General features: G+C 38.4%; 10 protein-coding genes across 36 annotated transcripts in view; 6 read left to right on the top strand and 4 right to left on the bottom strand.

Annotated features, from left to right (window-relative positions):
* Nucleotides 1-19,464: 19,464 nt before the first annotated feature.
* LOC122572065 lies at nt 19,465-84,153 on the bottom strand. Of its 7 annotated transcripts, none has more exons than XM_043736606.1 (5): nt 83,741-84,153; nt 42,416-43,297; nt 25,014-25,377; nt 22,400-22,767; nt 19,465-21,830 (listed from the first exon to the last, which is right to left on the bottom strand). In XM_043736606.1, the coding sequence occupies exons 2-5, from the start codon at nt 42,648-42,650 to the stop codon at nt 20,815-20,817; spliced, it is 1,983 nt and encodes a 660-aa protein (XP_043592541.1). In that variant the 5' UTR covers nt 42,651-43,297; nt 83,741-84,153; the 3' UTR covers nt 19,465-20,814. The 7 variants fall into 7 exon arrangements, with proteins under 7 accessions (XP_043592541.1, XP_043592540.1, XP_043592538.1 ...); XM_043736605.1 differs by having other exon boundaries at nt 83,749-84,153; XM_043736603.1 differs by lacking the exon at nt 83,741-84,153 and adding an exon at nt 73,656-73,917.
* A 2,096-nt stretch (nt 84,154-86,249) lies between these two features.
* LOC122572084 (proline-, glutamic acid- and leucine-rich protein 1-like) lies at nt 86,250-89,914 on the top strand. Its single transcript, XM_043736672.1, has 8 exons — nt 86,250-86,447; nt 86,567-86,965; nt 87,044-87,390; nt 87,469-87,648; nt 87,720-87,984; nt 88,079-88,279; nt 88,360-88,652; nt 88,755-89,914. The coding sequence occupies exons 1-8, from the start codon at nt 86,334-86,336 to the stop codon at nt 89,329-89,331; spliced, it is 2,376 nt and encodes a 791-aa protein (XP_043592607.1). The 5' UTR covers nt 86,250-86,333; the 3' UTR covers nt 89,332-89,914.
* A 1,042-nt stretch (nt 89,915-90,956) lies between these two features.
* Nucleotides 90,957-92,770, top strand: LOC122571489 (60S ribosomal protein L8). Of its 2 annotated transcripts, XM_043735300.1 has the most exons (5): nt 90,957-91,055; nt 91,339-91,486; nt 91,751-91,892; nt 92,012-92,325; nt 92,537-92,770. In XM_043735300.1, the coding sequence occupies exons 2-5, from the start codon at nt 91,349-91,351 to the stop codon at nt 92,714-92,716; spliced, it is 774 nt and encodes a 257-aa protein (XP_043591235.1). In that variant the 5' UTR covers nt 90,957-91,055; nt 91,339-91,348; the 3' UTR covers nt 92,717-92,770. The 2 variants fall into 2 exon arrangements, with proteins under 2 accessions (XP_043591235.1, XP_043591236.1); XM_043735301.1 differs by lacking the exon at nt 90,957-91,055 and having other exon boundaries at nt 91,342-91,486; nt 91,751-91,891; nt 92,010-92,325.
* Nucleotides 92,771-92,916: 146 nt separating this feature from the next.
* LOC122571488 (putative ATP-dependent RNA helicase Pl10) lies at nt 92,917-100,940 on the top strand. Its single transcript, XM_043735299.1, has 8 exons — nt 92,917-93,487; nt 95,314-95,395; nt 95,793-96,346; nt 96,452-96,918; nt 96,995-97,299; nt 97,383-97,682; nt 97,837-98,100; nt 98,165-100,940. The coding sequence occupies exons 1-8, from the start codon at nt 93,443-93,445 to the stop codon at nt 98,257-98,259; spliced, it is 2,112 nt and encodes a 703-aa protein (XP_043591234.1). The 5' UTR covers nt 92,917-93,442; the 3' UTR covers nt 98,260-100,940.
* Nucleotides 100,941-101,094: 154 nt separating this feature from the next.
* Nucleotides 101,095-107,710, top strand: LOC122572078 (dnaJ homolog subfamily C member 3). Its single transcript, XM_043736660.1, has 6 exons — nt 101,095-104,643; nt 104,718-104,828; nt 105,007-105,206; nt 105,296-105,621; nt 105,694-106,037; nt 106,299-107,710. The coding sequence occupies exons 1-6, from the start codon at nt 104,595-104,597 to the stop codon at nt 106,715-106,717; spliced, it is 1,449 nt and encodes a 482-aa protein (XP_043592595.1). The 5' UTR covers nt 101,095-104,594; the 3' UTR covers nt 106,718-107,710.
* Nucleotides 107,711-108,536: 826 nt separating this feature from the next.
* LOC122572077 (5'-nucleotidase domain-containing protein 3) lies at nt 108,537-116,468 on the bottom strand. 3 transcript variants are annotated; one of them, XM_043736659.1, is made up of 9 exons: nt 115,859-116,468; nt 114,093-114,268; nt 113,064-113,291; nt 112,000-112,002; nt 111,779-111,889; nt 111,549-111,706; nt 110,902-111,088; nt 110,676-110,816; nt 108,537-110,422 (listed from the first exon to the last, which is right to left on the bottom strand). In XM_043736659.1, exons 1-9 carry the CDS (start codon nt 116,055-116,057, stop codon nt 110,066-110,068), a joined length of 1,560 nt encoding a protein of 519 aa, XP_043592594.1. In that variant the 5' UTR covers nt 116,058-116,468; the 3' UTR covers nt 108,537-110,065. The 3 variants fall into 3 exon arrangements, with proteins under 3 accessions (XP_043592594.1, XP_043592592.1, XP_043592593.1); XM_043736657.1 differs by having other exon boundaries at nt 111,779-111,919; nt 115,859-116,467; XM_043736658.1 differs by lacking the exon at nt 112,000-112,002 and having other exon boundaries at nt 111,779-111,919.
* On the top strand, nt 114,304-178,538 carry LOC122572075. Of its 17 annotated transcripts, XM_043736643.1 has the most exons (9): nt 116,718-116,748; nt 119,219-119,281; nt 119,353-124,518; nt 141,142-141,259; nt 158,566-158,647; nt 173,869-174,650; nt 174,892-175,209; nt 175,554-175,875; nt 176,698-178,538. In XM_043736643.1, exons 4-9 carry the CDS (start codon nt 141,189-141,191, stop codon nt 177,103-177,105), a joined length of 1,983 nt encoding a protein of 660 aa, XP_043592578.1. In that variant the 5' UTR covers nt 116,718-116,748; nt 119,219-119,281; nt 119,353-124,518; nt 141,142-141,188; the 3' UTR covers nt 177,106-178,538. The 17 variants fall into 17 exon arrangements, with proteins under 17 accessions (XP_043592583.1, XP_043592574.1, XP_043592590.1 ...); XM_043736648.1 differs by lacking the exons at nt 116,718-116,748; nt 119,219-119,281; nt 119,353-124,518 and adding exons at nt 114,304-114,324; nt 141,514-141,762; XM_043736639.1 differs by lacking the exon at nt 116,718-116,748 and adding an exon at nt 116,574-116,701 and having other exon boundaries at nt 119,219-124,518.
* A 135-nt stretch (nt 178,539-178,673) lies between these two features.
* LOC122572079 lies at nt 178,674-182,777 on the bottom strand. The gene is made up of 7 exons (XM_043736662.1): nt 182,534-182,777; nt 182,336-182,447; nt 181,559-181,620; nt 181,340-181,480; nt 180,992-181,120; nt 180,460-180,543; nt 178,674-180,369 (listed from the first exon to the last, which is right to left on the bottom strand). The coding sequence occupies exons 1-7, from the start codon at nt 182,653-182,655 to the stop codon at nt 180,192-180,194; spliced, it is 828 nt and encodes a 275-aa protein (XP_043592597.1). The 5' UTR covers nt 182,656-182,777; the 3' UTR covers nt 178,674-180,191.
* Nucleotides 182,778-184,307: 1,530 nt separating this feature from the next.
* On the bottom strand, nt 184,308-191,154 carry LOC122571697. The gene is made up of 10 exons (XM_043735758.1): nt 191,027-191,154; nt 190,719-190,920; nt 190,139-190,325; nt 189,734-189,882; nt 188,173-188,250; nt 187,046-188,093; nt 186,510-186,750; nt 185,863-185,945; nt 185,477-185,612; nt 184,308-184,491 (listed from the first exon to the last, which is right to left on the bottom strand). The coding sequence occupies exons 1-10, from the start codon at nt 191,152-191,154 to the stop codon at nt 184,308-184,310; spliced, it is 2,436 nt and encodes an 811-aa protein (XP_043591693.1).
* A 36,652-nt stretch (nt 191,155-227,806) lies between these two features.
* The window catches only part of LOC122571599 (tyrosine-protein kinase Drl), a 104,103-nt gene continuing 77,873 nt past the window's right edge, over nt 227,807-254,036 (top strand). Inside the window, exon 1 of one of the 2 annotated variants that reach the window (XM_043735557.1) lies at nt 227,807-228,397. In XM_043735557.1, the coding sequence (XP_043591492.1) occupies nt 228,253-228,397 (145 nt within the window). In that variant the 5' untranslated portion in view covers nt 227,807-228,252. The remainder of the gene's footprint in view (nt 228,398-254,036) is intronic. The other variant, XM_043735558.1, reaches the window with a different exon arrangement.

Below are 254,036 nucleotides of genomic sequence, written 5' to 3'. Positions count from 1 at the left end.
CGCGACGTTTTCAAAAGAATACTCATTAGTTTTCGACAGGCTGATACTTTCGATTCTTGGTATTAATTTATTCCGATCGTCCTTCCTTACTCGATCCACGAATTCTCGTTGATATTGTATCGTGTGTTGCAATGGTAGATGACTGCGGAACTGTAATTTTTAATTTGTATAAAGTCGGAAGATGTGGATTATTTATAAAACTCATGTTCGATTAAATGATTGTTACCGTAATACAAAGTTGCCAGTTCGTTTTACTTCCCACGATCCCTACTCGTTTCATCGTCCGTTGGTGCGCTTTTTGGTATTCATCGTTCTGTTCGTCTTTCATCTGGTACGAATGTTTAATTAAATAATCCTAATACGAATTAACGAAATATAATCTTTCTTTTGGAATTTTGAGGTATCATAGATTAACGCGGTGTACTTAATTTACCGTGCAAGAGTAGATCACGCGAAATGTCCATCTTTAGTGACGAAATTTGCCATCTTCGTGGAAGTTTAATCGAAGCGGAACGTATCGACATTCGTAAGGTGAAAGTTGGCAAGTTTTCATCCGAAATAATCAGGCTGTAATACTTGACGACGAAATGTACCCTCCGTGTATTTATGGGGCTAGCCAATCAGGAACCACACGCAGATCTCGGCTGCTCGTTGCGTGTTCCGTGTATCCGGATGTCCTCTCACGTGTACGTGCCCGTTTTGTTACTTTTATTTCACTTTAAGTGTGGCACTGACTCAAAGGGGAGAGCCCACGTCCGGATTCTGCGTTTACTTCGTATAATGGTCTCGTTGCGTGTTTCGATCTTTCGGAAACAGATTTTCCTTCTTATCGTGCATTTGACGGTGGATAAAAACTCGATGTCTCTTTAATATAAAATGCAACTACGAAGTATCGAAAATAATAGAAAATTCTTATCCGCGTGTAACCAAGTTCGAAAGGAATTTCTAATTTTACGTTGGTCAAGATTTAGTCTCATAGGGAACGTTTCGTTCTATAAGATGAATATGCGTTAGTAATAACAAATAAATTAGTAATATAGTATTTAGCGTTCTAAACCGAGCTTTAAATTTGATTTTACAGGAATTTTCGTTTTACGATAGAAATTTGTTTTATATTATATGTATCGATTAATGTTATATCGATGTTATATTAAATATCAATAAAAAAAATTTCAACGAAAATCTAATTTCATCCAGGATTTTAGCGCAGAATAGGAGTCGAGATATTTAGGTAGGCTTCGTGTTGTCGCGGTGTTTCTTATCTCTGTGTTTGATATAGTTGCGCGTTACGTACGATAAATTGCCGATCGATAAATATCGATAAATGGTCGATATGTGATATTTCATCTGAATAAATCGCAACGCAGTCGCGTGGAGCCGCGACGACACGTTCGTGATGCGTTTAAAAATAAAACTCTGTATCTCGCCACAGTGGGATCGAAAGGCACGACTAACATTCTCCTCCCTGTTCTCTTTCGTTACTTCGTTACACGTACTTGTAGAAATGTACTTACTCCATAACAATAATTTATTTCTCTTTTGCTTAAGATTAACCTGTCTTTTCTTCGCAATTTATTATCGTTTTCTCCCCGTTCCGTTTCCCCAATTAAATAGTGAGTAGAAAGTTTTTCTTTCGGTTGCTATATTATTATTACGTTGTCTTGTATAATTTAATTCCCGCTGCATTGGTAAAACGGGTTTCCTCAACAGGGAATTCCTCGGTTTCTCAATGAATACGCGTATTACTCGAACACGCATACGCATCATAGATCTGATTTTCTCAGCTCGCATCTTTGTCTCACGCACTAGATCACTAGCAAGTCAGTCGATTACCACGTTCGCTCCGTTTCGGAAGTATTGGCACACGTACGTATTGTAAACTTAAGTAAACGTTAAAAGTTGTTAGAAAATTATGACGACGTTCCGAATCGTTCAACTATTCCGTATTTATCTTATTTTCAAGCGAATCGTATTTTGCCATCGCATTTACAAAGTTCTTGAGTATCGAAAGAAACTGTGTAAAGTGAAATCTCAGTTTACGTGAATTTGGCCTAGTTATAACAGTTTCATAATAACTTGTAACCATTGCAAACAATGACCTTGCTACTTTTCATTTAACGTTAAATATATTGACAATAAATATCGTATTTATTTCGTTTTATTCTAAATTTTAGATGTGTAAAATCAAGAATATCTGCTAATGACGTTACATAATACAATATGAAAATTATACGATATAAAAGTATTATTATACGTTGGAAATTTGTCTGGAACATTAAGTTTTTACGTTTGTTAAAATTAAAGCGTATGTATGTATATATGGAAATAAAAGAGAAGCGTCGATTCGAGTCGACGACTCGTGTCAAATTACACGATGAAGATCGGTCAAAGGTGGCGAGCGTTCACGAAGAAAGGAAAAAAAAAGAAGGATTGGAGACAGCTTCGGCGACAGGTTGTAGGAACGGTGCATTGGTTAGAATAAAGACTGCGGGCCATTGTTAAATGTAATAATATAACGGGGTTACGGTCCCAAAGGTTACACGGTCTCTCGTGACGTTGTCTTGGCAGGGAGAATAGGGGGACAGAGGTAGAACGGGTGCAGCCGGACGAAAGAGGAGGCGAGATCGGGAGGCCGATCTTCTTATTTTCGTCCGACTATGGAGATCCGTTAAAGCCACAAGCGCGAATAGCAGATACAAACAAGTATCGCTTGCAATTTATGCTGTAGACATCGCGATAGACGCGGTCTGCTACCGCGAATGCGTTTACCCGCTATCGCCAATTATCACCATTTATAACCATTTATAACCATTTATCGACGAATTTGGCTGGCACAGAGGCCGAGAGACTGCGCGAATTAGGCTAATTCCGGCACCTCGGCACCAGAGATGCACCTCGTTTTCCAACCTGGATAATGTATCAGCTTGGACATGTATATACAATATATAAAACATCCAGAGTAAATTACTCGTAATACTTTCCTAAACGAAAATGATTCTCTGCTTAGATTTTATTCCCTTAATCCTATTAACGAATCAAATATCAACTCCCTTGTACAATATTTTGTGCATATATACTAATATCATCGAATAGTATCGAACGTGATAATCGTTAGTTTCGTGGTAAATTTCTGCAGCAAATTGTCTTTTCTAGGGCGTGTAATTATCCTAACGCGATATTTCTATAAATAGTTGGTCGTGTCTGATTATGTATTCGACAAAGTATCGATCAGTCTGATCGGATAACAAGAGACGTACGATTGATCGTATCCGGTCGAAATGGAAAGAAGAAGAAGAAGAAGAAGAAGAAGAAGGAGAAGAAGGAGAAGAAGGAGAAGAAGGAGAAGAAGGAGAAGAAGAAGATGATGATGACGATGATGACGATGACGGTTGAGAGAAGGAACCGATCCAAAGGAAGAGTGATTAAGAAAGACGAGAAACAGACGAGATACGAGGAGTTAGAGGCTAAACGGGTAAACGTTAAAAGACGGCGCTGTGGAAGAAAGGGATCGTGGCATCACGAATCCAATCGCGGCCTACGTAGCCAGTCAGGCCAATGACCTAGATTTTTCGGGCCCGTTGGGCCAGGCAGGGCTTTTTACCAAAGATCGCTGGGTCAGGTTATAACGAGCCAGTTATAAGTACACCTTTTCTAGGAGACTGGTTCCTGGACTCCCGTAGCGCGGCAACGTAAGAAGGTTCCCGACGCACCAGCAAATCGAAGAATCCGAATTAACAGGATGCTCGGTGTCGATACTACGTTTTCCACTATCCACTCGGTATCGGCGGACTCATCTGCTGCTCTTAAATAACGATTAACGTTGAAAAACGACGTTTCTACGATGTTTCGAAACATCATAATTATAAATATATATATATATATATATATATATATATATATATATATATATATATAATGAATAAATAGACACGTATTTTTGAATATAGGTTTATCAGATGTGAACGATCCACTGCATCGTAGTTGTATCTTATCTTATCCGGAGAGTGCTCCCACCCGCCTTCGAATTCCAGGCAAACATCCGCGTTCCTGGCGAGTGTTTTCACGTTTCCGTTTCGACCGCCAACCTAGTAATTTATAAATTGCCCTTTGTAGCGGTCAACGTTAAGTCGGACAATAGAGGCACGCGGAAGTGGAGGAAGATCGGTATTTTCGGAGGTGGTTGGAGCGTGCAGGAAAGAAGAGCCTCGGAAAACGGATGTGCGGAAGATTGGGCTCGATTATGGGCTCTCGTCGAGAGAGAGAGAGAGAGAGAGAGAGAGAGACAATGGACATCCTTCTGTGGTTTGGTGCACGGGTTCCACCGTTGGGTAAAGCGTGACAGACGGTAGCGTGCTGGCAGCGACTGTAGAACGGCATAGGCCGGTCGAAGAAAGTCTTTCACCGTGTACGCGACTCGACAGAGGGGAGTACCTCCCGAGGAGTACGAGGAGTACGAGGAGAAGGAGCAGCAGCGGATAGTGGTGGAACAGGGCAAAGAGGAACGACGAGGGAGGAGAACGATGTTATACTACGTTGTTACGTTGGTATACTTGGTCGTCGGTACCAGGCAGCGATGTTCCACTTACACGGCACACTTAGCAACCCGCCTCGGTTCAGGATCCTGAAGAGTGGGTCTATTCCATGGCTCCGACCGCGTCATGTACTACTCGGTCGTGTATACGACGGCTGTTCCGACGTGAAATTCCTGATAGAGCAGTGCCGACCGTCGATAATTCCTTAGGAAATGACGGACTCGATGCTAGAAAACTAGGGGAGAATTCACGTGCACGCGTTCCCATCGATGCTTATCATTTGCGCCGAATTTCCACTTAAACCGCTGACAAATTCAGACTCCAAAAGGATTATCACTATTAATAAATTGTATCGCGTGGCAGTAACGAGGATCGTAACTTTGGCAATGTATGGTGGAAAATTAGAGAGCTAATGTGCGACAAGAAACAACAAAAAAATCGAGTAAATGAATCTCATGTGTTCGCGAAATTACTTTATTGTTAAGAAAAACAAACTGTTTGTTTGTGCAGTTTGTAGTACTTTGATTTTCTAATCGTTCGCAGAAAAATGACTGACAAATGAAAAATTGCTGACAAAACTTTGCGCGGTTAATCCAAGAGAAATGATTTCGTTATAGACTAAACGTAATCTAACGAACTAGTTCTCACAGGTTGAAGGTTCTAGGGCAACAGAGTGTTTCGATACGTGAAACGCGCCAGATAATTAACATAACAATTGCGTGTCGCGGAATGACGGCAACGCGTTCCTGCTCCAGTGTTTGCCTTTCGGTACTGGCGTCTTTCGAAATAATTTACATACCAACATCGACGTAATAAATACATGGGAAAGTATATCGAAATTAACAATTAATATATAACAATAGTTGGATAAACTTGCTCGGAAACAGAGGAAAAGAATGAAATTTTCATTCATTGTTGTATAAATATGTCTAAATAAATGTGTCTGTATTTCGATCTTTTCAAACATTACGAAATCGTAACGTCGATATAAAGTTTATAGAGTTTATAAAATTTATAAAGTTTATAAAAGGGAGACATACCATGGACGAAAGACCTTGAACAAATCGTTGGAACTTAATTCTTAATTAATCGATTAACAACGTTGAAAAATAAGATTCAGTCGTGAAAACTAACTTAACTGACCAAAGAACATTTGTAAATAGAACGTCGAGTTGATCGGGAAAATAATAATAATTACCAGACTGTTTATTTTTAAGCAAGTGCATATTTCGCGTTACTTGGGTCAATATTATAAGTAGCCGGGTTACAGGTACCTCGAATATATTCGTCGAGTATCGGACATTCGCGGCCGTAGGAAGGTGGCGAAGTAGGTAGCGAATCGTACGAAATTTGATATATCTGAGGCTAAATGATCGATTTAAGTGACAATCAAGTCAATTGACGATACGTTTTCCAGCCACTGTAATTAGCGAGGTGGCCACGAAAACATCGCGAATCGTTCGAGCCACGCGATTCGATTCGACTCGGTTCGGCCGATTCATAATCAGCGACGAGATGGAGGCGGCGCGCGAACGTCCGTGTCTCGAAGATTATGCGGCAACTGGGCCAAGTCGAAATCTCGCACGCTTCTCCAACTTGTGTTCAAATTCGAGAGCGTTTGTTCGTGGTGCGAGGGATAGAAGAGACCGGTGGCGTCTGTGGGTGTCGTTGTCCTGGCGGGATCTCCTGCAGAGGATACGACCGACGCGATGGCGGGAATGAAACAGCAACATGTTCCGAATTCCCGTTGAGAAATCGAAATTACGTCGAATCCGCTCGTTCCAAGTTCGACACGCTTTCCACCATTTAAAGAAAGTTTGGTCGCGCAAAATTCTGCGTCACTCGCGAAATCCTCGAAATTGCACTTGCAAGCACGGTCGTCGATGCCTCTCTAGTACTGTTTCATCGAGAACGAGGGAGATTGAGACTGGCGATATAATGGAAGGTGAAGAGTACTTGCTTATTCACTGTGCTACTCTGCTATGGTAGAATACCATACCAGTGGAAACGTTATCCACGTTCCAACGTATTTTATTATTATTTGTTCTTTCGATTACAACATATGCAAACGAATAATTGAAACTGCACCGACGCGTTGTTCGATGAACTGAACTCTCGATTCGCTGGTCCTTCTTTACATGTGCAATACGTTTACATACGTTTACACGCACGGTTGGTTATTACATTACATTACATTACATTACATTACATTACATTACATTACATGCTTTAACTTTTTATTATAGTTGGCGTTCTAAACGGCTAAATACCAACAGTAACTTTGTAGAATTAGAACTCTTTCCAAATGAAATTTCTCTTCTTGTAAGACTTTATTACGTAACGTAATGCGTGGTGGTAATTTTATCGTAAATCAGACCAAATTTTGCAAAATAATTCCTTCCCAGTAATTTATTATGTAAAGCGGTTAAGTAAAATTGTACGATGTGGAAAGAGAATTTTTACATCTGCGAAATTTGGATATTTTGACGAATAAACATAGAATAGAGAATAAAAATCGCAATAAATAGACCGCTTGGTGTCGTCGATACGATGCTCTTGCCATCTTATTCTAATTAGGATTTATCTCGATGCTCTGATTGCGTACTCTTCGCCTGTACAAACGTCGTGGAGATATTGTTCACCGTTCTAATTACATATACATATGTTCTTCGTCTAGATAAGTGTTATAGATATATAATTGTACAGGCTGTTGGGGAATGGTTTGTCACATGGGACATCGAAAGGTAGCCGCCGAACTGATCTTGACATTGAAGAAAGGTGGACATTCACAAATACACGTCGTATATCTGTTTTTAACGCGTCTGATTGGAACGCGGTTGAAAAAAAAAAAAAAAAAAGAAAAAAGAAAAAAAAAAAATCACGTAAAACTCGAAGAACTGGAAAAAATGTGTCGTCTTATAGTTTAAAAAAATCTAAAAATATATGCGTAATATGTTTGGATGGAAAATAGACAGTTGTCCCGGCGGTGGTTGCTGACGAACCGATTGCGCGGCGGTGGGGCCGCGGGGCAGGAAAAAGAATTTCGTAAATGGACGAATAATTAAAGGCGATTCGAATCATGTGAGTGGTATGGTTCACACAATTACGTGTTCTGAGCTGCTTCTCAATGGACGATGGTGGGTATGCTTTGTAGACAAGTAGACGAGCAGCTTACACACGCGTGCACACTGTACACGGATAGAGCCGCGTCATACTTCCAACTTGTGACTCCGTAATAGGATTCTCCATTCCCGTGGTAAAGTTCCCATCGTCTGGTCTATCGTTCTTCGGTCTTTTCAACGCAACCTCAGCCGGAGATCGTGTCAAAAGATTCGCGACACATTAGGTCGCAGTCCGACGAAAATAAGAAAACAAAACGATTCAAAGAATATGCTTCTCGTTTGGCTTCTTTCTTCGACTCGATTCGCGCTCGATACAATTTCATTCTCTTTTCCTTTCTTTTCTTTCCTTTTCTTTTACTTCGTAGGCTTGCACGTGCAATTTTTATACCTCGTAGCGACATATTATGCGATGTAACAACCAATATAAATAAGCGTCGACTATTCGATTCACTCGGTAAAACATCTTAATCGAATAACTTTGATGCCGTTAGATTATAAGTTATAAGAAAAACATTGGAACGCCAAATACACGGAAGGTAAAAAGGTAAAAAGGGGCAATTAAAAGAGAAAAAAAATCCATTATTTTGTTATTAGATTAAAGATTCGATCGTTCGGTCATCACTCTACACACGTCTGTGTCGGTCTAGATAATGAGAATCGTACTATACCCTGAAGCTTAAATGCGGAACACTTGTCGATCTATCAAAGAAAGCAGAACACAACGAGTAGTACGTAAAGCATAGAAAGCCTTTCACCATTAAGATACTATCGGCAAAATAAGCGTGTACATAAGGAGGTGGTAAAGAAGTAAGTTCACAAAGGTGAAGGAAGATTTTTTGAAACCAGGCGGCAATTGTTTCCTCGGAAGGAGGTTTGACTTTCCGTAATTATTCTCGACCCACGTGGCAGACCGTGGCAGACCGTGGCAGATCGCGTGGCCTGTTTACTTTTAGTCAAATTGCTCGTTCCGTCATCGTTTAAAAATCTCGATCGTTAGCGTACGAGTAACGTCAGTCCGTGATTAAGGAGCCATTAAGCGTTACCTCCTCGCCCTGTTGAAATTTGCGGCAAATAAGCCACGCTGCCGAATAAAGCTCGCTTTACAATGTTAGCTTCGTATTATCCGTTCAGACGCAGAATGGGAACGAGACGGGTTCGTAGTATTATCATTGAACGAGGATGGATAACGAACGAGGCAAGAAGATATCGCGGTACCGTTACTGAAAAAACGAGGAAATTCTTCGAAATGGATTTTTCCCGATATTTTCAAAAGCTATACGATTTTCGTGTTGGTTTCTCGATAGAAGCGAGATAATCCATGAACGCTAGACCTAGCGCTCTTTAACGTGTATCTAAATATATTAGATAAAAGTGATACCGACTGACGAGTTGCACAGAAGCTATCTTTAATCGACTCTATAATTTATATAATTATACTTTATATAAAACTTGTATAATTTTACTTTTTCCATTATTTATGCCATATTTTTTCTTACGATCGATACGTTTACAGAGACGAATCGTTTATTATTTAAGCTATACAAGGTCAATCGTGTATTCGTGGATAACGAAATTAAAAGACTGGCACAGAGAGTGGAATCGAGCAGTTTGACTCGCAAGATTTATCATCCGAACAGTAGTACTTGATCGGGTAGAGGAATTTTTGCTCGAATGGAACTTTGTGGATAATATAAGCGAACCGAACCTCGGTGCTAATATATTGGCTATTGAGGCTGCTAGTTGGGAATGCTTTTGAAAACGAGGAAGAAATGGCGCAGCAAGACACGGAGAAATACAGTTAAGAATTCGTCGCACGTGGAATCGCTATATCTAGCTGTTCTTGCCCTTATCTGATGCTCCATTTAAATAAGAATTCCTAATTACCATTGTACACTCCCTTCCAGTCACGATTTACGATTTACCGTCGAACCATGTACACGTGGAATGACAACGATCGCTGCTTGTCATCGGCGTTAAGGGCTCCTGCCATCCTTCTTTTTGCTTCGACACCGCTATCTTTCTTCTCTCTCCTATCGGTTCTAGCGGTACCGTGATTACATTAGCATATTTTTAATGCGCGCGCAATGACTAAATTGTAACATATAATACACACACACACATGTATATATATATATATATATATATATATATATATATATATAATATGTATGTATATATACATGTATTGTATGTACAACAATCAACGATCGATCAACGGATAGATTGAAAAGCTTGATTGGTCCGGGCTAACGAGCCAAGTGCTTATGGGCTAACGTTACTCGTAATTCAGATTCGATGGTAATCCTTGTATTTGCTCGGTATCGTAGAACGAAGCCAATGTACAAAGTATAAAATATCGAAAAAATTCTCCGCGTAAATTTCAGTCATATTCGTAAATAAAAAGGATCGTTTAGAAATTAATCGCAGTCTAGTTATTACATAGTTACACGTTACGTAGTTAATAGAATATACTAACAATTCAGTTGTTTGTTAATTATCGATTAAATTAAATAATTATCATATTGTTAAATTATATTATTGAAATAAATAATTATCGATTAAGTAACATTTCGATAGAACGAGTGAAATTTGTAATGATTTTTAAATATTTGCTTCCTCGTTGTTTATAACTTGTAGCTTAAAACCAAGTAATTTTTAGAACGTGTATTTGTTAAGTCTTCTTCCTACTTACATACATGTACATTATATGCTCTAAAAGTTTTCGACCTTCTTTTCAAAACACTCTATATATTTCGCTTTCTCTTAGATGTTCTGAAAGACAAGTATCTTGGCAAAAGCGTAATCCTTCGTATACATGTAGAAATAGAAGGAATATCTCGTCGACTCCCAATACCATTGATCTGATGAAAACTGATCGATAAAGCTATTATCGATCGTTAAACGTACAAACGTATACGACAAATTCATAAAAATCTATATTTAGAATAATCGATCGACAACGATGAATGTTCGATTAGATGTACTTTAAATTAAAATACTGAATTAAAATACTGAAACGTTGTTGAACAAACAAATGTTTATTTGCGGCAAAAAGAAAGAAAAGGAAGAAATCGATTGTTATCTTATGACCTTTCAAAGTAATAATCCGGCTGGTGTGGCTGCTATAATGGTCCCGTTGTCTTAATCTTAATGATCGATGAGTTCTAACCGTTTGATTTACGAGGTTTGTCGCGAACGCGATATACATCCGATATATACGATAATATAATCTTCTTTTTCTCTATTTTTCTTATAAGAAATGTTGCGATAGATGCGAGGACTCGAATGGAAAAAAGGTAATGCACGAAATTCATCAAATTTCATAGAATAATAGACGTCGATTGTAGGCCGAGCGATTGTTGATTTTTCACACAGATTTCATTAAAATTGATATTCTTTCTGCTATCGCGTATGAATACCAAGTGGCATTTGTTTTCATTGTCTCATTTCTTTTCGAGAATGGATACATTTCGTACTCGTACGTGGTATTAATGATACTTGTATCGCGTTTCCGTAGATTTCACCGTTAGTATCGTTAGAATGATTCCGCACGGTAGTTTCTACAGCGACGTACGATCTGTCGATATCGATCGAATGCGAATCCGAAAGTGTATTCCGTTTCAGTTCGTACGATATTGGAGAGACGATCGATTGGTCGTTGTATTTTGCGAAGATTTAAACGTGTACGAAAAATGTAAGCCGTTGCTCAGATTCTACCTCAACGATATCGAGCTATTGTACGTTAAGATAACGTCGCGACCAGAATAGCGTGCATTCTGGGAAATTTCAGCGTAATTGTATTTAATGTAAATTGTAATTTAATAAGATGTAATATAGAATAAAGTTACTGATATACTGCTCTTCGATCGAGCGTAAATCGAAATACCGAAATACCGAATACCCATAAATATGTTTTAATTGTCGCGGTTTATTTTGGAAGAGGGACATTTGAAAGAGAAAATGGTATTCCACGTTCGACCATTCTCCTCTCTTGTTACGGATTATTCGATTTTGCCCGATGAAAGTTTTTCCCATCTTCTGTCGTTTCAGAGCAGTAGCTTGTCCTAGCTACGCGGCACCTACTCTATATTGCAAGGAAGAAGTGCGTTTTTCTTTAATTTTTCAGATCGCTGAATGGAATCAAGTGGAAGTAAGTAGACCAGTGTTTACGAACGATACGATACATGGTATCATACCATTTATCGTATTTATGGGTTGATTTGATCCTGAATTGATCCGCGACTTTGGTATACTACGTTTCGGCATATTTATTTTAAATATCAACGAGAACCATCCAGATAAAATAAAGCAAATGAATATTAGTAGCAGTATTACCACTGCTATTTATATTTGTTTACATGTGATACATGCTCGTGCGAAATGATCACGGTCTTGGAATCGTTATTAACACGAGTTTCCCAACAGTATTCACAACGTAAACAATAGAACATCGGGTTCGAAAGTTCAGAATTAATTTTCTTTATTGAAATACTAACACACACACACATATATATATATATAATTATTTTAAAAAAGCGTTACATATATATAATTAATAGAATTAAGATTTACGAGTTACAGCGAGTTTTATATCGGAGTAATTAGGACAAAAGGACAAAAGGAAGTAGTTGACCTACCTATTTCACTATGTGGTCACCTTGCCTGTGTATCACTTGCCTCTTTATAAACGGAGCTCGATATCCAACTAACGATAGGTGGAGAAACGTGTGCAGTATTGTGTTGTGTTCGGATGCAACCAGGTCATTTTGAACATCTCTCGTGGAACCACGCACAGATACAGTTTGTTTCGGAAGAGACTCGCTATAACTCGGAAACAAGGTCGAACAGGGCACACGTTTATACGAACTTGTTTTATCGTTTCCGTGTGCGGAATTTACCACCGAAGCGGTCGGATCAACCAAAATGTTCGTATATCTGCTGTATCTACTACGAGCGGCACTCTCTGTTATTTGATACAGAACACAGCGGTGTGATGGATCTTTTGCGCAATAATATTGTATTTACCTGCTACGTAAATGTAACAACGAGATGCGATATACGTAATATATGTCAATGTAACGTACTTTGAATGTTTTACACATTTTACCTTCAAAATTTTTACAAATATATCATTACAATTCCTTACGGATGTATTATTGATTTATTAAACCTAATAGACGTTGTACGTCGTTCATATATTGTTAATACGAATTAACTAAAGCGTCCATATGCTTGCATGTATCCTAACGATTTTGTCCATTTTTGTCCAAAACTCCCAACGTGTATCTTTATTTCGACCGTTTAGTGTGTAGAATTTTTTATAGATCGTAATTTCGTTAGAAAATTAAAAATCACCGAAAAGTCACCGAAAAGTCACCGAAGACCAAAGTGACAGACCGATTTTGTACTCGGCCGAAGCCGCTCGTAGATCGTTGCGTCTTAAACGCAAGTTGACGGGTTAAAGTACGCTTTCGGGCTTTGTCCGATCGTTCCTCGTCCTCGGTCTTCGCAGGCTGTTCTTGCACGCGGCAAAACAACCTCGAACGCGGCTAATGGGCCGAGCTGACGTCGCGGCTCGCTTAGCGATCAAGTTCGATTTCTCTTGGCAACGTAGCTACCGCGTGTGCAGCACGCGCGGTGAAAACTATATGGGGTGCCGTCGAAAATTCCCATCGAATATTATCGTCGTTCAGTTCGATACGCGAACGAAGAACCACGTCCCGCGAGTTGCTAGCTACTAGCCAACGGTGCGGCGTGACGATGATGGATCTCGATACGATTTGAACTATATTCATCGAACCTCGTCGCCGGTGGAGGCGAAACCTTTTTTTCGTTCGCTCGTGACACATGCGCGTGAATATTCGTCGCGGAATTATCTCATAATACCGGATTTTTCATTTTCACGTCGATTAAGATTTCCAGTTGAAAGAAATTTCTTTTCCACGTCTGCCCTGGAGAGGCAAAATTGGGATATGTTCGCTCATAATGAGCTGGAAACAAAGCGCAACGTATTAAACAGCCGATCGATGTACGAATTTTAACCAGATCTTACAAATTTCGATTCAATTATTAATGATCTGAGATTAGTATAAATCGTTTTGTTTTTATTTTGATTGCCGATCGTTCATTTTCTTTCAATAGATCCATTAATTAGGGGATCTTAATTGGAGTTGTTTCAGATTCTAACAACGATATTTATATAAATACGTGTTACGCAAATTTTATGCCAATAAATTTATATCGTGTTGCGTTAGTCTCTAATTTTCCGAGGAAAAGACGTTTTTGTAACAATAATTTCTCCTACTTTAGAAACGTTTTAGATGTATTCGAAAAAGTCATTTCGCGTCGCGCCTGCAACTATATAACCCGCATTACGCGATCTATTTCAACCGCAGTGAAAGTGCCACACTTTGTAGCATGGTTGTTTCCAAAGATCGTGACTTCAACTAAAATTTACTTGGTTGATCATTGCTAGCATAATTGTATTATCAAGTTACGAGTCAACTGTTCGTTCGCATATGTTACACATGATTCGAAAGTGGAAAAGTAGCTAAAGTACTAAGAGGGCGGAGATGTATCATCGATAGAACTCTTTGTCCATATTATTTTATAAATTCTTCGCAAGTCAAACTATGTGTTAGGAGGATATTTAAATAATTAAAAATAAGGCGTCAAATTAAATAAGGCAGCCGTTGAACGAGAAAATGTCTCGTTGTTGGCGTAATATCGGCGTTAGGATCGATGTAACCGTATCATTGCACGTTTAACTTTATTACTATAATCTGTACGATAACTGTACCGTTGGTACTGTTACTACTATTCCAGTATATCTAGCGCGTCTATTGCCATCATTATCGAGCCTGCTATTGGAATAATCCACAAAATCAAGGATCACTCGACGTCGACACTTTGTTAACATTCCATCTTCGTTTGCGCGTTTTGCAATCACGAATCCTCGAACGATCATACAACGAACGATCATCCGCTGGTTACGATAAATAAATCCGGCTGATTGAAAACGCGATGTATCGACACGCGCTTACGTAGAGTCGAGATCGGTTCTTTTGCCAGTGTTGCACCAGGAAGAGAAGGTACACTGTGCTTGGAGCACATTGTAGAAAGCACCGATTGCGTTGGTGGCTCTCTCTCTCTCTCTCTCTTTAGCTCGCTCTTTGCCTCTCCCTACTTCAATGTACAGATACGCCAGCACGAAAGCGTTCATCCGTTGCGTTGCAAGCGTGGAGTTGATCGAATAGCTTGATCGCAAATCAAACGAAACAACAGCTCGGAAGAGATAGCGATTTCAAACCTTTAATATATAATAGCGGTGCATTTAAATTTGTATGTAGACCGTTGGAAAGGGATAATTTAGGAAAGAAGATACTGCGCTTCGTAATTACAAAAGCAATCTGGGATTTTCAATTGTTCAAAGAGGTACCAGCCACGAGGACAGTATGAATTTATTGTGCATCATGCCGAATTAACATTTCGTATGACAAAATATCTTGCAACGCTGGTTCTGCAGTTATCAAATAAGCATAACCTGGCTTTTTAGCGTTTTCTTTTTTCTCGTCTTCTTTGATCGATCCGATATTAATCCGATGGATGGCTTTCTCGAGGGACAGAGGTAAAACTGTTCCCAGGTACGATTTCAAACGTTGCACAACCGTTATTTCGAGACAAGTGTCGTTCAAAATAATTGGTGACAAATGATACGTGAAGATATATAATACGATATATAATCGTCATTTCCCATAAATTAATAAAGTTGAATCTGTAAAGGTCAATAAAAGTCGCTATACAGTTTGGTTTATTACCGATAATTTAACCGTGGACAAAGCGTAATTCTCCGAGGGAAAATAAATCGCAAGTCTAGAGTAAAATTGTATTTTCCAGGAAGATGATTCGTAAACCTCGATAAGAATGTCAAATATCTACAGGGAATGACTGTTCTGACATTGAAAAAATGAAGAGAGTGGAGTGCGACGCGCGCGGTATCTGAAATTCTCTAGTTTCTAGAGCAGAGTTCTACGTGCAACAGCACAGAATTCAGTCTACGTTAGTAAATAAAACAGAATGCTTCGCACGTGCACTCGACAAGTTTTCAACCCATCGTTGTTCGCTCGACGACAAATACACCTATTTACAAATATTTTATTTCAGACCTTCGGCCGTATATCAACATATAAAATTATCCTCGATCGGTTTCGAAATTTCGTGAAAGTATTTCAACACTTAGCACGGAAGATTTTTATGAATATGATTGTACGCGTTATACGAAACGTTTAGAAATTTCGTTAGCGCTGTAACGAGACGAGCCTATAGTAATTATAGCGATAAAATTAAAAAGTTATTGCTAAAATGTATAGAGAAGTTACAGGACATTTATTACAAACATACGCCGAGCGGACCATTAGTATAGAACATAAATAACGGTCTTGAACGTACAACTGGTGGCAAAGATGATCTCGCTAAATATCCTGGCTTATTGATACAACGAATAATTGACTGTTGAAAAAGTTTGGCGAATAGTTTGCAAAATGCATGCTTCTAATAAATATCTTGTAACTTCTATATATATATATATATATATATATATATATACATAGAATAATATATATGTGCGTGTGTGTATATTTTCAGATGCGTTTCGAAACAAATATAATCGCGAGAGACTGTCGTATCTCGTTATAACGTTAACGAGATTTCGAAATGTTTTGCAGAATATCTGTATACGTACGTAAAAAGTTTCTAGGGACGCTCGAATACTTTTCCGAGCCATTGTAATCTTCACCTGTGACGAGCTAACCGCTTTATGCAATATTTACCATACGTATTCAGCGCTGAAGAAAAGAAAAGGAAAGAGAAGAGAAAAGAAAAGAAAAGAGAAGAGAAGAGAAAAGAAAAGAAAAGAAAAGAAAAGAAAAAACTACGTATTTAAGGACATAATATACATAAATAACAACAATTGTGCTGGCGCACGTGTGCTGTGTGCAATCGCGTTCACGAGAGTGCAGCGCGTGTGCGTGCGTGTGCGCGCGTGTAAGTCTATGGAAATATGAAACGGAGCTCGAGTCGAGCGCGCCGTGCCGCTGCGTTCTCTGCTTCTCTCGTGCTCGTCGTGCTCCTCGTGCTCGTCGTGCTCCTCATGCTCCTCGTGCTCCTCGTGCTAGTGGGACCTTGTTTCATGACCCACATAAAGCAAGGCCGTTAACACTACTCGCGGCTCGTGCGCGTATGGGTGCGGGCCCCAACCAGCTACTCGCCGCTCTATGGGACCCCACGGACCCCCTCCAACGTTTGTCATGGGGCCTGACGTGCCCCTCCGATATACGCTACCTGCATATATGTGCCTGCATGTATCTGTATGTAACGTCGTGTTACCATACATCACGCGTACGTATGAGTGTAAGATGAACCGGAGAAGATTGACTTGTTGGTATGGGTGAAACAAGTGGACCTGTATGCCGAAATCTGTATGCGTGTGTACGCGTGTGCAACGAGACAGCTCGAAAGTCTATGTGAAGGTTGGTCGTTAAAATCGTAGCTGGTAGATAACTATAGGATGGTGGATTTCCTATAGATCGTGCGCTGATTTATTTACACTTATGTATGACTGGAATCTACGTTAGTCGAGAGTAGCGGTTGGCAGAAGAAAGATGGAAATGTTTTGTTATGAATTATCTGAACGCTGCAACCGCGGATACGGATCTATGTATAGAGTATAAGATGTTTGCTAATCGAAATCAGCGTTTTGAATTACTTGAAGATCTGAAATATACTTGAAGAAATGAAATATTAAATAGCAAGTCAACGAAATGGCTGTAAGTGACCGCGGAAAGGTTCGAGTAACCCACATCGAACGTTCGATTTGATTCCTTAATCCAATAACTATTATTATAGTAGCGATTAATGTAGGCGGTCGATCTCCGGATATGTCTGTTGCATGCAAGAAACGTTCGTGATGCTAAAGCTTTGTCGAAGAAATATTTGTTTCGAAGCGAGGGGAAAAACAACGTCGCTGTTACGCTGTTGTTTAAGGAAAATTAAAGCAACGAAGAATAGGTAAATCGAAAGTTAAGCGGGGAAAAGGGACAGATCCTGGGTCCTGTTCGTGCATTTATGTAGGATTTGTAGCGTGCACGCTGAATGCACATCCGTATAGGAGTGTGCGCGCGGCTCGATAAGTTAGTAGGTCGCATGGACGAGAGATGTAGGTGCGCGTGAGCAGCGCAAACCAACGCGCTATCGTATCCATGGAGAACTGTGACTGGAAACGAGACTCGACGAGATATGTACCTTGATCTTGACTGGATGCAAGGACCGTTTCGCTGTCGTCGTACAACATTCGATATCGCATTGCCCCTATTTGCTTTCGCATTGTTCGCATTGCTGACGCATATTAAACCGACTTTATACGCACTAGTAGACTGTAAATGGGAAAAGTTTTACGTGTTTGCAAATTTTCCGCGAAATACAGCGAAATAATTTCGTCGAAATAATTACGGGAGGAAATATCGCAACAACTATCATTTATTTGTCTCTATGTATACAGAAACAAACGTAGATTTGTACATTTTGATTAAAGAAGCTGTTAATGTAATGCGGCTTGTTGTAGCCCGCAGTTACATGCAGTAACGTGAAATACAGTTATACGATATAAATCGATACAGCGTAAGTGAAAATGTGTACGTTTAAGATCGAGTTTGGTCTATAAATTTTACTAACTTTTCTACCAAACATTTTTTATCGTATTAGTAGCGGTCGTATGTTCTGCGATATACGTTGTCTTTATTCGTTCCTCTTACCAACTATAAATCCACTTTGTAAAATTATGGTAGGTTTCTTACAACGAAACATTTTAAGGCACGTTGGATACAACGAAATAGGGGGCTAATTCTCTCGGTAAATATAAATGTATTTCGCATCGAATCGCAAACGATTTTTGAATATCGGGTAGAGGTGGTTATAAGCACATTTGCTGCCATCTGACGGGAACGTTCCGCATCGGACGTTGTTGCAAGGGAATGCTGAAAGATGTCCTGCGATCATATATGCGGTAAATTTGCATGAATCGCTGTGCAATGAAATCGATGATCATCGTCTTACGTCTGGTTTTTGCATTCGTGCAGATGCTGTCGCCAAGGTCAACATTTAAATAATCTCTGTGTTTTTACTAACGGCGAGTAACCCCGCGACACATGGTTAAAAGGATTTATTATTACGTTTTATTATTATTCTTGCAACGAATTGGTATAGAAATACAGGATAGGTGGCATAAAGCATATGTGGGTTGTCTTTATCGAATCAACTTATCGTAATTTGGTAAAATAGCGGCAGCCTATATTCTCTACTACTAGCTTTCGATAGAAATTTTATACAAAGATATTGTCGCGAAATAGTATCTCGTAGAAATGATATTTTCATAGAGGAAGATGGTAAGAAATTTCGTAAAACGATGAAAAAATATTTGCAAGTTTTCGATAGAAATAATAAATACAATGGTTATCGTTTCGTAAGGAATGATAATAGACAATTTCTGTGTAACGTTTTAAAGATTTGACCCTGTGGAGGAATTTGCGATACCCATGGAGACGCCTGCGTCTCTGTCCTATTGATCGACCTGAATCCGCGGGAGACGTGTATACCGTGAAGCGCCGTGATTCGCGTTTTCTGCCGGTTTTGCACGCGATCTGTAATTATCGAGCGACTCGTAGCGGTCACGACACTTGGCCGAATCCGAGTCCCTGCAAGGGTTAAGCAGGTTCGCGCAGTTATCCGGCTGATGAAACGAAGAAAAGTACAACGGCTTTAGACTTTGAAGAATTGTTGTCTATTTTATTGGTGTTCGAATCTTTCTTGTACAGCAATGGTGACAATATATTTGGGATTCTTTCGCGTCGTTAGTATCATGGTACACGAGCGGTTTAACTTCCATCTAGGATACATGCGTAATTATCAAAGCGTTCGGTCCAAATTATTCTTAACAGTTTATCGACAACAGAGTAAAGTTCTTTTGCTGAAAGTACGATGAAACGTACGTACTGTATCGGGTATACGTATGCCAGGTTCCTATTTAAGAACCGTGTGTTATAAATTTAAATGTGACAGTTCGAATTATTATATATGTACGACTAGCGCCAAATACGATTTGAATATCATTTTCGGCAAGCACGAAGCTCGTGGATTTAAATTAATTTAGCGTTACACAGCAGTTTATCGGGACAAAGTTCGTCAACTTTATTATTTTGATCGTTCGAATCGGAAAGTTACGAAGGTTTTAGTTAACAAATTTCTTCTACTTTTAAAATGCGTGTAAAGTACAATTTTTTTTAGTTACGAAACATTCCTTTCTAGCGTTCTTAGCGTTTCTTAAGTGTATTTATAGAAAAACGGATTCTTTTTTTTCTTTCAAAGTATTTGTTTTGTGCGAATCTTTGTTATCTTGTGGCCATCGATTCTATCGAGATATTTGCCGAAAGCTTGGCCCTTTTAATACGTTTAGAAAAATATTGCTTCTATATTACGCGCCGAACCCGTTTTACGTTTTTCTGTGCTGTAAGTACACGCTCGTAAATCGATATAATCGTAAATAATTGTACCATGCCCCGCAAGAGTAGCCCGCTTAACGTTCAATTTGTCCATACTATAGCGGTGCAACTAACGATCGTTCGCGTCAAGCTGAACTTGATAATCACGGATCGGTAGTGTAGCCATCGTGGATCGACGATTGATTCCGATCAAACTTACTTCTTATTACACCGATTTCTTGAAAAAATCGTTCAATCGTCAACAATTCGATAGAGCAACGTACGTATATCCTCGCAAGTTCTAACGTTACATATTCTCACGATACTCGAAGCCGCATTTCGTTTCTGTTAAATCAATAACACGGATCAATAACAACGGTTTATTAAGGACCTTTATCGATCGAACGAAACCAACAGCTCGATTATCATCTCTTGAGTAAGTAAAGTTTTCTATCGTTTAAAGATTGTCTAACGAATGCGGCAACGTTACGAGTTTGTGATACGCGATGTACAGATTGGCCTGTGGTTAATCGATAGGTGGACGATCGCGCAAGGGCAAACCTATATTTAAGAATTTTCGGGCTTTCGTCTTTCGTTCGTGCGTTTCTTATTTTTTATTTGGACCAGCTGTTAAACGATAACGCCTTGTTGGGCTAGCAATTGTTTCCTTTGATGAAGGCTCGGCGACTCTCCTTCCATCTCTGCCGGCTTAACACCGTCCAACGACTTTGACGTCTTTAAATTATTCAAAACTTTCAAACAGTTGTTCGTAGTCATTTCTAAGGACTTGGAGCTTTTCAGCGACGCGTTCGCCAGTTTCTTTATAGTTTCTGAAATAGGACACTTGATGAAATCGGCTCTCTCCCTTTCCTTCTCTTTGATCCTCTGATTATTCTCCACGGTCAGCATAGAATCTTTCGATTCGACTTGCTCTTCCATTTCCACTTCTTCTTGCGTGTCTTTCGTGTCTCTCGTGTCTTTCGCGTCTTTCGCGTCTTTCGCGTCTTTCGCGTCTTTCGTTTCTTTGGAATCTTCGTTTTTCGTTTTTGCGCTTTCCTCCACGTTCGATCCTCTCAGGACATCCGGTGACCCGGTCTGGTCTTGACCCGATTCCACGCGACCGTTATTGGTCTCTTCGTCCTCTTTGCGGTCGTCTTGGCCCAATAAAGACTTTGGCGGTGCCTCGACGTAGCCGCTTTCGTCGCTGTCCACTTCCTCGTCCAAGGAGTCCAAAGTCAAGAAAGGGGAGTCGTCGTTTTGCAGCAGGTCGTGTCTCATTCTGCCAGGGTACTTTTCCATCACTCGTCTCTCTCTATCCTGAGGGTCGTCCAACCTGCATAATATCTCGCCTCTTGGTCTATAATCCACCACGTCGTCAAAGTCCTCGACGTACTCGAAATCGAACACATGCGACGCAGGATCCTCTATCTCTTCCTCCTCCTCCTCCATCGATTCGTCCTCTTCGTTCCGATGTGGAAACCTTTCGCGGCTGGTGTGCACCGTGTTTCGACGGTGAAAACGCGGACTTCCGGCACAGGTCATGAAGTTTGGCGAACCTTCGGAATTTCTTCGGGGACCTGCACCTCTTACGACCGCCTCATCCGAGAACATCACTCTTCTGTCTATTCGCTGTTCCGTTGTCTCACCTGTAATGTATGCGTGTTACGTTACGATAGCAAAGGAGATAGTAAACGTGGCTGCAATAATTCATATCTCGAACAATCTCAAGTAATCTAGTTCCGATTATTTAGCCGAGTTGCTCCGCTTCCAGTTGCTCGAGTTCAAGTAACTTGACTTTCTATTTGTACTCGCTATATTTCCGTTACATTAATTTTAACGTATTTAAATCGTGAAAAAAGAAATTGTCGATCTAGGGACTAGGCAAGTGGATCGTCGGAAGAGGGTACGTACCTTGGTACGTCGAAAATTGTTCGAAAAATTAGTCACAGCGGATAAACAGGGATATAAGAGTCATTTGCTCAGTCATTATGCTAATACGTGATATTAGCGATTGTTAGATAAGATAAACTAAACGTATATGTTTTCAAATTCATCGTATTATCTTTTAGCTAGGTTCATCGTCCGATTCGTATATATATATATAATATTATAATATAAATATATATATATATATATATATATATATATATATATATATTTGAGAGAAAAGGCAAAATTGAAAAAAATTAAGAGATTTAATTTTATTTTTATATACCTGTAGCATGGTGATCTTCCGGACCTGGAGCTCTTTCTTCGCTGGTCGCGGTGCTGGCTGTTTCACACCCGCTCGAAATACTTCCGTTCTCGTCGGAAGATTCGCGATTCAGAGCATCGAGTAATCGAGCGAGCCTCCAGCTATCTTGATCTTGCCAGCTGTGCGCCACGTTCTCTAGTGTCCTCAGCTCTTCGAGGATCCTCTGCTGCTCTATCTCCTCAGCGACGATATCTTCCTCGATCGCAGATAATTTCGGCGCGCTTTTCGATCTCTCAAGGGGAGGTCGGTAATTCTGGCCCCCGATACTGAGAAGTAGCTTTCGTCGTGGTAAGGAAGGGTTCTCATACAGAGCGTTTGCTAGCGATAATCTGAAAAAAAGAGAAAAGAAAAAAACGATGTTCACAGTTTTAGAGATTTAGTCTCCTCACTTGGCGTTATCGCTCTTTTCTGTAACAGCGTGGAAAGATCTAAATTACTATAAAAATAATATCTAAATATCTAAATTACTCGCAAATACAAAATTACATTCTACTCAAAAAAGAAAAAAAGAAAAAGAAAAGAAAAAAAGAAAGAAAGAAAAAAGACATTAACTTTAGTTTCCATATTGATCGAATATATGGTATTAAACAGGCAAAAAGGTTTTTCGATCGTCTTTAGATCATCGTCGTAGATCGTGGGTCAATACGTGGTTCTTGATAGGTATTACACGTTTCTCTTGTAACACGTAGAAATAGTTGTTATAAAATTTGTGCATCGTTATCTTACACGAATGCAAAATCACGGTCGATCGATCGATTTTTTGATAATTTCAAATAATTGTTACGTTCAGTCTGGAACGAGCTGGTGTCTCAATGCTTATATACGGAACCGTTTTCACCAAAAGTTAAAACACAGCTTAGTTTACGTGTTTTCTTCGAGACTTTTATACGCTCACTTATATATACGGTCAGTGACAGTAGAGTCCAAGTGCACGTATCTATCGATTTTCGAGTATTTGGCTTGCCGAAAGAGAAATTACGCTATGATACGAAATTATTTATACTTAGAAATCGAAACGATTGTCATTAGCGCTTTTTCAATAAAATTATTCGAGAAATTACGAAACTTTTAATTTCTTCGACGGCAATCGGGGATAACAGCGCATTATTGTTAATAAATGTCAACAATAAAATGTATACGTAGCTTTTTATGCTTTCATACGCACGCACGCACGCACGCACGCACGCACGCACGCACGCACGCACGCACGCACGCACGCACGCACGCACGCACGCACGCACACACACACATTCAACAGATTTATGTCACTTTTGTAATATCGTATTTTATATTTTTCCAGATTGTTTTTCTTAATAAAAGCGAAACTGAAGTGAAAGAAGGTGCGTTACTATTTGAACGATATGGGTCTTAACGTGCGAAAAAGCTTTGCAGGCCTATCGTTTTTACTATAATATTCTATATATTAAAGGAGCGTGCTGTAATTATCCGCGTGTCTTGCGACCAACTGTATCGAAGCAAATATTGTTCATTTATTTCAATTTATCGTAGCATAGCCCGATATCCGGCTCAAAGTCATTGTCATTCGGAACAAGCATCTGTTGTAATTTGCGACAATCGATCGGGATTTTGATCGTGCCGAAACATAAATCCCTGATATTATTTAAGGAAAGCGACTATCGTCGTGATCGTTTCTTTTTAGAAACATTCGGTTAGACACGCGTTGTCGAACGATCGAATTTGACCTGAATCGTGACTCGATTGCTGCGATCGTGTTCTACGAACGCGACCCAAATTGTCTCTTCGGCGAGAGGTTACGGTCTTACGGTAGCTCTTGTCGACTGGCAAATGCTTGGCAATGCTGGCACACACACATACACGCACAAGCGCGCGCGCGCGCACGAGGTGCATCTGATTTCCCCGCCGTCGAATTCCTGCGGGAATCCACTGACCTCGATTTTCTTACAGTAAAGGAAGACGGGTTTCGTCGAACATTTAAACGACGTATCTACCATTCCCTGATACGGATTACGTCTAATATATTTATTTATTTAATTTTCTTTATTATCCATTACAGGGAGATCATTATGATCAGTAAGGAAAAAAAAAGAAAAGAGAAAATTGTATAAGACGTTGTACGTAGCTGCTAATCGGAATTAAAAGGATACGATTAATGAATAAACAAATAGGTATATAGAGGTACAAGAGCAACGTATGCGTACAACTTATTTCCCTTATTGAATTAGGTACATCTTTTTTCCGCGAGACAGAGTACTGTACAAAGTTGCCGATGAGCAATGAGTCGACGTTGAGGCAACGTTAATAGCAGAGAAAATAGGAAAGTAAAAAAAAAGAAAAAAAGAAAACTTACTCCATAAGCTGGTTTGCGACGAGGAAAGGAATAGGAGTAGGAACGAAGAAGTGTAGATAACGAATAACGAGGACCGATCGGTGTGTGACCTCTGAATTTAAATTTGCTTGTTTCGACTACGATTTCGACATCGATCGATGCCGATTACAAGCTGCCGAATCTGTTCGCGTGCTTTCGCGTAATTCTTTTCAACGATCACGCTGTTCTCTTTCGTACTTACGCGTAACACACGATCGATTTGCTTACCTAGCATTTTGTCTGGAGACCTTGTCCCGTCGGAATTCTAGGAGCGCTTGCTGTAACCTGGCGTTCAAGGTCGAGGCCAGCCTCCTGGCGGTGGACTCCTTGCCACAGAGGGCAGCGTGACACCTGAGCTCTGGCCTCAACCTACGTCCCTCGTGCCGGTAGACCCAGACGAAGAGGCGCGGATGAGAAGCAGGTGCCGTGCAATAGGTCACCCTATGCGCCCAGTACTCTGTCAAACCGTGATCCTTGGTCGTGGCGGTCAAACCGCCGTTCGTGACCGTCAACCTCATCGACACGTCCGGCCTGCTGCTGGTAACGTAATTGCGCCATAACGTTGACACTGGTTTCTCTACGCAGCCCTCCCCTGCGATTTCAATCAGAGTTTCTTGTCAAATTATGGTGGGAATTGTTGCAACTGTTGCGTTTTATGTGCGCGAATAGGGATCGAGATTTTCTTATTCGACAGTGGCGGCATGATGTACGTAACGCTTTACCGACCGCTACCGTTTACGGTATACGGAATACGGAATACGTGCGACCGGCAGCTCAGGCTTTCGTCAAATAGAACAAGAATATTATCTCGTAAAATTACGATATTTAGCGATTAGACAGACTGCTTATATCTAAACTTTGTTTCAAGTATTTCTCAGCGAGGTCGGTTAAAGAACGACGATTATTTGATGGTCACCTTTATGACGATCTATAACAAGAAAAATATCGAATTTCACGTCTCAACGAGGTGTCGATACACAGGGCTTTTAGAAATTTTTAGGAAATTTCTCTGTCCTTACAGACGTTTATCAAACGTAGTTTTTATACGTTTTACTTTTAGGCTCGCAACGAACGAGGTTATATCAACTTTTAAATTTTCTCTCTTAAATCTTCTCGACAAATGCTTCTGTCTTCGTAGATACACGCTGTATCGTTGTACGTTTCAAAAATCTAAAGTCGTGCAACACATGCTGGAAAGAAGTAACGTGTTATTCCTCGATCGACACCTCGCTCCACCATCTTCTCGTTCCTCTGAAATAACGATACCATTGGTTTCGTTAAAGCATTATCGTGTACATTATGTATACCATTGGCATTGCAACTAGTTTCGAACCAAGATGTCTGTATACGTTGCAGAAGGTTGTTACGTTGTTACGATCAAACAACGTAACAATCGCCTTACTGTTACCGCGTGCCATTATTATTCAATGTTTGTATCGCGGTATTATTAAGAGTGGCATCAGCGAGTAACAGTAATCGAGACAAAAGCTCCGCGTACACGAGTTTCACCGCTCGTTTCCGCGTACAATTACACGTAGTACAATTGCACGGTACATAATATCTATTACTTGCATTACAGAGCTCGAAACAAAGTGGTTCTGTTCAGGGTTAAAGCCAAGAAGCGGTCTATATTCGCACGAATCCGAACGTAATACTTATTCTTTGCTTGTTCTGCACGGGGTCGCGATACGTCTCTCTGTTATCGGTTGTGGAAAACGACAGGAACGCGATATTTATACGCCGATAGCGATTTCTCAAAGGAGATTCCGAATGTAAAGCTATTTACGTCGGAGCAATCGTAGGAAATTGAAAAGAAGAGGAGGACGGTTATAGGATGAAAAGAACCGCGAAATAAGGAAATAAGCAACGAATAGAGAGAAAGCGGTCGATGTGAACGGGCGGTATTTCGATTTTCCAAATTCTCGGAGCCTCGAAAACGCTGAAAACTTGAAAACGCCGCGATGTCCGTCCGTGAGCAAAGCGACTCGAAACTTTGGGACGATCGACGATACCTTTGAAGAAGAAGAAGGCTCGAAGAAGCGTAAGAAATGACGGCGAGCGGTCGTTACCACCGAATGCCTTGGCGCGTGTACGCCTCGACTAGACAGACATTCCAGCTTGTAGACGCGTACGGAATACACAGCGAGGGAACTAAATCGGAGGAACAGGCATATCCTGACCTTCGATACAGTTCGATTGGCCGTTCCTCGTTCGTTGCTCGGATCGCGTTACCAATTTAGAGATACAGGAAACGCCAGCAGTAGTACAGTTACTTACAGCGAAGAAAGCGATGGAAGGGAGCGCGTGAGTCGCGAAGAAACAAACAGGACAACGACAGGGTGCGACAACGGAGGAGCAATAGCGGGTAAACGTCGCCACGGAGTAACGTCTGCTCTCTTCTAACAGAGCAGAGATGGCTAATTGCGAGGCATCGGGTCATCGCACGAGTAACTAAACCTGACCCGCATTCTCCATAATATTTTCCTACGCCGTTTCCTTTTGCTGGTTCGCCGTATACGAAATTCAATTCGCGCCGCACTTGCTTCGTACGAGTTTTACTTGTTCCGATGGAATTTCCGATAACGCTCGATCAAATTAATTATCGCCAATCAAATCCTATCACGTATATTCCAATTGAACGAAATTTAATTAAAACGTGATTTCCTGTTGTACGTGTTGGAGAGTAGGACTGTAGCGCGTTAAAGTAAGAACAACAGTTCGTATGTATACTTATAATTGTTTAACGCTGTTTCTTTATTTATTCTGTCGTCGGTCCTACTGCCTACGCTTAAATTTTGAAACTCCTAGATTGCTTGCTATCTAAGACAGTTTAAAATCGATTACGACTCGATTTTCTATCCCTTTCTCTTGTTAGTGACTAATAATGGACAGAGCTCGAGGGAATTGATATCACGATCGAACGAATAAAATCTATTTTTAAGATATTTTATCGATCACGCTTATGATAAAGAAAAGTATCCGAGACAATGGCACGATAAAGATAAATATGCGTACCACGTGTCAAACCCGTTATTCGCTAATTCGTTATTTCCTTGGATTCTAATCAATGGATATAGAAACGTATTATCGAGAAACAGGTGCGACGTATTTGAAACTAGGGAACAACAACGGCGAAAGAATAGAAAATGGAGAAGCTAGGCGCAACCTCGATGCAACGATAATGCATAGAATGTACCGAAAATGACTATAAAAGTCTAAAGCAACGGAATTGGTTAATCGGTATAAAAGCTATATATATATAGAAACTTGTATACCTTAGGTCAGTGAACTCGCCTGGGATCGGCTAGGCTGAACGTCCGATTAAAAAACGGTACGTAGGTCCGTTTAAAAAAAGGTAGCATTTGCCTTAAGAATTTTGGTATTTTTGGAAATTTGGAATTTTTGGTATGTCCGCTTACGAAAGATTTAGAAATAATGCTGCATTTCAGCAACACTTTCATGCAACGATTAAAACGCGATAGCCTACATCGCGTGTAACTACGTTCATCCGTACTTGCTAATTCAATTAATTGCATCTACCTACGTATATTGATTAAATTGCCAATTAAATTGCTCGTCACGTAGATTATTTCGTGTTGTTATAATTAGATTCTACGATCCTGCACGACTGAATTTCATATATCGATTTGATAAACGAATTCGTAAGTAAGATGCAAGTAAGATGTACGTAATTTAAAGTTAAGCGATCTTGCTGGTCGCTATAATAGAAATGATCACGCGGCTCTATCTTCGTTCGACGATAATAAAGCGATTATGTTTTAACATACGTTGAATCAATCGATGGAACGATATCGTCAGTCGATAGAACGCTATCGCAGAGTATTATAAATGGCAACAGGCGTGTGAATTTTATCCATTATAAATAAAATATGTATGATTCTGAGTTGCAGAAAAATGGCAAACAAAGTAAAATAATTAAAGTGATACTACTATTTCAACAAGGAAATGATTTTAATCGTCTTGACATGAATTTTGATCGATAAATATCATTAGCGCCTGTATAAAAGCCGACTTTCACCTTACGTAAAGCACTCCCGCTTTCTCGTTGATTTAATAAATTCGCCGAAAATTTCATTTTCACTTTCCGCGAGGGAGAAAAAAAGAAAGAACTGAAAAGGGAAGACAATCGGAGAATAGCGTTTCTAACGAGAACAAAATACATTAATGTTCTACCGGATAAGTTAGAATTGCAATCAAATATATTTTGATCGAGCAAGTATGCGACTTTTGAGTAAATTCATTCACTGATCGCAAGAGCCAATGTCGCATCAACGTAGCGTTTCATTTATGGCATTCTTTTCGGTAAATTTACATCGATGAATCGTATTTCTGAACGCCTACGCGGTGATCGACGCGAAGAGAAATTCCAAGTATCTCTTTCGTACTTTTTCGTTCGATTTTCTATTTTCGCCGGTTTCTCGGTGTTAGATCCACGCGAGTCTTTCGTCTAGATGCATATCGAGATAAACATTTAACGCTGTTCTTTCCGATTAGATCTTCGCTGCTCGGATCTTGGCCATGTTACGCGTCTTGTGGTGAAAGTAGCGTGAAGCGACTTTCAGTGGGCCAAGAAGTGGAAAACTCGAATTAACAGCAACGTAAACGAGTAATAATAGTAGGAATAACCGCCACCGTATTTTCTTTCATCTATACGCTGCAATTTTATAAATTTTGAAGAAACGAAAGTGCCCGCGCTTTATCCGTTCGTAGCGCTCGCACCATTCGTTCCGCTGTATGATTTTTAATAGGTTCATTTATTTCGTAACGTATAAGGTGATCCTCATAAATATTCATGCAGTAAAATAGAAGTACGTGTTATACGGAACGAAGCGTAGCGACTAGAGATATTCTCGAGACATAAAATATAAAGAAACGGACGATTGTTCGATAGATAAGGTTGATCTCGTTTTAGAGAGCCTAGTCTTGGATCGGATCGGATCGGAAAAACTTTCGTGTTACAAGTGGTTGGCGATTGAGGGGTTCGGTGGAAAAATCGTTCAGCTGCCAGATAATTAATTAAATGAAGTTTCATACCACGATTAATAATTTGAAATACGATTTGAAATAATTAGAATCGACCTGTTTAAGATTGATTCGCCTTAGTATAACTTATAACTTAGTATAACAATAACTAGTTATTGAAATTTTTCATTAGAAAATTACTCGGTTAGAATTCCAAACGAGTCGATCCTTGAATAAGGATGGAATTTATGCAAATTCGGAAACCTGTTGCTTTTGAAACGAAAGATCAGTAACGTTGAGTTTAATCTCTCTTATGCTTCTTTGTATGCGCACCTTGTACGTGGCCTTGTACGAGAAGCAAATGAAATCAAAGATAGATAAGTTAATCGGTGAGATGGTGAGAAGATAATCGAGCCTTTTAATAATCGATATCTCGTTCGAAACTTTGTAACGTAAATTATTCGTCTATTCGGTCATCAAGTTCATTCATTCGTCACGTTTCACGCGCTTCATACGTCAGGTTTTTTCGCACTTTTATGCAAATACGAAGTACAAACTATCCTGTCGTTGATATAAAACCACTCTGTGCCGATGAAAAATACTTTTCTTCTTCCTAAAAGAAGACTAAAAAGAGTTTGGTTTTTCCTAGTAGCGGAGAATAATCAATTACGTGTTCTGCTATTATACGAGAAGATTACCCCAACTACGAAACTAACTTTACGAAAGTCTACAAGAAAATCTTTATCTGTTGCACGATATTTTTATGTATTTTTATGCAACATTGTAACCGTATCGATGCTTTTGTCACCAACGAAACGATCGTCTTCTTCGTTTCGCGACTCTTTGAATGTTGTACAAAGTTGGAAACAAAGTGGTTCGAATGTAAGTAACAGACGAGTTAATTATTTAGAAAACAATGCGATAAATATTTCATGATTCGTAATTACGCGCAATATTTAGTTTCTCGTTGCTTTCGTTACATCAAGCGGTTAACCGTATAACGTTAAATTTTTGATTTACGTCAATACATATTCTCGCACTATGAAATTCAAATATTTCTCAGGCGCAACAGGCAACAGAATCCAATTAACTTGGACGTTTCATCCGACATTCCGCGCATATTTCGTCCGTTTCGAAAACTGCGCACTTCAAACAAGTACGAATCTTAGGTTTCGTAATTAAATTCAACGCGGTTTCTACCGCATCGTTTACAGTTTTACGGTTTACGGTTTACGGTTTACGGTTTACGATATTCCTTCGATTTAATTGTTTAATGGTTCGACTTACCAAATTCGAAAGAAGGAAGAAAACTGTAAAATTAAGAGAAGAATTTTCGAATCCTAAAACCGGTGATTTTTGCAAATTTCGAGTAACGAAATTACTTTGTTATTCTTTTTATAAAATATCCCCGTTTCTTTGCCATTTATGACAAGCGCCGGCAAACAAATATCTCGATAGTTTCTTTGCGCGTTGTTTACAACGATACCAGCCACGTGCGGCGTTTAAACTCGTACAAGTTTTACCCGAGAAAACAACATTTCGTATGCATCGATGCAACAGAAATGGCGAGCGATTACGAAACACGTTGCCATTCGGGCAAATCGAATTCTGGTCGAATACAATCGATAAAAGTGAACCGTGCGAGCAATTCTATTCTCGGTTCTCAGAAACGGATTAGCGGGCTTTCTTACGCCTCTATCATTGGCCACTTCATCTTCCTCACACCGCCGATAACATTCGTCATTGTCATTTTTATGCTCCGGTGGAAATTTTCGTTTCGAAATGCTCGAGCATCGCGATGTACATACTATGCATGTATCGTCTAACTGTTACGTCAATAGCCATCCCAGGATAGCCTGGTGCCCATCCGAATACATTCTTTAATTTATTGTTACTTATTAATTTAAAACTGCCCACTTGTACGAATATCGTGCGTCTTTTATTTCGTCTAAATATTTCGTCTCTATTTTCGAACGAATAAAAGCGTTTACGGTGCTGCGTAATCGCCAGTGATCATAGAATAGATCGAGTCTTTCCGTTGGGAGGATTCGCGCGACCAATTCTTATCGCTCCGGCGACAATTTGTTTTGTTCAGAGTTTGCGTTCATTACGAACTCGATAACCGATTAAAATCAACGATCGTTCGTACGATAGATAAGATACACGATCGATGGATCGAAATGGTCAGCCGGATATCGAACAACTGGGCACGATCGGCGCGAGGGTTGGTCTTATTTAATTTTAATTAGAATAATAGAAAATGATAAGTATGTAAGAAAACACGAAGCCACGAATATCGCTATAAACTTTTGTCAAAGTACAATCGCAAGACGACAGATTGCTCCATCGTTCTCCGTTTGTTGTCACGTACAAGCTTTGTATTCGCTCCATTCTTCGCATTCCGTACGAAATTTTGCAACGAGCTTCATTAAAATTTCCAGCGATACCTGCCGTTAGCCGTTTGCTCTACGACACCCGTTTCAGTTTCACCCGTTCGTGCAAACACGATGTCGTCGCAAGAATGAAAAGTATATATGTAACAAGGTACGCTGCAGGCGTAAATTCGTGGCACGAGTGAAATCGGATAGATTTTACGGCATAAAAGAGGTCGAAAATCAAGAATATGGAAATTGTGTTGGAGTGTGAACTTTTAATAAAATGCAGTTGGAAAACTTGTCAGATATACGTGTGTTCGTTTGACTAATTCTCGGCTGGGTACAGCGAAGTAAAATTCTTTCGTCCAAAGTCTTTGAGAAAATGATCCTCCTCATCTTCTTCTTCTTCTTCTTTCTTTTATCATACTCTTCGTAACTCTTCGTAACTCTTCGTAACTCTTCGTAACTCTTCGTAACAACTCTTCGTACTCTTTCTAATCGTTCTTTTACTAAGTACATGTTTGCAATAAATATGTTGCAGTTTCTACGTATATACGATTCGTTTAAAACGTTACTAACGTAATCGTTACAGTGGCAAAAAAGTTTTACGATGTTTTATATAACGCACGCGATGTACTCTGTGGGAGAGGATGGAACGCTGTAGGATCTTATAGATCTTAGATAGATAGATGGATGGAACGTCCGTTTAAAAAATTGTCATTAACCTATAGTTTTTCAAACTCGATAGCGCGATTGTAACCTACATCAGATATCGTATCGTTTGTTCTTTTTTTTTTTTTTTTTTTTTTTTTTTTCTGTTTCTTCTCCGATCAATTATTATAAGATTATAAGAGCGAACATTAAGGAAAACATTATCTTCGGAGAAAGGATACGGTAATTTTTCGCGATAGTATTGGTAAAATTTCAAACAGATCTGAAGATGTACATGCAAGTAGCAGGGTATTTATTTAAAGTTTGCAAAGATCGGCAAAGTATTAGTTGAACGGTCACGATTATTTACTATGTTATACAGGGCGAAAAGAGTAAAAAACGTTCGTACAGACGGAGTTGACCTGGTTTTCTTCCTTGATAAAAACTGTATCTGTATACCTCCGCAAGAGATGTTCAAAATGACCTCTTCACGTCCGAACTGTCTTACTCTGTCCGTTTCTCGGGCTACCGTCTTGACTTTTCGCGAGTCTCGGTCGATTCTCTCGCAAAGCATCTCGATGCTGTCATTTCGTTTCAACGCAAAGCTTGCCTTGAGAACTTGAGAACAAGGTCGGGATTTTTATCGTTTTCGTTAGTTTCGTTTCGCAGAATCCACCGCTGAAGCGGCTCCCCGATACATATATACTATGATAGAATAGAGCTACGGGGCACCCGACATAGAGCGAGAGCACTGATCGTAATTAATTAGAGATTTAAGATCGCTATTTACGCTGTATACTACTAACTTCTCATCGAGCGTATGTTTGCGACAAACGGGTTGCAACCTATTTTCGAGATTGCTTCAAGTTCTGCTGTTATAATCGTGATAGTCGTGTCTCTCGTTACAGTGCTAACGAAATTTCACGCAATTTCGTACGATGCGTATGACAGGCGTATGATAAACGATAAAAAAAATGGATAAAAAAAAAAAATTGTGTTGGAATACCAACTTCGTCGACTACTATACACCGCAGGTATAGCGATTTTCTGCCGAACGTGTATCGTACGATTCTCGACACGTCGAGAGAAAGCAGCAGCAGCGTCGTTGACAATGATCGTCACGATCGAACGAACCAACGACGCGAGGTATCGTGCTGTTGGTATCGAATCGCAAGCGGAAAAACGGACGATCTGGAACGACGCGGAACAGGAAGCGTCGCTACGGGATAGCCAGTCGGTTGCAGAACGAGTGGTATAGCAAAAGTATATACGACCGCTAGGCCGTAACACTCTGTTCGGTATTATCCAATTAAAGGTAATGCTAGCAACCCGTTAATTTTTCTTCCGTTAGACGTCGGCCATTTTGCCGACCGGCCTCGAGTTCATCGTGTTTTCGAGAAAATGAGAGCTACGGCCCGCTACCGGCCGAGCCGACGCGCGACAGGACGCGACAGGACGCGATGCCATGCAACTGCTCCCGCGTTTCCCTTCCTAATGACATCGTACAACAACAATGACAACAACAATGAAAACAACAACAATGATAATAATAACAATAGGTTATTATTATCTCTCGGTGTAGATATCATAAAGATATCGGTGTTCGATTGGTTCCCGTTTCCTTGATTTACGTTTTTCCTTTTTCTTCTCTTTCTTTTTTTACCATTTTTTTTTTCTTTTTTACGATTATTCGAATTATTCGTCGCTTCGAGTTCCGAGAAATCGTATTCTCTTCCGACTAATCGACAGAAGAACGGTAAGAAGAACGAAACACTGGAACTTTTAAACGTCTCGAAATTCCTGTAAACTTTGTGCCATTTCTGTGACTGCAAAAAACTCTCAAAGTCCAAATAGATAATAGGCAATCTGTATCGATAAGTTGCAAGAATCTTGCATCGACGCGAGTTTTCCTTTATGTTTTATATTTGTTTAATAACAAATATACGATTAGCTTACGAGAAGCTTACAAAGTTGCGTACTTTGGCATCGTGAATCTAAAAGTCAGGTTTCCAACCATCTGTACAATAGTGGGAACGATAATAGGAAATGAATACGCGAAGAAACCGTAAATCGTCGTATCTCGAGTGTTTGCGACTTTTCGTTCATGACGCACTTTTCGTTGCATATTTTCCAGTACCTGTTCGCGGTATCTTTAATGGAAAGTTAATGTTTTACGATCTACCGTAATCACGAGCGTTAAATCAAGTATCGAGCGCGTGGATTTGAAAGATAAGCTGATAAGTAACTGTGTCAAAAATGTTTTATTCGACAGAAGGTAGATGATACACGGAATCCTGTGGCGATAAGCGAATGTACGATTCGAACGTTTAAAAATAGATAAAACATACCGACCGACGGTGGACGAACAAGCTTGAATCGTGTTTGATAATATCACGGGGATGTATAACGATGGCATCGATAAAGGCTAGCTTAAAGAAATAACTGGAAGAAATTGTGTTATGAATATTACGTTACGACGGGTACACTGGTATTCGACGTTAAAAGGCAATAATTTTTAATAATAATAATAATAATAATAATAATAATAATAATAATAATAACAACAATAATAATAACAATAATAATAAAAACTGATGGAAGCAATTTATTTTTATTTCGGTTGTTCCGCGAGCGCTGTCGTAGGGTCGTGTTGTTCGCTCGGCGGCTTTCGCGTTTCGTATCGCGTAGATTCCTCCTAGCGGGGAGTCTCGAGCGGTCAATCGGGCGTTTAACCGAACCCGTTTGGCTCTTGTCGCTGTACGCCTTTTATATCGAAGAATTGGGGGAAAAGGAGCAGCGCAGCTAGAAGGAATCCGTGTCCTAGGTGGCATTTTCGTGGAAAAGATTGTTGCATCGTATTGGTCTCGAGCCTTTCGGGGCGTCCAAGCCGAGCGGCGTACAACCGTGCGAATAAGGGAATTCGCGCGAACGTAACAGAAGCAAGTAGATTAAATGGCGAGTAACTAGACTGTTAGCTACTAGCGCGTTTACCGATTTGTGGGAAATCGAGAGGTGCAAAAATGAGCAGAATACTAGTGATATGGAAAAGTATGCAAAGTACGTAATATTCGAACTCGAGTAAGGTGTAATCTGCGAGTAGTGTAAGTACGTGCAAACATCTAATTATACCAACGTTCTACCGTTCGAACGTTTCACTGGCCAAACGTTCTACGAAATCGAACGATATTTTCCGCTCGTGTCCTTTTCGCTATTCCATAGCTACTCCTTCGCTGTTCCTTCTCGCGATCTTATATCTTCCCGTATCTCCGAAAACATGGGAACATCAACGAGTGAAACAACTTTTTTTACAACGTTTTAGACTTTTGATCTGCAAAATTTCGTAATTTTCTGTCGGAAATAGGATAATCAGGCAATGAATCGACAGTCAATGAATATCAACGATGTGAAATTATCAGGCTGCAAATTGTCCCTCTGGCGGTAATAAACGCCACGGAGATCGTTATCGTATATGTATTTATTTTGAAACGCAAAACAATAAGTTGTTCGAATAGTGGTTTGTTAACTACATTTTTACGCTTCGTCGTCGCCCATAGATACCGCAGACAGTGCACGATTAGTCATGTGTCGAATGAAATCTATTTGTTATCCAACTATATCGTCGATGAAACGACCATTAACGATACGGCAAAGTCCATCCATCTATCCAAGTGTGAAAAGTAAGTTTCACTGTCGCGTAGCATTTTAATAGATAATAACAACGGATGTCGTTTCGTAATTCAAATACTCGCAGTGTACATAGGTAAGGTCATTTAAAATATATATGAATATTTAAGGGCAGCAAACCTTTGGATATGTCGTGTTTTTCGAACGAATTAATACCCAAAGAGGAATGTTCGCGTACTTTGATTAAAATTCAAAGATTTATCAACGGAAGCAAGATTTATCGCGCGATATATCCAGTATATCGAGTTTCTATCTCTATATATGTATCTCTATAGGTATCTTTCCAGGTATATCGACGAAATTTGATAAGCTGAAATTATTATTACATCGTCGATGAATAAATCGCGAAAAGTTCAAATTCGTATTTTTATTATTTATTTATAATATTATTATATTGTGTTTCGCCTTCTAAACATTCCTGATAAATAAAAAACACACGGACAAATAAAACGACTATATACAACATATATACATATTTTCTATCGAAGGCTTCAAAGATTTTTTCTTTTCTACGTTTTCAAGTGTCTCGGTGAAACTTTACCTCTGATTTTTAAGAGCATACACAGATGGGCACGCAGGTAGGATGGTTCCTTTTATTAATACGAATTGATATCAAACATCGAATCTTATCGCAAACTTCCAAGATTTCTTCGGGTCACTTTTTAAACTTTCTAGTCGAATTATATCTATGATTTTTCAATCGCATTTCGAAGCATCTTTTCTTTGTACACGCGTCTTTTATCGACCTTGATGTTCGCGACAACCAACGGTCATCCATACCATCATCGATATTCTTATAGGTTACGTCGTTAAATATATTACAGGTTACGAGGTTGTTAAATATATATATGATGTTTAGCCAGAAGCAGAAGTTGACCAGGTAGATGCTAGAAAGTTTAACTCGAGTTGACTTTGTCTTCTAAGCGGAGAAGCAACGTGACTTTGTGGTTATTGAATTTTTCCATTATCTCTCGGTTGCGTCCAGTTGCCTCGAGTTTTTCTCTCATTGTCTCCGACACATTTCGAAACACGTGCTGTTGCGAAACAAAATTAACGCATTTCTCCTGCACTCGTTGCACTCGAAGATAGATAACGATTTCCAGATAAAAGTAGACAGAAATACGAATTTCGATCGTCCGTGGTTACGCGTAAAATGAATAACAGTTTCACGTCTTGTACTAGCGCGATTCGCGTCGATTTGTCCACGTTGTGCAACTTTGCCAATTCTCGCAAGAATCTCTGAATAAGAAGAAAGGAGCGTTGATGATAAAATCTAATTGCCACGATATTTTCGATTCTCGTTATCCTCGCTTCTAGCCATATATGCGTAGTTATTAACGTAACCACGATAAAACCTATTAAACAGATATACAGTTATATAAATTTGAAAGGCAGAGGGAGCAAGGTCTATTTTCAGTGTTTTTATCGGTTCGCGTCGGATAAGGTTAAAGATTCGCACGTTGATTAAAAAGAGTCTACGTTTAAACGTTGTCTACGTTTCGTTGGAACGAAGCAACGTATGATTTCACTTTTGCTACGGCTAAAAATACACGGTTTCCTCCTACTGTATATGAGTGCATAGAAGAAACAAAGTATCTGGGTGGCGATAATGCCCGAACATTTCTCGTTTTGATAATAATTGAAACGGATACTTTCCAATATTCCAATATTCTACGGTTGCCCGACTCGGGACAAACGAATGCAGCGATACGTATAAAACGATGATTTTTTCCCTGTCATCTTGTACTTGCTCTTATACCCAATAAAACAAACAAACTTTGTATTATATAGGATATTATATTTATTTATTTATTTATTGCAGATCATTTTCAATTTGTTCGATTCGAACGAGCCGTTCTAATACCGCATGAGATAGATAATAAACCAATGTAACACGGCTCGATGTTTAACGTTATATTGAATTTACCGAATTTTATTTATTCGCTGGTAAACGAATACCGCCGATTTTTTCTACATCCGATCCCTCTACAACGTCGTACGACTTGAGATCTACACAAGTGGATAGTCATTTCATCGAATCTGTTCATTACTCTGTCATCGTATTTTACCACTGTGTCATATTGACATTAAGTTATCTCTACTTGTATCGCAACTTATCGGGGTATCCTAGTTTACAAATCAGAGTAACGTATTTTATTCGAGATTCGATCGCAACTTTATTTCTTATATAGAACAAACTTGGGTCCTAGAGCCTAGATTCTAGATTAATAAGCAGGATAGAAATAGAGTTAAAAAAAAAGAAAAAAAGAAAAAAGATATTTGATGGGGGAGAAAGTCAGTCGAATTTTCCGAAATTCGGCTATCGTAAGGGTAGTTATTTGAAGAACAACTGACGATTGCACGATTGCGCTTGTACGAGCGTAGCGACTTGTTGCACTTTGATGAAACGAGTAAGTAAACCAAAGAGAATTTTCCTCTTTCGTCGCTTTGCCGTACCTATTATCGCAAGAGAACTTGTCCAGAGTTACTGATTACGGTAGACGAAGAACCGTGTTTCGAACAAGATTACAGAAAGTCAAAAATGATGATATTCGGTTGGATCTATTTGCATTCTTCTCGAAAGTGGTGACGCGAAGGTCAGCGAGAACGAGTCGGAGGCAAAACTGGAAGTTGTTAAATCGAATAAATTGAACGACGGACCAGTGCTACAAGTATCGTTCTATAAACTCGGATTTTACGGTATCCGTTGAGAAAAGTAAAAACAAATTTGATCGACGTAGCTGTGAAAATTAATGTTAACGCTACAAAGGACGATAATTTATCCGCATATTTGCAAGAAACGTCGAATACGTGTTCCTTTCTGCTTTAATATCATCATATCGGCATTCACGGCATTATCTATCGGATAATAGATCGATGTGCTCGAACGTGTTTGCCGTGTTTCTACGAACAATATTTTCGTTCAAGTTGTAAAACGCCATTTTATTTTACTTTATTTTATTAAAAATGTCATTTTACTTTTGATCGATAAGCATGAGATATTTTTCTGTTCAAAAGTAAAGAGATGTATGGAACTTTAGATGTTATAACGAGTTGATATTTGCATTGTTGCAACTTTGAATGTGGCAGAAACAGAGGAGAATCCGCGGTCTTAATTTCGTGGCTATTAATACCCGGCAAACGCTATTAAGATGTTAATTACGTGGCATGATCTCTGGCGGGTGAAAGTATCGGCGATCGTGTTACGGTCGATTGCTTGAATAATTTTCTTTTCGAGTTTCTGGGAATCGCGACAGACGGTGGATTTCGTGAAAAGCAACTCGGGGAGAACGACGGGGCTTTTACTACCTTCCGTAAAAGGGATCGAAGGAGGTTACGAGTGTCTGCTAGCCGAGCAGAGTCAGCCGAGAATTAATTAATCGCGACGAAATAAGCGGTTGCGAATAAACGTACCGTAATAATGGTGTTCCCGATGATTAAGGCCGACCCAGTCCGAAGCAAAGGTATGTAGAGAAAGTAGGAGTCCCCTCCTATCGAGATTGCAGATTGCAGATTGTACTCCGTATACGCCTGTCGTTGTACCGCGCGATATCCAAGTACTCGTTTCTTTCTCTCTTCTTACTACGCTTCTTCTGGCTACAGCGGATACGGATTCTTTTTCTCATTCATTTGGACCAAAATTCATTTCGATGCCAAATGCATCCGGATAATAGAATATTTGTACGCCTAGTAGATATTGTACGAATTTTTTCCAATTTTGAAATTTTTTGGAAATTTTCATCTGAAATTGTGCGCAGCGAAGGTGACGAAGGTGACGAAGGCTGTTTTCTTGTTAACACGCGCCGAAGCTCTCTCAAGCTATCTATCGTTAAGCGTTTCTATCTAGAGTTTCTATTTCGTTACATTTTAAGTAGATATGATCGTTTAGCGAGTAAAATTCCTTTCGTTTATTTCCCTTATTAACCAGTAACTAGTGCATGCGCGCGCGAATTTACGATAAATTCCAGTCGAATGAGATTTATTCGTATCGAACGCTGCCAGTATAAACGGGTGGAGTAGAGGATTGGGCTGGTTAGACGTTGACCTTGCTCGGCTGCCAACTGCAACGAGTACGTATTACGCGCTTCCGTCTGTGTCGTTTACGCGTCTCGGACTCGACGATTCAGAATTTATCCGTGTCAGGTCAGGCACCTTTCTCCCGAGGCAATTAATTAGCTGCCCTGCCGATCAGAATTTCCAACCGCTAGGCTAAAGAACGTTTATGCAAGTTTACATTTTTCTTAAACTGACTCTTGTAACCGAGCAAGTGGAAGCGAGGCGATTTGTTTCAACCACTGGACGTTTATACTTTGCTTTGGATATTTTCCGCAAGTGTCCGTTTACGTGCGTAATACGCATATAATAATACGCATATAAACGTATCCCTTGGGCTGTTGCATTTTTTCATTTCCCACGAACAAACACCAGCGTGCACAGTCTGCTAATAACGATCAATGGATATACGTCGCTTCGTACGTAGACGCGAACAGAGTGGAAAAAACTTCTTCGTTGTACATAATAAATGTTCGATGCAAAACTCGCATCTACTTGTTTACGTTCAACGAAGAAAATCATGTTTTATAAGGCAAGAATCGTCAATGGTATTTATCGTGCAAGGTGTGTGAAGCTTATGTACATCGATATTAGATGGTCGATTGTCGATTGTCGAAGAAAACTTTTATATAAGATTAACAGATATGTAGGTATAAAGACATTGATCGCCATTTGTTGTAATATTTCGTTACGTAGGATAAAAGTAGCTTTTTATACTAAGATTAATTAGCTGTCAGACGTTATTATAGATGAATTCGTATCTATATTTAGATAGGACCGATCGAATTAATCGGCATGTAATCTTCCTGTCAGTTTCCAACAACTTTTTTATCACGCTATTTATATAACTTACGACATTCTTATATCTCTTTTGTTAAATGTTAAATTTCGGCACGTTCCACGATCGACGATCGACGATCGACGATTTATCGTCGCGTTATCTCGGTGGAGCGTGAGTAAATCGGTCGGCTGTTTTCTTTCGAAAATTAAATTACATCCCACGAAAGATACTAAGCGGGTAACCGGATACTTTCAAGTGGCATTTGAAATACTTGTAATTATCCAAACTGGTTTTCATCGCGTTTCGTTGGTCGGCCAAGCTGCCAACGTTTTGCGAAAGATTTGTTCCACTGTCGTCGCTGACAGATACCGACGATAATAGGCATTGGTATAGAGTTGGCGAAACGCGTACGTAATTTCGAAGCTAATAAATTTCAAGTGTCCACTTGAATATCGTTTTCGTATTAATAGGAAATGCGTATACACGCATGCATATACATGGAGCGTGCCAACAACATGGATTCGTTTGATCGTCGAAGGAATAAGTGAAACGGAAGAAAAAGATCGTCGTTAATACGTTCAAATTACGTATTACGTGTATCGGGGCAAATATATACGCGGCTTTCACGCACTAAGAAACCACGTATTAATTACAGTCGTAAAAGACCGTGTATTGGTATTTGCAGTCAGTCGATAAGTTCTTGCTCGACCTGATCGTAGGAAATTGCGGGACGAAATGCGAGAAACCATAGAAATGTTAAGGTAAACGTCGACATTAACGTAAACCTAGCCACTCTCTCGCTGTCTGGATAGAAGCTCGTCTCGCGGACATCGTATCGCGAGCGATCGGAGCAAGGCGAGCCTCGATACACCAGTATCGACGTTTCGGCGACGTTTCGTTTTTACGCAACCGAGCAATATGTCGATCGTACGCTCTCCTTCTCTTGCATCGATCGATCGCAAAACGGTTAAAACTCGGTGGTTATTTCGAAAGAAGCGGCCGTCGAATAAGAAGAAATTGCCCGGTGGTTGGCGGGAAAACGGTAGTGCAAACGTTAACGATCGGTGCCCGTAAAGACAAAGAAAATCAGATAATTGGCTTACCCTTGGCCCATCCAGTGAGAACGTTCCCAAGATAAGCGACCTTGTAGCAAGGGTCGTATTCGGTGATGGAGGCGTTGCCACGATGCCTCCTCCAAAGTCTGCCGAGGCCCCTCTTCAAGGACTTGAGGGTCTTGTGGCCGAATTCTTTGCCGGCAGTGGGGTTGTGTGCCGAGGCGCAAGTGCCGTTCTGTTCGTCGACGGAATTCGGGGCCACGTCGCCCATCATCGTTTTCATGGTTGGCGCGCGCGCGACCGCCGCCACGCTGCTATCGTCCGAAAATATTCCAACGTCTTGTTTCTGTTTCTCTTGTCAAGGGACACAGACGCGAGCGCACGGACGCGTACAACGCGTAACACGCGCAGAACACAGTTTCGATCGGATACAATGTTATCGCGCGATGCAATCGCCGGCAAAAGTCGCTACATCGTGCGACTTCCGGTGGTGGTGCGGCGGCGGTGGTGCGGTTGTGGTCCGGTGGTGGTACCGAGAAGCAGGAGGAGTAGGCTGGCGAAAGAGCGAGGCTACCAAGCGGCTCGACCTTTCAGGGTTCTGTGGCGGCTGCTCGAATCGAGAGTCGAGTTATCCAACCGGGTGGATGAGCTCTATCGAGGTCACGACCGCGACCACCGGTGCCGCTGATCGAGAGAGGTTGTGAAACTCGAATAAATCTCTCTCTTGATACCGAGTTCTGCTGCCTGTTTCACGACTATTACCACGCGACGCCGCGTATTTCCACGCTTCAAGGCCGACCTCTCCTACTTGTTCTCAAGTAAAAATGCAAGGTCGTTGGTTCTCACGAAAACCCGCAAATATCTTCCGGAACCTCCTTCCTTCCAGTGCGTCCCTTCTTGCCAGTACGAACGGCGTTCCTTTGGTCGCTCCTGCAACAGAATCGGACATTGAAATTCATCGCTAAATTGCTTTCATCGCGCCAGTCGCCAGAAAAGAAAACTCGATCGTTTGTTATCGCTAGGCATTGGTGGAATACAGGGTATACGCTTCTTAAAATACATTGCTTGTCACTGGAATACCTACACTGTTCTCCCGCCCCCCCCCCCCTCACTTTTCGGCAAACTTTCGAATTTTACTTTTTAACTTCTTATAACAAACTCTCTGTCGCTTTGGTTTTCTAATTGTAAGCCGTTTTATCGACGAATCGACGAATAAAACCTCGATAACTGGGTCAGCGATAATAGAAAATGTGCTAACAAGTGTAAGAAACAAGTGGTAAGAAGAAATAATTCTGAATGGAAACAAAACTAGGCTTGTATAACTTATATCTTGTATAACATTTTGCAAGACTAAATTCGTCCCACAGCTTCGAAAGAGGGCTAAACAAGTTTGATATCGATATATTCTTCCTTTGATTAAGCTCCTTTTCTTTCTTTTCTTTTTTCATTAAACTCTTGTACGCGCTTTGCTTCAATTTTCTTAAATAATTTGAATTTTTCTTAAATAATTTGAATTTTTCTTAAATAATTTGAATTTTTCTTAAATAATTTGAATTTTTCTTAAATAACAGCGGTATTTTCGAAATTACGACATATTTCTTTTATAGCTCGTTATCGTTCCAAATATAAACGCATTTATTCTAATATGTAATTATCTTGTAAAACCTATATAAAGACATCTGAGAAAAGAGAAAGTGCTATTATATAAATGAAGATGTAAATTTGGAATTTGAATTCACGATACTAACAGCGTGTGTGTCTTTTAATTGCTCTTTTAATTACGACGGTACGTAAAAATGTGCAATCCGAAAAGAAAAGAAGGTGAACGCGCGAAGAAGGGAAGAACGCGCAGACTGTAAAATAGAAATGGTACTGTGGCGAGAAATCAAAGTGGGAGGTGGAGCATCGTTTCGAGACTGTGAAAATGGAAATGCTATTTTTGACATTTTTTTTCATCTCCCAAAGCGTAAGTAGGCTGAGTAAAAATTCTCATACGTGTGTATATATCTTTCTTTTTACACGCGTATCCAATCTCTCTTTTCTTTTTCTTGTTTCTGCTTTCTTGTTTCTTCTTTCTTGTTTCTTGTTTCTACAAAAACGCTTTGTCTCGAATACGAAGATTTACGAGAAAAATCTTACTTATTTTACATTTCCCAGTTACTTTCGCACTGTTTCCCACTCTAGAGGAACGAGCGTCGCGTTTCGACTTTCAAAATTCAAATTTTCGCTACGCAACACGCAAAGTGTTAATTGGTGCAACTAAACGTTAATGCGTGCAATATTCTCGTTAATGTCGATCGATTAATGTCATTGTTATGAAATTTCTGTCCGTGTGATCTTTGTTCGTATTATAGAATTATAGAAGAATAGGCTGTTCGTAGCCTCGTGAATCGCAGATGCGAGTACGTAGCAACAGTAGGATAAAGACACATAATGTAATTTCCTGGACGACCTTCTACTAGGTTTTGCGTGGAAAGTTCGATAAAAGCGCGTTGGTCTTCCATTTGCAAGCACATGGAACCCGGACGATAAGCACGTGTCAGGAAAACGGCTACACATTCTTTTCTATGTGTGTACGTATAAACGTGTACATCGCGTATATATTTTCAGATAAAATGGTGCGTCCACCAGCAGTCCGCCACCTTGGCAAAAATTGAAAAATAAACATTAGCTGCGTCGATGAACATTTTCCAAGGTACGATAGGTATAGGCAAGCTGCCTTTAGAATTAGAAAGGTTCGTCTCGAACCATTAACGATGTTTCAAACTTTAAAATATGGTAACGCGCGTAAAATGTCATTATAAAGCTAATCGTTTAATCGTTTTATCAGTGTCGCTACATTACATCGTTGCATAATTTAATTTAATTTTAATTTAATACCGGGGAATATATAAATATAATATATAATATCCAAAATACGATATTCGAATATCTGAGAAATATTTAATAATAAATATTTAATAATATTTAATAATATTTAATAATATTTAATAATATTTAATAAATGGAAAAATGACTCGTGCTCGAGTCCCATCTTTTCCGATAACATATAATAAATTGGCACGAATATCTAGTAATCATCCAGTTGTCATCTGTCTATTACTGGATATTACGGCGTAACAAGTACGTGTACTCCGCAAAGTCATATTTTTCTTATATTCAAACTAAGGAAACGGAATAATTATCGATATCGGTGCCATTCCTCTAATTTCACAAACTTCAAAATCACACGAATGTTTGTCATTTTCGTGGAATGGAAAACATGCAAAACATTGTATCCGACCGTAAACGAACGTACTAGGAAAGCAAACGTACAAAATAGGAATTTCCAACATCGTTTTAAGAGGTAGAAAAAACGTCTTTGGTATTGCATTATATCGATTTTAAACGTGTAATCTAGAAAAATTCTACGACCAGGTATATATAGTGTCGTTATTTGTAGTTGAACAGACCGATACAGAGTATCGTATGGGACAATGTTTCGCTGTTCTGCTGTTACTGTTGTTTGTAACTAAAATGACAAACTACGCGAATCGAAATATGAAACGTGGATTAACCAGACAGCACGGTACTGAGAGAGTTTACGAAATTTCACTCACTGCGAACTACGCTGAATAAAAGGATCGCAAGGATGGACGGGGATAAGCGTAAAAGTCGGTACACGGTTTGTTGAATTTCGAGCCCAAGGCTCCTGTCTTGCGCTTCGGCGCGGACTGAACAGTACAAATCGTCTATGTTTTTGCCCGCTTAACTTATCTTAGCGGAAATTACGGCTTTCAACGGAAGCGTTGCGGTCAGTCCAGTAGGAAACGTTGCTCAAGAATCGAGCTACCGTGTTCGACAAGACGAAAAAATGTCTCTCTTCTTGAAATTTCTTTTATCGAGTGTTTCCTTGCCTGTACGCACACACGCCTACGCTGCGTTCAAGGTATTCTTTTCTCGATATACCGCATAAATTAATAGAATAGAATAGCCATCTCCCTCTTTCATACGATGGATTTTAAAATACTTTTGTCAAGTGAATGACTTTGATATAGATAGGTTGATAAGTTGTTTTCTAAGAAATGTTTCAAACTGGCACGATTAAAAGAATATTATGAAAGTTCCTTTGTCGTGAAAAATTCATCCATTACGTTAGCCTGCGAGGCATGCGAGCTTATAAAAGGAAAACTGATAAACGAGGGTGTGTTTTAAAACTGTCAGGTGATTATCGGACGAGTGTTGCAACATTTCGATAATAACTCGTTACTTGCGATTAACCGTAATTGCGCGCGGTAAGCGTCAAATAAAACGCAACGCCGATGTAAGAAATTGCTGTCTGTCCGGCTTGAAAATAAAAACGTAAGATAGCTAAAGGCAAAGTGCAAGAACAGTGTTGGTTGTTATTTAGAACGGAAAAAACGTCTCCAAGAAAAGGTGCTGATTAAAGCATCGTTCTAATCGACCAGTAGATGAATAATCGTTTCCGTCAAGTGCTTCCGATTTACAACGCATCGTATGTGATCGAAAACGATCGACTCGCAAGTGCTTTCTTGGTCACTGAATAACGTGAGATCAAGAGTTGTTGAACTGTACGCTTCTCGTGGAATAACGAAGCTGGTAAATTTTTGAAAACGTATCGAGTCACGTGGAAATTACTCTCTTAGTAGTAGGTGTACACACGTATAACGTATTGAAAATATTATTATAATAATACATAATCGACGTTACGAAAGAGCAAATATAGAAAAATGCCACATGCCGAGCCTAATAACTTATCGTAAATCAAATATATACAATATTAAGCTTTAAGCTTCGCTTTGCAGGAAATATCGAACATCCGGCTGACCACCTAATAAATCTCCGAATACACGTCGTGAAAATTTCTTTCAGCCACGATTTCTTTAACACTGACCGAATCGTCTGGTTGCAACAATACTGCTTTTGGAAGGGAGATATCATTTTTCCGTTCTCATCTTCGAAGCAAACAAATTTCTCGATAAAAATCCACATAGTCGCTGGGAATACCAGGCCGACTGCCGATTGCCTATTTGCACAAATATCGGGCGTATAGTCTCTTTCTTGAATAAATAAAAGCACCGTTTACGGTGCTGCGTAATTACCAGTGATCATAGAACAGATCGACTTTCTCCGTTGGGAGGATTCGCGCGACCGATTCTTTTTGTCCAGAGATCGGGCGAAAAACGAACGATCGTTCGTACGATATATCTGGAAAAGAAGTTTCAGGCTTTCTGCCAGTTCGAGTCAACGATCAACGTATAAATAATAGTAATAATAATAATAATAATAATAATAATAATGCATAAATTTGTAAGATGCACGTGTGGATGGAAATGGGCAGCGAACATCTCGACTATTATTATACGTTGCTCGACCGTATGTTGTTAAACAGGACATAATCGTGGTTACTTGAGTCAATGTCATGCGCAAAGATGACGGTTGTAACTGTTACAATGAGCTGAAAATAGAATACTCGAATCGCTATGTATACATGTCTATGCTTTATTGTTCAACGATTGCATAAGACTGTTTCGCCAAGTGTCGTTATATCAATTACCTAACGTGTAACGTGGTAAAAAAGATGGAATATCGTATTATACGGTAGATAATTTCGAAACGTTGGAACGTTATCTAATATATTATAGATTTAGAGGCTAGTATAAAAAATTGCGTATGAAAAAAGCTTCCAGACTCACCGAAACACGCTGTTGAGATCGAATATTGTTTAAAACGAACGTTCCAAGTTGAACGAGTTAGAATAGTACACACCGTTGTATCTCTGTAGCAAGTTGTAAATACTTGGAGAAGAAGCTGTACGTTTGCTGTGGATCGTTTAAACGCCTTGTTACTTCTAACGTATCGCTAACCACCGTAGTCGCTATAATAATTAGTTATCTTATCGCTTGTAATTATCTACCTGTGCTTATCCGTACATGTATAATTTGTATTAAAAGTCACGGTTACAAAAACTATTAATTATCTGTGTCAAACTATCGGTCGTCTGTCGCACGATCATCGCGCAAAGAACGATTCATCGGGATCTTGATTCATCGCGATATTATTAATGAAATCGCTGTCGTTTTATCCTTCGCGCTATTTATTAGCGGCAATTTCGTGACAGTACTTGTCACGAAAGAATCGCCTCTTTATCCTGTGTAGCCGCTTCGTTTGAAATGTGCGCGTCGATATCCCGCCATGTGTCGCGACGAACTGTTAAATTACGACGCCACCTTTCCCACCGACGGGAAACTTTTAATACTCGCCCATCATCTCGCGCGGACACACGCGCTTAATCATCGTTCGATACTTGACGCTTATTGTACGCGGTTTGTTAATTCGCGGCAAATACACATCTTGAATCGCCGTTTCTAGATTTTACATAGAAACGTTTTTACATTAGTTTCAAGGTTGACTTTCAGCGACTTACTCGATGCTACTAAAATTTCCACATGTTTTTATAACGCGTACCATATAATCATAACAGTTTTACGTAATATACTATATTTCATCCTACATCTATGGATCCTATATGTACAGTATGATGAATACAGCGATGAAAAGGTGCGGATGAATTAGCAGCTCGAACGTCTGCGATTATTCAACTAATTATTTCTTATGTACGTTTACGTAATGAAAGGTTGGTTTGTTTGTTTGTTTGTTTGTTTGTTAGTATGGGCTGACGATCCGAAGCTTCGAGAAACAGGTGGATATTTTATAAGAAAACAGATGTAATTACCTTATCGCGCTTTAATTATACCTTTATGTACTCTAGCGTGAATTAAATCGTTGAATTTGACGATTAAAAGTATCATACAAATATTACATAACAGTAGCGAATTACTTTATTAATTGCAAAATTTCATACGTAGCGATTCTTGATAATTAAGATAAATACAGAGTTTCTCGTGGCGAATGAAGCGAGCCTGCAAGGAGAAACGAATCTAAAACGTTGAGAATAACGTTTTTGAGACGAGATTGCTTTGCCACGTGTACATGTGCGTACAGTTATTTTTTTAATTATTATAAAATTACGATAAAAATTACGTTAATTTTCATAGATAGAAATTCACATATATCGTTCTATCGTAACTGAATAAGCTGATCGAAGCTGATAATTCATAAATCGATAAATACTTGGAGAATAAGAATTGAAACATTTTTACGATTATCAAATACGAACCAACGGTTTGATATTCCAACAAAACCGATTACTTTCCTTTTATCGCGATATTAATAATTTCGTGCATTAATAACTTGTACCAAAGACACTTGGAGTTATATCGCTATTATTTTATCGCTATATTATACCGCTATATGTATCGATTATACCTAGTATAATATATATATGTAGTTATAATTGTTGAGATATGTATAATTCTCTGTGCTGGACTAGGTTAAACGTGCAGTAAGAATACTTGTAGTGAATACTTGCGAGTATTAGTGTGTGGGAGTATTTGTGTGCGCAGCGTCTCAAAAACAGATGGCCGTAAACTGGTCAGTCGTTAGAAGCATGTCGAAGGGTCGTCAGTAAACAGTCAGGTAAAGAAGAAAGTGCTGAGACGCGTGCAGATATGTATCGATAAATATAATAGAGATCGTCCATTAAATAAATGTATAACTATTTAAACATTAATTAAAAGCGTAAATTTTTTGTTCCTATAACATTATTTCGGTTTCAAAGATCCAAAATTCTCAACAATAATAATACATATTTCTCACGGAACAGCGGGGGATTATCGATGAAACAGTCGACAAATTTTAGTCATTTTGTAAATATAAAATAGACGAATCTTTCAAATAATTTTTAATCGTAATTATCAAATCGTTCGCAAATCTCCTCGATTAAAAGTACCAACGACCGAGTACTCTGTCAGCCAGTAATTCTCTCGTTTTCTCTCGTTTTCTCTCGTTTTCTCTCGTTTTCTCTCGTTTTCTCGGTTTTGGGGTCGTTACGAGTAGCTGTTTTCCACGTGAACGAATTATCAAGGTCTTCCTGGCCATGACTGTTGCCGCGTAACAATCAACCGCTAATACAACTATCATCGAGACGAATTATAAGAACAAGAGCGCACGCATCATGGCCCGCGACTTTGTCGGATTTTCGCATTTTACGAAACGAAACGCGTACATGTAAGATTCAGGTGACCTCGAACGTGCCTTGAATCTGCAAACATGCTTGACATTGTGAGAAATGTGCCAGCAGAAGGAGACAACACCGGTAAAATTTCCGACTAGGAAATTCTGCCACTAGGATAGTATTGCTGCGTATAAGAGAAATTTGTAATTCCAGTCGGCGACAACTTCTTTCCAGTTCTTAAGACTGTATTTGTAGGTCGTGCGATCGTGTTGTCGGCAGAAAAATCTACCCGTAAATCTAATTTTTCCCCGCCAACCACCGATCAGTCGTCAACAGATCGATATAAAATGTTTCTTTTCCATACATTCCATTTTTATCGCGCCTATCGTATCAAATTGTTGCGTTCATTCGTATACTTTGTACACTTTGATCGCGCTGTATTTTCTCCGCGCTATATGTTCGCTGTTTCGCTAAATCGTTCCATTGACTAGCCACGTGATTTGCTTAATTCTCACGTTGGCCTTTTTGCTCAATTTTTCGACGAAGGTCGGTAGAAAGCGTTTGCATTCCTAGTAGCAACGTGAAAGAATGTGTTTATGCACCGTATTCGTGTAAATACCATCGCAGAGGTCGTTTAACCAACGGATCTCGTAAATAGTGAAAGGATTTAGTGGAATTAACGACCTAGAGTCGAGTAGAAAAAAAAGACCTTATATCTGGTGTAAACTTTCTCCGAATAAATTGCCCGATAGTCTTCCATACGACAAGATTTGTTTTAGAAATATGATTTTTTTAGAAATATGTCTTGGCTATTTCTATCCAGAGATTAAATTATTCGTTTCGATCGCGACGCGCTACTAAAGATACTAAACTTGAAAACACCATCTATATCGCAAGAACTACGTACATGTAATTCGTATATTCTTCTGAAATGCAAAGCGAACGAATCTAGACGAAATACATACGTAACAATGAAAATGAGATTCGCGTACATTGTCGGTCAATGTTTCAACGTAACTGCGACGTATTTGAACCGATTGTTAGAGCGGGGTCGCTTGTACTCATAATGATTTTTAGGCTGGCGAGGTACGAGAGGCTCGGTCTGTAATTAACCGAGCATCGAGAGAAGAAAGAAACGAGTTATTTGCAAACTGCAGAGTGGAGAACGGACAATGGAGAGTCGAAACGGTAAAAAAAAGCTTATGTGTCCTATATCGTTTTCAAAGGCGATTACGTAGCGCGTAGTTATCGCTCGATGTTTGTCAACACGAGTTTATCGAATAAATTCCGTATTAGATGAAAGATTAGTTTAGAGTTTACAGGTATAAATAATTATAAAGTACAGAGCCCAGCGATAAATTAAACCAGATAATAGTATATAATATCGTAGGAACATGTATTGTTACTTAGCGATAATACCGCGTATTAGCTTTTAAAAGCTATCATCGAGGGGAATCGCGTTTAGTAATGCGATCGCGCGATGCTATCTTATTGAAATATATCATATCTTATTTTATGTACGGATAAAGTGAAACAAACGCAATTAGATTAAATTCTATTATCATTTAGTACTGAATAAAAGGCAGATACACTAAGGAGCAATTTACGATAGTTACAAGTAACATGGATTGTAAAATCGATTTTCAAATAAAATTGACAGCGCGATAGCTTTTAAGTAGCTTTTAAGAAGCAATACTTGCACGATACCAACGTTGATACCCGCGTACCGTTTTTACGCGAGTTGGTTCGAACGCTTTCCAGGAAAAATATCAAGTTCTTGTTTTTACCGCCTAACACGATACCAGCTGCGTCTTTTTATAAATATCCGGTTGAATTCGTCTCTTTGCGTTCGGAGCTTTTTTGCTATCGCGTTGTTCTCCGTTGCGATCTGATCTAAGAATGCAATCTCCGTTGCGATCAGAAAACTTTAAAAGATTATAAGATCCTAGAGATGGTATTTGTCGTTCGAGGTTCGAAAGACCAGCCCCGTTGATCTTTTTATCGGGACTGTAACAAACTGAATAACTGAATGTTCCGTAATTGAGATTGTGCTAAACTCGAGCGAACCTTACTACACAACCCTGTGACTTGGCTAAATTGAATAATTAAATTGAACCACGGTTGAATCTGTGACTCAACCTCGTTCTCTTCCAATCCAAGAGTTGGTCGATATCTTTGCAAGCTGCACTTAGTCGAGAATTTCTCACGGTTCCCAATCGATTTCTTTCCTTCGAAACAGATATTCGAAGAAACAGATAGCGGATATTAGGTACAATGGAACGATGCGTAGCACCTTATCTCTTTCTTTTTCTTTTTTTCTCTTTTTCTTTTCCTTTTTCCTTCTTTTTCTACTACATGATATTTCTATCGCCCATCGTTTCTTCGGTGTCTCCAAACAGCGTAAAGTTATCCGATAATATCTCGAAAAAGAAAAAGAGAGTAAATATTTAAATGCGTAAAAATATTCTCGTGCGTAACATGTATCTCGGACGGTCGTGGACTAGTTTAAACAAACGCGTCACGAAGAAGCTACTCTCTTTTTGGTCGCGAAATATACTCGTTCGCGCGAAATAAGGATAGAAAAAGAGATAAAGAAGAGACACGCGCGAGCAAAAGAAAAGGATCTCGGTACTCTATACTATAGTACCGAGTAGAGTGTATGACTCGTCGTGGTAATTATCTCGGTGGTTGGAAAAAGAAAAAAAAGAAGAAAAGAAAAAAAGACAGAAAGTTGGCAAAGGAAGACGAGACGAAGGGAAATGGAGCATAGCCCTGCACCGGAACCTCCCACGATTGTATGCTAAAGCAACGATTGCGAGAGCACTGTCTGCAAATTCACCTTTTATCCGCTACACGAAACTCAGTCGTACTTTCGTCGTTTCGTGATTTATAGATATGATAGCGAACACGAGTTCATCGGTGCGTCGAGAGTTCTGCGAAAGTGGAAAGAACAAAGTCAAAAGTACGGAACTTATTGTATCGGTTGCACGCCGGTCAGAAGGAAATCGACGGAAACGAGAAAGGGGATGACGTGCGGGGAAAATGCGTCATCGAATTGCGTACGCGACTTGCACGTGCGTACGTATGTATACGTGTAAGAATTACGTAAATAAGATGGATGGTGTAGAGTCATGAAAATCTACATACACCTATTTTAATTACGTGTATTTTTGACTTAGGAACGAAACGAAGAACGCACTTTGCCACGAGATTTACCCTACTAATTTAATACTTACATATCAACGATATGCAACGATTATCAGTGTATTTGTCAAAGGAATTTAAAAAGTTGAAACGTTTGTGTAACTCGGAAAAATCTTGCGACGAAATCGGAAATTACAAAGGCTCGAATTTGTTCAATGCCAAGCAGATAGAAAGGCGTTATCGGTTTACAAATTGTTAAGCAGACAAGGACCCTCAAACGTTGTAAAATATATCGATACGGTGAAAACCTTTACGCTGAAACCGTGGATATTTAACAAAAGGAAAGAAAGAAAGAAAGAAGAATAGTATATACCATTGTAAGTAAGAATTTCACTGTAATTTCAATTTCTGCGTAAAACCTGTCTCAACATAAGTGACAAGTATATCGCTTTTACGATATAAATTATACTATTTATATTATTTATATATATATATAGATTATAATACGTCGAATTATATAGTACCTGATGGCGGAAGGTATATAGGTAAAAGCCAAAATACGTAAAAGTAGTTGTTTCGTCGCCATTGGAACAAAACGTGTATATATAATAGCTTTACAGCTCTTGAAGCACTACGTTATTTAGATAGCTGCGATATAAAAGGGAAAGAGACGTGAACAAGGAGGAAAATAAAAAAGCGAATAACCACATCTCTGATACGTAGATAGACGTAATAAGAAAAAGTGACAAGTAAATATAGTGGTGTAACGTCGGCGTCGTTGTGCTGCGCTCGCTCAAAGGCCGTTGGACTCTGTGAAACTTTCGCTTGACGCTTTCATGCGGTGATGCAGGAAAAAAGAATTGTCTCGAACACACCAGAGAAAAAACAGAGAAAAAAACAGAGAAAAAACAAAGGAAAAAACAGCCGACGTTCGAATTACGTAGCAAACTTCATCTCGACGAAATTCAATTTTCTTACTAATTAGCAATCTTAAATATACGATTAGCACCAGAGATGCTCTTGGTCGAGTATCGTAGCGCGTTAATACAACGAATAATTGACCGTTAGAACGTGCGGCTCGAATATTTATTAAGAACCTTCGACTAACAAACTACGATTATCGATTATAAGAGTGTATTCGAATTAATGGCAGACTAACGATCGAAAGATATTTCGTCGACTGTGTCGTGTCGTGTCGTGTCGTGTCGTGTCGTGTCGTGTCGTGTCGTGTGTAATCTAAATCCTTTATTTACAACCTTATCGATGATGTATTAAAATTAGATACACGATCTATAGAAATATCAAATATCGTTTAAGCATTATCGCTGCAATCAGTACCGATAGTCAGAAATTTCCTCGTGTCTGTGATATAATGCTAAATCGATCGATCTAACAAGGGATAAAATCGTTCCGAGTCTAATTTTCTATTTTTCTAATTCTAATTTTGTAGTTAATTTATATTCTGTGAGAAATAAGGGAGCGTCCATACATTTTCTAACAGTGTTTGAATACTCACGATTTCGTGAGTCACTCTATACAGGTAGAGATAAGGAAGTCATAATTTCGTCATACGGACGAAGAAGCGTCTTTGTACCAATTTATACTGTTGGTTTCGCAAGAAGGGGCTGCCAACAGCGGTGATTCTCTTCTCGGTCAAGCAGTTGGTAGTTGCGTCGTTGAATGTTCGTGGCCGATAGCTGGAAAGTTTGATCGAGTCCTATCGGGGGTGAAATTGGCGATCGTGCTATGAAATAAACTGTGGCGCGTGAAGAAGAATATAGAAGAAAGAAAAAGAAAAGGAAAAAGAAAAAGAAAAGGGTAAAGGGGCACCGACAAGATTCGTCGGAGAAGCCGGCGAGGCGAACCTTCTCAAGGAAGGAAGCAAGGAAACCGAGATTCGTGCCGGGACTTTCTCACGACGGTGGCATCGTAATCGCTATCGCGAATCTCTCGTTGGATCCTAATTGCAATCTCTTACGGCCGCCTACGAGTAACCGCAGTCGTTTAAATTTGTGTCATTATATTTGTTCGTGTGCACGATGCAAGCTTCTACTTTCGTCGATGCAGAACGAGAGGAGAAACGAAAGGTGAAACGAGGGGCTCGGTGCGTAAAACCATCAGCCATGTCGTTGAAGGAAAGTCTTCAATGCCTAGTAGCGACGTATCGTATTTGTTCGACGCCTTGAATCGACAATGACACTTTGCGCGTAACAATTTAGTAATAATTAGTGGATATTTTTGTCAATGGAACTGAAGAAATGGAAGACGGTATTTTATCTAGCGAATGTAGTAACAATGTGTTACAAGATGAATGTTACACTTGCGATATTTATATACTTTTCCATATTACAAATTTCTGATCTAACTTATCGATAATAACCTATCTATAGGGTAATTAACGAGAGATAATAATTAAGGGTAATGAACGAGAGTTGAAGAGCAGACGAGCGAATTCGATCGATTGAACGTTAACCAAGATTTTGTTCGAATAAATGGAAATTCCATCGTATTATGAAATATCGTTTAAAGTTGTAGAAAGCAAAGGGAATCGCAACGTGGGAATCGTGACCGCAACGGCCAAGTGCGTAGTACAAAGTACGACCTCGTATCGTGCATGTACACGCGTTATTACATATTTTCTCGAAGCCGGTGATTACCGACGATCTGGTGGCTGGCGACCGAGCTACGTAACGGCTCTTACGCGGAGCTCTTAAAACGTCGAAATAAGCTTTGCACGACGACATTCCTAAGGCGGAATTTACGCGTCTTGACGACGCTCGCGCGACAATTCGCCTAACGGGCATTCCTATTAATAACTAGCTTTCTTAGTTAAACACGGACCTTAGCATAGCTCGATTTACGGCACGTAATACAGAGATTAGGATTCCGGCATTGTTCGACACGATCGAAACTCGGTTATTAGCTAAAATACGCGATACGTGCGTGTAACGTTTACCGCCTAAGGGAATTGATTGTTTCGAGCGTTACGCACAGATGATAGTAAATGATGATAGTAAATATCGATATCTTCGAATTGAAAAATCTTTGAGCTAGGTTATCAAAGGGATAATATATGCGGCGTAAAATTTCCGCTTAATCCGCGCTCGATAGCCAGGGACGCGTTGTAAACTCGGTGTTTGTATTAAGAGTAATTCGCAATCGTACGACTACGGTACAAGTTGCCGAGCTTTCCGACTCGAAGGAATATCGCGACCTTTCCGGAAGGTCCATTTTCCTCGACACCTCGCGTCAGTTCACATAATTTTCAATATCGTATTTTTGCCTTTTAACGTCCGCGATCGTGACTTTTCCAATACCATGTATTTCGCTTGTGCTCCATCCGTAAGGCTCTATCGTATTTAACAAATTTTCCAAACATCTAAACTTTCCGTAACGTCAAATTACGCTAAATCCAAAATAATTCGTCTATCGTTGTACCATAAATACCACTATGATCGCTAGAGACTTTACGACAGTGACCTATCGTAATATCGAATAACTGGGAACGCTAACTAATAACTAACGACTCGCAAACTAATATCGCAAATGAGAATGAAAATTTCTATGTTAGATAACTTGGAGCATCTAGCGAACATCTAGCGAGCATCTAGCGAGCATCTTAGCGAGCATCTAGCGAGATCGAAACGGGTCGAGTCGAAAGCAATTACGATACCGTATTGGCAATATTATCGTATTCGGGCCCATTAACAAACGTTTCCGACGATATTCCGCGGACGTAAAAGTCGATCGCGGTGATCCGGACGTCCTCGATTCAAAAAACCGCGCCACGAGCGACGTATAAAAGAGCGACTTGGGTCGGGAGGATAAAAAATCAAGACCACTTTCTACAGCGTCTGTGCTCCAGTTACGATCGAGTTATATGTATACTACACAGAGTGTATGTTTGTGCGGTTATAAAGCGATCGAGGTGCAAGATCATGGACCGTTTGAAAAAAGATCGAGCGACCAGCCTCCTGGCGGCGTTTCTGGCTTCGCTTTGCCACATTATTCGCACATTCCTTAAGGACGTCGATCAGCTTAATGCAAAAGGTTTATTTGTATTTTATTTATATTTAGAAAGGATACTTTGATAACGTAAATCGGTTTCAATCACGCAAGGTATTGATCGTTGCCGATGATTTAGTCAATTTTAATTTCAAAAATTCTGCGCCGAACGCCGAACGCTGAACGCTGAACGCTGAACGCGGTGAAACCGCTTCACCTCGAACGGACAGTCAAGATCGCTTCCTGCAGGATTTCATTTCGTGCCTTGGCAAGGTGATCAACAAGACCCACCGACGAGGTCAACGATTCCGAGTTTTTGCGTTCTTTTCTTTGGCACGGACAACCGATCGATAAGATAAAATTTCATTTCTATTAATAAACGTTCAAACGTTTTCACCCGAATCCTGTAACTATATAACGCTGTATGTAGCCATAGGAAAGAAAGAAAGAATTTCTCCTCGAAACAGACTATAATCCAGCGACAGGTTGGTCCGTTTGCATTTTCATCGAGACAAACTCAAAGGCCGAACAAAAGCCAGAGGTTAGTTTTCAGCCGCTGGAATTTTAATAAGCCAGCGTTCTGTCTAACGACCGGCGAGACAAACGGAAATACGCGTTCGAGCGTCTGTTCCACAGGATGGTAGAAACAGGTGAATCGGGCATCTACCGCGTTTATTCCATTTATCGTCGTGCAATCGTACGTCAATCGCTGTCTCGCATCAACTTTTATCGATATTAATTTAGCGATGAGCTCGAGTACGTGCGAACGAACGTAAATAGCTACACATAAGCAAGCGGAAAAAGCAAAAGAAACGGTACTTTCGAGTAGGTTGGTGTTTAAACGCGACATATTCGATGCCTGTGCGAGTAGCTTGGCAAATAAAAGGAATCGCGACTAAAATCCGGCACTAGTCGAACGAGTTCGAGACTTTATTACCCTTCAAATCATTTTTCTCGATTACATCGATGAAATTTTCACGCCTAATCTAATCGCCCGCTAATAACCGGCTATTTCCTTTTTTTCTCTCTCTCTCTCTCTCTCTCTCTTTTGCGAAGGCATAGAGTATACAGAGTATAGAGAGCGTGCGGTTTAAATGGATCTTTACGAACGTCCCCGAAACTATTCGTAACAGCGGAGAATATTTGGGAAAAAGGTTAAACGATTTCCAGACTGATGCAATTTCACGTGGATTAATTAATTAAATATAATTAATTAACAATGAAAATACAAAGGATCGACATAACATGTCCAAAGAAAAATACTGTACTATACGCGATTCGCATTCGATATTCTACAGCTTTAATTGGATTTCATCTACGCTTTAATAATATATATTATCCTGATGTTATAAACCCGATATAGGATAGTAATTAAGAAATATATATAAAAAGTGCCACAGGAACGTATCAGATTATGGTAAAAAAATCCGTGTTTCCAGGACGGAACACGTACGTTTCTTAGCTTTCTTTTCGTTAACGATGCAAGTTTCTCTAATAGCGAATGCGTGCTTTTGGCGATTCCTATAAGCCGATGCACAACGCAAACGCAACAAGGGACAGGGAAATGCATTAGAAAACGCATAGATGCGAGCTCGTGACTAAACTCTCTTAATCTGTTTCCGGTTGGCGCACGCACCTGCAGCAAAGTCCGTTCCTTTCTTTCGCGTGTTTAGCGTTTTCACACCTGACAGAAAGGTATCGTTAAAAGTTTTGTCGCCTAAGCACCAACCACTCGGCATTCGATCTGCTTCCTTGCAGCTTCTGTTCCAGTCAGAGCCATGTCAGAATCGGTGAAATTTCTCAAGTCCGATATACAAATACGTGACGCAGAAGATGACGATAGAACGCACGACGACTACGAATTTCATGCGTGACGAACGATATTTCAAAGGACAAAGCAAAAGCAACTTGCAATCGATAGATAATAATAGATAGAATCGTCGAGTTCGATGCTTATTTTCAAATATTGCTTTTCAAGTTTCTCGTATTCGTGTTTTACTCTTTGATAGACAGTTTAGATTTCGATGGAAATATTAAAACGCAATAATAACAACGTGATAACGTTACAATCGAGCGGTATTAAAGCGTCGACGGATAGGTAAGATACATTCATTTTTATACGAGTAAAATGTCTGATTACTGCGCGTAAAAGCAAAGCTGCGATCGAAATCAATTTCCTATTTTTACCGTGGATGCGAACGACGTTTTTTCAAAGGTTAGCCCTCGTTCGTTCGTTCGTTCGTTCGTTCCGTTTAATTGAAATATCAGTGACGACTGTTTTCGCCGGCAGTGAAAAATCTACGCCGCGTTAGAAAGTTGCGCGGCAGGAATGAAAAATTTCTTATAAAACCGTGACGATCGCGTAAATCGTTTTTACGGGCTTTTAAACGAGACTCGATGCCAAGGAATCTGTTCGATTCGAAGAAACCGTTGGTTTCGAAATGCGAGAAGCTCGTACGCGGAACGTCGATGGATCTTCCTCGACAATATCATCTGTAACTATACCGGTCGCTAAATACCGGACTATACCGGACGCACATCAAATAGTCGTCATATCTGCATTAGAAACAGAGCCAGGAACGTTCACTTTTGCGATAAACGATTTTATAAAAGTCACTTGTCTCGTGAGAGCCGAGTCTCTCGTCAACTTCCGTCTCTGACCGTCTATGACACGATCGATCTTTCCCCTTTTAATCATCAAATGCTGCCGCTTATTATTATTACATTATACTTTTCTCCCAGCCTGTTAACGTCTTCTCAACGGTTAAATGTATGACGCTATTTCCGTCCCTGTTCGCAGCGTACCTTGTACGCAAATCGTACAAAATCGGCAAAAGCAGCCGCAAGAAATCACGCGATATTTATCCTTTACGGTCGTAGTGAAACACGTAGTATATTATAAATGTTTTAACATGGATAAACGTGGCTAGAGCTAATGACTGCTTCTAAATCGAAATTTTCATCCATACGATATCAAGTTGGATTCCGCCGACGTTTCTCATTTTTTATCGATTTCTCGAGAACGAGTGGAATTTCGCGACAATAGAATTATTCTACTTTCAAGATGATAAAATCATTGACCCACTTTCGAATCGCTGCTCTATTTTCCACGTATTCGCTGAATAGGCTATGTTTTATCGACCATGTTAATACTTGTGTTACGTAAAAGATAATTTCGAAAAAGAAAGCAATCGTTCGTTTCGATGATTTCAACTTTGCTAATAAGATATTAGCGACAGCAGGAATTAACGCGATCGCAACTGAGCGTTGGGCGTGGAAGAAGGACACGAACGTGGATGAGTTACTGGTAATATTTTCCGATCTATTTCCAATGCCGTGGAATATGAACGAAGGAATACGAACGATGTGATACGAGCGCATTGTGTAAGAAACAAGGTAAAGATAGAAAAAGGAGAACAGACTGGTTTTTCATTCGACGCGATAGTTAAACGAGAGTTAACCTCGATGAAGGACGGAAGAATCGATCTTTGGCTTGTAAGATCGCCGCGTATTGCGCCGCTGGATTTTCCTCGCGAAGAACGTTAAAGGAAACGATTTGCCAGGTAAGATGAACGCGTATCGGCAAATAATACGACAAATTCGCAATGCATTTATCGAGGCCTTTCGTTCAATCCGATATTTCATTTATTAGATATTCGCACCAACCTTTCGCACTGTTGTTCGCAACGTGTCGTTGATGCAGAACATTATCCACGATTTACCAACAACTTATTTTCTAATTCTCGTTGAGTCTAATTTGATAATTAAATTTATCAGAGATATTTAGATTCGCTCATTCCACGACATTACACATTATGTAACTTATAAATTGCACAAGAAACTTTTCTCATATTTTATTCTACTTTTTATTTTTTCTTACTTCTCGCAACCGTCCTGCACCTGCTCCATGAATCTTTAATTCGAATCACTCCAATTGGCTAATCTTTTTTACATCGTATATCATGAATCTCTATTTAACGATACCAATTTAATTTTCCTGCACACCTAATCATTTACTTCTTTCTGACAGCGTAATTTAGGTAATTTATAAAATAAAAGTAACGAGTTTTAATTAACATATTTTATGTAAAACGTACGTTTCGATAGCACAGCCTGTATACGATGCTGCAGATGGATGCTTTCTATGGAAAAATTATAAATTAATAGATGCACAAGTTGGTTGCTAGTAGAGCTTGGCAAACTTCATTTGGAATTTAAATAAAATGTATAACAGTTTCACGTAGTTTCGATTTTTTAATTGCAATTAAACTTATAATTGAACGAAATATCGGTTTGTTTACGGTATCGGTTATGGTAACGGCCATTTCAAATATCATTATGCATACGCTTATAAAGCGGATTGCTCCGCTTTATAAGCGTAAATAAAAGAAATAGTAGTTAAAATAATTATATCTACGTTTGAAATAGTAAACATTCAAGTCCGTTTACTGCCATTTAAATTATATAAAAAGAAAAGTTTCTGAGATAAAAGACAAAAATGTGAAAGCCTGCCGCAAGAAACGTTGCAAACTGTAACGAATAAATAGAGATAGAGCAACTTAAAATACGAAAAGAGAAAAATAGCATGGGTGGTTGGAAAACGTCGAGATAGATTTTTTCGCCAATAGCTAATTATAGGTGTAACAAAGTTGGAAGGATATTGGAACTAGCTTAACGAAAGTGTAGATACACCTGGTCGAATCAAACACCTATGTATTATAATATTAATCGATGCGTGTTCGATTAAATTTGACGATTATAACGGTATAAAATATATATGCACAGAAGCAATTAGCTTAAGAGTGGTGCTTGAAATTTTGCTCGCACCTATTTCCAAGGCGGAACGATCAAACGTATGCGATTAAAAGCACTGGATAGTTGGCGTAACATCGCACGTTGCGCTTCGAACGAAAACGTTCGGAGATACCGAACGAAATAAAGAGAGGCAAAAATGGTAGCGAGGCGCATCTTTCCATAAAATAATAAAATAGCGGATATCTTTCATTTGTTCCGGCAACTGAGCCCGGGTTCCAGCAACGGACAGTGGATTTCAATCCGTTTGAAAATCCTATTTCGCCGATTACGAAATGCCGACAGCGTGCGGCTGGTATCTGTGTCGAGGCGAATTCCAACATCAATTTTCCCCAAGCTAATTTGGATTTCATGGAGGAGCATAAAAGATATAGAGGAAGAGGTCGATGGCATTCAGCTGCGGCACACCAGAGTTACGCGGCGGTTAACCGATGAAAATTCAGGATTAACGTTCCTTGAAAACCGTGGGAACATTTTCCGCTGGCCAGCGCGTCGCGACTCAGGCCCGATAACAATGCCAATTTTAATTTCCCCGAGGATGCTTTCGATTTTCATTCGGTGGAGGCACATACATATGCTCATCCGTATGCGTGTGTGTATAGGTTGTTTCAAAAAGTTTGCCAGCAAAAACTTGAATACGATTTCGGCAGATAATATAGATACATTGATACGTTGTAAATTCCATAGCAGATCCATTGTCCAAAGAATGGCAAAGTTTCTAATCGATACGAATCACATGAGAATAATATCGAATTGACCGATTTAGCTTTTGCACGCTGTAAATATTCAACCGTGAACCACAACTTTTCCCAATAAAGAAAATATAAATAGCCTGATATTCGCTAAAGGTATATGATCTTCGATCGCTATAACATCCTCGCTTTATTAATATCTGAAACTTGTTCGTTGTACGATTCGTTAATTCGATCATATTCTACCGTACAACTTGCTTTGGCATCAGCATTAGCCATATGTGACCGATGCCGTGCGTTTACGTTCTATACGATTCATTCATACGAACACGCAAATTCATCGATTTAACGAAAAATCAATATACGCCATGTATAGCCATGTTTAAATATTTTTGGACGATGTTTACGAAGAGTATAGCTTCCGCTGAATATCGAAATTTAGCAATACAGTCGCGATAGTCGTGTCTCGTTACGGTGTTTATCAAATTTCAAAATGCTTCGATAATTTGTAATATAATAAAAAGTTTGTACCGTCTATATAAACGACGATAAATCCCCTCTTATTTCGACACCTGTAACTTATATCTAAATTTTTGTCCCAACTTTTTCGAACACCCCGTATATGTACGTATATACACAGATGTCCGTTACGTATGTCCACGTGTACGTGCGTGTACATCTTTAAAGACGGGACTAACTAACGTCTAATCGGCTGGCCTAACGACCCAACTAACTATACGGGATACGCAACAGCACTGCCAGCAGCAGCAGCAGCAGCAACAGCAACAACATCTTCGCATAACGATCCCCGGCTTACTGCCTGTTGGTCATCGCTGAATCATGATCCAGTGATACACGACCCGCCATCCGAGGCAAAAAAATACGTGGAGGACTTACGATACACGTGGTAGATACACCCTGCAGTTTGTCCTTTCAAGCTACTTCCGTACCTGTACCGGTCACTTATCTTTCGTCGGGGCCAACGATCACCATCACCAACATTTGTAGCCTGTCTCTCATCGGACGAACAACTTGGCCACCGATTACCACGACATATTTCTTATCGTCTCCTCGTTTCTTTACATTCTACCTGCGGTAATTTCTTTTATTCGTCAACGATGTAACTTAGTATCTCATCCATTTCACGGATTTCGATGATTTTTCGATAAATTGACTGTGAGGTAGTGGCGACAGTTTCTCGCAAATATATATATTGTCTTATCGGAAGCTAAGATCGACCGTCAGTCGCAACTACTGGGAGAAAAGAGACACGTACTAAAAATTCAACGAAATCGGACAAGTCGAGTTTGGACGATCTCGGTATTTCAATAAGGCATGTATAGTCAAATATTCTTTGAATAATATATGCTATCGATACGATGTTTTTATCTTTCTTGACGATCTTACGATTTAACCACTTTGTCCGTGAAAAATTTCTAATGAAAATTCAAAGATACGCATACGGTTAAAGATTCGCTTCCTTTCTATCTCTCCTTCTCTTTTCCTCTCCCCCGAGTACTCGTAATTTTTTAATAATTCGACGTACCTTCAATCTTTTAAACAGCAATTTAACTTTTCTCTCGTTCGTCTACACCTATAATGCGCGTACATATCGCAAACTATATATAAATACGATTCTGTTAAAACGTCTTCCGTTATAATATAATATAATTTGGTAACGTTTCCTCTCGTCCCTATATTCCACTGATGCTACTTATCGCGAAGCTGTCGCGATTTCAACAATGTCAAATAGCTATGCAATTTGACGTATAAAGAGATCTTTTTACCTGTGATCGTTGTTACGAAATTATGTTCGAAACAAGAATCGCTCGTTCCGAAACAAGTACCCTTACAGCGCTCCGTTACAAATTAGCTATCGAGTTTCACCGCGATCTTCTTAATACCGATTTCAAGAAGACGCGAAAAATATCGCGTCGAAGCGAATTAAGATTGCCTTTGAGACAATGCGGTCGTTTAAAGTGAAAAGGCGCGCAGGTCCGTACGAGGAAAAGCTCGCAACGCTTGGCAATTTCAATTTACGTGGAGACGCAGCACGGTAGCAAGGGTAGATGGAAATTGTTATCAGCGACGAGAGCCCCTAGTGAAATAAATTAACGCGTACGAGGTCGATGGCAAACAGCTTCATCGTGTAATCGAGAAAAATACGTGATACAACGTGCCGTAGTGCTACGGCCTGTATCCGTTGGTGGGTCGGTCGTTAATGCATAATGCACCAAGCGCACCGTGCGTGTACCAGCTACCAGACACGATCGTTTTTCCAATCGTTGATCGAAAAAAATTCTCGCAAGTATTAGATCAAAGAACGGTGGTCGCCGCGGTAACGCAAATTATGTCTCCCGGCATCCGACGATTCACCGAGTCCAGTGATTTTCACCCTACGATATATCCGATTTTTTCTCGCTTCTCCGCCACAGGAAAAAGACTTTAAGAGTTCCGTGACTTTGCTACTCGTTTTTTCGAGAAAACTGGTAGAACTTGAACTTGCGCACAGTCGTTACGTACGCGTACCGTGAAAAGTGGAGCATGCGTGTGTATGAGTAAAGAAAGATCGAAAGGTTTGCACGCGATAGAAGAAAAAGGTAGTATCGCGGCGAGCCAGTCGAACGGTAACCTCTTTTCTTCCTATTTATCCTTCCGCCGCCTTTTCTTTCCTTTTCTTTACTTTTCTTTCCCCCTTTTTTTTCTTTTTTTTTCCTTTTTTTTTTTTTTTTTTTGGACACCGCAGATCTCGTTAACCTACGGACGTCCATCCGAAAAACGAGCCACGCCTACGATGAAATCGCGTTAGAATAACGTTTCCTATGCTGAAAGGGTAACGTGTATCCTATCGTAATTACGCTCTAAACGCTCGGCACCTGATCAGTGGACGGAAACGCGCCGTTTCTCAAGTCCGCCTTGCGAGCTACATGGAATACATAAATGGAGATTGATCAGAGTATGCGTGTACGATGTACGTTATACACGTAGTCTGCGATATTTTTCATGATACTGAAAAACCGTGTATGAAAAAATACAACCGATTAAACGTGTTTTTCGATCAAAGACACGTAATTTTGATCGATGCAACAAACAATTGTCTACTCTCGTTATTGAGACACGATTCGAACCGTGAATTGTGAGTTGTGAGATCGACAACTATTCTAGGAAATTGTGATTCGTCTCTTTGCAAAGAGCATACCACGTATATACATGTACGTGTACGTGTACGTGCAAGTGTACGTGTACGCGCGTGTACGTATAGGAGGCGTCTATCGCCTTGTACTTGCACGAAAGAATTTTGATTCGTATCCGGTGGAACAGCAGAAATCGTCGTCCGATGGATGAAACAGAGTCGATTAAAAATATAATAGCTTTGTATCTACCGATTCTTTTACGTTATTCCATTTACCAAGGTTCCTGGGCTCCTGTATTTCAGACTCGTATTACGAGTGGACGTTACGAATGGGTCAAAGCCACGATAAAGCAGCGGAGAAAGGTCTCGTGACGTCGAAATATTGAAATTAGAACGTAACGAGTATCGATATCTCCATCGCTTGGTTTAAGACGTGGAGCGTCGAAAATATTAATTTGGACAAGTTGATAACCGAAGCACGGCTGTAGGAAAGCTACGTGTTTCAATAAAAATTGTTCTATCGGTCTTGCAATAAAATTCTTTCTGCTACCAGATTAGTATCGAGCAAGTGGCACGCCGGATTAATAAGCAGCAGTTGGATACGTCAGAGCTCGGTTGTCGACAAAGTCACGCTGTACCGGTTTAACGTTAAAACGTTCATTAGGCGTAGCGACTGGCCCGATACTTTCTGCGTGATTCTACGTGGTTCTACGTGGTTCTGCGTGATTCCACGTGTGCTCGATACACGCGTGCGTGCCGTGATATAACCGGCGAGTAGAACGATGATAACGAGCAAGAATCGTGCTGTACTATAATCGGAAATGCCATTTTTCTGCACTAGTACGCGCCATTTTACGACGATATGTATATCACCGTTGTCTTGCGACTGTCTTTACAGCATGCTCGCGATATTTACGATCGGAATTTCTTATTTGACAGCGAGGCACGACGAAATGAATTTTATTATTTCGTAGAATTATAAGATTATTTATTATTTTCTTATTTATTATTATTATTTTCTTTCGATAGTGCCCGATCTTGGTTAAGCTGTTTAAACGGGCGGATCAGGTATATTATTCTTAGAAATCGATGAAGCGGACGTTTCAGGCTTTGATGAAAGGGCAGGCGAGATATCTCGTCTATAGATGCGAAAGAGAGTCGATCGAAACTAATATCATTACGCCGGTTATGTCGCGCAGAACGGATAATCGACGCTTTCTTCCCTCGGTTCGGACCAGGCAACGAACAGGAGAATCGAGAGACCGTGACGGAAAAGCTTGGCGTGAAAAACCTCGATAAAAGAGAAAGCCGTTGAACCTACGCCAGCTACCTGTCGTTCGTAATCCCGTGGAGCTCGTAGATTCGCGTAGCTCGCAGCAATTACCAAGATCGTCTTATTAATTTGCCGCGGCTGAGGAAAGAAACGATCCGGGCTACGATTAATCGCTAATGGGTCTGGGCGATGATGTCGGCGACGAAACCAAATTCATTCCGTTGCGCATAGTAGGGAGAACCATCAGATTGGGCGGAGGGGGGGGGGGGAGAGAGACAAAGAGGCGAAAGAGTCGTGGGATTAAACGGTCGATAATTGAATCTATCGTTGCAAGAGTATGAGGTTTTCTCGTCGGTCGTAATGACCGAGCTTAATGACTCGTGTGAGAGAATCGAGAGACCTTCTTCCGTCCCCACGTTCTTTCGTGTCACTGCGGAAAGTTGAAAACCCGCAACGCGGCTTAGCGTGCAGAAGGAGAATTTTTCCTTCGGGGAAAATAAATGATCATATTCATTCTGCTAAAACGATTTGGTTAATCGCTCTACTACAGTCGTTTAATCCTAGGTGATGTAAATTTTAATTACACTTTTTCTCGTAAAAGTTAATCGTCGTATTAGAAGCTTCGAATCGTATGCGTTCAACTGGGATAGTAGTCACGCGACCACACATGTTCGCAGAACTATCTCCGCTATATTATCCACCAATTCTTCATATACGGAAGAATTTTAATTGCCAGCCGCGTAATTGTCTCGCATAGATGCTTCGTGACGCTTTACAGGCGGTCAATTTTAAATAGAAAATTTCTAATTGCTTCTATTAGCAACTAATGCACGCGATTTACCATGTTTTACTCGATTTACGCGATTAAGCGTTAAGCTTGAAAAATTAGCAAAACCGTGGCGATTGAAACTTTCTGTCAACAAGATCTTCCACCTTCTCACGGAGACTGTACGTATGGAAAATTTAGGCGAGCATCGTCGAGTGTTTTTACACGAAGGAAAAAGCGAGGAAAACTTGCGTTTCGTGCTCGGCTATGTCATTAACTTGGTACACTTAACTTACGCTTCGTTAACACGAACGGTAGATTATACGCGCTATCTGGGATTGACAGTATCGACAGTCCATGAACAGTTTCTTTCTTATACTTGAATAACGAATCATCCCTATTAAAACGTACGCGCTATATAAAAATATGAAATTCTTATATAAAAACCGGAAGACTATGCGAAAGAAAGTTTTAAACAAACCCATCGTTTTACAAGAAAACATTTTTTTTTTTCTCGAAAAGGGAATCGAATAAAGAACCGATAAGAAAATGTTTGGAAATGTACGTAAGATCGGAGAAGGAAACGTTGCCTGTGACCATATACCTTTCTTCGAGATAAGAAACTTTGTATAGCAAGCGGTGACGATGGAATCGGTGGAAGTTGATCGAGCCGTTTCTTTGCGCGTCGAGCCGACGATATTTTTCTCTGGCATTTCGCGGCACGCGAGAAATAGCGAGCATAACTGTTGCGCAAAGTGCTTGTCTCGTTGTCAGTCTACCGTAAACTTGACTTTACGAGCATCGCACGGCCACGAGTCAGCTTCGACGCGTAGCTTTTTCGCGGTTTCCTCTGCATTTTGCTTCGTCTCGCCGGCGTAACGGTTCCCCGTTGCAACCTGTCGAGCTTGTTGCAGCGGTCGGAAGTCGAATCCCTGCCGACCTACTGGCTATTTTTTTTTTTTTTCTTTTTTATTCTCGAGGAAGTATGCCACGGAAAAGCGCCACCAATTTCTTCGCGGCGCTATAACATAGCAGCGTCGGAAATTCCACCCGAACACCAGGTCCACTAAAGCTACGTTATAATGCCACGGTACGACAATACGGTATGACGATACAATACAACGATACGATACAGTATACGATATAGTATACGATATAGTATACGATACAGTATAGGATACAGGCTACGATGAAAAGGAAACGGCAGAACCCTTTGGCGCTTTGTGTCTCAGCGAAAATTATCGCCGATGCCTCGATACGTCGAATTCCATGGATTCTATCGAAGATGTACGAATGTCAGCGGCGATTCATCCACGAGACCGACTATCCGAGAATGTTTCTGTCCTTCGGATTCCGCGAATCGCGGATCGGTATCGGCCCATTCCCTTTTATAGACTTTGTTTGCCAGCGGCTGATAAATATTTTTGCATGCTAGATACGTTCTGCGCGTTTCTACCCCAATTTTATTGCTTGCGAGTATACGAAATAATTAGAAATAGACACGCGTTTCACGCTTGTACCGATCGATATGCAAGCGTACATGGAGCGAGAATTTCATCGTGGCAAGGATAATCATTGGATCGAGCAATCCTAACGATCAGCGGCCTCTACATACTTACATACGTATAAGTATCTTTATATTTGTGCGAACGAAACGAGGTGTCGTTTTTTATTCCTATGTAAATATCACGCGCGTATCACGTACAACGTGTTATATCGTGCGCTTTTATACACATTTCCTATCCTTCGACGTACCAACAGATTTCGCGTTTATAGAGATTCCTATATTCATATTATGTATCGATTCGATCTTTGTTAGGTTACGTTGCGTGGTTGAGGCTTAGTAATCCATTCGCATGCGTTGCTCCAGCTGATAATACTCGCATTTGTATTCAAGCGAAACAAATGCATTAAAGATGTTGCGTATATTCTATTGTTTTCGGTTAATATGGTTCGTTTGTATTTATCGTTCGATGAATTAAAATTCTCCTTTGTTTTGTATCGCGTTCGGTCTTTGTATGTACTCGTATTACTTAAAAGTAATTATTTGCAGATTAACGTTCTTTCTATTATTAGAGACGGTGGTAAGAGAATATGAGTGAGCGTCGTGTACGCAGATGGTCAACTCGGAGGAACTTTACATATAGAAACCACACGTTTTTATTATTTAAATGGTACATTTAATACGAATAATCATAGTATAGAACAGGAGAATAAAATCAGGTTTATTCTGTATCTGTATATAGTTATTCTGCCAACTATATAAACGAGATATATTGACATTTTTATTAATCTAAACGATCAAAAGCAAATTTCGACAAGATATATTACCGTAAAGGAAGGAATTTCGAAATTTAGAAAAGAACGCACCTAATTGTATCGCAGTCGCGTTAGATGGATCAAGAATTGGCGAAACATTGAATACGATGGAGAGAATTTTGTTTGCTATTTTATTATCGTTGAATTTCGATCAACACCGAACCACCCTGTATCGTGTATACCGTGTATACCGTGTATACCGTGTGTACCGTGTGTACCGTGTGTACGGTGCACGCTGCACGCCGATGATCGCCGCTCGTTAACTTGCGCGGTTAATTACATCACGGCCAATGACGTAAAGCAGGAATCATCTGCACGAAGCACGGTAGGTATGTGCGAAATTATCCGCGGAATATCTTTCCAGTGGTCATTGCGTACCGATTCTATTGGCTGCACAGCGTTAACAAATTATGCGACCATCTCACCGTTACGATTGGACGATCTATCATCGTGTTTAGGGCTCGTTATTAAGCAACGGCCGCGTGTATCGTCCTGCTCTTTATTTACGAATGTACAGCTGCAGGCATATAACGGCACTTAACAACACCGCGCTGGTACACGGGGCACACGCAACAAATACATCGCGCGTTAGAAAACACTTTGGTTCTCGTTATTCTAAAACGAGACATCTATCTCCTCGATATCTCTGGCTGGTTGCAAAATTACGCGTTTACGCGGGAACAAGCACGTGCTATCGAGTACCATTCGATCGCATCTTGTACGCATTCAGCGCATCAAAGCGATTTGATAATCAATCGGCGCGTCCATATCCATTTCGATCGGAAAATGTCCTCGCTGCGTACACGATTCCAAGAGGATCGTACATCTCACCGATGGTTATCGATTACCATCCGACATAGCTCATTTTTCATCCTTAATTCCACACATGCTTGTTGCACACGCGATTCTTACTTGCTTCTGTAATTGCTCTTCTGTAATTGCTCTTCTGTAATTCGCATCTCGCACGAGGTGCGCATACCCCGACAGCTTCGCGAGTCATTCGCAGCAACAACGAGCAGAACGCACCGGTTGTAACGCTGCAAAATAGAGCAAAATCGTCCCTACCACCGGCCCTCTCTGAATTAGACCGATCCAACACCCCACCTGCTAACGCGGATATTTCTCCTTCCCTAAAGACAAATATCCGCGTAACGTCGTTAATCAGAGGACACCACAGCCATCACAGCCACGACCTAACTTTTTCGTTCGAAACACCATACTCGTTTATTTACTTGTAAACGCGCGTGCTTTTCCTTTCTTTTTTTTTTTTTTTTTTTTTTTTTTGATCGCGATAACTGTTACGACACGGAACTCCTTCAATTTCGACTTATTATACCGTAAAATAGAAAGTTGCCTCGCTTACTTCGATAGAAACTCTTATCTTGTTAATATTTACAGTGACGCGCATTAATATTCCAATATTTCACTTATTTATTTATCTATTATTATTTATTATCAGCTTAGTTGGCTTATTATCTGTTATTTAGGAAAGGTATGTGCGTTAGACGAATAGAATATACGATTCCATCAACTACGATGTTTCTTTAAACGTACGATATTCAGAAAAACGCTGCGGTTAATTACTAGAGACAAACGTATAGAAGAATAATGTTCCGCGTATCGTTAATCATTTTATACGACACCTATTAAGGCACCTATATTAAGATTACTTATTCTTCGTATCGTTTATCAGTTTGATCAACGCGTATCTATCATTCCGAATCTTTGGCAAACTTATCTGACGAAGAAAATCTTTGTGCTGCTTAACCGACATGACGTAATAATGCTGATCGGTCGAATATCGATAGGGAGAAGAAAATATTTGTTTGGCACAAAAGCGATACGACTTTCCTAGTAAAGCCAGCGTAAGTGAAAAATTCAATCGAAATTACGGCGTATCCGGAATACTTGGGAACAGCTTTTCCTACCTAAGAGAAAAAACTCGTTGTTCGTTGACTCGATAGAAGAACAACTCGTGTCGAATGACGATTTTGTTAAAAATAAAACATTTATAAAAGTGCTGCACCACGATCTGTTTGTATAATTTAATAATCGACGTAACTATTGGAAAACAAATTTATATCTCTCGAGCCGTAAACAAGGATAAGCGTTAAATTGACGAATTTACGATTAAAATTCTTCCTACGTATTTAACCCTATTTCTTACCTGCTAGCATTACGATTAATTAATAACTATTACGATTCGTTAGCTCTCCTGTTTTCATATTTTACGATAATTTATATTTGACGTAATACAAAAGAACAAAAATCAACGTAAACCATGTATACGCGCTACTTTCTCACCGAACAGTTCGATCGATCTCGCCCCGTTTCCTACATTTATTACGAACAAACGAACGAACGAACGATTCAAAAACAAAAATCATAATATTACTGTTGACAATTTTATCTTCTATAGATATTATTATTAGAGATAGATGATAATAGATATGGTTACGGTTATGGTTATTCAACACTGGCGTCGTTTTTATCTACGTTATTTTCATATCGTTCATCTATGAGAATTAATTTATGCATTTGTTCGTTAAGAAACCGCGATCGATCTAATTTTCTTCCCCTTCTTCTTCTTCTTCTTCTTCCTCGTCGTCATCATCGTCGTCGTCGTCGTCGTCGTCGTCGTCGTCCTCTTGCATTCTTAAACATCGCATCCCATCGATAACATAAACGACAATTTTCCCGTAAGCAACGTTTTTCAAACGGTATTACACATTTCCTTCCTCTCCACCTGAGACTGATCGCGAGAATTCGTCACTCTATTTTTTAATAGATATTTTTAATAGAATCCAGCTAGAATTTTCCTTTAAATTAATTCACCAAGCAAAAACATTTGTGAGAAATTCTACTTCGATAAGAAACACGCGTATAAAGGAAAACGCACGTCACGCTTACTTTCCGAAAATAAAGACGAGCGCTTTAAATTGCAGCCCCTGTCGATTCACGTATTAACGAACTCTGAGCATCACCAGAGACATTTTGCCGAGCCAATGGACTCGAGGAGTTTGTCCGCTGCAACATTTTGCTCGCAATTACGAAGGAAATCGCCTACCTGATACGATCCACTGTTTTTTCTCCCCACCGACCGCCCGCCCTCCCACGGTTGCTCGTCGTCGGTCACGTTCGATCACAAAAACCCAAGGTTTGACAGCACCTCGAAACACGTCCACACGGTAAGAAACGAATTGATAAAAAATCACGGAAGAGAAGAAAAATCGAGCGACAGAGATGGTACACGCACGACGGTCGTACACGAACTGACACGAGCGGCGAGTGTGCCGCTGGCTGGCGACGTTAGCGTCTGACTACAGACGGCGCCTGACTACTCACCACGGGATTGGTCGACGGCCGACCACCTTGCACCTATGTACCTATGTATGTACGTACGTGTATACACACCGTACACCTGGCTAAATTGCACGATCGTCGGTGTGCGTTTCTGCGGTCAGGAACAATAGAGGCGGAACTGGTACCGAGCTGCATTTTTTTCGCCACGAATGAATGAGATGCGCTCGCTCGGAGCTGCTGGCTCGCGTTCCCGCTGTCTCGTCTCCTACTCCTACTCCTACTCCAACTCCTACTACCTCCTCTACGACGATAGAGTGACGCGCACGCCCAATCAACCTAACGCGACACTGCGAAAAATTATCTATGTACATACTATGCACATATATGTGTATGTATGTATGTATACTTGTCGCGTTTGAATACCGCTAACCTGCGAGTCCATAAATTCTGATACAGTCAATAGTCCATCTTTTATGCGCGATGTCATGCCGAGTCTCGCGTTTTCAAACGTTTTGAGAAACATTTGTCCGTATCGTAGCTACTAGGGTATTTATCATTGCATTCGAACGATTGATTAATCGATTAATTAAATCTCGAAAATTTTACTGATCTCCCAGTGACTTACGTTCCACTTACGTATCACTGATTCTACTATATAAACTATGAAACTCGTGTTTCATTTATGCGTCGATAAAGAACCTTCTTATACATTTCCAGGCAATTTTCCCACCGACTTATTTAAACGAATATAATCTGATATAGAATCTGATGTCGATATCGATACAGGACGCAGGATAGAAAAGATATAACATTCTACATAACGTAACGTCGTCTATAATAAAAAAAAAAAAAAAAAATAATCATATTTTTATCAATTTTAATAATTTTAATAATTTAGTTAGCTTTAGTTTTAGCCGAATCGTGTAAATCAGTCGCTTCGCTATTCCTTCTTCGTTGCTTCCAATAAATCTCCCTAACCGATTATGACTTTGGAAATAGAAACAAACTATCGTATCGATTAGTTGAATATCTTTATTCCATTGTCGTTCCGATCTCAGAAACCAAACTGAAAATATCCATTTTAGAAGAGAGAAAACGAACCATTTCCATTGTTTAAAAAATAATCAAATAATAGTGTACACGTGTTTAAGAACGAGATACCCATGGTTTCCAGTCGTGCGATATAAAAACGAAAATCACCGTTCCTTCTAGCCAACTTTGAATGATTCCTTCTATCGAGATCCGAGCGATTCGTCTACGAGTCCGGTAAAAGAAAACAAATTCCAATAGCTGCACGGAGTATGCAAATGAAGAAATGGATTCTCCGAAAGAAAGCTCGTGACGTTACGTCATCTCTGGCAGAATTTTGTACGACGACATAAAAGAATAACGACTTTCGCCGTGCGTCGTTTGTAATTTGGTGAAAGTACACGGCGTTTCCTCCATTTGTACTTGGTTCGATTTCAAAGGCGTCTATTGGATGTCGTTATTGCGCAGCGAGATCGTTCCATTTAATTAGGCGTACAGTCGTAAATAGAAATTCTATGGCACTATTCACTCGCCACTATTTCACTCTTTTTTTCATCGATTCGGTCGACCGTCTTCTTTTTTTTCTTATATTTTTGTATGTTTTTCAACGTCTGCTGGCGACGTACGTTTTCTCAACATAACTATCCGACTCTAATGTAAAAATATTCTTAATGAATTAAATAACAGAAAATTATTTGCAAAGAATTATTTGTTGTTCAAGAATTAGAATTACAGAACTAAACGAATTATACGTATAGGTATAGGTAATTAACTGTTTCCCACTAAGTCAGCCATCGTCCCCGCCAAACAATCTGCGTTGCATAGTGGATGGACATTCGGTCTGAATACCCCAAATATTATTTAAACTCACAAAGGATATAACCTAACAAACACGAATATGGTGGAAGATGGATGGATGGGGGTAGCCATCCACACGATAATTAAACAGCCTAAAAAATTTCACCGAATGTCCAAATTGGACAAATTGTGAATGTAAATTATTAAATAATAAAAAAAAAAAGAATATTATTTAAAGGAAACGCGCGAAAACAGTGAAGCACGACCGACGCCCGATTTGAAACCTTATAGAAAGATAAAAGGCCGCGTCATAAATATTTTTTTAATAATACGATGCTGATACGAACGGTACGAATAAGTCTTTAGGATATAATTATTTTACGTGCTAATATTTATGTCATATTTTTATAAATAGATAATTTATTGCATGAAGTCTTGCTCTGTGGCTCTATAAAACTTTTATCAAAACTTTTTACGAATCAATTATTTATCGCGCGTTGCCAGTACGCTATTTTTAATCTCTCTTTCGGTTCTTCCGTTAAAATTAGCTGTTTTATGAAATTTAAAATTATTTTAATCATCCCCTCTACATAGTACGTGTAACTCTCAAATCGAAATGTTTACTTATCGAAGATGATTTATTAATTTAAACAGATGCCTGTCCCTGATGGTAATTAGGATCGTATTACATGATAAAACACGTACTAAAATTTTGTTTCTGGCTCGTATCCAATTCGACTGAACCACTCGAATACTGAAATACTGGAATACTGGAATACTGGAATACCGGAATACCGGAATACCGGAATACTCGACTGTGCGACGCGTGACGTTCGATCGCGGCAAAACGGTCGTCGGTCGTCGCTAATGCTCGTCGAGAACATGGGCCTCGTTCGTCTGCACGCTCGTTTAATACACGTATCATTGCAAAACCACGAAATCGCGAAATGGACGAGCCGCGTGCAGAATATCACGGCGAGGACACGTAGCGTCGCACGTAGAAACGATAATAGCTGCGAGTCGAATGTTAAATAAAATAGAAACGGATCGATTTCCACTTGTTTGCAAAATGCCAATTTGTCCACTTTCTGGTAGGCGAACTATTCGAAAAGCTATTCGTCGATACTTTATCGAGGAAAGACGGGGAAAGACGGGGAAAGACGGGGAAAGACGAGGAAAGTCGAAGAAATCGAAATGCGATCGTGCGCGTTCGTTATCGCGCAACCGTGCAGATATTAATTAACAGCTGTTGGTTGCATCGAAAATCCATTACGTTGTCGAAGGAGAAACGTAACTGAATGTATCGCGCGTATCGATGATTATGCGATTTAATGGTTCAAAGAATTTTCAACGTTTTGAACAAGCGTAACTACCGATGAAACTCAATTCATTTATAAATATACAAAATACAGCATATTAAGTAATATTACGTATTTACAAAAAACCAAGTGAAACGTGGCAAACCATTAGGAAATCGTTTAACCTTATTTGCGATCTTAAATTGCAAAACAACCATGTTAGACGTCATAATGAAAATTCCATCGATTTTGGATCGTCGTGTTGTACAGGGTGCGTGGAAGTTGTACGCGAGGGTTACCACAGCGTGATTCTACAGCCTCGGTTTGCTACAAATTGGTGTAAAGAAAGCTAACACACGACACCGAGTCTAACTTTGAAGTTCAAAGTCAGAAGAACAAATTTGTTCACTGGTCGCGAGGGAACGATGAAAAAAGTTTCATTGGCTCCTGTTGTATTGGCGTTATTTACAGTACGTTTGGATTTCACTGTCGGATACAAAGAGTCGAATGGCGTCATCGTTAGTTTCTTTGCAGGAAACTTAGGCACGGAAACAACACGCGAACGAGATTCCGTATTCCCAGCCCCTTCTCTACAATTTTCCACCGCTGTGTAACTTTTCTGTTTCTGTTTCTCCGATCGTAAAGATCAATAGCAAATGACAGAATCAAACATACTATAAACTCTTATGATCCAAGTTACAGTACCAGGCAAAAATAATTTACTTGTAATTCTCAATGAGAATTGGTTGTAAATATTCTAACAAATAAAAGAACAAAAGAAAAAAAAAATAGCAAATGACGGAATCTCTCTGCAGAAAGGTTTAAACTAGCCAAACGTTAAGCTAAATTTCCAAAAATATCGCCTGGTAATTATATTGTATATATATATATATATTGTAAGAATTTTAAATTGCTTTAGTATCTAATATTTGAATAATTTAATATATGGATGAGAGCAAGAAGAAGAACGGCGGAGAAAGGTGAAGACGGGCAAAGGAGAGAAACTGTCAGACAGACGATCGGGTAATCGAGTTGACCCCATGGACGATTAACCAAATTGGAAGGTCGCGGCATGACTGAATCATGACTTATCCTTGAGCTCGTGCCATCCGTTGTATTTGCTGAAAGTTTGTAGATTCGAGTACAAACGTTCGATAAAAGTTAATCGAGCGAAATTTATAAAAGTTCGCGACTATCTAGACGGAGATGAAAGAAAGAAAGTAGCTAACAAGTTGGTAGATTTTAACGATCCTCGACCTACTCCATACATATTCATCGTGAAAGGCGTGGCAGTAACGTTATGTCAAGGTAACAAGGTGTTTGTAACTTTTTAGATAAAGGTTCGAAGAGAGAATGTATATAGCTGAAGAAAGTTATTGCAGCGAACGATATGACTTTACAGCCATCAGGAAACGAGGCTCGCGTTAATAGTTACTCTACGATTTAAATTTATCGTGCGCTTCGGAATAATCGTTTTTACGTCCAACGGATTAACGTAATATCAATAATCTTATTTAACAGCTAGTTTAACAGCTACGAACGGTCGATATCTCCTATTCAACCTTTGAAAAAAGATAGATCTAGCTCGAAGGAAATCCGGCTAAACGTTACCCGCGATATGAAGTGTTTTAATTTCGACACGTGTGTATGTATCGATGCGTGAATTTCGAATCATATCATATCGATATTATGGCCCCAAATCAATAACTGTTAAACGTATAAACCTCTTTTTTTCCGAGCTTCATAGGGATTTTCAAAGTCGTTGCAAGATAAAATAAATATCGGCACAATGTGCCCTCGGAATCCTACGACATTTGTTTCAAACCTTAAAATATTCCATCATCCGTCCATAGTGTTCAAGGTAGTACCCGCGTGTTTTCAGATAAAACGGACACACCGTTGTTATATACGTTATATTCGTAGAAGGTTTGGACAAGCGTTGAAATACTTTCATTTCATGGGCTACTTTTAACATAATATAATTACATTTCGACAACGGCAATGCCATTTATCTTTCTCGAATTATCTGGCTCTAACGATAGATTGCAGTGTCACATCGACACTCGTCATCGGTACAATGATCGTCCTCCGTTTCAACGATGACGGCACCCTTCCCAATTGGTCATTAATGTTTAGTAATATTTGAAATATCCGATAAACAGATACATATTCCTTTATATTCTCCGACTTCTCTAGAATTACGCAATTTGGATAAACTTCCGCCACGAATACCAAATCCGATGGAATAATTTAGATAAACGTTGGAATCTCGCCTCGAGTCGCTAGAAGATGTGATCGATGTGTATTTTAGATTCTAAAGCTTTTTTCACGCGGCTCACGCCTATAATTAACGACTTGAACGTTAATAAGTAGGTATTTATGACTTTTCATTCGTGCACAGTACTATTTATTACTGGAAATTTTATTACGAGCATTAAAAAAACAGCATTAAAATACCGTAAAGCACCGAACATACATGTATATACCTACGTACGTGTATTATATAAGCTGCGATGCTGTTGCTATTCTATAGATCTTTTTTTGGAACGCAAACTACAAATCACTCTACGAATATCAAATAAGACAGAACCTTTTCTTACGATAATAACACGGTACATAACCTCTGATATTTTTTTAACACCGTACGATTTTCATACAAATTCACATTTTTACCAACACAACTAAAGAAATAGAAATAGAAATAAAGATCTAAATCAAGTACTCGATACTTTGAACGTTTTATATATCTATATATCTATATATATCTATATATTTTATATATTCTGTGCATCATTTTTGCGTCATTAAAATCTCTCATCGATGATAGTTAGTCTATCGCGCAAAATAATATCGATTATTCGTTCGTTGATCATTTTCGTAATTGTATTGTCATTAGTTCGCGCACGGCGGCCGCATTGAAAAATCTCACCCCAATCCAAGCCCAATCGATTCAAACGAGTTGTAACGGACATTTCTTACTCGCATTACTTTTTCTCCTTCTATCTCTAGTCTCGGATATACAGTTGTGGACGGGGCTTTAAGCTCGCCCGACCCTCCTCTATAAACGGAAGATAAGGCGACTGGCAACCGATACTCGCGCGTACGCTGTAATAGACGCACGACTATAGGCAGAGTTCGCTTACCGCGTGGTACGGACAGTTTTTTTTTTTTTTTACCAACTCGGAAACTAAGCGCGAAACTATATATATATATATATAGTTAAATAGGAAAAAGTTATTCAAAATATTAATTTCTATAATGGCATATTTCAAAGTCATTGAAATCGGATACGAGATTGATTTTCCGCAGTTTCACCAAGTAAACGTTAGAAATGATTCGCGATAAGTGTGTGAGAAGCAAAAGATGTAAATAAACGATGGTGGGAACAGCGTTTTTCTGACGGCAGGCAACTTTGGACGGCGCTGATGTAAATCACGTTCAAACATTTTTTTCTTTATTCTTCCGGCGCTTATCAACGTACAACCTTTTTTGTACGAACGAAAACTGTTAATTGCTAACAGTCAACTGCAAGTAGTTTGAACAAATTATGAACAGAAATTTTAGGTAGAGATAAAACAAACGAACCTTTTTAATTTTATTGAAAAATCTTTCGATAAAAGAAAAAAATGTCATAAAATTGTGTGAATTAGTTTAATAAACATACATGAACAGATAAAATGTGTTAAAAGCTGCCTTTTGCATAGTACGTACATTCCTTCTACGGATACTCCGCTTACATATTCTCAGATACACGCTGACATCCGAAGAATATAAATGGAAACGATCGAAAAAGGTATAACGATCGTAAAGGTGAGTTTACGATAAAGGATTTATCAAGCAACGTACAACGTATAAACGACCTAACAAGACTGCTTACAAGATAACGCCTAGTTGGTTCCAAGTATGTGATTCATACTAAATTCGCCGATCGATCGATCGATTCTCAGGATGCTCTCTGATCCTCTGAGTATAACGAAAAATCTACCGATACAACTTTCCATCTCCATCCTTGAAAATAACCATCAGTTAGCACGACGACCACGCCTTGTTGTAACGATTTCCACCAAAAGAACAAGTAATTCTAAACAGATTCTAAACTATTTAATTTCTTTGCTTTCTCACATTCTGCAATACGAGAATGTTCAAATACGATAGAGTTTTCTTGCAACGGCGAAAGTTTCAAATATGTTAGCTAAATATTAACACGATAATATATGTACGTATCGATCGAGGATCCAAACTATAAACACTAACGTCTTCAACGAATTATAAGTCGTCCAAATACAAAATACATTGTAAGGTCGAGTCGAATCATTACACCAAATTCACTGTATCATCTGTCTAATAATTTGTGGCGCATCACTATCTTGTTGTTTATATATATTCTCAAATATATAATTTTAGTTAACTCTGTTAATTCAGTGTTAATTTCAACTAACCACCTCTGTCATCTTAACAGACACAGAGGAACGACTAATTCGCGGCGTCGATTTTCTGAATCGTAGCGAGAATTTACGCCTCCCGCTGACGCGCTTTCCTCGCGATCGCGTCTCTCCGCGAACGGTCGGAAAATAAATTTCTTAAATTTCAAGACAAACTGAATGAATTATTGATATTATTATTGTCGCATTAATATTACGATGTAACCGATATTCCGATTTCATGTATAAATATCCTTTCAAAACATTAAATGTTTGCGTTTTTCTTTCTATTATTAATTTCTTTTTATCATTGTTGCAGTCATTGGCGACTACTATCGTGTCGAACAACGCATCGACCTCTCTTATCACCACTCGGACTATTGGTGGTCTAACGTGTCACTACCTGCTACCTTCACGCACAGTGAGTAACAACAATGAAACATGAGAGATAGTTTTATGTTTTATGCGGATATCGAAGCACCAAAGCTGCGCTGAAATAACCACGAATACAACTACGAATAAATCGCGTTGATTCCAACAGCTTTTATTTATTGAAATGAATTGTCACGTAACGATTGAAGGAACGCAGCATGGTTTAATAATTTGCTTAGAACATTGCTGAAATTTGCTGAAATAGCGAAACGTACTATATGAGATTCCTTATGAATTGCAAAAAGTCATGGAAAGGATCGGTGTGTGTGTGTGTGTGTGTGGGCGGGGGGGAGGGGGTGTCGGTGTATAAAATGATAAGTCAACGAAAATACTATATCGCCTTTAAAATTTCAAATTTCGCCACCAACTTTCTAACCCAGCCAATATCAACTTCGAAATCATTGTAGCCCTAATTAATGAAACGAAGCGTAATATCGTCAAGAATATCAGCAGGATTTTTCGTTTCGAAATTTTCTTACGCATTTGAGGTTGGGTGAAAGTAGTGCACCGAGTGAAAGTCAAAGCTACAACATCGAGCCTTTGGAAGTACATAAAAATGATTGCACGAAACGAAAAGAAGTTTAACGTAATATTTAAAGAGCAGTCGTTTCTAAAAGCCTCGAGATATTTGCGACACTTGGAAAATCGATTTTTCAATTTTCTTACGTACTGTGCAATAATCTTGGTGGATAACGTAATTCACACTTTTTGCGTGTACATTCCGCGGATGAAACAGGTGCCTGTTATGCCATGCTTAGATATTAGCGCATCAGGAATCGCTGTGTACAGTGACCGCGAGAACTCATAAAGCGACCAAGTCAGATGTTGTGTCATTAAGGCCATGTTTGTAATAATCACCTCGAGAATGGTCGAATATTAGATAAATAAATAACGCGTTAGCTGCGTGTATATCAGCGTATATAGGGTGTTTCGTGCGACAGATGCTGCGTTTCTTTTTTTTTTTTTTTTTTTTTTTTTTTTCTACGATTAATAGAGATATAAGAAGATTTTAGAAAAGAGAATTAAATCAAGTAGCGATTAAATCATCGGCTAAATATATACTTGCTATTACTTTCGTTTTATTATTTTTATTACTTCCATTACTTCTGGCATAATGCTATCTTTTACTTTCACTCCCGCCGTATCATGGATAAGAGTTGCCAACTTCTTCACGCACTTCTTTCCTTTATTACACATTAACGATCAAAGATTCTCATCAGGCTCGCAACTTCCAAACGAATTTTTCGAATTAACGATCACAAGGCTATTGACTAAATGACGAAGAAACGGTGTATATTCTGCTTACGTAATAGAATTCTAAAATATGATAATTCTACGAAAATATATCAACTTTAAATTTTCCTTAAACTTCGCCGCATAACTTTTAAACGAACCGATATATCTACCAAAATTAATATTTCCCAGCGAATCGCGTTTCCGTTCGAAAAAGAAAAGGACGTCGGAGGGAGGGAGGGAGGGGGGGGGGGGGAAATCGAAAGAAGCGCGATAAAGGAAAGGAAAGGAAAGGAATGGGAAGGAAAGTAGCAAAGTAAAGCAAAACGAAGAAAAGGCAAAAGACAAGAGTCGCGGGCAAAGCAAAGGCACATACCTGAACAAGTCGCTTCGCGTCGCTGCGATCGCGATTGTCGGGCCCCACGGCTATGTTAGGTTGCCGCATTCCACCTGTCAGAAGGTGGGTCCGCTCTCTCACGGACCGTAAAGGAAGCAAAGAAGCCACTAACGGCAGAAAACGAATCGCGCTCCGAAACTTTCTTTCCTAACTGTCACGAAATCACCTTCGGAAACCGATCCTTTTCAATATGGCTGTGTGCATACTACATAGGTTCTGATCCGCTATTCGCTATACTTACGTATGTACCTCTTTAATGTCCATTTTCCGCTAACGATTCGCGCCGCATTCCTGATTCGATCGTAGAAAATTCCACCTAGAGATCCGATCGAAACTGCCGTCGACGTTGCTTCTTGAAAAATATTTTCACCTTTCTCCCAAATCTGTTCACCAAGCACACCAGATCCTGCGCAAATGTAATATCGAGAAGCACGCGTGGGTCTGGAATGTAAATGGACTGCACGATTATTAAAAGATCAAACAAAACCGACGAAATGTACTTTTTCACGATCACTGAACGCACGATCGATAACGTGATACAGTCCGTAACGTCTTTATCGAACGAACGATTCTACGGGATGTCTCTCGAAACAAAAGTCCAAACAAATTGTTGCCCGAGCAACGTTCTCCACAACATAACTGGACACCGGTAGGTAGGGGAACTGATCCAAGGAACGAGTGCTTGGGGCTAGGTAGGTGGTAGGAGCGAGTCTGAAAGTCGAGAGGAAGGACGTAGGATGCCGACGAAGGAGAGGGAGCAAAGACAAAACCAACAGGAGGGGGAAAGCCTCGTACTCAACGCTGTCCTGATGAGGCAGGGAGGATGGCCGGTAGGCGTTAGGGCTCAACACAGTTTTCTTCCTATGTAGCAACCTCTCTATACGCACGTGAATCTAATTGAAATATCCTTGTTTCCTTTCAGATCTTTTCTTCTATTTATTACCGTGTATACCTGTGACTCGATTTTTACCTTCCACACTAATACCCAGCAGCTACCGCGTCTCAATGCCTCTCCACTTTATGTTCCTCATTGTTTACACGGCTACTTTGCTTTTTTCTTTTCTTTTTTCTTTTTTTTTTTTTTTTTTTTTTTTTTTTTTTTTTTTTTTTTTTTTTTTTTTTTTTTTTTTTTTTTTTTTTTTGTTTTACGCAAATTGGTTATCCTCTTTGCGTTCCTATTTGTTTCACGTTATTACGGTTTTTAATAAATATCGTTCTCTTTATAGTCTCGTAACGGTGTGAATCATATTATTTCAAGAGAAATTTTAAGAGAAACAACAAGATAAAAAGAGATCTACTCTCAAGGAACCGAATACACTCGTAGGTAGGCTCGTAGGTATACTCCAAATACACTAGGACGTATCTTATACTATTTTCAGACTGTTCATTGGAGATCTAACGAACAGAAGAAACAAAGGGAATGCTAAATACAATTGAAAAAGAAGCAGGTTGATGCTCGTTAAAAGTTAATTTTTTTCGTTTCAACAACCGACACGGAAAATAAATTTATTCTTACGTTAACGTTCTATCTTTCGCCTATATTCCATCTATAGCTCATCCGCTTATCATATTTATTTCGCTCTAACTGCAGCCAATTATTTTTTTAGAATATTTTTACATTTTAGATCATCTATACAACGGTAAGGAAATTTTTAATAGTCGTGCATTATAAAAAGTATATTAAAAAATTAGTTTCAAACGCTTATTAATACATGCACCGTCGTACATGCATACACGTACATACGTACATACATGTATATCTCACTTACTCTTCTATTTCTGGTTTTTAATTTTATCCGTTAATTGATGGAAGAGTCCTGAAATTAATAGCTATAGAATTAATATTTATGATTGTTTATCAAACAAATTGAATCGGTTAGAAAACAATCTGTATCGTTATCTTATAACGTTTAAACGTGACAAATATTTAAAAAGTGCATTTTACGTTAAAGTTATTCCTCTTATTGCAGCGAAGAGATTAATGTAAAAAGTAGCGTAAAAAGTGGTTCGCGTGATCGTATACATCCATGAGAGAAGAAGAAGAAATATTTAAATCGTCGTCACCGAGTACACCGCAAAATTACATAATATGTAATTCCTTTTACAATTGAGGCCAATCACATTGCGTAAAAGAATCTCGTCATTTACTCCGCTCTAACTGCTTCTAAGCGCGCGCGATTTATGCAGATTTCCAAAGATACAAATGAAGATTTAAACAAAAGATATCGAGATATAATAAAGTGAACGATCTTAATAATGATATTTAATATCATTGTCGATAATTCAGTTCTGTGATTTAATTAATTTTCATCTTGTACGAATACGGCAAAAAATTATATGTGTATATATATAAATAAAATAATAATATATGAATTTTTATTCTAAGGTATAATTAAAATATAACAATGTTTTTTCACAATTTGTTTTATATATATATATGTATTTCTTTTTCTTTTTTTCCTTTTTCTTTTTTTTTTTTTTTTTTTTTTTTTTTTTTTTTTTTTTTTTTTTTTTTTTTTTTTTTTTTTTTTTTTTTTTTTTTTTTTTTTTTTTTTTTTTTTTTTTTTTTTTTTTTTTTTTGAACCAAATATGTACATTTTTCAAATATGTATAATAATTACTTTACGTTTAAAAATTAAATTTTTTATTTCTTTTCAATGACGTCGAATTATATTAGAAATGAAAAATGTACTTATAGTTAAATGTAGTTATTGTGTACTCATTCGACTGTTGTATTGTACATAGAAAATACACATACTTCATAGCTAGATTCCCTTATAGTTAACCTCACTTGTGAGTTTGCCAGGAAACACGTGGATCGTTATAGAAATTAAATGGCAACAATAATTGAATTAATTAATTCTTTTGATCATGAGTCAAAAGAGTATGAAGAATTCTTGCAACACTTGATATGTTTTAACGGAGATATACCATTTGATGTAGAGGAGGTAAAATTATATTTTCGAATATAACCTTACACTTGAAAAATAATACATTTTGATCGTAATTTTAACGCAAATACACCACCCTTTTATATATAATATACAATGCACGTCTGTGTTTTTAGGTTGAAAGAGTACAGAATGTCATTGTATCGACTGTAAATACCTATTTAAATCAATCACAATCTCGATGTAAAGGTTTATTAATTTTGGACACGATCTTACCACAATGCTCGAAAGATATTTTTTTAAAATATTGCATACTATGGATGTCAAAAGCTACCCAAGTATTAGATAGTATCCATAGTACGCCGCAAGAGTTATCCATTTCTTGTAAAGTTCTTGGACATCTGATTATCAGATCGAAAGATATTCCTGAGATACAGAAACAAGTATCTATGCAAAATGTAAAGCAGCTTATCAATGTAATTAGTAACTTGAGTACAGAAAAGAAATGTGGTCCAGTATATTATTTGATTGCAGTATTATTACATCGATATCCAGAAGTTTGTGAACGTTTTCAGGTAGTCGATCCTCTTTACTATCACAGAAAATTAATGTATAGACATATTTATTTAGTGTGAAATATTTTAATATCTCAGGTGACTATAAAAAAAATTATACTACTACATGTTGATTCTACGCAAGAAAATCTGGTTTGTGCCAGTGCAAAATGCTATGCCCTTCTGGCAAAAGCAACAGAGCGTTCGTTTAAACCTCCACCTTCGAAACCAAATTATACTGGATGGGTGTATAACCAAGCACTTATTTGCAATAGCTTACATGTAATAATGGATGAATTATTTTCAAACTTGACAGAATTAGAAAATGTGAACGTATGGGATAAATTAGAATTACCTAGTGTATCTGAAGAGAATATCATTCAATTCTATTTTACACAGAAACAACGATTTTCGAACTTGTGTTCTTATTTATCATTTATGTTGCGGTAAGAGAATAATATACAAATGTCGGTTTGTATGTAATATATTAAAAGGAGATTGTTTAAATAGTCTAAACTTTATAGTGGAGTCGATGAAAAAAATTCAGTCTTACCACACGAGATCTTGAAGGTTTTATGTAGAGGATTGGCGATACAGCCGTCAAACATAAAAAATCAAAATTCTGTTAAAGAACAGATTTTATATCTTATTTTACCAAAACTACATATTGCTTTATTCAATGTTTTGGATTCACTAATAAATGGGTAAGAATATTATAATTTCGAAATAGCAAACTATTGTTAAAATGAAATTTATACGAGTTTAAAATATGTAGATTTAAAGAACAGTTAGTATCGTATGGATCGACGATATTGGAACTGCTTCTTCAAACATTGCAATGGACAGAGAATGCTTTGGAAAACCAAATAACGATTAGTAGAAACAAACCATTTAGAAACGTAAGGATATCTGTTTATAAATGTCTGAACTCTTGGTTAATGAATACTAATACATTATCTGGTATAGAGACAGTTGCGGATGAATATCTTTCCTCTATATTAAAAGATATTGTACCAGAAAAAGATCGTGTTTTATTGACTGTAAGTTTATAAATAGCATTTAACAAAAATTTAATTGTATTTCAATATAATACAAGCTTAATTGACTTGTTTAACGGATAAATTGGTGTCACAGATTCAAAAAACACAAAATTTATCAAAAAGAGCATTGAAGCGTCTCCGAGATAGTCAATATGAGAAGGGTATACATTTGAGTAATGGAATTGCTTCTAATAAAGAGCATTATCTAGATACGGATGTATGTAAAGTGGCTCTAGATATATTGCAAAATATATTTTTCAATAGTGGAACTCTTTTAAAACAAACATTTTTCAAGGTAAGCCTTTCATTTTCATATTTTGTTATAAAGCTTGATGCTGGATGTAATAATTGTTTCCTTTATTTTTTTTTTTTTAGACTGTACAAAATGTTGTAATACCTTTGCTGTATGACTGTTATTTGAGTACAACTGAACAAAAATTTTATAAAGAACATACTCACTGTCGTTTGTTACTATTTAGAGTTTTGAGGGCTCTGCAAATGAATCCACATTCCTTAACACCTTTACCTACGCAATACTCCCTAGAGATATTTGAAATGGCCTTGAATGATAATAATTTACATATTATTCAAGAAGCCAAAGTGGCATTGGCTGAGCTTGAGAAAATCATGCATCCTCATGCTCCGCCTATTCAACTAACTCAAGTAGAGTAAGTTTTAAGAGTTCATATATTTGCTTAAGGATATTAATGTCAATGGCGAATAGTTTTCTATAATTTAGATTTCAAATCGAAATTATATACATTTTTCAGGACAATACAAAAGGAATTTGTTACTGATGAACAAATTGTACAAGGACATAGCACAATGGAAAACGTACTTTCACCTTTTATTGAAACTATTGCAGACGAAGGTGTAGAACCATCACCAAATAAAAAATTAAAGGCTACAAATTCACATCATAATGAAATTGTTGAACCTGGGACAGAAAATACTACTGAAGATAAACTGCATATTACACGAACGAACAAAGATATTGTAAAAGAACAAGATAACACGATGAAAGAACAAATAACAGTCACAATGCAGAATAAAGATATTGTAGAAAGTGAACAAGCTGCACAAATTTCTGACGAATCGGTAAATGAAACTGCTTCAATGATAGTCTTGACTAGTGATACAGAAATACCGAAATCAATGTCATCGTTGAACGTTATTAAAGAAACTGACGGTATTTGTATTGAAAATACGAATACAACAGGAGATATTAAGCGTAGCTCGGAAAATATTTCTAGAATGTCTGAAGTAAATAAAGAGCATTTTGCACAAGAAAAAGAGGAAGAAGAAATACTGCAATTGTTCCAGGATGTACCGAAGAATGACAGTTAATCACATTCATTTTGAACATTTTAAATTCGCGATAAATATATTGTTGTTTTATGCTTTCCGTGCATTACGTACATATATAGCTATAATATTTTCATCTTTTATATAGAATTGTACTTGTGGATTATATATTTGGCTGCTGAAATTTCTTTCGAAAAATATAGTTTTTAATTTCTCATATTTTGTACTTTCTATCAAATCATTGATTTTTGAGATTTTTGTTTCGTTCATTAAAATTCCTTACAGAGATTTTTTAATCATAGAGCATCATTATAAGAATTTTGTAATTGTATATACAATTATTTACTTCTCGATAATTTCGATAATGCGAACGTAAAGGCAGCACCAGCTCCTGTACCATGACCAAATGCTATAATTCTGTTTCTGATGTTCATCAAAATATTCTATATAATCTTCCACTTATTTAACCACCAGCATAATATCGAATATGTCATTATTTTACCCGGTATTTCCTTCGCCCAGGAACTTAAAAATCCTAACATAAATCTGTAACATAATGTATGAAAAGTATTTTTTCTGTCTTACTATTATACAATGAAAATAAATATTATAATAATTACATTAATGTAGGTACCGATTTGTAGTTTGATTATCAAATGAACCCAATCTATATTGAATCGATACAATTTGTATTATTTTTCTTTCAATTATGTCCTTTATCTTATACTGACAAGCAGGACCTCATCTAAAATCGCCTCCTCTCCCCCCCCCCCCCTCTATGTACGGAAATATTAATGCCGGATATCCATCGTTAAAATTTGGGAACATAACTGTGAGTATGTTAAAAAATCTTACATTACAATCTTCGCATCTTGTAATTCTCTCGTCGTTAATTAATATTAAGTTGGAAACACGGTGGTTCCTGTTTCGTGGCATTAATTTCACCTTCCAAGCGCAGAGGAATCAGTCCCTAAACGGAATAATGATCTTTTCTACTTCCTTATTTAATGAGCATATTTCGTTTAGTTAAAAGAGTGTAATTTAAATAAACTTTTAGCGATAACACTATCATGTTTATTAAGTTAAGTCCTGCAATCCTTATTACAGGATTTATGAGTTGATAAATTGATGTCCACGTGTTGTGATATATATCATTAATATGTGTCAGGTTTTAAATTAAATTAGTTGGAATAATTTAAGTTTTACCAAAAATCATATTTCGTAAAATTTTGTTGATAAAGAAAATATTTCATTGCCTAAAACACGAACTGCAAAAAGCAAAGGAAAGCAGTGAATGAGCGTACAATTACTTTTTTCATTCAAATCATTTTGATAAAATTAAAGCGCACACACAAATTAAAACTAAACTTGAGAATATTATGCAAACGCGTTTACACATTTTGCATGCTTGCGTTATAATAGTCGGAACATCCGTTTCTCTAAGTATTCTTGGTATTGATAACTAACACAAGTGAGAGTTTCTACACACACACCGCACGCGCGCGCGCACACACGCACACACGCACGCACGCACGCACGCAGCAGCAGCAGCAGAAAATATATATAAATGCTTAATACCATAAAATTAACAATTTATTAAATTGTTATTTTTATAATACAATCTATACCAAGTATCGTTTCGTCAAAGATACATTTCAATTTTTAAGATCAAACATTTCGGCGGGGCAGGCTGTGCAACCAATTTAAACTTTACACGTGACGTGATTTCCGGTTGTGTCTTTCTCTGTTCGATATCGGTTCGGTCGGTATGTGACTTGTGATTATGTTACGTTTAAAATCCTCTTAAATTTGTGAAAATAAAATGCATCTGCTATAAAACGATTGTTATTAAAACAGATTTATTAATTTTGTAGACGTTTCTGTAAATATTTTAGTTTTAGTTAGGAAGAAAATCACGTTAAATGTTGATTGTATCGTTTAGAGGTTATGTTGTTGCGTTACGAGAATAACAGATAGTGTCACGTTTTTCACTGTTTCTAGCATTGTAAGAGCAAAATAATTTAACGTTGTACGTAATTTTGTGTATAGGATTTGAACCATGGGTCGAGTGATTCGCGCTCAGCGTAAAGGAGCTGGATCTGTTTTCAGATCCCATACAAAAAGGAGAAAGGGAGCACCAAAACTTCGCTCCTTGGATTTCTCCGAGAGACATGGTTACATCAAAGGTGTTGTGAAGGTTCGTTCAATTTTTTTATTTTATAATATTTTTAGTTAACTTTGTTTTCCTTTTTTCATTTTCCTTCTTTACTGTAGATTCTTACTGTATTTTCAGTTTTTAGAAGTTACGTACACATTCATGATGAATTCTAGTTTGTCTACTTCTGAATAGACATCTGATGAATAGCTACTAGAGGCTCTTTCTGACACTATTACGCGCTTTTATAGAATTGTACTATAAAAATTTATTACGATCTTCTGTTAAAAGTGATTGCATTTGCAGGATATCATTCATGACCCTGGTCGTGGAGCGCCATTGGCTGTTGTTCATTTCAGAGATCCGTACAAGTTCAAAACCCGTAAAGAATTATTTATTGCTCCCGAGGGAATGTATACTGGACAATTTTTGTATTGTGGGAAAAAAGGTGAACGAAGAACTCTAACCGGGATATATTATTTAGAATGCATTAAATTATTTATAAGAGGAAGAAATATGGAAAAAGTATTGGTACAAATCAGTAATATAGGATATTTTATGTTGCAGCAAACCTCCAAATTGGAAATGTGATGCCTGTTGGTCAAATGCCTGAAGGTACCATTATCTGTAATTTGGAGGAAAAAACTGGCGACAGAGGTCGATTGGCAAGGGCTTCAGGAAATTATGCTACAGTCATAGCTCATAATCCCGACACAAAGAAAACCAGGGTGAAATTACCATCTGGCGCTAAAAAGGTTATACCATCCAACAATAGAGCAATGGTTGGTATTGTTGCTGGTGGTGGACGTATTGATAAACCAATTCTTAAAGCTGGTCGAGCGTATCATAAATACAAGGCGAAGAGAAATTGCTGGCCTAAGGTACAGTTTATCTTTTACATTACTAAACGCAATACGTGCAGATTTTTAGGTTTTATTAGAAAAAATGTTTGTCGATGATGGTTTTTAGACATTTGAAACCTGAACAATTTGTTGTGGAAAATCTTTGAACTGAGCAAGCCTACACTTTTAATCTCTGTAATATGGTGCAGCATCACGGTACAGGATCTATAATATTTTTCCTTATTTACAGGTTCGTGGTGTTGCTATGAACCCAGTTGAGCATCCTCATGGTGGTGGTAACCATCAACATATTGGTAAAGCATCCACAGTTAAACGTGGAACTAGCGCCGGTCGTAAGATCGGTCTTATCGCTGCTCGTCGTACAGGAAGAATTCGTGGTGGAAAGACCGATACTAAGAAAGACGATTAGATTAAAGATTGATTAAACCCTGAGACTTATGCAATAAAATGTTTAAAAAGATCATTTTGTCATAATATTATTCACGTTGCCGTCCGATTCGTGTTATTGAAAGATTTATTTTACAAAAGTATTGAATAGTAATCTTATAGTTTTATTTTTCTTGTATATTCAATAGTGGGATCTGAATTTAGCGTAACAATTTGGCCTGAAATTTGGATGTAGTCAATATGTCGAACATGGGTACCAACCGATAATAAATTAGAAAAGTAATACAATGTGTTCACGGATTCCATTCTAACATCATGTATAAGCCGTAAATATTGTTCCAAACTTTAATACGCTAGAGTAGTAGGAATGGTAAACAAACAGAAAATTGTCCAGCAAAGTATGCTCTTTTAGTTGCGTCGATATCCGGCGGATATTAGTCGTCAGCCATTTTGCTAGCGATATTTCGGCGCTCGGCCATTTTTGTTGCGTCGACGTCAAGTGTGGCCAGAGGCCTTTCGTCGTAGCCAGTATTCGAATTTCCTTTGTATCGAATTATCGACAGGCAGAAACTGTAATACTAAATACTTGACTTAGTCGACAAGTTTCGTTTTTAGCTCATCAAGAAACGAAAGGAAAGAAAAAAGGAACGAACAATTGAAATTTTTTGCTTAGTGATTACCTAGGTGAGAAATAGCTAAAGAGCTTCTGCGGCAGAGCCACGAAAAATACGCACCGAGGCGGAGTAATATGAGTAATGCAGCCAACCAGAATGGATCAGGTCTAGAGCAGCAGGTAAAGAAAATTAGCGGCTTTGTTATATTTTTGACAGGCCAAGCCTTGTTCCAATCTACCATTTCTTTCTTTACCCTTTCTACTCGAATCTTTTGTTGTCTTATACCGTCCCAAAAATTTTCTTCACACAATCGTGCATGACTGTCCGTAAGTATTATCTTATAACCTACATTTCTGCGACTCGATCATTCTTACATCTTTCCTGCATTAAAAAGTTTGTAGACTTGGATCATCGTCGGGTTGGTTTGTGACGTACAGCTTTGTAATGGCGGCAACCAATTCCGGGAACAGCAAACCTCGTGCCGTGACGCATTCTAACATTGCTCTTTTATCATGTTCAAATTCTTATGATTAGATGAATTACATATAATATACAATTCCGTATAAAACTGAAGGTACACCGGATGTGAAAGCTCCATTTGCTTAAGGAATAGAGAACAACGTCCACACTGCTTAAATTTGTCATAGATGTGATATGAGTTTTAAACTAATAATTGGTTATTTAACAGTAAATAATTCGTTATCTAATAAAAACACGCAATATGTTTGGTATTCTATTAACAAGAGCAGGAAGATACATACATTTTAGTGACAAATTTCGGCATATACCCTATAAAATAATTTCTATATATTATCATATGTACATATATAGTAACATTTATGACAGCGTATAAATATCAAATAGGTATATATTCTGTTTGTTTCCTAGTATTTAAACTTAAGATATATCATTTCCATGGTTCTTTTGTTTCGATAGGTAGGTCTGTTTTTCTTTTCATCAATTGGTTGCTGTTCAATTTTGTCCTTGATTCCTTGTATAAATGCGTACATGGATTGAGATCCGGAAATTGACGAGATATTTAATAATTGTTTCCGGTTGTTATTAAAAATAGAAAGTAATATACAACCTAAATCTGTTGTTGATGTGTCAATCAAACAATAAATTTCATTATTTATCTCATATTTACTTTCATCCGTATACTATTTTCGTAAGTAAATTAACTTTGTTGAAAAGTGCTACATTATTATAAAATTTCTTTTCGCTATACATTTATTTTATGAAGGTAGGGATTATTTTACATGTTGTCATTATAGTCTTTATTGCGCAACATGTGACGAATAATATTTGTTGACCTCAGTGAAATACCTTTTATCAACTTTGTACATTAGATCAAAGACTAGTTTGCCTTATTATATATTATATATGATATAATTATAATGGTATATAATATATATATATATATATATATATATATTCTGTATGTTAATTTTACTTATTTCTCATATCACTCTCTTGGCTACTAAAAACCGTGATGTAAATTGTCAGTGAAATGCTAGATGATAACCAAACCTTTCATAAAGTGATAAAGGAATAGAAAGTAAATAGGTATGATTAAAGGAATTGTAAACAACGATGTACATACATGCTGTTAAAGGATAGTTAGTGCCAATTTTTAAACAACCGCTTATCTCTATATGTAATTTTATGTTCATTAAATAACATATATATTTATAGTTTATATTTGCTTTTTCAATTAAATTACATTTAATTACACTTTACTTATTTTAAATTAATTAAAATGACTGATCAAATTCGATTTTCTGTTTAATTTGCTCCAGCTATATGTTTTGTATTCCTTGATATATTTCGGTTTAACAAATCATGCGTTTGTGTACATATATGACATAATTTAAACAATCTCATTTAAATAATTTCATAGTAAAGTACTTACGTGTTATATTTTCAAAAAGTCCAGAGTTCGTTCATTGCTGTTGTATATTATGAATAAAGGGGATTTTAAAAATATTTGTACTTTATATTTTAGTTAGCTGGTCTGGACTTGCAGGGCTCCCGCCAACCAAGTGGGGGTCGCTACGTAGCACCGCATTTGCGAAATAAATCTGGAAGTGAGTCTTCTAAATTCTTATTACGTTATATCTATGCTTTATTTTTAATTTGCATGTGCATATATACATAATATCATATTTTGAAATGATCCTGTTGATTTTTCTACTATGTTATACACCCATTACTTCTATTAGTTTATTTATGTAGAGTATGTATGTAGAGTAGAAAATTATTGCAAACACCCAAATATGATATCAAATATTGGCCAAGTATCTAAAGAGTGTTGCTACTGAAAAGATATACGAGTCAGTAGTAGAGCTTCTCGGTATAGTGCTGTTTTATAAAAAGTTTTGTTATTTAAACGATTTCATCTATATAAAGAAAAAAAAAATAAATAACAATAACAATAATAATAATAGAAACAAGATAAGGACTGTAATATTAATTTGCCCACAGGTAACGCGCCTTCTGGCGGTGATCACCATTTTTCTTCCAACTCAAGACCATATTCCGATAGAGATAGAGGAAGAGATCGCGATCGTGAAAGGGAAAGGGATAGAGATCGTGATAGGGGAAGAGGTGGTTCAGCCTACAGAGATACACGCTCCCGTGACGTCGACTTTGGAAATTTCGGGAATTTTGGTGGGCGCAACAGACGTAGTGTCAATCAAGAAAATGGAAGAGATTATAGATACGCCAATTCTGACCGTGACCGAGAGCGAGAGCGGGATCGCCAAATTAATTCTGGAAATGATCGTTGGCAGGAACAACCTAGAAATGATCGCTGGCAAGAGAGCAGAAACGATCACAGAATGGGCGGCGGTAGATGGAAGGACGATAGAGAGGGAGGTAGAACAAACTCTGAAATCGACTGGACAATTCCCACTTCCAGAGATGAGCGATTGGAGGTGGAGTTATTTGGTAGTGGCAATACTGGCATTAACTTTAGTAAATATGAGGATATCCCGGTTGAGGCTACTGGGGATAACATACCTCCACACATCACATCTGTAAGTATTAAAATTGCATATAATTGAATTACGCACATATAGTTTGTAACTAGAAATGAGTGGTATCAACTTTTACGAGTCTTATGATCTTACTTCTTCTTATAGTTTGACGAAGTTAAGCTGACGGAGATAATAAAGAATAGCATTACTTTGGCTGGTTATGATAAACCCACGCCAGTACAGAAATATGCGATACCGATTATTATCGGGCGCCGTGATGTTATGGCCTGTGCCCAAACGGGGTCTGGTAAAACAGCGGCCTTTTTAGTGCCAATATTAAATCAGATTTATGAAAGCGGGCCACGTGCACCTCCAGCCAACACTTCTGGAAAGCGTAAACATTTCCCTCTTGGTCTAGTACTAGCACCTACAAGAGAGCTTGCTACGCAAATATATGATGAGGCGAGGAAATTCGCATATAGATCACGCATGCGTCCTGCTGTTGTTTATGGTGGTTCGAACATTGTAGATCAAATGCGAGAATTAGATCGTGGTTGTCATCTTCTTGTTGCAACACCTGGTCGCCTTGTAGATATGTTAGGGCGAGGTAAAATTGGGTTGCATAATTGCCGGTATGTATAAAACTTCTGTTATTATTAATCTCGAACGCCTAATTTATAGTGTATAATGCTTAATTTTTCTTTTCAGATATTTAGTATTGGACGAAGCAGATCGTATGTTGGATATGGGTTTCGAGCCACAAATAAGACGTATAGTCCAGGAGGACACAATGCCTCCTACCGGGGAAAGGCAGACACTTATGTTTTCAGCTACGTTTCCGAAAGAAATTCAAATGTTAGCAAGAGACTTCCTCAGTAACTATATCTTTTTAGCTGTAGGCCGTGTTGGTTCTACATCTGAAAATATTACTCAGAAAATCGTATGGGTGGAAGAACATGATAAGCGTTCTTATTTGCTTGACCTTCTTGAAGCTGGCAACTTCTCAGATTCTTGTACGTAATCGAAATAGCGGGACATTGTGCAATACGTGTATACTTTACATGTAACAACATTAACAATTATCTTTTTATTTTAGCTGCTGAGTCATTGAGTCTAATATTTGTGGAAACAAAGAAAGGTGCGGATATGTTGGAGGAATATTTACATCAAATGGGATATCCGGTGACTAGCATTCATGGTGATCGGACACAACGTGAACGAGAAGAAGCTTTGCGTCGCTTCCGAGCTGGTAAAGCGCCAATACTTGTTGCTACCGCTGTTGCTGCCCGTGGGCTTGATATTCCACACGTGAAGCACGTAATCAACTTCGATTTGCCGGGAGACGTTGAAGAATACGTTCATCGAATTGGCCGTACTGGTCGTATGGGAAATTTAGGTTCGCCTTTTTTTACTTTATGATATATTTATTATTACACACACATTTACTACCCTCTGTTGTTGTTGTTGTTGTTGTTGTTGTTTTACTACCCTTTACTACCGATGTTTAATGATAGTACAAATTTAATTTAATTTAATTTAATGCGTGACAGGTTTAGCAACGTCGTTCTTCAACAGCAAGAATATTAACTTGGTGCGCGATTTGGTATCTCTTCTAATTGAAGCTAATCAGGAACTACCTCCTTGGTTAGACGATATGTTCTCTGAAGCAAGATACTCTGGAGGTGGATCTCGACGGCCTGGGAGTACTAAAGGCCGATTTAGCGGCGGGTTTGGTGCTAGAGATTATCGTCAAACACCAAGTTCCGGATCTGCCCGTAATAATGGTTCCTCCAATAGGCCTGGCAGTTATGGAGGTTCGTAAATGTTCGTTATTGTAATTTAATGAAAATTTCGTATAAATCGTTCTTTCTCTTATAGGAAGTTATGGCAATTACGGAGGTAACTATAACAGCCCGTATAATAGTTCTGCTAACAATGTCAGCGGTAATGATTCTGATTGGTGGGACAAGTAAATATCATTATCGCCATTTCTATTTTCACTTTTACCATTATTACTATCTGTACACGTAAATTCAAATATATGTAAGAAAGACACGTACGACATACACATCGGGTACAACACGCACGTATTTGCGCGCGTATACGTATACACAAGAAAAGACAGTATCACGTATAAAAAAAATCACATTCGCTGACTGCCTGTGCACTACAATTTTCAAACTAAAAGGAAAAAAAATAATTGTGTTTATTCAATTCCATAAATACTTTTATTCGCGTGCGACGAGACACGATTGACAAATCCATAATGCAATCTTCAGCATTAAGAACTGTGAAAGGGATTCATCGTACGATAGATACAGAGATGATGAATTCATTTTGAAGGGAAAGAGTTATCAGGATTTGTCATCAGCCATTGGAGAGAAATGTAGGGGATCCATCCAAAGTTTCGTTGCCGTGCGTGTTGAACAACACACAAATAGTATATTGATTAATGAATCAAATCGAGCAGTCGTTAATGCCTAGCTACGGTATAACGATGTGAAGCGTAGTAGGTGAAGAAACTTAGTGAAATTTTTTAGAACTCCTGTCGAGACTATGGGGCTCATTGTGGCTTCATTATTAAAATTTTTGAAGGACGTGGTGGGCGTATCTTCGAGAATCGTGTGGCGTCTAGATTCGTATAATCATAGAGCTTTAAATGCACAAGTGCTTTATTATTCTCGCCTGAATGGCCAGTACCTTGTGTAATTTAATTTAATACCAGTGGCGCCATTTTCCTCCTTACTTCGTTTTTAACGCATCTATATTTGACTAGGCGCCTACGATACGCCATATCGCCATCGCCATAGGTTTCGTCACGATTCCTGTTTTAAATTTACTATAGTCCAGCGACGAATGGTACTTTGTTGTTTTGCCGTCCCCAGACACAGACGACGTTGCGCCGGCGATATCATGGTTTAATCGGCTATATCGCGTTAAGTGTTCAGTAGTCGAGAGCTTCGATGTTATGAAAAGGACACACAGGCTACGTCTTAAGGTACTTTTAGAAATCTCGTTTATATTTCTGTCACGTCCTGTTAATATATAAGTAAGTTTAAAAAGTCTGATGCTGTAAACTTCTTGCTTCTGTAACTCTTTCAATCCAAAGAGTTATTTTATTTAAAAGTTGGGTCATTGTGTTTAGAGTAGGCTGAACATTTTCAGCAAACGTCAGGTATATTTGTACCTGAATTTTAACGTACTCTGATCAGAATTTCTAAACGTAACAAAGACGTTGTCCTGTAAAATTGGTACGGTGGTCAAAATCATAGATCGCAATACTGAATGCGAGTGCTCTAGAACGAGAAAGCTTACACACACACACACACACACGCGCGCGCGCGCGCGCACGCACGCACGCACACACACAGAGAAAAAAAAGAGAAAAAAAAAAGAAATAAAGATAAAAAGAAGACAAAAAAGAAAAAACGGGTAAAAAAATATACGGTTGCAGTTACAGAAGGGAACTTCAAAAGAGATAAGAACAAAGAGCAAAAATGCATTACGTTGTTTGCTGGCTCAACCTTACAAGACAAAAGGGGGTAAAAAAAGAAGAAAAATATACAAAAAGCAGGCCCTCTGAAAATAAGGATGCATAAAGGCGCACTCATATTTTATAACCGTATTTATCAGTACGCTATATATATATATACATATATATATATACATACTAAGTAATATTCGTAAATACATAAAACATTAAAATAATTGAAAAACGACTGTGATACCGAACGATCTTGTGACATTCAATTTCCATGCGAATTGATAAATGAACAATTTAACGAAATACAAATATTAAATGTATTAATTAATCGGCATTGAATGTCCGGAAAGCATGAGCTCAGTTGTTTGAGCAGAGGATGGAAATATTAAGTCGTTAAAAGTGAATAGAACATCAAGAACAACGTGGCTGTTGTCCGATCGGGGAGGGCTGAACGCTAGCCTCTTACAGTCCTAAAAACACGTTTTTGGGGCATTGTTTCTACTTAAAATAAACGCGCATTAATAATAGATAATAACGGCGGAACGCGTCATTACTGATTGATGATGTTGGTAGGGCTTTATAGAATGTCGATATCTTTTGTGCAAACATGTCGGATTCTTACCTAATCTATGTGAGAAAAAGTACAAATTCAATTTGTGTGACAACTGACAGGATTTTTAGACATGTCATACTTATACCTGTTATATTAATAGATTTATAGTGCAATCGCGTGCGTGAATCGTATGCCGTGTGACAGTGGACCAAGGTGTGAATGCCTCTTTGACCGGGAATAATTATTTCAACTAGAACTTTCAAATAGTGTTATACGAATAATATTGTTGGCTTCCGACCATGATTGATGCGTGTGGTTTCAAATTCTAATATGATTGATTTATCGTCGAGTCCGTTTATCAACTCGGAGGCCCTGCCAAGAACATTACAAGAAGAATTCACAACGAAAAGTGATCGGTCACTTTTCTGTTAATATAGTGTACAATTTTACGGCACAATTGTTCAGTTAGACCTTAGTCTATTTAAGAGATAGTAGATCATGCCGTAATATTACTATTACTATTATCACTAGTACCACTATCGCTATTGTTCGTATTATTATTATTATTATTATTATTATTATTATTATTATTATTACTATTATTATTATTATTATTATTACCATTATTATTATTACTGCTACTACTACTACTACTACTACTACTACTACTACTACTACTACTACTACTACTACTATTATTACTACTACTACTACTACTACTACTACTACTACTACTATTACTACTACTACTACTACTACTACTACTACTACTACTACTACTACTACTACTACTACTACTACTACTACTACTACTACTACTACTACTACTACTACTACTACTACTACTACTATTGTTACTATTTCATCTCCTTTCGATAAAAATGTTTACGTCGATTTCGTAGGTGGTACTATATGCGCAAACTTTGCATAACGGCTTTGCTGTATTGCGTTGCGTTATTTTACTGCGATAGGTGAAAAGAAGCAAAAAAAAAAAAAAAAAGAAGAAAAAAATATAGGTGACTTTTGGACACTATTATCCCGAATATTTCCTTTCGCATATTTATATGTATATATCTTTTTTCCCCTCTCCTTTCTTCGCGAGATTCGTAATCGAGATAAAACCCGCAGCCGTCTCTGACAGTGTTTCGTTGTAGATACCACGTTAAAATTTCCACAGCTGTGTACATGAAATCGGAGAAATTCTGGATTCTACTGTCCAACTGTTCACTCAGGCAACGAATACATATGACGTGTCGGTGTAAGTTATTAGTCTTGTGCAGTTGGAAGTAATATGTTCATTTACGAATAATGTGGTGGACAGAGATTATGCAAGTAACAACTATACACGAAAGTATTTTCATACTTGTTTCTCTCCTAGTTATAACGCTATTTTTATACATAACAGAGTGATGTTGACCGCCGAGCAATCACAATGTCATTAATTCCATGTGTGTTATTATCTTTTTTTTTTTTTTTCCTCTTTCCTTTTGTATATTGTGAACCAACAGGTGTTCGAGCAACGCGATCGAATCTAAACGATGTGTAGCTATTGTCGTATGTTTCATATTTAAAAGAAAGAAAGAAAAGATGATGTCCACCGTTTCGTAACTGGTAAATGTATAAATTCAAGTGCGGTATTATGATTTAGGACGTATTAGCATCTTTAGAGGAAATAGGAAAGTGGTATAATAAACGAGACTATTTATTAACGTGTGTTAAGTATTTATTTTTTATGTTAAATCTCTCGAAAGGACAGTCACATTTGTACGGTACAAAATACCTTTAAATATTGTTTGGTCCTCTAAAGTATATCGGACGAGCAGCCTTAGAAAACATTTATGGATCTACGCAGAGTGGAATGATTAGACAAAGATCAATTAAAGTGTAGTGCGAAGAAATGTGAGGGGCTACGAATAGTGGATCATTACATATTATGTAAAAAGAAAAAAAAAAAAAAAAGTGGCGTTTGACTGTGACTGCAATCATTATTACGAAAAGAATGCGCAATTACAAAGCACACATACGAGCGAGAGCGGGAGAGTGAGAGAGAGAGAGAGAGAGAGAGGGAGAGAGAGAGAAAGAGAGAAAGAGAGAAACATTGTAAGCCATATGTTACTCTGTACAACACGCAACAATGTCAACGAAAGAAGAAAATATAATCGGTAAACGTAAATCGCTACCGAATAAAATTGTTGCGTGCGGTAGATCATAGTTTTCTTTCTTTCGTAATTTTTTACGTTACGCGTGTTTGAAAACTCGAATCTTGTTCAATTTGCTCTTGGTGAAAAACAAAAAGATTTATATACGCTAATCGTGTGGTGTCCGCCTGGAGCAATTTTCTGTTTAAGGTAAAACGAAAGGATAAAATACTGATACTCGAAGGAAAAAGAAAAAGGAGCATTGAGTTATCGTATGCGCGTGAGACGATTGTGAGGCAGAGGGAAGAAGGAAAGTAAACGAGAGAACTAGAGAGGGGAGAGAGATAGAAAACGAAGAGCACACGCGTAGGTGGCAAATTTTCGTGGGCAAAAAACTAGGTGGGATGGCAAAAAAAAAAAATGTCTTCTAACTTTTATGAATGTTATTTAATCGAGAAGCGTCGCTTGTCGTTGAATCGAGAACGCAGACAAGACGTGTATAGAGGGACGAAAAAAGAAAAGAAGAAAAGAAAAAAAAAAGAAAAAAGAAAATAAAAGAGCAAAGAAGGAAAAGAACAAACTACAGAAAGCACAATAATATTGCGCTTTCAATACGAGTCTCAATGGCTGTGTTTCATTTTTCTACGGCGAATGACGCTCGTTGTATCATTCACTTGTAACTCTAATGATACTGCTATATATCTACTTCACTGAGATGGCGGGCAAATGGCAAACGTGTGAAAGAGTTAAGAAACGGAACGATGAATGTACCATTTTGTCGGTCTCTTAATTAATAATTGCACATTTACACGCTACATTAGGTGAACCGAGAAAAATACGAGAAGTAGGAAAAAAATCTGCAAACAACTGTACGTCGTACGGCTATTGAATTAAGTAATAAAAATAAAGTGTCTGAAATTTAAAAGCGAAGTCAACTTAACCTTATAAAGTGTATGATATATACATATACATATGCATATATACGTAATATATATATATACACTTGACGTTCATTAGTAATAAGTTACGGTCGCATTGTGGATAGCATGTGCTTCTTGCGCTTGGGTAAAGCAACATGTGTGTTCCGTGAAGAATGATTGTAGAGTGTCAATATTGTTACAAATACCTCATAAGAGACGATGGATCACATATATTATTTAAACGTCGTTCATTCAGTGATTCATTCGTTTATTTATAGTATTATGCAAAGTGACAGGAGAATTCTATTAAATGAATCGTATAATAAAGAAAGGAAAGATTATGCAGTGTAGAGTCTCTCTTTATACATTATATACGTGTATGATATGCCTTTTTACCCTGCTGTTCGCATGAAAATTCAAATGTTTCATCGTTTTTCAAACAAGCCGTTGTTGCCAAGATATTTTGCATTACAGTTTTACTATTTTTTTTTTTTCTTTTTTTTTTTTGCGAATATGCGTAAGTAGTTCCTTTTTATATTTTAACATAAAAAAATTGCATAATCTTTTATACCGTACAATTTTTAATTCATGCAATTTCAGTAAGATAATTACCTGTGTGTTCTCACATTCGTATCGGCGATGAAGACTATTATAAAATGTTTAGTTTTCATGGGTATAGAAAAATATTGATTTATATAAAATATCCTAAATCACTATTAAAAATATACATATCGACCACACACAGATAATTTTCATGCATGTACCTTCATTATTTTATATATCTAGAAGAGAAGGGGAGAATATGTTTTAGAGAAGCAAATAAATTTTAAATGAATTCTCACACGCGAATTTCTTGATTTTAATCGGGTCAAAAGGTTAGAGCATTAAATTTAATTATAAGGTCTAGGTAAAGGATAAACTACTGTTAGCGATAAATTTATAGTTTAGGAAACAGATAATCCTAGTTGGGTATCTTTATATGGTAGGTGTATTATCTGGAACTGGAGTACAAGGGATCGTAACCGCTGATGACGAAACGCCAATTCTGTTGGGAGTAACTTGGACCAATCGTATAAGACCACGATCGCAATGGCGGCGTGGCTGAACAGTTTTGCGTTATCGGGTGGTTAGGTAGAGGCTTCTAAAGCCAGCAAGTTTGTTTTCTTATGTATTAGAATATTCATATTATCGTGGCTCAGTTTTTTATTCAGTCATGTATCATTGTGGTTTATTATTGGTCTTATTGGATCTGTCTTTAGATGGTAAATAATCCTAACCTACGACACCTTTGATATAAGTATTTTACAGTGTAATACCTAATAACCTTGTATTCCAGTGGTTGGGAGTGTTTCTCAATTAGAAATTGACAGGCATTTGGAATTAGGTAGAGAATTTTTAGCAAAAGGACAGTTACAGGATGCGCTGTCACATTATCATGCAGCTGTTGGTAAGTCTTGTTTGCAAGCGTCTATTTTAATACATTTTCTTGTAAATAACTTTTGCGATATTTTTATAAAAAATAAAATGTACAAAAAATGAAAAAAAAAGAAGAAAAAAAAAATATATATATATATATATATATATATCAAATTTTCTTAAAATCTTGATATATACTGCTTTTATAGAGGGAGATTCAAATAACTATCTAACATATTATAAAAGGGGCACAGTTTATCTAGCATTAGGTAAAGCCAAATTTGCTCTCCTTGATCTTGATAGAGTCTTGGAATTGAAGCCAGATTTTACTTCCGCCAGATTACAGCGTGGCAATGTATTGCTTAAACAAGCCCAATTTGAAAAAGCCGAGGCCGATTTTCGAGATGTTGTAAGCGCACTTTTATCTAAGAACACAAACTTACAATTAATATGCAGCGCTTCCATTCTGTTCTAATATATCTGTTTCATTCGTTATAGTTAGCAGTTGAACCGCAGAATTCAGATGCCTATAACGCCTTATATAAAATAGCACCTGTCCAAGAAGATCTGTTAGTTATAGACAGATTAATGACGAATGGTGATTATGCAGCAGCCGCGCAACAAATTTCCAGAGTTATCGAAGTATGTCCATGGTCAGCCGAACTTAGGGAACGTAGAGCTGAATGCTACGAAGCACTCGAAGATTATGTTAGTGCTATTTCTGATATACGTTCTACAACCAAGTTACAATCTGATAATACGCAAGGATTTTTAAAATTATCCACCTTGCATTATCGTCTTGGACAAGTCGAAGAATCTTTAAAGTAAGTAGGAATAGAACGTAAAGTTATGTATGTCGTATCTTAATTCATATAATTAAAATTATGTACGTGCAGGGAAATTCGAGAATGTTTGAAACTTGATCCGGAGCATTCAAAGTGTTTTTCATTTTATAAGAAAGTTAAGAAAGTGGCAAAACTATTAACAGATTCGAATGAGTATGAGAATGAAAGAGATCACGCTAGTTGTATAGATTCTGCTCAATCTGTACTTAAACTTGAACCACAAGTAGCTAATGTGCGTTTCATTGCTCATCAGCATCTTTGTAAATGTTATACTGGTAATTCAGAAGCAAGTCAAGCAATAAAATATTGTCACGAAGCGTTAAAAATAAGAAAAGAAGCTGCAGTATATTGCGACAGAGCGGAAGCCTATCTCGCTGCTGAGATGTTTGACGACGGTAAGTGTTATTTATACAAAGTGTCCCATTATAACTTTGATACGCGATTATCTTGCAAACTGTACCTTTCGCTCTTCAATTTGAACATTGAACTACTCTCTCTACTCCAGACTTGTTAATTCACTTGAGTATTCTCGCACGACGATTTGTTTAAGAGATAATCGCGTGAAAATTATACAGCTGTACGTGCACGTTGTATGGTACATGAATCTCTTGTGTTGTTAATACAAGTTAATATCGTAAAAATTATTTTTCCAAAAGCGATCAGAGATTTTAAAGAAGCTTTGGAAATTGATATGAGTCTACAAAGGGCGAAGCAAGGTCTTCATAAAGCGCAACAACGACAAAAACTTTCTGAATCACGAGATTATTACAAAATTTTGGGTGTGTCAAGAACAGCATCTAAACGTGATATTATCAAAGCATATAGGAAAGCTGCGCAAAAATGGCACCCCGATAATTTTCAAGAAGGGGAGGAGAAGAAACGAGCAGAGAAACGATTTATTGACATTGCAGCTGCCAAAGAAGTGTTGACTGACGATGAAAAAAGAGCGAAATTTGATCAAGGAGAAGATCCATTAGATCCTGAATCAGGGAAACATCAACAAGGTTTCAATCCCTTCCAAGAATTCCATCACTTCCATGGCTCTCCCTTCCAATTTAAGTTCCATTTTAATTAGTAATCTTTGTTCATTTTCACGGTATTAGGTCAAATAAAATTCCTAATTTTTCATAGTATGAAAATATTAAATCGCTATGTACGCAATATGACATTTGCCAGCTGAAATTTAATTTTGCTAATCTACCTCGTCGGTAGTCAATATGTCTTGTATCTGCATTGAATCAGAAGACTGTATACGGAAAATTATTAATCAATCAGTAAGTCAAGTAAAAGTGACCAATAATAATAATAATAATAATAATAATAATAATAATAATAATAATAATAATAAATGATAAACATGATAAACAAATGATGAATCGTGATGACACGTGATTAAATATTATGTTGTTGTCCGAATCACACGAACTACAAAATATCCTCTCATTGTCAGTTTTCAGTCAATAACTTGTTATTGAAATTCAATATATACATAATGTAAATAACGTATGCATATAATTTAATATGTTAGTTATAATAATAATAATAATAATTTATATAATATGGATTGTAATAACTTTGAGTGAATTGACTTACTGAATAACTAATAAACGATATACTTGATGCAGACTGAACGTATAATCAGTTTTCGGCGATGTGAATATTCGGTACCGTCGATACTATATATAGACTATATATAGATTTCGTACCATTCGAAACGAAAGTCGTGATCGAACTCGCATTTTAATAAAACTATAGGATATATGGCGGCGATAATGTTGCTGCTACCTAAATGTTACAGCGGTGGGCTGTGGATTATTGAGTTTAGCTTGAAATCATGCGACGAATAGATGGAGCAAATACTATTGAAGCCATTTTTGGTAATGTAACGATCGAGTACAGGTACACTTGAGGATGGATAGCGGAATTATGTTATGGAGTGATTGTATTCGATGTTAATAAACACATGTAGGGCAATGCTGTGTGCGTGTTGTATTCGCATGAGTGTGAGAGAACTTTATGTAAATACTGTATCTCTATTATTTGTTTAAATATATTTGATTAATTTATATACATATATTATACTTTATAAAATACGCGACGTACGTCGTATATTACGCTCTTAAATACCTGCCGCATTCTAAGAATATTTTAACGTGTATCGATCTATTTCCATCTAAATTTCTCTTTGAATGGCCAATATTTGTTCTAGATTTAACTAATCCTACCATTGAATGGTTGGTTTTAACTTATATATTATTATAGACAATCGATTATAGACAATATCGGATGATTACAATTAGTTTATGTCATGATTATATAGTTCATTTAAAAAAAAAAAAAAAAAAAAAAAAAAGAAAAGAAAAAGTGAATTAAAGAAATTTATTTCGCTTTTACGAGATTAGTTTTGTAATCACTGTAATTATTATTTATTATTACTGTCATTTGCAATTTTCTTTCTCATTATGATGATTCGAATGTAGAAAATCGTTAAAGCGAGTCAACTATTTCCCCATTTCTTCTGCAATGTTATTTTGTATTTCTCATTGGCAGTTGAGAATATCATAAATTTGACTACTAACTATTAATGCAACAAGGACAATAATAATATAAATGAAGAATGAATTAATTTTTAAACACTTCTCACGATGATTATATGAGTTACAATAATAATAATACTCGTTGACTTTATTATTTACTTTATATAATATTTATTAAAATAGGAATGACAAAACAAGTTATTCAAATTGAACAATGATTAAATTAGACTAAAAATTCATCTTTAATAAGGCAAAATAAATATATCATTCGATATAATTTAAAGAGTGGGATGCTGAAAATGAAAATAAAACTAAATTGATGATGGTATAAGTGAAAATGTTGAAGGTTACAATAACTTTGTCTAAATTTACTTTTTATTAACTATCACCACTATCTACGTACATTTGAACACATGTTGTATTTAGCGGAAACAAAACAACCTTAAAACATACTATTGTACTATTACGATAAACAAAATATTAAATGGAATTTCTTTTCTCTCTTCTATATTAGTAATTTCGATATAGTATATAATTGGATGTATCGTATTCTCTTTGCGTAGAACCTAGTAAAATCTTAAAAAAGAAGAAAAAAAGGAAAAAGAAGAGAAAAAAAAAAAAGAAAAAAGAAAAAACGTTACAGTAGAAGAAACTAATACGAACAGAAGAGTGATTTCTACGTTTTTATTCTCGAAAATATTTGATCTTGTATAGATGAGATGATTTTCAGACGTGATATATATTACGATTGAAAGATTTCGTTGTGGTAACTTGTTGTTGCGGTTTTCTTTTTTTCCGAGATCTTAATATCATACACGTTTGCTAAAATTATGTACATAATATATGTTTTTTACCAGACGGTACAGCACTATTGCCACGAATATCGTAATACCTCCTGTTAGGTAAATGAATATTCTCGTCCAAGGATAGCAGCGCGAATATTTCTAACAGCAAAAATAAAAGTACCACCTTGTACTTGCTGTTAACTTGAAACTAAAATTACAGTTATTAAGGACAATCCTACTAACTTTAATTCTTTTATCCTACTCAACTTGTGAATTGTACTTTATTATATCAGAGAGTAGAGTAATTTCCATATGTTTATTTTATAGTATCTACGATATACATACGTGTACTTTGACACCGAACGTTACATTCAACATTTAGCATAACAAATTTTGTACCTGAATAAATTGCGTATAGTATCTGTATCTGTTTGCCATAAGGAGAAAGAAATATGTATTTCAAATGGAATAGTTTTTAATGCTGAATAAGCAGTGCACCATTCTACCGTTCTATAATAGATCATCTCATTTTTCTCTTTGTAATACTATCCTATTTTTCTTTTCTTTTGTAAACTTTCTGTAATTTTGTAAATCTATTCTCAAGAATTTTCAGACGTTCTAAATAATAACGCGACATATACGAAACATTTACATGTATATATAGTTTATGTTGATTCATTTCGAATAAATTAACTTTCCAGCAAAATAGTTTTATATTTTGCTAAAAGGAAAAAAAGAAAAAAGAAAAAAAGAAAGAAAAAAAAAAGAAAGAAAAAAAGAAAGAAAGAAAAAAAGAAAAAAAGAAAAAGAAATAATGACGATGTACATGTAAATTTATGAATATCAGGTATTTTCGCGCCAAATATCGCATAATTTTAACGCACTAAGAGCAGTGACAAGAGTAGTTCTTGTTATATACATAAAATTGTATGCAAATGCATTTCAATTTTCCAAATACCTAACTTTTGACGTTGTTGTCCCATTCTTCAGAAGTTTTGATCGAAATACTTTTGATCATTGATCCGTAAGCCGCTGTCACGCTTCAAAGCATTTGGCTATCTTCAGTCATAAACTGAAATAACAGATAGCTATGTACAAGTATTACACGAAATAACTCGTATATTCGTGTGGCATTACGCCTCTTCTCGGATAGAAGGTATGACTTGTTGAGTATTCTAATAGATTCGTAATCGAGCTCATATAAATGTCAGCGAATCTGAAAAGTCTTCTTGAAAAATACGTGGGGTTGTGATATGTTCTAAACACAGAGCCAAATTGTTCGTTGAATACTCGTTTTATCTCGTTCCTTAATTTATCTCTTTCCTTGATCCATTCATCGAGTACTGCTTGCACATCCGTTCCTTCGTAATCTTGATGTTCTTCGATCAATCCTGTCAGCATTTGCAGCCAATTTGCATTTTCTTTAAATTTTGGATTATTCAATGTTGCAATTTCATGCTGTAACAGGTAGAAATAGTTTCTGTTATGCGGTTGATCGTTGAAAATAACAATCTGAATCTCTTATCAACCTTTGATAATATTAATGTAAGACTTGTTCTTTTCATTTACAGATTTTTAGATTTAGACTATTTAGATTTTAGATTTAGATGTATATTCTATATAGTAGACTAAAGTATAGCGGGCTAGATAGAATGTAATTTTGAATTGGTTTCTTAGTTGCGTATAAAAGTGCAAGAAATTGCAATTTTACCGTTAATTCTGTAATTATAGCTCCAGTTCGCCAACCGTGCTCCAACGTTACATCCGCTAAATCGCTGTAAGGATGATCTCCAAAATATAATACTTGATGGCCCCGCCATCCGGTCATATCTTGTAATTGTTTAACCGTGCCCTAAGATTGAAAATTAACGTTACTAACCTTAACTATTGAAAAATGAGTAAAATAATTGGGAACCTATACTTCATTTCACCCATACTTCAAGGTATATAGCTCCTTTTTTAAGTTTGGTGACTCGGTCCCACAGCTGCGTTTTGTTAACTTCGTCGTATATTCTAAGAGGTCGAGATTCATCGGTAAAAAATTTCGGTTTTCTTGCTTGTACTATCACTACATCGAAATAATCTTTCCAATTATCGCCAACCAAAAATCTCATTCCAGTATCGCTATAAAAAATATTAATATACGCATATATTTACGGAACACGAGAGCCCACTGACGCCCGATATTAAATATGAATATTATTTATTTAAAAGCTATCAGTTTCATAGATATATTCGATGCTATTTACTACGAAATCTCTGTTTGAGAAATTATGTATCTCGAATTGGGAAGAGCGTGTACGGTCTTGCGTATGGTAGCAACATGTTGGATTCGAAGAAGGAAATGAAATTAATCTGAGACGATAGTAGACGATAATAGCTTGATAATACCGATAAGACTCGGTAAATTAATAAATAAAGATCGAATAATTTACTTTTTATGTCGACACCTTTATATATATATATATATATATATATATATATATATATATATATGGATAAATAATATATAAACTGGCGACGGGAAAACTACACGTACGTATCTTTAGTATCTTGTTAATGTCGTTCGTTGCACGATACTTACACAAAATGAAAAGGGCTATTCGTTACTAAAAACATTTTTTTATTAGCTTTCTTAAGTCGATCGAAAAACCTTTTTAAATCCTTATTTTCTTCCAAATATTCGGATACATTTTGTACTACCAAACCGTGCATTATAGGATGACAACTTTGTACAGAATTCTAAAATATAAAAGATCAACGATATTCATATTTATGGAAGCAATACATACGATATCATCGGTATCGTCTTACCTTAACGTCTCTGAAAAGTATTTCGGGGTGATAATCGATATGATTCCTAAGGAAGTACTCGGTAACGTTACATAAAAGACTCATTTCCGGTACCGAAAATAGATCAGCCAGCTGAATCATTTTCGTTCGGTGCAGTGCATCCTAAGAAATTAGTATCTATTAATTTCAACTATACATAGGGAATCTGGCCAATCTGTAAAAATCTACGGCTCGATACTCACTTTCTTATGTTGGAAAAAACCCATCGTGAAAAACATACAAGTTGATGCGTGCAAACAAACAAAAGACGTTTAGATTTTGAACGTTTAGATCGTTACAAGACCTTACATTCGCAGTGTTTTTCATATCATTTGAAGTTTAAATGATACGTAACAATTACAAAGGAAGATCAAGGTTATTATGTGTTATTGTTCGTTTGTATTTATATGTTATTCGAAATGCTTGTTTGCCTGTTGAAACGCCGTTGAAACGCCTTTGAAACGCCTTTGAAACGTTTCATGATCTACTATGGCATTTATCGTTTTCAACATAGACAGGAAACGTGACAAGTTTTAGAAAGTGGCAATTTAATATTATAAAAAGGAGTAACTGTACATACGTGCATAAGACAAATAATAAGAAAGGTCTATGGTAAAATTATTTTAGATGTGTACACACGTGTATATTTCTATGTGATTATCGTATGTGTGGTATATCGTACGTGTCGTACGAATCTTAGATACAACCAACTATCACGATTGTAGTGGTAAAATTGAAACTAATCCAAAGACTAACAAGCAACATGATAATTGCAAATGTACACTTGGAAATTAGTATCACAGCTGTCATTAAACATAATGCGTGATATCATAGCGTTGCAGACGATTCCACTATACGTACGTACAGTACGTACACTATATAGTTTGCTCGTATAATGGATTATCGACTGTTTAAAAATAATTTCATGAAACCCATCTATGGGATAAATATCTTTAAAGTTTTATGTAGATTTTTGGATCTGTTTCGAACCTTATCGATGTAATCGTGATAGTCGTATCGCGAAACGTATTGAAAAAACGTTCCTACAAGCGTTTCGATAATCTCGCGAGCCAATGTATGCATTACTACGAAGATCGCGATTAAAATCTGATCGCGTGCAACTGATTCTTTAAACTATTTATAGTACGTATTTATGCTTATTCGCGTTTCTTGGTAGTGTCGGATACCTTCCTTAATTACTATAGTTACATTAAGGGACACCGAGATCCATTATTCTTAATTATCCGGTTCATTCGGGTATGCTTACATGAGAATGTTTATGAGGCGCTTCCACATAAGCGATCGGTATTATCCGGTTTTTGTAGAGCCTAAGGACCTCGTCGGCGGGTACTGGATGCAAACCGCGGTAAACGGCGCCAAATTGAATTTGCAAGAAGCTGTCGAGTTTCAGCAGCAGACCCTTTTCGATGTCGTAATGCAGGCCACGAACTGCGAAATTCTTCTTGTACTCGAGGTTGCCGATTCCCACGGGGTACTGTACAGCCGATTAAACGAGTTTTGCGTCAACTTTCGATTGAAATTCTCGTTCGGCTGTAATTGTCGCTTGATTTTCGAGAAAACGTTGTCGCTGACGAGCCGAATTCGCGAGCAGAAACGAGTTAGCAAGTTTCATTCGCTGACTCGAATTAGTCTCGGCCGAGAATTAGTTTGAAAGTTTGTCCCGTTTGTTTCCCTACCGGGGTACATATCTCCTCGTGTCAGTGAAAAAAATCGGTAAATTGGTTTAACGCGTACACTGCGTCTCGCAATTAGATGTTTATGCAAAATCCTGTCTCGACGACGAAGGAGATTAAAGAAACGGAGTTTTCGTAAAGGTTTCATTTCATTCAATTTAATTTAATTTAATTTAATTTAACGAGCACCGTTCGCTGCATTTTGCCACTTTTAAATTTCCATCTTAGCGAACTATCTTGACATTTTCAATTCTTATACAGGTATAAAGTACGCAGGATACAAGACGAGGAAATTTAATTAAAAGTATGGAAGATTATTGGTACGACTTGGTTTTGTTACGCCATGCATTCGATTTGTACGCATAATGTTATTACCTTTGTTCTATCGTTAAAAAGAACGACGAATTACTTTTCAGTACGATTTTTCAGATTTCTTGACATGGCATACTTTCTTCTCGTTTCTTATCGCGCTATATAACGTAATTATAACGTAATCGACAGCAATATAGCATACAAGACGAAAGTATAAAAATTGAAAGTTTCTGAGAATGGTTTTATAGCTATAAAATATCCATAACATAGCAACGTATATCTTTATATACCTTATACTTTTGAATGAGCATATCACGACCCAGACTGTACAACAGGTAATCCATGGATGGCTTGTAACAAGCCAACGTGTAATCATAATCGAATCCATAAACTTGCACCTCTTTCAGGTCGAGTTCGTTGCAGGCAAACACCCCTTTTGGATTCACGTCAAGGGGAAGTTTTTTAGCTGAAAAGGAAATTCACTTTATCAACGTCGATTGCATGCCTGATTGCATAATAAACGTAAGTAAAGTTCCGTTTATCTCGAGCCATTGTACAGTTTATATCATCGGTTCGCTAGAGTTAGAGCGCAACTAAGAAAAGTAAACGGAATTAAAATAGAAAATTATTAATTATACGATCGTTTAACAAGGAAAAATACTTTTTCTTCCATTCCATTCCGTTCCATTCCAATTTAGCTAATAATCGCCGAATTTCAATAATACGATAGTTTTAATAATACGAAGTACGTCAAGTATTTTGCCTAAAAAGGATCGGAACAATCTTATTTTACGGTATTTTATTTCGTGGTATTGTTTCCGCTGGATGGCGTAATTATAATTAGCACTTATTTGCACGTAAATATTAGAATTAATTTGTACACATCATTTTTGCAGTTTTCACTCAAATAATAGGAATTGACGTTCGGATAAGAGTTTGCGATCGGTAGTTGATTTGGTCGAGTACTAATTAAGCGGAGTTTGTTCTAATTCTTATCTTTCATTCGAAACGATTAAATGCAAATATATTGAAACATTCGTTTGACATTTAACACACGAGTTAAGGTTTCCATCTCTTTTATCATTTCCTGCATCGTATATAACGTAATTTAAAAATGGACTGGCGCTATGATACACATATCGGACATATATATGCATATATATATATATATATATATATATATGCACGTGCCTCCATACACGTGACCTTGTACGAGGACTTTTCAATTAAATGGCAGGATAGCGTATGGGATTATTTCTCCATTTCGATTTACGATAAGTCCGTGCTCTCGTTTTGTTCCGCGGATGCCTGATACGAGATACTTTTCACCGTCCTAGATTTTTCTGCTCGACCGTTCGTCCCGTCTCTCCCGCGTTCTTTTACTAATTGTCTCTGTCTGTCTGTCTGTCTCTCCCTTCCTCCCCCTGTCTCTTTTTTTCTCTCTCTCCCCCCTGCCCCTCTCCTATCTATCTATCTATCTATCTATCTATCTATCTATCTATCTATCTATCTATCTATCTATCTATCTATCTATCTATCTATCTATCTATCTATCTATCTATATATCTATCTATATACAGCGGAAACTGTTAATAGATGCAATGTACCAAACATTTTTGAAATTCGCCAAAAAAGCAATTGTTGTATGGCCGTATTGTTGTTGTTTCGCGCAACAGATAAAACTACTCGACAGTGGTACATATGTATATCTGATTTAGTTTCAAGATTAAGCGTAAATCGAATGCTTCCTGAAAAGGGGGATGCATTAACAAATCAATTATGATTTCCGCACGAATGGACGCGACTATCAAGGTCTCGCGCCAGTTGCATCGGTTCGAAATATCAAAATATCGAAATGAAATATCGAAATATCGAAATATCGAGATATCAAACTATCGAAATATGGAAATGTGGAAACGTCGAGGCGCGCGCATGCGCGGACGAATCGCGCGGCAGAACGCGTAAAAGTTCGACCAAGATAGAACGCTGAACGATGGGACGGAACTGAGAAGGATGCCGAGATAAGATGGCCGCTGTTTGCATACTTGGTACTCACACTTGTACTTTTCTCGTGTCTTTTGGTAATTGTCGAGCATGTCGTTGCGCGATATTTGGCCACGGCTAAGGGCACGATCGCCGATGGAACGCTTGGGTACGACATGACTGCCGGACACGCGAACCAACCAAGACGGTAAGACACTTTCGACTATGAGATGCGATGCTGCAGCGACGGCGAGGGTCCTCGTGTTCAGCATCACGAACGATTGGCGGGTGTACACCTATGATCACGATGCTCGACGATTGGCGCTCTGCACGGCGGGAAATTCGAAATAGTACACTGGCAAGCGTGTTCGAGGCCTCGACGTTACCAAGTGTCTGTCAGGCCGTTTGTTGTCTTTCCTCTTGTTACTTAATCGTAATCGAGCACGCGTGATTTAACTATAAACTCTAATAACGATAAATTCGGCCTCCTCTCTTATATATACGTTCCTCTTATGAAATACACATTTTACTCGTTATTAGTAAGTACTCGCTATTTATATCGTCATACTGCGTGCCTGTAAGCGACGAATCGGGAAGGCTCGGGAACGAGTTTGAAGCGCGATAAGTGTACGCGCACGTCACGTTCGACCGACTATCTATCGCTGTTCGTTTTTGCGTTCGCTTCGTAACGAGGGAACGAAGGGACTGTGTACGGTTGCGGTTCAATCATGTGGCTTGGAACGCTTGGCGCAGAGCGTCGCTGTCTAACGATACGTAGTACGATCAGCTGTCGCAAGTGGGGAAAGCGGCGATACCTAAAAGACGGAAATAGATGTAGCTGTTGGTATGCGACACGTGGTGTGTTGCCAAGCGCAACACCTCTTTGGAGTTTAAACTTGTGCTGATTCGTGGTCAGGTAATCGCGTCAACAATCGGTAGCGGACAAACTTTCTATTCGATATCGTATGTTCGTTTCGTATCTTAGTTTCGCAAATATCTACTTTTATCGATTATTACATCGAAAAATGACAATTGATCGGGAAATTTATCTGGATTATTTAATTGTATTGAAAAGACAGCAGATCGGCAACGTTTCTCGAAATCGATATTACTGGCATTACTGGTATTACTGTTATTATTGGTACTATTGGTGCTAATTATTGGTGCTAATTATTGGTGCTATTGGTATTAGGTTAGAAACGATGGCGAATCGCGATTCACAGTTGCAAGGGTAATCCTTAAATTAATTAATGTAGTGCTAGAGCGAGTGTTGCTTGTCGCTTGTGGCGCATGATTTCATAAATCGACGATATTGTTCGATGTGCAGCTCATCAGCGGTAAAAAATTGTAATGGCAGGAAAGCGTATGCGCGTGACTAGATGATACGGTGACTGGCGAAAGTATTTCCAGGCTTATCACGGAGAATTTCTAAATTTATCGCGTGTCGTGTGTGTTGCGTCGAAAACATTTTGAGATATCGCTACGAACCAGGCACCGCTGTGCCAATTGTACCGGTCAAGTTCGAAGCCAATTTGAAAATGTGCATAGAGTTTGTACGATTTCTTATCCTATGTATTTCTTACAAAAGGGCCACGTAATTCTAGAAGATGGATTTACATTTAATAAGAAAGAGTTGATGCTGGGATTAAAGAGAGATCACGGAATAGATGACTGTTTTAATATATATATGTAAATAAAGATTGTAGGTATAAAAGTTACTAAAATTCATCGTGTACCAATTTTAAACTTTCTTTTCTAAACGACCACTGTGCGTAGAAGCTATTAAACCATATTGCAGCTAGTAGAAGGTGTATGTAAAGAGCGTTAAAGATGGTCCGATCGAATATTTAGGTTTGTTGATATTAAGTATATCATAGCGGATAATTAATTTATCGACCGCATAAATTTTCAGGCTTGTTTCAAACTTTGCCGAAACGATAGTCGAGTTTCGTACGTAGTCGAGCGTTTAATAGTGCTAAAAATACGTACGTATGTATATTCGTAACGTATAGCGTATCGTTTCTCCAAGTACTCGAATACTTTCCTAAGTAACTGTATATGTCGCCTCGATCCTATCCGCTGATATTCGAGTCTTCTGTAATCGTTACTTTTGTGCCGATGTTACGATTAACGAGGTGCCGCGTCCTTCGGACGGTCATTCTCACGTTTCTGCTTCCGTATGTTATGTACTCGCCGCTATACCGCTGACACAATTTTCTCGATTAATTATAGGCAGCGTGCGCGCAAAGTGGCAATTGCGAGACTTACTTGCCACGGTATGTTTTAACGCAAGTGTCGTTTCACCTTTATACAATTAGAAATTACGCAGGCAATTTGCGATCGTTAAAGAAAACGCCTACTCGTTCGTTCGTTCGTTCGTTCGTTCGTTCGTTCGTTCGTTCGTTTCTTCCTTCTTCTAGATAAAAAGCTTTTGTATGGCTTCCTTCTTCGTGTATTTATCGAGCAGAACGTACTTTTAGGATTTAAAGTGGCAATGACCGGTGTCGTTTACGATATCTGGTATACCGTACAAGACTCGTCTTTCCCGATATAGTACAAACGATGCTATTACCAAGTAGAGAAGCTATTTTGTGTCGCTAGAAGCTGAAAGCTGAAAGAATGCGTCACTCTAGCCGAATGTTTATACCATGCTAGTAGATAATATTCGATTAGATCGAACAAACAACTACTTGTTCTCGCTCCATTTTTTCGACCGCATTCATAAAACTTTGAATTTGCATAAACATCCGCGGTCTAGTAATAGAAGTTTTCCGCGTACTGGAAACATTGTTGTTGCCAAGTAGGCGAAATTTGAATTGAATGGCGAAACGCATTTATACGGATGCGCGACTATCTATGCGTATACTTTTGCGTAGAAAAAATTTGAAGGAGTTTGGTTAGCACGCGATATTTCATTGTTTTAAAGATAATACGTACCTACATAGACTAGCTTGAGACTGTCGTATCTCGAAATTCATTGTGTACACGAGCTAGATAAAATTATATAACTAAGATTTATTCTTTAAACCTGAATTTTCAAGAAACAAACTACTTATATAGTTTAAGTTTAATTCATTGACATCTATAGATTAATATTTATCGGAAATCTATCGAAGAACGTAGCGTTTCGGGTATTTACTTACTCGTTCCAATCATGTACCAATTATGTACCAAATATGTACCAATCATGTACCAATTATGTACCAAGTATGTAGCAAAATTGAAAACTACTATCGATAATAGAAACGCTAGAAACGTTGTTACGCGAACTTAGTATAATACGCTTAATAATTTCGGTACTTTATTAATAGAAATAAATTAACGTTTTAGATCGCTTAGATCGTTTAGATCGTTTAGATCGTTTAGGATCGTTTAGGATTACGCGCGTCTAACATTGACACGCAAAGTAACAAACAGTCCTTTTTTATTTTAGTTGTCAAGAAAATTTACAAAAGGAAAAACGAATTGCCCATAACGAACGGAAGGAGGATAGATCGTACGTCGTGACTGTCGTGTCTGAACGGATCGCTTATCTCGTTACGTGACTGAATTTTACGTTAATTTTAGATTAACTTATTACGAAAGTGTAAATCGCAAAGTCAATGTTACGAGTTGCCAACTATAGCAAACAATAAATTCGACGTAACGTGCTTAGCAATGAAAGCTTGTGGTCGGCTGTTCGGTCGAAGCGAATAAACGGTAAAACGTTTTGTAGATTATATATAATCCAATAATAATATAATAAATAGTTACGCATCGAAAGAATAGTAAGCGAATAATTAAAAACTAAACGACTCTATGATTATATTGTATCGATAGCAACGATATATATAGTGATGATATAACGTAAGAATGTAACTTAATACCACTGTAATATGAAATCGTTTTTCTTTTAACGACGATAAGTGTAATATTATGCATAGATGTTTCGACGTACGTATAAAACCTTTGAATAATATTAGAACGTTTAACCGGTACTTATTTTATTAGATAACAGTATAACATTTCTCTGCGTTAGAAAGGACAGTTTAGCCTTGTTGATCAATAGCAACGGTCCTCTGTTTTCGCTAGCTAAAATTTCACTTTAAAGGTGACTTTATCGACAAAGTTTACCAACTGAACGCTCAACGGCACCCCATAAATTCCCTTTCGACAATTAATAATAAAGTCGATAATTCCAAACTACGTAATAGTGCTATGAAACTCGCTTGCCTGTGAAACATTTTCATCGAACGAATCAACGAAACACGAGCTTTCTAATCTTTCGCTTTTTATTTTATTTTTTATTTATCGAACCGAGTAACTCGTAAGAAAGTAGCCGACAATAAATTTGCTGTAGCCTTTTCGTTTAAGCAAGGAGAGGAAGCATCGTGGCACGATACGATGGTATTTGCTATTTGATATTGATTTAGAAGGTGACGATGTTCGATAGACGGACTCGAAAGATTAACTAGGCCGATAATTCAGTGAATTTTACCTTTTATTTTACCTTTGACTAATATAAATGAAACGATATTATTTAGTTTTGACGGAAGGAAAATTTGCAAATTTGTATAACCGATTTGAAACGAGTTATTTTCGTAGGACGTTGACGATCCAAGCGACGAGTTAATAATTTTGGCAACTCGATCTTCCAAAGATAGTATCGTTGGAAGCTCGTTCGATTCGGCAAGTTTTACGAAAATTACTTTGTAAAAACTTTTACGAACAAGCGGTTATGGACGATGGCATTGAGAAAAATCGAGTTACCATGGTGTCGATTTCCCGTGGAATGGCTCATACGTAACGATACCAGTGCCTACCACTGGCACGTGACCTCGTTGCCTTAATCTAGCCCAGTCGTCGCGTCGGTTGTCGGTTGTCGGTTGTCGGTTGTCGGTTGTCGGTTGTCGGTTGTCGGTTGTCGGTCGTCGGTTGTCGGTTGTCGGTTGTCGGTCGTCGGTTGTCGGTCGTCGGTTGTCGGTCGTCGGTTGTCGGTTGTCGGTCGTCGGTCGTCGTACTCTTGGTAATTCTTTCTGATCGGCGGTACGCAGCCCCGAGAAGCGCCTCTAGCGAAAAAAGCCCGATCAGGGATCGTTCCGGTATTTCACGGTAATTCGCTTCACGTTCGCGCGTTCCATCTGCCGAAGGAGAAACGGAGAAACGAGAGAGGAGAAAAGAAAGAGGAGGAAAGAAAGAATCAAAGGAAGTACAACGAAAAGGATTATGCACCGACTTTCCATTCTTTATGGAATGCAATTTCACGATACAGACTTTCTATGCTTTTCCGCGCCTCTCACTCGACTCCACCCATCCGGCCGATTATCGCTCGCCATCGATTCTTCTTACCTTCTTCGCGAATCTATCGATTCCCGGATTCGCTTCGATTTTTCAGCCGATGATATATACTTTAGTTTCGTTTTTCTTCGTCTGGTCTGCCTCGTTCCCTTTTGTTCGGTTAGGCCATTTTCACGGTTTAATAGTTCCGAGGATCGCACCTACCGTTTCGTGCGAATAACTAATAGTTTAAATCGCGAAGCGGTAAAACACGTCCCTGCGTGAAATTGGTCATCTCTCTATGGGACGATTGCCACCTTTCTTTAACGTGACAGAGAACACTCGTGAGCTTGTATTTGTGGGTTTTATGGTGTGTCGGGTTATAACGGCGTGCTAGATGTGTCGTAAAACGGAATTTAAATAACACACGGGCCTTCGTAGAAAGTAGAAAATACAAGTTTACGTTTACGATGAAAGTGATTAATTGGAAGTGAAATATGTGGCGGAAATATCGTTTTTCCATTTCCAATTATTTGACATCGAATCATTTCGGAAATCAAGTACCTACGAACTCGTGCGTTTAACGAATAGTTCGAGTATCGCGTTTCAAAGGATACTCGATCGTTCGTCTCTAGACAAGTACGATTAAATCGTAAAACATTGAAATTCAAATTTCTTCGAACTTATACGTCGTAATTATATTTGTTATTTATTATTATCTTATTATTATCGCGTTGACGCAAACTGTTTGCTCACATGCCGTGTGTATATCGTAAAGTTTCATAAAATTGCTTCCAAGTCACACACGAGGTAATCGTACACGACACTGTTCGAGGCTTTCGGGAAGGAATTCCAGCATAACAGCGTAAAGTGTGACAATTCGGACAGTGAAAGCCTGAACTTTTTCCAAGGTTCGATGAAAACATTCCATTTCGATGTATACCTGGAATCGTTGGCCGTAACCTGCCGACCTTTCAAATTGACTCGTCCGAAAAATCCTCTTTGTTTATCTTTCTTCCATTCTATCTTTCGTTACTGTTATTTGCGAGAAAAAAAAAAAAAAAAAAAAAAAAAAAAAAAAAAAAAAAAAAAAAAAAAAAAAAAAAAAAAAAAAAAAAAAAAAAAAAAAAAAAAAAAAAAAAAAAAAAAAAATCTCTGTAGTTTGTCATTTTGTCATTTTACCCAGAGTAATTGGACGAGTTAACTTATACAGGAACAGGACTTGTCGTATTTACCGAGATACGTATTTATTGGCAATAATCTCTTAACAGGAAGTTCCGTCGACCAACGAAATTGTCCGGTTGGACGGAAACGAAAAGCTCGGCGAGAAACGCATCTGCTTAGCGGAACGAAACGACGAGCAACCGAATCAAAGTGCGATCGAATAAAATAAAAATCGAGTGGAAGTTGACGGGTGTTTGGTCCAGACGATATCGTCTCCGACTGGCTGACTCGTTTCTTGTCATACACGGTCGGCGTACTTTTATCCGTGTTCATGCACGTACACGAGTACGCTCTGTATATGTGGCTCGAACAGCCTCGCACGTATAGGACTCGGTAAGCCGAAGAACGCAGATTGCTAGAGGCGCTGTTCCGCTGACCTACTCTACGATTATCACTCGCTATAGCCGATCGCCGGTGCAGGTGCGTGTGCGTTAACTAGCGTTGCCAACTATACCTCCTCGAGGAAAGGAGGACGCGGCGCGTGGACGCATAATCGAATAAACATTTTCGGCCCTTTTGCTCCCACTGATTTCGTTTACACGCGTCCGTCCTTCTCGATTCGCAACGTTCCCATCGAGTGTCGTCCGTCGGTTTTCCACGTATTCGTCGACAATTACGCGTACCACGTATCGATTGTTAATTAAGCTACAATTTATCGCGATACCTATTAAAAATACTTTAGTTTCCTCGCTCTTACGATATATCGAATTTTCTAGATGACGAACCGGCCGACAAAAAGACGAAACAATGAAATATATGCGAGCTGACAAACGTTAGTAGGTACAGATCGGTAAACGCCGGTTAGAAGAGTCGTATCTGTTCTGTTTCGTCAACGTATGCGGTTCAAGTGGAAAGCACGTTGGAATATCATTCCGTGAAACATGATTTGTATTTTTAGAAGCAAACGTGTAACGCGTGACGCGTGACGCGTCGGCTACGAGACGTTAGCCAGCGACGTCTATTCGTAAAGTATTTATCGAATCAAAGTATCGATCGGACAGTGGAGTTTACAGTTAGACGATTAAGCGCCACTTTCCTTACGAATAACCGAGGTTTGCTCCTACTTTTACCTCGAATTTCTCTAGCATGTTTCAAGAAAAACGTTGCCTATATAATATCTCCACGTATCTATAATCTCAATTTCGTTCTCCTAATAGCTTTTCTGCGATTCTGTGATCGTGCGTTGTATTCATTTGTCGATGTGATCCACGTTTCTCGCCGCTGTCCGCTTCAAGTGGCATTTAATTTCGTCTTACGGTTGGTCGAACGACACAAAGAAAAAAGAAAAAGAAAAAAAGAAAAAGGAAAAAAGAAAAGAAAAAAAAATGGAAAGGAAAAAAAAGAAGAAAAAAATCGACGTAGCGATCGGCTCTTGTAATCGAAAGATCGTTAGCCAAATCTGCGTTTGGCAAGCCAGATACACAAAATTCGCCATAGGTGTTAGAACTTAGAGTGGCGTCTATACGCTGCTATATAATTGCTGTATGAACGTGTAGAAACGGTTTTCACGGGCGTTGTACGTGCGTAGGCCGACAGGGACAGGCAGGCGACGAGAGCGGTGTTTCGCCGCTTCTGTCGCGGCATCCGTCTTCTTCCGTTCGCCGCGCCAGATCCGTGTAAGAGTCCGATTAACAGTTAACGAGGAATCTCCGAACCGAACGAGTCGGCGAAGGCCGACGATTTCTGGCAAGCATCCGCGGCGAAAGTATGGCAGATCAATTTCGCGACCGAGCCTGCCGATGATGCGTGACCGACTCGAAAGCGAGCATGTTTTCTTCCTCGATCTTCGTGCTTCTTTAATCCGCTCTATATCGGTGGTTTTTGCCGCTGCACCAACGCAACGTCCACTCGTTTTTGCGCCGTACGGCCTCTGGACATGTACGCCGTACTCTGTTTCCGTCCAAGTTGACAGCGGCTCGAAAACTTTCTAGCGAACAAAAAGTCGTCCCATTCGAATGCTCGCTGGAAATTCGGCAGTGACTTTTTACCCAAGCTGCGGTAACGAACAACCTCCATCGTCTCTCGATGTATCTGTGCGGACGTAAAAGGCTTGCTGTTTTTCTTTTTCTTCGGAAAATTTATCGCGTCGAGGTGGCCTCTTAGTTCCGCTTGGATTTGACAGAGATTCGTTCCACCTTTTACGAATCGAGACACGTATACGCGTAACGTTAACGCGTATGTTGTCGCAGCGTACTGTGTATACGACTATTCCGGGCCAATTAAACTTTTATTACCACGTAACGATAATCACAGGTATGACCGAGCATGACGTAGAATTCATATAGTACGGCGAGATTTTGCCATTAAATTGAATCTTCTCGGTGTTTGTTCGTCACAGCACGGATAACGTCACGCGTGAAACGCTATGGAAGAATCTTATCTTCCAGAGGTATCATTTTTTTCTTTACGTATAAACGCGATTGCGGAATCAGTGTTACGATGCTCGTAATAGCAAAATTAAATGTAGCATGAACTGTGATGTAATTAGTTCTACGTTATTTGAGCCTAGAAACAGCTATCTTGATAAGCGTGACAACGTCTCGGTACTTGCGAAGTAACGTACAATCGAGAATTACAGTGGTTCCGTTTTGCAATTTTCTTTCCATTATCATTTTGCGCATATACGTTTGACTTTATATAGCGACTGATTATAAACGCATTCAAAAAAACTTACTCGTGTTTACGCTTTCGTTCGGAATAACAGCAATAACATACTTTTATCGCGGAACAAGATATCATATATAGTTATTACGAATCAAATCTTTACTCGATCGCTCTAAATGACTCGTTGCCTTATTCTTCGCGTTCTCAATGAAATATAGAAGCAGCTTTTACTCCGTTGTATCCAAGTTTCGCGTTTGCGTTTTTTTCACGTTATATATCTATATATCTATATATATATATATATATATCTATATATATATAGTTCGGTTCTGTTTGCTGGCGTTTATCATACGATACAAAATCGGGCACTGACGAGCGGGCTGTGTGGATTTGTTTTCGGACCAGCCGTACAGACGGTGTCGTTTCAAAAGTCACGAAGAACTTGGCACGCGACGACATTTGCCGCGAATGATAAAACGTCGATAGGAACGCGTAAAGTTGCGCGGAATAGTAGCCGCTTAGTGGCGGCGTTTTCCAGGTTGAAAAGCAACCTTGACCTAGTGACGGGACCACGTGGTGCTGGGTCGTACTATCAGGAAATTGTATTTCGCGCCATCTTTCGAAGGGGCTTCGTCTCGGTACGTTTTATTCGTGCTAAACGGGAGAAGCTCGCATCCTTGTGCACAGTGGCTACGAACGCCGTTTGTGCATATCCGTCTTTTCTAACGAAGCGTTCTTCCTTGTTCGTCACGTTCTACGCTTCGTACGAATCGGAACAGCCGTTATCCGAACGTCGCTTCGCGCCACCATTTTATTAGCCGAACACCGTATTTCCCATTAGAGAATACTCTGGATAAATGTACGCGTTGCGTCTTTTCCTTCGGTAGAACCAAGTGTATTCGTAATGATTCGGCGGAGATTCGGTAGAGATTGCAACAGGAACGTAACACGGTAGAACTAGTGGCACCGAAGAAACGTATAGCAAACAAGTAGAATCGAACAAAATGGCTGCTTCTTGATTTTCTATTCAATTTATAAAATTATATACGAAGCAATATCGATTTTGTTTCACTTTGTTTCAAGTATCAAAACTCGGAACGAAACACTTTACGTTGTATCGCGCAAAAATTCTCCTATCTCTTTTTCCAACGCTTTTCGTATAACGGAAATCGTACGGTATCGTTAAATATCGCGAAATTTAATATACTCGGATCTAATTAATTGCTACATAAACGCGATAATAAATATAGCATAAAGCAGAAATACTTTCTGAAGCCATTGTGTATCACGCGTTATTGCAAATTCCAGTCGTTCCCATGCCCTTCATTTCTTTCACATTTCGCTTTCTGTCACGCAAAAGAAATTACGCTCGACAGATGTATGCTCGTTACGATTTTCTTTCCTCTCTACCACACGATCACTATGTTTCCATTGTGTTTAATCGAAGACACGCATAAGTATTACTGATTACAAGTATTCGAAACAATCGTTTCAGATAGCGATCGGCGAAATCTATCTTTGTATGTTTGCGAATTTTTGCGAATTTTTACGAATTTTTACGAATTTTTACGAATAATATAGTAACGGATAATAATATGATAATATAATATATCAATAGGTATATGAGAACTATAAAGAGTCGAATGTTACTACTTGTACGACGTTAGGCAAACTAGCGTGGTCTAGTATAGCTTTGTCCAGTGGAAAGTTCAATGTTCGTCGGATATAATTATTTTATACTTGATCCTAACACGAGTAATTACATATTTCGTAATAGAAAAGACGAATATGACTTTAAATACCAGATGGTACTAATAATGTAATCGTTTTAATAACTATTTAATCTCTTGCCCCGGTTTTAAACACGGAATTAAAGATTAATAGTAAGAACGGCGACAAGTATGGTTAACGTAACGAAACGATAAAACATTCGGAATAATTTGATCTTCATCGACGATATCCTGTTTCTTCCGATTAACCGGTCACACTGATTTTTGACGCATTAGCCAATTTGATTTACCTGTAGGAAGATAGGAATCCTCGTAGCAACATCGACGCGTTTTCTTTTCACGTAACTGCAAGTCTTTGAGTAAATCATGGATAATCTTGCCGCGCTAATGGAACGAGAGAGCCTGCGGACGATCATCGTGAAGACGAGGTAAAAGAGGTGTGAATTTGAAATGCTCAACCGCGGTGACTGCGGTGACCCCGGTATAATCGAGGAAAGGGAGGCATGGAAACACTTGCTGGATCGTCAATAGGTCGCATAGTTTTCCGACGACGAAGAAAATTTAATTTTCCTACCGTCGAATTTTTCTAATTACACGAAAATATGCGAAAAAATTCGTGTACTTTGTTCTAATTAACCGGTACCACGTAAATGTTATAATATGGTACAATGGCGTGGCAATATTCAGTCGTAGCCACGGTATATTCGTTTGTATCTGATTCCGTTTGCGAGTTGTTGAAAACGCGAACAAACTAAAAACCGTATATGTCCGCGTGCAGCAGCGGTGAAATCGATCACATTTCGATAACTGACGTTGATACGCGACGTCGGACAGACATAGACCGTCGAAGAGAGAACGAAGCTTTCAAATATTTCAACGCGATCACGTTTCTCCTTTTCCTCGCCGTGGTCCAGTTCCAACGAGCGTGATCGCGACGTTTGCTCGTAGAGTAGCTCCGTTCCGTGTAAAACTTGGATCGATCATCTCGCAGAGACGCGTTATGCACGATCACGTTGTTACCTAGATTTTTCGTATCAGGCTGCCGAGGAACGATGACTCTGTTCGTAAGCGGATCACCAACGACAGCCGTCGTTTTATTTCCGACCTCCCGCGGCAGACGGGCTACGTCGTTCATAGCCGGACAGAGCATCGACAGAGTCGAATCGGCCTGTGCGAGGTAGCGATCGGCTGAAACACGTTACAAGCAGGTTCCAACATTGGCCGACTATTCGAGCCTTCTATAAGTATTCCGAAGAAAGGAGGCGGTACTTTCGAGTAGATTCGAACACGGAAGGGAGAAATTGAACTTTAAAAAAAGTAAAAAAGAAAAAAGAAAGAAAAAGAAAAAACTACTCCCAAGTAGATCGATCCAACGCCGTCTTACCATAGACAGTTAAAATCACTTTTCTTGCTTATTATCGATACGTCGGTCTTGCAAACGCGCAAACAGGACGCGTGTATAGCGTTTTTCTGATTCTCGATCTTAACTCGATTGGTATTCTCGTAATCGATTGGTACGGAGTATCGATTCGTTCTAACGTCAGAGTACGTTAGTCGTAAGGGGAGTTTCGAAGCGTGCAGGTGGTCGTTCCGAGGATGGAAAACAGTCGGCGGGGATGGAATACTTGGCGAGTACAGCGAACGAACCGTTACACGTCGTTACGGGTAGCATTCGGACGGTGCGAAGCGAAACTTGCACTCGGATTTGTAAATTACGTTTTGAACTTGATCGCGTCAACACGGTCGAAGCTGGTACACGGTGGAAGTACGGCGAACCAGCGTGCCTCGGGAGTATGGACCTTGCGAGCGGTCAAAGTCGTGGCCTACTTCGCTTCCTGCCTTCGAAACTTTCTCCTCGTGGCGTCGCGTCGTTGGTGCGTTCACGGCTGCCACGGCTGAGGCTCTTTCGATTCCGTCTTGGCTGCGTCGTCTCTCTTCTCTTCTCTCCTTCTCTATCCCCTCTTGCTTCTTCTTCGTCTGCTTCTTCTCTTCAGCTTCCGGTTCTTCCTCTTTTCAGCATCGGCACGACGGCGCGCTCGTTTTCCTAAACGCGCAACAACTCATCCTCCTCGACCGGACGCGTCCTCGCTGTGTCAAGCGAGATGTTGTTGCGCGTAATTATTTCATGCCGCGTTCATCATCCTTATTCGTGGTAATCTGGATGATTGCTTCGCTGGCTTGCGCGTAAGTAATGGCCACTAATAATCCTTAATTACAGCGGACTCGTACACCGTGCGTTTCCCTCCGTCAGATTTAGTAATCGCGTTGTTTGCGTTATTTACGAGACACTGCGAAATTACATGGCGCATCGAACGTACATTTTTCGACGATATTTTTCTTCTGCGAGCGCACCAAGCACCAGTGCGTTTTGCACCAGTCGCGAGATAAACGTGTCAAGGGGAAATTTGATTTTCAGGAAACTTTAATCGTTATTCCTTCCATCTACTGCCGTTACCACGATCGACGTAGGATAGGCGTGACATCATAATTCGTTGCATTATCGTGCGTAACGTATAACATTATGTCCGATGTTCGCTATACGTGTTCGCGCGTCTCGAAGCGTCTCTAACGCTTTTAACAATCTTTTTATCTTTCCCATCTTGCGTTATTATTATAATAATCGATAATATTTAAAAACGACGTTTAGAATAACATTTTGTATATGTACGCTGGATCTACCGAAAAGTACTGCCGAATTTCGAGTTTCGAGAGAAAAGCAAAATTTATTACGCTGATTGTTTACGGTCCGTTCTCGTCTTGTTCGTTTCTATAAGATTAGTCGTTTTTCCTTCCGATAAATGAATCTTTCGTTGACATTTTTGCAATTTTTAGTAATCGCAATCGGCAATTTTCCACAGCCGTCGATTGTTTCGAAACTGTTGTAGTTTGAATGAAAGCTTTGGCTAATTGCATTAATTTTCCACCGCATCTATTACGCGCTCCTTTGCATGATTCGTCGTCGACGTTGGTATATTACGTCTAAAAATAAGTAAAATCGAAATGGTAAATGAAATTTGGTAAGCAGATTTCTCGAAAAGTTGCGCGTATCCTCTCGTGTTTATCGGAATCGTGAACGTATTTTTCCTACCACTGGTTTAAAACGTCACGGCTACGAGAGATTTTCTGAATGCTCGTACGTGTAGGATGTGCAACTAAAAGTATTATTTGGGACGTTCCATTGGCCGAGTATCCATCGCATCCGAGTATGGGCCACGATCCATAAACCGTGTATACGAACCGTGCACGGCACGCGTTATTTACGTTTTGAAAAATTCTAAGATGCTCCTTCGATAGCTAAAACTCGTACTGCTGTTTCAAGTTTTACTATCTTTCCATCTGTCTGTATTTTCTAGGAAACGAAAAAGCTGCAGATCCCGCGCAAACGTCCTAAAGAAAGTGTAAAAACCACAGGATATAGGAAAGTATAAAAAAAAATAGGATAATCGAAAGTTAATTAGGATTAAATAGGATAAATTTATGCTACGCAGGATACAGGAGCAGAGACTGCAATTTTTTCACCAACTCTGCTACTTTCGTTTGTTGCTCCTTTTACGTTTGCGCTCGACTTTCTCCGTTCGTTAGACGTTTTGCCACGGTATCGTGTCCAAATTAATTTCGTATGGTCCTTGAAACGCGACCATGCTCTTCTTCAGCACGATTCTTCGATTCCTCCTTCTTACGGTCTTTCGTTCTCAGCTATGCATCGAAATTCATTTTCGTATCTTGTTCGGCGCGAGAGCCCGCCGATTGCCATGTTCTGATTACTCGAGGAATCAGAGCGTCCTCCTCGCCGGCCGCAGTAGATTAAATTTTAGCAAGTCACTACCATCACCGGGTTACCGATTCATCGCAATGTTCCTGCAATTAGCCACCGGTGAATGGATTCACGGCATTCTTAAGAATTTAGCGGCGGGAAAAAACAGCAGCTTGGTAACGTCTTCGCGGATGGTGTTGCGTGGAGAACCGGCCGAGCAGAAATCTCATGAAAATTCGATATTGACGCAGGAACGTCCGCTACCGTACCATCCGTTCGCCACCGTAACACGGAACACCGTAAGCGTAATTCGTCAACGAAAATTGGTTAAACACGCGTTTGCAAAATTTCCATCGATATAGAAAATTATAATCGCAATATATGTAATAGTTAGGTCTCGTCCCTCGTACTATTAACGGTTAATATTTCTACTTGTCCACTGTACGAATTCCACTGAAATTACGCGACTATCGTGATTATAAAAAGGAATTTCAGGAATTTGCTTATTATTGTTTGGCAGTAGTCGCTGAAAGGACTACTTTATATACCGTGAAGTGGAACGCGTAATCGCTATAACGCAACTACCAGTTTCTTATAGTTTTCATTAATTTTTGTTGCACGTATACGGCGTTTTATTTGAATACTATTATTATAGTATTTGAGTACTATTAATACGCGTTATAGGTATTATATACGAAACTTTCTGAAATGTAATTACCACCGTAACGAGATAAAACCGATCGATTATATCGACCTAATTTGAAAGCAACGAAAACACCCATACCTATAGAAATTATTACGTTGCATATTTTTAGATTCGATTAAAATTTTACCGATATAAACGTAACAGTCGCGTTTCGCTATAACGCCGATGAAATTTGAAAATGTACGTTCGAAAATGTTCGTAAAATTCGTAAAAAGATCGAAAGATATTCGCGAAGCGGCCATTGACAGCGGTCTCGGCGTAATCGCTGCCGCGTCCGTCTCTGATCGTGCGTAAACTTTCGCGCATAAATAACGTTACATCTGTTGGCGGACGATCGAATCGTCGCGCGTCGCGTAGTCTACGAACGGGTCTAACGACCGGCGAGTTTACGCCGCGTGATTCACCGATCGTATCCTGTTTACGTATCTTGCAGCACGTCGATCGATTCCGGATGCGGCCTCGCGAAAGCAGCCGAGAAGTCGATACTATTCTCCTTGATGCGGCCGCGACGTAACTCGAATTCCACACGGAGAAAAGCGCGCCTCTATTGTTGGTCAATGTGCGACCGCTTGGTAGCGATGTGCTCAAGTACACCGCAAGTAGGTTCGGTTCGAACATTGACCGACTACGTTCGAACCCGCGATAAGTATCTCGAGAGAAAGGAAGCTAATAATTTCATACTAATGAATTGATTACGTCAATCTTGCAAAGCTGTGGTATGGTATGTAAATAGGAACGATTAGTACCTGAAAGAGTATCGATTCATTCTGATGTCGAAGACGATCAAGATACGTACCTGCGTGTGGATAGATCTCTACAAAGAACACCGAACAACTCTATTAAATGAATTGAATTTTGCTATTGGATTTGATTCGGATTTACGGATACGCGTTTGCGTCGAACTTGATCCCATCGCTATAGCTTAGTCGGCTACTAGCGAAATCGACACTGTCTTACGATACAGCAAGCGACAAATTGCCCCGATATCAAATAGTTTAATAACCGATACCATCTTAACGATCATCGTTCGATGAAGTTGCATCGTGCGAAAGAGAACACCCCTACTAACTGTTCCATGCATAACTGTTCTTCCGTCCAAAGACAGGAAATTTGGATTTTTCTTTTCGTTCGATCGAAATTTTAGCTCGAAACGTAAAGTACGGTGCGATTCTGACAACCTCGGTTTCGTCTTTTCCTCTGACTTTAAATTTCGAATAGTAATAAACTACTTGTCGGAATAAATAATAGATAATAAAAAACGATAATCCTCATAGGCTTTCGAAACATCGATGAAACGAAGCAACGAATCCTTTCGACTCTTTCTTTTCCGCTACTTTCTAAACATTATTATTTTCTTTAATCGTTTAACAAGTAACTCCAACCTTTCGAGGATTCTCTTAGACGACGAGTGCGGGAACCTTTTCTGTTTTCTATTTCTGTGACCGTTGAACGTACCGTAAAATGATAAAAATTTTTGGTAAAAATAATAGGGTTGCATCGATATTTAGGAGAGTCGGCCGACGAGAAAGTTATTAGGGCTTAAATATTATAACGGAGAATAACGCTTTACGGTGAAATAGAATATCTTCGCTTAACATTCACTCGTCGCGGTCGACACGCGTTACCGGCACGGCGTCACGGAAAAGAAGAACGAGGTTTCGCAGAAACGGAACGCACGAACCGCTTGAAACAATAGACCATCCATCGCATACCTCGAACGCGTCGATTGACCGCGTATTTTAAACATGCGTCCAACAATAGCACCGGTGGAAGAATGTTAATTGCAATGATACTTGCAGCGGATGCACGTAATATTGTTTTCAAGACTAGTAGTAAGCGATACCAAAGCTCATCTCCTACTAATAGCTTCCGATCGTATATACGTGTATCGTATAAACTAACTTGCTAGATAAAACTCTTCTCCGATCTTATTTTAATCTCTCCGATTTCAATTCTTCTTTATTTCATCGAACATTCGACAATGTTCTTTTCCCCGATAACGGATGTTTTCTTCCGAAGAAGGGTGACTTTACTTTCCTCTTTGTCGCACTCTCCGCTCTTATCCGTTTCTTTTCACTGGCGAAGGAAAGCGAGTTGAAAGTTGTAGCTTAAAATCCGCTATTTCGGATAATTTACGATATTTAGGAAGTCGACAAGAGATTGGCAAATTCACCGTCGTCGTCAGTTTCGCTATGCTTTATATCGAATATCGTAAATGGATAGTGTCGATAATGCGAAACGGAATAGCGACAAAGGGATCGAAGAAGCGTAGAAAACGCGTAAAACGGTTAAGAAAGTCTAGAGTCTTGAACCACCGGAGAAACGTTTCAAACGGGCGTGAATAATAATTAGCCAACAGTGTCCGGTCTACCTCCTTAGGAGCTTCGAGCGAATAAATAATTAAACGTTAACGTAAAACTCGGCGACCGTGGCATTTTTATATCCGTTATTTAAAAGCGGACGTGGAGAAAGAAGCCGGACAACGCGTACTCTTAATAGTCCTGTTACGTGTACGTTTCATTATTAAGGTTGATCGTAGTGCTTATAGGTACATGCAGTTTTAGAATTAGTCTCGTTGCGAGATAAAAGTGAAAATATTATGACACGATAGTAGTAACAGCAGTACGCTGCTGTTGGTAAATGTGCGGACACTTTGTTCCATTTCTACCAGAAACGCACGAACATTACCAAGATGCATGGAATCAATGGGAGACTGACAGCTGAAACTGATGGAAGAGCAATATATCCGATGCCTCCTCGTGCAGTCGGCCTATACGAAAGTCATTTGCTAAGTCGAAGTTAACGCTTTTTAAAGGAAAAATTTTCTATACGGGACGATAATGACAAGTAACGGTAACGTGACGAGTATTTCCTAAAATTTGCTGTCAACTATGCCATTTAGTTTATTATACCATCTATAAACTTTTACACGCTTAAATCATTTGATACGAAACCATATGAGTCGAAATTAAAACTATACCATTTATCCACGATATCCTTATTTACAGTTTGACGTTACAAGCATTTCTAGCTGTCATAAAGGAATTTTTTAAATAGGAAAGATTTCTTATTGATATTCAGGTCGAGTCCGGGTTCGTACGTTCGCGTATCTAAGGTGCGACATTTTTGTTTATCTTTCCGCGTTTTCCAAGGTGTTTCGTGGAAATGAAGCGTCCTTGGAGTTTACCGTGAAAGTCGAGTTTGGTATGAAAAGCGAGTTATCGAGCTCCGTCTCGTATCACGTCCTTATTCTATTTGCGCTGAGAATCTCGTCGATTCCGGATGCATAGGATGCAGCCGGTGAAAGTGAGTTCAGGGGCGTAGCCTTGCGACGAGAGATTAAGGAACGGCCACGTTCGAGAGAACGAGCAAGTCGAGGCGCACAAAGTCTCCGCTAGTATATTCATATATACTTTTATTCGAACGCATTTCTAGATACCTACAGATTTATTTGGCGACCTGAAAAGTTTTTCTAAAAGTAAATAATTTTTCATTCTTAATAATTATAATCTGGCATTTTCAAGTTCCAATAAAACCGTACGTACGTTCCTTTAAAATATAGAAAGTGAAATATAAGGTTGTATAAACACGTTGAATGTTTCGGTTTCTGCTCAAAGATTTCGTAAGAATAAAGTTTTCTCGCAGAGACGCGAGTATCGCGGCGGGCCAAAGAGATAAAGAGAGATTTTAATCGGAACGAATTGCTGAAAGAATATTTATCGTCGCATGACAACAATATCGGTTTTCGATAAAAGTTACACGTTGGTCTGTGCCGACGTTCCACAGATATCGTAGTTACAGTATGCAAATACTTTAATGGAATACGTCATCTGCGACTAATTTATATACAAACATATATTAAAAGCTATTATACATGAAATACGTAACATCGATACGGCTGAAAATTCATTTTCATTCGTGCATTTCTATTTCTTCCATTTTAGTTAAATTCGGAATTATGTCATCGTAGTGACAAATTTCTATCTGCTTGCATTCTACAAGACAGCCTCGAACGCATTTTATTTGTAACGTGATAAAAAATTACAGCTTGAAACAACGAGTTATCACGTCTGATTTATTATTTCGTCACTTTGCAAATACCACGGAGAAAGTAACTTTATTCCGCGTGAGATTCAGATAAATCGTTATTCGATACTTTTTCCTTTGAGTTTTGACATAAGGGATTGCCCGTTATTTTATTTCAGCCAAGTGGCTTCGATTTGATCGAGACAATGAATTTTTATAATGGTAGCGCGCCTGCGCTCAAAGTTGTTCTCGCTTCGAACATTATCCAACAGAAAGACGTCTATATTGTCTATATTGCAAAATCATAGGAGCAGATCATTTTTCAAATATATTATTCGTCGTATTAACGTCGACGTAAGATAAATCATTGGGTTAATCATATGGGTAGTTGGCTGTTCTACGTAAACGGGTAAGCATATTGGTATAGTTAGAGGAATATCAGCGAGATTGAAAACAGGCTGGAACGTTGACGTTCGAAGAACAAAGAGGCGTAAAAGAAGGACAAGAAGACTGAAATAGACGACGATGATGCAAAGGAGAAATGGCATAGGGAGAGTGAGAGTAACTTGTCCCATTGAATCGATATTAATCTCCCTCCGTATTAGGTAGCGGAACTAACGGCATTGGTATGCAAGACAGTGTGGCCAACAAAAGTGAAAAACGAGAGTAAGCGAATCCCGGTTGCCGCTGTATCGTCGAGAACAATTTCAAAATTGCACCAGCGCGAGAAAGCAAGTAGCCGGAGGTCCGCCAGTGACTCATTGTCACGGGATTCGTTAACTCGCCAGGTGGGAGGCTGGTTGGAACAGAAAATTCACGCGTAGGTGGTGAAAGTGAGTGGTTCGGTGACTTAACGAGACCGTTTTCGCCTGATGTCTGACGCGTCGGTCGCTATAAACGTGGAGAATACGAGCGATTTTATACATAAGAATGCTATCTTTTACAGTGAATATTTATTAAATTCGCACGGCTTGTCTTTTGATTAGTTTTATCACTGACAGACACGTTAGAGAACGAATTATCGCGCGAGTTAAATCATCTTTGCAAGTTACGAGTTGTATTTTCGTGGAATCAAGTACGAGTTCTATATCTGCGTACAATCGAACGATACGATTTTTACATTCTCCACTTAGTCCACTTGGTGTTCGAACTTTAACTTTTCAATCGAAATTCATAAATATTTGCATTTTGCAACTTGATACTCCGTGTTTCACGTAACTCGTGACTTGTTTGATAAATTTATGTTGGAATAATCGAGTTACAAGTATGCGCTGTATGATCTATTTCGCCAGCTGCGTGGCAATTTTATCGAGCGAACTTGAGCGCGTTCGACGCAATTGTGAAAGAAAGCATTCTTATTCCCGTAGAAAGTGCATTCTTCTTCTTCTTCCTCTTCTTCCTCTTCTTCTTCTTTTTCTTCTTCTTCTTCTTCTTCTTCTTCTTCTTCCTCTTCTTCTTCGACAGACCGGTGATCAGCTAAACGGCGGAGCTATTTTTTTTTCTTCGTCGCGCAATGACGGTGATAAACGATCCTGCTCTCGCCCGGAGAAATCTTTCGATCTATCATTCGCCTCCTTTTCTTTGATTTCCTATTCTTCGATGTTCGCGACGCTCGTATTGGGAAAGGTCGATCCTTGGTGCTTTTACGAGTTACAGTCATAATGTGTAGCATTATGACGAGACGTAAAGTGAAACGCTTCGATCCTTATCTTCCTTCCGATGATACACGCTGTTACTACAACGGTGATGGAGAATATAGTTTCATGGTCGAAAGTGTAACGACTTTCAATTTTACGTGGTAATTGGCGAGCAAGTTACAATAGGCGAGAATTTATGAAATATTCTACTAATAAGTAGCGATGGGCTTAAAGTATTGTACGTCGCAAGTATAGCGGCTGCAAAACGTATTCGCCCGTCATTTCTAGCTGGGTTCACCAATAAGTTTCTTTACTTTTCGCTAGTACGTGATATACCTGTATTTCGAGGAATATTATAATTTACATAAAGGAAAATTAAGGAAGACGGATGTGTGTGTGTGTAGATAGATAGATAGGTAGATAGATAGATAGATAATAGATTAATTTTTTTATTTATAATTTACTTTTTTTTTTTAGAAAAAAAGCAATGCTTTAACAGTAGAAACGATGGAACTTTACGACCATCTTAACAGAGATTAATCAAAAATCGCTTCTCTTAGGTATCGTTCATAGATAGTTGGAAGAGAAAACGGGTTAAAATAAATATAGGAATTCCAGCTATCGCGTATAATTCTGTATAATTTTCCTGCGATAAACGTTTAACGAAACACCCGCAAGTAGCTGGAAATCGCAGGATGACGCACTATGAATTTTAATACAACATGGTTGGAAAGAGCGAAACTGGTTAAATCGAAAGATACGAATCTTTGAAAGATACATAACTGGTAAATGTAGGAAGTTTCGCGACAAACTAATAGCATAATGTTACGACGATCGATACGTATGATCGATACATGTCAAATTACGTAAAAAGGAAATTGGTATTTTTTATATAAAAGTATTAATTGTCCGTTCTAACTTTTAATAGACGATACGAACATCTGTTTAATTTCTGTTTCTTTAATTGCGTCCATAAAAATATAAATTTGCGTAAAACCGGCAATTTCCTTCCGAGTATTGGAACTGTACGAAGCGAAGCTCGAATGTTGGATTTGATTGGGACTTATAGTTCCATGTTGAAGTTGCTGCCATCGCTACCAATAAGTAGCAAGTAAGTTCTATATCGAGATTGAAAACAATCGAAATATCAGACAATGGAAGAAAGCGTTTCAGCAAGCGTGATAAAAATTTATTAGCTATCGAGGCATTTGAGATCACGCGTGTGATTTTGTTTAGCAAACGGCTAATTGTTCCAGCTTCTTTCTCTGTTTCCTATACGATGACGCGCGTTTGTGTGTGTTACGCGTGAATTACGAATATCGTTACACAAAGGTGGCAGATTTCGTGGCCTCTCGTTTGTAGAACAAACGAAACGGGTTCTCTGATCCATCGCGTGCGATACTTTATCGGCCTGCGATTCACGCGCGACGAACTGTTAAATATCGCGTTAAACGCTTCATTTTATATCTTTCCATGGTATGTTTGAAACCCGCTTCGGTTGAAACGACTGCTTGATCCTTTGCAACAAGTACGAAGAGTAGAGATAATGGTCAATTTGTATTCTTTAAATACACTTTCGCGACTCTACGATAACGTCGACCGTGTTTCTTCTCCATATAGCTTAATGTGAATGCGAAATACATTGTTTTAAATATTTTCTATAAATCTACGATCTTTGATAGTTTTAACGTTAAATACGAGATTTGTTATCATTTATTTATGTTGGTTGCTTCGACATAAAGCTCGTGATATTTGGCATGTCAGACGACGAATTTGTTCTGTTACTTTCTCGATCGTTCTCAAATTGCACGACGTTGTGTGTGTGTGTGTGTGTGTGTGTGTGTGTGTAGAAAATAATTACGAACGCAGAAAACGTCAAACTACTTTCTACCGTTCGCGATGCCCGGATACCGTTAAACGCCGATACTAATATAACGAAAATCGAGGGGCCCCTTTCGAAAGTTCTTTCAGTCGAAAATGAATATCGGTAAACAAAGTTAAGACACGCCATTCGAAATATATTTGTTTAATTTGGCAATTTATTACATTGTTTGTTACAAGCGTGCAGATCGCGAATGTTTCGTTTCAATAAAGAGATATTAACAAATGGAACAGGTAAGACGGGAAATAAATATTTTTATAACATAATTAATTTTAATGTTCATTTCATTTTAGTGTTCTTGTCACATAATTACGAATTGTTTCGCCTTGGAATGTTCCTATAATTTTTAGCAAATTACACTTTCCAAGTTACGCATAATTGTCATAAAACAATAGTAACACAAAGCGAAAATATATTATTAAATGGCGATCGCGGTTAATCAATAGCGTAAACATAGCACTTCTTCGTCTTAGCCGATAAGTAAACTAATCGATTTTTCGTTTGCTTTTATTTCATACAGCAATTTAGTAAGTATATGACTAACGAATAAACAGGTATAAAACTTTGGAAAGAAATAAAATTTCTGACGAAATATTTGTTTATTCGAATTAATTGCAAGTTAATACCAGCGATTCTTTTAAATAACCGAGTAAAGGCCTTCGACAATCCGTGCCGATACTGTCGTCGGCTCATGCTAATTGTAAATTTATTTCCAAATGCGCGAATCCTTTCTTCGTTCGGAGTAAGAAACTTTAATTTTTGTCGTCGTCATACGTTCGATCAGAGGGAAAGTTTCAGACTTGTACTATCCAATTCCGACAAGAAATTACAAATTAGCGTTCATCGTTTGTCCACTAGTCGTCGAACGAATTTCCATTTTTCACGCTCCTAGCCGTGACCGTTGATTTACATGGCAGAACTTTATCGTGACAATTTTATTACCACTTGCAATCAGTCGCAATTTGATTTCCTTATCTTGATGGACATACCGTTGATTCGTAAGTGACAGGATGCTTCGACTAATTTAAAACAACGGTGTATGAATGTTGGTGAAACGTTTAAATCAATTTAAATCAATGAGAAATTAGAGGCCGGAGGCGATACTTATCTTAAGGCGTTTTCTTATAGAATCAATAACAAATAATAAAAGATTCACTGACAGAATATTAAAATTTGAAACGCGATTCATCGATGTATCTACTGGATTCAAATATTATAATATAAATTCAGCGAAACCTCTCTTATCCGTTCTGCATTTTAGAGACCATGTAAATGTAACGTGCAGACAGAGAAAGAACTTTTTCGGAATGTTCTGTTCGTCACCTTTAATTTCGACACGGCTTATTTAAAGTCAATTTTGTTACACCGAAGTAATAAAATAATAACCAGAATGTGGTTATTATTATTTATCGATGCAATTTTTATTTACGATCCTGTAAATTAATTGGACTGGCAATGGTAAGCAAGTGGCTGGCTATTTTCGAGCCACGACGTATACATTTTTCGAGGACGTGTATGAAGTAGAACGATGATAAATACGCGGAAGATTCTTCCTCCCTTAAAATAGTCACAACTCGAGTTCGCTGAGCCATACATCCCAGCTTTGTGTTTCGATAATTTATGCGTACATTTGCAACATTTTCCTCGTAATTTGTACGTCGGTTTGCGAACGAATCGTCCGTTTATTGGCACGCTAAACGTGTTAAAAGCGCAGCTTCTTCGGGCATTCTTCGAGGAATACGGCGCCGCTGGCGCTGATACGTCCAGGTTAAAACCGTTCTTTCAGCGATTAGCATATAGGCACACTGACACACTAAGGTCGTGTATCTACGTGCTTTCCTTTTTCTTTTTCCTTTTTCTTTTTCTTTTTTTTTTTTCTTTTTTTTTCTTTCTTACGATACTTTTGGTACCAGACAAAGTCTGAAGTAAAGAATTTTGGAGCACGCAGCGCGACCAGTTTGGCAGAGTGGAATGACAAACAGGTAACCGATCGTGAGCGAGCGGTTGGATTTGCAATAAAACTACGCTGCGTCGTGAAAATATTTGAAACTAATATTTGGCATAGGAAACCTTTTAAGAATTATTGTATTTACAGCGTCGTTCTTTTGTTCGATCATCGCGTATCGTTATTATCCTTTTAACATGCTAGACTAAAATATGCTAAAAATGGAACGTACTTTAAATTAAACGTATTCACCTTGTTTATCATCTACCTTAAATATATCTGTTTGCTTGTATCGAGACGCTGTTTCCTTTTTCCGAAGAAGTACATCGTTTAATTCGTATTCGCGTAAACGTATTCGCGTTTCCATCTACCGATCAACTATTTTACGAATAATTTGTTTGTAACAAATTTCGAATTTACGCGGTTGACCGGCATGGGTGCTGAGCAATTTATACGCTACTCTATAGTTTATATATACCAAAGAATATGTACACGTATGTATATTGGTTAACAGGTAATAATAATAATAATAACAACCTTAACGCTCATAGTCGGTATTTCTGAATAATATAAATTCCTATTGTAATTACAGGGACATTTCGGTAGAATTCGGTCACCGAAGGTGCTTAAGTTTGAAGTATGCTCTTAAGAACGTACGCCGGAGAAATATCTACAGTGGTAATGGAATATTATGGAGATGATTTAAACGGGTAAGAGAGCAAGTTCGAGAAAGGTTCGTCAATTGCGACGAACGGGTACGACTTTCACTCCATTTGAACGAGCAGTGCGCGCCACGGTGTATTATTTATTAAGGCAAAAAGTTTTGTGCTTAATGATATTTTTCGCAGATGTAAATGAATTTGTAACGTACTCGATGTTTAACGGGACGAACAGTTTGCTTGCGTTATTGCTTCGAATTAATCCGTAATTGAGAATGCAAATTAATTTCCCACTTTGATCGCAGGTGAGAACACGTTATATACGTGAAACAGGTATTTGAAGATATTACGATTGCATCGAACTAACTAATATATAAACAGCAGCGATAAACGACGTAGCCATGCATCCACCAAACGGTGCGTTACTCGCGATGTACGTTACAAAGAGACTAAAAATTCCGGAACGGATAATGAAATTCAGACGGCCAAAGACAAAAGGGACAACCTCGATAAATCTACCCTACATCTCGTACAGTGGTCCCGTCGATGCAACGGTAAGTCTTAAAAGGATTCGATCGTCGTTGTCCAATAAAGATTTATCAGCGAATTATGAATTTATTCTCTCTCTCTCTCTCTCTTTTCCCAACACTTTTATATTCACCGGACACGTACATTAGTTATCGTCGCGCGCTTCGAGTGTCAAGAATCAAGAAACAACGGAACGAACGAGTGTTTCTTTTTCTTCTCTTGCTCGTTTTGATAAAGAATTAAATAAATTTAATCGTTTCCACGCGACAGCGAAGACGACGTACGTGACGAGGTCGTCAAAATCGACAAAGATATCGGCACGGTGCGGTAGTTTGGCGGAGGCGCACGCCCACGAACCATTGTCTTCGTAATGGCGCGACGCGACGTTCGATCGAACCAGCGATCGAGCACATCCAGGTGTGTGCCCCCGTTTGCGCGTCGTCTTACATCGCGGCAAACTATCTGCCCTACGCTCTGCGAGCGTTCCGAGGATCGTGGATTCTCAGTCGAGATCACGAGGACGCGCAATCAACCGGTTGATAAACCACGCGCGCATTTTTTCCTTTGCGAGCGTGCATCGTAATTAGCGGACGGTCGGTCAGTCTCGGTCGCTATGCGCCGGGAGAAAGTTGGCTCAAGGTGAACCGTGAGAATGAAATAACGTGGCGCTCGTAGCGTTTCTGGTAGCGGACTCGCCGCTCTATTCCGCTAACTTTCTGTCTTCTTTTTTTATCGTTTCCCGAGGCGAGCCGAATTCTTCACGGAAAGAGGGTGACCGACATTTGATTAGATAAAAATCGTGAAAATTGTTGCAATTTGCTAAATTACGATTCGAATGTAACCGAGTTTATGATACGCTCGACTATCGAGAACGCTTTACGCTAACGTGCCGAGTAAAACAGTAACTGAAATAGTAACTTGAGGGTGAAAGTGAGCGTGGCAAACTATCCTTATTGAAAAACTGTTTGACCGGTTGCCGAAGGTACTATCGATGGTAGCGGATTCTATATTAGAAGAAACGTACGGCGTGTCAACGGCATAAGATAGTACCTGATCTGAAAGATGTTTTCGTTCCTCCGTACGTTAATTAGTTAGAGTAACTGATTACGTACAACACTATCTTGAAATTATTTCGAACGAACGTCTTACGTAATTAAGACAACAGTTTTACCGGATAATCGCGTCTTGACAATTTTATTAAATATAAGACGTTTTCTACGTCTATGACCGTTTTTCAACGCGATTTTCTCGACGTCCGTGTTATTGATTACAACGTTGGCGTACTACTTTTCTCGACGTTTCCTTAAAGCGATACATGGACTCCCTATGTAGGTTAATCCGTTTTTGCATAACATTATCGTTAACTTCTTAAATTCTCGTTAGATCGTCATTGATTTCTAACTATTATCAATTACTCGCGATAGCCTGCACATAATGCACGTAAAAGGATCTGCGAATTCGTGGCAGCGACGAATAGCACAGTGCGATGATAAGCGCGATGAAATTATTCTAAAGGCTGATTACGGCAGATTATCGTAGAGTATAAAACGTTTCGTAATAAAATTCCATGATTATTTAATTGGTAATTGGCAGAGAAGTTTCGAGCGATTGTAAAGATACAAAGAGAAATAAAAATTAACGGGCATAATTTCTAATTATAATATACAAAGTTATTAAAATATTTATTTGATTCTTAACAGGAGAAATGGAACGACAGTTTGAGCTTACGCGTGAGTTTGAACTTGGGCGCGGCAACTTACAAACGCGAATCAACGCGAACGGATCGGAAATGATTTCGGCGATAGGTACCCTGAGATTTTTAGGGTGCGGTGAGGACAAGCTCCTCCTCTCTCGATGTGGTTTCGGCGGTGGAAAGTATGCCAGAATTAAATCTGCGAATCGACGCTCGGAACGCTGCTCGAATTCCTACAATTCGGTGGTTCGAGGTGAGAAATCGGTCAAACGCACGGTTGGATTCGATCGGATTCGATCGGATTGTTTCACATACGAGGCACGCGGTGTCTTGGAAATTTCAATTTCTCCCTCGAAATACCCGATATACCGAATCGTTTCTAAACGATCTCTGTTCATCAGGATATGCGCTATTAACCGAACGAATCGGATATCGAAGGCGAATTTCTCTTCTTCAATATGGATGGCCTTTATTCTCGGCCGTGACCGCTCGTTGTTCGAGAGAAATTTTCTGCCCAGAAACTTTGCGAGGAAAGTAAAAGAAAATCGGAAACGGGTGCTTTCTAAGAAAGTAGATGTACGTACGTGGATGTTTGTCGCAAGCTGCTTCGCAACAGCTCAAGTTCGAGTTTCGTCTCCTCGTCTTTCGGCGATCTACATCGTCTTGGCGGCGTTACATTTACACGTCGCGTTTCGTGTCACGCAAATTTCTACGATACACGGGGAAAAACTTTTCAACGGTATATCTCGTTGCACAAAATATTGTGAAAGTAACGATACGAGCTATTACGATTACGCGCAAGATGAAGTTTGAATTTATACGAGTCGCAAGCGAACGTAATTGCAACGGAGATTTAACAAGTTTTTGTATATGGTGTAATTGGCGCACAGTCCGTTTTCCCGCACGTTTTTCCTTCCTCGTTCGAGCCAAGCGACGAGAATGCGCTTAACAGGTAGATGAAATGACTTACTCGTGTCTGAAATGGCGTTATTTGGCGTTATTTGTCCTGCATTGTTTCCTTTGATATCTTTTTTAACTTTAAACTCGTATTGTTGTAAAAGTATTCCGATCGGTCGTTCCGATCAGTGAGAAAAACGAAAGAAAGCGAAATAAACGAAATAAACGAATTACGGATTGTCTGTTAGCAGTTGTGGAAACTCGTTTCGCACGAAGCGCGAACCATCGAGACCGTGTTTTAAACGCGGCAAGAGTTTCGACTTCTTCCTTTTCCTCGACAGGTTGAATGCGAAAGAAAGATCGACCTGTCGATTTTGCGCGCCGCTATATACCTCGTACTGATAATGTCATAGCTTGCCGTTGACCGGCCGTCGAACAAGGACGAGAAAAGGGAGAGAAGGGTCGAGTATTGTTTTCTCTTTGCACCGCGTCAGTATGTTTTCCGTCGGGGTTGCGTACGCGTACAGTGGCTCACGAAACGAGAACTTTCAGAAACTTTTCATGAACGCGCAAGATCCTTGGCGATCGTAGTAACGAATAGTTTAAATATTTGGATGATCCGAATATATCCTTTCGAAGTATATGTACCTTGTACATGCTTCCGTACACATTTGCAAATTTGTCTGAAACCTTAGCGATACAACGAAAGTTTAAAAGTTTGAACCAAAGAACTTTATTCCACGTTTTTCGCTTATCTTCTCATACAGAACCGTGCTACTGCCAGCTTTTTTGTACGAAACCATTTTTACCATTTTTGTACGAAACGTTTTGAAATTTCGTTGGCACCGTAACGAAACTCGTCTATCGCGATTACATCGGCAAAGTCTGACGCATGTCAGCGGCAACGCACCTTCGTGCCGATATATTCGTCGATATGATGACGGATGATAGGCTATTTAGCCTTGCGAAAACAAAACGACAATTTACTTAACTTTTCAAATTCTGTTTGATCACGCCGTGATATTCGTTCTGTGTGCAATTTTCCAAGGAAATTACGTCGCGTCAAAAATGCGCAGATATCCGCGCATACTTTGGAGCAGTAGCGTGAACGCGCGGACGACGAGACAAGATCCGCGTGAAAGCCGAATGCGAGACTCTCGTGAATGGCTGGTGACGTCAACGCTCGTGGAAAAATTGCGCAATTTCACCGTTCCAGCCGGCGCGAAATTCGTTCGCCTGGCTTTCTTGCGGAATCGGAACCGCGACGGAGGCGGGACCCGGAGGAAGAAAAAACGCCGCGCCGGAGAGTCCGGGGAAATTAACGGGGTCGGTGTTCGGAATGCGCGTTAATTAGGATCTAATTTGCGCTCGCGATCCACAAATTCTTGTAATTTCCCCGGAGAAGACGCGCCTACTTACGCGGGAATAATATCTCGAAATTTATCGTTTGCTTTCCGATACGCTTCCGCTATTGTTGCCGTCGTAACTTTCAGCGTTATTCGCCGGTTAAACGTTTTTTGAATATTTTTTTAATATTTGTTGAATACGCGCACGTTATCGTACAAAAGTATCTCACTTATCTTGATTACGAAATTACGGATCAAAGTATCTGCGTCGCAAAGTTCGTTCTTTACGGCGGATATACGCGATATGGAAGAATATAGGCGCGTACGTTCAACCCGTAAGATAATATATCCCGCTAACGTTATTAACGGATTGCAATAATTATTGGCATTGTCGTTAATAATATGGATATGCTCGCTATGAAACGCTCGCCAGGCTCGTCTTCTACGGAAGCGATCTTCGAAGTATCGTATCTGGGTCGATCATAATCCGGATTTCGATTTAGAGTAGGTCTGTACGCATGAAACGCGTTGGAATATTAAATGTCGATTTAGGAACGACGCGCATGATGATGTCTCTTACGTAAATGGGTTATACGAATGTTTCCGCGTAGCTCCGCTTCTATTATAAACGCGTGCTAGCACTTTCCCCTCTAACGACGTCTGCTTATATCCTTTGACATTCGCCGTGATTCTCTAATACACGTTACCTTTATTCGTTTTATCGCATTTAAACGCATTTAATCAATTTACAATTTACAATTTACAATTACAATAACTCGTCCCCTGTTAGGTTATAATATAATCTGTGTTTTTTCCAAAGAGGATGTAGAGGATGTAGAGGAAATTTCTATAGACAATTTTTTATATTTTCTCAGCTAAACTTTCAGCTTTCTTTTGCCAAAAAGAAATCAAAGGTTCACTTTCTCACGTTATTTTACTAAACTAAAGTTTACTTTGCTAGAAAGTAGTAAGCTCTGGAAGATAAATTTTACGGTACGAGCGATATTATATAGCTAAACGAAAGTGCAAAATATCTACGGTGCACGATACGGTTACCTTGTAAGTGGAAACAACGCGTTGCTTATTAGAAATTAATATAAACGATTTGTTTGCTACGTGGATAGCTTTCCTGTAATATCAACGTCCGATCTCTCGCCATCATTTGCACGTTTACTCGTGTTCATTATCATCGAAACTCGAATTAGCGAGCGAAAGCCGATACGCATCTTTGGATTTCTTGCATGATGATCCACGAGAGTATGCAAAACTACGTATACGTATACAGCTTCTTGTCTAAAATCAGACAGCGACCGTGAATGTTGTTGGTTGAGAACTTTCGCTGCTATCTTGACCGTGCTCCACTTCCGGTATTCCACAAGCGGAGAAGGGAGGAGAGACGGAGAACGGCCTCCTATCGTTTAAGACAGATACGTATCGTGGAAAACTACTTTCTACGATTGGCGATAAAAATATATAAAAACATGTGTGTCACCTTTGACGATATCTCGTCGATATTTGTCGTTCGTAGTAATGCAGTTTGTTCCGATTTTGTATTCGTCGCGTACGATCATATACGACGCGATAGGATAATTCGATGATAATTCGATCGTACGCGACGAAGAGGGATTAAACTGGAGTAAGGAATTTTTATACGTATCCGAAGATGCTGTCGCGGTAAAACGTAACGAGGAATATGTGTAAATTCCGTGTATCGTAAAAAGTAGGTCGAACCGCGTGAAACTTAGATAACCAATTTTATAGGTATGAAGAAAGAGAAGGGTAAAATGTAGGAAAAGGATTTATTATTCTAGTTTTCTTCTAAATCTCGTCCGAGGGAAAAGCTATATTTGAGAATTCGTGGAAAACTTTCGCTGATATCCGGTACCTGGTGTGGACTTCCGGTATTCGCGGTAGGCAGAGCGAGACCGCGCGTCATTCTTCGTCGAATGTCGTGTGATTCAACCTCGCTCCGTTTACGTCTCATTGTAGCTCTCTCGGCCGATGATTAAGAAAAAAGAAAGTCGAGCCTACATTCTATAGACGGCGGACAAAGTATTGTCCACGAGGTTGAAAGCATAAAAAACTATCGCTGGACTATCGCTGTGAAGAATGGTTTGTTTCACGTGGCCGTAGTCAAACGAAATTTTCCAACTATCCACCCTTTCGACTTCTTCCCAGCTTTCTTCCCCAACGATATAGATAAGAGTATAGAGAGGAAGGAATTGAAATTTTTGCCGCAGGTGACGGTCCCAGCAGAGCTGGCGAGGGTTTTTGGTGAAAGCCGACGACCCCGAGAGGGGAGAGTATATAGACTGCGTTTCGTTTCTGGTGAGCTCACAACCAACTTACTCGGCGAACCCGTCGGTGTGTTTTGCCCGTCACGTTTATTAATCGACATCTCTCCGCTGCCTTTCGTTCATTTGCCCTTCCATTTCGCGAGGATCTCGTGGTCGGGCGTCGTCGCCACCGAACGAGACGAAACCAACGAGAAAATCGACGAGCTGCGACGAGAGAAACGCTCGAGTGCCAAGTGTGTGTGCCAATAGGATTATAATCAGCTGAAACTGCCGAAGGAAAAAGGTTTGTGACAACGTTTTGTGATCAGTGTTGCCCGATGGACCGATTGATACACTAGTATACATTAGTATACACGGTGGTGCGCAATCCGTGATGGTTTAGTTTCCGTTTAGTTTCCGTTTAGTTTCCGTTTAGTTTACGTTTAGTTCCCGAGCATCTTCGAAGGTGACATCCCGAAAGTCTTTTTTCGCACTACACGACCGCCGTTGGAAATCTTTCCAATCGTTTGTGTTTTTCTGTTTTCTATCATTTGGTGACTCGCGCTTTTGCCTTTCATTCGTTTCCAAGCCGGAGAAAAAGACGATCCTCTTCGATAGTTTTCGATTCTGCTCCGTCATTTCGCTAGAAAACGCTCTTCCTTTTTGCAAATAATTACGTCGGTTGCCTCTAATTAAGGATTAAGGAAACAGAGGCTTAATCTTTATCCATTACGATAAAACACGCACCTCCATTCACGCGAGCGATCGTGCAGCGATAGTTTCTCTCGTATCGTTCAATCGTTTTCTATGAAAATAGCAGGCTTCTTTTTTTTGCCAACATTCATCGAACAAAGCTGATCCCCCTTCTCCTCGTTTCTTGCCTCTTGTCCCCACTCTCTTGGTCTCGCGAACACACGTTGAAAAGGCAAAAGGGTATGTGGGGTAGCGAGTCAGTGTGTCAGCGTTCTCACGTCTCTCTTCGAGGCGTCCTTCCTTCTCCGGGTCTATGTGGAGAATAAGGCCGCGTGTAGGCAGAGAAAGATCTTCGTGCTGGATAACGAAGAGAGAAACGAAGCTGACGCTGGACGATCGCTGGAAAAGGATGGATTCTTCATTCTGAATCTCTCAGCAGCGCCGTTCAAGATTCGTACTCGATGTAACTGCATAGGAGACGAGATTCGCGATAAATGCCAATGATTTAGAGACGTAATTGAGTCCAGTGGTCGACTTTTCAGCGATGATGAAAACGTTGCTACGCGGATAAACATTCGTTTCTGTTCGAACCAATTACGCGGAAAAATTGGCTCTTAGTAAAATCAGATTTCCTGAATCGGTGTTCCCATACGTATGATTAATAGTCCCGGGAAACGGGGCTAAAACGTAAACAGTTAAACAGTTTTAACAGGGACGTTAACAGATCCTTTTACTTGCTTCTCCAAGTTTCTTTTCTTCCTTTGTTTTATCGATATATCTCTACGGAAATTATCAAAAGTCTTGCAGAGCCTTGTAAAGCCTTGTAAAACCTTGTAAAAGTTATATTGCTTAGTTTCATTTGTAGATTTTTCCGTGAAAATCAGTTCGAAGGTAGGTTGCCGCGAAGCAAGGGAATGCCCGCCACCTGTCATTCGAGTTCGATGCTGTGTAGCGATTCCGCCGCGGCAGTTGGAACGTCGCCGGATAATCGTCGTCGTGAGATCAGCAGAAATACCATCGAAAGCCTTTTGTTTCGTCCCTTTAACGAGCGAGACGAATATTCGTGAAAGTTCCTGGGCAACCGGCCGTGTTCACGTGAGATCAATTTCCCGCTTTCTGCCTCGCCTTAGCAGCAAACTATCCTTCGGAGAAAGAAACATCGGAAAACGAGAGAAAAAAAGCACATACGTGTTTAAAATGTATCTCTTTGCAATCTTTCTCGACTGTTTCTCCATTTCAACCTGTTAATCAGATCGTACGATATGTTTATCTCATCCCTCTCTTTTCCTCTCTTTTCCCTACCGAAACGACTACATCTATCCTCTGCCACACCCTTATTTTCATAAATCAAGAAAATTATTCGTCTTTCTCTAATTCGAAACGTTTGATACAAATTTTTCGTCGCCGCTAATCATAAAATGAACGTTATATAATAGGTAGAGCGTTACGTACCTACTTGGAAACGTGGTGAATTTGTTTCTCCATTTAATCGTTTCGATAGAAGACAGAGATATACTTTGATCAGTTTAACGCGCCTTTTAGTTAAAGTTGGGGTTTTAGCTGTACGCTTTTCGACCCGATATCGATTTTTTCAATGTCTCAATTACATTTGCTCGCTATTCTGCTTATTATTTCTAACGAAATACAAAACCAATCGATTCGAAAGCTGCCGTAGAAAAATTCATCTCTAGTAGAACGAGACGATTTCGTCTCGATCGAAATCTTCTCTTTTGCCAGAGATATTTCTCGATTGTTGCTTCGACGATCGAACTTGATTTACTTTCGTCGATTGTTCGCTCTTGGCGAAAATACACTCGGCTATAAAGTTCAATTTGGCAAGATCTGGCCATTTAGCGGATCGGTTGGAACGTTTTGACCAATCGCTTGGCGAAAACTTGAATCGAGTCCACTTTCCGGTTTCCTCGAAAATACCATACGTTGTACGATTAACTTTCCATCGATAAGTGGAACGGTGTAACCATTAGCATACTCGGACCATCTTTTTTTACCTTCGCATCCTTTCCTCCATGTCACTTTCACAACGGGCGACAGAATTTCGCGCAACACCGTCCTATCATGGTGTGTGTTCGGCACCGCGTCGTCTGGCATTCGTACGGGGTTTCGTTCGGTGCGTGTGCCACTACCGTGCATCGTAGCTATAACGGTACCTCGTTACGTCATGTGCTCGCACCTGTCACGCCTCGGTCGAACAAAGGGTTGCACCACCGGTCGCCGCCGTCGCTAATAATAATAACCAAGCGAGAGAAAAAAATACGGGCCGAGGAGGAAGCCGCGTTGCTATTCGATATCTGATTTCCGTGACGAGGAAACTGGGACTTGTGCCTTCTCGTTTCCTTCGTACCAGCGACGTATTCGGAGCACTGCGACGCGTCATGCCCAGGGCGACGCTCTGTCTCTGGAACTTGATCACTTTAGATTCACATTGTCGTCAACGTCGCCTTTATCGATCGCCGTATTTTTCGTTTCGTACGTTTCGATCTATCTTTATCGAATCGGAACTCTTACGTTGAACCGAGCGTCCCGAAGGCGATTGGCCCGAGCGTTATGCTATCGTATAGGTACGTGTCTGATTTACCAACGGTCGATTTACAAACGAGAAATCATTTACGTAATTCGTAAAGGAAGGAACTACCTTGCTATAGAATTGCCTATAGAGGGACATTTTTGTACAAGTGACGCGTTAGATCGCGTTAATTAAAAGGCAGCTGTCGTTACGTCGTCTTGATTACGTTAGAATATTTTGTGAAAGCTTCGCGATCACCGGTGGTTTTCCGTACGTCACTTTTCAAACACTTTGCCGCTCTTTCTGTAATTCTAATCTCCAAGATCCGCTATCGTTCGACTCGATCGATGGTTTTCTATCTACGATCGAATCTTTAGCCGCGCTATCGTCGTTAAGGAAATAATTCGCGATTAACTGGCAGGAACGGAACGGATTCTTCGGTGTTTTTGAAATGTAGGTCGGTTTGCGACGGCCGTTGATGGAAAGAAAAAACGGTACGTAAAGATTTAACGACCAACGATGATAAATTCACGAAGATATCTCTCGGATCTGTTTGCAAGATGCAAGGCGAATCGCTCGACCGGCGAAAACGAGGGTAGAGGAGGCGTGTGACGGAACGTAGTTTGCCGAAATAATCGTGTAACGCGGTTTCTCCGATCAACGATTACTCTTGGCCGCGTACTTTGATCTGACTGGACGCGCCTTTTAACACGCTGTCTGTCAATCTGCAACGATTTCAAGGACGAACTGCTTATTCCGATCGTTGCTAATGGTTCGCGAGCTCGATCCCATTCGGTGTCATTTTCTCCGGTGTCTACGCATCGTATTTGGGACGTGAGACATAAACGACACATTCTCGACACGCGTGCATTCTCTCTCTTCCCCCCCCCCCACCCTCTCCCCCTGTTCGTTTCTCCGGATAAAAGATGCGCGAATCACCGGCACACGGTAATCGGAGAAAAGCTACTTGCAAAAAAATCTATTCTCGTTGCGGAAGAGAGGTCGATTCATTGTATTCGAAAGGACGATTTCGCCGATTTTTTTGCTGCTAACAGACTCTCGAATGGTTCGCACGTTTGTTCAAACAAAACGGCTAACCTTTTAAACCGGATCTTGCAAAAATTGCAGGAAGTTCGTGAAATTCTTATCACGTTCGTTAGTCTCTTTGTTGTAGGAATTGTTGGGAGCAATTAAACAGTTTTGCCAACTTGCTTGATTTCATTATTCGTTTGTTCTTTACGATGAAATTCCGCGAGAATCCGTGAGAATGCGTGAGAATCCGCCAGAGTCCGTGAGACGATGATTATCCATCTTTTGCTGGAAAAAGTGATCAAGTCTGAAAACAGATGTCCTCGTACGAAGAAAACTCGCTACTTTTTTTAAATAAAACGTTTGCTCGTTTAATTGATAAATTTCTTAATGGACTTAATTTTCATCGTGTCAGTCAATTTTTCAAACGGTTGTTTCCCCCCAGGATGGCAACGAACACCGTTGATTTGCGATTTTTCGCAACTCGAGACACTTTTGACGTTTCTCCGTATATTCGGAACGATATTTCGAGCGTTGAATGTTATCGGTAGCTTCTTCGACATAGTTCTTAAACGATACGAGTGATATTCAGGAGTGACAGATCGCACTCTTGTCGAAACACGGAAGAATCAAATTATCGAGGGATCACGATAGTCGCTAATCAAATTTTCTAATCACGAATCATCTGCTTAAGTCTCAGAGCTGTCACAAGCCGTAATTAAATTCTAATCGTTTCAACTTGTAACGAAATCTTACGATCGAGTGTTTTTTTCTATCTTAGGTTGTCAAGTGGTTTGCCAGGTCTAAACTTTAATCAGAATCTTCCTACTCGAAAGAAGATGGTTATCTTGCTCGAAATCAGGCATACATTTGACAGCGGTAATTTTCGTAAATTTAAAGCGGCTCGTTAAAATAATAGAACCGGCGGTACGCGTAGATACGTTGAGCAAAGTATAGCAGAGATGGTAAACAGAGGGCAGAGATGCTAAGACGAAATGGGTCGAGATTTCGGTACGTGTCTACGTATGTAAATTTAAATATACGCGCAAAGACAGTCCCGCGGCAAGCAGGTGACCCTGTCTCCGTCACTAAGCAGATAAATATTCGGGTATCCGGAACGAAATTCTAGGATACCGGCTGCCTAAATTCAAGATTTTCGATCAGCTACGCCGGCGCCAAGCCGAAAGATTAATTTTTGGGGCCGCTTTCTCCTATTAGTTCACCTTTCTACCGGATCCCGATTCCAGTTTGCATCTGTGTTTGTCTCGCGCGCGCCTTCACATAGATCTCGTTCTTATACCGGCATCGATATCGCATATGAAAAAATATCAATATCGAGTTACATAATACGAGATTATTTGTACGCTTATTATAAAGAACTTTTAAAATTCTATCCTATATATTATATAAAATGCTTTTGAAATTTCATTACCAGTAACGAAACGAAACGAAACGAAACAGTTGGAGAGGCGAGAAGACGAAATTCTTGACAAAGATACGATCGCGATATCTGATTGAAATAGTGGTCCATGGACTTTTAAAAAGATCCAAGTTTGTGTTTCGTACGATTCGAATCGTTGTAACGATTTGGACGAATAGGAGGGATACTTTTGCGCGTATAAAGAGAAGCCGTGGTTAGAAAGGGCAAAGGAATGCAATCTGACCGTGTAAAATGCAGGAATGTAGGTAAAAATAGAAGCAGAATATCGTGCTATTCGTTAGGTAAAATCGTGCTATAGAAAGATAATTCTTGGTTTCTTTTTCTTTTTTTACAAGCGCTGTTGTAACGCGTTATGAAATCTGTGGAGGAAAAATTGATAAAACGTTCTTCTATTTTCTTTTATTTGGTATTTGTTTGCATTCCGATACTTTCCTATCCGTAAGTTACTTCCATTTTTCTCATCCGAGGCACGATTAAACAATGTCGCCGACTTATATAGTCTTCGAAGACGAATTACTCGATGAAGAGCTCATCGAACGTTTCTACGGACAAAATATACGAAATGTTAAAATACGTAGAATATTAAAGTAAATCGAGGATTTGTCGCGTTACAAAAGTGTCGTATGGTAAAAGGTTGTATCTCAGCTACGCTGAAATAATCCTCTCTATGAATCTTTTTATAAAAGAAATAATAAACGAATTATACATACAACGTTCGATGAAAAACTAATAGATATACTTTCTATTCAATTTTGGGATAACGGCGTTACTATCGTGATTGGCTTTTTGATCAATTTTTATGTTCCATTTCAATGCAAATACGTGGAATCGATTTCTTGCAGCGAAATTCCATATGCAATTTTTATAACAGCGTTATCGAATGTATACGCATCGCGTTGTACGTTCCACGGCATTTAAGATATTTTCGTTGAACGAAACATAGTTAATTGTACTTTCGATACATAGTTAGATTTAATCAAAACGAGGACAATTTATTCGATAAGAAGAGCTTAACGTTCTTTGGCAACGAAATTTTTCCATTACTCGTCTAATAGGCTTTTAATATTTCGTTAGCGATAATTTTGTTAAAGCCCTTGGAACGCCACATTCGATGCGATTTATTATTAAAGTATGGCGGTTGCGTAGCTATTCACTCGCACTTTCACGTATTATCTATCGTTCAGCGTTATCCCTACGCACAACCACTACCATTAGCCACTTCCGGATGGTTTGGATCAGTAGCATGCGGGTGAGAAATGTGGGTCAGGCCGCTGCTTGCTTTTCTAGTCTGGTTCTTATCGGTCGCGGTGTTACGCAAATTCAGGTTTACGACGCGATTTCGAGAAGCGAAAAGGAAAGTGTGCCGAGCTTCACTTAAGGGCGATGTTTCGTTGTATCTTTTTGGAGGGCTTGCACGTTAACCGCTCGTCTCGCGAAAGTCAGATCGATTCGTCTCGCGTTCCGTGTGCGCTGCCGAGTAACAACGTACCACGTTACAAACACAGCCAGTTTATCGACTCGGTGATCTCTCGTATCCGCGAGAGTGGAGCGTTTTATAATATTCACGGCTCCCTGTTACCGTCTCCTGCCACGTTGTAATTAATAGATACGCGATAATTATGCAAATTGTCCGCTTCTCGTTCTACGATACTATGGCCAATCGAAATGTACTGAAAACTTTGATATGTTTTAGAAGCTTATTTACACCTTCTCGTTTAACCGTATTCGGAGCGATACCTTCCGTCTAAGAACAATATATTTGGTATAAGAAATAATTTTCTTCTTTTTTTCTTTTTTCTTTCAATAAATTTGTTCGACTTGGAATCGACCATACTAGACACATTCGCGCTCAATTTCCATGTCTGACGTGAGATGTTTGTGATTCTCGAATTATTAGATACAGAGAGTTTCGTTCCAAGTTCCGATACGAAGGCAATCCTGGATAAAAATCTCAGTGACAATAAACGAATGCGAAAAGTCGTCTGACAGACGCAATGTTCAATGTGACGAAATCTAATCGCTACAACATTTTTACACTTTGTCGTTATCGCTAATAATTGGATAAGTGCATAACGTGGAAACGAAAAAAATGAAAAGAGGCTGGTATTGCTAAACTGTGATAGATGATCGTCGATATCAAAGTTTCGGCAAGGTTAGCTCCAACTTGAAATATTTTTAATCAACTGGATGCTTTTATTTATCGTTCCAAAGATTTACGTTTGTATTCGCGAGAAACGTTATTTATGACTGTATAATAAGTTTAAAGGCCGTAAGTATCGTCGATTTTCGTTTTTCATCGAAGCTTGTGTCGCACGTTTATATTTTTTGGTCAACGGAGGAAAAAATGTCTCGTAGAAGGGTAACGCGGTCACTGATTCGAATCTCCCACTAGCGATTTATCGAAATTGGACCTAGTCGAACGTCCTTGTTTCGATGGTTGAGACATTTTTGTCGTAATTGATTGGTTGGTTCAGTGGCACGATTCGAGTCACGATCGGCGTACGTTTCACCTATGTGACGGATAGCCGAAATATTTTTCAGAGATTTTTCTGTCTCGGTTTTTTGTCCACCAGCGAACCGACACCGCGATATCGTTGCTGTGTTACGTGTTCTCTCGTAAACGAGTTTCTTCGTAAAATAGCGCTTCGCGAGCGATGTTGCGTTACAAGATTCCAGACAGAATACGTTCAGCGAATGTTAAATTCGCTGAATCGAAACTTAAATAACAGGCGATAGTTTAACGGATGTAATCGAAGCGTATAACATTGGCTGGAAAATGAGTCTTTAGAAAGCTCGGAAAGATGGATAGATGGGAAAAAATGGTAAGCACGAGGAAAATACGTTTGCCGATTAACGTTCGTCCGATATACCGATATACCGGAGAGAATTGTATTTATAGGACTATCTGACGGATATGGTCGATCGACGACAGGGATAAATCAAATACGTACTTTCGATACTTTACGGTGTATGCGTAGCGAGTAATCCGAGGCACGTTCCACGAAAGGAAGGTGTTTCTATAATTCCGCGAATTTAACGTTTTCCTCTTGAAGTGAAAATCTACAGAAAGAAAAAGGGAAAGAAAAAGAAAAGGAAAAAGAAACAGGATAAGGAAGAGAAAAAGGAAAAGGAAAAGGAAAAGAAAAAGAAAAAAGAAAAAAGAAAAGTTCGCTCTTGCCGTTTCGTCGATTCACTTCGTCGAGCGTGGCGCTTTATTTACGATATCTAGCAGCGGGGTAACTCGAGCCAAAGAGAGCTCGTTAAAAGCGTGGAAACGTTGCCTCCGTTCGGAGAAGAACAACGACCACCGAAATAAACGCGGCTCTCTCCTCCCCATTGCCCGTTTAATGACTCTCGCGCCTCGCACCGGGAATCTTTCACCTGTGCCCGAGCGACGCTCGCTTGCACGCTCCAGCGGAGAGATAAAGGAGAGAAGGCGGTGGGAAGACGAAGAAAAGAGAGATGGCGACGAACAAAGAGGGAAAGAGAAATCGTGCATAGGGGGAAATAGAGAGAAGGACGGAGGAGCGACGGTGAAAGAAAGAGAGAAGGAGGCGAAAGGAGGAAAAAGAAGGAATGGAAACGGTGGCAGAGAGCGGCGTTTTGCGGTAGGGTAGGGGAGTAGCAGCGAGCGAGGACGGTGGGCCTGTTTGGGACTTTGCTTACGTAGAAGGCGGAAGAGGCCGGAGGAGGGGCGAGTGTACAGCGCGGACGATCGAGATCGTGAGTAGGTCACTGGGACGTGGCTCGTGGCGGAGACGAGCGTGGCTCGCACCTTCAGTCAGTCCCCGTCGGCCAAGGTAACCACCTCTGGGACCGTGCAGTTCTTTAAACGGGAAAAAGGAAGCACGCTCGCGCACTCGGCCCCGATGACGAACGATCGACGAGCGTGAATTATCACTCGGGGTTATCGCTTCGTGTGTACCCCTTGGAACGCGTGCTCCAACCGGTGGGTTGATAAAGGGATCACGCGGAACGACGCCAGCTTCTTTCCAAAGGACATCGGTGGATCTCGAACGCGATACACCGCATAGACCAGAGTGTGTTTCTCTGCGAAGAAACGAAGGATTCGAGAGAGGTGGTGCTACGATCGATTTTTTTTTTCTCTTTCGATTCGTTCCTGTCCTGGGCTATTCACCGAGCAAATCGTTTTTTCCCTCATCTTTTCCTCCCGCTTTTCACCATCCGTCGTACTTTTCCGCTCCAAGTTTTTGGTACTTTTTGATCGCACGGACTCGCGATCCTCGTTCCCTTTGATCTCTCCTCCCATTCGAAGTACAAGTTTTCTTGTTTTCTCGCGTTCCGTCTTTGAACTCCTTCCCTTGTCTCCGCGCTATCCACGGAATTTAATTTTTCTCCTATTTTTTTGTTCCTCCTCTTTCTCTCCTCCCCCTTTAAACTTCATTTCCTCGCCAATTCCGACAGAGATGAAGCAGACTTTAAATCTCGCGGAATTGAATTTCCCGACGATGCAGGGCTGCGACTTTTTCTTTGACCGCGTCATCCCCAACGAGCTTTTAATTAAGAAGATCGGCTTTCGTAGAGTGCGGTTTAGAGATGCTCGTTGCGCAACGTCCTTTGTTTAAACTGCGGACAGTAAACGTGCTACTTGTGCACCCGACTGACGATAAATGCCACGAATCTCTTTTATCCGGTATATTTCCGATCCTCTGGCATTCGGTGCTCGCATTCCACTTACACGAACGGGCTGGCAACAATGTCGTTCGTTGTTAAAAAGAAACGACAAATAATCTGAAATAATAATCCGAATCGTCATAGAGTGGATCGACATAAGCGTCTACGAATTGAAATATCGCGTGACCTACGTAAGATCCGAGTGTTCGATCGGTCCAACATCGACGATCGATTGGAATCGGTTGTTTAACCGTGGACGCATTTATAGCAGCCTTTCTTTTGCTTTTTATTGCAGAGAGGACACTCGCATGATGGAGAGGACGTGGCGGAGTATACGGAGATCGACTTTAATCTTGTTGCTGCCTTTGCTTTTAGCTGTGAGTACAATTTACGATTTATTCGACGATTACACACGGTCTTGTCATCCGACTCGTTCGTCTCTTTAACAACGCGTTCGGACGTTTCTCTACGCGTGCCTGTACGCGCAAGTGCAAACGCGATGCGTTACGAATCATTACAATACGACGCGATTCCGCGTATAAATCTTAATGGAAATGAATAAACAGAATTTGGCGACGTGGCCCGTCTCTTTCTCGCTACGATAGGTTACATTGTCTTCGTAATCCGCGCGAAACGTTGGACTTACAGATAAGTACGCGTTTCTCAAACTACAGAGTAGTAGCAATTTTCACGATCATACGGAGAAGATGCCGTTGTTCTTATCGGAAATTAAAATGTCGATCCTCGTCAAAATTTGATAGATACAAGTATGAGATGGCGATGTTATCCTACTTTCGATAAGCTAGTTCTTGAAAGACGTTGTTTCAAGAAAACTCTTACGCAGGAGATTGATAGTCCTTCGACTCTTAACAAAATAATTAATAGGCGCTGTACTTTCGACCAATCCTTCGCTTTCGCCCTTTAACGAACGTCGTTTGATTAAATCATACTCCGAGGCGAGAACCGTCCTCGATATTATTATCATCGATTTCGTGCCTTAACGATCGACTGCTCTCGTTCGTAAGCGCAGGTTACGTCGTTGCACGAACGATCGATTCGTTGTTACGTTATTACGATCGGTATTGCTACTTGCCAACCTTTAATTTACCGTCGAACGAACGAGATTAGCATCGCGGTTAGCGACTGTTCCCCTCGTTTAGAACGGATGCGACGTCGCGGTGTCGCAACGACGATGCCGAGCGTCGGTCACGCTGCGCGATTCGGCTGTACGTGTCCTTTGATCGTGCAATACGCACGGGCGTACGATTCCGCTAGGATATCGCAATTGTCGCGTGTTGCGATCTCGCGTCGATGATGCTGTGCGATTTATTCGTAGTCGATCCCGCTACGACATCGTCGTTAAACATGCGACATCGCGCGTCGAATTCTCTCGACGTTTGATCGTTTGTCGAACAAGTCCGAAAACATCCGGAAATTTAGGATCTATGTATGTATACATAGCACGTGATTGCGCGTTTCGTTCGTCGAACTCGCGATTGATCCTCCGACAGGCAGCGATTTCATATTTCTTCGTACAGAATCGCGAAAAGGATGTATATCTTGTACAGGTTTGTCGTAACGTAAACAGACTCGGCGATCTATTGCTAAGGATCGCGCGATAATAACGCGAATTCTGAAACGCGATTTCGATGTGGCCGCGACTGCAGGACTAAAGATTCAGATCGGACCGTTAACGATTTCCATCGCCGTTAAAAAACGCGTTAAAGAACGCGTTAAAAAACGCGCAATGTCCTTCGGATAGGATGAAAAAAAGCGATCGTGTTTGATCGATGCCTAAACGTTGGCTGGTTGGACCGCTATTCGCGGGACGCGCATGCTGGCTTAAGGGGAATCAAGGTTGCCGCGGGCTCTTCTCGCGCTATGTATCGTCGTCGTTCGGTGCTGATCGTTTCATGGTAAAAGCCTGAATGGAAACGGTTACCACTTTGAACAGTCTGGAACAGTTGAGCACGAGTTGACGCTAAAACTGCCCCCATCTTTCATCTTTACTATGCATATTAACATGTACGTAGTGGAATTAGGGTTAAAGCGATATGGCGGAAATAAATAAATATACGCGATTATAACGGCGGATATTTACGTAAATTCATATTTTTATGGAATCTAGGCGGACAATAAAATCGTGTTTCGCTTAGAAAATGGCGTATTTATGAATATTACGTGCATTTGTATACTTGAACATTTCCCATAAATGCCTAAAAATCGGCCTAACGATTATACTTTTATCTTTTAAAGTAAATATCAATGTTAGAAAATACGTTTGTACGGTTTTAATAATTGCGAAGACAAAAGATCAGATACTAGTTATATTTACTGGCTTGGCAGTTGTATAGCTTATGCGGACTAAACTCGATCCAACTGGAATTAATTTTGATCGACGGATGATACGAAACGGGCTTATTGAAAATGTTCTTTATAGAATGTTGGATATCGAAAGAACAAAAGGTCGTACGAAACGTTAATTATTTCAAATTAATCGATATTTTCTTCGACGACGATTATCAACGATCATTCGATTAAACGATTCTTAACATTTATTTGGCAAGTGCTCTAGGGCTTTTGTATAAGTAAATAAAGTTTTACGCGCATAAATTTCATGCAATTTCTTAGCAAAAATGATATGAATTAACGAACAGAAAGGTAACTACGTGTCGTACAAAGAATATGTACGTTAATAAGAAATTTTTCTTTAAAACGAATGGAAATGAATTATTTCGGAATATTGAATAAGCGAATCGATTATCGTAAGAAATTAAGTGTTGAGCTATTTACAGGAATTACAGGTGCTCGATTTCAAAGAAATGGAACCGAAGCAATAAATTCGTTTCGAACGCTTTCTGTCCAGTTAGGCCAACTCATTGAATTCAAAAGTCAATCTGTAGTTACCTGTGTCGTATGTATGGAGATTTGGAGGAAGGTTTGACGAGTTTTATAGGTTTTATTGTTTCGTCATAATCCGAATGCCAATCGATATTTCACGGATGCGTGTATCTTTTTAGTTGCTGCGTGAAAAACCGCAAAGGGTGGAATAAAAGGGAACGCGTGGTCTACACATCGTGTTTCCATATTGCGCTACTATAAGCGGATTATAACCTACGAACGTTGGCTCTGCGCGTAGATCCATGTCATTTTTCCACGTTCCTATAATTATGTTCGGATAAACGCAATCAATTTGTCCAAGTGTATGTAATACTTTGCCGAATGAACATTTAAATTTGCGTTAATCGGACAAAATGTATTCGTGGATCGATGCGAATTAACGAGAGTTTCCAACCATCATGTTGAATTTCATCGATAGCAAATGTTTTTAACGAAAACGGATAAAAGATATTCCGAGTAAGCAATTAGCCAGACTTATCGTCATTAATTTCATTCCATTCGTTCGATGGATATTTCATTCCGCTTTGTTATTTGCTTGTTAAAAATGTAGCCGCTGGGAGAACGGCATAGACGGAATAGTGGCATTAAAGCCAAGTTTTTCTTAGGAATAAATTCCATTCCACGTAATTAATAAATTTATTTTTCTAACAGTTGCAAATTGATCTCATACTAGTTTGTGCGATAACGTTTAACGGAAGCATAACATTATATTAAACCGGTATCGTATTGGTTACAGTTGTTTCATTCTATTTTAATATAAAGTTTCCAACTCGACGCTACGATTTTTATCGGTCGTTTCTGTCTGCCATTAAGCGCCATGCGATATATCGTAGGAAGAGAATAATAAGTCACTATCGCGTGTAAAGTAACATAAATAATTCGGAATGGAAGATCAAAAAGCAGCTCGATATATCACGATCGAGTAAGTTGATAAGCACTTTGAAAGCGCCAAGTTCAAAACGTTCCTGACAGTATCGTTTATTAGAGAAAACGTTACTCGATCGACGATGCGATCCTACAGACCTTTTAATACGAATCGCAAGAGTACGTATTACGAAACTCGCAAAAATATAAGAAAAAGGTCTATCCTTGCACGGATTATAAATGTAACGCCCGATGTGAAATACTCGCTACACGGTAAATGAGACTTTTATGCAAGTTTTATGAATCTGCGTAAAGATGTCACGATCTAGTTGTAGGTAACGATAGTAAAACATTGCGTTCCTTGAAAAGAAATAAAATTCCAATGAAATTGATTTAACAGGTTTTCGTATAAGCCGAACGATGGAAATGAAAAACAACAACTAATCTTAGAATAATTTTAATTTTAGAGTAATTTTACAAACGACAATGGGGGGCTATCTCTGTTAGCTCGTGATGCGTAATTTTCACAAATTGATCCGATGAAATTTTACGAGTAAATTTTAGAAATTCTGAAGATTATGTAAGTGGAAAGAAGAAGGAACGAGACGCTCGGAAACGCGAGAGGAAGGAAGGAATGAATGAAAACGGCTAGGTGCAGCAGTTAGCTGTTTGCAGGTACGTACACGATGTACCTGCGGACACCACTACGGTGTGTGTAGTCAATGTTAACTATACGGTCGAGCAGCCGAAGCGAAGATAGTAGGTCGTCGCGCCGGACGCGATGCCCTCTTTCGACTATACTCTCTAGACGATGTTGCTTCTTCCTCGCTCGCTCATCGCCGTGTTCCCTCCATCTCTGTTTTACCTCCCCCCTTTGCCCCTTTCCCTCTTTCCCTCTTTCCCTCTTTTCCTCTTTTCCTCTTTCCCTCTTTCCCTCTTTCCCTCTTTCTCTATCAAGAGGAACGATTCGCGAGACGATACGTAGCAGGTCAGACTCTAGTCGAGTTCCAGCCGAGGATCGACTTCTTTTCCATTGGCAGCTTTCTTTCCTGAGAAATGTCTCGCTCTGTCCTCGTGTCGTCTCCTTTTCCACTCGTCTTGTCTCATCTCGTCTCGTCTCGCCTTCTATTCGTCTCGTCTCCTCTTCTACTCGTCTCGCTTCGGCTGTTGTACACCTTTTAACGCGAAACGATCGCGCGCGTCTTGTTCGATCGCCTCGCAACGCTAGCTTCTTTCCTATCGTCGAAAAAATTCGAATGCAGGCGTCGTTGATGTCTTTTGTCAGGTATTTGGAAAGATCGTCGTTTGCCCTAAACGAGGAACGAAATTTAGATAGCTGTCCGGGCAGGTACGATTAGGGTGAAGTCAAGTTTACAACACATGTGTCGCTCGCACGCAAAAATAGTTTTATAACTGGACTTTTAAGATTTTTCTAAATATTGGTGGCGAAAGGATTCTTCTAATACATGCTAAAGTTCAGGGGCGATGTTTCATCGTATTTACGTTGTTGAAAGTTTGCTTTGCCAAACGCAAGCCGCCAAGCCGCTATCATTATCCGTCGTATGAATAAAATATCATCGAACGGTACGTCGCGTCCTTTAAATTACTTAATGAACTTGGCGCAATGAAATACGCTTAAAATCTGACTGGCGTGGCGGTCGAAATTACATTGGACCGAAATATGTTGCAGAATTAATGTAAACAGCAAACATTTTCATTTAACCAGTCAGATACGGCAGTCTCGTAGAGAAAAAAAGTCTTTTCACGATGGTTTATGGAAAAATGACAAAAAGCCAATTCGTGGGCCAGCATGGGTTCCGAAGGTTGCACGATGTTGGTTGTTTGGTAGGAGCGAAGGTTGCACGGCTGACGACCAGTCGCGACCAACGCACGAAACTAACCTATCTCGCTAATAATTCGTCGTAGAAACGAGGGAACCCGGCTTCTGGAAATTAGCGGCTGCGGTTCACCAAACTGGCATTTATCTTAGCTTCTAACGCGTTTAATTGCATTCCTTGCCGGTAGCTCGTGCCGTCCCAAGCACAGAAACGAAACCGAAGGCTCGCACGTGCGTTTAAAAAATAAAAAATATCGCACTAGTTTTTATCGCTCTAAGATGGAATAAAAATCTCCGTGCTTGCTATCATTATCAACGTTTCAACGATTATGATCCGACATATATTATATATAGGATGTATACGACGTACGCTTAAGAAGTGAAATCGCTAGAAGATGCGAGGGAAAAATGAAAGAAAAGAAAGAAATGTTTACGTAAACGTGTGTCCGGTGTAGCGATGTTTTTGAGTTTTATAATTACTTTAGTGGCGTATTAATTGCTCGTCCGTCTTTATAGAAATCGATCAAAGTGAATTTTGCTTGGATCAAACTAACGCTTGCTGCGAAGTAAAGATGCACAATGCATAAACGAATAATAGAAAAATGGGTAAAAACTGGACAACGTTACAGAGTTAATAGGTAACGAATTTGTTTTTTCTTGTAGAGCAGATTGTTAATTGTTTCGCGTTGAATGGTTTAATTATACAAAGCAAATTGATCGCTACTGCTAATTGACAAGTCTGAAAACTAGTAATATGGACGAATAGAGGCAGGAAAATGTACGTTGGTATAGGAGGTACGACTACATTGAAAGCGTTTTATGGTCGTGTAGTCGAAGAAAAGTGAAATCATTTAGTGCAACTTTCACAGCCGTTAGCGAGCCGCTATTGATAAAGGCTGATGAATAGGGAAAAGAACACCAACATTCTTCTTCTTTGTGGTCGTTTGAAACGTGTAATCTTGTGGGTGACCGCGAGCTGCGATACACTATGCTTGTTTCACGAACCTGCACCTCCCTAGCCTAGCGTAATCGGACATTGTCTGTGTAATTCTTGATCGCTTTAAACATCTTAATATCGATGCCTAGCATTCTTAAATAATAACGTTAATTTCGTTCGTTTCATTCTCGGTTCATCGTTGAGCCGATTTGATTATTTAAATTCTTGACCACAAATATCTGTTAAAGGCAAATAATTTTATGTTGATGAAAAATAAAAATGTCGAATTGAAATTTTTTTTCATAATTTTACTTTTTTCTTCTAGAAACAATATCGGTAAGAATTATATGGTAAAATTAAAAAAGAAAGAGAGAGAGAGAGAGAGAGGGAGAAATATTTCTCTTTCGTTTTATCGTTAATCGTCCAATTGATGAATTAACACTCGATAGCAAAAGTACCAATAATATATTGCAACGAACGTAGTGTACCAGTGTATAACGTATGTAAAGTAACGCGATTAAAATAAATAGATATAAATATATGATTATCAAAGTGGCGATTAAATCTTGTCAATTCCGATATTGCCGAGGAAGAGTGGGAAATTGTTCGCAACTTCTTTTCAACGATAAGATTTCCCTTTGTTTCGGAAAATGGCTCGAACGTGTTTCAAAATATCGTACATTATATAAGGGACAAATATGTTTTATAAAACGTGTACGCTTAATTCCAACTTTCGTTTCGCGTTATGAAACGTTAGATGACAACAGTTATTTCCTGACATCGAATAAACAGGGTATTAAGCCTACAAATGACGCAAAGTTTGATTCAATTTCGTTGGTGAACGACACATTTTAAACGGCCAAGCAAAGTCTTTAGATTAGTAAATTGAAGAAAGAGAAGCAAGAGAGGAATATTAAGAATATGGAAGAAATAAGAGTGTTAAATGGAAAGCCGAAATTTCAAAATGTGAAGCCGGTAGATCGCAGGGAGTCAAGTATAAAGAGTAGGTACCAGGCGAGAAATCAGGACTTTTAAATGTAAACCGACGAGACGAAAAGCTACAGCTGGAACCGACGGTATACTCATTGTCGGTGATAAGTTCGTCAGGTTCGTGAAACAATTCGTAGGAAAGAAGGAACGCTGCAGCCAGTGAAGGACGGAACAGGCGTTTATGTACTTAATGCACCGTCGCGTCGCGCCGCGCCGTTTCGCATAGCAGTACCGGCGTGCAGTGTTCTTCTTTAATTAAAATCCCACCCCGCGAGTTCAGACTTGAACAAAAGAGCGTACACTCGCCACGGTTCTCAACCTGATTCTCACGGTTAGGGCTACGCGCCGTCGTTTTAATCGTCTCCTTGTAATTGGATCGCCTCGGTTTTCCCGACAGTCTCCATTTTTGACTAAAGAACAAACGATTCCCTAGTTAACATGTCCGAGTTCTTATTACGCTACTTTTCTAACCGACCAACATTTTCTCGTTATCTGAAATTACAACTGCGAAAGAGAAAAAGATTTTTACTCGTTGCCAGACTGGCCTAAATTTCCCATAAATGCACAAACATTCGCTGTCCGCTCGTTACTTTTCTAGTTCCATATCGTTTCTATCGACTAGCAATTTCCTCATACACGTGCAAGTAACGTATATCCGTGACGATGTGTACATTATAATTGACAATCGGAATTGCTTTCTTTTCGATGTAAACGACGATTAATTTTACATTCGAATATCTATGCGTTCGGTAGGATTTCTTGGAATTCCTGTAATTATCCAATTTCCACTATAAATGGTAAAATACTAATACACCGATATAACGACGATAAGCAAAAGGAACTTTGAAGCAAATAAAGGATTATATCATTTTTTAAATATTAACTTTTGTGATTTTTAAGCCGATCGTTCGAGAGGACGGGACCATCTTGAATATCGTCGTATACGTATGTATAAGAGGATCGCTGATGCGTGTTTTCTATACATATAAACACAAAGCGATAATTATTTTCTAAATCGTTCATGCCGAATTCTTTATCGTCGCGTAACGCTGCTAAAATGCTAAAATACAAAGTTTGATAAATACTATTACGACGTTGATACTATTATTAACCGTTTATAAAGAAAAACCACAAGGTTGATTATACTCGTAAACATATTTTATAGCAATGCTATTTATTTTTAATCGCACTCGTAGCTTTCTCCGGCCAATAACAAGCACAAGTGATCGACGAAATACGTGGTTCGCTAAAATCTGCATCTGCTTGGGAAACAAGTTCGTCTTGTAAGGAGAACACGGCTTCGTTCAACGAAGAAAACACCGTTGCAAAACGTCGGCATGTTCGCATGAAAATGACGCGTGATCAGCCTGTCGTCAGCCAGCGAATTTTCTCCCGACATTCTAATTTGCCGAAGACGAGCTTACGATAGTCGTGTTATCGAAACGGTCGCGACATGTTGGTACCATCGCATCGCTCGAGCTGACTGACCCGGCCTACATTTTCGCCACCATATACAGCGAAAGAGACGGTCGATATTACGAGACGTCGTGGTTTCTCTTGGTAAAATCGGCTATCTTATTTTCGACGGTGTATGTTGGAAGTACGTGGACCCGCAGAATCGGTGGAAACGCGTTGCTTTCTAAACGAGCGAAACTCGGCCACTTGGATCAGATTATCGCGCATTTCGTGTTTTCGACGGATCGCTCGCTCGCTCTCTCTCTCTCTCTCTCTCTCTCCATTGTTTTCGTTGTCATCGAAGTTTGATCGGCGCTGTAACGAGATACAATTATCGCGATCGTATTGGTAAAATTAGAAACGAGATTGGAAAATGCATAATGTAGTTGCTCGAACGAAATCATTTCGTTGCCATTGCTTAGCGAATAACGTAAAGCGATTTTATCGGATTGTTTGGCAATACGACAGTTTCTCGACTCTATCCTGTTACGAGGCACGTCTCGCTGTGGCGTGATTCGACGGACATTGTGGTAAAGTGAACGTTCTAATTAAAGGCAGGACGCTGGCGGAATCGAACCAATTAACTAGCGCTAGTTTTGTCCTCGGTGTTGGGTGAAAGTGTGTGCCGTCCGATACGAACGATGGGCTTCCCGTTCGATGACAATGGAAAAGTGAAATCAGTCTGGATCTTCGTATGGCTACCGTGCTTCCTTCGGGCACGGAGGTGGCTCTCGCGGCTGGCTTCTTCCATTAGCGAAACGTATCGAATGTGCGGGGGAGTAACGAAAGTGATTCGCCGTGCAGACGCTCCATAAAGAAATTCAATGCCGAACGCTATACAATACAGACCTTCCGATCGCTGCACCATTCGTTTTGCACTCTTACTTTCCGTTTTCTACTTCTTTCCTTTCATATACCATTCGACTGTCTTGATCTCGACTCGCTGTATAAATTTCTAATACGATCAAAGACTACCTTTAGTGTGCCTTTACACACGTTTTAAACATACGTTTTACGTATCGGATCAGATAAGTCAGAAAAGTCGATATACTTTTCGAATAAAAGATACTTTTTCCAGCTTCAAAACTTTCAGGCCATTCGGAGCAGTTCAAAGTAGATGCCCGTGTTACTCAATAGATAAATCCGTGTATTCAAATGCTAATCAGTTGACAATCAGCCAATTACGTACCAATCTACGACCATTTCATCACCGTGGCGAAATACGAATAACAAAAGTGGGAATATTTAACGAGATACTAATTCGAGATACGTATATTATACGGTGTCTTTAAATTTTGCCTAAATTTCGCTGCGAATCTTCTAGTCGAGCCAACTTCTCTATCGAACGTTTCAAAGCTGTCGATCGCAGCGATATTCAAAGATATCTTTGGTCGTTTAAAACGTTTCGTAGATTTATCGTCTATTTTTGGTAGACGCGATCTTGATCCATCTTAAGATCTTAATCCACGAGAGATTAATTAAAAGAGAGAAATTAGAAAATCAACAAAAATGTACCAGTATCGTTCTAATCCTATCCCCTTGCGTGAACTCCGTTCATCGAAATGAAATCTTAACAAGATCACGATTAAAGATACACCTCTACCGATCGAATTTCTTTATTTCACTATTATTTGAACTATTACTTGAATCGTAAGTTTGCGGAGAGAACGATGAACCGTCCATCTGTCGAAAGGAAGCATTCGGATAAACGCGTTTGCGAACAACGAATTATCGCCGACGAGGACTGCCACGGATGGATGCCGGAGATGGAATGGAGAAATTACGAAGGAAGTTGCCATTTCTCAACGATGCTAGTTGAGATTAAATTTGCGTAAAGATTACCGCGTGGAAATAAAATCGCCGCTTGCTGGACAATTTTCTCGGCCGTTTTCGAAATCTTCGGAAGAGTAGAATGCGCGCTCGGTCACGGCTCGGTCTTGTCCACAATGAACGCCGCGTCGCTAGGCGATTTCGTTTCACGCATCGACCGGTTCCGCGATACTTTTCTATTCAGAAAGTCCTTAGACCAGATCGGGTGCAGGTGCAAGTAGAACAAGAAAGCGGGTAGGTATGCGTAGGTACGGTCGACCTGGCTATCGGTCAGGCACGAACTGTGCGTTTCCTGTTGATCGCCAATCGTCCTTTTTTATCGTTTCATTACGATTAGAAAAGTATTAATCGATATTTCGATATTTCTTATCGTTCCACTATCGTTGTTTCTATTATTCGTAGGTGTCGACCGTGTTTCTCCTGATACGTTGAGCTTTGTTCCGAAATTTTACGAACATATCAGTTCTCTCTTTCGGGGCAGACCTACAACTGAATTTCCGAATGAAACGTTCGTGAATTATTCTGATTTCTATGAAATCGTGCGCAGAGTTTTCTTTTTTTTCACTTTTCTAATAGTACCGCTATATCGTATATTTGCGGAGTTTACGTCTAATCGGTAAACGTAATTTCTATCGTACTTCGAATTTCTTCTTTTCACTTTCTTCCGTATGGAATGTTCTTTGCTCCGATTTCGAATCCCTCTTACCATACGTTTGAACGAATGTGGCCATCGAATGATATTAAGTCGAACGAGTCAATTATTAATTCGTTTATTTCTCTTTGGACTACGTTATAGTTAACCGGCGATTTTTCAAATTATATTCTTAATTATCGCACGTGACAGAATATAAGGTGACATGACAAAGTTACGAAGACAGAGAAACAACTACGGACGAAAGGCATCCTATAGAAGATGCAAAAGCTTTCTCTTTGTTTTAATATAATCACGAGTAGGAGTTGAGAAAATGATTCAGTTAATGGAACACTTTCAGAGATCTTGTAATAGTATAGGTTTCTTTGAATTAATTTGCCATATATGCGTGAGAAAATCGTCGATTTTATCCTTTAATACATTAGTCGATAGCGAATCGATTTTAATACGCTATCTTTTATCTTTTCTTCGTTAACCGGCGTAGAAAATTTATATTCCGTATATTCTTCGGTCTTCGCTTTCCATATAATCTTTCTGCGGAATTGACTCAGGAATTGCTCGGAATTGATTCAACGTAACGAAGCAGAAATAAAATATGACGCGAGATCTAGGTAACATCTCTATAACGTTTTTTATCCGACACCTGTAAATGATTACGAGCATTTATTTCCTCCTCCTTTTCTCCTTTTTTCTTTCTATCCGAGTGAAATGAATTAAATTAGTTTCGTTAATCTCGTTGGACTCGCTTGATACGAAGCGATTGGACAGAGTACTACTTGAGAGAACGATAATTTATGGTTTTATCGCGTATAAGAGAGCACCACAGTGAGACGACGAACAGAAAGCGGTTGGTAGAGAAAGACGCTTCAGTTTCGTAACTCTATTGTAACAGGAACTCGAGTAATTTCAGGAACCTGACTACATTTGTACAGTTACTTTTCGCCTTGTCTATACGTGATCCTTGTTCGTGATCTTTCTTCTTTTCTTTTTTCTTTCTTTTTTTCTTTTTCCTTTTTTGATAACTGCGACGTTCTGTATCATAAAATGGTTTTATAAAATGGTTTTATAAAATGGTTTCGCTCGCGACGACGGATTAAATACAATATGTTTGATTACAGCAAATTAAATCTTTGATATTGCAAAATGCGGAGAGTGGAAAGTGGACGAAAAAGAAAACTGGCGTCGATCGAATCAATAAAAAGCAAAGCAATGTACAGAGTCGGTAAATACATGGTACTTTCATTTGTAAAGAACAAAAGAGATCGTCGATGCGAAAATCAATTAAATACGATACAATACGTATACGGGTAATGAGTATCAACGCTCTTGCAGCATAGCTATTTTATATCGTTTTATGGTTACAGGTGAAATTACGATAGGGCTGGTCCTTTGCTTTTCATAAAAAAGTGTTAGTTTTACTTCAGATCGCTACGCTATATTAGCGGTACACAGACTGCGCAAACTAATTAATTAGGTCTAACGCAATTAAATGAATATTATTCGTTTCTAATTTACACTGTTTCAATCTTAAACTGTTTTTAGCCGCCAAGCGACGTAATTGGACACTTTCGATATAGCACTCTTCGCGTAATGATAAAACGTATGAAATATTGTTTCGTTGTAAACTTGGCTCGCTGAACAAATGTAAATTATTCGGAGTGAGCCTATTTATTCGGTACATGATTCGGTCGCGTGCGTATGTCAATTGAGTTAACCTGGAATGCGAAATCTGTGGGCGTTGGTCAGAACTCTCGACATCCTCGATATGCGTACGCGATCGATTTGAACCGAAGAATGTCTGTTGTATAACAGTACCCTTGTTTTCGGTCGCTTTTAACCGACTCGCTTAGTCGTATTAATACAAATTCTGACCCATGTAATAGCTGCCAGCATGTGTCGGATGCGACTCGTGACTCGCATTCGTTAAACCGCAATTGCCTCTTCAAATACAACGAAAGGCACGAAGCACGGGTTAAATTTGAAAAATCCGTGTCTTTTGCACAACAATTTTTATCGACTGATAATGAATAAATAAACTGTAACAACTTTTGTAACGACAAAAAAGAAGAAAAAAAAAAAGAAGAAGGAAAAGACGTGGCAATTTTCCAAACTTTTGACTCTCGCAACTTTGGAATTTTACAATTTTTCTCTATTATCGGATGGAATGGAGTTTGTACGATTCGCTAACAAAGCTTCGTTTATTTTACTATCGTATCGCTTAAATCAATAAAAGCCGAAGCAATGCGTAAATGAAAACGGTAAATACTTACTTACTACGCTATACTTTTGATCTGTCTAAAAACTTTAGTCGAGAATGTTTACTTATTTTATTTCCAAACGATTTCTAATTTGTTATGTCACGCGAGAAAATTTGTTAACAACTCGCAACTTCCGGCTTACTAAATTTCACTAATAATATATTAGTTTAATTGGACAAAAGCACTCGATTCGGTTGAAATTTAAGTAGGTATTAGTTAGATTGGGGTTAGGTACACGTTAGATTTTCATAGCTCCCTTTTGTGCTGTTCTCTTGTTACTACTAAAATGTTAATCGCGTTAATCGTAATGATTTTATGTTGTTGTTTTTTTTTTATGAGAAAATAGCGTACAAGTGTTGCAATTTTCTATTTCGTTTTCTATTGAGAAACATAAAGATCGAACATGTGGTAATTTCGATTTTAAATTGTTCATTGTTTGTTAATATCGGTGTATTTGTCGAGAGAACGTTGCAAATGTCTGAAAATTAAAAGAACAAGATATTTCTCTATAACGCCATATAACTGGGAAATTAGTCGTAAAAAAGGGAAGCAGTCGTATTTATCGCACTTGCAACTTTCTACATATGAAATTGAAATAAGAAGATCTATATTATAAATCTGCTTATCGTTCTCTGTACTTTTATTTACCGTATTTCCGGATTTTTATCGATATTTGTTTAATACTTCGACAACGACATTCTTATTTTTCCGCCGTTTCTCAAGTGCCAATGGAACTATCGCAGTACGAGGGAAATTAAAATGTCTTTTCGTTTCCGATATCTTTGACATCGATCGCGGAGAGAACTTGGACCGTCGAGCTGCGCTTGATGATGTTCAAGGTCGGATCGGTCTGACAATTCACAGCACAATTCCATGGAATCTCGAGCACCGTAACCCGCATTCGATTGGCATTCCGTGAAAGGTTGCAACGGCGAATAACGCTCGTGGAATTCCTAATGCAACTCGCTTCTTCCTCGCTTTACTCCGGTAAAACGAGCCGGAGGTGCTCGAATCGAGCTCATTGTCATTCACTGTAATTCGAAAAGGACCGGCGCTTCGACGCCGTTCGTAGTAGACGCGGTGAAATGGAAAGAAAAAACAAGAAAGAAGAAGAGATAAATGGAGAAAGAAGGTAGAACGGGGTAGAAGATAGAGGAGGGAAAGGAAGAGACGGATAAGCGGCAACGACAAAGTGTTCTTCATTTTCCGGTACCGTGTTGCCAGTCCATATTTCTAGTTAACTCGCCGTTATGACTTACCGCTGAGTTTCGAAACGCAGCCGGTTAAATTGTCTTTCCACATACGTGCACAGCCTTGGAAAGGGCAGTTGGCCCGTCCGTCATAAAACGCGCCATTCGTTTGAGTCGTCCGTTAAGAGTCCTTTAAGAAATACCTCTTATTTTTTTCCTGCTTTCGTCGTAGCTTCTGTACGTGTTCTCGAACCTCGATTACGAACATTTCCTCATTTAACCCTGCTGCGACCCTTCGATCGTTGCGACACTTCCAGCGATTTTGAATAAATTCAAACGATATTGAAACGAGAAATCGCACGAGATATTTTCCGAAACGACCGAAAGAACGCCGCATAATTAGTATTCATCGATATTCGTCGTATGGCGACAATTGGACAACGAACGTTTACGGAAACTCGTATTTTCGACACGATTCGAAATATAATTTGCAAAATGAATCTTGGATGGTTAATGTCTCGTCTATTAAACGACGAACGATCTAGTAGAATAATTGCTCGTTTCTCTTCCGTCATATTCTTGTTTCTTTCGCTGTTATTTAACTGGTAATCGCAACGACAAGTTGCTGGTTCCGATGTAAAATTCGCTTGAAAACCTAAAGAAATGTTCATTCCTATTTTTCAGGGTGTAAATTGCGAAGCTCCGTTGGTGGACAGTAGTGCACTGCCATTAGAACACAGATCGGTTTACGGGCCACCGGCGCAATATGGTCCTCCTGCGACGCACGGCGCCGAGGAAAATTGGCCGCTGGCGTCTCCGGACACACCGCAAATAAAACATTTGCAGGTGCAATGCGAGAAGACGCACATGCGAGTAAACATCGAGTTCGACAGACCGTTTTACGGAATGATCTTCAGTAAAGGTTTCTACTCGGACCCGCATTGCGTTCACTTGAAGCCGGGCACAGGTCATCTGAGCGCGACCTTCGAGATCTTTTTGAATTCCTGCGGAATGAGTTCCTCCGCTAACCATAACGTGGCGGCTTACGGAGCTCCGACACCTTCCGGTAGTTACGTGGAGAACACAATAATCGTTCAGTACGATCCGTACGTGCAGGAAGTGTGGGATCAAGCGAGGAAGCTGCGCTGCACTTGGTACGATTTCTATGAAAAGGCAGTAACCTTCAGACCCTTCCAAGTGGATATGTTACACGCCGTTACCGCCAACTTCCTCGGCGATAATCTGCAATGCTGGATGCAGATCCAGGTTGGCAAAGGACCATGGGCCAGCGAAGTCTCCGGCATAGTGAAGATAGGGCAAACCATGACCATGGTCTTGGCTATCAAAGACGATGAGAATAAGTTCGACATGTTGGTGAGGAACTGCGTTGCCCACGATGGCAAGAGAGCACCTATTCAGCTGGTAGATCAGTATGGTTGCGTTGTTAGGCCGAAGATCATGTCAAGGTAAATAACAATATCCTTTCGCTCTAAATTTAAATTGTAACTTCTTTCTTCTTTATTCGCGATCAACCGATTAAGCGGTTTTTCCTTACTATTTTAATTAGTAATTTCCCTGAATAAACGTTCTTGTCGTGTTTCCCTTCTTCCATTCTGTATACACAGTTTTATAATCCCGATACTTTTGACATTGTCGGCTCTGTCATAGACTACGAAACAAGGTGTAACGATTCTTCGTTGCTTGCAGGTTCCAGAAGATAAAGAACTTCGGCCCGAGCGCCTCCGTCGTCAGCTTCGCTTACTTCCAGGCTTTCAAATTCCCCGATAGCATGAACGTTCATTTTCAATGCGTGATACAAGTTTGTCGTTACAATTGTCCGGAGCCAAAATGTGGACATCCTGGGCTCGAGTACGGTGCCCCTGCCGCGGGTCTCACTCAGGAATACGGTGCACCGGTTCATCAGAACCTTGGTGCCGAATATGGAGCGCCTCCGGTACCCGAATACGGTGTACCACCGGCGTTTGCCGATCCTCGGCATCCCAGTGGACCGGCTGGAGCTTACAGGTAGATGATAACCGAATATAATTAACGTAATAAATTTGAAATAAGTTTTACGTACGCTTAAGCAGTTTCGCAAGTAAATAAAGTTGACTTTAGTAGATTTATGATTTAAAGCGTCGTTAACCTTTGGTAGTTATATTGGTAGTTTGATTTTCATTGCTCTTAATAGATCGGTCTTCGTTTCGTATCCGCCGGGCGAATTAATAATATCGTTTATTAATTGATATCGTCGCAACGACGTATAGTTATTAATTCGGCCGTATTTGATACGTTACACGTTATAGGCGATTCGGAATTTCTGTTGTTTTATACGAAAACGTTTGAAACGAATATTACTTTGGAAACAGTGAGCAGAACGCGGACGTGGTACCAGCGCCGCAAGCACAAACCTCGTCTTCCTCGCCGAGTTCTACGCCGGGAGATGCGACGGCCAGTAGCTCGCCGCAGAGCCCGCAAGATAACATTCACCTTCCTCCGCCCCCTCTTCCTGGTCATCCAGCCGGGGCCTATCAGACCGTGAAGAGAAAGGGAACCGCCGGTTCCGAGGAGCTCGAGGGTAACCTGGCCACCCTCGGAGGTCGACCGAGGTCGGTCGAAGGTTTTCCAGCCGAGCTTAGAGGTGCCAGAAGGCGAAGATCCGCCGACGAACATTTGCATGACGATGATTCCGTGAGTATTTACTCCGTATGGGCCAGTTTATCCAGTATATAAAAAAAATTAATCAACGTACAAAGCGCTCGTAATATGTAAAGATACGCGTATAAAATACAGTAGCCAAAGTCCAGTACGTGTTACGATATTTACAGGATAAAATAAATGTTCGATTAGCTGCTGATTCTTCTAGGTTCTAGTTATTTTCAGAAAAATATCTATTCGTAGAAACACGCGGTCATCGCTACAGAATGATAATTAGAAGGGAGTTTGAAATCTAGAATACGATTGTTCGCAAAGAGGATTTTTACTTTTGAAAATGATGACTTTGATCGAGAGATCGATATCGTGCCGTACAATTTAGGTAAATCGGATAATAAATCAGATTTCTTTTGCCAGGAAACTCGATTGTCACCAGTATTTATCGTATTAACGCGGTGAATCGTCGTCTTTATCGGGGATTCGATTGTGAATTTGCGTTATGTACGAGTTACGGATTAGAAAGAATACTTGATCGTCTTTATTTCTACTTACCGTATTTCGTTGGCGTTCTATGTCGTAGCGTTCGTTTGTTGTTAGCGCAGGCTTTCACGACCAACGACAGTCGATCTCGGTACGTCGTATGGTATATCTAGCTAGTCGATACTCTGCTGCCTCGAGTAATAACAACGATCGTACGATAATACAACTGAAAACGATGTAAGAAATATAAGATTTCTTTTCTACGACATACGTCTACGATATACGTTGTTACAATCTACAAGTATTTTTATTATTTATTTGATCGTTGTTGAAGAAGGAAAGGCTTAGGATACTGATTCGATCGTTTCGATTTTCCAGAGTATCTACCGCACTGTCACCTTAGTCTCGAGCCATGTGTACAAGCGAGCAGCCCAGGAGATGACAGACGTGAACACCTCGAGGACGATTCAGGTGGTCGCGCCAGGCGACGTGAACTTCGCCTTAGGCACAACGAATTCCAGCAACGATACCACGGTTGTTATCCAAAACGCCAGCGCCTCGGCCGATCCCGAGACCATCTGCATGAGTCTGCCTGGTTTCGTCGGTGGTCTCGTGATGCTTCTTCTCGTAGTGGTAGTCGCGTCCCTCGTTGCGGCGTTCCTGTTCGTCAGGGTGCGCGCCGTTGACCGGAAAAACATCGTGGCCGGAAGCGGCTTCGTGCACGCGGCGTACGCAGCGGATAACTGCAGCGTGCCGAACCCAGAATTCGTCAAGGTGGCCAACTGAGAAACGGTGGCGACGGTGAAAGAAATTCGGTGAAGAACGAGAGAAAACGATTCCTCGAGGATGGCCGATCTCGAGGACGGACACCGTGCTGCAATATTATTTAATTTTTATGGCCGAGTTACCTCGAACATTCTCTCCGTTCTCCTCTGTCGTTCGTTCGATTTTCTCTTTCGGAATCCAGCTTCTTTTCCACAGGCCTCTTTCCTTAGTCGAATCTTATCGTTGGTCGATCGAACGTGTGCTTTTCTCTTCGATCGAGTTTGCTTGAACGAAGGAACGGACGGAATGTTCGGGTACCGTGTAAATAAGCGCACTAGAAACGCGACTCCGCAGCAGAAGCAGAGAGAACAAGAGAAAAGGAGGATGAATCAAAGAATCGGAAGAACGACGCGCAATCGTGTCTGTTAACGCTTTCGCTGCCACGAAGCACCGCGTACCATCGGGTTGTTCAAACTTTACGCGTTTGCAACGTAACTGCTTGCAACGATCGTAGGAAGATGGCTGTATCGATGTGTTTAGGATATGCGTTTACGCGACTAACGGCGAAACGTTGTCCGATGCGGGTCGTTCTAGGCCGGACTCCGTGGCACGTCACGATCGCGGTAAGACTAAGAAAAAGTAGCTTAATCAGGCGTTAAGGCGTTAAGATTAAGGAACAAGTCGCGGCGTGCTACGAGGGTAAGGTTCGTCGATGATCGCCGGAGCAGCCTCGGAGGGCATTGTAAATAAGTCGGAAGTAGTCAGACGGCCCTACGCGATGCGACGCGCGGATTTCTTTCTCAATTCCGCGTGCTCGATCGCAAACTGTGTTTGTGTACACTCGATTATTTATACGTTTGTATAATTCGAAAGATATTCCTTCTTCCAACTTCGCTGTACCTCGTATCTCGTATCGTGAGCCACGGGTTCTGCGTGTTTGATGTTTCGCGCGACCGGAAGCCGGATGTCTCTATCGGAACTCGTGACGATTCCTTCGTATGTCTTCTTATTTATATCGTTTTTCTTTTTACGCTATCTCTAACTCTCTCTTTATCTTTCGATCGATCTAACCCTAATTTATTTGTCGAAATTACCCGCGAACATACCTCTCTCCTCATTCTTCCTCATTCTCCTTCATTTTCTCATCCCTTTTTTCCTCGCTCTTTCGTCCCCCTTGTTCGCTTAGTATTTAAGATTTTCGAGGAAAGAATATTCCCTGGATACGGGAATATGTTTCAAGTATGTGTCTTAAGCACACGCCCGCGCTTACAGAAACACACGTACGTACGTACGAATGTATATGTAACCTACGATGCAGACAGAGTTGCACACGTACACGCATACGCGCAAGTATATATGTGCGTGAGTTACATCGTATACGTCGTATAAATACTGGCGCGAGCAACGTATACACTGAGACAAGATATGATTATTTCATAATTATTTTAATTACATATTCATTTTTATTTATATAAACCTGCGTTCCTCTTCTTCGTCCTTTTGCCATTGGCTGTCATTCCTTAACCTATTAAGGACCAACGACTGAAATAATACAAATTAAACTAACGCAAATGCAGCGGTATCGATGGATGCAAATAACGTAACGTATACCGTACGTATCATCGTGTCACGGTATGACGAAAGTATCGGAATAACAGACACCTTTCGCAACTTTGATGCACGAATCAAAGACAGAGGACTACTGCAGATATTTCAATTTTCTTTCATTTCATAAAATTGTAAGATTTCGGTTTGAAAGAAGATCGGGGAACGTACGATTACGGAAAATATATTGCTTAATTTTTCTTTCATAATCGGACGACGTTAAAAATAGACGAAAATGCAACATCGGTCCTTAATGGATTAATTATTTCCCAATCGTGGAAAATACGTGAAAATCATTGGAAAAGTGCTCGAGATACAATACAGCTTGTATCGTTCTCAAGTTGTTTCTATCTCTCGATGTTCTCCGTTTCTTTAATCGTTTTACGTTTTCAGAAAACTCCACTTATTATCAAGTTTATGATGATTCGGGAAGCATTCTATAACTGCTTTCTCTCGGATTTCTTTTCAACAAGAAATTTGTTCAACCGTGGGAATAAATGCAAGTCAGAGACAGCTAATTCTGACGAATAAAATAAATGTCGTAATAAATCGTATTTTAATTCGTTGATTTTTGCCATAGAAGCACCGCGCCACGTTTTTATAGGATTGTGTCGGCTTAGTGGAAGTTTTTCGGCACATCCTTGGTATTTTCTTGTACGTGGTGCACACTGATTCGATGCGTTATAGTTGCTCGTACGACTTAATTTATTCATTTATGGAAAATTTCCGGATGCAAATATCTGCAGAGTGCATATTATATGCAAAAATATACAAATTATTCAAAGGAAACTACATATCATAATATTCGGTAGGTGAAACAAATATCTAGTTTCTATATCTCTTAATTGCGTTCACGAAAATATAAATTTGAATAAACAACTACAGTCGACGTGTAACAAATGAAAATCTTTAATAATAATTAATAATAATAATAATGATTAGGAGTTGCTGCAGGAAAGAGTTCGTAGGAGAGAGGAAAATGAAAAGTAATAATTAATAAACAATATAAAATTGAAAATATCATTCAGCTTAATCAAGGAAAAAACGTATGATTTGGGTTTTTTATTTTTATTAACGAAGCAAGCAGTAATGGGCAGATAATTATTATTTCAATGTATATTTTTATTAAAAGAAAGAGAAGAAGGGAAGGCCGCCTTTAAAATTATGTATTTTTAACAAATTTTCAAGCATCGGAGATTAACGCACGCGGAAGGGGAAAAATGAATGTACAAGAATTATCATGTAAAATTCAGATACAAAATGCATTTAAACCGCGTTGAAACAGTGTTTATATGAAATTCGGGTGAACATTGCATAATTATGTGAATTTATTAATTGGTAATTATAGCTGTTATAAAATCTCGTATACGCATCGCAAAATTTACTCTTTATTAGATATGTAAATTGTTAAATTATTCAAAATACGGGGAGGATTTATTAATTTTCAATAAAATGGATAATCTTAATAACATTCGTTATGCTAAAGAAAGAATAAATTGAAATTATCGTGGACGACATCTAGTTCCTGACATTTTCCAGACACGCAACAACGGTCTATACTTGGCCATCATAAGTTCACGATGTCTAGCTGATCTTCTGACTTTCTCGATCTTTTCGGCTATGTCGTCCATGATGATGTCCAATTTCGAACGAGACGGTAACAGTTCCTCGAATTTGCATCTGTTACAAACAAAATGACAAGTACATCTTTTATTCATTTATATCGTAGAATCGATATGATCTCGATAAAATTATGAAACAGTTACTTACTTTAGCATACCATGTTTTAGGCTTGTGTCCACGAAATAAGATTCTACTTCCTCGTTTAAATTTAAAATCGTGCCCAACTGTATTCTACGATTGGTAAAATGTATCGCGTAATAAATTGTCAACTGGTACCTCTTGCAAAATAATTGATCAACTATTATTAGTGAATTAACAAGTTATAAATTGTAGGCTATAGATTCTTTGTACAATTTGACAATTCTATGTTAAATCGAACACAATGAAGTGACTTGTAATTTATACAATTTTATTTGTTTTTACACCAAACCCGTTAGTGTTATGCAACAGAATTTACCAATACTACCAATAACTTGTGACTTAATTTATGACTTGTAAAATTTCACTAAAGCCATTAGATAGCTTTCGTTCTAATAGTCGCATCGACCACACGATACGAAATAAATTTGAAATAATCTTACACCAACTATGACTCGATGATATTGGTTTTAACGTTAAATCGTAACGTCAAAACTGAGCAAAGTAGACAATTGGGTTTGTTTGTTTGTTTCCATATTACCTTATACTCTTCTTGTCAGCGAGGAATCGAAGTATAATGTTTGTCCGATTGAAAATTTTTAAGCCGACATAGTGGTTCACGTTTAAGTGGATCGGTCTGAAGTGGTAGGTATCGTCGGGACGAATTTGTCTAAGATGCGAAATGTAGCGTGAATTCGTATGGGCAAATTGTTGCTGCATTAGACATTAATGTTTTGTTTATCTAGTTAATGGTTGCTGGAAGGAGAGAAGTTGGAAGCTCGCCGACGTCACAGATAGTTTTAATTGAAAAACACGGTTATGAATGTTTCGCGTACTGAAGCGAACCCGTTGTAATTAGCAAACCCTCGGTGAAGCGCGATTATTCTACTTTTTTTCCTCAACGTACCCGGACTCGACCTCTTCTTCTTCGTCGTCGTGCTCTGGAACAACAGGTTTCAGCTCCTCGACCTTCTTCTCCTTATTTCGCGGACTCGACGGTGGCGATGTCGATGCTTTGACACTTGCGGAACTGAACGCATTTTGCGTCGAACACAAATGCTAATGAAATCGTTAACGAACATTGTCGAATTTTCTCCAACATTCCTACCTTCTTAATATTCTCCTCTCTGCTAGATTTAAAAGCTTCTCTATGTGCATTGCTGATTTCTCCTGGACATACACAGATACTGACTTATCAATTAGTTACTTGATTCTTCATAATCATCGTAGCAAAATATAATAGATTTAGATTAGAATTCGTTTTTTGCGTTATACTAATGTCAGATCAAAGAAATTCTTTCAAGCTAATCAAGAATCTCTTGACGTTAATACGCGCAGAAACATTTAAGTAATAAATGCATCCATTGGTATATACAGTTAGTCGCATCGATATTCGAATACAGCGCTATGTTGCTGTTTATTGCTTTGTATAATAATATAAGAAGGGGTGATTTTTAAATATCCTGTTGCCTGTTCTATGAAAGTATGAATATTCTACATTTATCGTAGCTTAAAATTACGTAAACAGTTTCTCCCTAACAATGATGTTTATTCGTACAATAGATTTTTACGTAACAAGTAAAGTTACGCAAAACGTGACAAGCGTCCGAATATCAGTGTGGTGTAAGAGTAAGACGATCTTTTGTTAAACATCAAACACGTTGTATGATTGCACGATGTTGTTAGCAAGAAATTGTTTACGTATTTTCATGCTGCGATAAGCGCCTCGTAGCATTATCGTAGATAGAATAAGCAACACTATATTTAAATCAACCCCTTTTATATAAATACAGAGATAGCGTCATGTCCGGTTATTAATGCGAGTAACAGTACACATCGATCTTTTTCAAACTAATTGAATAAATGTAGGAAGATGGACACCCACCAGGTACACAATTTTGGTTATCGATCTCTTTTCGCGGGTGTCCCACTTCCACGTCAGCGGTACTCCTGTCGGATTATCCCTCCAAATTCCTCCGATCTGGTTGTACGACAGCCTGCAGAAACAATTGGAAACTTGAACGGAAGGTGTCTAGAGCGACAGTAATTAAAAATTCCAGCGAAATTCTTTCCCAATACGGACCTGGTCGCACCGTCCTCGTTGAAGACAGCACCGTTGCCTACGGTGTCGAATACGGCGACAATCTGCGAATCCCTCTTTACTCCCATGCAATCTTTGCCTCCTGGGCTGAATACAGTATACATATCGTCTTGAAATCGATTTCGATCATTTTTACGCTTGTTTCTCGCTATTTCGCCGGGAAAGGTCTTTATTACGTTACTAGGGTTGCCGAAAGTAGCGTTCTTTTACGATTTGAAGGTGCAGAAATGGAGAAAATACATACAACCGTATTCTAATTTTATTCTATCAACAAGTAATCTTACCTACGATGGTGGAAACATGTCTATCGCGATCACTATTTTAACTATCATAACATTTTTCACTTTACTACTTTACCTCGCCATTTCTAGAGCTCCGCTCTAGTTTTCCTTAATAGCGTCAAATATCGCGATAACGAAATTAAGAACAAGGAATAATTTCATTCGAAGAACATCGATGAGAATAAGTTTCACTTTTCAGCAACCCTATATCGTATAATCGATCGTCCAGCTGGAGGTGAATTTTTTCCATCTGTTTGATCCGTTTGAAATATTTTAAACATTCTACGAGTGATAATTTCAAATTAGCAGAATTTTAATGCCAGAATATTCTAGATATTAATTTCCGTAATATTATCGCTTCCTCCAATTATAAAAGGTAAAATGGTAAAATTGATAGAGGATCTAATAATAAGTACAGTAATATCCATTTACTCGGATCAATGTGAATTATTTACACTAATAAATCGTTGTATAAGCATATTTCATTTAAATTATACACGTATAATCTCTTTCGTGATATTCACAAGTTTCATGATTAAATTTAATACGTTCTATCGACATGTATTTAATTCTAACCTTTCAATTATGAACATTCCAATATACGAATGGTAATTTCATATCTCATTGTGCCAAGTAAATACATACTTGTTACGTTAAATGTTTTACGTGTTAACTAATCTTTCAGTTACAATTTATGAAAGCCTAATAAAATTACGTTAATGATTATTAATGAAAATTATTAAGGGTGAAAAAATATCAAACTGCCTTTATATTAGTAGGAATCGATAATTACCCAGAATAAGATTATAATTTTTTGCGATATGTGCAATATATTGGTAGATTCGTATTTTATGATTCTATGAAATTAGATTTTCAAGCGTTGAAATGTCATTAGCGTTAAAACGAAACACGACTGTCTTGATTTCATTGATCAAATTCGAAAGCAATCTGAAAATGTATATGAAAGACGCAAGACAGTCTCTGTCTGTAACCATAGATTAATTAAAAAATTAGTCTACGGTATAAATAACGATAACGTTTAAACATATAACGGATATTAAAGATTGTTTGGCGATTTCTGCGAAATATATACTCGCACTAACTATCTTATTAGTTTCTATATAAATTTTCACACTTGTCCCAAACTTTACCGACACGATCGTGACAGTCGGGTTTTGTTGCAGTGCTAATGAAATTGCAAAATATTTCGTATAACGTATAATACGTTCGTAAAAGTTTTTCACAAGTGATTGAATATCTTCGTCGGCAACTGCCTGTAGCAGCATGTAGTATTGAAAATAACTTTGCGAAATCGATTAATTAATCAGTAATGGAAATTCAGTTATTCAGGACCACGTGACAACATATTTTAAGATCATTGAAATCCATGAGGTTTGTCATATGCTTTTTATGTAACTAGCAATAATTGCCTCGCCCTACTAATTTACAACTTTCGACGAGATTATCGATTCCAATCAATCAAAACACGTTGATACTTTACTTCGATAATTACATTTTCGATTTTGCGGTCTCTGGAGTTTAATAGCGATCGCTCCATTCGGATAAAACACTTCTGCCGATCCATCGGCGTGAAAATTGACAAAAATACGAGCTTCGTCGTCGTAATACATTCTTCCATCGAGTTTGTGCTTTCTGAACCTGACAAACAAGAGAGGATATTATATTTATATATGGGATATATAATTCGTGATAGTCGAGTTTCAATATTCCGAAGCTCCTCTCATACTTGTTTTATTCCCTTTCCTGATTCACTTTACTAACTTTTTAACTAAACAGATTATATTAGCGAGTTTAAACTAGAGATTCTGCTTTTCCAACCTAACGAACGAGAGAACATATAAAGGGATTAATGATTAATTATAATAAATTACGGAAGTTGTTGGTTTGTAGCAACAACTTAGTACGCGGCACCGTCTTCAATGCCATCTTGTTAGCTTTGCGCTTCAAACCAATAGTTAACTCGTTAGCGACTAATTCCGAAGTTTGTTTACGGTCGAATCAACGAATTTTTCTGTTTGTCCGCTTTCGCGTTACTTTGGTCTCACGTTTTCTCTTCGTTCGATCGTTAATATCGAATAGTATTTAAATAAACGCAATGAGAATTACTTTAAAGAAATTAAAGCAGAACTCTCTGCCTTTCTACAACAAGGATACGATCATCGTACAGGTTATAGCGTGAGTCGCATCTTCTATTTCTTTTTTTAACGATACATGCTACGTTACTCGTCGTCCTCGCGAAATATTACTCGGTAATGGCTCGAAGCGTTGAGAAATCGTTGAACGCTCATATGACTACCTACCAGGATAGCTGGCAAGTATAGCGTTAGATCGTCGATTCATCGATGCATAAAATTTAACGAGCTATTTCACGTGATCGAATCCCACGGATGACGAGTTTGGTTAATCAAATTCAGAATTTCTGAATATATCAAGAATTTGCTGTCCTATTTGCTGCTATATTCGGTAATTTATTGATCGACGCTACCGATAATAGTTGAAAATATAGTAAATAGTTGAAATGAAAATTGATTAAAAGAAAAAATTGGTTTTCAGTTTGAAAAAGTTACTTTGTTACATGACAACCAGCGGCTTTATAAAATATTGTATTGATTCGTTTACGTACCAGTCGAGACCAGGTTTTGAAGGCTTCGCTCGATACTGGATAATTTTCCTCATGGTTTTGGCAACCGGCAGCACTGTCCAACCGAGCTTCACGAAGTGCTGGTTTGATAATTGGTACTCGATCGGGCTTCGATCGTCTGTAACGTAGAAATTTCACGAGGATGCCGAACTCGCCACGCTCTATACACGCAAACCACATTATTTGGATGCGATACGATAATGATGACGAAACGCTCCCAGGCCCTAAATGTTCCCGATTAATGACGATTTGGTATCGGACTTTGGTCAATCACCATCGAGTCAGGAATCTCGATAATAACGTCGAATTAGATACCATCGATGGTCGAATCGAGATCTCGTGATTTCAGTTGAAAGCTTAAAGCTTACCTTTTAAATCTTGTTTCTTTATCTTACTTATCGAGCGGAGAAAATTACATTTAGTAGCACGAATGAAAGCCGATATGTTTAACCTTTAAAATCGGAAAATTATATTTTTACATAAAGTACGAAGAAACTTTCAACGGGTAATGGCTCTCACTGAGACGGATAAAAGACCTGATAAAGTAAACTAGCTCCGATACTTTGTAGACAGAATATGTAATTTACTGATTAAGTAAATCACATATTTCACATTTTTCGAACATGGGAATTATTTGATTTACGACACCGTATCGAAGAGTATCCATATATTCTCATGGCCAGGCAATTCGTTCGTCTTGTTCGTCATGGAAAATATTTGAAATATTTGAATCAAATCATCCGTGTACTCGATCAAATCACGATCGATAATGCATTATACACGTATATATATAGAGAGAGAGAGAGATTAAACTGACTTATCTCGTCCCGATCGGCGGTCGGAATAATATCCATCTTATACTTACGAGCGTGGGTGTATTTTATATATCTGTCGTGCATACTTATATATTTTATATGCCTATTGATTTAATTAGAAATCGAACAATTACATGTAACGATTGCAAATCAGATATGTAAAAAATGGATTTTCTTAAAAGAAAGAAGAAACGAATTGCCGATCAATTTCGGAATCTCGAATCACTTGCAAACAATAATTCACTTTACCGATTTGGATATCGCTGAATATCGCTCTTTTTTTGCGGTAACGAGATCCATACGTCTTGCTAGAATTATCCTCAGTTCTATCCGAACCAGACCGTCTATGTTCCTTCTTGCTCGACTTGCTTGTCTCTTTCTTATTCTGACTCTCTGAATCGAGCGTTGATTTATCTTCGGCGCTGCTTACACCACGCTTAACTTCACATGCAAAGAAAAATTGAATTGCATCATTACGCCTGTTACTCTATACGTTGTACGCGAAACTTCTTTCAGACGGATAACAAGTTCCTGAGTACACTTTGCGTCGAACTACACTCTCTAAGTCTTAATTCTTTAGCTATTTTTTTATATATAGCAATTTTTTTAATTCTCTGTACCAAGTATAAAAGCTTGGCGTTTAACATTCGTAAAACCGTAGATTATGAGAGATCGTTGACGATTCGAAATTTTGATACTCCTTCTCATAATGTACGTATACAGCTGGTATACCTACCGTCCCTATGTTTCTTCGTTAAGATAGACTCAGTTTCGTTCCTTTCGTTGCTCGAGCGTCTATCCTGCGTTCCACCAGATTTCAAAACTTTGTCCTCTTCGTCGAAGGTATAAGATACCGCTTTCTTTCCATTGTCAAACGCATCTGCCTTATTCTTCTTTCGTCTGTCAGCCTCTTTACGCTCGCTCGTATCCGTCATTTCGTCCAGCTCGATGTCCCGCTCCGTTCGTGGATTTTTCCTGTTTCGTCGGCCGGTTGTTCTCTCTTCGATATCTGCGTCGGTCGTCTTCTCAACCATTTTCTTCCTTTCGTTCTCTACCAATGTATGCCCATGTAATTTATTCTTTGTTCTTTCTTTAGGCGATTTCTCCGTTATCACTGGTACACCTTTATCCCCTTCTCTCGATCGATGAACTCTAGTTCCTTCGGATTCCGTTTCCGAGAATTCCGTGTATTCCAATCGCTTCTGGCTCAAATACTTCGCGTCCCTTTTAATTTTCTTCATTTTTCCAGCAGCTGCTCGTTCCTCGTTCGTGTCACGTAAACCACGCGATCCACGGATCTTGTCGGGCTTACTTTTATACGGAGCATCGTCACGTTCCTCCCGTCCATCTGGCGTGATAGGATACTCGCCGGTTCTGTCGATATCGCGGTTCCTCTTTATTTTTCCTCTCATCTTTCCCTCAAACGTACCAGCCGCTGTCTTTGTTAAATCCCTGCCCTCGACTCTGTCAAATTTATCCCATTCCCGACTCGAATCGTCGTATCTTTCTATCTTTGTTTTCTTCGAGAACACTTCAGCTTCCGCGCGACGTGTCTCACTTATCTCACCGGCAGATCGATGTTTTATCGTTCGATCGGGACTTTCTAGTTTTTCCTTGACGCTCGTACGCTCGTCGAATCTCGCGCTACTGTCATCATAATCTCTGACATCTACAGCCCTAGATATTTCCAGGGAAGCATATGTTCTTGAATCGTCATCGAATCGTTCGTTCCTCGAAGATTTCGATTTTGGCCTCCAATCGATTGCTTCATCTTTACTGGCGTCCTGTCGATGAGAGAAGCTTTATGGATCTATCTTTTACATTGTTCAGATTTTCACCAAGTATTGCTTTCGTGTAACTAACTGACGTAATCGATTGACGTAGAATCCATTCTATACGGATGTCGTGAAATTTTTTAGCTTCGTTGCAGCAATATGTTCCCTGGTGAAATGAAATCGACGTTTTGGTAAAATCAGGACAATTCTAACTCGATAAGTGTAAGAGGTAGATGCACTACAGTAAGAATTGAACAATCTTCTATAGGTTCTACATAGACTGTGGATTTTTATGCAATTATGAGAAACTTAACGATACAGAAATGCACGTGATATGCAAAAATGTATAAAATATCTAAAATATAGTACTGTTCGTAATATTAACACGCCTAGGTTCTATTCTTATCTGTGATATTCGTATTTGTGAAAATATGAATTTCTATAAAAATCCGCAGTCTCGTATTTACCTCGCTCTCTGTAAAGAGTCCTAATGTCTTTATGATATGTATCGATCGAGATGCGACGCGATGGAAGCGAAAACACTGTACCTTATTATAGATTTATAACACTCTACGAAGACATAAACAAGTTGTCTATACATTAAACATTTTTTAAATTTATATCTTACAAATAAATATTCATATTTTATAAATAATTATAGATAACAATAACGCGATGTTTGTCAAACTATTGTTAAGGAAAATGAATGAATAGAATATAATAGAATAAAATGTTATTTCGAAGAATAAAACGAAGAAATCGGAATACTCGAGTAAAGTTTCGAGTTGTAAAACGGATGACTTTTTTGTTTATTTCAATGAGATAAAAGAAACTTTGAGGCAAGCTGAGACAACCTGTGTTATAAATAACTTATTAAGTTGGAGCAAATTGTAGGTTTAAAATACGAAAATTTCATTAAAAAGTTCAAGATGTTTTAAACTTAACAAGGTTTAAAGGAGTTTATGAAAGTGTAGTGAAGATCACAAAACTTTTCTCTAAAGATTTCTCGAGGAGGTTCTTTCACTGACTTCAATTAAGTTTAAGAATTTTATGACAAGCAATATGTAACATTATCCAGGCAAAGTAAAAACTATACGTATATTCTTCCATCGTAAAAAGCAAAAGAAAAGAAAAATTGATGTGAAATGATAAACAACTACTTAAACATGAGAATCATTGAAAAATCATAAAAATAGTTTTTCATTTATATGATTGAAATATGTATGTATAAATATGTATAATTCTAATGAAATCTGCATACTTATCTGATATAATTTTTGTTCATATACACCATGATAATATACGTATAAATAAATATTTCGGTTCCTCCTAAATAAATAAAAATCTTTCCTTATTTAGCGGATTTTCTTTATTCACTAATAAATCTATTTAATTCTATTTAGGTTCGATGGTTCGTTAAAACTATTCAAATCCTTAAACGTTATACGTTAAACGTGTATCTAATAAAACGTTAAACGTGTAACTAATAAAAGGCCCTAACAATAATTAAAAATTATATACAATTTTATTTATTATTAGAAAAAGTTTCTATTAATTTTATTATCAATTCCGTTTTTGTCTTCGTTATTGGAGGCTAGCTGTGATTAACGATCGATATATCGTTATTAAATATTGAAATTATTACATACCCACTGTCGAGTGGTTTCATTAACCACACGATCGCAAAATCTACAGATCCTGAGACAGGGTCGCGACCCAGACCTCTTTTCGCTCCAGTCACGAATAAAGTTGTTCACAAGATTTAGTATCAGCTTGGTCTGCGTATTGCCGAACGGTTCTACAACGACGTCATAAAAATCTCGTAAAACTCGAGAACTCGCATAATTAATACCAACTTCATTAGTAAACCTCGTAATCCCGTTAACTGTTCGAAAGGTCTTCTCGCGAGTTCGCAATTACTTTTTCTCCGTTTACGGGAACTTATAATTTAATGTATCGTTAGTTTCACCTTTTTCGTTGCTTTCCGCCAAATTTATCCGATTTATTTGTAAAAATACGATTCTTAATAATACGCTACTGAATAAAAAAATTACCTTCTAAATCCTGACCACAACAAATCAGCTTTCTCATTATTTCTTTTAAGAGGAGCGATAACGTTTGAAGCTTTTCTGACATTGCGCAAGGTGCTAATCTTTCCAAAATACATAAGACATCTTTTATTCGACGTGTAATGTTCTCGATGGCGCAGCACCTTTCTAAACACGTCACAATTATATCCACCTATTTGTAATAAAACAAGTATATAGAAATAGTATATATAGATATAGATATAGAAAATAAATTCTTATTTGAAATAATTATTATAATTAGACGGCTGATATTTATGCATAATATGAAATTATAAGGAATAGTATGATTAACAGCCGTAGGAAATGATACGATAAAATTGATAGTGCTACATTTTTCAATCAACGATTACGACAAAAGAAATGTTTTATCGTTATACGATATACGTGCGGTTCTTCGGGCTTCGATCGTGTTTCTAATAGCAAGCATACTAGCGCTTTGGTCGGGCGTTTCGCGAAAGGTTCGCTTCTTCAGAAACCCGAAGAGTTACAAATGTGTTATCTGATAAATATCGCGATTCTTTGAAATCTAAATTTGAATTATTACTTTGCGAACAACTTCTTCTGGCACAACTTCCATATCTTGACAGCGAACGCAAGGGAACATATTACGAAACAATCCAGATCGTTGAGATCCCTTTTTTACGTTTCCACAGACTATTGATGTCATTGCCGTGGTCACAATATCCAGGGCTCCGTGTAAAGGAACCGCATCGTAATTCACGCCGCAACGTTTCCCCTCGTGGATCCTGATTTTTTTCAAATACAGTTATTCCTTGAGTTATTTTCTGTATACGTACGTAACTGTTTGGCATTATATGAAATTATTGCTAGTTAAGCGATCGTCGAACGAACTTGTACAAGTGCATAAAATTTTTTAACAAACGATGAGCTCTCGTGAAAATCTCCAGCGCAGGCGTTAAACACTCGGAGTCTTCGGTCAACCGAGTTTTCCGATAGTAGCAGAACTTTTTGCAAGGCATTGCAACGATGAATTTCTAGATCCTCGTGCAGACTGTTCAATAAATTTCTACATTAACTTCTGCAATTATTAAATTGAATAATAATTTCGTTCTCCTTTATATTAGGTTATCCAATAAATTCATGCCACGGTACGATCATATTCTCATGTTTTACGCGAATATGGAATGAACAATTTTATACGAACAAATTTAATCTAACGAAGGCATTTGGTAGTAAAAGATAGATCGGTATAAAAAGTGAACAGCGTAAGAATTTTCATTTTTACATAGAAATATTGCAAACGAAGTTTAGAGCATCCAACTTGATGAAAGTATCTTGTAATTATTTCAGAGTTTTTGAAGACTTAAAATAGTAGAGTATCAGACTCGTCCATAAACAAGCCGATTTGTCTATGAAACGTGAAAAAAGTAGATAAATTCTGTGCACGTAAATAATAACACTTGGTAAGCAATCATTTTGAAAGAACGCGAACGAACACATTACTCGACTCGATACGAACAACTTATCTTCTCACCTTCTACTTTCAACAGAGAAAGACGTACCCAAGTATATAATCACTTAATAAATCAAATTAATTTCAGATGCAATGATCGCTACCAACGTATAAAGTCGCGTCCTTGGATAATTTCGATAATTCCGTAGCACGCGCCAAATCACTTTCGAGAATCAATCCATTTGTTTCTGCTGAAACCGACATCAATCGCCGCGGTAAATCATCAGTCCTCTTGACGCTTTTCATCGCACGGCTGTCGTGTAACAACTGACATTCGTCATATCGTACAGATATACGCGTAGTTGGTAGATACATCGATATTTTATACTGTTTCATACCGATGTTCGCGACGCGTTGTCGTCGAGACCGTTTCTTTTATTTGCATGCGCGTAGTTCGCAATAAAAGATATACCAACGAGCTGCTGATAATACGAAGCCTTTATATTCGTTTCGAATGGAATAATAAATTTCGCGAGTACCGTTTTGTGGACGAGTGAACGGAAGTTGTTACATCGACGAAGCGATGATCTTGCAAATTTGGTAGCACTGCGGTAGCACTATATTATATGTTCGTACTTTATATCTATATACTTTCGTATTCGATCGATTTTACGTTGCTATTTCGATTTTCTCAATAATAGTAATATTATTTGTGCAAAGGATAGTATTATTTTCAACTATCTGTAATATTTCATAACATAAAATAATTTTATGTTTTCTTCCACTATACATATACATATACAAAAGTTAAATATATTGAATTTAAAAAATTTAATGCATATTTGACGTTTGACTTGCAGTTCTTTAAATAAATACTAAAAAGAAAGAGAAACTATGAACAACAAATATCTCCCGTTTAATTAAATTATGAAATAACTTAAACATTTCATAATTATATTGTCCACTATTAAAGGCAATTGCGCAATATTATGTTTATCATCGAAAACGTAATATTTCCACTTGTGTTAGGAAGCCTTGATATCTGTATGGATTGCTCTGAGCATTTGTTACATCTTTAAGACGATTATTCTGTCGATTTAATACTAATTTTTTTATAAAGTATACGCTTGCTATCTATCCTTGGATTAGTCTCAAATTTTGCCAAGATAATCGTGGCATTTGTGTTTCATTACAGCGCTAATGAAATTCGAAAATCTTCTCTATATCACATATAATACATAATATTCATAAAGGTTTTTTATAGTACTATCTACTTTGGATCTATTTCTAGGTTGCTCTATATATTATGTACCCGTAACTTTATTTTTATTACAGTATCTATTCAATTCCCTTTCGATTAATTTTATTCTTATTTGCCTCGATGTTTTTAGGTTCGTGCAGGAAAACAGAATAATTTCTTCTATTTGTATTCTAGACAAAAATACGTCGCTGTATCCTAGCAACTTGTTTATTTCCGCCAGTTTACCATTTGATATTTTCGTATTGTTGCAGTGTCATATTTTCACATTTCCGTATTTCTACGTGGTTATATGTTTACGGTAGCGTCGTATGGTAGCGTAAAATACAGTAGCCAGATAAATTAAAAAATACCAAGTCGGCGCAATATTCTTGCTGCACCCTCCATTGTCGTTGTCTACTCGGGACAACTTCCGAGACGAATAACAAATCGCGTCGCTAAGTGGAAAACTCCGGGTGTTATTTTCTCTCTCTCTCTCTTTTTTTTTTATCACTCACACTGATTGCAAGAAAACGCGTGGGGCGGTCGACCGCGCTTGTATTTATAAAAGTTTTTACGGTGTCGGATATAATTTATCTGCCACCAAACAGGGCGCCACACTTTTATGTACCAACTCAGTTCCACCTAACTGCAATATTCGTTTGAATACGGGGAAAACTGGGATGTGGCAAGTGAAACGGAGAGCGGAAGGAAGACAGGGGGGAGAGATTCTGTTTTAGCTAAACTTTCACGAATGAAAAAACTGTAAATGGACAAACATACCATTTGTGACGAGAAGTGTCGTGGAAAATTTTCAGGATTATTTCGTGCTCAAATTTCCTCGTTTTAAATATTATGATACTGGATTAGGAGTTTGCGCTACTTTTCCATAAATTTAAGTAATTTATTTAATAACGTTAAACTTATTTATAGCTTCGTATTTCGCGCACCTATCTCTTTTGCATCGAGCCAGGCTCGTCCGTACTCACATTCGTTTCTTTCCCCTATTCTTCGTCTCTGCAGATCCTTACAAAGCAGAATTGGTCATAAGATGGTAGAAAGTTAGCCACGATTTACGATAGCCTTGGAGAACACGGCACTTGCCGTGTAGTAGGTACTCTATATGTGAGCTGTATTAATATAACATCGCGACACGAAATATTAATATCGTCGTGGAAGTGCAGCAGTTCGGTATGCGTCATATGAGGTGCTTTCTACCCTCCGTGCAATAATCGTAAGAGGTAACGAAGCGAGTCTACGCGGCAGCATGCGAGGGTGGAACAATTTCCGACGGTAGGAATTTAAATATTCCACACTTGGTCGGTTTTCTAAGTCAAATGGCACTAGTGAGAAGAAGGGAATATTATCATCCAGAATCTGAAATTTCGCTGGGAGACACTCGATTTCCGTTTTTTCATCGCTGCCACGAATATGTTCCACAAGTATGTTTCAAAACAGCGAGTTTCAGAGAGAAAGTTTCAACGAGTTAAGACAAGTTAAGACAAGTTAAAAATGCTCTGTTCACTATAGGAAGGATAAATTAAGATGGTAAAATCAGTGACACGCTACTAATGCTTTGCAGATAAGAAATAGTATTACGTTTTATCGAGTTTTATCGTCTATCTATTGTTTTTGAACTGTTGTTTAAGTAATGGAAGATTTTTTGATAATTTCGTCACGAAAGAAATACACACGTATTATATACTAAAGGACTTATAAATTTTGAATTTTATCTTCGAATACGTTGAATTTTTTACATTGAAATTAAGAAAAAGAAAGTCTGTGTTTAATGCATGCGTAGGGTGTATGCTTGAAATTTTTTAACGAAAATTTCCTATATACGTCATCATAATCTACGTAGAAAACTATGAGACGATGTTCTTAAAGTTTTTCGTATCATCAAACGTCTGAAATATGTATACATTGTCTTGTGGGCGATGTCTTCTGGAAATACAGCCAAATTATTAAATGAGGAAACAAAATATCAAATCGTATGTAGGCAACGCAAATATCGATATTATGTGTTATGTATTATGAATTGCAATGGCATGTGTCTTATCCAAAATAGTATTGTCGAATTGAAACGTTCACAAAGGGTCATTCAGATATCTGAAACGTTCTGCTTTTTATGTTACAATTGTTCGGTTTTTCGAAGTCAGTTTGATTTCAATTAAGTACTTCTAGCCAAATCGCATCTGTTAGAAAAGTCCGTAAGTTTCATATTCCAAGGGTTAGGTTGGGGTTAGGATGGGGCTAAATACATACATACATACAGTATGAGTACTCTTTTTTCAGCCTGCACCCTTCTGTTCACTTCAAACCAATGGCTATTAGAACTGTATTGATACTTTGAAGATATTTATAGCTACAAATAGATCGTGAATTTTCAAACAAATGCGTATTTTTGTAAATATTTTTGTAGGAAATCAGCAATAAAGTGAGATTTGGAAAGAAATTAATTTTATTTTAGTTTTCAGACAACTGTAATCGTTAAATCCAATATTTTTTGTTGAGCTCTCGGAAATATTTCCTAATAAGGAACGTCAGATTCATAGCGCAATTATATTTTTGCGCTGAAAGAGCTCTCTAAGTAATGGATCTCGACTGGAGCATGCTGATAGTGGATGTATGTTAGCGACAACGCATCTTCGTGCCTTACGATAATTTATGCCTTGATCGAGGGCTTGGTAAGGATCTCGGCAGGGTGCTTGAGCGAATGTTTGGAAATCGATTCGAGCTACGAGGTGTCGATGACATGACTGTTGGAGGATGCATAAAACATTTTGACGAAGGATAAATTGACAGAGAGGTAGACTGCTGGCAAATGGCCCGATCTCGCATTGTCAAAGAATAGAGACTTTGTTTAAAGGAATCGATGCCCGCTGATAAGCGGACTGTAAAGTATCGCACGGTAATTACCCCAGAACCTTAGAGGCGCGAAATACTGACCAAAAAATTCTTTCTTACCATAAAATTTATATAGAAAACTTGCATGGAGATATAGAGGGGGATATACCGTAATGCAAATACTTTCTTTTGCATTGGGTGGAGGCCAAATTTTTTTATTCCACATGGATACATATTTCGTTTGGTCTATTCAACGCAACGCAAAGAATTTTATTTTAATCGATACGCTGCCTAGGTGGAAAAATGGTCCGGTACGTTTCACGAATATCGCAGCAATTAGTTGTTGAACGGCGATGAAAGCAGAAAGACGGACGAAGAGCCTAAAGAACATAATTCCTCGAGGCGTTCGTCGGAAGCTGCCAATTACCACATTCTCGCAGCGGTCGCTTTCCCGGCAAAAGAAGATCGTAATTAGCGAAATTTTCTCGCGGCAAAGCAGGCTTCGAGCGTGGCCTGATCAAAGAAAACGGAGCCGGTGTAATTACAGATAAATTCACATTTAAAAAATGCGTTTAGGGAAAGCATAGATTGTCGGTTATTGCTGATAAGGCCTTTGAGAATGGTTCACCTCGGATTTTTCGTCAACTTTAACGCGACGAACCCGACAAAATTACACTCGTGCTAGCTGACGTATAAAGGATGTGTCGTCACTCGGCCCGGGCAATTAGTCGTCCTGAAAGCTCAGAAATTCTCTGCCAACTCGTTTCTGAGCTTCTTTCTTTCCCTCATTGCTATCTATGTTTCTAGGTATGTTTAATCGATGTGCGGATCATAAATGTAAACGGATATCGTTTACGTATGAACGATCGAATGTAAACTTTGCCTGAATTCTTTTTGCGGAAACAAAGAAAATGACGACATTCGGGAAATAATAGTATCATTTTTACGAAATTCTGTCGCCAATCATATTAATCTCTTCAGCGACTAATTTATTAAGAACAGAAAAAGATAGTCTTTTTATTTTTAAATAGTATTCGTCATTTGCTAGATAAACAGAGGTATTTTGCTACGAAGTGGAAATAGAAAGAATCTGTTACAGAAATCCCGGATGAAAAAGTCAATTAATTTTATAGATGAATATTTTTAGAATATACATGAGCATGATAGAAATAGGCATTTAATTCCTAAACCAAATAAGAAGACACACGTTTTGATAAAACGAGGAACGTAGGTGATCATTTTTTTCTCTTCATACATAGATTGAAAGAGATAGATAATATTAGAAAGTATTTTGAATGATCTAAGACCAATGCTGCATACATACGTGAGTTTTAGAACAAATACACCCTAGTATCTTTATACTTGTCATTAACAGTCATCGATCTCGACCGCTTTAAGAAGGTTGTCAGTTCTCTGCATCGCAATACGGTAGAAAAGCTAATTTGTAGTACCTCCAAGTGTTTATAATGTTTTCTCTTACTGAATCTCGTGGAACAGAGAAAACTGAACAACTATCCTGAACTGTTGAAGATTAGCAAGATCTTCTTACAGAGAAGAGAGAGAGAGAGAGAGAGAGAGAGAGAGAAAAGGAAGAGACGAAAGGTTTTCTGTGGTCAATCGTTTCGATTGACCGAGGGCAATCGATTCCTTCACCGACGGATTACCGAAATTACTTTGCGAAGAATATCCGTCGTCGGAGATTCGATTTGCGTCTTCGATTAACCGGGCCGCAATTTCGCGCATTTCAACCTGGCTTTCGATAAAGATAAACGTAAAATCTAACTACCGCTCGATCCCTTCCTTCGCGCCCTTTTCAGCGCTTTCTGCGGCGAACGACGTTCGGCGAGCGTACATACGGTTGAACATCGAAACCGTGAGAGCACTTACACGAGATGAGCTTGCGGCTGAAAAGCTTTGAGGAAAATTGCAAAGATCCTGACGCGTCGAAATACGCTTCCGGAATAATACCGAGATATCCGCGGCGCGGATTCCCTGCCCACTTTTATCGCTTTTCATCAAATTACAGTCGAATGTGCTCTATTCTAAAGCATATATGCCACGGACTCGTCGTTGTTTCTCTTTGCTCGATTTACCCGAAATTCTAACGGTGTTTATCCGAAATGAGCTTGTCGGGAAACGAAAAAGTTTATCTCGTTGAAATTAAACGTGTCTACGTTACCCCTGCACGCTCTTCTGTACTCTGATTCTCTTTCGAGTGCTCGGAGAATGATATCAATGAACTTACGCAGACTTCAAGTTTTTGCATTTGCCCGGAAAATCTCAGCATGTTGAGAGAAAAAATGTTAAATTTACATTTTCGTGTTTTGTGAAAACGAAGATGTCTGTTATTTAACATGTACATTTTCCATGAGAGTTAAGAGTTTTTTTTTCGTAAAAACACATATGGTTCACTCAACTGTGTTTATTATATTATTTACTATACCTTTGATGACATTACCGTGCGTTTTCTTAACCGTTAACTTTCATAATCTTGCGATTTAGTCACTAATACTCTTATGGATAGCGAAATAACGCGTGACATACTTTACTTTTTGTTTGCTACATTATTTGTTATTTTCGTCTATAATCATTCTAGAAACGGCTTGCTTCTGTAACTCGGAACAAAGTGTAAGTAAGGAATTATATTCAAATTCTATGTTGCCATTGATAATTCACAAACATATAAAAGGATACAAATATATGCTATTATATTACCGGATAAACGTTCCGTACTCTATAGAAAACCTTGCTCGATGTTTTCATCGTTCTAATACAGCCTATAAAACTTATTCCAAACAGCCATTGTAAACGTGAAAATAACTTGCCGAAAGGTTTCCCATAAACTCGACAATTCCATTATGATGGACGATTTAAATCGTCGAATGGGCCTTTTGATGCGACGCGTGCTCGTTGCCTATCGTTCGACGGTATCGAGTCGAAGGGAAACTTCTGACCGATTGGCAGTGTAACGAGTCCAGCATGTACCTTTTGTCGATGATAGAAAAGGAGGGACGTGGCTCCCTTAGCGAATAAATTTTTCCTAATTTTCTCGCGAAAACGAGAAGAGGTGAACTCTTCGTAATATCTTGTTGGAGGTCGTTGTCGATGAGAAGGTGAAACGCGGGCTCCGCATCAAGGATCGGTGAATGCAACCACGGATAGGTTTACCAACGCCCTCGGAGACCGACGAGCTAATATTCTGTTCCTGATGAGTTAGCCCAGACAGTTTTGAATATTAGATTAAACGCCGGTCGATCCCCTGTCATTAGCAGGATGCTCTAATCAAAGTCGATCCAAAGTTCGAAACCGTTCAGCGGGTGGTGCGTCTTATTAAAGCGGAGACAACCCCACCCTGGCATTTCCTTTTGGCTGCGCCGCTATCAGCTACACTTTCTATCCGCTATCCCGTTATTCGCATCGTCGGTTGCCTGTGCCACGTTTCACCCTGAATTAAAGGATCATCGTCATCGTGTGTGCTAAGTAGTTCATAGAACAGCTTTAAGTGAATCATCCTGCGCCTTGTTAGCATCAAGGAATTCTGCTCCTCGAGGTAGGTACACTACCTTATCCAACGACTACGATTTAGTGTTTAGAATATTTAATCCTGGCCCGTTAAACGAATCGTTCTTCAACCAACCGTATTTTCTCTCTTTTTAATATTTTAATATTTCGTAAAGTTTGTGAAAAAAATTGAAAAAATTGTTATCGTTACGTGTGAATTTCTGTTTCATTTTTTCCATTTCATAACTGCCCAACGAGCACAAATGTTGTTCTGGTTTAGAACAATGTTTTTCATCGAACATTTAAATCCTTCTCTATCATTTATCATCTATCGTAACTAATAAATATTACAAACAAAAATGATTTGAATAAATTGTGTTTAGTAAATTCTTCTCGTGAAATCATTAATAACAATTCGTTATTAATATCAAACAATTACTCCATAAATTTCTATTTATTATATTTATTATTATATTTATTATTAATTAGTAATTATACTATTCATTTATAACAACATGCATTCATTACTTAAAAATAATTATGCTCTTAATTTATAATAGTTATATAACCGTTTTCTTTGTGTAAATCGTTAATCTGTAACTGCGTGTAATCGTTAACTGTGTACCTGCTCGTGTCACCGACTAGTGTGTCCCTTATCCCTTCCCCCACCACTTTCCACGTTGCTCAGCGAAACTATGGTACAAGGAGTCATTCAGTCGTTTCATTTCGTATCGATAACATGGATCGCGCTGTGTCAGGTTTGTAACGTATACTAACCTATTTTAATTAATATTTAATTAATATTTTTCGTACTATTCATTATTATATTATTTACCATCGTTTATATCTCGTTATTAATATCGTTTGATTAATATACGTTTATTTAATGATTCATTGAACATTAAGATAATGAAATTAAGTGGTTTTCTGAAATCCTTTGTTTTAATTTTTCTTCGATCGTCTATTTATTAAATGATACTGTTACCGGTAGCTTCTATCGTAATCTTTCGTAATAAAATTTTTGAGTTTGATTGCGTTTTCATTTAATTATTTTCTACATTTGTTTTAACTTGTAGTTTAGTTTTTTTGCAGGTTATTGATCGATAGCAGGGATAACATAGAAGTAACAGGAATACTAATATATGGACGCAACGACGATTAACGATCAATTCGACGAATTTTCATGGAAATTTGGTAATGTTTAATTTATTTTAACTAAGACAGCTGTGTATGAACAATTCTATTGCCCTGTTATTCGAGCATGGGTAACATTTGATGTGCAATTTATATTTACTTTAAAATATATTTGATACATATTTCATAATAAATAATTTCGTGATTATTTGGAACACTGAGACGAAAGTAAATACGATTAAATAAATCATTGTTCCAGTTCGAATATATGAAATCATTCTCTTGTTTCAAACGAATTTGTAACGAATTATTTTATTTTTTTAGTGTAATTCGCGATATAGAATTCTTGATAATTTAACGACAATTTCGTGTAGACAGTTTGAAACATAGAAATCCTAATAAAAATAGCTTCAACTTATTTCGATAGGTATCGTAATATTCACATATCGTATTCAAATTATTTTGCTATATTACGTGAATTTGCTATAGTTAGCGTCATATACTTGCAACTTCCTAGCTTATATTTTTTTCATAGAGGTGGCGCGCTAGTAGACTCAAGTACTTCAAAGCAAGGTTTCGTGTGTGTCTCTGTAGTATTCTTTAAGTATATTTAGTTGTGAACTTTTGAATTGGCTTGCAAATATTTTCGAGTATTTACAATACGCGACTATAGTGTATTAGTGGAGTGTATATCCTAGTTCATATTTCTAGTAACGAATATTCACAGTATAATTCTTGCAAACGATTGCGTTGCATTCACGGTATTCGTAAACATTTGTTCGGTATGGAGAAATATATCATAATTTTCAACTAATATTTTTCATACTTGTTCGAATCTTTTTATAATAATTTTTTAAATGTAAAAAAGTAGCAGTATTTTCTAAATAAACGTTCGATAGAGAAAAGCAGAAAAATATCGAAACGATATTTCGCTTTTCTTACACACGCGCCCCCCCTCCCCCCAGTCCGCCATTACACAACTTTATTTTCAGAGAATATTTGAGACCGCGCGAAATGTGGTTTGTAGAGTCAGTGTTTGCTGCGTAAAAGTATTTTTCAATATTTTCAAATCACGATAGTTTTGATTAAATTCGATCGAATAATCACACGCGAAAGTAATAAAATTTTATGAAACAAATTTGTACGCGGTAATAGATTTCTTGTTCGCCGATTATAATTTAAGCGATGGTGGTAACGTAATCTTTTATTTTTCGTTTTATATATATATTTGAATGTTCGTTTTCAGTATTAGAGTCAGTGCATCTCTCAAGAGGAGAAAGCCTCTCCAGGAGTTCAAGAATGTAAGTAGTTCAATTTGCTCAGTTTTTTGTATTTCGTTTGAATTATTGTTAATTACAGCATAAAAGTGGTCGATAATTTAAAAAACTATAAATGTTTTTTTAATTTAAATTAAGTCTTAAAGTGTTAACATTCAATTACAATAAAACTGTTTGATACGTATCAAAAATCACTGAATTCTCAATTTTTTGATTACAAACTTTTATATTAGAATTTCAATTTACACTAGTTATTAGAGTTTATTAGAATTTCAGTCTTTATTATTGCTACAGATCCAAGTTTGTATTGTGTATTAACAATATTAATGATATCTTATGTTTTGCTATAGACATATCACTGTTTCAACTTCTTCATCTTCTTTAGGATTGTTCTAACAGTGGCTCAAACGCCAAGAATGTAAGTATTTTTACATATAGTATTTCAATTATATCTATTCTGTGTATTTTTCTTTCAACACTATCAATTAAGAAATACAATTTGATTGAAAATTTGGGAGGTTAGAATCTATTGAGGTTATTCTTTCATTGAAATAAAATAAGTGTTAAAGTCTTAATACCGAATTATGAAACAAATGACTAACATATTTCAGAAATCATTAGATTCTTAATTTTTAGATTTTAAACTTTCATATCAGAGTTTCAGTTTTTATACTTATCAAAGTTTATTAGAATTTCAATCTTTATTATTACTAACGTTACTAAAGTTAATAAACCTCAATTTTTCATTATCTCAAACTTATCAAATAATTGGCAATCACTGATCGTGTTTTGTTTTGTAACAGATTATTCGCAACCTCTATTTCCATCATTGGATTTTTAGTGGTTCCAGCTTGATGTTAGTCTCCTGACAACATTCGTTGGGATAGCGCAGTATCGATGGTAACGTCCTCTGTTTCTCCGCTTCGAACGGTGAGTCGCGTGCATTTCTGTTCCTCCGGTCACTCAATCATGTCGTAGGATGAAAGGTCCGAATCCGGCACGGGTGACTGGTTGTATTATGTAGAATTTCTTGCGAGCATAGTGACCACGGGTATTTTTTATACCCGTGAGTAGTAACGTTTTTTTTTTCAAATCTTTATTTATATTAGTTCAGGATAGGTTTTCTTGCACATCGCGATTATAGTAATTGGTTTTTCAATAGCTAGTTGAAATATGATTATACATTTGAGAATATATTCATGGTACTTATAAATCTGTATATTAGTATTCGGTACAAATATTTGCAAAAGGCAAATATCTACGTGAATATGTCTGTATGACATAAATATACTTAATCTTAAGCAATGAATTTTAGTATAATTAAGAGATATTGAAATGATCTCGTTTGAGCATTTTGTAGTGGAGAAATCGGATGCCCTCCGATTTCGTTGCTATGAAAACTGCAGTTGTCACTCAATGATAATGACGATACAGGCAATATACGATACAATAAATAATCTTCAATTTAATTTTCTCTTTCGTGACAATATTAAGTTATGTTCGTTTATTTTACTTTCGATAGAATTTAAAATATGAATTAAAATTCATTTTTCCCGTACAAGAATGTGCAAAGTTTTACGTGCAAGAAAACACTTCGCGACAGGCAGATTTTTTAATCAAAGCGATGATTTTGAACGTTGCTTCTGCTTTTTCGAAAATACGCTTTGACGAAGAGATCGCCTGAGATTATTTCTATCTTGATAATACATTTAGAGCAAATTATTCCATTTTACCGAGTCTCAGTCTTTTTTCAATTAACGCTATCTTTCTTGCAATATTAAAATTTTTTTTTTGTGATTTATTAAATTAGTAAAGTAGAGTTACTTGGTTACTATTAAATGAATAAAGTAGAGTTAATCAGAAACGAGGTAGTAAAATATAAAATTAAAGAACGTTAGTCCGTTAAATAAAAATTGCACAAACTAATCATCTTTTTATATCAGGATTTTCAGGTTTAACCCTTTCCGTGCCCATTGTTAGGACCTCATTCACGAGCCCAGGTGCTACTTGAACGGGAGAAAGACATTGGGCACGATGACCATGATTAATGCAAAAATTTGTCAGCGACTGACGATGTGTTAGTGTATCGTGCACGACGTATTTTCCACATTGTGCGAGTGTGTGTGTGTATGTGGTTAGGCTGTGGAATTGCGTCGTCTTTTTCATTCGCTACAGCTTAAAATATTAAAAATGTGGAGACATATATCGATTCAATTTACGTCTCTATACAATCAAAATTTGTGATAAGATCATTCACACGATTAAGTGTAACCACGTTCTAAATATTGCTATCAATTGCAATTATAATTCCACGTCTACTTACATTTATTTTAATGGTATAATCTCTTTAGACGTGTTTTATCACGTTTTACGCAATGTTCACTAGCCTTCGTCAGTCGATTTCAGGAAAATGGTACGTAAATTAGAGTGTGCATGCTGTGTGTTAAGCTTGGGTGTCGGAGGCGTCCCGGGACGTCCTCTCTAGTGTAGGACCTTTGCGCCCGAGCGTTTGTGTGAGAACCGTGGAGCGAGTGTGTTGGTGTGCCTGATTTGCCATTTTTAAATATAGCGCTAGGTAGGATAGGTGGTATAGTTTCTGGTATGTCTGTTAATTATAAGTAGGTAGGGCCGGGCAGGTTGGCACAGTCTCTGGTCGGGTAGGCGCGTTTTCGTGTGACCAACTTGTTTCTGGAAATCTAATTTGAAAAATCGACGGTAAAACTGGCACGGGTAAGAGCATGCTCTCGTCTCTGGTTTTGCCTATCGATTTTTCGAATTTCGCGGTCGCGGTCGCGAGTGGGCTCGAAACGAACGTTTATTGCTCGAGCACGCACATTACGAGTGGGTCAGCCCATGTGCACTCGAATCAGCTTCCACGGTTTATATTTTTATTTTACCTTTATAGGGTTTTTTTTTTGTTTGCGATTTAGAAGTCTCGAGCTTAGATTTAAGTTTCAGCGGGCATTGCGCCCGAAGAAAGAAGAGGCTATGAGCCGAAGAGGCCCGGCAAACTGCCATTCAAGAGGGCAACTACTAATGGCTCTCCATCGTCTGGATCATCCAGAGCATGGAAAGTCATCTTTGTTACTACTTTGTCACTATGCTCGATTTTAGTATTTGTAGTAGTGGTAGCTTTTTTTACCAATGTATATATCGGTCCATTATCACATTGGGAAAATCGCGGTCTATTTTATTAGTGTCGCGAGAGAATGATTATGATTTGAATTAAAGTTGCGAATTATGATATCGCGATTGTCTTTTGCATTTTATTTTATTATGAATTTTTAGAACTTGTTGGAGAATTATACGTATCCGAATTTATCGTGCTTCATATTGTTTAAAATAATAAACTATAAAAATGTTAGTTTTTCGTTACTTTTATAGTATTGCAAGTTGTAATATCAGAATATTTGAAGTAGCTTTTTTATATAAAAAAATGTTATTTTCATTGAATTCACTTTAAGAGTTAGCGTTGCGGTATTATCCCATCGTGGTTTCCATTTATTTTTCCTTTCAGCGTTGCGATAATGAATGATCGCGTTTTGTTAAGTAGAGTTGCGTTTACAAAATGTGCAGAATCCTCCGACTGCATTTGTCGGAGGCTGTTCCTGGATCACTCGATATAGCTACAAGAGCTGTACAAATGTGGCCGTTCATCAGCAACCTCCTGAATGGTTGCACTAGGATCTATCGTTATTAGTGTAAGCGTATTTTAATATTTATTAACGTTGCGTATTACATTTCGGTACTAATCCAGTAAATGAGTTTGTTTCAGATTTATCAATTTACAGACGGTACATTTTGGTTGTATATTTGAATACTTCGAAAGGCTCGAAAGAATGAGAGAAATAAAGGAGATGAACAAACGAAAGGAGCTAAATATTACAAAATAATGTTTGAGCCTTACCAATCAGGAAGTAATATTATGTATATATATTTTATAGAATTTTACTAACCTTTCGCAGATTGAATTTGTTTCAGGATCTTTTGTGGCATCGAGTGAAGAGGATTCATACTTTGTACAATATCCCTTGCCTTTCTCTTTATTAAATTTAAATTATTACGTAGACAGGGTAAGCGGATATTTGGATTTTTACGTAGGTGTGATTTATGGCTAGGTAGTCTACTTTGAGTTAGTAATCTAAGTAAGTAGGTAAGGTTGACATACTAGTAAGAAGTATGACGTGGTAGTAAAAGCATGACATGGTAGTAAAGGCATGGCATAGTAGGATGTACGTATTATGTAGTCGTTAATTCTATATGGCACATATTTCATCTTATTTTCTTGTCCTTTTTGTTTAACCCTTAATCATAATTAATTATTATAATCATAATCAATTAGTTTTCACTTTCACGACAATAAAAGTCGAAAATTTTGATGTACATACATGTATGTATATGATATATATGTAAAACAGTGCCCCATATAGAATTACAACTAGATTCAGATTTAATATAATTTATAGATTTTAGATTTTCGTGCGTTTTCTTAGTCTTTGCTGTTTATTTTGAACATTGTACAAACGCACACCAAGAGGAGTAGTTTATTCGATGATGAATAAATTTTAGATTTTTTTGCGTAAAAGGAGGATGGATAGGTCGCGGATAGGGTGGGTTTCCACTCAATCAGTATTATTTGATATATAATTACCAATTGTATCACTATAGAGAAAAGCAATTAACTGTATAATTGGTATAATTATTAATTATATGGCAAGTAATGTGAGCTAATTGGCTGCGATCTTGACTAGGTGTTCATATCAATGCAACTATGGTATATTGCATCAGTGAAATATTAATAATATTCTAGAATTGAATAACTCCATCCAAACCATCGTAGCTGTCGATATCATTGATCGAGGATTAAGATTTTAAACTTAAGGAAGTTTCTTCAGTGATCTGGAGAGTTTCTAAGAACGATTCTGTATTAAAAGAAGAAGCGGCATGTAGATTATATAATTATTTTCGAATTAAGAATCATAAAAAAAATTAATTTCTATACTTTCACGTAGATAATTATTTAAAAGTTTCGTCTCTACACTAATTTCAATAGCTGCGAGAACTGTTTCCTATACAAATAATCGTCGCGCGACTTTAATTTCCAAAATATATTCGGAAAAACTTGAATTAAATTTAGGCCAATAGGCCGCGGTAGGCGACCGGATTTTTATGTAACTCGATCTAAACTTAATACTTCAATTTTGATATTGTATAAATAAAAAAGGAAAATCAATCGACTATAGGTCGATATATGGTAGAATCGGTTGATATATGGAGTGTTACACTTTATTTTCAATTGGTCTAGAATCAAATAACCAAGTAACCAATATATCTATCGTCATTGAAAAATTGTTTACAGAATAAAAATTTGTAAACCGGCGCATACAGTATATATATATATACACACACTAAGAAATTTCACATGTTATGAAAAGAAAAGAATATCACTTTTGATGAAAAAAAAAAAAAGAAGAAAAAGGAACAATTTGCAATTTATCATAAGAAATTGCAAATATTGCTGAAAAGTAATAGCCATGCACGAGTCCGGATGAATTTTCCGAAAATTATGAAATATATACGTGTCATAAGCTGCGACTGTGTTTTCAAGGCTCTGCCATTCATGCACCATTTCTCGCGCAATTCGCTCGTACTCATTCATGGCCCGTTACTCTTGAACTCTAGGTACGTACGCGCACGAAAGCCTCGTTCATGCTAATTTTATCGTTCGCGGATACGACGTCGAATTACCGCTGGCGAGTCATTATCGTGGATTTTGATAATATCGTAGCGCGTCGATTATCCATGGGGTTTTGTTCGGCGTTCACGGTAAACGAGCGTGCGATATTTACACCGGTATAATGGTCGATTGTTTGGTCGTGCATTTGCCGCTGGTTGTAAATCAATGAAAATTTAATCACTTGATAATTCAATCGATACGCTAATTACACCTAATTTTATTAATAACCGAACCAGTGCGACGGACGCAGAAAACGTAATGCTCGGTTATGAACGCAAATCTCCTGCTTATAGCTCGTATAGGTAACTTCACAATTGCGATGTTTCGTGTTTAATCATACAGTGATTATGATTTTCTATTTCTCTCTATACCCCTCGTGCTCCACTCGGGCGTATTATTTTCACGATTTGATTGGATTTATATCTGTAATTGATCTGTAATTTGCGTACGTATGTTGGACAATTCGGGCGAATCCATTACTCTGACTATCGAATGTGAAAAATAATCGTCCATTGTATAATGGTACCCGACGGTCAATATTATTATTTTTCATTTCAAAAAGAGAATGTAAATCAGAAAGAAATTCCTTACTATATATTTTACATCTTATTAAAGTACCACTTTTGTATCGTCTGGTTCGAATTACGGCGTTTCCCGCCTTGTTATCAAAAGAAACTCATGGAATTATGTATTTGACAATACACCTATGAAATTATATTCCCTCTGGATGTCATATTTCACGAACATTCACACAGATACGCCGGCGGCCTTGCAACTTGCATTTTCTCGTTTACTTCTTGTCACAAGGAAAGAGAAGAGAAGAGAAGAGAAGAGAAGAGATGGTCCGGTTTGAGAACGAAAGAAAAAAAGAAAACAGAAAGAGAGAGAATTTCAAGTATATCTCTTCCGTTTCGTTTGTGAATCTTCGTAGGACAAAGAAGCGATTCGAGGGACAAGAAATAAGGGAAAGCGGTCGGAAAAAGGTTGGTGATAAATGTTTCAGAGGCCGACGCAGTGACAAAACGTTTCGGGGTCGAGAAGTCACGATTCGGAGTAAGGATACCCCATGTCTCTTCCGACGACACGTAAAAATATATGATACACGGTGTGTGTCGTTCATGATCCTTCGATTCCAGCAATATATTTATTTCTTTAATTACAAATCGCAGTTCTTTTTCTTTTTCAAGGCGGGTATTCGATTGAGCGAATTCTTAGACACAAGTATACTGTATGTAACGTTAATCAGGGAAATACGTGGCGTGTTAAAAATTTCTACTAATAATAATTTTAATTTTGCACAATCATTGACAATTATGTTTAAATCAATAGTTGCATACAATTTTGACATAAAGAAGTGGCTTTTATTTCGAAAAGATATATTTTACGTTTTACTAATATTAGTATCACCGAAATTGATTAGAAATTGAACCAATATTATTAACGAAATTTTACAAGTCATTACATGTTACACGTTATAAAAATCAACAAATCATCTTGCACAACACTTTACACGCAACAAATAAAACGGTCCTGATACATCTACGTTAAATGACATCTATCGAACACGTTTAACATGTATAATTGATATTTATAATTATAATACATTTAAAACGTTCTAATCTTTTTTATAATATCAATTATTCCTATATATCGCACATATTTGACAAATGTCGTAATTTAAAATAAATTCAATCCTTTGTTTGAGCATCAAAACGGTCAAAGAGGAATTTTAAGGGTTAAGAATCAAATATTACGAAAATAATATTTGTCCGTTGTTTCCTAGAGTTTAGTACTTTCCACTAGCTTTTATATTAAGTATATATATATAAATAATTTTGTTGTAAGCTTCCAATTAATTTTTCGCGTTTCTTTCAAAAACTAGCTCGAGATATGTCACTTTTAAAATACACGTGCGGCATGTATTTCCCCATAAATATCTAATTTCCATTCGAATCGTACGAACGTCGGGAAATTTTTAGCGAGGCGTGCAATATTGCTCGCTCATGTTGGACACGGATTCCTTAACGATTCGTGAAATCTCAACAAAGGCGGCGATATATTTTCTCGAGTAGAAGAAAGTCATATAGAACGTGAGGAAATAGCGATGAGAAAGAGAGAGAGAGAGAGAAAGAATGGAGCGAAAGGGTGATTCAACTCTTTTATTACTTGCTGTCTCTTGATTTGCCCCTTACTTCTGGAAAGGGAAGAGAGAGAGCGACGTTGAGGATAGTCGGGTGGCATCCAGACAAATTTCAACTGAGCCAAGAGCTCGTAAAAGCTCAGCCTCCTATCCGAATATCCCCTGCCACCTAAGCCCATCGGGGTGAATGTGATCCTGTAGGAGCGTATTTCAACAACACAGGGAAGGGGGTGTCCGACGACGCGTTTTGGCCAATCGTATACCTCCTTTAGAAGAACGGACCTCAACCCCGTGAACATCGTAAAGAGCTGCAAATTGCAGTCCACGAATGAACGAACGGAATATATAAAATTTGGCCGACCGCCATTTTCACTTCATCCACCTTTCCACCAGGAAACGAGATCTCCCGTGAATAGCAAGAGTTTCATCGATATTTTTTGCAATCACGATGTCGTTTTTTACTGTCGCATAGCAAATTAAACTTTACCTTTAACTAGAGAAGTTAAACAACTTATTATTAGTAATTATTTATTTACAAAGATAACTTTTCTTCTTGTTATACATTTTTCTTATACTGTAAAGGTCAGTGTAATTTTATTTTTTTATAAACGTAATATAACGTATAACGTGTAAGTTTAAAACAATGCACAAATAGAGAGTAGAAAGTATACTATAAAAAGCTTCGAAGAATAACTTCAAAATGATATTTAAGGTCGAAAGAAAAATGTCTAGGACTACATTTGTTTCGAAACTTGTATACTCTTTTGATTAGATGACTCGATTGATAAAATATTAGTATTTAGATTTTAAGAAAGACGAAGAGAATTAAATAATAAAGATGATATGGACGATTTGATAGGAAAATAATATACTCGATGAATCGTTAATTTTCAGATATCCGGAAGAACCGAGTCTAAAAGTAAACTATTTACTAGAGGGATAATGTCAGAGTTTCAAGAAATTACTTGACCAGTGCAATGTCACGATTTAAAGTAGCATTGCTTTAATACTTTTTCAAATAGTAATCGATAAGTACATAGGAATAATATCGTATATCGATAGTCTAGATACCCTGATAGTCCATAGATTATTAGTTACGCTTTAAAGAGGGAGCAATTTTTTAATTTCTAAATGATTGAATAATTTTCTAATTCTTTTAAATTTCTTAAATTTAGTTGAGACATTCTTTTAATAAACTGAAGGTATATGTATCTGAACTGGAGAAGAATAGAGTAGAATATTTCTACGTTTTGTGAGTACAGCAAAAAAATTTGCAACTGCCCGGTCTCTACCCTTCACTGTCCGAAATGTTCTCAGTAGGACAATAACTTGGGTTCCTGTGCGTTTCCCAATTTCACCCAAATTCACCCCGTATGAGCGGGTTTTGTCCGCATCCTATTGCTTTCCTTGCCTTTTTCTACTGCTTGTCCCTCCTTCTCTTTTTCTGTCTTGCTTTACTTTTCTTTTTTATTATCCCTATAGATTGGGAAGTTTCAATGGACTTTGCCCAATAGCCTGTGCTTCCTCTAGTTGCTTCGAAACTAATAAACTATAAATTCACCATCTTTCTTCCGATATTTCTTTAACCCACAGCGAACTTTGGTCGCAACTTCCTGGGCGATATGAAGCGGCACTTGCTGCGTGCACAAATATCCAGAAAGATAAACATATCTTATGCTGTCATGGCTAAGAGTTCAAACAAAAATTTACATCCATTACAGTATAAGATTACATTGTCACATAGAATGTGCGTCATTCGATCGAGTTCTATAGTGATAGCTAAGTTTTTACGATGAATATTACCTTGCCTTTATAGATATGGTGGCATTATCTTTCTACTTGGTGGCTTTACGATACGAAATAAGCGATTTCCAACGTTTTCCATCTCACGGCACGAATAAACTCATTACTAAAATTCTGCGGCACAGCAAATCGTATCGTATCGTATCGTATCGGAAAATAATTTATACCTAATTTTCTTTCTCAAAAAAGGATAGATTACATTCGTTTGAAGAAAAATCGATAGAAAATTAGTTCACTTTCTTTTCATAACTATTGAACCAGCATGATAGAATGGTACTCAGGATACAGAATAAAATGACTCCCTCGAAACCATCATCCACTTGCTGTCTGAATCATTTTCTATACAGTATAACAGATAGTTTAATAGTTTACTGGTAATTTGCATTTATAGATTAAATCAGCTTGTGCATATATGTGCATGTATAGATACATATGTAGGCAGAAAATGAACACTTGTACCAGGCACTAGCGTGGCGTCACCGGCTGTTTTGTGCCTTTCAAGGAAATTCCTTCAAATTTCCTTAAAATGTTAGAAATAAGCAGAATAGAATTTTTAAATTGATACGTGTTAGTAACCCGTTGAAGGGTAACGTTGATATGAGAAAGTAGTACACGCGAAAAAGGTGAACATCGAACTGTTTCAAACAGATTTTGATACAATTGTTTGCTCAGTATGATCGACAAGAGAAGAAAATAAGCTGGCGGTCTTAACGGGAGTCACGTAGGGAGACTTAAGTCGCAAACAGCTTCCCCGTTTGTCGGATCTATTAATTTAATGCCGCGAAATCACTTTGTTTTCCTTTTAAACAACTTCACGATGCGGTACGATACTGGACGCTCGTCATCGCTTATCGAGATGAAAAATATCAAGACAGTTTACAAATTGTACGCTAAAGTATTCGACTTGCGTCTGGATTTAATTTTCCGTTCACGCATGTATTCAACAAGATGGAGAAGGTTTCCGGAAACCATTTTTCTTCTCAGGTTAAATGGGATATTTTCGTACATCGCGCTCTAGTATACATATACAGTTTCGTTTCGATGTTCATTTTTCAAGTTTGTGGATATTTGCATATATGTTATGAATTCAGATATTTTATTTCCATTCTGTGTTAAAACCTTATTTAAGAAAAGTGTTTTTAGAATTTACAACTATAAAAATTTAATAACGTTTGTATATGTATTGTATAAGAATATGGATTAGTTAGAAATAATTTCATTTTCGCACATGATAATGATGCGAGTTCGAACACTATCTGAATAAAATGTTACTTACTATTTTATTTGAAAATGTTAATTAGGATAAAAAATGATTGGAGGATTAAAATAAAAGTAACAAATTAGCTGAAACTTGGCTTATTATTTCGAGTTGTCATTTTTATTTCAAGTAAAATTTAACCATGTCCGCTACGATTCCAACGCAGAACGACGATGCGTAGAAACCATTTAGAAGAAATACAGAATAGAGGAGAAACAAAAGCAACGGAATGACCGCACCAATCACTCGACCACAATTCCATTGAAAAATATATAGAACGAATGACGCAAAAAGTATAAAAATGTCCAGAGGCTCGAGCTAGACTATGGAATATTCTACAAATGAATAAAAACGTATTAATAGAGGGACCATAAAAACTGAAATAGAAAATTAGTAGAAGTAGAAAACGAACTTAATTTAACTATTGTTGATTTCGCCATGCATGAAAATTGACGCTTTTTGTTCCGTAATTTATACGAGTATATATCAGAATGATGGTTAGAAATACTATAATTATTCATTATCATTTTGTACAATTATTTCGATTTCGTTGAGTGCGGCGTAATGTTTTGTGAAATACCGCTTTAAAAAAGGTAGCATAGGAAAACTATCTTTACAGATAGAAAGAAGTAAACATTTAACTAATAATTTTAATATCAATCAACGAATCGTTCCAAAAATTCCAGGTGCTAATGCTAATGCTAAAATTTGTACGCTTTATGTTATATAAAATGATTCTGAAAAAAGAAATGTTTTAAAAATGTATGGACAGAGATGGGCGGGCGTCGTTATAAATGTTCGTACGTGAATCCATATTTTTGAATAAAATTTCAAGTTTCATCTAACTATTCCAACTTATTGAAACGAGAAGTTTCATAAGAATAAAGAAAAAATATTGAATTTTTGTTATTTTACCGAATAATTTTATATCAAGAAGAATCAGAAAATATGTTGGCTTGTTACCGAAGAAAAATAAAAGTCAGACTATGCGAAGTACAAAATATCTCGTCGCAGTGAACATAAATGTCGTATTACGAGTCGTGTTTGCACGTAAATGCAGGAATATTAGAAACATCGTGTTGGAAAGTTTTACATCAACGATGCCGCGATACAGCAGAAAATGATACTTGCTGCAACACGTTAACGTCACGTTGTAGGGATATATCCGTGTTGGTATACGAAGCACGTTTGATACATTCGATGCACGATTCAAAGTTTATCTTAATTTAAGCGGCAAGGCTAGGTCGAAGCGCACTGAAAACCCTTTTACGTTCGCATGTAGTTGGTTAATTTCAGGCTTAATTTTAACCGATATCATAAAGACATTGGTGTAAATGTAAATTTGTAATCTCTTAGTATTTATATTATTACGTAATGTTCCACTTGTATTTCTTATGTAAATTTGCAATCTCTCTTAATTTTTGTAGTATATTTATAATTGATTATGACTTTAGATCAGAAAATAGGACGCCAACTAATTCGATCGTTACTTAAGTAAGTAAAACCCGAGCTCGAAGCGTTAAATCCACGTGCACGCTGAATGTGTTAAAATTTTCGGACGTTGAGCAAACAAAATGCAGAATGATCGAGGACGCTATAACGAAGACGGAGAGAATATCAGTTGCTTTCTCGCGTGCGTGCACAAATCCGTTTCATTTCAGACTGACCTGTTCGTCCCTTCGTTTCAAGACTGGCGAAGCAATTATTCGCGCTCATCGCCTTCAAATTTGCCCGTTTGTGCCGCTAGCAATTCGTGGCCATTCTCAAAGAAGGCACCAGGCGAACGTAATCTAGGCGACGCGACGCGGCGCAATACCTCTCGCTCCCGTGCAATTATCAGAGTCCCTCCCTCGTGCGGAAACAAAGTACGGAATGGTATTTTGTCGTTTAGTCAATGTGGCGCTATGTGATAAGGCGACCGCCCTTCAATCTGCCCTTCGTTTCATGTTTACGAGCCTCTACAGGGTGCTTGGCAAGCCTGTTGAATGAGATTTAACAACGTCATTATGTGTCTTTTAACAAAGTATCGTTCGATATGCAGTCACTTACAAAAGTCGAGAAATATAAAATATTACGGTAGCAACTCTACGAATTCTTTTAGAGCACATTAAGATATACAGTGAGGGCCAAAAGGTATTCGTACATGCTTTCTTTTAAAGTTAGATACGTAAAAGTTAGAGACGTTTTTTGAGAAGCTAAAGGGATTAGTTTACTAGACAATTTGTAAAGAATTTCAAACAGATTTCAATTAGTCAAAGTTGCGAAGAAAATAGTGACGAATGTTTAAAAATTACTTTTCGTAGATTTATGTTAATTACACACATGCTGAAAGTTCTCTGCAAATAGAGATTTGAAGACTTGAAGGTCAACTCCACTTTTTTTTAAAAAAATGATACGGTATTCTGAATAAAGATAAATTATTGGAAGTGTGCGAGTACCCGAAAATATCGGATCGGATCGGACTGCTGCCGAGAGTATCGTCGTCTCGTAATTCACGATTGTCAGGATTTCCGAGAATTTCGAGATTCTCGAGAAATTCGGAATTGCCGAAATTTCCTTGATATACTTGAGGAGATTTTGAAAACTCTCTTCATCTGTAAAATCTTTTATAAGCTTGACAAATAAATACTGATTAATGAATCCAATATGTAGGTGGTTAGGAAATGGTCACCCGGTATGTGACAGTGTGGTGTCTAGCATATTGTAAGATCCTTTTCGTCGAGGGGTAGCTACCCTTATCTTTAACAGACAGCATTCCAATCGAAGAGCACGCCCTTCTTTAGTCCTTATAACCGAGCAAACAGCTTTCAACGATCAACACGTCTGAATGGGGATACCGAGCAAGTTTCTTTTATTCTATCACGAGGGACATATAATCGAATTAATTCGACGAAGATGAATCGATGAAGCACTAACCCTTTTGACTGCAACACTTTAGATTAATCGCACAGGAAATATTAATTTTCGTTATTTCTCCAGTTGATTAGGTCTTATTTCTTAACACGTCCCATAGAATTCCTAATATTTCCTGTTATCATTGTTAATGCGTTGATAATAAACGTACGCATGTCGTAAATGCCTTATCGTTGGTTATATATTAATTTAACGATAAATACTCGTTAAATTAAATTAACCTTTGTTTCGGATATTTTATTGAATTTATTGAATTTCCGAATTTCCGAATTTCGATACGGTCACTGAATTTTTATTTCATTATGTTTCCCCTTTTTGACCGAACAAATGTTTAACATTTTCATAGGAACTTTAGTATATAATTGAAACGAGTTCCAGCACATCTTTTCATATTTTTCTCAAATTTAGAAAGTTTTTTAATATCGGAAAATCACGAAACTAACCCATAAAACGTAGAATTAAAAGAAAAAGCTGTAATTTCTCGATGCAGCTATTAATTGTATTTATAACTGTTGATAACGTTAACAGTGTTAAAACAAAACAGTTACGGATAAAACTGTTCATAGAACTCGATAGAATCCATGAATTCATCTTAGAAAGAAAGGAAGAATCGATGAATTATATTAAGGGTATTACTCAATTACTATAAATTGACCATTATCCTATGAAAAGTAATATGGTGGCTTACAAAAGGTCTATGTGTAATGCTTATGACGTATAACTTGGAAAACGCTTTCCTATGGCCCATATATCCCCTTAATGGAGTGGACGCAATAGTGCTTTCTATCTTTGGGGGAGGATACTCGTGAATTGATTCGAATAAAACGAAGATGGATAGAAAGGAATATTATATTAATAATGTTAATAATACTTAATAACGAAGATATTAAATAATTAGGATAAAGGTAATTAGTAAAATATCAAATTCGTTATTTCATTGATTATTAACACCGACGCATCGCCTGTAAACGTACAATCGGAGAATTTGAGAAAAAAGTCTCGATAGAAATGTAATATTTCCGTAGTGTTGTTCCGTTCAAACGTTGCAAACGTTGGAAAATTACTTTGGTAGCGCGAAAGAAACATTTTGCAATCTTAAAGAAAGTCAGACTCGTTCGCGCAAACTGTAGTCGCTGTCTCGAAACTTTGAAGAGTATTGACACTCGCGTCAAATAAGAAAATAGTTTTACTTTCTCATAGAGATTTTTGAAAACTTCGGAACTCGGATTTCCTTGAAACTTTGCTTCGAACCTTGGTTGATCCATGGAAAAATTAAATTATTTCTATCCGTCGCTTTTAACAATTGTAGAAAAGAACCACGCTAGGTTCAGATGTGATTATCGATTGAAAATTTTCGTCCAAACTTTCAAATCGCTATAGGGCAATATTCGATGATACGCGTGTCGACGAGCACGTGTACGTTGCACACGTGTGTCCTGTTCAAGGACTATAGTGAAGTTGCCGAGTTAAGGGTCAACAAGTAGAGGGGTGCTAATTCTCTCGTTATATTCTCCTTTGCATCCCCTTTCCATCAGCCTCTTTCTCTCTGTTCTCGACTTGCCTCGTTCTCTCTGTGGAGCGACCGATAATGGACTTTTAATGCGTTCGATTTGCCAGTCGCAGTGCCAGGCTCTCCCCCTACACTCTTTAGAGTAAGATTTCCATATTTCCGATTCCCTCTACTCAAATAGAAGCAGGCAAAAACGTTCTATTTTCTTCCTCTTTGTTAGTTTTTGTAGTGACTTTGAACGATAATCGTGGTACAAAGTCGTTTTACGAATTATCACCAACACGCTGATTAACGAACAAAATAACGTTTATGTAAGCAACAAAAGTACTCATGGTTACCGATATACGACGTATTTCGTATTTCCGACATTCTAGTCAAACACGTTGGATTTATATTTCCTCATACGGTTAATTTTCCCTTCCTATATAATATATCAAATACTTGCTTGACTAATTGAGAATTTTGCCCATAAAATATTTGAAATCTGTAAGCTATCGATCAGCTTATGTTGCGGCATAAACGAAGGCTGATGATTTCTCATGGATGTTTATGGGAACATGTTTATGGGAACATGGATGGAAGCAAAGATTCTGCGAAAATGTCAAAATTAGAAAGCAAGTCGCATAAAGTTAAAGATATTGAGATTGAGAACTTTTGTCTATGAAAAATTGTCGTGGCTCGCAGGATAATTCCGTGAGGTTGACTCATTACTAAGGGGAGAATCGACGTGGCCCTGCAGGGCTTGACGCGTTCATTCGATATTCTATCGAGTTATGTCTCGGCAAATATCGATCGAGCCGATACACGTCAGGGTATAGGTCTCCCCTGTGAAACCGTGGTAACATCATCGTATCCTCGTTGAAACGTAGCCGCTTTTACGGCGGTAGTTACTGGCTTGGCACACCGCTCGCGCTCGCCAAAAAACCTGTGAAACTCTTTGAAAGCTCATTCTCTCGCACCGACGCTCAACCAGCTCGACCGGAATTTCCCCGGATTTGCTTGGCCACCGACGACATCCGCTAGAACGGAAAATCGACTCGAGGCCTCCAAATAGCAAAGGTCACTGCCGATATGATAGAAAACATCGTTAAAAGTATCCCTCCCGCAACCACTTTGCCTTCTAATCTGTTCGTAAGTCAGGGGAGGAGGGTTCGTGGCTTCGAATCGATGGAGCAGAGAAACAAGTAGGACACAAACGGTATTTTATATAACGGTAAGTCTACTAGTTTTTCTGACTTTATATAGACGTATGTAGTAGGTGTATGTGATTTTCGTAACATTAGATTTTGTATATTTGTACGTTTGAATAAAGCTAAAAGTGATTAAGTTTTGTTACATTTACAACAATATGTGTGTATCCGAATGTATCAGAAAAATTCGCAGAGTCAACGTTTTTACTATAATATTCTACTTGTAAGAAACGCGCGTAAACTTTTGTGGCCGACTGTACCGTTCATCGTAAAATATTTTAAAACACTCAACGAACGTACTTTTGCCATTTTTAATTATTTTCAAAGCTAGACACGACAGGATGCGGGAACGTTCTCAAACAGAATTTCTCGTCTACGAGTTACTTGCATCAGATCACGTTTCCAGGGGAAAACGATTGAAAGTACCTTGAATGATTTAAATGGATCGCTCGCGTGTTCCAGCAACGACCATCGACTCTCTTCTTTCTGTTTGCCTCGCATGCTCATACCGATTGCCTGCTTATTTATTTATTTACTTAAGAGCAATTACCATTCACAATTTGTCGGTTCGCGTAAAAACGCTTTTACTCTCGCAAATTCAAACCTGAATTACTTTCACGTACAAATAAGTGCATTTTGTTGCAGTTTGATCGCAATTCGCATGAAATTATCTAGTTTAGTTTTTAAAGTGAAGTACTTATTTTCGTTTGAAACGAAAGCTTCGTAAAAATTCAATAAGCAGCAAAATTAACTAAAGTAAAAAACAATCATCGTGCATTGTCTTAAAAGATTCTAAGAGTATTCGTGATGGAAATAATATCATGTAGAACGATGATACTATAAATACTAAAATAGGTGTAAATTGAACCACCACTATCCTTGTATCCTGTCCAAGAATAGTTTCTTACACACGGTTTCTTCTCTCCCAGTTCGCAACGCTGAAATTTCGTCGAGAAATCTCGAATTAATATTCATTTTTATCAAAATACGCTACGTGAAGACAAAAAAGGGGAAGAAAAAAGAAAAGTATCCCCTTGTTTTCAAGATTGATGCTTTTTCAAATGAGAAAAAACGATGGTGGTCTATACGTAAAGTGTCTGACAAATATAACTAATGTGACAATCATTTCGCGATAAGGTAAGAAATCTATCGATCGACGAAGTGAATCTATGCATCTATCAAATATATAGAAATGAATTATTTTAATCATTTAAAATTATTTAAAATGTTTGATGCAATATCGTTTCCATGGATAAACCTCCAACGCATTTTACTGGAAACGTATTACATCTTTTTATAAGGGATGACAATGATGGATTAGCTATAGCAAAATGCGAACTTGTTTGCTTACCAAAGTCTTATAAATCGCACGCTCATTGAAAAGAGAAGTTACATATTAAAAATATATTCAAGATTTAGTTTAAGAAATAAGTTTAATTTAAGTAATAAGGTGGGAAGATAAGATTTTATTTTAACAAAAGATTCTACATCTTTCGAAGTGGATTAATATTTTTACAGTTTAGATTAATGGCAATAATAAAATATGTAATATATATCTGACACCAAACTTAACAATTTTAGTTATTAATCGAATAATAAGTACACAATCTTATTGGGTATAATCAATCGACAGTTTGGGGCTAGTTTACGCAAAAATAATGCGTGCTTCGATAGTCGTTTCATTATAGAAAAGTAGATTGTATATTAAGACCAATCGTGGATCAATGTCGAATTGGAGAGTACTTTTTATGCAACCTTGAACTTCGATGTAACACGATAAAAGTTTCGTTGTGACGTTAATGCAGCTTTCGTAAAAAGTACGCCAAGAAGACGGATGGCTTATAACGTGAAAAATTTACATCGGAAAATACAAAATATACGATAAACCGAGATATTGTCAATCAGCGAATTTCATCGCCATTTAATATCGTTATAGAGTATAGAGTTATAATGTAACGTTTCTTCGTAATTTATGCACAATCGGAATAGAAATTACCTATGATTCTAAGGGCAGGAGAATTTTTCATATAACGATAAATAGTACGTAAAGCACGATGATTTTTTCGTGAAATTCGTTGCGTATATTACAAGAGTGTTACCGTTATTGTGCTATAAAGCTCATGTCGTGTTACCCGTTAGAATTATTAATTACAAGTATTCGAATACTTCTCTGACGTGTTATCAGCGATTTCAGTTCAGCAAATATATCGCTGCTTATTTGACCCTCGTTAATAGGCTGGATGTTACGAAAGTTACTGAAACGTTTCTATATTAAAAAGCTTCTATGGAAGTTTTTATTTCACTGTCACTTTCTTTCCGTGCTCTATGCAATCGCTACGTCGACGCCAATTGCTTTGGTCCCTGATGAAACTTCTAAAAGTACAGTCGTTCGCGATAGTGCTGAAACAATCGGCAACCAGCTCCAACGATCGATTTCCAATCATTATTAATTATCAGAGTTAATGATCTGGCTGATTGGAGGGAACCGTCTCGAGGACCTCGTTAGTCTCGTGTCGGCTGCCTCTTCGATATAGATATTTGTTCATTCGTCCTGTCTGCCGCGCCAGTTTCACCGACTGTCCTGGTGATCGTTAATTAAATAAATTCACCGCTAATTGTATTCGGGCTTTTCATTACCAACGTGTTGGATCGTTACCGTTTCCCGCAGGATCCTGAGACAACCTTCCTCGTCTCCAGGGCATTCTAATGCGCGCCACTCTCACTTCCGGTCCCTCGTTCTCCTCCCGATATTAAAAATTTACACCACCATGCAGTTTCCTCCTACTTCTGATACGCTGGTTAATTAATTACACTCGATGCTAATATTCTGCTGAAGCTACATCCAACCTTTCTGCCGCTTATTCAGCGTCTCTCGAGAATTTCGTTCTCGCGCGTTAAAGCGGACGAGCGCACGTTACTTTTTAACACGTTTACAGAAAACGTTTACGGCTCGTTTAACAGCTCCAGCTAACGGTGTTTTCGATTTATTCTGTTCATTTTTTATGTTTTACTTGTAATTAGCGCCAATACCTTTTTGCCAGTGTTTCTGAAGCGATTCAACTGTATTGGATTCGAGTGTCGAATCCAAGTCCTTGGAGATAAAGAAAAGTTTCAGCGATGCATATTCTATATTTCTCTATCATGTATCTTTATAGATACATTATTTTATAATGTTTCTTGTATAAATCAATTCCTTCGGTTATCCACAAACGTCCTGTATTGCTTTGCAGGAACATGAATGCACGAAGAAAGCAAAAATAAAAGTAATGTGGAAATATGGCACATTTCATTTATTCTTGCTCTCTGATATTTTTATCCATCTATAACTATCGTTAAAAATATCCGCCCAGTTGCATGGCAAAATACGCAACATATTCAACGTTTATCGTTATAATAATTTTGACAATATTCGGTTGCCTTTGCTTACTTCTTATCGTTGGTTACTAAATGAACAAGCTACGCGTTGCGCAAATTTAAACCTTGAAAACGGTATATGTAGCGATAAATAATATACTTTGTTAGAAAATTTGCTGAATATATTGTGTTTACTTGCTTATCAGACTTAATAAGCGACTAATTATTAATCTCTGTTGGAAAATTCTATCGTTTTTTGTGCATCTTGTTGGTTGCTTGCGCAATGCATTAATTTTTTCGTTAGTTTGTGGTGATACATTATATACGTTATACTTATAATTAAAAATAATACTTAAAATTAACACTTTGACTGGTTAACATCGTTAATCATCGATAAACCACAACGCTAAACATTTTAGAATTATTGAAATATTTTATAGATTTCATAAACGAAGAAACGTTCAACAATAAGAATTTAGCAAGAAATTAAGCATTACGATGTTAATATATTTTGATCTGTTGCGACTTCCAAGGCAAAATATAGAAAATTCGCGTGAGACCCAACGTGTGAATAATGACAAACATTGATCGAAGCATATTAACAGAAACGGGTCATAAATATGTCGTTCTGTATCTACAGAATGTCTGAAAATGGAAAGAACATAATTCTACTACACTCGCAACAAAACGATATTTCTCACATAAACATATGCCCTGAGCGTATATTTTAAACTATTTCATGGTGTTGTTTTTTGTTTCTTTTTTCTTTTCTTCCTTTTTTTTGCGTAAAACTCACCTTTAAAACGAAATACGCTGTACAAACGCGGATTCAAGATTAAAACTAAAGCTACTGTCTGCTACATGATTTAGATAGGACCAGCCGGCAAGCGTGTGCTCGGCAAAAGATATTTGCCATCATAATACGTCAAAAGAGAGCGAGCAGAGGAAGCGATAGTTCAAGTCGGTGTTCTAAAAGCAGTAGCACGATATCAAGTTGAAATAAGAGGAACGACGACGAAGAAATGTAAATGTAAATATTAATACAGGGAGTCGGATACTGTATGGTGGCTAAGAGCCGAAGGGAGACTTCCTCCGGGAGTCTACCTTCCCTCGCCTGTTTCGTCCGCTCAAATATTTAATGGATTCGGCTACATCTACTGCTCGATTTTCTATATACAGTGGAGTAGCTCCGCTGTGTGTGGACGATGACTTTGCAGCTCAATTTATACGGTCATGTATTCGTGGGACGTGCAGCCTTTTACAGGTGTTCGTTTGAACAATCGTTTTATAGTCAAAGGTTACCCAATGAGGCTGTTCACTCGATTCACTGTCCATTGACGTACCGTGAGTCACAGAAATATTCATACTATACACATGTATCAATTTTATGCTTCGAATTATCGTTGCTATTATTTCGAAACGTAAAAATTTGTCAATCTTTATTGACGCGAATGATGTAATTTATTTCTGTTGAAATAAAATTTAGTGGAACGATAGTCGCGATAGTCGCAATTCGTCGTTAAGTATGGTCGGATCATAATGTATCCGTAGCAGGTTAGATCACTTAATTGCAGGATATTTAGTTTCCCTTTGTATTATTCTGCCCGTACTTATATATGGCTTTTATCGTTTGACTATAGTATACGAAATAAAGTTAAACGTTCTAACTGAAGTCTCTGTGATAATCTACAATCCGGTGATACTAGTCGAAGCTTAAATAAATGTTAACTGTTACCGAAGAATTAAAGTTTCTCGCGGGACGATTGGATTCTACAAGAGTAAAGTATTTACGCTGCAGTATAAAACAGCTCTTTCTAAATTGAACTAGAAGAAAAGAAAAGCAATCGTTACAGTTTACGATAAATACTTAGCAGCCTGAAATGCGGAAATTAAGGAATGTTTACAACGAATAAAGTGGATGGGTTTCTAAAGGAAAGCACTTCTTCCTATGGCGGAAACAGGTGTTTCTTCAATTCAAAAAAGAAATAACGATAATAACGAATAATAGAATAACTTGAAAATGTTTGAATGACCATGACAGATTAAGTGAACATTTTAAAAGTTGCAGTTTTCTATCTCTTTAAGGAAATTCCATTGAAAGTGATCGCGTACTTTGATTCTTTAAAAAAGTGTAATACATCTCTGAAAAGTTTTACGAATACAGTCTTACTTATGGTACGATCTATATAGTTGTTACTTTTACAAACAGGCTATGTGTAAAGTATAGTATAAATATAAATATTGGTATCAGATACAGAGCCCTTGTCCGATACAAAACTGTCTTCTATAATACTATGCGAACTATGCATACAACTTAGGAACCTGCTGCATTTTACCGCCTGATCCTTTACCTTTGGATGGGCTGACACGAAAATGCAAAAATGGGATATAACATACATACGCGCATACAAATTCAAATATTCTACGATTGAAATAAATCGAATTTGATCGTAGGCCGAGTACAAAAAATGTTTTTAGAAAGCATGATTCAATTTAAAGCAACGTAATGATTTAACGTTTTTTAACTTTTCTGTGTCTATCGTCGCACATTTGCGTTTCTTGTCTCAAAGTCCTCAAGCTGCGCCTTCGAAAGACGTAGAACTTGATCAAAAATTTGCTAAATAGGATAGGATAGGAGAGAAAAATAAATAGGATTTACGTTTCTTTCCATGTGGTTCTGAAAACGATATCGCCAAGATGGTGACATTGATTTACGATACATATTTGGAATCGATTCCTGAAACTTTTCGTCACCAGACCGGTTATTTCCGGTAGTATTGTCGCGGCGTTTGAGTGCTTCAAGTTCTTCCACGTGTTTTTCTTTTCAACGCTGAAACCTGTGGCCCTGAACTACTTTTCAAACTATAGCAATATGGTTTTTTCGATCCATAACAACAGCCGATCACGAAGCGGGTACGAAAAGCTCTCTGTGTGGCGATCGCAGTGTCGCTATTTTTTTGTTTTTTTTTTTTTTATAAACGCTTCAATAACGGATACCCGTTCGTACCCATTCATATATAGTAGGGGCTAAAAATCGTGAGTCATATGCTATCGAAAAACTCCATTGCGACTTGAAAACAATAGCTAAACGAAATCTGGGAGGTTGTACTGCCGCACCCTGTAATGTGGCCCCTGAGTAGATCTATTTAACTCGTCATAATCTTCGAGTCATAACGTGACGATAATAGTTAATACATTATATCCTTTGTACTCTTCGATATGATTAGAAACTATGATTCAAAAGGTAGCAAGTATTAAATTACTGTACATCCCTTTCATATGCGCTAAAAGGTGCTAAAACTGAGCAGCTGAAATCTCGTATTTCAATATTTGATTATCATTGTACGCCGTTTGTTGAACTCGATACAACAATTGCTTTCGTATAATAATGTGGCAGAAATTATACTTATCGATTTAAAAATATTCATAACCTCGTCGTTGAATCTAAAAGTTCATTTCGGATATAGATAGATAGCGAAAATTCTCTTTTTCCTATATCTTTTACGAATCTTCCTTATGAGAAGAACAAGGGGAACTAATAGCGTACAATACACGTCGTACGATAATTTGGTATTAATAGTTCGTGTTAATTTTCAAATAACGCAAATAACAATATGACGCATTTAACTGATACAGCGTGAAATGTTGTTACATTTTGAAGAAATTTTCATACGTAGAAATTTCTAAGAATTGAAAGTATAAAGAAAATAGCTTCTGTTCGTGGCAACGATAGATGCGACAGTTTGACGCGCGAATTGAAACCGAAGCGAAGCCATAGAACCCGATAAGGAAAAAATAGATTGACCATTAATTAGTTGCCGATCGACACTGATCAACCTCTGGATGTGTTCCGCGAGATTTCACGCAGTTAATTAATTTCGCCTGTATAATTAAACTTCCGTCTTGCTGCACACGTGTTCCCCTCAGTTCGAATAAATAAGAAGACACCTGAATTCGAAAGCAATTTAACATTCGCGATCGTGCGTGCGAAGAAACACTTTGCAAAACGAGCATTAATTAATTGTCGTATGTGAATTAGAATGGAATATCGCCATAAAATGTCCTATACGAAGTATTTATTCCTCCACGTGAACATTTCTCATATTCTCGATATTTCTTTAAATAATTGTTAACATCCTGTTAAACATGTTTGTTCTTTGTTATTGTATGAATAAATCGAGTTTCATTATTAGAAAAATGTTGCTGATGGGAATGAAATTCTGTAATCTTGATGATTTATATGTTTAACTTATAACCAGGCTGTGCGGTTGTTTATGGAAGTTTATATTTTTATGAACGCATAGAAGAAATGGGACAAGAATTAGAAACATTGCGCATACATGGATGAAAATAGATAACGTGGCTGCACCTTGATGTATGGATCAAGTACACGGCAAGCAAAGAAATTTCTACCAGTCGTTTCTGCTATAATCCGTAGAATAACGAGAGAGAGATAGAGAAGTTTATCCACGCATCCGGTAGCGATAGATGAAAAATCAGGATATTTTCCGCGGTTATATCGTGCTAGAGGATAAATTTCAGGTTCGAAGCTCGGTAGAATGAAGAGAAAAGGGGGGAAAAAGCAAAGAGGATACTGAGACGCGCTTCGCAGGATTTGACGGAATTAATTAACCCCGTGGTATAATTAAAGTCCCGTTTCGTCGGCAGGGAACGTCGCTACACCATGAAAGTTAAACTGACGAAGATCAAATCGTGAATCCTAGTTGCAAACTGTGCATGGTGCCCGTGCAGTCGTACAGTGTGAGAGGAATAAGCAGAGAAAAAGCGAGAGAGAAAGTGAGGGGAGAAAAGAGAGAGACGGTCGGATAAAGGCAAAGGATAGAAGAGAGGAAGACAGAAAAGGGAAACAGCGAAGGACAGAGGGAAGGTCGAGGGAGAAGGGGATTTAATGGCTATAGAGAGAGAAAAGATCTTTAATTAAATTCTACCATTCTACCATTTTCAAACTGCTATGCGTTTCTCATCGAAACGTCGATAGAAAATCGAAGATTCGATGAAAGCGTTGTGAGAAAAAACCCATTTCCCTACCGATAGTTACGGACGTATCTAATCGAGAACAAAATGCGTCACGTAATAACATTTTTGGCTCCAATCCAAAAATCTTACGTCATACCTAGATGATCCGATTACGATGTTTATTTTGTTCTTGTAATTCATCTGCCGTCAGCTTCTACCTCCGTCATTTACTTGCGAAATTTTCGCCCCAAGTCATTTCAAGATCGTCGAGTGCGTTTTAATCTCAGCTTTTCAATTAAAAAATTAAACAAAAAGCGAGTATTTCTGACTACAAAGAAAAAAAAATGTTACTGTTGTATCATAGCCTAATTCCCCCCCCCCTCCTCCTGAGATACATTAACTTTCTCTCGAAACATTTTTTTTTTTTGGATATCCTGTTTTTTGCATGTACATTATATTATACGGCATATCTCGTGTTAAGTCGTTTAAACCAGTCGCGAAGATTTCTTTGTAAATTTTAAAACGCCTCTCCTCTAAACTTCACGTTCTTTTGGTTGTGCCACTAACAAAGCAGCGATACCATTCTATTCGTCTTTGTTTTCGACTTATTACCCGTCCACAAGAGATGTTGGAATTGGTGTTTCCTTGCATTCCAATGCAAACCTGCAGACGTCTCACGAACGACCGTTGTTTTGCTCTTCCCACGTGTCCAAACCTAGTTCGTATTTGCTAGAAACTTTGTTTTATTTTTTGTCCAAGTCTAAGTCCATCCATCTTGTCGATAAGTGTTGTAACGCGAGACAAAATCCGCTATAACTCGAAAATACGCTATATATACGCTATAATTTTATTATTTATACTAAGAATATTATTTATGCGAAAGTTAATAAATGTATGTATGTATGTATGTATGTATGTATGTATATCTTTATAGCACTTTTATATAGACATTTATTTGATCGATATTTTTACCGTTCAAAACTTTCTTTTCAACCATTTTAAAAGGAATAGTAGAGTAGAAGAGATCTTAGTTTTACCCGGATAACCCGTTCTTTGTGTCTGCCCTACACCATATATCAAAAACACAATTAAAACGCAGGCAATTGTACGTTCCCCTATTCTGATACTTTGGCGATTCTGATAGCGCATCACGGTCGGTTGGCCATCCAAACGTGTGATTTACACTTACCGCGATTTACAGGGCGTACGCGCGTCGTGTATTACCCAATGATTCGTCGTTGGCCGTTTGCGTATTCGGCGTCGCACCCCTAAGCGGGCGCAGGCGCGAGTCTCGTGGCGCCTTCAATTTACCGAGCGACGTCCGTCAGTTGCGCTCCGACGCCGACGACGCTGTGATCGCTTCTCCTGTGCTTTGATACTTCTCCTTCATGTCTCGTCGATCACGTAACCATGTGACCGTCGCTCTCTTCGATATTCATTCGACCATGGATGATCCATAATAATCGAGCGTAACATCTCTTTGCTATATGGTACATTTGAATGGCTTACAAAATCTAAAGTTTAGTAGCTTAGGAGAAATGCAATTTTCAAAATAAAATAGTTGTTCGCAAAAGAGTTTGAAAAACTTTCGAGTCAAACACGTTGTGGAAACGTTACATCGAACGATGATTTTGTGCGTAGAAAAAATATCGATGATGTTTGTCGTCGTTTGCGAAAAAGATCAACAGAACTTTTCCACGCTTGCTCTCACGTGTATAACGTGAAACGGAAATAAGAAACGGAGTAAAAGTGGTACGTTTTGCGCGTATGATTACGTCGGTGCGTGATGTTATTATGTGAGACAATGCGGTGGGGTGATGGATCGTGTGATCTGTTGCGATGCAAATTTTTCGTTCTTTTGGTTCTCGTTGGCTGCAGCGATGGATACTTGAACATTTTTATCAGCCAGACTCAGGTTATGAAACTGTTGGGTAAGTAGCCACCTATTTTTAATTTACACAGTTCGTTGATAAATCGGTTACTTTGAAGAGGCAAAGAAACAGAGGATAACGCATCCTTTTATTTAAATTTCTCGTTGCAAATTTACTTTGTACGCTCGCTATTGGATACTCAATTTTATTCTATCTCTTCTTGAAATGTTTTTTCTTCTTTTTTTTCCCAATAAATATTTTTCTCTTTGCAGATATATATATTATCGTGTATCATTTCAAAGCCGACAAGCTTCTTTTTCGCGCAAGATTTTAATTATTTAACATTTGGAATAAATCTTAACCGCCTTTAAACAAATACGATGTCATAATGTTCTTAAAACTTAAGATGTAAGCTATATGTCACAACTACATGTCACGTTAACTTTATTATAATTTTCAATTGTCTTATCGTTACGTTAGCTCAGAACCTAGCAACGATATGTTTGAGTGGTATACGTTCAAACTGCGTATTTTTATTTAAATAGATAGCTTTGAAAATATAATTTAAAAAGTAGAGCTTCGATAAAATATCGTTTTACCTATAAATTATTATAGAAAGCGCTATTTTATATATCTATTTTTTCATATTACGTCCATTTTGCTGTGCACTGTTGTGCAAGGGTTACATAAGAAACGAAATAAAGGAATATGCACATAGAAATATCTTATGCCGTAAGCGTGCTGTAAGGATGAAAAGTCCTCTCGAAAAGTAATTCTCTACACGTCAATGTCCGGTCCTCTAATTAGAACTTTCGATTAAGACGAAAGTGAAACAGTGTCCCTGCTCGTTATGGGACGAATTTAAAGATACAAGAGGACTCGATGGTAGTTTGAAGAAATCTTGCGTTCGCGGCGGCCGTTAACGGTTCTCGTTACAATTGTAACGTTTTGTCATCGTCGAAAGCGAAAGAAAGAGCGGAATGGATGAGGAGAGGAGCGTGACGAATTAAATGCAAGCATTCTATCGAGGTAGCGGCGATATGGTCAAAAGAACCGCGAAGTCTCAATTAACTTGCCATCAATGCTGCTTCAGCAAAATCTATAGAGATAAACTAAAACTACATTCGCGATGGTTGTGTATCGTGAACTTTTAATTAGAATCGTTGTCCGACCGCTCGGTAACGAGTCACGACCGCGTATGATTGTCGAATTAACAATAACCTTGATGAACGATGTTGAATTTAGCAGTGCGCGAATTTAACATTGCCTTTAATCACATCGAATCCTGCTGGTCGGGCATTTTTAATGGCATGCCAAGCAGCGACGGGAAAAATGTCATAAACTCGTTTATCAGAGGAAGCGTAATGAAAATTGTGTTACAATCAGGAGTGAAGTAATCCTGTGTGAAAGACTAAATTGAAATTATGGGATTGGGTTCACCTTGCAGGGTTTTGTCGTATAACTGTATCTTTTTAAAAAATAGCTTAGCCTAGATTATAATACATCGATGTGAAACGCGATGTCGTAATAATACTTTTGATATTTTCGCCGCAGATCTTAATTGAAAATATAAATAATTAGAAATACATTTCGATGATGTTCATTACGCGATTACTATTACGAAATTGAAATCAATGCAACTGTAGAAGGAAGAAATATATCGATCGAGTTGCTTCTTACCTTGATCGGATACTTTAATTTCTATTTAAAACAAACTATATTTTTATAACGTGAGAGACGGAACCTGGTGATTCCGGGGGATTTATTACGAAACGATCCAACGACGAGAATAAGATAGCTAAACTATAAGCTATAAGATAGATAAGATGGCTGATTTTCCGAAACTTAACTTTGTTCGTAACAAATCATCGTTACGCAACGTTCCATTGTGTGACGTTGTTTAAATTTCAAGCATTAAATTGCATTTGAATTAGAGAATTTATCGTTTTCTCATTTTTCTGCGGCAGTTTGATTTACGACGCCGGTCGTAGAACATACGTTCCGGCCATTTTCCATCAATTTAAGACCATTGCAAACCGCGTTTCCCACGCTTTCTTCGAAGTGCAGCTAAATCACACTAAGAGTCGGTGAGCTGCGTGGAATACACGGTGGGATCTGCGGTAAGAGGCGTTCGTTTTTGACGGTCAGCTACGCACACACAGCAGAGACCTGCTGTGTACGTACCGTGCCGTACGTACTTAGTCTCTATTCCATTCGATATCACTTTACGGTTCCATGATTCATACGCCTCTATCTGGCTGAACGTAGCGAGCCTATGTACACACAGCTTGGACGCGTCACTTTCCTGCTAGCGGAAAAGAGGAAAAAGTGGAATAACTGTATTTACGAGGGAGCAGCCGCTCGTGACTCTTCGAAAATCGAGCCAATCCCAGTGTCGCGTCGCGTCGCTCGAAATGGCTCCATCGCTCATTTCTGGTGTCGATGGTCTTACGGTCGGATATCTGTGTGCTTTTCCACGGTTTTGCGTTAACACCGATACGTAGTTATCCAACGGTTAATGGAGGCAGTTGGATGTAGATCGAAACGAGTGCTACGAATTTGAGCGTGCCTGTCTGATATCGTTGAGCCATACGTGATTGCTATAATACGATTAGATCTCTTAACGCGTTTACTGTCTTTATACACGGTACGTTTTCATTCATTACATTCTTCTGAAATAGATCTGAGATTTTCAATCTCGATAAACTGAAAACAAGTCAGATATTCGCTAAAGCAAGTTAAAATTTCTTTTATAACTTATTCTAACGGGGTAAATAATATGCTCGTGTTTTCGAAATAAATTTGCTATCCGGTATCAGGTAAATTATACAAAATTGCTCCCAAGTTCTTCGGGTTCTTTCGTATTTAAGTTTTGAATTAAAAATGAAGATAGTATCTCCATAATTCACAAAGCACGTTGATAAAGATATTCCTTTTCATTTGATAACGTCATTGTTGCTGAAATATAGTCGTTTTGCACAAAGTCGGTATTACGTTGTCGAAAATCAGGGAAATAACCGGGGCAAGAGAAACCGTTATTTCATCTTTCGTAGTTATAAAATTTGTCGACCCTCGCCGAGTCTTCGTCTCCTCGAAACAATTTCTCTCGAAAGAAAAAAAAAAGGAAAGTCACCTCTTATTTGAACCTACGACGTTGAACGTCTCAAGTTCTTGGAAGGTACGTTGGCATCGAGCAACGGGTATTCAGGTGTCGCAAATACTTGGCTCAAACTTATCAGTCGTCGGCTCGACAAAAGGACACAGAGCTCCTACGGAGCATAAAACCGTGGGCTGTCACCTTGAAAAATGTCTGATACGGGACGATGCAACTTTAAACCGTTAGTCTTCGTCGGCTGGTTAGCCGTGGTGCAAGGATCTCGAAACATCGGCGAACGAAACGACGTGTAACCATGGTGCCGCTACGTCGTCGGAAAGAATGGTGGCTTTAGAGTCGATTTCTCAGCCAGCTAAGCACCCGTGGAACCTAACGGACGACGTAATCCTCGTCAGATCTTGGATCCTTCCTTCCGGCCCTCGTCCCCTCTTCCACTTGACCTCGGTAAACGTGCAAGCTGCGGAGAGAAGAAGGAGAAAGGGTTGATCGCGTCGTGCGAGTTGCGACCCACCGGGGGCGCGTTTAGTCGCCCGAGCTCTCGAAAGTCACTTAACTTAGATTGCACGAACGAAATGACTTTAGTTTCCCCGGAAAACTTCGTTTCGCTGGCGGAGCATTGCTCGAAAGCACCGAAAAAAAGGAGGTAGAAGGGAAGACGAGCAAGAATGCACGGTGACAGAGAGCGAAAGGTAACTGGAGAGAGGGCGGCAAAGTAGTAGCATGGACGAACAAAGCGCGAGTGGAAGAGAGACAGACGTACGCAGACAGAAGATTCGCTCTAGCCTGAAGCAGACAGCCCTGCTGCTCGAGCACGGAAATACAAGTACATCATTGGCTGACGCCTCTCATCGTGCGAACTCGGCACGTATTCCGGAGAAAGTTTCAAACATTTATACAGGCAGGGTACGCCTGCCGTTCGATGGAGGACTTGCAGCGTACTGTGGTTATACAGATGGAGCACAAGGACTATTGCGAAGCTGCTCTGCGTTTCAGCGAAGCTAGTTAGAGAATCGAAAAAGTAAGTTTTCAACTGTGAAACGGGCACAAGCGTGGAAACGCCACCGAATTGAAAGTTACTCGCTGCGTGTTTCGTGTTAAACAGATACCTTATTACAGGTATTTCACAATTATTTTAAGGTGAACTGAACTACGCCGATGAAACGAGATCTTTGCTGCTTAAGAACGCGGAGATTCTACATCTTTTTATACGAAGATGAGAAACTTATTAAACGTATACCATTGTATTATACTCTTTAAATATTTTCAGGTAAATTATTTTGAAACTCTTAATACACAGATTTAATATACAGATTTTGTTCATGATCGAACCGAACCGATGCTTCGTGATAGCCTTCGTAATAGCCTTCGTAATAGCCTTTCGAATTACGCATGTTTTACGCATTTTACGTGTTTTAAATTATACGCGTTTCCATCCATGTATTTGTAATTTATAACAATTTCTAAATTTATTAACGAGATGATGCCTAATGTTTTTTCTCGACAAGAAGTTTCTGACGTCTTTACAAAAAAGAAGGCACTGCCGTTTCCACGATTCGAAAATTATACAAACTTTTCTCATCTAAACTACATTGTAATGAATGAAGTTGAAATCTATCAGTGCCAAACCCAGCGAATACGGCGGACGGGAAATTATGTTCCCCTGCGATTCCAATATCTTTTTTGCATTACTATCCCTGCATGTAGTACCGTGTTACCACAGATATATAGGTAGGGTATTTTTCCGATTCATTGGGTATCATCGCCTCTCCTTTATTTTTTGTCGATGAAGATGAAATTTGCATTTATCGCTACTTGAAACAAATACAGATAACGTTTAAATGCGTGGCTTCCCAAATAATATAATAAAGCAATAACGTAGCGAATGAAATACTTAATAACGATTGCTATAGAAATGTCTGAATAGCATTTTCAAATCCGTTTACAGTTTTACGCTGCTTTCTTGTATTTATGCGATAACTTCTGCGATAACTTACGCAATAACTAGCCATTGTAAATATGATAGTAGTAAATTACTTGGCACATATTCTATAACGTGCTTCTTAACATTAAACTTTTACATGTTTTCCATAATATCGATCGATCGGATATCGTATCGTCGACCGATAACTACATTTCATTTTCGATGAATAATAATATGCCTTTACAAACTGAAATTGCATTTACATACATACGTAATATGCTTTTACATACATACATAATATGCCTTTATGTACATAGATTGCGTCATAAAATCTTTTCCATAATCGGCTAAAAATACGTATTTTAATGAAAACCTATTTGCCTGTTCTTTGTCAATTAGATACTTTTGGCAGAAATTTTCTAGATAAAATTAATAAACTAACACAGGTAATCGGCATTCTTGATCGGTAGTATTTCTAAAAGAAATTGCGCTATTTTAATATTTGTAATATTTGTAAAGAGAAATAATTTTTATCAATCTGATATAACGTATATAACACAAATTGATACAACATTATTAGAAATATTTATTTGAATTATTTTCTACACGAATATGCGCGAGTGAGATCGACGAGTAGTTGGAATTTCTCAAGTATCCATTAACACGATCACACGATTACTTTTTAATTAATCATAAAAACGAGTAATAACGCTTCTATCGGAAGAATTTCCTTTCTAAATGTTTGATTCCCATTTTAAACGTATGTACGTTCACACGTATGATCACACGTTTATTTATGCATTTAACAAATATTATTGCAAAAAAGAAAAGTCATATCGTGTATTGATTAAATATTTGACAATATACGCATGCTCTTGAAATGTCTTTTATGTTGGTAATTTCGTAAATATATATTACACATTAAAGTGTCAAACACTTTGAACGCATTTCATCGGTTACCGGTCGAATAAATATTTTTTTTTATTAATCGAAAAAAGATTAATCGAAACTGGACAAAAGGGACTCCTCCTACGTGTATGGTATATCCGGATGGCGCACGCGGTTGAACGTCCACCGTGAAGATAAGCCAGCCGCGAATAAAAAATATTGCGCGTAGAGACGACGCAGTGGCGAAATTTTATGGTCGCGTTTAAAATTCGTGGTCAAACAATTTTTAATTAAATCACCGACGTGGATTAAGCCGCCGCGAAGGTATATACCCGTTTATGCCGGGCAGAAATATTTTCCCAGGCGGTACAACCTCTGTGACCGTCGACTTGCGCGCGGCATTCAACCTTTTGGCAAATTATTCGCTGACTAAAGCTCGCTACGCGTCCGGAGAAACAGCCGGTCGAACACTTTCAAATTACCGGGTCCTGGAATTGATTTTTAATTTGCTCCCAGACACGGCGGTGCGTGCAGCGCAATCGGTTTCAGTGTGTTTGCTTCGTCTGGACCGCGAAACAAACCGACCGACAAACAGTCGGCAACGCGTTCATTCTCGTTGACTGTCGGAGCAAGCTCGTAAAACAACTCCCGTTGATATTTCGCTACGACCTCTGTCAGTGGAAACGACAAGGGGAAAATCACTTATTCCAGAAGAACGCGTTCGATGGAAAATCATGCGACAGTTCTTACCCTCTGAAAATGTTCCGCAAACTCCTGTACGCGAACATTGTTCGCGCAGACGCTTTCCTAAAATCATTTTCTAATTTTAAACGTGATTTTTTTATGAACTTAACTTACTTAATGTTAACTTAACTACTGTTAACAGGTAAATTGTAATTTTATCAGGCAATCTGTAAAGAGAATATACTATATGGACGTTTGACTGACATTTGTCCCGTATTTACTACAACAATTGCGAATCGACTAAGAATAAACTATACTAATGTTTCTATATCACATCCGTGCCATGTTTCGTCGCATGGTCTTCACGTACAAGTGACCAACGATAGAAGATATACTGGATTCCAGGAGCAATTACCTTTTTGCGTCGCCTCCGCGGTGTCTTCCCAATGTCCATTTCGTTCGCCGTGATCGAGATAAATGTCGATCGATGGAGTTTGAGAGAAGGACTGAACATGAGGTTGTCCGTTACCTATTGTTCTTGAACGATACTAGACGAACGATAGACTTAGCAATTCGATTCTCAATCGACGACGTAGATGTGTTAGAGGGATGATTAATCATTGGGCGTGTTACAAAAATATTGCGTAAAAAGCGTTTCTCGTCGGTGGATGCGATGGATGCGGGGAGGTGGATAGAAGCGCGACGTTTCGGCCCTATCAATTTCCACGAGTACACAGGGCTGCAAGGAACGTTAGCCAAATTGCAGCAGTTTGCCGACGGGTAGATCCGGCCAGACGATAACGTAAACCGCCATGGTTTATGGCTGAGCGATCTGCCGTGTCTCGTGTTTGTGCACACGCACGGTTGAATGCGTGCGAATACGCGTTTGTACCTGTAGATTCACATATTCCGTCGATATGTGCATAAATACAGGACATACGTAGACACAAGTGCAAATACATTATGTATCGATGCAGCCGCTGGCTCGGTGGAGCCGCGCGATTGATACGCGTACACACGGGATACGTTGTCGTCTTAAATAAGCTACGAGGAATCTGGAGGTAAAGATTTACAGTTTACCCCGAGCACCGCGGTCGACTAGGGATCATGACCGATATCTCGCCGACTTGCTTCTTCCATCAAATTTTATCGTTATCGTTACTAAGTATATTGTACATTGGCATCTTGTTTTCGTATTATTGTACACACTGTATGTAGTATAATAAACGAAAATATTTAAGTACCTATTTATACGGATACATCGTATTTATATCAGGCGTGTATGATTGTTAGTAATTGACTGAAAATAAAGCAAGGAACATGTAATTTCCTCACTTCCGATAATTCGTTTCGGTTATCAAACAACTACTTAGGATAAATAATTTAATCCTATTAAGTTCAATCATATTAATGTAGTTATTTATTACCGTTATTCAATCACAATTATATCGGATTTAATCTACGATATTGTCACGTTTACATGCATTCGGAATAATTCATGTAATAATATCAGATTTTATAATCTAATAATTAATGATAATTAATTGTCTGTCGTAAAGTGCCATCCCATTAAACCTAATATGTACAATTGAGTACAAATATTCTCTGACAGTTTCAGCATAAAAATGGAATCTTTGTTGGAGAAGATGAAATTTCATGGAGTCTGTGTTAATAATAGGTTCCCATATTATTATTGTTTATTACGTTAAGGGCCCGTTCAATTTACGTCAAATTATGTATAAAATTTTTAATCGACTAGCTTACTAGCGTAATTATAGCTTATGTTTTTTTTTTTTTAACGGAGCAAAGAAACAGCGTTGGTATCTGAGCCGTTAAAGGAATAATAAAAATTCAAAGTATTCGGAATGAATGACACGAAATAACCGATTTCCGGTAATTCACTGTGAACGATACGTTAATTATAATTAATTATTTAAGAACATCATAAGTATCGATCGAAAGGTACCTGACTTGGAACGTAAAATATCTTTTATTTTACGTTAAATATCATTTATTTCTGCTTTACTCGTTTGATATTTTTATTTAACCTACGTCGCCCAATGTACGTTGATATTGTATTCGTATTTGCACGTTTGAAAGTACTACATGGCGAATAAGCAGTTCAAAGTATCGTTACATAGCGAACCCATTACTCTACATAAAGAAATAGCTATGTATAAAGATACGTAGACTGCAAATATTGAACAGCTGCTCACAGCGGTCACCAGATGCGGCAAGTAAGTATCGACGACCAAGATACCGTTAAGTAGTCATCGAAGCGTTCGAGTTTCCCCAATGCAGATAGATAGAGACAAGGTTACACTAATTATCCGTTTTCTTTAGTGCGTACGTTTCGTTTGGAAATTACTTAACCAGTCGTAACGTAATAGTTAATCTATCAAATGTTGTATCTGATAGAATCAGTTTGCGCGTTTCGTTACGTAACACACTTCCGGACAGTAAATTTTCAGTCCAACTGTTTTATCGCCATACTCCTACCATCTTCTCTCATCCGTTGGTATTCTATTATAAAGCGCATTTTGGAATATAGATTTAGAAAAATATCGTACTTTATGCGATAAAATATTAGATTTGTATGGCCATAAAGATTGATATTTTCTTACATCGCCTGTTCAAAAGATGACAACGTACGAGATTTGCGTACTAATTTCTCAAAGGAATACGAATATCGTGAGCTTTTACAGTTGAGCTCATAAATTCGAAAACGTGATAAATTCACCATCTACCAAAGATATTAATTTTTTGTAACCTTTTTAAATTCTCCATCGAGTTTGTAAGAACTTTCTGCGAGAATTACCTATCTATCAGTCAGGAAATATGTTAAGAATTTCGAAAGATTTTTGTTTCGTCTTAAAATTTTGTTTATTTATCTGCCGAAAATGTTATACAAATAATTTACGTCCGTAGTATCAAAGAGTAGTTTCTTTGAAATTCCTGGCATCGGTTGTAGAACTTCAAATGGTTAACTCGAATCTCTAACTTTGATTCGTCCTTTTTGACATTTTTACGAACACCATCGACAAGCATCGTTATGATTTTGCAGCCGGTAGAGAAGCCGAGATACATAAATAATTCGTAGAAAGAAGAAAATATTTTGCAACAATGTACCGATTTTACCGGCGAGCGTTATTTCGCTATTGTCTTACACCGTCGGACGCGGAATGGGAAGAATTAATTTGACAGCGCAACGTCGTTCTTTATCTCGTCGTTCTTCAACGAATTTCATCGCGTGATGTACTCGCGCCGTAAATAACGCGATAGAACGCGCGTAGCTTGGTGGAAACGTTCGTTTTCTCCATTGGTCCGCAAGACTGAAGAAAACGGCGTACAAAACCGAACAATGAAAAAAGAAAGTTGAAATTGTGCCGATATGAATGGAAGGACAGGCGGATTTGCAGGTATATAATGGCTGGCAAGGAGGCTGAATTTCGCGAAATATACGGTGATCGATGGACAGCGAACGAACGTGACGAAGCTTCCTCCGCGCTGTCCACTTGACGCTGAATGCAGCGGTTGCGCGTGTAAGAGGATGCGTCGCGATTAATACGTCGACCGGCAAGTATGCAGGTGATTTGCAATCCAATCGACGAACGTCGGCCATCGGCCGGCATCGGGCTGGTTTACATGGGAAATTTATATACGGACAAACACGAACGCGTTCGCGATACACGAGCTTCCATATCCGTGATTCCGTACATATTTACACGTGTCTCGCATCGACGAGCGCTCGTGATTTACGCAAACACTCGCGAGAACGGAAGACGCGTCAAAATTTATTCTCCCCTCGGATCATCGATCCGTCGATGAAACGAGTTAAGCCTCGCGATCGCCTATTTGCACGGCAAATTAATATATGTTCATCAGCCGTTTCTCTGTTTGCCGGGACAATTTCGTTGCCCGGAGTACGGACGGGTTATGTTTGTGAAGTGCAGTCGTTTCACCTCGCTATCAACCCTGCCCACCGCCACGCCACGCCACGCCACGCCACGCCACGCCGCACCGCACCGCGCCGTTTCGGGAATATCGCGCGGAGATGCGCGAACACGAGAATAATATAAATCTCGGCGAATATAAACTATATCGATGTCGACACGAGCAAACACGAAAATTATCCAAGTTATTTTAATCGTTTAAAATTTTATTCTCCCTCGAAGCATGTAGATATATCGGGGAATTCACGGTGGACGCGTCTAGCCGACGCGTTTGTGTGGAAAAATACGATTTATCTGATTCGCAGAGGCATTCCAATCCAGCTAACTGTTCGCATTACTCTTGAGTAGTTGCATCGTTCCCGTTCGAATACATTAGGAACCGGAGGATCAATAAATCCCCTAATGGCGAGGAAAATGGTATTAGGGATTTTCCTTTAATCCGCAAGCCTGACCTCGTCGCTGTTAAAATGTCTAGCTAACAGCGCATAGTTTTCTCCTAATGGTCTGAAATACTTTCCTTAATTGTTTCATCCGATACCGTTAATTTCGCAAATTGTATCAATTATAATTATAATTGTACACAGCGAGACTTTTCCTACGCTTACCCGATTATATCTTTGCCGAAAGACAAAGTTCGATTTGAAATTTTCAACATTAATATCCTACTATAATACATGTTATTCGCAATCGAATAACATCAAGCTTACTCGACATTTTTAAGACCATCGATCGAAACGAGGTGCCGTCGGTTTTCATGTGACATATGGTACGTGCCAAATGCATGGCGCACGAATAACGTCCATAGTGGTTTAGCACGTTTGCACGTAAATATGTAGGTATGTGCGTATTAGCGATATGCTAGTGAGAAAATAAAAGGGAAAGGCAGGCATATTTAGATAAATTTAAGCCTATAGTGAAATGGATTATGAAAATTGCTATCACGGAATGCTCCAGTATCTTGGAACGATACATCGATACAAGCTTATCAAACTTATATTTCCCTAAAAGAACATAAAATGCTAGACGAGTGGGAAAATTCTGTTGGTTTCACGCAATAAAACGATGGAAACCCGACGAATCGGAAACACGTCAACCGATCATCGTGAAAATTTCAAATCTAGGAAGATGTAGTTTTTAATATGGTCCTTTGTCTCCCATGTATCTGCATATTTTCCATTTAATCCTACAACTTTTTTCCACCTATCTCTGATCAACCGATTAACAGATTAATCCGATTAATTATCAAACTAATTAATCGTCGGCAGCTTTGGGAATTAAGTTCGTCAGTGTTTAGATTCAATTTAACCTGTTTGACGTGTTTCCCCGTTTGTAAGCATTCGGCCATTTAATTACAATTGATAATTTACTTTCCGAAATTTACTTCGACATTGCATAAACCGTTTATATCTACGGTATCGTAAGATGTATTATGCAGATCAAATAATACGTACTTTACATTATAGGACAAATATGAAGCAAATGAAATGACGGACATGTGATAAAACAACTAGAAAATGAAAGCAGTTGGAAAGCATTCAATTTATACTAAATATCAGAAGATATGCTTATATCTTTACACTTATGGTCGGCAGTGTATATTGTCGACCAATTTTATGTACAAAATAACGATAATGGCGCTGCGTGAGATAGTATTAACAAGGCGATAGGGAACCACCGATATTGCATCGATTGCATACGACGTGTGCTAATATCGATACATGTATCGTTAAGTATATGTATGTACATATTGCAATTATGATTGGATATCCTTTGTGTATCTAATACAGATTGGCTACAATATAGCACATTTGTGCAACGCGTGGCTTTGTACGAGTGTACAAAGTACAGGCGTGTATGAAACGTCTTGGATAGGATTTGCAGTTAGGATTGAAATCTATTTCCATGACATAGATAGAACTTCTCCTGTTTGTATACGATACGTACACGTATACATGTGCGGCATAGATTTCCCTATTTCAGATATAATAATTTTCATATACCTTTACACCTATACCATATACACCTTTGTGTAACCTATTTTGTCGTTGTTATATTCGATTAAAATCAAAAGAAACTCGGTAACGAATCCGCGATATAGAATACTTGTAGTAGAGATATCCATGTCATATATAAGATATAACTTTATAGAAACGATTTTGATATGGGAAGAAAATGATAGAGAAGGAGAGAGATAGATGTTTTTATAACATAAGATATATAGTTTTAAAGAGAATAATAATTCTTAACAAATTTGTCGATTCAACCTATTTTCCATAAGTATCCTATGATACTAGGGTATGTAAGGATTTATGTGTATGTCTTACATATTAACTTACTTGTTTGCTTTTATACTGTACCGTTCTCTGTCATTGCACCGTTACATCGTCACAACAGGTTATTAATTTTATTAAAATTATTAAAATGAAAAAGAGTTTGAAGCGATTGTATCACAAACTACTCCAAGCTTACTCCAAGAACCGCTTTCTACGATAAAAACGAAATCGAAAATGTATAAAAACGAAGCTCCCCCGGTATTAAAAATTCTGCAAACTGTTCAGTCGAGAGAAGAGAGTAATATCTACGCAGAGCATAAAGTATTTTCCGTTATTCATCGATCTCTGTAATAATAACGGGAGGAAACTGTAAATGCTTCTCGTGCCAGTCGTAAACGGAGTCGTAAGTAAAAAATACCGGTTAGAAAAAAGGATGCGTTGTGCCGAGCAAATAGCGTTCGTTCGCATTCATGACGTTTCGACGCGCGCAATTTTTAGCCGGAACATTTTTTCACGCAACGTTACGTTTGCTCGGTCGCGTACGTGAAGTATTTCAACGTGCACGATGCAAACTAGCGCGCCTATACAAATGGAGCGACGAAGTACTCTCGTTGGTAAAATATTAGACTTGCCGCGCTGGCAAAGTGGTCGAGCTATAATGCTCGTACAAACAACGACGGTGGGCGCCTGGAGGATAATGACGATGACAGGGAAATGTCGTGTTTCGAAAAAGAACCGTGTGTTTCCTGGGACGAATGGAAATCAGAATGCGTAGAAAATCGTCGGATGGCCATGCGGCGTGCGCCTGCACATATTGCAAAACGGTCGTACCTGTCGAACTCTATCATCGCATAAAATCGGCCTGCAGGCGTAATACCCGTTCCGCTGCATCCAATGGAAATTGCTCGTGATCCTCCGACACTTTTTATGTTTCCATCCCTCTGCACTCGCTCGTTCGTTCTGGCTTTTTTCTTCACTGCCGTTGTCTTTTTCTGTCGTTTCGCCAGAATCTTCCGTCTAATACCATGTACTTTATCGTTTTCAGCTGAGCTACTACCGATGTAGCTGGTCCACTAAAAAATTCATTAGGTGGATAACGCGCCCGTTTTACTTCTTATTTCGCTCGTAGCGCGGGTGATTCTCGTAGAACGAATGAACTTTTGATAGTCCATTAAATTGCATCGTTTAGCGACGCTGTCATCTGTTAAAAATAATTCTGCTTTTTATAAACAAAGTGTATCGTCGTCTTTTCACTCTGTAATAAAACGGTCGAACATTTCGAACGTAGAATTTTGAAAATAATTACCTCTTTACCCACCCGTTTGCTCTACATTTTTCATATCAGATACAAATAATACATACATACATACATGTATAACGATTGCGTCATTTAATGGTTCGTTCCAGTATCTCTCGGGGTATACTGTTAAAGAGTTAACCGTCCTCTATCGATAACTGTCTATTCTCTTGCGTCTATCTGACGCATATTGATTCTCTAATTGTACATATTACCGTATCGGTGCAATATTATTGGATTTCGAATCATTGTAGCTTACTAGTTTCTAACATCGAAATCTGCATGCGGTATTTCTAATGCAGTTTTATATAGACAGTACGTGCGCTGGTGTCGACCAAAATGTCGGTACAAAAATATTATTTCACTTACATTGGCGTAGTTTTTGTTAAGCTAGAGTACGAAGGAAATGCAGTAGCGAACGAGCACTTTATCATTGTATTCGTGACAGTTTTCTGAGTTGTATCGGAAATAAAATAACGAGTGACACGCTGTATTAAAAATCAAATTTCTCATACATATTACACGCAAACGAGTTATTAATACAAATTTCCTTATTATTATTATTATTATTATTATTTGTAATATTATTTATAACGCAACGTTATAAATTTCGATATTTTGGTATCTTGTTAATAACATTTTTGGTAGAATTTTGCGGTATAATTGCATTAAAAGAGATTGAAAATTTATTACAGTTTCTCCGGTAGGTACATAATAAATACTGTCATTAGTTGTGCGAAGCAACGATGCGATGAATATACGCGTTGATACACCATACCATGTCGAATGCAATTTAAAACGAACGGCACGGGTGTTAATTATAATTTCTGGCAACTCGATGACTTTCTATAAATCGCCAGTTTGAAACAGGCCTCTGCAGCGCATTTTTACTGATCGAAAATGCATCGTGGAAAAGCTCGACACGTCTGGGAAAATAAATAATTGAGCGCTTCGAATGAATATTCAATAGGCGACTCGTATTTACCGTTTATTGCTGACACGCAGATCGTCCACGATATCGATTTTCTGTATTGGTTACGATAATCGATAATCCGTAGGTGGCTACTACGAGATATTAGAAATTTTATTTACTAGAAGTTAACATTAGGCTTACGAATTTCCATTACGTACATAGGTAGTACGCGATACTCACAAAAGTCGGAAATTGTATGCGGCGAAGGTATTCGCGCGTGGATTGGGCAGATGTATCAATAAGCGAGCAGGGTGTTGCCGTGCGATAAATCCGGCGTCAAGAGTCAGAGATACGGAATAGAAGGGAATCGCGGAGAGAATCGTAGAAGTGGTAGGTGCATCGCCGGCTGCAGTTGGCAGGATAACGGTGTAGGAAGAGGGGAAGGAAAGCGGAGAAGTTCTTGACGTCTGCGCGACGATCCTTTCGACGCAAATCCAATTCGACAAGCCTCGTACGTAACCTGCGACGCGTCGTCAAGGAAATAAATCCAGTGACGAGTGTCTAAAGCAGGATTCCGCTTAGAACAGCCGGAAACTTGCCCAGACTTATGAGAAAGCATCTATCGTCATTAATGCAGAAAGCACGAAGGAAGGGAAACGTTCGATTTGCCGCTATGGAGAAATTGACGAAAGTTTATTCTCCGCTTGGTTATGTCTAAGATTTGTAGCTATTGTTGGAGTTTTCTGCGAGGGGATACTGTGCAAGTCACGTTCCGAGGCTAAATCAAGCTGAACAACATATTCGAAACGAATGATCCTAAATTTGTCAAGGGAAGGGTAACGATTGAATTTGCGATAAAATATCAGATGCATCGAGAGTGAAGGTGGATTAACCGACTAATTCGCTATCTAAAATAAATACGAATATAAAATATTCGGTACAACCGAATTCCGATTTAGAAAAAATGGTGTTACTTTACAAAATTACTCCGCTTTTGTACGATTGTACGATGATTTTGTATTTTTTACGACGTGTAATACAATTTATTGCAGTGAATCGATGCGATAAACTCACATTTTTGTTCTCGATACTTTGTTTAATTCGTGGTACAAGATTTTGTTTGATTAATCACTGTATGAGCATATTGTCGCTCGTATTTTGAGCATATTGAGCTTTCAGAGCAAAACAGACATAACAAATATAACAAATATATTTGACAACTTGGACATAGAATATTTCGTTTACGAAATAGAAAGTACTTTCTACTTGATGCTCGATAGAAACAGAATGATAAAGCAAAAGATATTTCGAAGGGAACTACTCGAGTCTTGAACTTTATAAAAGCTGTAGACGTTACGATGTTACTTGGATAATGCAACGGATCTCTACATACGTGCAAACCACGCAACATATTATAACTTACAATTAAGCTATGCGAAAAAGCATAAAAAAAAAAAAAACGTAGGTGGAAAACTTGCAACTATCTACCTACATATCTCTATAGAGGATAATTTTAGCAACTAGGTCAGACTATATAAAGTTTTGTACTTTTGACCAAGTTCTGCTACGTTATGACATAAGGTGTATCCGCGTACTTGCAAAGCACAATTAAAATCATACGACTTTCTTTACGTAAATTTATTCTTCTGATTGTTTTCTAAATGAAACGTATAAAACGATATGTATCTTTTCTAACGCTTCAAAATCAGGTTTCCTGGTTTGACGTAATTTCTTAAATACGCATTATAAAATAAATATTTTATCGATTTTTAAATCAGATAAAACCGTACGATCAATTTATGATGAAATGTTAGTTTAAAGTGCATGACCATCTATGGTAAATTTGTCATAAGATACTCCAAAATGTAGACGCGTGAACGTCGCAAGAACGACGGCTGTAATTTTCAAGTGGTATTTCGTTCCGTAAATTGTGCGCTAATATCCAACGTATATCTAATTATACCGTTACATACCGTGTATGTGTGGTAACTTATTTCCATTGTTTCTACAATTATGTAAATTTGTCGTGTTTCTACTAAAAATAATATTACCTTGCGTTTGAAGTTAGCTTAAACACCGGGAAAACCGTACTACTTACCGGATGCCTCGAAAAATTGAAAAGTATAAATTTTTATACCCGGATAAATGTTCTTTCTTCGTTTCGCAAGTAGATAATCCCTTTTTTATCTAACCATTTTTTAAACCATCGTATATAGCAGAAAGAGAAATAATATTTCGATTTACAGAGTTAGCGACAACGAAAATGCCGTCCAATTCCGTTTCTGTCGACAATTTAACTTTCTCGGCAGAAGAAAGTTTTGATCTCGTTGTTTCCGCGTCCCTTCGATTCGGGCGAAAAGAAATTGTTCCAGCAGTATTCGTCAATTAAAAATTCCGACTGGCTGCCGAGCTTGCCTAATTATCGCCGGTGCCACGAACGGTATGATGGGTTCCTCGATCAGCGACGGTTAATTAAGAAACCGTGGTAATCATCGACGAGTTTCGAGAACGAAGCGAACCGTCTGAAAAAGGAAGCTTTTGTACGGACGCTTACCGCTGCCTCATTGTTTTTTTTATCCATCGACCATCAACTTTCTTTGTACCATTTTTCCGTTTTCCTTCTACTTTCTTTTACCACGTGAATCGGTAAGAGTAGGAAGGTAAAAGAAGAAGTTAAGATGGTTTCACTAAAGCCGCTCTCTGTCTGTTGCCTATTGACGGCTATTTCCTCCAGCTAAATTGATAATTGTTCTCGCTTTTTCCTTCGTACTTCACCCTCGCACTTTATTTGTTTGGTTTTGCAACGCGCATCCTTTCGTATGTTATTTCGCGCTAGCCAAGGACGATATCTTGTTCCGTTTCTAATATCGTTCTATCTGAACAAAGGATGATAGAAATATCGGAACATCGTGCAGGTTATTGAGTTTTGGATGGGATATATCTGCAGTGGACGCGTTCACCGAGTATCGTCGTTTAACCCTGCTACGTCTTTCAAGTAACGAAATATTTTTTAAGATAACGAAATATAAAATAAAAAAGTTGACCTGTAAATAATTCTGTCGGTGAATTATAAATGTTTGTGATTTACTTTATATATTATTACTTCCTACACGATCGTTATCGAAGCTTATAAAATGTAGTTTATAAAATTTCCCGTAAATGTATCGTCAAACGTCTAGTTATATATAACTGTACTGCCGTGTTCGATGCACATTGGAACATGAAAGAGAACCGCGCGTTTGCTGACATTCGGTTTAGTTAGTTGAATATTACACGATCTTTCTTTCTTTCTTTCTTTCTTTCTTTCTTTGCGTAGTATGGAAAAATTGCGAACACGAACCAAACTTTTACACCGTCTTGTACAATCACATGCGATTTTTCAACGCTTGAAGCGACGTAGTGCGGCACATTTGATCTAAATACGGCTTAAAAATTCCTCGTCGTTTTGCATTCGATGCTACTATCGAAGAAAGCGTGAAACTGTCGAACAAAAGAATTGCGAGAAAAAGGTTAATACGATCTCGTTTCTAGTTTCGTTGCTCGGCGAGAGCTTTAATAGACCGTGAATACGCGCGAGTGGAGATTTTAATACGCGAGTGGATCAGCTCGGTGGAATTGATGTATCATCGCGTTGCAGGAAAATCCGAACGAACCACGGGCGACGATAATTGTCGCTAATTACGCTTCGTGTGTCACTTTTAAGCCGACCGAGGACCACAATCGTGTTTTTCCCCTCCTTCGAATAACGAGGCTCGTTAACGCGCTCCTTCTAACCAGCCATCCGAGTTTCTGTTCATCCGGTTGTGCTTGGATCGATCTAGCATCGGTGTCGTCGTGTTGATTGTGTTTCACGACTTGCACTTACCGAAACCACTCGTATCTGGCCGGTGTTCGTTGGAAGAGCAATCGAATCGGTCGTCGAACGTTGCTTCTAAAGAGGAGACGTTTAAACGAATTTCACTGTTTTATTCGTTTCTCGTCGACGCGACGGTTCGACATAGTTATTTGAACAGGACAGCAGAGACCGGTTTAATGAATGTTTTCGTTGATGCTTGGGTACGTTGTGTAGCTGACTCTTGAAAGCCAGCTACGTACGCTCCACGAGGACGATGAAGGAGCGGTAACGATCGGAATTGGTGGTTGAGCATTCGATCGAAGGCTTTTTTATGCATTTGCTGCGTCTCGATTTTATACCGTTCTGACAGTCTCTCGACGTGCTTTTACAGAGAATTAAATTACAGAATTTTCTACAAAATTTCCGCTTGAAATTACAAATTGGTTAAATTATTTTACAAAGGATAACTGTTCCATTTGCTTTCCAGTATTAACACGATAAAGCACTCGAGCATTTGATCGACTCAGCGATCAGTTTAGAATAGAAAGAACGCACTGCGGCGAACTTTCACCTATGAACGCGCAACGTGATTTCCTTGATCGATAGCCTTTAAAAGTAAAATACGTGTGCTGTGGTAAGTGGATCGTGGTAAGTGAGAACGAACTTATTATTATTATAATCTCATCTTGCTACATTTTATACGTAAACATATGTACGTAGTTTCCACAGGGAAAATAAAGAAATTGCTACCGATACTTGCTTTCTGGTCATTTATTTCTTCGTATTCGTAAGTTGCGCTACCTGTATAATCTGATAAAACAGAATGCCGCAGAATTGCGAAAACCATTTGACGAATTACTTATTAACGGAGAAAATATATCTGTTGAAACCAATTTTTCTAGAATAATACGAAACATCTCATTATGGGAAAACTGATTCATCCTATATGTACTAGATACTTCATTAAAAATCCAATAATGCCAGAAATACGTGATCCCTTTTAATTAAAGGTAATCTGTAAGCACAGTGATATATTCTGTATAACGAAGAGAATATATATCCGATGAGAATATATGCATCTACATATTGAACGAAATCCGCCATATACTCGCGGTCGTCCTCCGCTGTATTTGAAGTTGCATATCGTCAAAAATAGAATATCTCTTTGCGATAAGCGCTAATTATAAAATTTAAGCAGAGAATTACAGGTATCCCGAAAATTAATAAAAGTATATTATTCGTTTTTCATAACTAAAAGATATATGGTTGCTAAAATAATCGATAATTAATCAAAAGTATTACATGTTGATATCACGTAATGTTTTCTCTTCATCGTTGCTAAACGCTGTTACACGAGGTCGTTTCGTTTCCAGCAAAATATCCTCGTCCTTCTACTATCGTTAATTTAGATATGACCTCTACATAGTCTATTTACTTCTAATTTACTTTCTATTTCATCGAAACAGCTTCGGGTTGTTGCTTTCCTATAGCGAAAGATACTCGAGTGTAATGGATCGATGCTCCGCGAATTAAGAACGAATTAAAAACATGGATATCTGAAAATTTCGCATAGAAATCTGAGACGATACACGCGGTTCCCCGAATATAAAATATCGAAACATGGTCAAATTGTCGCTTGTAAGAGATCTTTGTCACACGTAGAAACGCCTCGCGAGCATGTTGCCGTCTTTCATTCAATTCTATTCAACGAGTACAACGATACTCTCATAGCCACGAAGGACCATGAAATTTTCCCTTACATTAGTGCCGCTAAATAACAGTAACGTACGACAGAAAGCAATCCTATTACAAAGGAGGTTCCGTATTGTGGAACGCTTCCCTCAAGTTTCTCAATTAGTCACGTTCATCGCCTGCAGGCAGCTTTAATGCACGACGCTGTGCTCGAGTCGCATTTTCCATACGGGAGGACCTTTCTCGTCGCGCGCGCAGGTGTATGATAAAACATACTGCTTCATTGTTGTCCCTGACAATCGGTTACCGTTAAACAGTCTTGCCTGTAAATACGTCAAGGCACTGAGCTTCAACCGAAAATAGATCAAACATGGGTACGAAAAAAGAGTCGTTTAGCCTTTGTTATAAATATAAGGATCGTGGGCGTGTGAGGTAAAGAGAAAGAGAGAGCGTTTCAATTCCGCTTAAAAAGCTGAAAAGAAAAAGAAAAAGACAGAAAGGCATTTAAGAGTTATTCGTTTATGAGATTTATGAACTGCGAAAATAGACTCGACGAATACGTATTTATTATGATTTGAACCGAGGTAAGCCTATCAGCATGCGATAAGCCGATAACCACGCGATAACCACTTTTTGTCCACTTAATAGTAAACAGAGGATTGTTACAGGAATGAGTCAGAATTAATGCAACCTTCGTCGCGCGGCATTTAAGAGTTTGAGTCGTCAAATTTCGATTCAGACGTAGACTTATTTCATAGGAAAATTGTACGAGATACGATCTACGAGGCGTAATATGAGCCGCGTCAATGCGACCGATCTGTCTTCTCCGAGTTTCTTCGAGCTCCACCTTTCTCTTCCGAGGTTGAGTAAAACGTGATCTTTTTCTTCTCGGGTTTCTGAAGATGCTACCCTTCGTTAGCTTCCCCTTCTACCCTTATCAGGAAATGTTTCACAAATGCAAGGCGGGCGTGAAGAATAGGCAACAAAGCGGATTTCCTCGACCCGAGTCACCAACTCCACGTGGAGTGGTTTTCTACACGGGAATGCTCTTTTCCGAACGTTTAACAACTACGTGTTTTATGACATGCTGCTATTGCCATGCTATTGACATACGTTATTTGCTATTTAGTTGGTTATGGATTTTGGAAGGGCCACAGCCGCGTTTACAGCTCTTTCGTTATAACGGATTTTCCAATTTCTAAAACTCAGATTACGATACGATATGAGAAATTGTGCCAATTTCTGCCTCTATTGACGCAAAACAAGTTCCCAAAAGTTATATATTTCAAATACATTCGAGTATCTTTTTTCGAGTCTTTATTAGAAATTTTGACGGTATTTCGCTGTTTTGTCAAAAGAGTGGACGCTAAAATGTAAGAGATTCGTGCCATTATTTACGAAAGTTCTCGTCCCACAGGATCTGTTCGGTTTTCAACGAATCGCAATCGAAAACAGCTAAACACGGAAAGGCGGATGCGAGACTAATTAAAAGCAGCATGGAATAATTGAATATTAAGAATTCTGCTTGACAAACCGGTAAGTGGCTGAGTGAGATAGAGGGTTGAAACGACGGCCGCTGGAGAAAAGGGAGGATTGTCAGAGCACGTGAAACGGGTTGTGACTGATTTTAATTAAAGACAAACATCCCTCTAACTCGACGACGCTCTTTTGCGGCCCACTCGGGGAAACAATGGTTCTCCCTTCGGCAGGGCAGCTTGTTCTCTTTCGCTCTCGTTCCCTTCGATTTTCTCCCTTTGTCTCTCCTTTCCGAGCCTCGTCTCCTCGAGTTTGCCCGATTTCTCACGGCACTCCTTTTCTCACTTTTTCCACAAACGATCCGACGTAACTGTAGCCTGCGCAACCCTTTCGAACGCGAAAGCGACAAGAAACGGCGGATAGAGGTGGCCGGAAGCGAGGAAGGAAGAGAAATTTTCACGAAGAAGGAAAGAGAGAGATAGAAAAAGAGAGACAAGAGCCACCGTTGGACGAGCGTAGATGATTTTCAGACCAAGTGCTCCGGGCTCTCATTGGCGAGATAATTTGCGAAGAGTAACGCCAGCTTGCTGAAACGATCTTCCATCTTTGTCCCGCCATTCTCATCCGGGTTCTCTCTGGCTACGTTCGACGTTAAGGGTAGATACAAGCTTGCAAATGGGCCACTTTGAGAGTACACTCGACGTCAAAATAGACCGGCCAGCCCGTAAAAGTTTGAGGGGGATTATGAAAATATCATGCCGCGATTATGGAGAGTTAAAGGAATTTCGTGAAGGGATAACGCCGGAGAAGAATATCGAGTGTACGCGGATCTCCTTCGTCGAGACGCCGCGCTGCCGCGCCACCGCGCCACCGCACCACCGCGCCGTAGGGCTATAGATTTTCTGGACCTAACGTAGACCTAACGTTGCATGGAAACTCAAGGTAACTTCTTGCCGAGAGAACGTTGTTTGCATCTTATTAAAGAGACAAAATGTTGAAAAGGAAGGATTACTTAATTGGTGTCTCGATAGGTAATTTGTGTTGATAAAATAATTAAACGTACTTTGATATAGTTTACGTCTGGTAATTTATGACGATTATTTAATTGTAATTTATGAAACAGATGTTTGTACGAAGGTGATAGTTTAGCGAATTATAACTTTAACTTGTGTATACGTATAAAGAAATATATATTCCTTGTAACCGTTCGATATGCTGCACTGTGTTAGTTTATCGGTTTATCTGTTCAAGTCTTGAACAGTGCTTCGAACGGTGTAAACAGATCTCTTAAGGTACCGCTACGAGGAGACTAGTTCGAAACGAAAGATATATTCAACTTTAAGTTCAGAAGTAACGTAATGCGTGGCTTAGTTAGCGAAACAAAATGAACATTAATGAATAACGAATGAAAGAGGGAAACGATGAGAAACGGAGGAGTAAAAGATTAGTCGGTGATATCCCCCACGTTTCATCTATCTTCTTTATTGCAAATTCGACCAGTCAACGTGACGCCGTAGTGCTCTGGGCGCCAAGTTACGACAAATGAGTACCCTGGAATTCCATTCGACGCCAGTAGAAACGCGAAAACGTAAATCGCGACGCGATAAATGACTCGGATAAAATAAGCTTGGTTGGTGAGTTGTTGAGGGCTAAATTATTAAAGCATGTTTCACCCGTAATTGTTATTACGCTCTAGCGTTATGCTGTATTAGCTTTTCCTCGTTCTGTTGTACTTTACTTGACGAATATGATAGTGATAATGATTTCTATCACCATGAATTACGATAGTTTCCCGAGAAACTGCTCGTTATACATCACGTTGTTACGTGTATCTGTTGCGTGTTACAAAATTCTCTTAATCCTGTCCCTGTTCTATCTTGAAAATTTCAGTTTAACATACAAGTAAAATGAAAATTCAATAACGCTTTTTTTCTTTATATCTTATCGAAGCTGACGAAATCTTTCGACGCCAAGGAAATAACGACGAAGAAGATAACGAGCCATTAGTGCAGAATCGAAAAATGTTTAGGCAAATTACGCGTTTATTCGTGTCTCTATTTTTAATTGCTTATTAAACGTGTATCGCTTGAAAACTGATACTCGGAGAAATTTATCAACATCTTTTCACGCGTTTGATTTTCCATAAATTCGATAACGATGCTATGTAACGCAGGAACCTGTGCATACTTGCGCATACAGAACTTGCTCGTTGTCGAAAACAAAGTTGACAACGATAACAAGATAAACGACCAAACTCCTGCTGTTCCAGTGATTGCCGCGATAACGAAATTTTCCAGAATCGGCCGGAATGAAATTAACATCTATCGATTACACGCGACGAGGAGTTTCGTTGACTCATGAAAATGTAACGGCGAACAGTTACGGAAACTCCGATAGTTTTCTCGAAACTTTGCCTGCTGTAACTAAATTTCATCGAATCAACGAAACTTTTCGCCCGTTGTCGATCCTCGTTGAGCGAATCGAGGAATTCCGGAAAAGTTTCGAGATCACGGCTCGCGATCGCATAAATGTCTGCGAACAAGAGGAGTGTATATCGAACCTCCAAGGCTTCTCAGTGCACCGATTGGTGGCATTATAAGAGGAAAGGAATACATTATCTTACTGATGACAGAGATAACGTTTTAGAAAGCTCCGACCCAGAGTTATATATACATATCCGGAAACTTTCTCATTAAAAACAACTTTTACATTACGAGTGTCGTTATTAACAATTATATGATGTTATGTAATATTATCATTAACGCCTCCTCTCGCCCCGTCCCCGTGAATACAAACTAAAACAATTGAGATATTTATTGGTATCTACCTAGAACGGATAACGCTGATACTGCGTATAAAATGTTGCCAACGAACATTAACATTATTTAAAACGTTATTTGTTACCACGTTAATTTTCCTCATTTAAGACGTTTTATATCGACGTTTTGTAAAATATTGACAGTTTCTAAAAAGCTTTCGAGTCAAACTTCAAAGGCTTGGGATCAAAATATTTCTTTCGTTTTAACATGACATAAGTAGGAAAGCAAGGCAATAATTTGTTCTTATAAATCGTGCGTAAATGCCACGATCTAGTTAATTTTCTTTCCGCCGAAATTGACCATTTGCCTTTATCGACAAACTTCTCTGAGATTTTCGTACAAACAGACGGAGAACGTAATGTTTTGATCCCCCGTTCCTATCGAAGGAAACGATTGTCTCCACTTACGAATGGATAAACAGAAGGGAACTACCGGAAAGGAAACAGAATTTACAGAGGCTAGATTAATTCCGGGACGCTGCGACTGTGCTAAACCCTCCGTAGATTTTTTCACCCTCGATTCTCAAGACGCTTCGAATTTCCGTCGTAATCAAGCGTATCGTATCGAGCTCCCCTATTGGCCGAGATATGTTTCCTACCAGGGATGTTGTGTCCTTAATGTGTTTACCTTGGCTCCTGACCCGGGTTGAACCGCTTCCCGGCTTCGCTTTTCGAATACACGCCAAAATGTAAAGGTGTTTACCCGTCATTTTGATTGCTTTGCATCCCACGAAACAGAAACGGATACAGCTATATACTCTATTAACTGACGTTAATTTATCGTTCACACATATTAAGTATCTACGCGTGTGTATATTTCCTAAAATATATATT

Source organism: Bombus pyrosoma, linkage group LG10, assembly GCF_014825855.1.
Source record: "Bombus pyrosoma isolate SC7728 linkage group LG10, ASM1482585v1, whole genome shotgun sequence".
In the NCBI taxonomy this organism is placed as follows: domain Eukaryota; kingdom Metazoa; phylum Arthropoda; class Insecta; order Hymenoptera; family Apidae; genus Bombus; species Bombus pyrosoma.
The sequence above is the reverse complement of the archived record's forward strand: the minus strand, read 5'-3'. Positions and strand labels throughout refer to the sequence as shown.

Coding starts and splice junctions, on each gene's coding strand:
- LOC122572078 (XM_043736660.1), top strand. CDS start 104,595: ATGTATCATTGTGGTTTATTATTGGTCTTATTGGATCTGTCTTTAGAT. Junction 104,829..105,006: donor ACATTATCATGCAGCTGTTG/GTAAGTCTTGTT, acceptor CTGCTTTTATAG/AGGGAGATTCAAATAACTAT. Junction 106,038..106,298: donor TGCTGAGATGTTTGACGACG/GTAAGTGTTATT, acceptor TTTTTCCAAAAG/CGATCAGAGATTTTAAAGAA.
- LOC122572065 (XM_043736606.1), bottom strand. CDS start 42,650: ATGAAAACGATGATGGGCGACGTGGCCCCGAATTCCGTCGACGAACAG. Junction 25,378..42,415: donor TCTCACTGGATGGGCCAAGG/GTAAGCCAATTA, acceptor TTGAAATCGCAG/GGGAGGGCTGCGTAGAGAAA. Junction 22,768..25,013: donor GTCTCCAGACAAAATGCTAG/GTAAGCAAATCG, acceptor TCTTTTTTTCAG/ATTATCGCTAGCAAACGCTC.
- LOC122571697 (XM_043735758.1), bottom strand. CDS start 191,154: ATGCCTTGCAAAAAGTTCTGCTACTATCGGAAAACTCGGTTGACCGAA. Junction 190,921..191,026: donor AATTTTATGCACTTGTACAA/GTTCGTTCGACG, acceptor GAAAAAAATCAG/GATCCACGAGGGGAAACGTT. Junction 184,492..185,476: donor TCAAAACCTGGTCTCGACTG/GTACGTAAACGA, acceptor CTTGTTTGTCAG/GTTCAGAAAGCACAAACTCG.
- LOC122571489 (XM_043735300.1), top strand. CDS start 91,349: ATGGGTCGAGTGATTCGCGCTCAGCGTAAAGGAGCTGGATCTGTTTTC. Junction 91,893..92,011: donor TTTGTATTGTGGGAAAAAAG/GTGAACGAAGAA, acceptor TTTATGTTGCAG/CAAACCTCCAAATTGGAAAT. Junction 92,326..92,536: donor AGAGAAATTGCTGGCCTAAG/GTACAGTTTATC, acceptor CCTTATTTACAG/GTTCGTGGTGTTGCTATGAA.
- LOC122571488 (XM_043735299.1), top strand. CDS start 93,443: ATGAGTAATGCAGCCAACCAGAATGGATCAGGTCTAGAGCAGCAG. Junction 96,347..96,451: donor TACCTCCACACATCACATCT/GTAAGTATTAAA, acceptor TTCTTCTTATAG/TTTGACGAAGTTAAGCTGAC. Junction 97,300..97,382: donor TGGCAACTTCTCAGATTCTT/GTACGTAATCGA, acceptor TTTTTATTTTAG/CTGCTGAGTCATTGAGTCTA.
- LOC122572084 (XM_043736672.1), top strand. CDS start 86,334: ATGGCAACAATAATTGAATTAATTAATTCTTTTGATCATGAGTCAAAA. Junction 86,448..86,566: donor TACCATTTGATGTAGAGGAG/GTAAAATTATAT, acceptor CTGTGTTTTTAG/GTTGAAAGAGTACAGAATGT. Junction 88,653..88,754: donor ATTCAACTAACTCAAGTAGA/GTAAGTTTTAAG, acceptor TACATTTTTCAG/GACAATACAAAAGGAATTTG.
- LOC122572077 (XM_043736657.1), bottom strand. CDS start 116,057: ATGCTGAACACGAGGACCCTCGCCGTCGCTGCAGCATCGCATCTCATA. Junction 114,269..115,858: donor GACACGAGAAAAGTACAAGT/GTGAGTACCAAG, acceptor TTTCCTTTTCAG/CTAAAAAACTTCCCCTTGAC. Junction 110,817..110,901: donor AAGGAGCTATATACCTTGAA/GTATGGGTGAAA, acceptor TTTCAATCTTAG/GGCACGGTTAAACAATTACA.
- LOC122572075 (XM_043736639.1), top strand. CDS start 141,189: ATGCTCTTAAGAACGTACGCCGGAGAAATATCTACAGTGGTAATGGAA. Junction 141,260..158,565: donor TATGGAGATGATTTAAACGG/GTAAGAGAGCAA, acceptor TTTTTATTGCAG/AGAGGACACTCGCATGATGG. Junction 175,210..175,553: donor GGACCGGCTGGAGCTTACAG/GTAGATGATAAC, acceptor CTTTGGAAACAG/TGAGCAGAACGCGGACGTGG.
- LOC122572079 (XM_043736662.1), bottom strand. CDS start 182,655: ATGTATACTGTATTCAGCCCAGGAGGCAAAGATTGCATGGGAGTAAAG. Junction 182,448..182,533: donor AACGAGGACGGTGCGACCAG/GTCCGTATTGGG, acceptor TTGTTTCTGCAG/GCTGTCGTACAACCAGATCG. Junction 181,621..182,335: donor TAACCAAAATTGTGTACCTG/GTGGGTGTCCAT, acceptor GTGTATGTCCAG/GAGAAATCAGCAATGCACAT.